At 40.8% G+C, this 288,358-nt stretch overlaps 1 protein-coding gene, 2 non-coding genes and 2 pseudogenes across 3 annotated transcripts; 4 read left to right on the plus strand and 1 right to left on the minus strand.

Moving 5' to 3' along the window:
• The first annotated feature begins 19,389 nt into the window (after positions 1–19,389).
• KCNU1 (potassium calcium-activated channel subfamily U member 1) lies at positions 19,390–155,756 on the plus strand. Its single transcript, XM_066383593.1, has 31 exons — positions 19,390–19,584; positions 22,613–22,735; positions 32,828–32,889; positions 34,399–34,489; positions 35,533–35,644; positions 36,588–36,663; positions 38,087–38,162; positions 42,289–42,459; positions 43,370–43,461; positions 45,462–45,572; positions 49,888–49,993; positions 51,445–51,527; positions 52,127–52,196; positions 54,410–54,562; positions 58,032–58,144; positions 58,514–58,582; positions 62,045–62,134; positions 62,270–62,367; positions 69,554–69,656; positions 89,173–89,307; positions 117,070–117,157; positions 121,044–121,268; positions 122,921–123,080; positions 127,777–127,803; positions 129,992–130,066; positions 133,284–133,423; positions 140,241–140,435; positions 142,147–142,271; positions 145,537–145,916; positions 154,771–155,014; positions 155,639–155,756. The coding sequence occupies exons 1-31, from the start codon at positions 19,390–19,392 to the stop codon at positions 155,754–155,756; spliced, it is 3,906 nt and encodes a 1,301-aa protein (XP_066239690.1).
• On the minus strand, positions 107,322–107,459 carry LOC136404692 (small nucleolar RNA SNORA8). The gene has a single exon (XR_010751403.1). It is a non-coding gene; the product is annotated as a small nucleolar RNA SNORA8 (small nucleolar RNA).
• Positions 147,459–147,534, plus strand: TRNAG-GCC (transfer RNA glycine (anticodon GCC)). The gene has a single exon. It is a non-coding gene; the product is annotated as a tRNA-Gly (tRNA).
• Positions 155,757–155,857: 101 nt separating the features above from the next.
• On the plus strand, positions 155,858–159,681 carry LOC136404127 (exocyst complex component 3-like; annotated as a pseudogene).
• Positions 159,682–159,957: 276 nt separating this feature from the next.
• On the plus strand, positions 159,958–173,884 carry LOC136404128 (exocyst complex component 3-like; annotated as a pseudogene).
• Positions 173,885–288,358: the final 114,474 nt, after the last annotated feature.

Below are 288,358 nucleotides of genomic sequence, written 5' to 3' on the forward strand. Positions count from 1 at the left end.
TTTTTCTGGTATAAATTTGCTTTGATTAAAGAAGAATTTTTAGAGATTTTTTTTTCAATGATTATAATAAACCTTACCAGCTATTAACAACTTTTTGAGTCCAGTAAATAATTTTAATTAGATTTACATGATGAATACTAGTGTGCTTTATCACCTTTCCCATGCACAATCATGATGGAGTCCTCACAATTTTGCCTCCTAAAGAGCTCTCACATTCATCCTCTAGTCTCTTTTCTTACCAGCATCATCCCATATCACACTGCCATACTCCCTAACTTGGACTTTCACCATCATTTTCTATCCTGGTTCCTCACCAATCTCTTCTCCCCATTAGAGAAAGAAGTTTCAAAACAAACTGCTGTCAAGTCTCTGCTCAAAATGCTTCCAAGGCTTCCCACAGCTGTCAAGATAATAACCAACACACAGGATATAACACCCACAATCCATCAGGCCTTACAAGGTATGGTCCTGCACACTTGCCACGATTGCAGCCATATCCCGTTCCACTGTCTGCTCCTTCTCTCCCTTCTCTCCGTTGGCCAATGGGTCGAGGTTTATATTCCCTGGAGAGAGGAACCTGAGCCAGAGGAGATGAGGTTGGCAGTGGCGTTGGGATTTATTTGGGGTATTTTAAGTGCCCCCCATGATTCTAACATTCTTATATACAGCCAGAGTTGGGAACCAAACCTCTTAAGTTGTCTAGGTCAGCTTACTTTATTTTGAATTCTCAAAGAAACTTTTTTACCTCATTTATATACTTGTTTTTATTTGTAATTTTATACTTTTTTAGAGGATTGTCTTCTTGAAACCATTTGGAATCATTGTGTTCAAGTGCCTACCTAACACCATAGCGGCTTTTCATAACTTGTTCAGTAAGTGAGTAAATGAAGGACAACTACAAGCTAGTTGATTATATTATTTACAACATTCACAACAAAGCAGTACACATTCTATGAGGCAATGAAAAAGGCATACTAAAAAATGCCTAGCCCTGGCCGGTTGGCTCAGCGGTAGAGCGTCGGCCTAGCGTGCAGAGGACCCGGATTTGATTCCTGTCCAGGGCACACAGGAGAAGCGCCCATTTGCTTCTCCACCCCTCCGCCGCGCCTTCCTCTCTGTCTCTCTCTCTTCCCCTCCCGCAGCCAAGGCTCCATTGGAGCAAAGATGGCCCGGGCACTGGGGATGGCTCTGTGGCCTCTGCTTCAGGCGCTAGAGTGGCTCTGGTCGCAACATGGCGACACCCAGGATGGGCAGAGCATCACCCCCTGGTGGGCAGAGCCTCGCCCCTGGTGGGCGTGCCTGGTGGATCCCGGTCGGGCACATGCGGGAGTCTGTCTGACTGTCTCTCCCTGTTTCCAGCTTCAGAAAAATGCAAATAAATAAATAAATAAATAAAAAATGCCTATACTTTCACCACTAAAAGATAACAGATATCCCTGCATTACCTTTCCTTCAAATCTTTTACTCCTATGCATAAATATGTAAATATCATTGGGATGATAGTGTACATTTAATGTCACTGCCTTTTTAAAAATAAGTTGTTATTTTATAATTTTCCATACTGTGAGTGGCAGGATAATACGCTACCATGGATTGCTTTATTATTTTTTTTTCTATTTAATCTTTAGGTACTTTACATTATTTTTTTCATTAAAAAAATATTTTTGAAGTGTTTTGTAAAGTTCTGATTACTTCCTAAGGACAGATCCGTTAATGTAAATTGAGTCAAAAGAAATGAATATTTTGATGTTTTTGCAACATTTACATTTTCAACATCAGTATTTGAGGCACCATGTCTGACTACCCTTTTGAAAAGAAAACTTCCAACCCTGGCCAGCCTGCTCAGTGGTTAGAGCATCAGCCTGGCATATGGACATCCTGGGTTTGATTTCTGGTCAGGGCACACAACAGAAGCTACCATCTGCTTCTATCCCACTCCCTCTCCCCCTCCTCTCTCTCTTCACCTCTCACAGCCAGTGTTTTGTTTCGAGCTCTGACCCTGGGTGCAGAGGATAGCTCGGCTGATCCCAGCATTAGCCTCAGGTGCTAAAAATAGCTTTGCTGGTTCCAGCATTAGCCCCAGACAGGGATTGTCGAGTGGATCCTGGTCAGGGTGCATGTGAAAGTCTGTCTCTCTATCTCCCCTCCTCTCACTTAAAATAATAATAATAATAATAATAATAATAATAATAATAGAAAACTTCCTTTTATTAGAATTTTCAGATTGTTTTTAAATAGTTGTTCTTATCTTCATCAATGAATATTCATGTTCCTTTTTATTTTTCCAGTAATGCTTAATGTTTTTTATAAATTTTATAAGTTGTTAATAAGATATATCAAAATTTGGGCCAATTAGTTACATTAAAATATTGCTTGGTTTTAATATTATGATGTTATGAAGTATAAAAAGTTGATTCCCATATTATCAAAGAAATTCATTTTCCTTTTGTGATTTTTCTTCTCTTTCATGCTTAGAAAATCTTTTCCCTTGCCAGATCAGATAAATAGCAACTGTATTTTCTTCTGGTTCTCATTTCTTTTCCCCTATTTTCTTCACTCTTTCTCTATATACCTTTCTTTACATTTTTTAGACATTTATTTATAAATATTATTTCTCTTTTATAGAACCAAGCTCTGAAATTAAGACGACAATGGTTTAAAAGAAAGAACACGTACTTTAGGATCAAATGGTTGGGGCTTTGTTGGTCAAATAAGTTTGTAAATATGATATATATGTTTGCTCACTTATAGTTTGCACTGGGTATGGGGGACAGGCTATAAGCAGGCAGGGTCGTTATAGCCTAGGGCTCAGTTTTAAGACTAAGCTTTTCCCCACACCTTGACTGTTGCATGATGTGGGGTGGTGCACTCTTATGAGGAATCTCATTATGCCTCAGATAAGTGACTTTGTACCAGAGACTTCTTTGTTTGTATATTGAATTAAAAGTTTTGATTTCTACACTATAAAATGGGGCAGAGGAGCCCATGCTGGAGGAGAGCAGAGAAAGGCCACGTGGAGGAGAGGAGAAGCAGCCAAGATGGCAGAGTGCTGAAGGAGAAGCCAGTTTGTGCAGAGTTTGTGCAGAGAGAAGGAAATGGGGAACAGAGGTGAATGAGGCTGGTGAGGTAGAAACCTTTGATTCTAGGAAACTTGGATAAGTCAGTGCCTTTGGGAGCCCTGAATGGAAAGGGAAGTGTTTTCCCACTGTGTGTATTTCTTGCCCACTGGGTGCGAGCTAGGATTAAAGGTAATAGCCCACCAGTTCTCGGCTCCATTGTTTCATTACCGTCTGTATGAATCAAATGCAAACCTGCACAGGCCAGGTGGCTGTGATAGTGGCCGTGGCTACTGGCCTTTCATACCATCTCTTCCTAAAAAATATTATCTGATCTCATGTCCCACCTTAGGGCTACACACCCAAGGGTATAATTAAGTACTAAATGCCTCTCTCTGCTTTTTGTGTGTTTCCTTCTCTGCACAGCAATCTCTTTCACTAAATTCAACATTTAAACTGTGAAGAGATTCTGCAAGATGCTGTGGAGGAGACAAAAGGAGATCTTACAAATCTCAACTCATTGACATTTTTATTCATCACAATAAAATGAGCATACAAGAAGTTAACCATTATGGAAGAAAGTATGGTGGTTCCTCAAAAAACTGAAAATAGAACTACCTTCTGACCCATCAATCCCTCTACTGGGTATATACCCCAAAAACTCAGAAACATTGATACGTAAAGACACATGCAGCCCCATGTTCATTGCAGCATTGTTCACAGTGGCCAAGACATGGAAACAACCAAAAAGCCCTTCAATAGAAGACTGGATAAAGAAGATGTGGCACATATACACTATGGAATACTACTCAGCCATAAGAAATGATGACATCGGAACATTTACAGCAAAATGGTGGGATCTTGATAACATTATATGAAGTGAAATAAGTAAATCAGAAAAAACTAAGAACTGCATTATTCCATACGTAGGTGGGACATAAAAATGAGACTAAGAGACATTGATAAGAGTGTGGTGGTTACGGGGGGGGGGGGAGGGGAGAGGGGGAGGGGCACAAAGAAAACTAGATAGAGGGTGACGGAGGACAATCTGACTTTGGGTGATGGGTATGCAACATAATTGATTGACAAGATAACCTGGACATGTTTTCTTTGAACATATGTACCCTGATTTATTGATGTCACCCTAGTAAAATTAATTTTAAAAAACAACATAGATCTTCTAAAAAAAAAAAAAAAAGAAAATGACTTTTCAAAAACTCCTGTGAAGCAGCTGTGACATACCTGCCCTCCAGCTGCACACGCAGTCACTAAACCAAACTGGCCTCCTTCCTTCTGCAATCTGTTGGCAGCTGCCATGACCAATTGGCAGCCTGTGGCTCCAAATGGGTGTCCCAGGGACAGGGATCCACCCCAGTTGTTAAACTTCTCCAGGGGAGGCGATGCAACCTGGCTCATATAAAAATAGACACAAATACAAAGATGAATTTACTTATAAGAATCAGGCCAGGTCTTGAGTAATAAGTAACAGAAGTAGAGAGAAATAACTAACAAGACGCATCACAAATTTTTTTACTGCAAAAGAAAATTTCTAGGTCAATTCTAAAAGCCAAGAGTCCTTTTACTTTTTCTTTCTTTTTGGATGGGATATCTTCATAGACTTCATCTCAGTGCCTCAAATTTGTTTATTTATTTCACTTATTCTTCATCTAACATCAGAATAGGAAGAGCAAAAACAACCTAAAATTTTGCTTTTATTGTTTCTAAAGAATTTCCAGGAATATTTTGCAACTAAGAAACATATATTTAATGAAACACAAAATTCTTTATAGGAGAAACTTTCCACTTCATATTTTTACTGACAGGTAACTAAACTCCAAATATTAAAGTGCTTTGAAAATTCAAGCATTTTTTTTAAAATAATTTTATTTTTTTTAATGGGGCGACATCAATAAATCAGGATACATATATTCAAAGATAACAAGTCCAGGTTATCTTGTCGTTCAATTATGTTGCATACCCATCACCCAAAGTCAGGTTGTCCTTTGTCACCTTCTATCTAGTTTTCTTTGTGCCCCTCCCCCTCCCCCTTTCCCTCTCCCTTCCCCCCCCCCCCGTAACCACCACACTCTTATCAATGTCTCTTAGTTTCATTTTTATGTCCCACCTACGTATGGAATAATGCAGTTCCTGTTTTTTTCTGATTTACTTATTTCATTTCGTATCATGTTTATTGCAGCATTGTTCACAGTGGCCAGGACATGGAAACAACCAAAAAGCCCTTCAATAGATGACTGGATAAAGAAGATGTGGCACATATACACTATGGAATACTACTCAGCCATAAGAAATGATGACATCGGTTCATTTACAGCAAAATGGTGGGATCTTGATAACATGATCAAGCATATTTTTAATCAGAAACTTACCTTGCTTTTTCTACCCATGTAGTTTTTTGAAAACCAATCAGAATCCATGGTTTTAAAATTAGCCAAAATCTGACCCTAGAAGGAAAAATAATTCAGTAAGAACCTTGTTACCAACGTCTCTTGAGGCTTTCTTTTACACAAAAGTTTACCTAACTCTAAAGCTGAGCAAATTTTTAAATCAGTTTTCACTGAAAATTTTCTAAAGAAACCATTTGATACTTTTGAAGGGCCTTTAATAGATAGCCTCACCTAGCCTGGGGTGGCGCAGTGGATAGAGTGCTGACCTGGAACACTGAGGTCGCTGGTTGAAACCCTGGGCAAGCCTGCTAGAGTGAAAGCAACTATATTTCGTCCCCTCCTCCTTTCTCTGTAAAAATCAATAAATAAAATCTTGGGAAAAAAAAAGAAGTTAACACCTACTTTCAGCCCTATGCTAACCAGGGGACTTGCACCTTAAAAAGAAATATATTTATAGATATGGAGGTATATGCCAAATTCCAGCTACAGACACCAAGTATCAATGGCAAACAATGTACTCTAAGTTATTCTCCTTTCTCAATGCATTTGAGAGCTGTGGGGCTGTTTCCCTGTTCTGAATACAGTCTCCAAAATTAAGATCTCACGTTGAAATACTTCTAGATGGCCTGGGCCCACCGCCCTGAGTACTGTCTTTCCTCCTTCCCAGAAGACCATAGAGATTTCCAAGTACAACAGCCTCCTAGTCTGACTTTTAGAAGAGCTCTCCTAAGTGCAGGCTGCAAATGCTGCTAATTCGGTGTGATGACCAGCCTCATGCCTTCAGTGTGCTTTGCCTCCCCTCTGCTCCATTCCCCACCCTTTTCTCCTTAGACTGAAGAGCTCCCTTTAGATAAGGGATTTCCAAATCAGAGCAGCGAGGCAATCAGCAGAGTTATGTAAGGCCATTAAAGCTCCTTCATTAGCATTGAGTGCCCAGTGTAATGAACCCTGTGGCCTGAACAGAGGAGGGAGGCTTAACCTCTCTGCAGGGAAGGAACCTCAGATGCTGAAAATTTTACTGCCCAAGATCAAGGCAGGCTTGCTGCAGACCAGTCCCTACAGTAATATTGGTTAAAGATCATGTAGAGAAGGAAAAAGTTTTCCTTGGCATTCTTGGGGTCCAGGGAAACTAACAAAGACAGACAGCCAGGAAAAAATCGTAGAAATCCTACTTAATTTTTACATGGTCAATGGGAGGAGCCTTTACAAGAGAATGCATACCCGAAGACTTGACCAGAGAAGGAAGCTTCCATACCTTTCAGACAAAGAACATTACAATTGTGAAGAATTGACAAGACAATGGTGTTTGCAGTAGGGTTAGTTCATGGGAAAAGGGTAAGGAGAAAAATAAAGGTTAGTTGAACAAATCTTTTTATACAGCCTTCTTTCCCTTAAATTTTCTGCCTCTGGTGATAAGAATGCTTCTTTCTACCCGGTGTGGTGTAGGGAGGGTACCTTGTACATGGGAGGTCTATGGCCTATTTCAGGGAAAGGCAAGCAGGGAAAGGGGTAGGTCAAAGTGACCTTCTTGTTTCTGCTATTTTAAAAAAGTACTTAAGGTAATTAATATGCCAGCATGCCATAGTTTGGGGTAACATGTCCTGAGCCTCATCAGTGAGTTGACTAGATTGTACACTGGGCTTGAATCAGAATTACCACTTGTTAGCTCAGAGATGTTGGAGAAATTGCAGAATTTCTCTAAACCTCAACCTTTTCATCTCTAAAATAAGGAGGTTATATCTCTTACACACAGTTGTGATGACTTAGTGAGACAGTCCGCGCAAAATGTTTAATATGAAACTCTATGCACAATACATGACAGCTATTATTATTGAAGTGTCCAAAGTACGATCCCACTAAGGGCTTACTACTTTAAATTTACAAAGTGCTTTCCTTCATAGTGTCTAACTGGACCCTCATGTAATCTACGGACAGTGTAGGTATTTTATCTCTTAGGAAAATTGATTTTTGTTGTTGTTTTCAGATCTAGTAAGTAGTGAAGTCAAGACTCAAAGTCATCACTTGACGGCCCAGGGCACATCCTATTGGCCACAAAGGACCACTTGACTCCCCAGGGGAGGAGCCACCACCTGCAGAAGCTACGGCTCCCCTGTAAAGGATGAGTTTCTAAGCACTGTGAGCCCTGTGTTGGTTTGGTTTCATTCCATCTACTTGACTTAGCCAGGCCAATAAAAGCTGAGAAGTCCAGCTATGTGCACTGCCCATTTGCCTAATGATTATTCTAGGAGCCAGTGATTCCTGTTAGGGTGCAAGTGACAGATTGCCCATTTGATAGAAATGTATATTTGTCAAACTAGGAATCCTTGGCAAACAAGGAAACAGAGCTGCCTGGTCCCCTACTCCCACCCAACAGAGAGGTTAACCATGTGATTACTACCGGGTCCGGTTGGCTCAGTGGTAGAATGTTGACCTGGCATGTGGAAGTCCTGGGTTCGATTCCCAGCCAGAGCACACAAGAGAAGTGACCATCTGCTTCTCCACCCCTCCCCCTCTCCTTTCTCTCTGTCTCTCTCTTCCCCTCCCACAGCGAAGGCTCCATGGGAGCAAAGTTGGCCCAGGTGCTGAAGATGGCTCCATGGCCTCCATGTCAGGTGTTGGAATGGCTCCGGTTGCAATGGAGCAACGCCCCCTAGTGGGCTTGCTGGGTGGATCCCTGTCAGGCCACATGCAGGGGTATGTCTCTCTGACTCCCCTCCTCTCACTAAAATAAAAATTAATTTAAATTAAATAAAAACAATAAAAGTCTAGAAATCAAAAAGTGTCCCAGAAGCTTATTTTCCAGGTGATGAAGAGATTAGGGAGGACTCACAAAACCATGGAAGGGAGTTCTGGACTATCTTTCTTACAGCATCATTGTCTTTCTGGAGGAAACTGTTAAATTTCTCCTAGCTTTCTGTGCTTTGTTTTGCATTGTCACATTAAATGGGAAAAATTTGAAAAGATTCTCCTGCCTATCTCTTGACCCGTGCATTGGGGTCTTGATTGTGTATGATTGAGATCACTCCTGTAGGGCAGTCTTTGCAGCAAGAGAACCCCATGCTAAAGAAGACATTTTGAGTGGAAATGCAATAAAACAATATATCTTTCTGGTTGTTCCACTAAGTTTACCAATCCAATGATAATGCTTCGGGGCAAGGATTAACTTTGTAAACATGTTACAATTCTCTAATATATGAAAACCCAGAGAGGGGAAAGTACCCTGAGTAACCTCTCCCAAACTAATGAGATTCATATGCACAGACCAGATCTGTCCTTCTAATTTCATTGAGGCGAGCCAAAGCAGACCAAGGGAGATCCAGTGTATTTGCCCCTACTCTGAGCAGGACCTACAAAGGCATGATTTTTTGAAGGGTTTATTGGAATGTACTCCAGGGGGAAAATAATATAAAATAAAATAAAAAAATAAAGTCTCTTTCCTTAAAAAAAAAAAAAATGGACAAAAGTTAGTCAATGTTGCACCCTTGTGGCAAGATTTCCAAAGAGCAATTCTTGCTTTGGTGAATAACTGTGATGATACTTGCAAAATGGGATCCTGCCCTTGATATTATTGTTTAAAAAATAGTGTAAAGAGGAGAGGAAGGAGATTGCTAGCTCGGCGATGGCCATTCCAGGAGGTTGATTTTCTCAACTCACAAAATCTTGTCACCAAAACGCTACACTGTCTCCTTTCATCATCTCTCTTGGTTACAAAGGATTTGATTCTCTTCTGCAGTACTTTTTCTTCCCGTCATCACTTTAATTTTTCTTAGAAGTAAGATAAAAAGATATTTTAAAATACTCAGGAGGCCCAAAGATTTTATCAAATAAGCTTACCATTATTAGCCTTTGATGACTACTCACCATCAGAGATTGACCTTTATTCTCTCAAACACGATGCATTTGGAATGGGTGGAAGGAGCTCTGCATTCACAAACTGAAGAATGCATTCCTCCATCCTGGTCTGGATTTTCTTGTTTTAAAAAGACATAAGTAAGGTTTAGGGATAAATAGATTTAATGATTAATAATTCTTGTACCTAAATGCTTATCTACATAGTTTTTGCATATTATATTTCAAAAGGTCCTTACTTCAAGAATATCCTGGAAAATAAATGTATTAATGCAACAGTTACATTGAAACTTTACATCAAGGGCATTGCTTATAAAGACTATTTCTAGAGGAATGCAATTAAAATTACCATACTGATGAGGAATGTCAGCTATACTAATAAAAATGGCAACAGTACTTTTTGATGGGAAAAATCATAGAGAAGGGTGAATAACCAAGGTGCTGTCTTAGAGACATTAGCTCATTTCAGAACAATTTATTTGCTTCATGTTTGCCCGTTGTATCATTTTTAAAAAATGTCTTTAAAATACAGTGTGTCCGTAAAGTCGTGGTGCACTTTTACCGGTCACAGGAAAGCAACAAAAGACGATAGAAATGTGAAATCTGCACCAAATAAAAGGAAAACCCTCTCAGTTTCTGTAGGATGATGTGGCAGTGACGTAACACCGTGTATACAGCGGAGCAGCCCACGGCCATGCCAGTCAAGATGTGGATGGTTCAGAGGAAAGTTCAGTGTGTTCTGTGGCTCGCTAAATTTGAATCCATGACCAAAGTGCATCGTGAATATCAGTATGTTTATAATAAAGTGCCACCACATAGGAATAACATTACTTGGTGGGATAAGCAGTTGAAGGAAACTGGCAGTTTGGTGGAGAAACCCCGTTCTGGTAGGCCATCAGTCAGTGATGAGTCTGTAGAGGCTATACAGGATAGTTACCTAAGGAGCCTTAAAAAATCTGTGCATGAGCCCACATTGAACTGCACTGAATAGGTATGAAACTGGGAGAGTTTTCCTTTTATTTGGTGCAGATTTCACATTTCTATTATCTTTTGTTGCTTTCCTGTGACCAGTCAAAAGTGCACCATGACTTATGGATACACTGTATGTAGATTAAAATAAGGTGTTTTTTTGTTGTTATTGTTTTGGTATTTTTCTGAAGTGAGAAGTGGGGGGAGGCAAACAGACAGACTCTCGCATGCACCTGACTGGGATCCACCCAGCATGCCCACCAGGGGGCGATGCTCTGCCCATCTATGGCATTGCTTCCCTGGAACCAGAGCCATTCTAGCTCCTGAGGTGGAGGCCATGGAGCCATCCTAAGTGCCTGGGCCAACTTTGCTCCAATGGATCCTTGGCTGTGGGAGGGGAGGAGAGAGATAGAGAGAAAGGAGAAGGGAAAGAATAGAGAAGCAGATGAGTGCTTCTCCTGTGTGCCCTGGCCAGGAATTGAACCTGGGACTTCCACACGCTGGGCAGACACTCTACCAGCCAGGGCTTAAAATAAGGTTGGTTTTTTTAAAGAAGTTATTTTGTACCTATACTGTTACAGTTTTCTCCTGAGACAATAAAAAAAAAAACTGCTAGGCTATTCTCAAACCAAAGATGGAACTAAAATCCAGTCTTTTCATCTCTCAAATTTGCAAGGAGACATAAAGAGTTTGGGTGAACATACCAGTCCAGAAGGAGAGAATACAGAAAAGATGACTTTTATCTTCTATGCTGTTGGTGACAACTCAGTTTTTCAACATAATCTTTCAGTTGGATATGATATCTGGAGACTCAAACACACAAAGCTCATTGAAATTGGGATTTTGGAAACCCACACTCACACGCACCCAAAAGAATAATACAACCAGCTGCTGGGACAATGCTTGGTGATTTGATGGTAGACCAGAAATTCCAACCAAAACTAGCAGGGAAGATGGGCAAAGGGATGGCCTGATGACCACTGCATTGGAACCATGGCCAGAATTGCTGGTCGCAGTGGCCAGCACACCACTTTAGTTGGTGGGCATTAAGCATTCGGATAAAATCACCAGCTTGATGTTCAGCTAGCCCAGGGGTCGCGAAAGTATGGCTCGCGAGCCAGAAGTGGCTCTTTTGATGGCTGCATCTGGCTTGCAGACAAATCTTTTTTTTTTAACTTTTATTTATTTATCTATTTTTTCAGAGACAGAGCGAGAGTCAGAGAGAGGGATAGATAGGGACAGACAGATAGGAACGGAGAGAGATGAGAAGCATCAATCACCAGTTTTTGGTTGCAACACCTTAGTTGTTCATTGATTACTTTCTCATATGTGCCCTGACCGTGGGCCTTCAGCAGACTGAGTAACCCCCTGCTCAAGCCAGTGACCCCGGATCCAAGCTGGTGGGCCTTTTGCTCACACCAGATGAGCCTGCACTCAAGCTGGAGACCTCGGGGTCTCGAATCTGGGTCTTCCGCATCCCAGTCTGACGATCTATCCACTGTGCCACCTCCTGGTCAGGCCAGACAAATCTTTAATAAAAAATAATAATGTTAGAAATATAAAACATTCTCATGTATTACATTCCATTCATTTCCTATCGCTCATGTTCATGGTTGTGGGTGGCTGGAACCAATCACAGCTGTCCTCCAGGACAACACCAAATTTTTATTGGATAAGGTGTAATGTACACAGGTTGTTGTGAGGTTAGGAAGTAAACTTCCCTCCTTTTAATCAAGTAGTCAGCTAGCTAATTGCAGAAACCCTTTTGACGAAGAAGATGGCTGAAAGAAAAAAAGATGAAGAGTATTGTACTTTTCAGCAGGAATGGAGAGAAGGAATTTGCCTTTGTGGAGAGAACAGGTTCTGCAGTGTGTCTAATATGCAATGATAAAATTGGATCGATGAAACGGTCAAATATAACACTTAAACATATGCCATATTATATTTGCATTGAAATATCCAGCGGGGAACAGCAGGAAGAAAGCATGTCAAGAGGAGCTACTGTACAGAGTGCAAACTAGTCAGCAGCAACTCCATGTTTGGACCCAAAAAGGTGACTGAAATTGGGCTAGCTTTGCTGGTGCTTTAGCAATTATGAGAAATGGAAAGCCATTCACAAATGGGGAGATGCCAAAATATTCATACTTGATGTTGCCAATGAACTTTTTGACGACTTTTCGGATAAAGACAAGATAATCAAACGAATAAAAGACATGCCTCTGTCAGCAAGAACTGTTCACGATCGTACCATCATGATGGCAAATCAAATTGAGGCAACACAAGTGAAGGACATAAATGCAGCCCCATTCTTTTCTCTCGGTTTGGATTAGTCAACAAACATAAGCCATTTATCCCAGTTCAGCGTGATTGCAAGGTATGCTGTCGGTGACACACTACGTGAAGAAAGTCTTGCTGTTTTGCCTATGAAAGAGACAACAAGAGGGGAGGATTTATTCAAGTCTTTCACTGAGTTCACTAAAGAAAAAAATCTACCGATGGATAAACTTATTTCAGTGTGTACTGATGGTGCTCCGTACATGGTGGGGAAAAACAGAGGATTCCTAGCACTTCTTTGTGAACATAAAAAGAGACCAATCCTAAGTTTTCACTGCATCCTACATAGGAGGCTCTTTGTGCTCAGATGTGTGGCGAGCAGGTTGGTGAGGTGATATCACTGGTCATTTGGGTGGTCAACTTTATTGTTGCCCAAGCTTTAAATGATCAGCAGTTTAAAACACTGCTGGATGAAGTTGGAATAATTATGCTTCTGCACAGCAATGTGCATTGGTTGTCAAGAGGGAAGGTGCTCGCCTGACCAGGCGGTGGCGCAGTGGATAGAGTGTCAGACTGGGATGCGGAAGACCCAGGTTTGAGACCCCAAAGTCGCCAGTTTGAATGCAGGCTCATCTGGTTTGAGCAAAAAGCTCACCAGCTTGAGCCCAAGGTTGCTGGCTCAAGCAAGAAGTTACTTGGTCTGCTGAAGGCCCGCAGTCAAGGTACATATGAGAAAGCAATCAATGAACAACTAAGGTGTTGCAACATGCAACGAAATTGATGCTTCTCAGCTCTCTCCATTCCTGTCTGTCTGTCCCTGTCTATCCCTCTCTCTGACTCTCTCTCTGTCTCTGTAAAAAAAAAAAAAAAAAAAAAAAAGAGGGAAGGTGCTCAGATGTTTCACGGCTTGTCTGAGCGAAATCCAGACTTCTCTTGAAATGAAAAACATCGAGCATCCTGAGTTAGTTAACCCTGAGTGGCTCCTGAAGTTCTACTATCTCATGAACATGACTGAACATCTGAACCAGCTCAATGTGAAAATGCAAGGCATTGGAAATACAGTGTTACCCCTTCAACAAGCAGTGTTTGCATTTGAAAACAAGCTGGAACTCTTCATTGCTGACATTGAAACAAGTCGTTTACTACACTTTGAAAAACTGTGAGAGTTGAAAGATGCATGCACAGCAAATGACCCTGTTCAACATCTTGATCTCCAGCAGCTAGCATGCTTCACATCTAATCTCCTGCAGTCATTGAAAGCATGCTTTGGAGAATTTCGTGAGTGCACTTGTCTTTTTAAGTTCATCATCCATCCACACAAGTGTGCAGTGGACAGTGTAGACCTGAGTTACATCCCCAGTGTCTCTATCAGAGATTTTGAGCTACAAGCTGCTGACCTGATGGTCTCAGACTTGTGGGTGAATAAGTTCTGGAAAGACTGAATGAAGATTTGGAAAGACTTGCATGACAGCAAGTAGAGTTGGCAAGCAAACATAAGTGGGGAGAAATGAAAAAACTTGAACCCGCGGACCAGCTGATTGTCAAAACTTGGAACGTGCTTCCCGTCACATACCACACAGTGCAGTGTGTGAGTCTTACTGTACTGACAATGTTTGGCTCTACGTATGCATGTGAGCAGTCTTTCTCACATCTAAAGAATGTTAAGACCAACCTAAAATCACGTTTAATGGATGGAAGTCTCAACGCCTGCATAAAGCTTAACCTCACCACGTATCAACCAGACTACAAAGCCATCAGCAAAACCATGCAGCACCAGAAGTCTCATTAATGGTAAGAAGTACTTTACTCATCATTGGTTAGCAACAGCATAACAACGTTATTAAAAAGAATTCAGACTTATTGTACTTTAAAAGTGTTGGTCTTACATAAAATACACACATTTACTTGTTTTTAGTGTTAAACATATTGTATGGCTCTCACAGAATTACATTTTAAAATATGTGGCATTCATGGCTCTCTGAGCCAAAAAGGTTCCTGACCCCTGAGCTAGCCTGATTGCTGAAGAGACTGATTGCATTATTCATTTCTCATGAGAAAATTTAGGACTCTCATGGATCCATAGAGATTATATTAGAGAAAAAAAAATACACTACAGAGTTATCAACAGTTTTATCCTTCTATTCTTTCAAAAGGGGCAGTCAGTCACAGGGATAAATAGAACCTGAACAGAAAATGGGTTTTTGGTGAGACTGAGTTTGGAAGCCCTCTATTTTGTAGAATTCGGTATCTCTCTCTTCATCACTTAGTTTCTGTTTCCATGTCTCCTTTCTATTTCTCTTCCAGACAGGTTTTCCATCTTCTAAAAAAAAAACAAAACAAAAAAACCCCCAAAATCAAACAAACGAAACTCTGCTGCTTGTTAATTATCTATGAAATACTTCCATCTACTGGCCAGATGGAGAAAACTCATGTCTTAACTTTTTTGTTGTTCTACTTGTACCATGATTTATAAACACTGCCCTCCAAATATGTAGTACAATAATGTATGGCACATTTCTTTAAGAAAATAAAATTTTAAAGTAAAACATGTTCCATTTCATTATAAAGTATAATTTTCCATAATATTTGAGTGCCCAGAAGTAGATTATGAAGACATGCACAAAGTGAAGTTAGTTTTCTAATCAAATCATTGACATGTTAAAAAAAAAAATCATCTAAGCCTGACCTGTGGTGGCGCAGTGGATAAAGCGTCGACCTGGAACACTGAAGTCTCAGGTTCAAAACCCTGGGCTTGCCCAGTCAAGGCACATGTGGGAGTTGATGCTTGCTGCTCCTCCCCCCTTCTCTGTCTCTCTCTGTCTCTCTCTCTCTCTCTCCTCTAAAATGAAAATATAAAAATAATTTTAAAAATCATCTGAAAAAAGAAATCTTCAATAGGACAGTGTTGTTTGTTTCTTAGCTCTAGTTTTAAAAGGGTAGCAGTGAAAGGCCCCAACAACCATCCAGAAGTACCAGCCAGAAATGCAGGGCAGCTGTGACATGTCCTCATTTTCGTCTCGCACGGACGTGCAGATCTTACATCCTGGCTTTTGTTCGCACCTGTCCGCTTGTCCCACCCACCAGCACACTCACTGGACTGTCCTCTCACGCTGGACCAGTGTCTTCTCTGGTTGGAAGCCAGGAAGACCCTTTTACAGCTGGCATTCGATCATTTAATTCTTTTCTTTAAAATCCTGCAAATGTTTCCTCTTATGATAAAGTGCTTGTATGTATTTTTTTAATAAGGCCTTGCATGATCTGGTTCCCTCATATATAGCCAGCCTTCTCCTGGATCATTGCTTTCCACTGCCTACCCTCTTTAGAGTGCCATCCCTTTTCCACCTTGGCCCACGGTAGTCCTTGGGTCCAATAATACATGTCCCAGCTCCCCCAGGCCACCAGACATCCTGGCCTGGGTAGCTTCTCCTGCTTCATTCCTCAGCGTCAAACGTGACAGAGCCTCTGGACTCTTCCTCTACATCTGGTTCCTCCTTCTACATGTTTCTCCTCCCCAAATTTCCCCAGTTTCTAATTGCAAACGTCTTCCTCAGTTGACGGTATCACCTGTCAAGGAATGAACTACATTTGTTTTGTTGACCACTATGCTTCCAGTGGCTGGGTCAACACACACACATGCACACCATGTGTGTACCATACATATACACACATTTGAAAATAATTCTGCTTATAGTAGGTAGCCAGTAGAGTAGATGTTATTTTTTGTTTCTTTAAATTCTCAAGTGCAAGAAGATTGCCTTCTTAGTTATTGTGAAGGATAAGGTTGCTTCATAATTGTCTACCTCCCATGTTCTGAACACCGAATTACTACAAGTTATAATGGCCGCTTTTCCTTGATGACAAGCATCTGAAAATGTTATCAAATTCATATCTGTCAGTGAAGATAAAAACACTTTGAATAGCATTTTATCCAAATCAGATACCCTGTCCACTACACACACGCACACACACACACACACACACACACACACTCACTCACACACACCACCACCACCACCACCACCACAGACCACAAACACACTACAAACTGGGACTTCCTTTCTGAGAACAGTTTGTAGTAAGAGATGAGAAAAACAGGGTAGAGAAGTGTGGATAACTTGGGTTAAGTTCCATCCTAAGAAATAATTTTTAAAATGAAAATATTTCTCAATTAGAGTTGACATACAATATGATATTAATTTCAGGAGTACTACATAGTGATTAGACATTTATATACCTTACAAGGTGATTACCCTGATAAGTGTAGTAACCCATTGGACTGCATACATAGTTATTATTATAATGTTACCTAATATTTCAAAGGCTCTATAATCTATTTAATCATCAACTATTAAGTTTTCGTGATTTTCCAGGCATGTGACAGGTATATCACCAGACACAAGGTAGTGCCCGATAAAGAATGCATAAGATAAGATCCCTAAGCATATAGAGCAGTGGTTCTCAACCTGTGGGTTGCGACCCCGGCAGGGGTAGAACGACCAAAACACAGGGGTCGCCTAAAGCCATCCGAAAATACATATTTATTATACAATACATTTTTAAATAAAATATGTATTTCTGATGGCTTTAGGCGACCCCTGTGCTTTGGTCGTTCAACCCCCACCAGGGTCGTGACCCACAGGTTGAGAACCACTGATATAGAGCTTGTGACGGAAGATGGAAAGTGAACCAGGCAACAAGAAAATAACATAATTACAATTATAAGTGTTGTGACATGCGTTGAAGGAAAGGGTCAAATGCCATACCAGAGAATACTGGGACATGTGACAGGGCCCTCCTTTCTGTAGGATGGTCAGAAAGGCATAATGGGACATTTAAATGGAGACCTAAATACAGCAGCTTTGAGAAACGTGAGTGTGGTAGGCAACAGGAAAAGTGTACTGTAAAGAGCTGGAGAAAGAAAAGGCTGTGCATGTTCTTGTAGCTAAGAGGAGGCAGTGTGGCTGTAGCTGAGTGTAGATAAAGAAGTGTGGGGTGCAAGTGATCAACAATCCCAGTTTGCCCGGAACCAAGGGATTTCCCAGAACATTGGACTTCCGGTACTGAATCTGGGACACTGCAGGGGAAACTGGATGGCTGGAACACCTCTGGGTCAAGACAAATTTGAAGAGACTGGTTTTGAAACCACCCACACATTTTTGACCCATCCACAGAAGATAATTATATAACAGTAACAGAATTTAAAGGGTCAAACTCTTTAAATTGAATTTAATATTATTTGTTCTTAGGAATTAATTTCTGGGAAAAGGGAGAAGATGCCTATACAACATCTTCGAAAGAATTGGCAATATTTAATAGTAAAGATAAGGAAAATTAGAAAACTCCTTTATGATGATAGTTCAATCATTACATAAGAGTAATCAGACTAAGTAAATGAGATGAATATTCTTTGACTTGGAAACAGTAATTTTATTTTCTAAATAGCTTTAGGTGTGTGTGTGTGTGTGTGTGTGTGTATGTGTGTGTAATTTTAACAAATAATTCCTTTCTTTCTCCCCCTCTTCCTTCAGTCCCTCTTTCCTTCCTTCCTTCTTCCCTTCCTCCTCCTTTTTTTTTTATAATCAATGCCATTCAAAAGGAACTGAAATAGCTCTTCTTGTATTGAGCTTTATGTTTTTCAAGATATGATCATACTAACTTACTGGATCCCTACAATAATTCTATCAAGTAGGTGTTATGTTCAACACAAAGTAAGACTACAAAAAGGAAAGGGACTTGTGGGTCATCACATAGTAACTTACTACAAGAATTGGGGCTGGAACCCAACCAGGGTTCCAAATCCTAGACCAGAGTCCTTTACAACACTGCCCCACGCTAGCCTAGCTAGCTAGCTTCATGTCAGGATTCCATAGGAACTATAAGTAAGCTTTAAAAAAGGAGATATAATGGTGGCAGCAGTTCTAGAAAATGTGTTTATTTCCGAGAAATAGTCTGCCACGCAGTGCGGAGTCACAGCAGACTGCAAAGAACAACGAAATTTCTCCTGGGCCTCATCACTTCATGTCAGGTCATCTCCACAATAACTCCGGGTGAGGGGGGAACTAGACCCTCCTCTAGACTCTGACATTTTGCTTGCCACTTGTGTACACTCAAAAGCATGACATTTCTTACATCTTTGAAAACATCAGAGAAAATAAAAAGACATTGCTTTCATTCTGAACTTTACCTCTGTTAGACCAAAGGGTTTGCTGACAGGGCAGGGATAGAAACAAGAAAGGGGAAGAGCCCATAAAGAAGAAATAAAAGGAACAGAATTCTGGGTTCACATAATAATTGACTGATGTTCACATTTGTAAAATTGCCTTCTACGATACCTGTGCTTTATAGCATGTCTTTCTTCTTGAAAGAATAAACTAAAACTTGAAGTTCCTCTCTCATCTGTCCTTCCAAGATTACTGAGAATGTGGCATGCACTCAGATGAAGAACCAATTCACTGACACACAGATAGCTGGATGTCATTTCAGACAAAAAGAATTATTCTGAAATTGTTTGACTGCACACACCAAATAGATAGCCCATTGACCATAACTATAAAGGATGTATTAGAGTTTCCTCAAGGTCACAGAGAAAGTAAGTAACAGAATCAGATCTAGAGTTCTCATCATCTGAAGACCCATGTTTTGGACCCCAGCTTTCTCCCTCTGTTCATTCATTTGCATCCTTTGAGTCAACATCTTGTTGGTTAGCCAACCCACATTCTTAGAACCACTCATTGTATTGCACCCAGTGCTAAGATTCCATAATATAATGAATTCTAATTCCTGGAATCATTGCAATGTGATCATGACATCATAGAATTCTGATATTCAGTTTCCTGATGTCGCAAAACAAGCAACAAAATGGAGATGGGGAAGAATTGGGACGACCGTCCTGCACAACTGAGATCCAAATGGCATTTATTCTTTCCTCCTTAGTGACCTTCTTAAGTGGACTCCTCATCTTACTCATTTTCAGGATAATTTGGAAGGCCATTAAAAAATGGCAAAATATCAAGAAAACAGGAAGTCTTTTGGTCAGTTTCCTTATTTGGGATCCCACTATATGAAGATCACAGACAGGTTTGACATGTGTTGGTGTTTAGAAAATGATTAAGGCTTCCCTGAGTTTTCACAGACTAATGGAATCAGCTTTGCTCTGGTGCCTTAGAAAGGGGTTGATACTCTTCAGACAGAGGTACAGGGCCAGGGCTTCTCTCCCATCACTTGGAGAAGAAAACATCTTGTATGGCTGATGATGAATTTTAGCTCTGGGGACAGAGATCACTTTTCTGAAAAAATACAAACATTATGTTTATGCTTCTATTTTGAATTTTAAAATGACAGCTGTGGGCCCTGGCCAGTTGATTTAGCGGTAGAGTGTCGGCCCAGTGTGTGGAAGTCCCAGGTTTGATTCTCGGTCAGGGCACACAGGAGAAGCACCCATCTGCTTCTCCACCCTTCCCCTTCTCCTTCCTCTCAATCTCTCTCTTCCCCTCCTGCAGCCATGGCTCCATTGGAGCAAAATTGGCCCAGGCACTGAGGACAGCTCCATGGCCTCCACCTCAGGTGCTAGAATAGCTCTGGCCACAACGGAGCAATGAGCAATGCCCAGATGGGCAGAGCATCGCCCCTTGGTGGGCATGCTGGGTGGATCCCAGTTGGGTGCATGTGGGAGTCTGACTGCCTCCCTGCTTCTAAGTTTGGAAAAAATACAAAAAAAAAAACAAAACCCAGAAAAGTTATGTTAGGTCTTATGAGGGCAGCAAAAGGAACAGCTAAGTCATCCTTGCTTTCATAAATCCATGCACTCACATGTGTACTCTTTATTTTGTATAACATGTTAACACAACACACTGAATTGCCCATACCTACACATGGACACCCATGCATACATGCACATGACATCCAGTCTCAAATGCAGAGACCTTTACATGTGGAGATAAGTTTTACAAAGGTGGGTACTATTGAATAACAGCTGGTAAATGATGATAATGAGAATAAAGGTATATTACCCAGTTCAGATGTTGCTCAAGAGCTTGAAATAAAATTCTCAAATGCTATATAATGGCTATTATATTACCAGTGGTCCAAGGCAAAGAGCTGTATCATGACTTATGTGGCTTATTTCCAATATTTGTTTCCCAAACTTTGTTTGTTTCTCCGATTATAGGAATTTCCATAAAAGAGCACATTTCATCGGTGCAATATAATTAACACTGAAAGGCTGCTTAAAACACTTCTCTTAATGCTAAACATTGGCACAAAATAGCAGAATTTATAATAACTTGGTAACTTAAGATCATTGGCAATCTCAAAATATGGAATTCAGGTTTCCGCATTTGAGAAGTACCCAGTGTTGAAGTTTATAGATTTTTGTTATTAAATAACTTCACTCTACTACTAATTATTTCTAGATTAAAAAACTTTAAGTGGCGACATAAAAATTAGGTACTGACTTAACAATACTGACAGAGTGTACAGATGGGTATAATGCATCTGCTTTTTATTTTATTTTCAATGCACAATTCAACTGACAGAGTGAGTTAATCTTAGACTTCTGGTCTAGGAAATATTTTACCCCATTATATTCATTTCTGTGTAGTTACAACAATGTGAGATTCTATGTGTCCATAAATGTTTGCTGTGTTATTTCTTAACTTGGGTGCAATTCCTGTCTCTTCTTTAATCCAGATATACCTTTTCATTTCAAATAAGACACAAATGTTACAAAACGTTAACAAATGAGATCCAAGCTACCAGAATACTATTGTTCTGCTCTTGAATCTTGAGGAATTTGATAAAAGTTGTGTGACTTCTCAATAATTTGTTAATGTAAATTGACAATGATGTGTTTTATTTTCTTTAAGCTTTTGAGAAAGTTGGCCTAAGATAAAAAGTATCAAAGATGGAAACTGTCAAAAGTTGTTTTAAAAATTATTTGGAGAGTCATAATTTTTCTTTTTAAATGTGCATTTTTAGAAGATTCACTACATTAGTAAGAATAATTTTATTATATCTTTGGACCATTTTATTTTTCCACAGAAGGCACCTCCAATTTTATAATGAAATTCAAATGAGTGTTCTACATTGATGTCATATTGAATATGTTTTATTAAATAAATTCTCAAACAACATAAGAATGCACATGATGAATCATAGGTATTAGAGGGCAAATCCTTGATCAAGATATGAACTCTATTCAATAGTCATTTGTTGAGACTTCTCTTCCTACCACCCAGAAAATATGTATAGAAAATTAAGTCATTTCAAAACCTTGGCCCCACATAAAATGAACTTATTCTAAGAGTGAGAGGGTCCCGTCAGCATAGTGTGATCAGTCCTGATTTGCTTGTGTCTTTCTCAGTCATAGTTCAAGACCATCAACAGACACAGAGGCTAGTTAGACTCTAGCTTTTCCTGATGGCTTGCTTATGGGCAAGTCATTTAATTTCTCTATACCTTGGTTTCCTTATCACTATAAAATGAATTTAATCATACTTGGCCTACATCATTGGATTACTATAAAAGTCAAATATAATAAGTAAAGGCATTTTGAAAATGTGAAGAAGGATTATAATTTCAGCAGAATATGTTACTAGATGAGGACTAAAAGCAACATCAGATTCCTAAAGCTTTCTTTCTTTTTCTCTCAAAACAGCAGATATTTAAGTAATCACCTAAAAATCAATTTGTAATCTTTTTTCTTTGTCCATGTATCTTGATGGAAAAGGATAATACACTTGTTCCCAGAACAAAAGAAGCATGGTACTCCCAGCCCTGATCATTACAATAATGTCAGTTTGAAGGGTCTGAAACTAAGAGTGTGTGAGACAAGTATGATGAAGACTACAGAATACAGAGTTAGAAATCTGGGCACACCACCAGTAAAATACAAAGTCAGTAAAATGCATTTCATGAAATACTGAATAAGTGACTTCAAGGTTCCCTGGGTTGGACTAGGTGGGGTAATTTCTGGCAGATACCATAGCAGGAGAATGTATATATTAACAGAGTACTTTCTTTGAAGTCCAACTCACACTCAATTCCTTTTTATGCTTATAGAAACTAATCTTGCCAAAGAAGGTCAGTAGTAAACATCTTAAACAAGCTCTCCACGTCCATGGAGTATTTCATGATCAAATAGAAATGTTACTTTCAGCACAGACTTTTGTGGGTCAAGTGTTGGTAAGTACGTTTTCATTGTTACCTTGCTAACTTTGGCCATGAGCATGATTATAGTCAGTATATATAATTTTATTATGCAGGTAAACATCTAATGTTCCCTGATGGCCTTATTACAATATCACTACCTCCAAATGACCATCTCTGTGTCTACCTTCTTTAACCATTGTTTTATTTGCTCTTTTATTTTTAGTTTTTGGTTTGAATATAATTGCTTGGCATTATATTTTAGATTTACCATTGGCTTATCCTCCAGAAGAAAAGCTTTAGTAGGGCCAAAGTTGTACACATTTTGTTCTCCTTGTATGGATGTCTGGCATATAGCAGATGTTCAAGAAATATTGATGTGTAGTGGATTATCTGGCCTGAAATGTGCAACTATTTTTCCCATCTTTTGAATCCAATAACATCTTTTCTTCCTTATTCAAACTAGTCATTTTTGCCCTTTCATAATATTTATCATTTTATTTTGTGTCTTAATCTGGCTACATATTAAAACTCAATCCAGACATCATCTCTTTGTGGAAATCTTACCTTATATCCATATTACTCAAAGGGTCTGTCTCTAAGGCTCTAAAATACACACTGAACCCTTATTAAAATTATCTGTGCATATGCCTTTCTCCCCAGTGCACTGTAAGCTCCTTGAGAGAAAAGATTATGCCATGGAAATTTTTATAACCAATTGTCTGGAAATACCAGATGCCCTATAAATGAATATTACACTGATCATTATTTCAGTAGAATAGTTTGATCTGAAACATTAGAAGTTGGAATCTGTAATTTGAGGGTATACTGCCATCAGATGGCGCTTTGATAGAAGTAGACATATACAATCTAAGTTTCCTCTAATTTTTTGTAATTGGTAAAACATTGTTCTTTTCTAGTTAATGTTGTTTAATTCAGATATAATTAATTTTTAAAACTTATTTGGAAGTACATATGTAATATTCCTTTGATAAAATCTGCCAGGAATGGAATCAACTGGAAAAGTATTTCTCCTTTCTCTTCTTTTTAAAAGTATGCAAATTCCATGTCAGTATGACCAGTTAAAGAAGAATTTTGTAATTCTTACTGATTATAACAAGGATTTCTTGGTTAAGATCGCTTCAAATGCTCTAATCATGTTTGTATGAGCATACTATTAGAAATAATATATTAAAGGTCACTGGGGTGAGGCAGAAGAAAACTTCCACCATCTACCAAATTTCCCCTTTTTATGAGAACACCAATCACATTGGATCAGAGTTCATCCTATGACCTTTCTTTAACTAAACACATCTGTAAAGACCCTATTTCTAAACAAGATCACTCTTTGAGGTACTGATACTTAGGACTTCAACGTATATTTTTGGGAAGATATAATTCAACACAAAATCATTGTAATGATAAATGTAACAAACTTCATCTAAAATGTGACATCACAAATATCACCACATCAAAAATGTAACTTAACAATAATGAATAAATGAAAAATACAAGAAATAAAGAAGAAACATTAAAAACACAAAGTTAATAGGAACTTTTAGTTCAGTTATCTCATATCAGGACATACTAAGTAGACAGAAAAAAAATAATCATCTAAAGAAGACCACAGTAACTTAATTAATAAGAATGGTGATTGAAATGGTCAAACTCCACATGCTGAAAACAGAAATTAAATTTATAATTGTCTATGGACTATTTGTAAAAATTCATCATATATTAGGCCACAAGGAATCCCAACTATAAAACATACGAAGGACAGACAGACAACATTAACTAAACAGATTGTAATAAATAGATAAAAAATAATAAATAAATCCAGAATAAAAGAACCCAAAACAAAGACCTTACAGCTAAAATTAAAAAAAAAAAAATCTTTCTTTAATGAGTCTTTACTCAGAAAAGTCAAAATAATAATTTTGATATATTTAAAGCATAAAAATAATGAAACCACAAAATATCATTTTCACCTAAAATATGAGAGTGGATCTAGATTAAATAAATAACAATAAAAACTTATTTTGATAAATAAAAAATAATTAAAACAAATGGATTAAGTATCAATCTCAAAAAGTTAGAGAAACAAAAACAATTAAATCTAAGCAGAATAAAGATAGTTAGAAATTAATGAATTATAAAACAGCTGATTATTTGAAACAAAGAGTAAAATGGAGAAACCCATAGCTAGTCTAAACAAGGAAAAGAGGAGAAAGGCACAAAAGCATATGAAATAAGATATTAAAATGAGAATATATATTAAGTACAGATGAAGAGAAATTTGAAAGATATGCTTGCAATTAAATTTGAAAACTGGGTGATTCCTTAGGACAATATAAACTACTAAGACTGACCATAAAAAAAGAAGAAGCTTAAACAGACCAAATATCTGGAAGAAATAAAGATGTTGTCAAAGACCTACCATCACCCACCAGCACTCCTCCACCCCCCTCCTCTGGGAGTCCTAAATGATTTCAAGGTCTAGTTAAAAAATCTTCAATGAGTAGATTTCTCTAATGATAATTCAACATTGCCAGGACATAGAAAATAAAAGAAACACCCACTTTTCATTTTCAATGAGGGCACCATATCTACATCAAAACTCTCAAAGATACCAAATTAAGAAACTCTATAGACTAATTAATGTCCTTAATACTTTGGGGGAGGATTCGTAGCCAACCACCCAGTGGAAGAAGAAGAAAAAAAGAAGGATCGGAGAGGAACAGGAGGAGGAGAGGAAGGTAAAAAAAAGAGAACAAGAAAAAGGAGAAGGAAGAGGAAAACAGAATATAAGGAACAGGAGGAAAATTCCAATAATCAAAGGGAAAAAAATACTATTTTCAAAACCAGATACCTTCTAGAGATCCTTCTAGAGATTAAAACATGACAAAGTAACAATCACCCTTGTTTTTCAAAGCCAAAGCACATTAAAAAACAAACAACAACAACAACAAAAATACAGTCACTAAGAGAATACAGTTTTGATGGTCCCTTTAACTGCTACATAGATGAAACTCCACCTTTGCTTTGAAAGAACACTTTTTCTTTTCCTCTTGGTTTGCACCATTCTCCTCTCACAATGGAGCATTTACTTCTCTTTGGGTCTCATTTTGCCTTGCTGAAAATTTATATATTTCATTAGTCTCATGATCTACATATATATATATATATATGCATAATTAATATGTCTTATTCTTAATTTCAGCATTCTGTTTTCTCCCCATTTTTGTTCAATTTCCGTTTTTCCCTTACCCAGTTAGTTTTGATGACTGATAATACTATATCACATACAACCCCACCACTTTAGGGTGAGAATTTTCTAATAAGTCTTTTTTGACACGAAATCTGCTTCTTTCCATATCATCCAAAGGTTCACCCCAAGTTTGAGGAAGAGGCAAGCCCTGAGTGTATTGGAAGAAATTCCCAAGTTGAGATTGGTCAAAGAGAGCTGGCTGTAGCCCCCATAGAAAGGATTAACAAGCAATAAACATGCTGCTCCATCTGGTAAAACTTGCCTTTAAATAGTAACATCCTTGAGCCACAGGTTATTTTTTCACCCTGGCAGTGGTTCACTGTTTCTGGTGGGGTCCTGGCCTCCTTCTCAAACTTCTCCCTTTCCTCAATCACCAGAGGTAGCTGGCCAAGATGCTGCTATCTTGTGCACATCTTGTCCTATTGCCTCTTGATCACCCGCCCTGGCTGTAGAAAGCCTCCAGCAGCCCCTGCCACGGCTGCTCAGGCACAGCCATCTGCAGGTGCTGCTCTGTCACTCAAACATCATCCCCTAAAGGAGGAAGCGGCCACACTGGTCTGCTAGTGGCACAGGGACCTAGTAGGAAGAGCCACTCTTGAGGATGGGTCCCAGGCTCACAGTTTTCAGTGCCTAATGGAATTGTGTTCAATAGTGGCCTGTTCCTTTGCAGAAGCAGCATGGTACTTGTCAAACGCTTCGTTTCACAGCTTCCTGCGTCTGTGCCATGAAGGTCCCTGAGTGCTTTGTTTCCTTCCAAATGGTCATATTGGGTCTCCAAACATGATGAGCTGAAGTCTTCCCGAGGTATCGCTCAGTCAGCTCTGCCAAGGATTTGCGGCCACATTCCTTGTCAATCTAGGGTCCCTGTATTCAGGACCCCGGCCGCTGTGCTAGTCTGGCTGCTCAGCGTGAATGACGCAGGACTGCACTGCGCATGCCCCGTTCCAGGCCCCACCAGGCGTGCGCAGTCCTCCCGCAGCCAGCGATCTGGGCTGGCCTAATCTTTCCCGCTTTTTTTGTTGTATTTAATTTATAAAAATTTAATCCTCAGAATACTTCATAGCTCATAGGCTTTAGCAAGTGATGATCTTATTTTTATTAATGCCTAATTCGTCTTTACGTTGTTTTAAATTTTAATTTCATGTTTGATTCATAATCTGTTGAGAGGAATGTGGTCTGCTTTTATTTTCTTGAGGATAGAGTGGTTGCCTTTCTACTTTGGTAAAATTTATGGACCAAAAGTATCACTGCCTTTATGACTTCTAATGTGTAGAATTTATGGGGAAATTGCTTGTTGCCTAGTACATGATCAATGTTTATTACTACTTAATGGACTTTTGAAAGAATATGCATAGTATTGTCTGTTTGACACATATGCACTCTTAAGTATGTTATATATGCTTTCCATATTCTTAATTATTTGATGACTGATTGAAAGTTGCATGTCAAAATTTCCATTTATGATTTTACAGCTTTATCAAATATTTTGCATTTTCTCCAGATATTTTATATTTTTAATAATTTAATAATTCACCAGCAGAATTATTCTCTTTATGGTGACCTGTTTTATTGATCTTTATGGTATTTAGATATTGAATTTGCTATATAATAGAATATCTAATATCAGTGGCTTATAAAATGGAGAATAGACTGATAGCTGTCAGAGGAGATGGGAGTTAGGGTTATTATAGGTGAAGGGATTAAACAAAGGAAAAGAAAACTTACAGACACAAACAACAGTGTGGGGATTGTAGGAAGGAAAGGGGGTGGGGAAGTTGAAGAGGGGTAGAGCGGGAATAGAAGGTAGACGTGTCTTGGGGTAATGGACACACAATGCAGTATACATTGCATTCTATGATGTATTATAGAATTGTGCACCTGAAACCTGTATCATTTTATTAACCAATGTCACCCCAATGAATTTAATTTAAAAATTTAAACACACACACATACACACACAAATGGATGTCTATTAAGAAAGAAAAAGGGAGAATGGGTATTGGATACACAGGAAATTCCATCTCAGTCTAGCCTCCATATCTTACTGGAGAGGCAGAATCATACTGTGAGAGACATGAGATCAAACATTGGCTTCTCCACTTCCTACTGTGTAATGTTGGGCAAGTTACTTTTTCTAAATCAGATTTAATTCTTATAATGTGAATAATCTCTTTTAAAGTATTGCAGTGAAAATTTATGGACAAAAGAAAGGAGAAAAAACTCACGGACACAGACAGCAGTGTGGTGATTGCTTAAGGGGGGGCGGGTGGAGAGAAAGGTATCGGGGAAATAGTGATGGATAAAGACTTGACTTGGGGAAAATGAGCACACAATGTGGTGTACAAAGATGTGTTGTAGAACGGCACCTATATAATCATATTAACCAGTGTCACCCCAATAAATTCAATTAAAAAAAAGGAAATGATGTTAATACGTGTAAATCATTCAGGGTATATAAGCACTAACCATTAGCTGATGTTTTCATTTTTGCTTTGCTATATTTTATTACTGTTACTTATTTTCTTGCATTTTTGACTTGGATAATTCCATTCTTAATACAATAGTGTAGACATATTAGGCAAATCAAATTCAGAACAAACTTTCCATTCTGTATTTTTCTGTCTTTCTGCACGTTTTATATCCATATCTTCTTTTAGCACAAGACCTTTGTCACACCATCTTCTTTCCTTCCAGAAATTGTTGAGCTAATCAGACATTTAGTTCTAGATTACTATTGTTTTTAGCATTATACACTTGTTAAAAATTTTTTCTTAGTTTTTGCTTTAGGGTAAAAATTGCATTATTTTTACCTTTCATTAGGCACCACTTTTATCTTTCTGGGTTATTTTCTTGAGTACTTGCCATATTCATTTGCAAGGAAAAGTTTGGGTGGTATACTCTCTGAATCCTTGAATATACAAAAATGGTTTTTATCTTGTTCTCACAAGTAAACAATTGGTTGAATGTAGAATTCTTGCCTTGCAATGCCATTTCCCAAAATCTTTGTATGAGTTGTTTCAGTGTTTCCTAACATGTAAGGCCAACTACTAAATACTAAGCTCTTGTCTCTCTGCTCCAAATCCACCCTCTGCCCTCTGCTTTGTGATGTGAGGCCAGGGCTCAGCAATTTGTGTCTCTTTTGTGAGCTCTCTTAGGCTCCTCGTTAGGCTCTGCTGACATGGGGTACAAGACGAGGGGAAGGAAGCTGCTCCTTCTGTGTTCTACATCTGTATTTTTCAGCTTCGCTTATTCAATGGCTTTGCACTCCTGTACCAGTCAGTACTTGAAAAACTATTGAAAAAAGGATTTCTAGTGTTTTTCCTGCACGGCCAGAGCCAGGCTCACAGCAGCTCCTCAGAGGTACTCTTACCGACCCAGCCAGGATCCCTCCTTTCAGGTCTGAGTTTCAACTCCCAAGAAAACCTCTTGTAACAGGCTTAATGTCGGTAATCCTGACCTCTTTTTGTTGATCTTTCAGTGTTAGGGCACAGCTTCTTGCAGTTACAACATCTATGTTGCCCCCATATCCTGTTTTTGCCTTTCAAACTTTCCAGTACTATTTCACAGAGTTTTAGAATCTCACTAGGAACAGTAATTGCAATTTTAAAATGTTTAATTATGTAGTCTATGTTAACGCTTTCATTGGAGGTCATTTCATCTATTTTCTCTGCCTGAGCCTCCTGTTTTCTTACACTTCCCATATAACTGTCAATTTTCTATTGTCTGCTAATATTCATAAGTGAAGGTTTAGAGAATTCAGTGTCCCTGTTAACCGCATTGACTGCTGTTTGTATCTTGAAGACACTCATTACTATCCATCAACTAAGCAGGGGGATTTAAGCCCCATTGTGGAAATCAAAGCCTCAATTTACTGTGCATTTTCCTACACAGACAATTCTGGGGGATAATGCTGTGGCCAGCAACTGCAAACGAGGCTCTCTCTGGATTAGGTTTCAAATTCTTTGTTTTTCTGTGACTTCTTTCCATGGCGCTTCTGAGAAAACAAGCGTTGTGTGTTCTTCCACAGCAAATGCTTGGCTACAGAGCACCTCCTCAGGTTCCTCTGGCTCTGGGGCTCTATCTTCGATCTATCCGTCAGGTAGACAGCTTTCTATCTCCACCAGATGGCCAGCGTTTCCAGGTTCTGCCCCTTCAATTCAAGAGGTCTTCTCAGAATCATCTCCCATTTCTACCTGACTCACTGAACAGTGTCCATAAGTTTTGAGTCCCAGTACCCTCTTTTGGTTTGGTATTCGTTTTGCTGCTTGCTATATATTATTTCTGGATAATGTTCTTTAGGTTTGTGACATCAAGTTTGTATTGTTTTCACTTTTAATCAAACTAATTTTTTTTAATTTTTTTGTTAATTTAAATGACTTAGAGGATTGTAAACATACAGCCTGCCACCATCTTTCTGGAAGCCTGTCAATATATGATTTATATTTGAAGAATCACTTTTGAAATTTATTAAGAGAGAAAAAAGATTTATATGTAAATAAAAATTTCATGAAAACTATGTTTTAGTAATTATCAATATGTTGATATATATATATATCTTCACTCCCAACATTTTTCCTGAGTTTAGCAATATATCAACAATTAATATAGGTGTTAAAATAGATGCCAATAACTCCCATGTTTTAAGTAAGCTGCAACACTGCTATTTATAAAGTGGTCAGAAGAAACCCAGTCGAAGATTTTAGCATATCATATTATCCAATCACATGTAAATTAAGGTACTTGGGAAATAGAAAAGGATTTTTGGAACAAGTTCGGTTGTGTCAGAGGTGTGGGAGTATACCTTCTCATGTCAAGCCTAAAGAAGGAAGCTTATGAGAACCACTCAGAAATTTCAATTTGTATCCCTTGGAACTTTGGAGACACAGTGAACTGACATGTGGCTGTGGCTCATCTGTGATAAGGGACAGTCCAGCTAGCTGCTCTGTGCCAGAGAAGTTGCCACACTGAAGGTAATCTGTCCTTCTAGTGTTGGCTGGGGCAAAGAATGCTTGAGCTGGTCCATGGACCATATGCATGTCCCATGTGAAAGCTTCTCTTACCCACTCAAGAAGGAACCTGTAGGGTGAGGATTCCAACAGGATGTGGGCGTGTGAGGGGTACTGAAAAAAGATTTGACGCCTGACCAGGTGGTGGCGTAGTGGATAGAGCGTCGGACTGGGATGCAAAGGACCCAGGTTTGAGAGCCTGAGGTTGCTAGTATGAATGTGGGCTCATCTGGTTTGAGCAAAAGATCACCAGCTTGGACCCAAGCTCGCTGGCTCGAGCAAGGGGTTACTCGGTCTGCTGAAGGCCCGCGGTCAAGGCACATATGAGAAAGCAATCAATGAACAACTAAGGTCTTGCAACGAAAAACTGATGATTGATGCTTCTCATCTCTCTCTGTTCCTGTCTGTCTGTCCCTGACTATTCCTCTCTCTGACTCTCTCTCTGTCTCTGAAAAAAAAGATTTGTGAGCAACCAGTGAGAGGATATGCTTACACCAGTTCTCAGGAACCTCAATGGCACACATAGCATTTAATTATTATCAAGACTGCAACTCTTCTGCCGCCTCCCTTACATTTCTGATCCCCTTGACTTTGTTCTCCTTTATTTTCCTGACATGTGTCTTCTAACACACCACAGCAGTTAAGCTCCATATAGGTCGGGATCTTTGTTTGGGTTGTTCCCAGATATATCCCAAACACCAGAATAATACTTCAGTCATAGTAGGTACTAAAGAAATAGTTCTTGAATGACTTGTATCAAATTCTCCAAAAAGCAATGAAAGAACTCATGAAAGTAAACATCAGACATCTCCCATGCTCAGAGAGTCCCAGGGTGAGAACATAGTGATCTAAGACCAGTCAAATTCAACATTTCCAGCTCTGACCTTCCCTTTCTTTTCACTCCCCCACACTGACCTACAATTCTGCAGAGGCCATAGATAGTCTAGTCACTGGGCAATTAGGAATAAAAACTCCAAAAATAGTTAACAGAGAAGAACTTACCTCTTTTTCAGTACAGGTAGACTGCCCCAGAAATACCTGAGCTGAAAGAGTATAAAGTTTTCATTGTAAATAAAATTAATTTTTATTATTAGTATTATTAAAATGACACTAGACTGAACATATCAAAGAAACAAATGGTTTGTAAACTAGAAATAACTGGAGGAATATTCAGTTACCTAAAGTTGACCTGAAAAGTCAAGGGGGTTGTGAAAAATTTCATCCAAATGCATCAAGGGTTTTGGTTGGATAACTTTCTAATTATATTCTACAAGCTCTGTTTATTTTATAGACCAGATGCATTAACAGATTAAAAGTGCTCTTTTTTTTTTTTTTTCCTCACTGTAGCACTTTCCCTCCTGTCAAAATTCTGACCATCTTTTTGATGGACATGTTTGGGACTGTTTTCCCTTCTATGATATCACGGGCAATTCAACTCTGAAGTCCATATCCAGTAGTCTTCATTTTCTAGCATGTAATAAAGTACATAACTTACCTTAAACACTTAGTAAATGTTTGATAAGTGAATGAATAAGTGATAGAACTTATTTTGAGATTAGAAAACTTTAGGAACAGCAGGAAGGACAAAATATTATGAAGTGTGTGAGAGTTAAAATTAAGTTAGTAAAATGGGTGAGTACATGTTTACTGAATACCCAGTAAAGATTCAACCAATTTTTCTTGAAAGAATAAATAAAAAATGAATGCATGAATACTAACATCAATGAATTATGAAAAAAATGGCTACACATATATAAGCAAGGTGAAAAGAAAACACAGTCTTGTTGATATGTTTATTCATCTATGTTCATATTAATAAAATAGTTTTGTTCACTTGTCTTTTTTCTTTTCCAGGGGATTCTTGTCTTTGTACTAAGCATTGGGTCTCTTATAATCTATTTTATCAACTCTTCTGAGTAAGTAAATTTCCTAGTCACATTTGTCTGCTATATCATTAGCTTGTCAGCTCATTTGGAATTTTCTGTCAAAATAAATGGTTAATATACTTTCTAACATATTCACATGCACAAGTTCATAAAAAAGGACAAATGTTTGTTTCCCTCTAGGAAACACTAAAACCAACTCTCCCTTTTGCATCCCGCCGTGCTGCACGGCCAGGGTTCAGGTGCTGTGCATGCTATCTACTCTAGTCTGGGGCCGCCCGCCTCCTGCTGTCCTCTGCGCTGCTGGACCACTTCTGAAGGCTTTATATGCCTTTGAGTTCTTTAGATATTGAAACAGAAGTTCTGTGGTCATTTCAGGGTTTCTCACGGGTTTCGGATAACTTTGGGTAGTCTTGAGAAAGGAAAATGATAGATTTCACCTGGGATACAGGAGCAAATTGCTGTCTGCTCTTTTTTTTTTTTTTTTTTTTTTTAGTTTTTTGGGGTTTTTTTCTCTTTTGTATTTTTCTGAAGCCGGAAACGGGGAGAGACAGTCAGACAGACTCCCGCATGAGCCTGACCAGGATCCACCCGGCACGCCCACCAGGGGCGATGCTCTGCCCCAGGGGGCGATGCTCTGCCCCTCCGGGGCGTCGCTCTGCCAAGACTAGAGCCACCCCAGCGCCTGGGGCAGAGGCCAAGGAGCCATCCCCAGCACCCGGGCCATCCCCGCTCCACTGGAGCCTTGGCTGCGGAAGGGGAAGAGAGAGACAGAGAGGAAGGAGGAGGGTGGGTGGAGAAGCAAATGGGCGCCCCTCCTATGTGCTGCCCTGGCCGGGAATTGAACCCGGGTCCCCCGCACGCCAGGCCAACGCTCTACCGCTGAGCCAACCGGCCAGGGCCTGTCTGCTCTTTTTTTCAAAGGAATTTCCTTCTTTTATGCCAAAGTGAGGATGGTTTCTTGAACAGATCTAATCTAATCCTAACCCCCTGATCCTCTGGGAATTACTCTGGATTTCCAGCGGGAGTAAAATTGGGATTTCAGGGCCACAAAAGCCAAACGACTTTAGAGACCCTATGGAAGCTAGTAGTCTTTGTTCTGTGAATTCATGCTGATCTTTAAGGAATTTTTGTTTTTAATTTGGCTTGGATCAGTTTATTTGACTTCTAGCTCTATATCAGAAGGGTAGAGAAGCCTAAATTTCCTGGCTTGGTAGATGATCATGCAAACCAAGAAAAGAGATGATCTCTAGACCTCTGAATCCCACTGGTAAAACAGAAATAGAAGCAATAAACTCTATGAAAGGAAGAACAGGTAATTTTCCTGTTATTTTCAACTCCGTGCACAATCTAGCGGTATTATTCATGCTTACCTCCACTCCCAAAAGAAAACAAATTTCCTTGAGATATGAATTTAAGTGTCTGTATTGACCATTCATGGTGAATAAGTAAAAAATGCCTCCCCTTTCTTTTTATTTGGCCCCATATAGACACAGCTTTTCAACTGTCCATCCTTCTAAATACCCTTTGTTTCTTTCATAGCCCTGTTGGAAGCTGTTCTTCCTATGAAGACAATACCATCCCAATTGATTTGACTTTCAATGCTTTCTTTACTTTCTATTTTGGTTTGAGAGTAAGTACCTATTGAAACCGAGAGTAAACAGACAAACACAACAAGCACAGCACTCAAAGTCCTGTGTGTGCCTTGGTTATATAATCGGCCTATGTTTTCAGGTTCTAAGGTTAGAGGGGCCATAAACTAAATTGTTAAATATATAGTAAGACATAACTCTCTCTCGCCTGCATCTGAAGCTGTAAACCAGGCCAAAAATTCCAGCACAAATGAAAATGTTTTCATTTTAAAATATCATCATCCTGTCACACTGCCCTCCGTATTGGTTTCCTAGCTGCCGTTGAGAAACCCTTAGCAATAATCACAAGCTAGCAGAACCTGAATAACAAGCCTCTGAAAATGTCATTGGCTTCATTGATGGTATATGTGCCATGTAACTATATAAAATGCTTTTATATCTTTGTTTCACTCATATATTAAATAGTCCTCTCATTCTACAGGACCCATCTTAGATCTAGATTTCAGTATATTTATCCATCTCATATGTATATGTGTATATGTATATATACTCTTACCACACTGACCATCAAAATCTTTTTACAGCAAACTCTCCCTCTGGGAATGCTTGCTTTCTTTATATAAATAAGGAAGCTCATAAACACAGGCCTTGGCCATCCAAACTTCTAGACAGCTTTTCCATTGAAGACACCCTATCATGTTTCCTCATTGCTCACAAATAGAGAATTTTAGCTTTATAATTATAAAATGTTAGGAGCAGCAGAAAGGTCAGAGTGTGAGAGTTAAGTGAAAGAGTTAAGATCTAGTAAGCAAAATGGGTTCATGTTTATTTATTGAACACCTAATAAAGGTACAGTCTTTATAGCTACATAAATATATATGTATCTATAAATATATATATAAATACATATCACATACATAGCAATATAAGTATATATGTGTGTGTTTATATGTATATGTATATAATAGAGTTAGATCAAAGCTCCAATTGATGAATGGAATATAACTAAATAAAGCCACTTTAATGTTCCCTTTAAAATTCTTGAGGGTAACAGAATTTGGGGTCTTCTGTTTCCATTTCATAGTTTTTGGCAGCTAGTGACAAGATCCGGTTCTGGTTGGAGATGAATTCAATTGTGGACATCTTTACCATTCCACCAACCTTTATTTCTTGTTATTTGAAGAGTAATTGGCTAGGTAAGTACATTGTGGGAGTCAGAAGCAATCTCTAAAATAAACCTCAACATTCATTCATAAGTATCTTTCATTTTTCTTTAATAGTTCAGTGCCATTTAAAAAAAAAATTCCTCACTGTACTTGGATGGCCTTGTAATATATTTTCAGAACCCATTTTTTTAAGCTCATTTCCTAAGCAATGTGATGTACCTGATGCATAGTAGGTGTCGATGTTTGTTTTTGTTAATGGACTGGCCCATCCACAACTTGAGAGGCGAGGCCCCACATCCCATCCCCCTGTAGCCCCTTTGCCCTGGGATCCCAAAAAGACTGGAAGAGATGAGAAGTCTCCCTTGGTTTTTGAAAGCGGCAAGTCATCATATCCAGACATGCTATGATATGTTAGAGATTTATTTAATTACTTAGTCTTTAAGATAGATGTATTGACAGTGAATGACAGTGATGTGGCTTTTTACCAATTTTATGTAATTTTATATTATTATCTATAAAAGCTTTTGCTATCATTATCATGCTACATAAAATAAAACATCATAGAAACAGTAAAAAACATAAAGACATTGTATAGTCAGAAGTTTAAGTGGTTTATGGATAATTAGCTTTTTATTCTAAAGAAGAATTAAGTAGAGTAAGAAGTGAGTAGTGCTTATTATATGCTTTATATGAGCCAAGCAACCCCCGGAGGTAGATGCTATTATAATTCCCATTTTGCAGTTGAAGAGCGAGAGAAGTGGAGGGCTTTGCTTTAAATTATAACAGCTGTTAGGTGTCAGGGTTAGAATTTAAACTAGAGCTCACATTCTTCAACCCAGGACATTATAGTGTATCATATTGACGCATTTCAGGGAGAGAAAGATTGTAGTCCCTCCCAGTCGTGTTATAATTCAGATCATTCTCTGGAGTAACCTCTTGTTTGGCAGCTTTCTCCGTTCTGTTGGCTTTCTAGGTTTAAGGTTCTTAAGAGCATTGCGGCTGCTAGAACTCCCTCAAATCTTGCAAATTCTGAGAGCCATCAAGAGCAGGTAAACGCCCTTCCTCTAATATTGCTTACATAGTGTTTTGGGTTAAATCAAAATGTTAACTGACCCTTCAATTCAACTCATGTCTCGTCAGAATTCCAGTGCAAAAATCACGAAATCCTGTAGCTCCCAAGATATTATTCACTCACTTTCTCCCACTGGCTTAACATTACACACTGGCTGAAAAGTTTGCAATCATTTTGAAAATTTTGTTTCTTTAGAGCTAGAATTTGTAAGTCCATTTAGGCTTTAATTCCCTTATACCACCACCCTAACAAAAAGTCAAAACAATTCAGAGGCCTCAGTTCTTTTTATCATTTTTAAGGTGTTATTTATTCATTTTACAGAGAGAGGAGGGTGGGAAAGTGGGAAATACCAACTCCTTGTTGCTTTACTTTGGTTGTTCACTCATTGCTTATTGTACGTGCCTTGACCGAGCAAGCCCGGGGTTTCAATCTGGCGACCTCAGCACTCTAGGTAGATGCTCTATGCACTGCGCCAACACAGGCCAAGCCAGAGGTCTTGGTTCTACACATCTGCTATTATGAATTAAGTCTTTCCTGGCTAGAAATGTGAGACAACTTCACAATTTCTCTGAGTATGCAAGCTACCTAGTAGCCACAGTACACTATTGCTTACAGAAATGGAGCCACCCAAATGTCCTCCTTCCCCCAAAATTCAAATATTTCTAAAGTTTTAAGCAATTTGGTCTTACTCACTCAAAATCTCTGTGCCTGTACATTCTCACTAGGAGCATCAAATGTTATAGGCCAGGCAGATTTCACTGCTAAAAGTGTATGCATGATGGAGAAGTCAGAATCATAAAAGGCTGTTCTTGTGTGACAGGTAGCTCTCTGCCTGAAGACCCCAGAGATTTCAGCTAAACACTAGGGCTTTGTTTAGGAGACAAGAGCCTGTCTGATCTTCTTTACTCAAAGACCCTGGTATGAATTTAACAACATGAAACTACGTTTCTGTGACCTACTCAGAATTTCATTTTGCAGGCTCACCCTGGGGTCCCAGTTCACTGCCATTTGTACACTTACTTTAGACAATGTAACTCTTTAACTTGCTTTATGATGATATACATATGATATGCTTTTTGAAGCAGTGTAATAGTAGGCTGGTGGCTATCATACCAAAATCTCAACCTTTTGAACAAGTGTGTATGGCTGGGTATGTTTTAGAGTTGTGCATCTTCAACTCTACTGTGTATATGAATTAAGCAGATGATTTTGTAACAGTGCAGATCTGTAGGTTGGGGCGGGGCCTAGGATTCTGCATTCCTAGTACACTCCCAGGTAAGCATATCATTGCTTCAGGTCTGTGAACCATACTTTAAGCAGCAAGATTTTAGAGAATCAGTTATTTGTGTTGTTCTGGAACCTGTGATAAACCAACAATTCTTTGTCTGTCGGTTTTCTAGTAATTCAGTGAAGCTTTCTAAACTGGTATCGATAGTTCTCAGTACCTGGTTCACGGCTGCAGGATTCATTCACCTGGTGAGCATCTCCTCAAACTCTCTCATGTTGCCAGTCAGCATGAATGTCTTTTCTCTTAAAAAATGTAGGTAATCCTCTGAACTGTCTCCATCACTGTAACTACTGTGAGCTTTATGTTTTTTCCTTCCCATTTCAGGGGTTTCTCCACCCCCATATTTATGACAAATATGTATCTCCTACACTCCAGGTATCTCTCTCTATTCCTCCCTGCAACTTTCAAAATGTATACTCAGCAAAGGATCTAATAAAGCCTACCCTTGGAAGGTATAAACAATAGGTGAAATTTATCACTGTCATTTTATAAGGGTTCCAGTATTTTAAAAAAGATTAAAAAGTCAAATAAAAGCAACAAATGAGAGAATTTCCTACTTATAAAAGCTAGACAACTGTGGGGGAGGTTTTGCTGAATTAAAAAGGGGGGCTTTGTGGATTAGTTGATTCTCCTGAAATTAATCTGTATACATAGCAGCCTCCTTTGCCTATAGGAAAAGTTAGATTTTAGCTTTCTTAATCAGCAATGTAATAAAGGGATTTTAACAGTAAGAAATTCCTAGACTTTATTGCTCCAGGAGAGTTGAGGAACAGTCATTAATAGTGCAGAAATTGAAGTAGGATGTTAAAAGCCTATACAGGCCTTTCAGATAAACAAAGCAAAACTGAAAATATAGCAGAATTTGTTTTCATGTGGATCCGTCTATCAGAACTAATTAAACCAGTAACAAGAAAAAAGAATAATGTCAAGCATCAAATGGAATTTTTCATAGGAACCTTCAAGAAATCTGAGATCAACCATATCCTTTCTCAGTTCTCGAGCAAGTAGGAGAGAGATTTTCCTGAAACAAAGTGTCACAGCAGTAAAGGCAGGTCCCTGGATCTAGAGGATTGGTCCTAAGGGCATGAGCCTGTCAGGGGAAAGAGCAATCATCGGTGTCTCTGCAGAGACATGTTGGCTTTCACAGAATGGTAGGGGAGAGAATGCTGAATGAGAAATCATGGTAACAGTACTTTTTGCCTTCAACAGTAATTCCAGGGAAGGGTTCTCAGTTCAAACGTGGACTAAAGGCATATTTTATTTGACCTAATTATGTTTGTATTTTATTTTTTTATTGCTTGCCAACTTTAATAGGTAACACATAAAAACCCAGATTTCTAGATTTTTAGGTAGAACACAAGGTTCTAGCAACTCACTCTACCAAAGCCACCAATAGTCTTAGTTGAAGACTAGCTGCTGTCTATAAATCACACGTGGGCCTGAGTTGGACATGGTCTCTGCCTGGCTTATTTGAATCATTGAAGTTTTCCGCTTGACCCATCTAAGCATGTGAATAGTTATCCTTGTTGGGTATCTAGTCACCCAAGCAAGTAGACTTCCAGCAAAGATGCACGTAGAGAAAGAGAGAAAAGCAACCAGATGGCTTGTGATTTCAAGTGATGCACTGTAAGTCACACCAACATCTGGAATGTTAAATCTTAGAAGAGCTATTTGTATTCAGAGCAAAAAAAAAAAGTAGCAGATTTTGTTGAAAGGACATTTGAAATGACAAAACAAAGTAAAAGCGGTGATTGTCACAACTTGCCCTCTTCCCATACTCACAGCTAAAAGTTGATACCATTCAAAGGCATTAACCAGAAAGGAATCAGTTTGGTGCCTATCCTTAAATTCTGCCAAAAACAACAAGAGGGTATGATGGAGAGCAGACATTAGCTTAACAACAGTTATGTAATATAACAGTTATAAAAACAACAATTACAGGGTAATGTACCCAGGGAAACAAAAGAAAATTTAAGAAAAAGCCCTTTATATTTGAGAAAAGGTACAAATAAAGGGCTTCAAACACTAAAAATGATAATTAAATAAAATATATAACATTTAAAATAAAACAATATTAAACAGTAGCAGGAGTTGAGAATGGGTTGAAAGATATCAAGAGGAGAAGAAAAAAGTAATATAGAACTAGAAACCACACTGGGGGAACCTAACTGTAAGCAATGTGGCAAAAACATGCTCAGGATGGGGTGGGCGGGACTGAGGCAAAAACACTGACATGGAAAGAACAAAGACACTCAAGTGATTGTTGAGGAGAAACATGGAAGATGGGCAATGTTGATTCAGCATACTATTAAATTAGTGTTTTGAGGAAAAGGACGCAACAAATAGTACCAGAAAAATGTTTGAAGGGCATACTGAATCCAGAAAAAAACAAAACCTTAAATTATTTACTCTGACCGTATTTTAGAGCAGTTTCCTGGCGTTTGAAGATAAGGAGAGTCTCCAAACAATACAAAGCAAAGGGGGAAAGAAATCGAACTAGGCTCAGATTTCTTTGCAACGTCAATCAATACAGGAAGATGGTAGAGCAGTGTCTGCAAAGCTGGTATGAAAGAAAGGGTAATCCATCTTGTCATTTTAAACATGAAAGAGAAACTAGTGCCTATGAGCCCCTTTAAGAAAAAATGTGTCTTGATGAAATGCAGCCACAGAGGAGATGAATCAGAACTCAAGAACTCAAGAATGAAGAAAACGTGATAAAAGTGAGTGGTAGATTGTTGAATAACTTTAAAATAGAACTAAGACATAACTAAGGGAATTATGGTTAAGGACCGTATTACACATATACAATGTAAAAATGATGTAACTAATACAAACGATGGGAAGGTAAGAGATGAGAGAGTGTCTTTATATCCTCCTCATCCATAGCATGTCTAATCTAAAATTGAAACACAATATTTAAAAGCATAAAAATTCAGTTACTTTGACTAGGAAGTTAAAAATAGATAATTTAGTATCTTTAACATTGGTCCATAATCCTTTATCTTAAGCTTAACTTCCCATCTGGGACTGACAAGTCAGTGGTTAAGAGGAAGAGCAGACTGGACAAATTGACCAGCAGAAGGCTGCCATGCTAGGAGGGTGGGGAGGCGTTTGAAACACTAAAGTAATACTTCCAAAGAGATTGAGCTAAGCTTGAAAGGGTTATTTAAATTATTGTGAAGATTTTCAGGTTGAAACAGATTTAGTTTTAGCTTGTACAACAGGTTATACAAAGATATGATTAGAACCATGTGTTAAAATGTTATTAAAAGACACTGTAAGGTTTTACCTTAAAGGGAACTGTCTCAAATAACTCTTGTAATTCCTGAGTGGGATATAGACAGGGTGGGCAAAAGTAAGTTTACAGTTGTTCATATGGAAAGCAATATAATAATTAATAAGTAGTACAAGAATAAACTTTAACTGCTCACAACTGTAATTCTACTTTTGCCCATGTATACACACATATACACATATATACACATATGCATATATACACATATATACACATATGCATATATATACATAAATCTGTGTGATTTAAAGTTGGCTTTCTTATAGTATGATAGTCTCAGAAAATAGTGAAGACTCAGAAGTCAATAGCAACAGATTCATATACTTTTGAACATAATCCAGTCCAGCCATGGGAATTGACATATACTTTTTTTTTTCTTTTGGAGTGGAATATTATAGGAGGCCATTCTTATAACCTACTCATCAAACTTCAGAAAGTGTGAGCATTGTGTGTAGGGGGAAAACAGAGGAAATATTTTTCAGAGTGGTTTTAATTCTCGAGAATTAATCACTAGAGATTTTTGTGGGGAGTAGGGGAATACTCTGGGAAATTTGTTTGCTTTTCCTTAGACACTTGCTTTTATGAGTTTAAGCTCACCGAAATGAAGTGCTCATTTGAGTGCTTCTTTCTTTAATGATAAGTAATCCTGATTTTGTGAAAAAGGAGAATGAATAGTAATTGCTCAACCCGAGAGCCTCTGGTATCCATGATGGTTCCAGGGTGCCGTCATGTGCCCACGTGGGAAGGAGATATGGGGCAGCAAGTTTCACTATGAGACATTCTAAATGGGGCTCTAAAGGGACTCAAGCCAAGTGCCCCTTCAGGTTTCAGCAGTAATCACAATGAAAGAAAACAAGACTTCATAATCACTACCCATAATTTGCCAACCCTTCACAGCAGTCTATAAATCATTTAATATTTCATTTGCATTGAATTAAGTGATTTGACTTACTCTTTATAAACTTTCCTAGTTATTCCATTCAGAGACCTTTCCTGAGTCTTTTTTCTCTTTGTACCAGGTGGAAAATTCTGGTGATCCCTGGCTCAAAGGTAGAAATTCACAGAATATATCATATTTTGATTCCATTTACCTGGTCATGGCGACAACCTCAACTGTTGGCTTCGGAGACGTGGTAGCCAGGACATCCCTCGGACGGACCTTCATCATGGTTTTCACCCTGGGGAGTTTGGTGAAGAATATTTTTTATATCTTTTGAATATAGCTACATAAATGAGAAGCATTTGGTTAATGATGAGAAATAAAGCAATATAGGTTTGAGAGTGAATGTGACATTATTCAGGTGTCAAATGAAAATGAAAAGATATATGGATCCCATGTTTTCCCAAACTGTATCTCCTGGAGCACATGATGTTAAGGCTTGCTTGCCAGAGATGAGGATGGTTGACAACAGAGAGCAGACTTTCTTCACCATCCTCTACATTGATTTGGGCAACCCTATCTTCCTTCATCTCTTGCCCATCAGATTAAAGTCTGTCTTCTAAAGAGGAAGCGCATTTGAGATCTGATCTGAAGAAAGTTTGGTTCTTTCCAGATCAAATGAGTAAGCTCTCTAAACCAGCACTCTACTTCAGATAAGGGAACATCTGTGCATAGTTCAGGAGTGTGTGTAAAGGACAATAGAAGCCTATTTTTCTTTTAGTTTCTAATTTCAATTCTGTAAAAGCCACACCAGAGTTCTCTACTTCTTGGTATTCTGCTGTCCACATTGCCACACTGCCTCATTTTATTTTGCCTTAATTCTGCTCTGTCCCAAATGCTTTCTTCCCTATGGCCCCAAGCAGCAGCAAGTCGAAGATTCAGAAGGGCACTCAGTAGTGATAAGGGAACAAAATGGGAAGGGAGATTGACTTTCTGCTTGTTTCTATCATTTTGAATGCTGGAAAGTATTTTATTCCGATTTACCTCAATGCAATGGCTGAAGTAAGAAAGAGAAAGGGTGTCTCTTTAAAAATATAGTTCACAGTGAAGCTCCTCATAGATGAAAGATTTGTGTACCTTCTTTCTCCTTTATAATCTCAGAATTTTGGCTTATCTTTTAAAATAATGAAACCTAAGGTGTTATTTGATGTTCATTTTAGATACTGTTTGCAAACTATATCCCTGAGTTGGTGGAACTTTTTGCTAACAAGAAGAAATACACCAGTCCCTATAACGTGCTCAAAGGGAAGAAGTAAGTAGCTTTCAAATATAATTTCTACAGTTTGAGATCTCCTAATAATCATATATCTCTTTCTAAACACCTATTGTATGGCTTAGGTGAATATATTGGCAAAATCCTTCATTCACTAAAGAGGGTTGTTCTAAAATAAATACCATGAGAAGATAATATTTGCTACTTGATACAAACTACTATCTAGATACTCATAAGGGCATTAAATCAACTAAAATAACAGATAATGTTGTCATTCATTGTCAAATATTGATTGTGACAATATTTTGACCTTTCTTTCTACCACTGACTATTCTCTTATATCCGTGACTAAATGTCTTATTCATTTTAATCATGTGGTTAACTCAGGCTGACTTTACATAATGAATCAAATTCAAGGAATAGTTCAAATTTAAAATAATAAATTAAGTTTTCTTAGGCCCAGCTCCCCTAAACCTTGTGGGGTTCATTCACGGCAGAGGTTTGATGGAGTTAGGAGCAGTTTCAACCTCTTTGCCAGAACTTTATAGATCCATATCACAGCCATTTGTTCCCAGGAGAAAAACAGATTTGTTTTTACCCTGTTTCATTGTGGGTATATGTTACCACAGTTTCCTTTATGCTATTTTCATCTAAGAAAAAAAAGAATGGATTAGGAAACTTCAATTGGAAGTGATTCTTTTTTTATTTAGTCTCTATCCACTGCAGAGGAAAGAGGCACAATGGAGGCAAATTTTCTTAGAGCAGTCTCGGAGCAGTTGGATGAAAACCAAGACTGATCTAGGACTAAGAAAATAATGAAATGGCCTGACCGGGTGGTGGCACAGTGAATAGAGCATCAGACTAGGATGCATAAGACCCAGGATTGAAACCATGAGGTCACTGGCTTGAGCGCAGGTTCATCTAGCTTAAGCACTGGCTCACTAGCTTGAGTGCAGGGTCACTGGCTTTACCATGGGATCATAGACATGACCCCATGGTAGCTGGCTTAAGCCCAAAGGTTGCTGGCTTGAAGCCCAAAGTCACTGGTTTGAGCCCAAGGTCACTGGCTTAAGCAAGGGGTCACTCACTCTGCTGCAGCCCCCCCCTCCCCAGTCAAGGCACATATGAGAAAGCAATCAATGAACAACTAAGAAGACTAAGGAGCTGCAATGAAGAATTGATGCTTCTCATCTCTCTCCTTCCTGTCTGTCTGTCCCTATCTGTCCCTCTCTCTGTCTTTCTCTGTGTCACAAAAAAATAGAAAGAAAATAATGAAATGAATGCAATAAACTAGATAAGCCAAAGTCTATGTCAGGAAAGGGATATGCGACTTAAGCTAAATCAGCTTGTAAGGTCTGGAAATTTTAAGAAAAACTTAGGCTAAAATTAGACTTTTCATTTCCTTCAGTGACCAGTAGAGGGAAAAAAGTAGGCTTTACTTTCAAGCCTAAGGAAATTGACAACTATTTTCCACCATAAAAGTTACATGCTTATATTTTTACACCTGTCTTAGCTGTCACTCTATTGGACTTACTTTTTTTTTTTGTGCCAACTAAGTAACTTTAGATGCAAAAAACAAACAGAAATAACCTAGATTCTGGTGTTACATCAACCATAGCATTTAACTACAGGGAAATCAATTGGACCGTCTGAGCCTCCGTTGTTCCTCAGTGAAGAACGACTACCTCAGCCAATCAGGCATCAAGTGGAAAATCAAATTAAATTACACAGTTGCAAGTCCATTATAAGTTATGAATAACCATGAAAACCTAACAGTTATGATAGTTATTGTTGTATCCCTAGAAACTATGTGTAATTCAAATGTATACCCTATCCGAGATGAACTAGAGAAGACAGGAATCTGCCGCTTCTTTTGTATAATGGAGATGTAGTCCTTGGTGTTTCTGTTGTTAAATCTGGATGATTCAAATACCAAATTTATTTAAAACTAAGTTTAAGCTAATTGTTCATCTCTAAGTGTAGACAGGAAGATACTTCAGTTCTTCAGATGACCCACCTAACACGTTCTTGCTCCCTAGGTTCATTGTGGTCTGTGGAAACATCACCGTTGACAGTGTGACTGCTTTCCTGAGGAATTTTCTCCGTCATAAAGCAGGGGTGATCCACACCGAGATTGTTTTTCTGGGAGAGTAAGTGTATCTGTTTGGTTCGTGGGCTCGAAATTAATACTTGAAATATGTGTAAATGTTTTCAATGGAAGAAAATTACCCTTATAATAATCAGAAAAATTAAGAAACAATAAGAAGCAATGAGAAAAGAAAAAGCCATCTTGTGATCGGAGTTAACTTTGAAAACAGTTTGGCACTGTACCTTACTAGATGTTTTCCTGCATATGTATGATTAAGTGGTACCTTATTTTTAAGGTTATTCTGTACTATTTCTATTATATATGACCATAATTTTCTGTACAAGTCTGGCACACTGTAATTATAATTCTAACTGTTAATTATTAGACTCGAGAAATCTAAAGTTTAAATAGATGCACAAAAGATTTGTTTTGGTTATGTTTTTGTTCTATGCAGTTTACCTCTTCATCAGCAGAGTTTAAGTCAAATACTTTGTGAAACACTGGGAAATGCATATTTAATGCAAAAAGGTTTTGAAATAGGCAAAATGTTTTCTAATTGTTTTATTTTACTATTTTTGTTCCTAGTGATATGAAACTATTATGTTGTGTTTGATGGTTCTCTTTCCTTTTTGAAATGCCTCTTTCCCCTTCCTTCCTTCCTTCCTTCCTTCCTTCCTTCCTTCCTTTTTATTAAGTGAGAGGCGGGGAGGCGGAGATAGACTTCTGCACACTCCCCAACTGGGATCCACCTGGCAAGCCCCCTACCAGGCAATGCTCTGCCTGTCTGGGCTGCTCCTCCATTGCTGGGCAACTGAGCTATTTTAGCAGCTGAAGCAAGGCCATGGAGCCATCCTCAGCACCCGGGGTCAACTTTGAACTGCTGGAGCCATAGCTACAAGAGGGAAGAGAGAGAGAGCTCTAGGGGGTTGGGATGGGAGAGGGGTGGAAAAGCAGAGAGTTTCTTATCCTGTGTGCCTTGACTGGGAATCAAACCCAGGACATCCACTCACCAGGCTGACACTGTACAACTGAGCCAACCAACCATGGCACCTCTTTATTTCTTTTATCCTCTTTTCTATGAGGTTGATCATCTGTTATTTTACTGACTTCTAAACATCAATATGTTTTCATCTGAGCTGTTTTGCATCATATATTGTAAATATTTTTTCCAGTCCTTGACTTTTAATTTTGTGTGCTTTTATTTTAGTATAGGAACATTTGACTTTCATGTACTTTAATCCGTACACTCCTTTTTCTTGTGTGTTTCTTGCTTTTCTTACATTCTTAAGTCTTCTTATTCTAGGATCTAGGATTAAATAAATGTTTCTCTAGCATTACTATGTTTTCATGAGGAAATAGTTTTATATTTAAGTTCTCCCAAATTGATTTGGTGTAATGTGAAGGAAACAAACTATTTCCCCCCCAATGGTTAATCAGTTATTTAGACATCACTTAATAAATAAGCCAGGCAGATTTGAAATGACATTTTGATCTTTTACAGGAATATATATAGGATTCATTCAACCTTTACACATTTTGTAGTTAAAGCAGAAAACTAAGCATTGTCTTTGATATTCCTGTCTCCCTCAAGCCCTATGTACACTTTCATCAATATCATCAATGTTGTCTCCTAAACAAATTCTAATTCTATTTCTACTATTTCATCTCCACTATCCCAATCCTATTCAAAGTTAATTCTCTTGTTGCACCTGAATTTCTGTAAAGGCTACTTTATTAACTCATTTTTTCCCTCAGAAAATTTCTTCTACCATTATGTGACCAGTTTATTTTCATCCTTCAGCACTCAGAGAGCTCTTCCTTATCCTACCTATTTAAATTAATGACTTCTCATCTTTCTGCCTCTTTACTGTTATATTTCTTTTCAAGCAATTATCACCTTCTGTGATCGTGGTAGATTTCCCTTTAATATAGCTATTAACATTTCCTTTCCTTACTGTGCATTCATGCTTATGCTCTTAATAATAGGTGGAGTCTCTTTCTTCTCTGTTTGAATCTGGACTGCCTAGTAACTTGATTTGATAAATAGAATGCAACAGAGTTAACACTTTGCTAGTTTCAGTCCCTTTAAGAGGATTGTCAGTTTCAACTTTGACTCCAACAGAGTCTTAAGCCCTTAAGCCATCATATAAAAAAATCAGACTAGTTTGCTGGGAAGAAGGCCCAGCCAGCTCTCACCTGCTCTAGTCAGGTAGTTTAGACAACAAACGTGTGTACAGAGTCAGTCTGGTCATTCCAGCACCAAAATGTGGTCTTCTCCTTGGAACCAATAGTAGGCAGAGGCTGGAAGGGTTGCATGGAGACTCTTACTGGAGGCCAAAAAATAAAAATAAAAATGAGGAAATTGGAAGAAGAGTAGAATTTTGGTAACAGTGTCACTAAAAGTAACATCGAAGATAAAAAGTATACCTAGTGTAGTTGTGCAGCTAGCTAAGAACATTCCCCAAAAGAGTATTGAGTGTCATTTGCCATCATATAATCATGTATGATAATGTTGGAAAGTTGAGAAAAGAAGAAACTCTTTAGTGTTCAAGCAGAACATAAAGGAAATGTAGAAGTCCCAGAACCTTCTCTCTAGATGGCCAGCAAATATCAGAGGAAAATGATGGCAGGAGAAAAAATAATCCTATTGTTGGGCACATGAGTTTGTAAGATTTGTATTTTTTGAGTTTTCTCACTTTTATTGTTAAAAATGGCACTGGGTAGCCACATATGTGCTTACCTTCAGAGCAGGGCAGTTGATTGCAAATTGCAGCCTGCATTCCTGCTTGGGAAGGGCCATTGTCTTGCTAGTGTTTGCTGGAGGAGAGGTTTTCGCTCCAGAAAGTTTTGAAAAAGAGAGAAGAAGGGGAGACAAGTCATGTTGTCAGGGAAAGAGAGAGAAGGGGTGCAGATGGGGAACAAGAGGTGCTCCGCTGAGACTGTTGGGGCCTTTGATTCTAGGAGAAACCGGAGAAGATGCTCCTGGTTGTGGAACCAGAGAATGTGTCAGTGGCTCTGTGAACTCTGAGTGAAAAGGAAGTGTTTTCCCTGTGTGTTTGCTTGTCAGCCAGTGTGAGACTTTAATAAAGGAATGGCCCACCATTTTTTGGCTCCACTGTTTCTTTACTGTCTGTCTGAATCTAATGGGAACCTGCATGTGAATGGCCATGATGGTGGCGACTATTGGCCATACACCTATAAAATATGACCTCAAGGTCAAAGGTTAAGATCCAAACAAGAATGCAGCTGAAAACTCTTTGTTAAGACCTCAGAAAGATTTAGGGTGGTGACTTTTTGATGCTCCTTTCAATCAGGCAAATGGCTTCTAAGAAACCTGAGAACATTCTTCCAATCCTAACATTCTCAAAGTAGAGAGAGATTTGTCCTCAGAGGAATGTGAATATGATTTTGTGGGCATACCATAAACCTGAATGATTTGTATATAAATTTGTCAGTGCTTTAAAGAATTGTTTACTGGTGAAAGTACGGCCAGCTTGGGGTAAAAGGGACAGAGAAAGTTAAAAAAAAATGTCTCTGGACCACCATCCAGTGTAGCCCCGGCACGAGTCATACTGAGACAGCTACTCAAATACAGACACGGTACATTTATTAAGGTAGAGGAAGGATGGCTCAGATGGTCAGAGGGCAGAGACAAGAGTCAAGAAGAACAACGAATTAGCTCAAGACAGAACTGAGCTTTAATCAAAAAACATCCGCTGCTCATAGAGTAGGAGGCCCTAATTATAGGTGCTCAGATAGATCTGGGGATTTCTATGTACTAATTTCTAGTGATTTATATGTATGTGCCCTTCATTACCAGCCTCACCTCTTTTGATTGGGAATGTCTGTAGTAATCTTCCTTTTCTGCATCATGGTATACTGGCTGTGGAGATGGAGATAAAACTTGTCTGTTTAGTTCATAGGTCTTCAAATGAAAAGGAGTTGTACCTGAAGAACCCTATCCACATTTAGACCTGATTCAAGATGACAAGATCCAGGACTTTGACCTGATTGCTATAAAAAGATGCGACTTTGTGGGAAAACCATAGAATATTTTGCACAGGGGAGGGATATGAATTCTTGTGGCCACTAGGAAAGACTGTGGTAGATTGCTTATAAGAGATGGCTGTCAGAAATATCTCCAAAACGTTTACACATATACTATTCCTTTACCAAATTAGACCGAGCTTCAGACTCATCCCTTAAATTAGGCTACATCACCTAAGGTCAACATCACCTAACCACGTTGATTAATAACAGAGTATAGATATTCTCCAAGAAGAGATTAGGGGTTCTATTAAATGCAAATAAATAGAACAGTCTATTAAGCAAGAGTATCATCCTTTTCTGTCTTTGGTACTGCATTCTTTGTCCAGGGCTCTTCCTTCTTTGGAATTGGAAACCATATTTAAATGTTACCTGGCCTACGCAACTTTTGTTTGTGGATCTGCGCTGAAGTGGGAGGATCTGAGGCGAGTTGCGGTAGGAACTAATATTTTTTTTATTCTTCTAGTTAAACCTCAGCTGCAGCAGTTAAGATGTTAGGATATAAGCATTACTCCACATCCTTAAATTTGGGAGAATATGACTATCAATTTGAAAAACTGATCATAAAGGAAATGTTGTAGTTGACCTATAGAACCTCCTTGAAAAATATCAAGCAGACTTCACTGTTTATCCACCCTTATAGTTAAATTATTTATTTCACTCAATTTCTCTATCTAGAGCAATTTTATTTTCACAATCTAAGAGATCTGAAAAAAATTATGGATAGCAAAAGAGTGTTTGATCTTAACCATTCAAATGGGATTCTTACCAGAGGACAGATTTACCAACTTCTAAACACATTGATGTGCCTTCTGATAGGAGAAACATGAAGGGAAATAGCGGAGATCCCATTAAGGTTGGAACTAAAAACTAATGATTAAAGGCCAACCCTCCAGACAGCCTTCATTTAAGATCAAAGCCAACTTCCTCTCATTTTGTAGGTTTCACAGAATCATATAAACCAAAAGATTTCAGTTTTTTAAAGTAGAGATCTATAGAGTTAACATAAAAGGTTGAAGCAGAAAATGACAGACTCAAAATTTCTCCTTACTGCATCTTGGTTTTATGAGAGCCATATCAATAATCTTCTGGAATCTTAAGATTCAGAATCCACCAATATTGAATAACTGCTTACTTTTGGCTAAGCAATGTTCCAGTTCATTCTTTGCTGTCCTGAAAGGTAAATAAATTTATACACAGTTGATTAAAAAGGTCTTATTACTCATCAGTAGGCATAAATTGATGGTTAGGATGATAGGAAATATATAACTATGTACTGCACTCACTTTAACGCAATCTAATATCTATAGCAGGGGTCTCAAACTCAACTCAGCATGTGGGCCGCAGAGCAAGATCACAGCCATTCGGCGGGCCGCACTAGGTCTACAAAAGGCAACTGTTACGCAACACTTTTCTCACTGCAGTTGAAAACAAAAAAAAATCAGTACAACAAGTACAATCATACATTGCAGTTTACTCAGTGTCACAAAACGACCAGGAACTGTAGTTCGCATCACAACTGCTGTTAACTAAGCTAATATCTAGCTAGGATGCTAGAGAAATGAAAAATACAAGTAGGCTCCTAGGCTTACTTAATTTTATCCAAAATATTTTGAACTTCGTGGATTAGTCTGCGGGCCGCACAAAATTGTTCGGTGGGCCGCATGCGGCCCGCGGGCCGCGAGTTTGAGACCCCTGATCTATAGTATTTTGGTGACAGTGTGCCCTAGTCCAACCACTGTAGTCCTCACAGCCCTTGCAGCATTTGCAAGACTATGACCCTGTTATGAAAAAAAATTAAAAAACATGATAAAACCCAAAAAAGGAACATTAGAACGTTGCTCATGTAATTAATAAGACAGTTGCTGTTCAATCTTGAAGAATAGGTGGAATCCGCAGAAGCATGCCTGATTATAGCCAACCCTTTGTGCAGTGACTCATACGCTGAAGATACTTCAAACATTATGAGGTAAGAAGCTGGCACTGTGTTTTTTATGCTCTAATGCTCATTTATTTCAGTCTCTTTTAAACTAAAGCCTGGGGCATGGGTTGAAACGGGGGAAGATACCATCTATAACTAGGTTATCATATTCCAGGTTTCTGCCTTTTTTTTTTCTGCTCCCAGAAATGGTGCAGATATATAAAAAAGTAATTGAAAATAGATTATCCTTAGTGTCTATGGGCTTCTCCACATACTTTCTTGAAGTTTCATATGGATAATAGCTATTTAAAAAGAAAGGTCTGACCAGGTGGTGGTGCAGTGGATAGAGCGCCAGCCTGGAATACAGAGGAACCAGGTTCAAAACCCCGAGGTCACTGGCTTCAGCGCAGGCTCGCCAGCTTGAGCGTGGAGTTGCTGGCTTGAGTGTGGGATCATAGGCAGGACTCTATGGTCACTGGCTTGAGCCCGAGGGTCGCTGGCTTGAAGCCCAAGGTTGCTAACTTGAGCGCAAGGTTGCTAGCATTTTATTATGCTTACTCACATTATCAGTTTAACTCCGACTGAAATTTATTACAAAGCCATTGTATATGGCACGTCACTGATGAGCATATTTGTTGTTTATGTAGGGTACTCTCTATCAAGAACTATAACCCGAGCACCAGAATCATCATACAGATACTTCAGTCCCATAACAAGGTATTGTAACTTTCTAGTCTATCCAGTCACCTCGTCTTTTAGCCTGTGGAGCTAGTGAACTTAGTACATCTAAGTAATGAATGGATTTATTACTTTCAAATGGCTTTACACTTGAAAAGTTTTTGCCAGTTGTAGGGGAAAGTTGGAGTCTCGTGAAGGTTGTTAATTAATTACAAAAATAAATTTGGAAAGAGGTATATTTGCACACTTTAAAAGCTGCTGCCTGAGGGTCTAACATCCAATCAGCTTGAATCTAGGTGGTGAGTAGATCCTCTGCTTTGGGAGACTGATAGGTCTTGGCATATGCTTGACTACTGGGAGCCACTAAAACGAAAGTAGGCTGATGAAACAATCACCAAAGTTTGGGAGACAACCAAGAACTAGGCCAAGGTTGATTACTAAGGATCGTCTTCTACATGAAGCTATTCCTCTTAGAGAGTTGAGGAAAATGAAGAAACATAAATAAATGTTCTAAACAAACAAACAACGACAGCAACAACAAAAATCCAAGGTAAAGCCTCAGAAAAATACCTTAATGAGAGATGAGTGAGTTACATGACAGGGAGTTCAATAACTGTAATAAAATTATCACTGAACTTGGGAGAAGAATGGATAAAAAAATATTTCGGCCCTGGCCGGTTGGCTCAGCAGTAGAGCGTCAGCCTGGCGTGCGGGGGACCCGGGTTCGATTCCCGGCCAGGGCACATAGGAGAAGCACCCATTTGCTTCTCCACCCCCACCCCCTCCTTCCTCTCTGTCTCTCTCTTCCCCTCCTGCAACCAAGGCTCCATTGGAGCAAAGATGGCCCTGGCGCTGGGGATGACTCCTTGGCCTCTGCCCCAGGCGCTAGAGTGGCTCTGGACGCCCCGGAGGGGCAGAGCACCGCCCCCTGGTGGGCAGAGCGTCACCCCTGGTGGGTGTGCCGGGTGGATCCCGGTCGGGCGCATGCAGGAGTCTGTCTGACTGTCTCTCCCCGTTTCCAGCTTCAGAAAAAAAAAAAAAATTTCAACAAAGAAAGTAGAAAATATAAGAAAGTACCACATAGAAGTCACAGAGCTAAGGAATACGTAACTGATCTGGGAAATGCAATGTAGGGGCTCAGCCAGACTATATGAATCAGAAGAAAGGATCAGTGAACTGAAAGACAGAGTCACAGAACTCATTTAACCAGAGCTGAAAAAAAAAAAAAAAAAAAAAAAAAAAAAAAGGAAAAAAAAAAGGAAGGAAAAAAAAGAAAAGAATACAAATGAGTGAAACTTACGGAACAACATCAAGTGAACCAATATTTGCATTATAGAAGTCTCAGAAGGAGAAGAGAAAGAGAAAGAGGCAGAAAACTTATTTGAAGAAATAATGACTGAAAAACTAATCCCTAAATGGGGAACAAAATATACATCCAGATTCAGGAAGCTGAAAATTGAAAAAAAAAGAGGAAACCAAAGAGACCCACACCATGACACATTGAAGAGTCAAAAATTAAGAACAACCGAAAGTTGTTTATGTGAGACTTTTCTTGTTTCTCAAGGTAAATTTTATTGCTGTGATCTTACTTATATACTGAATCTAAAAATAAATAAACAAACAAAAACACCAACCTTGAACTCATTAATACAGATACCAGATTGTTGATTGCCAGGAGCAAGGATGAGAGTGGGTAAAATGGATGAAAGAGGTCAAAAGATACCAACTTCCAGATAAGAAATAAATAAATCATTGGAGTTTATAGCATGGAAGCTATAGTTATCAACACTTTGTTTATATATTTGAAGTTGCTAAGAGAATAAATCTCTAAAGTTACCATCACAAGAAAAAATAATTACTATTATGATGACTTATTGTGATCATTTTGCAATATATGTAAATATCAAATTATTATGTTGTACATCTGAAACTAATGTGTTTTATATATATATATATATGCCAATTTTACCTTAATAAAAACAAAACCCTCCAATAAACAAATAAAGAAAAAAAATTGTAAATTTAGAGTAGAATCAGAGGTCTAATCTATTTGCCCTGATTTTGCAACTATAGCTCGTGTCTTTTTAAAAATAGGAGCATTGATTTCTAACCACTTTTAAATGTTGAATTTGTTCTTATCACTTCTACTTGACCTGGGCACAATCAATGTTAAATAAAGACATTTATCTAGAAAAACCTTTCTTAAATTATATTTATTTCTAATGTTTGACCTAATTTCTACCATAAAACAGGTTTTTCTGCCAAAGATTCCCAGCTGGAACTGGACTACTGGAGACAACATCATCTGTTTTGCTGAGTTAAAGCTTGGATTTATTGCCCAAGGCTGTTTGGTGCCGGGTTTGTGCACCTTTCTCACGTCTCTATTTGTTGAGGAGAACGATAAGGTAACCTTGTAAACTGATGTTGAATCTTGGCTCTATCCCCATGTTCTCTCATATTAGAATCAGAAATAGGTATAAAAATTGAGGAAAGCAAAGAGGCCCGAAGAAGTGAGATTTGACTTCTGTTTGAGCTGTGAAGGGATTGAGAAATCTAGACTGAGTTCCCAGGTACTGCATCGACCTTGAAAAAAATTATTGATCTTAGCTTTGTCTAAGAATATTTATCTGCAAAATAGAGGTTATAACTCATCTTTCTACCTACCCCTGGATATTATGAATGTAAATGTATTCATAAATGTAGAAGCACTTTGAGTTATTGAAAGTAGAAGTATAATTAAGGGCTATGTTATTAGTGGAGAAGTAATATACTTAAATATAAATTAAATACAAAATAATCAACATAATAAATAATTATATTCATCAAACAGAAATAATAATACCAGTTATAATTAAAATTTAATTTTCCAGGTTATTTTGAGGGCATTCCATACAGATATAATAATAATAATCATATAGTGAGTGCCTACTATGTGTTATACATTTAAAATATGCTATGTTTCCCCCCAATAATATTTCCAGGTAGTATCTCAGTAATGGGTCAGTGATGCTCACTAACTTGGTTGTATAGTAAGTAAGTGGCAGAGCTAGAATTGTCTGACTGGCAGTCTTACCACTGTGCCCAGTACCTGTGGTTTTTGGATATCTACTCACAATCTCCCGCATCGGGTCCTATGATAATTGTGTCTGACACAAAGTGATTAGCTAAAAAGGGCTATTGGAATGAGTGAATACAGCACAAGGTCTGGCCTTTCAAATGGCATTCCCATGAAATGCTATAAGAGAGGTGTTCTAACCCTCATCTGGGCCTGGTATCTTATTGTCCAAAGCCCCTCCAGAAATTGACCTTCCTGTCCATTTAGTTAGGAGTCCACATTTGCCTTTCTTTACATGCAATTTCCCTCCTGGTTTCTTTCACATTTTACTTCCTTTGTTCAATACATTCAAAAAAATTTTACATCTTTTCTGGTTCTTTGTCTGGTGCTATTGAGGAAAAGCAAAAGAGGTGAAAGATAATCTGGCCAGCAAAAGGCTAACAGGACACATACGATTCTTCTGTACTGCCTTCTGTGAATGTGAAGAGATATCATAGACAGGTAAATAGGAATGGCCACCAGGCAGTAAGAAATGAACTGGCTGCTGCCAGTGACCATGATTTAACCTTCCCTTAGTGGTCAGTGTGCATGGCCTAGGAAACAGCATGTCAGGAAATCCTCTTTGGAAGTACAAGACAACTGCAATGTCTGTCGTGGTGATTGTGAGTTTAATCTCTGTGGCTGAAGAAAATAAGAACAAGTGCTCTATCTGATGACCTCATCTCTCATGGAAATATAAAAAGTAGAAATGTAAAACCAGCCCTATGATGCTTTCCTTTTTGTTTTTAACCTGAAGTTGTAACCTCCTCACTGAGGATGGTTATCTCTCAATATATATTTAAAAAGTAGTTTTTAGAATATGGGAATATGGAAATTGAGAGATATTTGTGGTCATGATCTATTTAAAAAAAAAATTTTTTTTTTTTTTTGGAAGTAAAGTCTGAAATTCACTCTCAGAAATCCTAAATGGGGTAGTCAGGGCAAGATTTTTTTTTTTTCAGAGACAGAGAGAGACTCAGAGACAGGGATAGACCGGGACAGACAGACAGGTATGGAGAGATGAGAAGTTTTTTGTTGCGTGTTGCGGCATCTTAGTTGTTCATTAATTGCTTTCTCACATGTACCTTGACCGCAGGCCTTCAGCAGATGGAGTAACCCCCTGCTCAAGCCAGCGACCTTGGGTTCAAGCTGGTGAGCTTTTGCTCAAACCAGACGAGCTCATGCTCAAGCTGGCGACCTCGGGGTCTTGAACCTGGGTCTTCCGCATCCCAGTCTGACGCTCTATCCACTGCACCACCGCCTGGACAGGCAGGGCAAGATTTTTTTAATGCATGCTGCTCTGTTCTAGATTCTGTAATTAACTATTTACTTAGGTTCAATGGCCAGGGCTCCAGTGTCTTATGTCTCCCTCCCCCCCTTTTTTTTGGATCAGACTCTTAAATCTTTCTCTGTAAATTTTTGCACTTTTAAGTGAGAATTATTAATCTCATAACCAGATTTTTCCAAGTATTGAGTTAATATTTGTAAAACTTTTGAGTACTCAGATTAAAAGGCCTTGGATCAACAGTAATTGTTTTTTATTGTATAAAGTATATGGTGGGAAATTGTAGTTTGAAGAGCATTTTCAGTTGGTTTTAGGCACAAAGCTTTCCTGACAAGCTTAAAGTTAGATTAGACCTAATCCAGCTGATTTGCTTGAACTCCCCAATCCTTCTATCAGAATCCCAAATCCATCTTATCTATCTGTTTCCCTTTCTGACCTTTAAAAAACTAACTCAAGAGGTCTTCTTGATCTCTGTGGTTATCATTTTTACCCTTTTCCAAAAGTGAAGCATTTAGATTAGAAGCAGTAAGCCAATTTCTTAGTAATTGGGACTTAAACAGTGATATGAACAGCCCAATGACCTGGGCCCTTCTCAACAAAGGAATTTAAGAGAGCGGAAAAAGGCAGAAGATTCACTTGAATCTTGGGGAGGAGTAAGGGAAGGCCTGGCTTGCCTGAAATGGTAGTCCGTTATAGCAGGGCAGAAATGTGTTTGTGATTTTCTTTTTATTTTGTTTTTCCTAAACCACAAGTTGGCCATTGGAGAACTGGTTTTAACTTTCCATGGTTATAATATTTCAGAGTTCATAGATATACCTTTATCTGAGATTCTGGGCTTTAAGTGACTTGTTCTGCCAAGTCATGATGCCTCCACTTCATTCTGAACTCTTTAATGAAAATAGTTAGATGTATGTTAGAGTTTTTGTTCTTCCTTTGACATTTCTCTAGTTAAGCACTAAAACTAATCTACTTCCTAACACCTAAGTGCAGTGGGTTCTTTTTTTTTTTTTTTTTTTTTTTTTGTATTTTTTTGTATTTTTCCGAAGTTAGAAGTGGGGAGGCAGTCAGACTCCTACATGCACCTGACTGGGATCCACCTGGCATGCCCACCAGGGGGTGATGCTCTGCTGCCCATCTGGGGCATTGCTCCATTGTGGCTGGAGCCATTCTAGCACCTGAGGTGGAGGCCATGGAACCATCCTCAGCACCCAGGCCAACTTTGCTCCAATGGAGCCTTGGCTGTGGGAGAGGAAGAGAGAGACAGAGAGGAAGTAGAGGAGGAAGGGTGGATAAGCAGATGGGTCACTTCTCCTGTGTGCCCTGGCTGACAATCGAACCCAGGACTTCCACATGCCCAGACGATGCTCTACCACTGAGCCAACTGGCCAGGGCCTGCAGTGAGTTCTTTTTTGCTGCTTAACAAAACATGCAACTTGAATTACAGCATCCTATATTTCATGTCAAGTGCTTCATGTGGCATGATTGTATATTACAGGTTGTTCTTAAAGAGCCCTGGAAAAAAATTTTTTTAAGTGGCCTGAAGAACAAAATCTTGACTCAACGTCTCTCTGATGACTTCACTGGAATGACTTTTCCTGAAGTTTCCCGGTATGTTAAAAGAATTATTTTCCTCATTTTTTTCATGCAGTGACGGTCTCTCAGCAATGTTCATGGACGGTATTTCTGTAGGCCAGGTTCCACGGCAGGTACTGAAGATAAAAGATCGTAAAATATAAAAATGAATAAGGCTGACTCTCTGCAACCTCAAAGTTGTGGGACAGTTTTATCTCTGTCCCAGGTGGCATGCTGTCTATGAGTTACTTTAGGATGCATTCATTTACAAGTGGGAATTCCAGGTTTGGAAGGTCTAGAGTTTGGAGTTCTTCTCCCAGGTGCAGAGCACAGTGTTAGTCTAGTATTGTGAGTCATGCCCTGTTGTTTTCCCTTTCCTCACAAACTGCTTGTCTTCCTCCCCAGGCTCTGCTTTGTGAAACTGCACCTCTTACTGATAGCCGTCGAACAGAAGTGCATGTTTTCCTGTCACAGGTATCAATCTGGCTTTGAACCTCTTCAGTTTTTTTGAGGAAAATCTTTATGATTAAGACTTTTCCAGATATATAGTCACGACTAAGCTTTCTGCCATTTGCTGAGAGCCAGCCTATTGGGCACTCAGGGTGCTATGGGGCATTTAGTATTATCTCTAATGATTGGGGTTAGAATAGTCACCTTAAAGTGTGGACAGGTGCTTTACCTTTTTTCCAATGACCCCGCCCTAATTCTCATCAGCAGAAGAGAGAAGAAATGACCACCTTCTCAGATCTGTTCCTCTTAATATATTACCAAATCTTGAAAATCTTGATCATGAAACCGTACTATGAAATAGAATTGTTTATGATAAAGATATTCTCACAAACTCTAATCTTAGAGACAAATCTGCAAAATATGGCAAAATGGAAATTTGAATGGCAAGCTAGATAAACTCTCCTGTTAGTAAGGGAGCTGAAAGAAAGAGATAACATCAGCATTTCCTGAGAACCCAACTGGATAATATGAGAAGTTATCATGTATTCAAAATAAAATGTAGGACAAATAGAGAATCAGCTCCAATGCTATATTAGAAAAGATAATGAAAAATAAAGGGAAGGGTCTTAAATGCATGGGAACAAGAAAGATGTTGGCTTATGTAGGTTTTTAGTGCAAAACTAACTTAAATTAAATTAGAATGAATACACTAGGTTCTAGTCTTGTTTATGATTTGCTAGCCCAGTCGCCTTGGCAAAGTGTGCATCATCTGTGAAGTGAAGAACTTATGTTAATTAACATCAGAGACCCCTTATAGCTCTAAATTGACATTACCAGGAACCCTGAAATTACAGGGAAATAGTCACAATTCAATAATTTTGAGTGACAGCATACAGACTACAAAGGAATGACTTTATATGAAAGGTTGGAATGAACAACAGTTCTGTGCAAGTAGAGAGCGTGCTGAAGGAATCTGGGCAAAAGAAATCAGTCAGGTACCTTGCAAAGCAAGTGGTTAAGGAGAGAATAACAACTAGTATTGTCTGGATGACTAAATTCTATTAGCAATCCTGCCATACTCCAGAAGATCTCAAAATCTAAACCTAAATTGAGCAGTTTGGGTTTCCGACTGGCCCAAAACTTGATCAAGTTTTAGCATCTCTTTGACTTTCCACAACCCGAGAATGCATCAGAATTATATGCAAAGTTTTTACAAACATATAGATTCCAGAACCTCACCTCTTTACAAAATCAAAATCTCCAAGGGTGGGGCCTATGAATTTTTTGTCTTCATGATATATGTATTCAGTTTATTCACTGGCATTTCACAACTACTGGGCCAAATGCTTTTAAGGTGTTTTTCAATTCTGACACCCAAGAATTCTATAAACAGTATTAGAATAACTATCAGGACATCATAGGCCAGAAACACAAATACCTGGTAAGCAACTAATATCTACACACATTTGAGAGGCCCCAGTGCTGTTTAATATCTAGCACACATCCATCCACAATGACAGAGGAACTTGCTCTAACACAGATTTAACTTTGGTTTCTAGCCAATAAGTCAGGTGAAGCAAAGGAATTAGATCCTGATTTCACATAGATACTGCTAATAGCAATCTCATCCTTGATTGCTAGTTCACGACCTACAGCGCTGTAAGCACTTTACTTACATTATTAACTCTTGAATCCTCACAATAGTGGTGTAAGATGTGCACAGTTATTTGTTCCGTTTCACAGAGGAGAGGGTTGAGGTCAAGAAAGGCCAGCTAATTTCCCCAAGCTCACACTACTCCCAAGTGGCAAAGACAGAGTCTGTACTCAGTCTGGCTCTGGGGGCTGCACTTCTGATCCCCAAGTTGTCTGGAATCCACCATAGTCATATATAAGAGAAAGAAAAATAGGGCACCTCAGTGGCAGGCTTTAGGCAAGTATATTGAAGCACTGGTGGAAAACCTTTTTTCTCACCTTTTATTTTCTCTTCTAATTGATACACTTGAATATACCTCAGACTTGCACAACCCCTGGATAATCATAAAGATTTGTCTTAAAGAATAATTTGTCACCTGCTAAGAGATAAAGTTGGACCTGACCCAGTTAGATAATATTCTGAGATTGTTCCAGCCACGAACATTCTCTAATAAAGCAACTGGCTGTGATTAATGAGAAGAGGAATTAAGCAATAATATCAGTTCAGAAAAATCTTCAAAGGTTCACCTCTTTTTTCAAATGCAACCAGAGGTATTAATCATGACAGTGTCTTCGTAACTCAATATTTATTAAGAGTTCAGAGGACCAGCCCTTATAAAAAAAAAAAGAGATCTAAAGATACTACTAAGTTTATGCTTGTGAGCTAGTGAACATTAAGCAATGATATTTGGGGTCAGAGGCACAAATCCATGTTCTTTCTCTTTTACAGTAAACGCAATCATTCCACTTATTAATATCAGTCAGTAAATATTCAGAAAATGCCATCCAATGTCTCAAGGAATAATCTACCTGAACATAGCTATTCAGCAGCTTTCTAGTCTTGGCATTGGGCTGAAGAGTTTTTGTCGTGCAAGCCTTTTATTTTTGTAAGGCTCTGACACTTGCAAGTCATTTGGGAGTACCCTCACAGCAGAATAAGCTTTGCCAGAATTAAGATTTAACCTCTTTTCAATGAGAATATAAAAGGAGTGTGTTTTAAAAGAGGAAAGGAATACTGTAATTATCCACAAATGAAGTGCGAAGAGTTGTAGGGTTATAAGACCTTATCGTACTGGAAGTCTGAAAAAAAAAACAACCCAGGTTATCTGATAACATAGGGAGAAATATGAGAAACTCAAATAGTCACAACAGAGTACTGCATCAAGGTGTATCACAAATGAAATTTATAAGACAACATTTCAAACACACGAATCATAAAATAATTAAAAATAAGAATGTTCAAGTAATGTAGAAATAAAAAGAATTCAAGTGGTTCCTACTCAGAAATCTTGCAATTTGGAGACAAAAATGAAGTAAAAAAAAAATGTGTAGGCAAACAAAAGGAACTTTGAACCCCGTTGATTAATAAACGTAATTTAATTTTAAAGGTCAAGTAGCCTACGGATGAACACCATTAGGAAGTCTAGCAAGGGTGTGGCCTTGACTTACATGGCAACGGGTAGCCTAAACCATCAAGGCTTCATATGTTTGAGCTGGTTTGACCATCTCAGATTCAGGGCACAGTCCAAGGAAGAGCTTACCCTTAGCTCAGTGTGTATGCAGCTCAGCAATCGTGTTGTGACCATGGAGTTCCTCTGCATATTTAGCAGCAATCAGAGTATTAAATATAGTCAAATTCACATTTTCTACCATGTTTAGCAGTAAAAAGGAATTGAGTCCTATTAACTTTGCAACTTAGAGAATCCACTGATTATGACAGAAAGACACATCAAATATTGGCACAGATATTGGAGGGAAAAATGACTGTATTTTTATTATTTTTTTTGTCTCTAGTGGTCTATTGTTAAATCCACCTGCGGAGTTTAAGTTGCATAAGAACACATTAGGTTTCTTTATTGCTGAATCTGCAAGGAAAGTCAGAAGGTAATTTTTTTATTACTTTATGGGGAGAAAGTCCTAAAGGACGTACAACTTAATGGCGGGTAGTCTGAGTCAGCACCATGCTTCCTTAGTGTTAAGCTTCACATAAGTCATTCTTGATTTGCTTTCATTGTCCAGAGCCTTCTTTTACTGTGCCACCTGTCACAGTGATGTGCATTCTCCTGAGCTAATTGAAAAATGTAACTGCAAAAGCAAGAACAGCCGATACTTCACAGGTAACTGCACTTTATATCTGGCTGTTCTCAGCCCAGCTTCTGGGGCTGTGGCCAAGGAAAGAGGAGAGGTTCCATCCTCTTAAAGGACAATGCCCATTTGAACTTGGCCAAGAAGTGGCAGACATTTCCCCACTGGGCATACAGGACCTGAATCCATCGTTTAGCTCTGAAAGCAACCTGAGTAGTTATCTAGTGCAGCTTGTTCACAGGCCAGGTAAATGAGTTCTAAAGGAGAATAACCGAGGAGCAGGTGCATGGAGCTTCTCCTGCTGCCGTTCTACCTGCAAAATGAAAGACTCTGTCTTCACCCTGTCTTCATTTTCTCTGAATCTTTCCATTTTCCCTTGAGAACTTAGAACAGTTATGGGCATTGGAAAGAATAAACTATTCCTGTATAGTTTCCTGGAATGCTTCAGTCAGAAGAGTATTTTTAAATAAATGGGCATAAGACCCTATTTTGGATTCAAAAGTTAAACATTGACTCTTTTGAATTCTGTAATAATATGAATCTTTATTGAGGCAATAGATGAGGCTGACTAAATAGGAGAAATGTCCCACTAAAAAAGGTGTGAATAAGAAGGAAAAAATATGTTAAATTTATCATTTCATTATACATTTCTTTATACTATATGAACATTTAACATGGTTTCATGCAGTAGACACATCCCTAAAAATACCACGTACAAATAAAACATTGGCAAATTATACACACTCATATGCTTGTACTATCATCAGTCATTTTACAAAACAAAACAGTTTTATAAAAATGAATAATCACCCCTTTATTTAGCTGACATTTTAGTGTAGTTTTACTGTAAATATTTTAAAGCAGGAACTTGCTCTAATATAAGAATGGAAATATTAGTGTTTAAAGAGAAGGCTCTGCCTTCATATTAGTATATATGCCACTTTCACCCACTTCTATGACATGTGTTTTATAGTGTCAAAGGAATAAATTAGTAAGACTTTCAATTTACAATCTAATGTTTGAGCTTCGATGTAGTTACCACATTTCTCAGAATTTTTTATTCTTCTCATGATAGAATTATTTCTTCTTCCTGCTCTATACTCATCCTCAGTCACTGCTCCTACCAATATTATCTCACTGGATTGGGGAAACTATCTAGTATCAAGATTCTTAAATAACAGCCAATGAGCCAGCTGTTCTTGACTTCAGTTTGCCAGATGATGGCAGCAGAGTACCATGAAATGCTCACTGCTCTGACAGCTAGTGTAGAGTTGAGTGTGAATTTGAATCTGGAGAGTTAGTTCTAGCCAAAATGTGCCAAGAAGTACATCATTGTAGAAGCTGACTGCTTGGCCTTATAGATTTAAAAGTCATAATAATATCTGGAAATTGTCCCAGGGGATTAACTTTCAAAAAAGGACTTAGGAATTTACCAATGGATGCCGAAATAGATACCTTACTGACTTCGGATTAGTACAAATTCCAGGTTGACTATTTCATGTTTCAGAGCCAAGTAAAAGGTGTCCCCAGTTTACTCCCTTCAAACAAATATCATTTTCATGAGATAATCATGAGGTAATTACGTTTTCTGGGTCCCATCAATTTGTTCTGCCTACTATACCAAATGAGAATTCAAAGGACTTGAATTCTGACCATAGCTGTATCACTCATTAGCTGTGGTTTAGGAAAAAAACATTACTTTCAGGGTCTTGGTGTCATGATTTCCAAACTGAGAACTTATCACCTCTATGGCCCTTTGACATTCTGATATTCCAGCGATTTTTAATCAGTGTGCAGCAAGAATTTTTAAAAAGATGTAATACCTGACTATTTAGTCAGAGACACTGACCTCTTTTCCTTTAGATTGTATTAAAAAATTTTTTTTCGCCACCAATACAACAGTAGCCATCTAGTATGAATGAATCCAAATTATACCTACTTTTTTTTGTCAAATTGGCAAAATAAAATAAAATTAAAAAGCCGCATGATTTTAGTAATTAGTTTATGTGTGCCATGAGATATAAAAGGTTGAAAATAACTGTGATAGTCTATGATTAGTAATTCTTCTCCCTTTGATTAAGTTTTCTAAACTAAACCACATTAGAGGTTTTCCACTTAAGTTCATAATCTAAAGTTTTAGAGAGGCAGCAAGGTGTAGTGGTTAGAATATGGATTCAACATCGATCACTTCTTTTTTCTTCCTATTTTATTCAGTGAAAAGAGGGAAGGTAGAGAGACAGAATCCCACATACACCCCAACTGGGATTCACCTGGCAAATTCAATAGGGGGTGATGCTTTGCCCATCTGGGGCATTGTTCTGTTGCTCAGCAACCAAGCTCTTCTTAGCACCTAAGGTGAGGCTATGGAGCCATCCTCAGTGCACAGAGCCAACTCTCTCCAATCGAGCCATGGCTGTAAGAGGGGAAAAGAGAGAGAGAGAAAGAAAGAGAGAAAGTGAGAGGGGTAGGTAGGGATGGAGAAGCAGATGGTCACTTCTCCTGTGTGCCCTGACTAGGAATTGAACCCAGGACTCTCACATTCTGGGCAGACACTCTACCACTGAGCCAACTGGCCATGGCCATGATCACTTACTTCTTAGCTGTGTGACTTAAAGCAAATTTTTTAAGGTCTCTTTATGCTTCATATTTCTATAAAATTTTGATACCTCAGAGGATTAAGTGAGAATATTAGTATATAAAAGTATACAAATTAATTATATTAATATAAAAAGCATTAAGACTAGTGCCTGGTTAATGGTAAGTACTACATATATGTTAATTATCATATTACCTATGGCAGTGGTTGGCAAACCGCAGCTGGCGAGCCACATGCGGCTATTTGGCCCCTTGAGTGTGACTCTTCCACAAAATACCACGTGCGGGCGCTACCTTGATAAAGAATGTACCTACCTATGTCATTTAAGTTTAAAACATTTGGCTCTCAAAAGAAATTTTAATCGTTGTACTGTTGATATTTGGCTCTGTTGACTGATGAGTTTGCTGACCACTGATATGGGAACATGAAAAGAATCATATTTTTCTAGTCAATGATATACAAATAAAATAAAAATTGGCAGAGAACTTCTAGTAGATTATATATACTTATTTTAACCCATTCCTTGGTATTCTCTTTGCGGAGAAGAGAAAAGAACATGAAGACTGAGAGGTCTAGTCTTCAGAGCAGGAATAATGTCTTTCTGCTTTTCTGTGTAAGTTAGATAAGTTATTAGGCAGGAACTTTCCTAATGCCAACTGTAGAGTTCTCTGCCTGCTAGTTTACCATGGAAATCTCTAATGCCTAAGGTTTTAGAGAAGTGGTCCTCAACCAAGGCAAAGAGGAGCACATAAGAATCTTCCTGTGTGATGGAGTGGAAGGACTGGGCAGTGTGAAAATGGCCCTCAGGAAAGTGTGGGAAAATACCCCTGTCCCTCACCCCTGAGCACTGTTTTAGAGTTCTCATTGGAATGCTAATTTTTGTGATGGAGTCACACCTAAAAGAGGGAATTCTGAAGATGAACTGGGAAAGAGGGTGTAAGAGAATTAGAAGTGGTTTGAATAGGTGGCCCCAAAATTGAATTTATCTTACTTTACAGTTTTCTTTAGGTTAGGCGCTGGGTCACTTCTTTTTCATAAGCATCCAAGATTAATTAACTCCTTTTAAGAAAGGAGTCACCCAGCCAATGTTCCCTAATGACTCTGCCAGCTCACCTCCCTAGATTGTTTTACCTAAGCAGCTCTGAAGTCCAGTCAGAGCTTTCCTCCTGTACCAAGGGCCTTACGTAGGAGAGAGAGAAGATGTTTCTGTATGACTCTTCTCTGCAGCAGGCTCATGATCACATATCTACTGAATTCCAATAAAAAGGAAAGCAATTTGGTAATAAGTCTACAATGAACATACAGAAATATTCTGAATTCCTATATTCACAAAAGTAGTTCTTGTCCTTTCTAATCCTTTACTTGACTATGGGGCTCTACATTCTTTGGTCTTTATTGTCCCTTTCCACCTCAGCTGTGACCCCCTTTATTTCTCATTCCAATGATTACAGCAGTTTTCCAGATGATTTCCCTGAATCTAGTGGATCTAGCCTCTTTTCATGTCAAATCCTGACATTTCTTATGGTGATAATAATTTTCATAGAGTCAAGTTCAGATCATGAATGAGTATATACATAAAGAAATAAGTGGGCTCTGACCCATTGGCTCAGCAATAGAGCATCGGCCCAGTGTGTGGAAGTCTCGAGTTCGATTCCCTGCCAAGGCACACAGGATAAGCACCCATCTGTTTCTCCACCCTTTCCTCTCTTTGTTCTCTCTGTCTTTCTCTTTCTCTCCTGCAGCCAAGGCTCCACTGGAGCAAAGTTGGTGCAAAGTTGGCCTGGACTTTGAGGATGGCTCCCTGGCCTCCTTCTCAGGGGATAGAATGGCTCTGATTGTAGTGGAGCAATGCCCCAGAGGGGCAGAGCATCACCCCCTGGTGGGCATGCTGGGTGGATCCTTGTCCGGCACATGCTGCGAAAGTCTGTCTGCCTCCCCCTCCCTCCACTTCTCACTTCAGAAAAATACAAAAAGAAAAAAAAAAGAAATAAGTGGAAGAATTTTATCCTTACATTTGCAACACTAAGGTATTGGCTTGATCTGTTGTCGTGCTGATCCTTCAGCTCCAAAGAGCAGTGGTTCTTATCCAGGGTACACGATACCACTTTTTAAGTGTGTCACAGTGATTGCTAAATATAAACTTTTGTAAATAATTGCAACAAATCAGCTTTTTAGGAAATTGGAGAAGATTCAGAATTACCCACATAATACAGGAATTAGTTTCCCTCATTTGAACATATGATAAGATTTCTTAAGAGAGACAAGAGTAGAGTTATTGCTATCCATATGGAAATCATATATGAGGCACGTCTTAACCTGAAGTCTTAGCATCTGTGCCAGGAAAGGAAAATGTTTGCATGTAGCTTTCAAGGAAATCAACTCTTAAAGAAGAGAAAAGGATAATTATAACATTGGCCACGTGGAAGATGTTCACTTTTTGTCAGTCATTCACAGGTCTGAGATGCCATGTCTTTTTTGATGTCCAGTGCTTTATTCAAAAACCTTTTTTAGAATATCCATAGAGAAGTCATAGTAAGCTGTGGCAAGACATTATCAGTCTAGTTAGATTGGTAGCCAATATCAATTCCATTTTTTTTGTCTAAAATATAAAAAATAATTACTTTCACACTGTCCTCTGTAGCTAGGTAGATAAAAAATATGAATAAATAAAATGATCAAACTGTCTTAGAAGGAAATCGGAGAAACTTCAGTTACTTATCTGTTGCCTTAAGAGAAGTGACTTTGTTTTCCCATTTTTATTTTATTCTTTTTCTTAAACCAGGGACAAGGGCAACAATAGATCGTCGCTTGTTCTTAACTGCCTTACGTGCACCTTGGTAGAGAGAACCCTGTTAGACTATTTTTGAAGTTTATTAGGATTATAGAATTCAGAGTTGGAAAAGATCAAAAGAGATCATGTGTGCCAATTCATCTTCTACCTTCAGACTGCCAGCACACAGCCAGAGACTTTGCCAATCCTCATACAGGCTTTTTTTAATACCTGGCAAATGTTGGCTGCAGAGTTATGCTTTGAGAAAGCAGAGACTTCCCGCAAGTCCCGTTGTTCCTAAGCCAGTTTGAGCATGTTGCCTTTTGCATTCCACAGCTCAGCTCCTATCACATGTACTAAGCCGCTAGCCTTTAAAGACTGACAGTTGGTAACACACTCAGTTCTCACTCAGACTTTTCTTCAGATGTTCCCTTCCCAGGCCATTCCCCCAGGGCAAAAGGTAACCATGAAATAAGGAAACATCAGTCACCCTGAAAAGCCCCTGTCAAGCTTCCATGTGTAAGTGGTGGCTTCTGAAGATTACAGGTAGGGAACAATCTTATGCCAAACCTGGCTCTTAGCACACCTGTGTGATGCAATTACTGATGATATAAGCCGACAAATCACATATCCAAAGGATGTCCCTCTTCTTTGTGTTTTGACTCAGTTGATATTTTCCATGGATTAGAATGGTTCAGAAAGAATTACAACAAAAGAAGAGGGATGCCAAGATTTTCTTGCGGCTTTTTCTGTCTGCCATTTTCTTAAGCCTGGTGATATGTGGGTTTAACGTGCAATACTGAGTAGTCTCACTGCAGGAGATGATTCTTAAATTGACACAAGAGGAAAAGGCCATGTCTCTCTTCTCTGCTTGGGTGGGGTTGGGGGAGTAGCAATGATGGATACTCTTTTACTTTGTCCCCACCTTGATAACTTCTCAGACAACCTTTCCATTTCTGATTCACTTCAGAAAGCAGATAATAAATCCATTCAGAAGGCAGATAATGCAGGGACCTTAAAGAGTGGAAGAGGAGCATTTAACTTCCAAATTATCCTTTAGAATATTACTTTTTACATAATACCAAGTGCCAATTGACCAATAAAAGCTTCCCATGTGTGTTGAAAGGATTCCTAGGCGGACTGAGGGATCTGGCCTAAGAACGGCATGACGGCGCACCTGCCTGTGGATGCAGGAAGAAGAGATGGCTGCTGGGTCTGCTTTTCCCATCTCAGGGCAGCGTGCTGTCGCTCATTTAAATAGTCAATGTCAAACGTTCTTGCGTTTATCCTCACAATCACCCTCTGAAGTCCCAGTATTATCCTCTTATGCAGATAAAAAAAAAATTACTTTTGTGTTCCATCATTAGAAATTTATAAACGTTTTGAGAATTAATAATAAAGGAAGCCATGAAGGAAAAATAAAATAAAAGGAGGCAATATCTGAGTAGAATGAATGACAACCCAAGCCCTATTTGCAGAAGGGAGGAGGGGACTTTGTAGAGTTTTTTTCTTTGAGTCCTTCAGTGGCTCTAGGCCCCACCTAGACACAGTGCTCTTGGGTGAGATGAGAGGTGACAGATTAGAAAAATACAGCATCAACTCAGTAGGCACTTATTTTAAGCATTCTATATGGTATTGAAATTCTCACAATTATTTTCCACCCACTTTTACTTCTATAGAAGGAAATCACAGAGTCTTCTCTAATTTATCCTCCTTAAACTAGTCTGTAGCTAACATTCTCCAGCTTCTCCTTAGTTAAGGGCCTAGAAATAACTCAGCCAATAGTAAAGCTCCAACATCCCTTATGAATAGATATTATGCCAACTCACTAAGATTTGCTATGTTATTGCAGAGGCAAAAATAATGGTAAAGATCAACAGCTTGAAGAAATTCCAAAGGACATTATTGAGGGATTCTGTTCGAAGCACGACTAGCAACTTGAGCTCTGCCACCAGGTAAGAGCCTCAGAGAACTCTGGCCCCTGTCAGCTGCTATACTGACCAGTAGAATTGTTTCTCACTAACGTCATTCTCCTATTATCACTAAACTAAGCAAATATACCTCTGCCAACCATCCTGAAATAATTTATACCTATGATGACCAAAGGTAGTGTACCCAGTTTCTTTCAGATCACCTTTCAGGCACTCTAGAAATGTGGGTTGGGGTGAAATTTCAACTATTTTCTAACGTTTTTTTTTATTATGAATATACTCCCCATTACTGAAAAATTGATGATGAGATTGTGTTTGTTTCAGACTCTGCAAAATAGAGTCAGTAAACCCCCCCCCCTTTTCCTTACAGCTCTTTAATACATTAAACCTTGACTCGCTAGAATGTAGGGTTGGAGGGGAGGGTGGTCTGTCTAGTGATTTTAAATAGATGGTATCTAAAAGTTCTATTACACTAAACTTTATTATGAATAACTCTGTAATATGTTGGCAACATTGCAGTTTAGTAGCTATCCTATACCAAGAAAATCTTTAATGGTTGAGGAATTGACTGTGTACCATTAAATACTGTATTAACAGAAGGCATAGTCGTTGTGCCCTGACATAACATAAGAAGTTCGAAGCTGGCTCTAAGCTGTGTGATCTTGGGCAAGTTGTTTAACTTCTAAGTGTCTTAGTTTGGTTATTTTTAAAAACTATAATAGTAACAAACTCTTTATAAGTTTTTTTGTAATGAGGTTAGGTATTTAATGCCCTTTTCTTGATTCCTGGCTGAGTATAAATACTTATCACATATTCCTTGTTATTGTAATGATCAATTATTATATCTAGGAAGGTGTATACAAAATTAGACTATATAATAAGTGCAGAGCCTTCCAAATATGTGGATTTTGAAATAAATCCATAATCATGTTTTGCTCTGATTCATCCCTTTCATTAATAAATGAAAACTCGTGCTTTTGTTTAAGGATTGTGGATTGATGGGTCACTTTAACGGAGGTTTCACTGTACCTCTTCTGCAGGTGAGGTAGGGGTTAAGTGTCTGAGCCACCAAAGGTGCCACTACTTCATGTGTGCTCAAGGATATAAAAGTCCTAGAATTTTAGTCTGCCTTCCTTGCCATCTGCACATTGGGCCCATCAAGATTTTATGAAACTAAGACAATCTGTGAGAAAAGATGAAGAACTGTTTTAGAGGAAAAGAGCTATGGAGTTTTGTGAATTTATATTTTGCTTCACTCCTAATGACAAAACAACTACAGATTAGCTTTAGGATTTGCTGACTTTTTTTTTCTTTAAAAATGGTTGGTAAATACTATTTATTGAATACTTCTGTGTGCTAACTAGGCAATGTGCTTGTTGAGGTTGTAGATACAGAAATCATGTTTCACCAATTCCTAAGCAATCTAGTTGGGTAAATAAGATAAACACATAAAACATCAGTAAGAGGCCAAATAAGGCAGTGTTCCTTCAAGTGCTGCACTGATCATTCTAACAGAAAGTTAAAGGACAAAGAGGTCAAGGAGGGTTGGGTGGATTATTTCCTGTGGGAGATGGGATTTGGAAAGGCAAGGTAGAAGAGGATCCTTTGAAGGATATGACATGGGCAAGACATGGCACAAACATGGAGCCCTCTGTGTACGCTACGCTGAACGAGAAGTAAGAATTTGCAGTAGAGTACTATGAAACTTAACATCTCAGATTTCTTAAGAATACATTCTTTGCTATTGATATTGTGCATGTGTGTATAACTGTGTGCACATGATATCTATGTTAATGCAAAGTTGTTTCAAAAGTTGTTCAAACTGGAAAATCATTTGCATAATATAAAAGACAAGATGAGTGATAACAGCTCCAACCCTATTTATTTATACTTTCATTTATTCTCTGCTGTATTTTCTCTGTGACAATAGAGGATTGGCAATTCATGGGTAATCAAAGCCACAGAAAATCCTTAAATGTAATTTTAGCTATTCAGTTTCACTGACTTTTCCCACTATTCTTTAACACAGCTATAAAGACAAAATAATTTACCTTATTCGTATTTTTTTCATTGTCTTTAATTCCCCCATTGTCCATGGTAAATAAGGGAAATGATCTAAAAGCAGATATCTGAGAGAAGAATTGATCCACTCAGTCTAGCACATCTGCATATTGGGCCCATCAGTCTTATATCTGTCTGGCTGATCCCTGAATATGCTTTATATATGGTGAGAGATAGTGATAGTTACCCATCTGGTTCATCTCTTAAAATGATGTTTAATTTGCTGGTACCTCTTAATTTAAAAGCAAGATATGTTCACATGAAACAACACTAATCAGGGCCAGACTGCTGATTAGACAGTGGTATACCCTTAGGCAGATCAGTAGCATTTGTGAATTTCTGAGATACTTCTTCAGTGGGGTTGGTTTGCTCACTTGATTTAAGTACAGTGTCAATGGGATCAATGACAGATCCTGCTCCCACTTTGTGCTATAGAATAGGTGGGTTTTGTTTTGTTTTTATTTTTATTTTTTTAAAGGGCAAAGGTAACTCCAGCCAACAAATTAGCATAGATAAGCCCTGGGTAACAACAATGAGTGATAAAATAAACTTGATGGCTTAATAAAGACAAATAGGCATTATTGGGGAAAAAACGCCAAATGCGCGATATGTGCTATTTGTGATCTATTTTTTTTATGTGTTAATAGTATTACACTCACATACCAAAATTAGCATAGTATTATTTATAGTTTTGCTGGCAATGGGCTTAATGCTTTTAAAAATGTAATCTTCAGGCCACCAGCTGGTTGTCTGGTCAGTTCAGAAACGGCAATTTTCTATTCTTAGTACTTGAAACAATACAGACAGCTCTAACTTATACAAAAGTTACAGTCCAATATTTCATTGCATCCCTTGTGTCTCTGCTTTCCCATAGAATAAGCAATATTATAAATAGCAGTTATGATCTTATACTAGCACACAAATATCTATTTAATAGATGGTAGTTGAATGTATAGTTGTTGAATAAATAAACACTAGTTCTATTCACCTGAGTTCTGTGTCCTTAAATCAAGGGGTCATGTAATATGAGAAAAGATGAGTATTTCCTCTTCCTTTTCAGGGTAATAATGTTAGACCTACACACAATTTTATGACAAGCAAAAATGCATCTCAACCGTTCCCAGAGCCCCCTTTTCTCCACTTTCAACTTCATTCTGCTCACCCTCCTTTGGGTGAGGTGAGGGGGATTCTGCCCACTTACCTGTTCCACAAGTATTTATTATTCTACTCCTCTTCTCTCTCAATATCCATTTCTTTAGTAAAATGGATTTTAATTATATATTAAAAGAAAAAGATGTAGATACAACTGTTTTGTGTTATGTTGTGACTGTCCCATAATAATAATCGCATCAAGTCATTCAGTATTTTTACAAGTCGGTGTTTATAGACCAAGTAGACATTGATAGATATCTACTTGGTGAAACAAGGAGAGACAGACATTTCTAAGCAGTGCATGATAGATCTGGGTCAGGAGAAGCAACCATTTCTAATAGGAAGGTTGGTCTACTTTGGGCAGCTCAGCCCTTCCCTAGCATTTCCCCCTCTGGGTCTGCTTCATTCAACTCCAATAGAATAGATTGAAATCCGAACGTACTATCCCATATAATGTCCCTTCCCATTATGTCTTTGTAAAACTTATAGCTAAGGTCATTTTTATAATATCAGCTGCTTTATACTCTCCACGCTCTTTCAAAGATACCAGAGAGAACATAAATGTTATTTTTTCTCTCTCTCTCTTTTCTAACATCCAACCCAGCCTCAGCTCTTTAAAGGTCAGGTTGCCCCAAACATAAGCTATGGGCATTGTCACTATAGGAGGCATGAGTCCTAGATTATTACCGTTTTCTTTAGCCTTTAAGCTTCTCATCTGCAAAACGGAAATATTAGAATCTAAACAATTGAAGTGTTGTGAGGATTGAAGAAGATAAACCATTAACTTTTTATGTAGTGCTTAACACAATAAATTTGAGCAAATAAAAAATGGTTCATGTTACAGTCGTTCTGTTTCCCTACACCCCCCACCCCCCACCAACATCTACCTCGCTCTTCGATTTCTATGCTTTGCAACCAGTTACTTTCACATTCAGAGGAAGAGGGTTTGAAGTTTAAGACCTTCCAAATTTCATTATCTACTACCCACCCACCTATAGACTGTCAGCTCAGTGGAGCACATCAGTAAGGTTTCCAGTGAGAATCTACAATGTAGTGCCACCCACTGATTCATTCATTTGGCCATGTCCAAGTCCACCCAGAGCTTGCCATTTCTTCTCCAGATCACTCTTCTTCAGCACAATTCCAGCTTCTTCTCTGGCCATTTCCCAGCACCTTTCCAGCCCAACTGACACCATGGCAGTCTTCCGTCTCTGAGCCAACTACAGCCCATTCAGAGGGACTGCCAGGATATCCTCTTTGAGGCCAGAAGTATGTTAGCATAAGCGGTATGCTGACCCTAAAGCCATGGAGAAATTCATCCAGCTGGGAGAAATGGTTTGTTTCTCTTCTGACACACCCACTTCTGGCCCTATGTAATTTATGCACAGGCACGTGACTCCTGAGACATCTGTCTCTATGGCCTCTCACTTTAAATATAATGCCCCCCTCCAACACACACACACACACACACACACACACACACACACCTCTCTTAAGGAATAAAACAGGATCCTTCTTCCTTTTTTACTCTTAGTTCTACACACCTTATTGAACTCCTCCCCACCAGGGTCCAGAGAGAAAAATGCCGTCTTTTAGCTTCTGTGATGTCTGAACTCCTAGTGAGGATCACCTCCCAGGGTCTATCCAAGGGCAGAATGTTGGATATAAATTACCGTAGACAGTTCTTCTCTCTTCACGCACATCCTGTCTGAGCTTCCTACAGAAACTGATCATATGAGACCTGAGCCAGTACTTTTTTCCTTTTCAGTCATCTTAAACTTTTAAATTGACTTTTCCTCTCAGCAAGCAGACACTTTTCTATTTGAGTAAAATCTATTCCATAACAAGGAAATCAAAAGCATACCACTGGTATGAAGTTTGGTAAGCATTTTGCTAAATGTCAATACAAAGTCCAAAGAAAACAATAATGCAATATGTACCCATATATAGTTATAGAAATAGATATGGGGATGGGGATAGAGATAGACTTGCTCAAACACATACAAAAATGATATTTTTAAGCACAATGATCCTGAGTTCCAAACCCAGATAAAAGAACTGGGGTGGTAAAAATGATAAGAGAGTAAGAGTTTCAAAAGAATGAGTAGGTACTTTCCTTTAGACTCTAAGTAACTCTTTCCTAGTTTTGTCTTGTACTTACCTAGGCAACGATTGGATTTCTGAGAAGCACTGTGCCACAGCGTTAGCAAGATAACACATGTAGAAATAACTTATCAAATATGTATTGAATAAATAAGTTCTTGAATTAAAAAACAGTATTTTATTATTATTACTTGAAAGTAGAAGACAAAAAAGCTTCAGGCTTCAGAAGAGTGTCACAGTAACACCACAGAAAATTCAACATATCCGTCCATTACTCTGGCTGTCCTCGCCCTGTCTGTTTGACTAGTCCAGGAGGCTGTAATAAAGGAGAGACAAAGGCCTTTCGAAACCTCTTTGTGATTCTGTGGACAGGTCTTAAGAAAAATGAAGTCAGATTCTCCTAGGACTTGTGGTTATGGAAATTTCCATTGATTTGCTGGGTGGTCAGATGAGGAAGCAACCCTTATAACACGGGAATAAAAATTACAGTGTGACAACTGATCATTTACAGAGTGTGTATGTTTATTTGCATTAAAGAATGAGTTTTTGCATGTTTTTATGCTTATGCGTGATCTTCTAAAAGGCAGGGGCAACCTTGTCTGTGTAAGGTCATGTATAAAAGACCAACTGGACAAGACAAGGTGAAGATTATGGGAAATGTAGTCACTGTTGTTAAGTAAAGTTCGCTTCAAGGACTAAGGACATGACATATAGTTTCTAAGGAAAAATATGTAAAGTAGGAAATTGCCACCGACTTTTTGTTCTTATTCTTTGCCCTTTGTTTGACACCCCACCATAGCCCTTCTCAGAGAGTCATAATCCCTAGCCATTTACTGCCCCATCAACATCCATTTGAACCACCAGAAATTTAAAATATTAACCCTCCCAAGGGTAGATTTGTTTTTTTTATTAAGGATCAAGGACTTCAGTTAAGGAATAGAGCTTAATCGGGAAATTTCAGGCATCAACCAGAAGGGGAAGTGTGGTTTTAGGAGACCCCCCAGGAAAGGTCTCCTGTGTGCATATAGTGCCACCACACCCCAAAGCCCGCTGCATGCGTCGGCAGGTTTGCTTTTAGGTTGCCGCGAAAGTGATCAGGGCGGAGTCCACCTGGTCCTCTACTGCAGTGGGGGTTCCAGAGCGGGCTGTCAAGGGCCAATCAGATCCCAGCTCGTTGGCTTCCATGCTGCGTGATGATGAGCAAGTCCCTCTGCTCCGTGGTTCAGGTTTCTCCTCCCTAAGGCAAGTGGTACCAATCTCACAGAGCCAGTGAGAAGATTAAGTGTGAGACTCCCGGCCAAGTTCTTAGCAGAGATTAAGCTCTCAATAAATGTTCACCATTATCGCAATACAGAAGACAGGATTGTCCACAAAGCAGTGAACCTGTGATCTGCGGACTCACCTCAAAGCAGCTTTCTGCTAAAATTTTATGAACATTTTACATTTGTGGTGTTAAACCAACAACGTGGTAGGAAAGAGAGAGGACTTAGAGATAAATGCAATTTTAGCCTAACTTGTGAGGGGTGGCAAGGCTGAAGCAGAACTCATCTTTAGTCATGTGAGAGGTTCCTGTCCCCCATGAAGCAATAGGGTCTTTTCCTGGTAGAAATGATTTCTTTTTGTTAGCCCTTTCTCTAAGGGCACGAGAGTATAAGAATGTTCTAGCCTATGTTAGACCCATGCTTGGCTCCTAAAGACCACACTGGCTTTGACAGAGAAAGTCAAAAGTCAAGAACAAGACCAAAATTGTCTTGAACTCAACATTTAAACATCCGGGATGTTTACTCGATATATTATTGGCTTCCATGCAATTATCTATAACTTTTCATTCAAACTTCCAAGACCAAGTTAACTTTTGAATCTGTAACAGTCCCCAAATGATTGGGGGTTATTTTTCTTGCAAAGAGAAGATTAAGAAAAAGGCACCTTTCACAAACTCCTCTCCTCCTCCAGAACCCACTTTCTTGTCCCTCCCTCTGCCCTGTCCTGTTCTACAGCCCGTTGACGAAGGCAGAACTCCAGGGGTGCTGGGCAGCTTTACACCTCAGCAGCTGTCTTCACCGCATACGCAGCTATCAGGACAATAAAATATTGCTCGTTGCTTCTACCCCACAACCAATTAGGTCAGCTGTAAATATTGGAATTGCTTGGTAAACATGTTGGAAGATTGTGCTGACTCGTTAATATAAGTGAAAATGCAATTAGATTTATAACACTTTTTTTCCAAACCATAATTTACAACAACAACAACAGAAGAAAAAAAAATTCCCCCACAACCTGCTGAAATATCATTATTAAAATGCACATGAAAAGTCAATTATGCCAGAGGGAGACATTTAAGAGAAGTGAGTTTCCATACCCTGGGATTATACCATGGGGATCCCATATTTCTTATTTATTTATTTTCTTCCCTGAGATCTTTGCGGCTGCCAAATGAAAAGGAACAGATATTTTACTTATTTCACTCTGAAATATTGTTGCAGATAGTGCTAAAAAATAAACTAAATAACCTGGCTCCCTGGAAACCTGCTCTGCTCTCGTCGAAGCCCAGGGAAAAGCCACGTCATCACCATTCCTTTTTATTTACAAGCCTGTCTTTCTGTAAGCAGTAGTCATATTCCTTAATAATGTGGAAATTAGCTATTGTTTTTATCTAAACGTTATTCTGTTTTACACTCTAAACGAATAGGTTATTAAGTGTAATTCTCAGGAGAACAAGAAATAAGCTTGATTGCCAGGGTCAGACTGGGAGCACAACTCCACCTTCAGACAGGATAGCTCAGGCGTCACCCTGAGCCTGCGCCCACAGGAGACGTGGCATCCATGTGCTGGTGTTGGGCAGATAAAATATATTATGCTCACTTTGTTAAAGATGGCGCTGCCCACGTGGAGGCTGTCACCCAGGTGATATTAATGTGTGTTGGGGGTGGGCTGTGGGCAGGCAGAATCCTTGTAGCCTGGGGCTTGGTTTTGGGATTAAGCCTTTGCCACCCTTTTTGATGTGGGGTGGTACAATCCCATCATGCCCCAGATAAGTGACTTTGTATTAGAGACTTCCCTATTTTGTATATTGGATTAAAGGTTTGGATTTCTACACTATAAAATAGGGGCAGAATGAGAGCTCACTCTCTTGGTTCCTGAGATTAATATTAGAGGAGAGAGCAGAGAGGAGAGCAGAGAAAGGCCATGTGGAGTAGGCCAGGAGAAGCAGCCAAGATGGTGGAGTGTTGAGTGAGAAGCCAGTTTGTGCAGAGTTTGTGCAGGGAGAAGGAAGGAGATGGGAAACAGAGGTGAATAAGTCTGGTGAGCTAGAAACCTTTGATTCTAGGAAACTCGGATAAGTCAGTAGCTTTGTGAGCACTGAATGTGAGTGGGTTTTGGAGCCCAGTGTGTGTTTTTTACTTGCCCGCTGGGTGCAACCTAGAATTAAAGAAGATGGCCCATCAGTTTTTGGCTCCGTTGTTTCTTTACCAACTGTCCGAATCCAATGCGAACCTGCACGGGCCAGGCGGCTGTGATAGTGGCCGTGGCTTCTGGCTTTACAGCTGGGCTGGGCTTTCTCTGCGGCAGGGGCCTCCACGGCAAGCAAGGCCCCACTCCTCTTCCAGAGGCTGGGATTCTAATCTCAGTTCCCATTTTAACCCAGACGGTTTGTGGCCCCTCTGCTTTCTGGTTCCCTCATCACAAAATGTAGGCATTCTTATTTCTCATCTGCATTTAAGGTACCAGTGGGGGAAAGCCAGCTTAACAAGAAATCATAAAGCAATTTATAAGGATGAGAGAAGCTGCCATTTTTAGTCTCAAACTTCTCTTAAAATGTTCAGTTTAAATAATGGAAAAAAATTTTAATACTTATTTTTTATAATTGCTAGTACATATATTGTGAATAAATTACTCTGGGGGGAGATTTTGGTGTTGCTATATAAAAATTAATAAAGTAAATCACATACATCTGTGCATATATGTATATGGATATATGCATATGATTTACTTTATACATTTGTACTTATACAGCCTTTATATACATACATTACAGATAGATATATTTATAGGAGATTTACAAAGACCTGAAAGGGAGAATGGCAAACTTACAGACTTTGGAAGTAGCATCCTAATCCATCAGTATGGCTTAGTGTTGGTCAAATAAGTTTGTAAATATGATATATATGTTTGCTCGCTGATAGTTTGCATTGAGTGTGGGGGACAGGCTGTAAGCAGGCAGGGTTGTTATAGCCTAAGGCTTAGTTGTTTTTGTTTGTTTGTTTTGTTTTTTTCAGTTTTTTTTAAGTTTTTATGGGAGTGGGTGTTGTAAACTCAAAACGTCATATGTCGAGAATGTCTGTGTAATTGCCGGGTGTCCATCCCCTTTTTCACAGGATGCTACACTGTCAGCCCCCCCCCCCCCGCCCCGTCCCGGGAACATTGCATGGTCATAGCCAAGCCGCCCGGAGAGGTCTGTGATGGGTCTGAGTGAGGTGCTAACTCAGAATATTTCAAGCAGCACATGTTTGATCGCTTTTTCCTGTCTTCAAGAATGCAGTACTATGTTTCTAGATGATTAAGCTGTAAAGAAAAAGTACTTACATTTTATTCCCATATTTGGGGGGAAGAGGGTGTTATGAGAGGTGTGAGGCTTTGATTAATAAGCACCATGCTTGTGTTTGGGTATAAATAGGGACCATTAAGACAGAAAATGGCCTGCTATGGAACACTGAGCTTTGCAATTCAATTGCCATCAAGGCTTTCTCTGTTTCCAAAGGCTCAGTTTTAAGACTAAGCTTTTCCCCACACCCTTGACTGTTGCATAATGTGGGGTGGTGCACTCTCCTGAGGAATCCCATTATGCCTCAGATAAGTGACTTTGTATCAGAGACTTCCTTGTTTGTATATTGGATTAAAGGTTTTGATTTCTACACTATAAAATGGGGACAGACTGGGGACTTGCTCTCTGTTCCTGAGATTAGCATTAGAGAGTAGAGCAGGGAAAGGCTACATGGAAGAAAGGAGAAGCAGCCAAGATGGTGGAGTACTGACGGAGAAGCCAGTTTGTGCAGAGTTTGTGCAGAGAGAAAGAGATGGGGAACAGAGGTGAATAAGGCTGATGAAGTAGAAACCTTTGATTCTAGGAAACTCGGATAAGTCAGTGGCTTTGGGAGCCCTGAACGGAAAGGGAAGTGTTTTCCCACTGTGTATATTTCTTGCCCGCCAGGTGCAACCTAGGATTAAAGGTAATGGCCCACCAGTTCTTGGCTCCATTGTTTCATTACCATCTGTCCAAATCAAATGTGAACCTGCACGGGCCAGGCGGCTGTGATGATGGCCACAGCTATTGCCTTTACACTTAGTAATTGTGAACAATGCAAATGGTCTTCCAAAATAAAAATGTTCACAGTTTTTATTTATTTACTGATGTTATTATTATGATTAATACCTTTAGATTCACATTTGATTACAAGTACAGAGCACATTAATATTCCTAGTTCTTAAAACAATATTGCACAAGAAATGTTTTCGTATTAATTAGGTAGATTCACTTCAACTGAAATATTCTGTTAGATTTTACAGTCAGCCAAGCTTGGTACATGGCTTTTGCACTGTTGGGGGCTAAATCTGAATATTGTTGGACCTTTCTAAAGATCCCTGGTTTCAGCTTCTGCCCACAGCTTAAATATTCGGCCATTGGGACCATGGGTAATGTGTTTTCTTTTATTCTCCTTTGAATTCTGTTATTCCTTTGAGAAACCCTTTTTGTGGATCAGCCTTGGAAACCAGTTTTAAAAGATTCAGAGGTGGCTCAGAGAGAAAAAGACAACTAGGAAGGATTTGTAAGGATAGGTCAAATATCTGCTTGGCCTATGAGCTCAGCCTTCCAGGAACAGCTCTCAGCATCTGTGCCCACCCCACTCCAGACTAATTGGTTTTCATTTGCATCTCTTAAACTCACCAGGAACAAGCTCTGAGGTTGAGGGTGGGGGTGGAAACAGTGGATTTAGTGGCATAAGGCTTGCCCTCTCTATATGGATTCTGGTTTGGTTTTTTTTTTTTAAACAGTTAATTTTTAGGGGGAAAGGGTGAAGTTGTTAAAGTGTAGAACAGGTAGAAAGCATCCTGGGTGGGTGTATATTCATCTCTTTTTCAAAGTGAAAGGCCTGTATCAGATGACTGTTGAGCAAATGAGTTTGTAAAATTTGTATTTTCTGAGTTGCTCACTTTTATTGTTAAAAATGGCTGCTGCCCACTTGCATGGCCACTGCCAGGTGAAACTGCTAATTACCTTCCTGCTTGGGAAGAGGCTTTGTTATGCTAGTGTGTGCTGGAGGAGGGGTTTTTGCACCAAAGAGTCTTAAGAGGAAGGAGAAGGAAGAAGGAGGCCATGTTTTGGCAGAGTGAGAGCAGGAAGGAAGAGTGCGGAAAGAGGAGCCAGTCTGTGCAGAGATGAGGAGAGAGAAGATGCACAGGTGGAGAACCAGAGGTGAATAAAACTGGTGGGGCCTTTGATTCTAGGAAAATCCTGAAAGGATTCTCCTGGTTGTGGAACCGGAGAATATGTGAGTGAGTTTTGGTGTCCTGTGTGTTTTTACTCGTGGCCGGTTGCGAGGCTAGAATAAAGGAATGGCCCACCAGTTCTTGGCTCTATAGTTTCTTTACTGTCTGACTGAATCTAATGTGAACCTGCATGTGCCTGGCTGTGATGGCTATGACTACTGGCCTTACAGATGACTCTAAACCTTAAGGAATATTTGGGACCAGGAAGAACACAGGAAAAACATGTTTTTACAATCCATATAAGCAGATTATCTCTAAAAATCCTGATCATATTCTCCGCCTTCTAGTGGATCTTTCAAAGTCTACTTTCCCACCTAGGAACCTTTCTATGTGTTGCTGTGGGAGGGAGGAGGAATAAAGGAAGCTGTTCCGAGTAGAGCACTCTTTCACCAGTGTTGGGCAAGTAAGTTGTTTTTTCTCACTCTTAGTGATAAAGATGGCCACTGCCCTCATATGATACAGCTAATTGCCCTTCTTGCTTGGGAGGGGGCTTGGTTATGCTAATGTGTGCTGGAGGAAGGGGTTGTCCCGCTAAAAAGTTTTAAAAGGAGCGTCTAGGAGGCCATTCTAGAGAGAGAGAGATCACGTTGTTCCAAGAAAGGGAGAGAGGCCACGTGGGGGAGAGGCAGCCAAAATGGAGGCAAAGAGGCGGGAGCCTTTGATTCTAGGAATACTCGGATGAGTCAGTGGCTTTGGGAGCCCTGAATGGAAAGGGAAGTGTTTCCCACTGTGTGTTTTTACTCACTTGCCGAGTGCGAGTCTAGAATAAAGGAAAATGGACTACCAGTTTTTGGCTCTGCAATTTCATGACCGTCTGTCCAAATCAAATGCGAATCTGCAAGAGCCAGGCAGCTGTGATGGTGGCCACGACTACTGGCCTCACAACCAGATATCTCACCTCCACCTCCTGGTCCCCATGGAATGAACTCAGGCTCTCTTCCTCTGCCTCCATACCTCTTTACTCTACACCATTTTACTGTTCCAGCCTCAGAACCTTGTCATGGTGTTTTTCCAGGTGTGTTTTCCCAAGCCAAGTGCTAACAGAAGAGTAGAGATGCTATGACACAGCAGTTCCCAGGGACATGAGGGTGTGTACACAGGCACGCATGGAAAACTTTCAGGGAACATGAGGCGTCTTCAAATGGTGTCCTGCCCCATGCTCTGACACCTGACCTGGCTGGCTCGGCTTCACTCTGAGAAGCACAGTGCGCAGGGTCAGGTGTGAACAACTGGAGCACTGAAGCTGAAGGGAGCAGACCTGGCGAAGCAGGAAAAGTTAACTGGATTCTAGAACAATTATTTAATATGCCAAGTTAGGGAATAAAATTATAAAATTAAAACTTTCCCCAAGGACCTGATCTGCCTCTGTTAACTGCACCCAGAAACACTTTCTAAGGCAGGCAAAAACAAAAGGCAAACCAAACAATAAAACAAACATTGAACCCAGCCAGATGGCTCTGTGGCTAACACGTAGGCTAGCAGTCTGGGTAAGGGAGAAAAGAATAAAATAGGGAAACTGAAAGACATTTCTATACCAAATTAAATAAATTCTCAATTCTCATTTTTTCTCTGTCTTATCTTTAAAAACTATCTTGAGTCTCTCTACCCCTTCCATCTCTAATATGATCCCAATCCAGGTCACTACCTTCTCTTCCTAGACCACTGTTAACATGGCTTTTGACCTGGACTTCCCACATCTCCTCTCGTCCCTTTTTATCTATTGCTATATTATACTTAGGATGATGAATTGGAAGTGCAAATTTGACAATATTGCGTCCCTTCAATGGTGTTTCAGTGCCCATAGGAATGAGATTCAAAGTCTTACACTGTCATTGGTCATGTGGCCCTGCCTCTCACAAACGTCCTCTGGACTCAAATGATGACGCTACATTCTCTCACTTCCCCACCCAAGTATGCACTAGACTTCATTTCCTGTCTTTGGCTTTTGCATCTACCTAGATTGTGCTTTTCCTCTCCTCAGTGTCTAGTAAATTCTTACTGTGTTCCAAGGGTACCCCAAAACTCAACTCAAAATATTCTGGATTAGCAAAATACAAAGATCTTTGCATTTGATCAACATCCAAAAACAGTCCAGCATCTCAAAGTAAGGAATGAATTCCTTTCAAACAAAAGTATGTCTCTCATGTGGTCTTTTATAAAGCTGATTTATAAACAACATATTCACATTTAAATTAATGTACAATTAATGTATAATGACTTGCAAGTAGCAGAAATCCTTTTAAAATAAAGACAAGGCATTCACAGAACAGAAAATACATGAGGGAGAAGGGGATGCACGTTTCCTGAAGAGACTGGAGCCAGGAAGTGGAAATCCGTCTGCACGAGGCGACTGTACTCTGCCGTGGGGTTACGGGAACTGTCACCTAGGTGTCATCTCCTGCGCAAAGGCTTTCTGTCACTCTGTTCTGTGGAATTTGGCTACTCCTATCCTAAAGCGACTTATCTGCTCCAGTTCTACAAATGAAGTGACAAGATTCCAGTATCCCAGTTTTCCATTTCAGGAGGAGAGTGTCTGATTGAATCAGCTCTATCACTTTACATGACTTGTCCAAGCATATCCGGGAAGTGGAGTCATCAGGAACAAACTTAGCCATTATGTAGGCACCGAGGCAGTTCTCAAAGAAGTAAAGGTACAAAAAGTGGGCCTGGTATATACCCCAAAGGTTCTCCTCCAAAGGTACACAAGAACTACAATGATAATACATAAGTGCATTTAAATACTATCACATCAATTAGAGGCTATATATATCATTGTCTATACCAGTGATAGTCAACCTGGTCCCTACCACCCACTAGTGGGTGTTCCAGCTTTCATGGTGGGCAGTAGCAGAGCAACCAAAGTGTAAATAAAAAGATAGATTTAACTATAGTAAGTTGTTTTATAAAGATTTATTTTGCCAAACTTAGCGAAAATCTGACATAAAGTACTTGGTAAATAATTATTGTTATATTCTTTAACTTGCTGTAACTCTGCTTTATAAATTTTATAAAGTAAAGTTACTTCCCTACTTATAAATCACCATTACTGTGGAACTGGTGGGTGGTTAGAAAATTTTACTACTAACAGAGATACAAAAGTGGGCGGTAGGTATAAAAAAGTTGACTACCCCTGTTCTATACAGTGTATACAATGGTGTTGTGAACACTTGTGGTGTCCATTAAATAGCAAATATATCCTCAAAGAGCATGTATATGTTATGCAAGAGAAAAAATGAGGCATCAGTTAAATGATCACATAAATCAATGCACTGTGTATTTCCAGCTAATATTCGGTGACTGCCTTTTATGTGGATTGTGCTTTCAAGGATTCATTAATTACAAAGTTGCTTTGAGGGATGGGTCAGCTATTGTGCTAGAGATCCGGAAATTAGTGAAATTAATAAGGAAGGCTTCCCGCAGGAGGCAGATCTTGAGCTACATTTGAAAGGCCAAATGCCTTAACAGCTGGCATACCACAATCTGCATGAATAGCGAATAATTAGTACAAGGCAAAGCAAACCTGATGGACGGAAAATGCACGTTGGCTTTGCCTCAGGTGAAATCTACTTGGCCACTGGTAAACCACTGGGCCTTTTCTCAAATCATTTTCTCCAGTATTCTTGAAGGCCTGCCTGGGGCAGGCACTGTGCAGGTCAGTATATGGCTTCGGTATTTGTAACATTTTAATAATGCTCGGAAACTTAGATGTGATTCACGGCAGCTACCAATCAAGTACCTGCATGAAAGTGAAACAAACATAACAATAAATGCGAAGCACTCCAGTGTTCAGCCCTGCTGGCAGGATGCACTGCAGGCTTTATAAATGTGTGAGAGTGAATACACAGAAGCTTGGGAAAAGGTCATTGGTATTTTTGGAGCAATAAATCAAGTACAGAGAGATTTGCATTTGGCTGTATAGCATACAAGGTTGGATTAGAGGAAGAGAATACTTGGAAGTAATATTTCTCTGCTGATTTGTTTTATTAGCTTCCTTTAAACATGTTACATTATTGCTTATAGAATTTCATTTACTCGGATTGGCAGCTTGATAAATACATCTATTGGCGATGATTTGGATTGCTCTGGGCATTAATATTATTAAAACCTGTCACAAGGAAATGTCTGAAAGATGACTTACTGTAAAGATTACAGCATGAAATAAATCATCCTGTGGTATTTGTTACCATTTATGGCCTCTTGGAGCTGAGTCAATCCCTTTTTATGTTGCATTATTTTTCAAGTTTTTATAGCTTTACATTATATATTGCTGTCAGGAATGAACAGATGGGGTGTCGAACATGAGCTTTCTGAATAATTCCCACCCTCCAGTTATTTGTATGAAGGGCAAATGCAAAGCTGTGTGTTCTCAAGCGAAAAGGAGAGAGGAAGAGGTGGCGAAGCTGCTGTTGGGGAAAAGGGATCCCTTTTGTCACGTTGTTTGGGCCAATTCCGCCAGCTGGGTGGAATCCCTGACTGGCATGCACTCTGTCTGGGTTTCCAGTGAGGGCTGCAGTGGCTGCATTTGGCTCCCGCGAGCCCACAAATTCCGTTTTCAAATGCATTTTCTCCAAATGCCTCTTGCTAAGACACTTCCACATTTGGAGGTGAATGTATGTCATACTGTCTTCTGAAAAAGCTGAGAAATTTGAAAAAAAAAACCCATAAAAACAGTAAAACAAGAGGAAGTAAAACATTGAAAAGATTTCATATTCTTTGAGTAATGACGAATGTGCGAGCGTCCTGTGAGGGTGCACAAAGGAGCCTGTACAACTTGAATTGTTCGACAATCTGAATCGTTTAGATTCAACATAAAAGGAATAAAAGCAGCCCGTGGAGTTTTTGAGGGCCCGAATGGAAGAGACAAGAACAGAGGTCTGCAAGGCCTGTGCTCACTGGAGCCAGGTGTGCCCTTGGGTTTCTTTAGCTCTTCTCCCTCCTCTGATGGGACCAGGCAGCTGCTTAATTGTCCCACAAGCCCCTCTGCAGAATCCTAAGGCTCTGCCACCATTGGAAAAGGACAGGAAAGTAACCCACTAAAAAGCCAACCAGCTTTTAAAGGGGGTGGGAGTGGGGGAGAGTATGTGTGAATTTTCTCCAACTACCTATCCTACTCATCACAGCATCCATTCTGAGCACTCTATAAAGTACCAGCACACTGCAGAGCAACACGTAATAGGCACAGAAACTTGGTGACTGGCATCCGATGCTTACCGCCTTGAGTGAGAACCAGAATATTCTCCTGTAAATGAGAATGTTTTTCTGCTTATCTCACACCATTGCTGCAAAATGTCAAATCATACAATAGACAGACAGACACACATACCTTAAAGCTTACTGGCTCCTCCATCTGTGAAAGGTAGGTATTTTAATCTCCATGGGGCAACCAGTCTCTGGCCTTCTTTCATATAAAGTCTGCATTTTCTTGAGTTCATCACTGTTTCTCACTCATCTCCTCATCGCCAGGTACCCTTATGTCAATCCAGCCCTTCAGCATCTCTTCAAGTTGTTACCTTACTAGGAGTGACGTGTAGACATGTCATCTGAGTTTTAGCAGCCCTTTTCCAAGACCGTACCCATAACCTAGTACCAGACCTCTGACTCTCTGGTCCCCTATCTCTTCTCCTTTTATATGAGTTTCTGTTTGTTTGTCTCATTCGCTTGAAGATGCCATCTGGACACACCCATGCAAGTGTTGACATTCCCTAGTCGCACTTGATAGACGCAGAGCTGGGGAGGACTGCTTCATTTTAAGCAAAGTTCACAACTCTGCTGTTTCTCTCTAGAGAGCTTACTCTCTAGCAGCACAGGAAGTTCACTGTTCTTAACCCAGGGACAGAGGGCCATGAGATAAGTTTCAGATAGTTGAGGAGTTGATAAAGGCAGTCAATAAGTTATGCAGAGTTGAATTTCTGTATTTCTGTAAGAAAGACCTAGCTCTACATCTCTCCTTCTCTCTCTCTCTCTTTACCATTGCCCCTCACAAAGGAATATTCTCATAATCCCCATCCCCCACCAAACCAAACTGGCAGTTAAGACCCCCACCCACAGTCTTAACTGAACATAAATGTGTAACTCTTAAATCTTCCAACTGTCTATAAAGTATGCTGTTCTCTTTTCTTCTTTCCCCTCTCCTTTGTCCCTTCCCTCCCCTTTTCCCTTTCTCCCTTCTTCCTTCCTTCCTTCCTTATGTTTTAAATGTTATTTACCTTTGCTTCTGCAAAGGTGTACTGATGAGTCATCAGAGTAATTAGCCTTTTCTGAATAAGCACCATGATGTCTGTGTTTTTATGTATAGTATCTCTCTTGCTCCGATGAGACCATGACTTCCTAGTTCAGAAGTCAGTACTCTGAAAAAGTGTCAGAGACCTGCCTTTGATGTCCTCTCACCCTTTCGTCCACTTTCACGCTCAGAAAACTCTGGTTCTCACCAGCTTCTCCCTTAATCTGTGGTCTTCTATTCAAGGAGAAACCTGGACCTGAGCTCGGAGCCTGGATCTCTGTTCATGAGCAGCCCCGTAATTCCTATAGACTTAATCCTCTAGCTGTAAAATCAGACAGAAAAGGAGATATGATCACCTAAGTCTCCTTCAAGGTGTGAGTTATCACTTGCTCCTGCCACTCGTCATAGCAGGAAATATCCTCATGGTAACTGATTCCTCCTTGTGCTTTGCCTTTGCTAGAAAGGATTCCTTGGTGGTAATGACCAGTGTCTTTCTCTGGCCAAATCCAAGATAACACCTCATTCAGAGTTTACAGACCCTTCTTCTCCTTGTTTTAGCTCTCATTATAAAGTTATAAATCCACTAAAACCATTAAGCCATCCATTAAACAACCTTAAGGGTATGTGTGTGTGCGTGTGCGTGTGCGTGTGCGTGTGCGTGTGTGTGTGTGTGTGTGTGTGTGTCTCAGACCTAGGGTCAGGAAGAGATGTAAGATGACCCAAACTGACCTGACATAATAAAGTCTCATAGTATTACCTAATTACTGCTACTCACCTTTTTATTATTAATTCCTCAATTCCAGCACGTAAAATAACTTAATCATTTCAGAATTTGCATGACTAATGGAGTGAGTTCTGATAGAATAAGGATAAGATTCATAATTAGAATTTGCCAGGAACTTGTGCAAACCAGTCTATTTATAATTTGGTCAGCTCCTGATTTTTAATGAGGGCACCGAGAGTGACTGAAGCCTCTGGCAGCATTCACTTTATATTTTAATTACCCACAGTAATTCTGACAATTACACACATGTCATAAATCACATCACAATGATCCACGAAGAAAGTATATTTAATTACCGAAGGGGGAGTTGTCAGATTAAACAGGTTGATGGGACGTGCTGAGATGTGAACCGTCTTTGAAAGCTGAGCTGCCTGATTCTGTGACATGGAAGGACCAGCCTCTGAACCTCGCACTACAGAACATAAGGACATTGCCAAACGTCCAGATTTAGCTTCAATGTGTAAAAAGCTTTGAAGTCATCACTCCTGTCCTTACAACAAGAAAAATCTGGTCAGACTGAACACTGAAGACTTTTCTTTGCCCATCAGACAACTGAGGTTGTGGGGCCAGCCACCACCTTGAAGTCTGGAGAGACACTGCTGAGATTTGCTTACCTAGGACAGGAGCCACTGGAGTCATAACACTTAAATAGTAACTTTGATGAATTATTCCAGGTTGAGTATGGACAAAGTGACAAGTGAGGAACTCCTAAGGGCTCTAAGCTTAGAGCTACCTCCCCACTTTAGGGAGTTTTACCTCCAGGAACTTGACCCAATTTTCACGGTGAAGAACCAAGAACAATCCTCTCAGTAAGTCCGGCAGTGGAAGGGAAGAGGAACTGTAGTGAAACAGGCCCGGGAAATCTCCATAGCAAAGGATTCCTCTTCAGTGAAAAATTTTTACCAGTTTTGCCAATGCCTTATCTCAGGTGAAGAAATGGCTTTTCTCCCACTCTAGCCCCTCCTAGCCTTCCTGTCTCACCTGAGGGGAGCAAGGTGCAGCTAATATAGTTGAAAGAGGCTCAGGTTGCAGACTATTCAAGAAAGGGTTCTTAGAGAAACTCATAGTCAATAAAGAAGACAAAATTAAGGACACTAGGCCATTTGAAACCTGTGGAAACTTTAACTACAGCAAACATTAAACACAGTGCTATTGCTAGCCAGATGAACATTAAACTTCACACTGCAGATCTATTTACCATGGTTCTTGTTATCCACTATGCATTATCTCATTGTTAAAAAATTTCAAAGCATTCTAGAAGGCAAGAAAAAACACTATCTGAAGAGACAAAGCAAGTATTAGAATAACACGGAGGTATGACATTAATGTGGCATTATTAGATAAAGAATTTAAAATGAGTATACTTAATATGTTAAGGGCTATCATGAAAAAAGTAGACAACATAGGCAATGTAAAGGTAGACAACAAATAGGCAATGTAAGCAGAAAGATGGAAACTATAAAAAATAATCAGAAAGAAATGCTATAAGTAAAAAACACTGTAACAAAATTTAAAACTCCTTGACTTCTTGATAGGCTCACCTATAGACTAAACAAAGCTTGAATATGTCATCAGAAATTTACCAAATGAATATGAAAGAGAAAAAAATAGCATAAACTCCACCAGAAAATACTGAAGAAATGTGGGACAATATCAAAATGGTAACATGTATGTAATTTGAATATAAAAAGAAGAGTAGAATAGAAGAAATATTTGAAGTAATATTGGTTTAGAATTTTTCAAAATAGGGAACAGCAAATCACTGATCTGGACAGTTCAGAAAATATTCAGTATGACAAAAAAATAACCACAATGTTCATATCATATTAAAACTAAAAAACAAAGAAAAACAAGAGAAAATTGTGAAAGAAACCAGAGATGGGAAAACACCCTCCCTATGACAGAACAAGGATAAAAATTACAGGGTGGGGCAAAAGTAGGTTTAGAGTTGAGAGTAAAGCAAAATACAGAGCTTATTCTTGTATTATTATTTATTATTTTCCATACAAACAACTGAAAACCTATTTTTGCCCCACCTTATATGGTAGTCTTTTTGTTTGTTTGTTAGAAACCATAATAAAGAAGACAGTGGAGTGAAATAGTCAAAATATTGAAAGAAAAACCCCCACAAACTTACAAGTTTATATGCATTTTATATTTTCCTTCAAAAGTAAAGGAAAAATAATGACTATTTCAGACAAACAAAAATTTAGGGACTTCATCACCATCAGACTTGCTCTGCAAGAAATGTCCAAAGAACATTTTTTTAGGATGAAGCAAAGTGATACAGATTAGAAATTGAGATCTACATAAAGAAGAGTGTTAGAGTAAGAATAAAAAAAAAGGTAAAATAACATCTCTGATTGTTATTATTCCTAATTAACCTAAAATATAACTGTTTAATAATTATAAAATTGTATCAAGTAATTATAGCATATAGGTACATGAAATGAGTAAGAGCAATATTATAAGCAATGGGAGGGAGGAAATGGGAACAATTCATTATAAACTACCAGCACTAAACATGATGCAGTATAGTTATTTGATGGTGGACTTAGATGTGTTAAAAATGTGGTTCACAAATTTGTAGAGCTCCTAATTTAAAAAATAAGTACAAGTAATATGTTAAGAGAGAAGATGAAATAGAATCATATAAAGTCCTCAATGAAAACCACAGAAGGCAGAAAAAAGGGGTAGGGGAAAGCAAAGACAACAAATAACAAACAATTACAAACGTGATTGACAACCCAACTATATCAGTAATCACTTCTATTAAGAATGGCATAAATAAAACCAAAGAGATAATGTCAGAGTGGATAAAGAAACAGAACCCAGCAACCCTGGCCGGATGCTCAGTTGGTTAGAGCATCATTTGGATACACAAAGGTTGTCAATTTGATCCCTGGTCGGAGCACAGATAGAAACAGATCAATGTTTCTGTCTCTCTGTTCTTCTTCCTCTCTCTATAAAACTAATAAATAAATTAAACACACACACACACACACACAACTTAACTATATGCTATCTATAAGAAACCCACTTTAAATATAAATATTTTGATTGGTTAAAAAATCAAAAGATAGAGTAAGTTAAACAATGATAGCACTAATTAGAAAAAAAGCTTGAGTAATTATATTAGTTTTAGTCATGGATAAAAAGAGACATTACATAATGATAAAGAAGTCTTTTCTTCACAAAGATATAATAGTACTAGACATGTATGTAATTAAAAACAGAACATCAAAATACATGGGGAGCCCTAGCGGGTTGGCTCAGTGGGAGAGCGTGGGCCCAGCGTATGGAAGTCCTGGGTTTGATTCTAAGTCAGGGCACACAGAAGCACCCATCTGCCTCTCCACCCTTCCCCCTCTCCTATCTCTTTATCTCTCTCTTCCCCTCCCACATCCAAGGCTCCATTGGAGCAAAGTTGGCCTGGGCACTGAGGATGGCTCCATGGACTTTGCCTCAGGTTCTAGAATGGCTCCGATTGCAGTGTAGCAATGCCCCAGAGGGGCTGAGCATTGCCCCCTGGTGGGCATGCCATGTGGATCCTACTCAGGTGCATGTAAGAGTTTGTCTGTCTGCCTTCTCTCCACTTCTCACTTCGAAAAAAAAAAAAAAACAACACATAGAGAAATAGACAAAGCCACTCTTAAATTTGGAGACATTATGAGACCTCTTATGTAGTAATTGATCAAATGATCAGTAAGGATGCAGTTGATCTAAATAGTATTATTGATCAACTCAATCTAACATTTTTAGAATACTCCAATAATAGCAAAATGTACATTATTCAATGCACAAAATACACTACATTCTGGGCCACAGAATTTATATTAACAAAGTTAAAATAATAGAGATCACATAAAGTGTGATTTCTCAGGACACAATAAATTTAAACTAGAATTCAATAACAAAAAAGGAGCTGAAAAATTCCCTAAATATGAGGAAATAGACAACTTCTAAATAATATGTGGGTCAAAAAAGAAGTATAAAGAGAACTAAAGAAAAATGAAAATACAAATTATAAAAATTAGTGGGTTAAAGCACTGCAATTTCTAAAGGGAACTTTATGACATTAAATACATATATTAGAAAAGAGGAGATTAATAAAATTAGATTAACATCAGAGAAATGATGGCATGAGAGATACTCCTCATCTCTCCCCTTGAAATTTCAACAAATTCTACAACTATCTGCAGAGAAAAAAATCCAGATGAACCTGAAATATACACACACTGGATAGACAAAGGTATGATCATGCAAGAAATTGACCTAAAGCACAGAAGAAAAAATAATACCAGAGGACTGAGTCTTTCTCCTTCCTCATGGACTTGAGGGAGGAAGGCACTGTTTGCACAGGCTTTGTCTCAGACTGGGAGGAGCCGAGTGGAGAGACTGGGGAGGAAGGAGCAGAGCAAGGGGCAACGACCAAAAATAGGGAGCAGGGCTGCTTCCCGACGTCTGCTGCACCGTGATTGCAGGGCTGAGCTATTACAGGCACAGTGTGCACACAAAGCCAGTGGCAAGTTCCCAAGAACTACAGTTGAATAGTTTGTGGAGATCAGTCCACAGGACACTGGAACATGCATTATTGCCCGCCCTGCCAGCACAATTTAGCCCTGTGGCACCAGACATGCTTGATCTGAGATCTGCACACCACCGGCTCTGATGCTTAGGCACTGGCTTGCTAGAGGGAGTTTAGTTTGTGTGGATGGGAAGCCCCTGATCTGCAATCTCTGCCACAGCTGGTACCAAAACTCAAGGATACTGGCTTGTGGCGTGCACTCCTGGCCCAGCCCAGGGCTGTGCTTGGAGAGCTTAGAGTGGTATCGGAGGAGGGACTGGACTCTGTCACCCCAGCTTCTCAGTTCTTTATTGCTCCCCTTGCTGTGAAAACAGCAATGGTGGCAGACCACCCTCCACTAAGTTTCCAGACTGCTCTCTCCTATGAGAGGCAGGGGAATCCAGAAACTAGATCCCCTGCTCTGTGGGGACGTGGGGGAGGGCCCTGAAGGACTCCTGGTCAGCCAGTGCTGGTATCATAAAGTTGCAAAGCCCTAGCAAAAAGACCCTCCTACCAATGCAAGGACTTTGCCTTCATCATTACAAAGGTGACAGCTAAGCCTTAACAGATGCCCCAAGAATCTCGCAGAGGCAAATCTTGTAGTGTAGTGCCTTCCAGAAAAAGGAATAATTATCTCTTATTGGAGTTATTAAAATATCACCTGCAAATGCCATCAAGGAAAAAACAATCAAATATGGATATACAAGATAGAGATGTAACTCAGATAGATGATGAAAATCCTCAGGAAAAAATTTCAATTACATGGAAACCTTGGAGCTTAATGACAGAGAATTCAAAATTGAAGCTCTAAGAATACTCAGTAAGATATAAGAAAACACTGAAAGGCAATTTAGTGAGCTCAAAAAACAACTTAATGAACAGTTTCACCAAGGAAACTGAAACTATAAAAAAAGAACCAAACAGAGATGAAAAACTCAATACATGAACTGAAAAATGAGATAACAAGCTATGCCAATAAAACAAGCCAGATAGAGTAGAGAATCAGTGACATTGAAGACAGGTGACTAGGAATACTTCAGAGAGAAGAGAGAAACAAAATAAAAAAAAAATGAGAAAGCCCTACAAGAATTGTCTGACTCTATCAGGAAGAACAATATAAGAATAATGGGTATATTAGAAGAGGAAGAGAGGAAAAAGGGAATGGAGAACATATTGAAACAAATAATCAATCAGAACTTCCCAAGCCTGTGGAAAGAGTTAGAGCCTTGAATCCAAGAAGCCAACAGAACACCGAGTTACCTCAACTTAAACAGACCTACTCCAAGGCACATCATAATGAAATTATCACAAATCAATAACAAAGAAAGAATTCACAAGGAAGCTAGGGAGCAGAAGGATATACATATAAAGGAAGGCCCATTAGGCTATCATCAGATTTCTCAGCAGGAACTCTAGAAGCCAGAAGAGAGTGGAACCCAACATTTAAAGTACTGAAAGAGAGGAACTACCAACCAAGAATACTATATCCATCAAAGTTATCCTTCAAATATGAAGGGAAAATGAAAACATTTACATACATACAGAAGCTGAGGGAATTTATCACCAGAAAACCCCCACTAATGGAAATACTAAAGGGGGTTATCCAACCAGATACAAAGAACAAAACAAGACAAATATGCAAGTAATAAATATTTAACAAAACCACAGTGAAAACAAGGATACTCTGTGACAACAATAACATAAAGGGGAGAGGATAAAGATTACCAGTAACATAAGAGGATGGAGTGCAGAAGCACTCATGAGATAATGGACTCTAATAAATATGATAATTTTTCTCCTAAAAACCTAATAGTAACCACCCCTGAAAATGCCACCACTGAAACACATAGCTTAAAAAAAGAAGAAACAGAAGATAGAAGTATGGAACACCATCAAATAAAACACAAATGACAGAAAAACATAAAAGAAGAACCAAACAAGACACAAAGCTATCAGAAAGCAGTATATAAAATGGCAATAGGAAATCCTCAAGTGTCAATAATTACACTAAATATAAATGGCTTGAACTCACAACTAAAGAGGCACAGAGTATCAGATTGGATCAAGAAGCAAAATCCAACAGTATGCTGCCTTCAAGAGACATATCTAAGCTACAAGAATAAAAATAGATTCAAAGTGAAAAGTTGGAAAACAATTTTCCAAGCAAATAATATCCAAAGAAAAGGAGTAGCTATACTGATATCTGACAATGCTGGCTACAGACAACAAAGGTAAACAGAAACAAGGATGGACATTGCATAATAATAAAAGGGACAGTGTATCAAGAAGACATAACACTCCTTAATATATATGCACCAAACCAAGGAGCACAACTACTAACTGATCTAAAAGTGCAAACCAAAAAAAAATATAATCATACTTGCAGACCTCAATACACCATTGATGGCTTTAGATCGTTCATCCAAACAGAAAATCAATAAAGAAATATCAGCCTTAAGTGAAGCACTAGAACAAATGGACATAATAGACATCTATAGGACATTTCATTCCCAATCGACAGAGTATACATTTTTCTCCAGTGTACATGGAACATTCTCAAGAATAGACCATATGCTGGGTCACAAAACCAACACCAACAAATTCAGAAAGATTAAAATTATACCAAGTATATTCTCTGACCATAAGGCTTTGAAACTAGAATTCAACTGCAAAAAAGAAGTAAACACGCCCACAAAAATGTGGAAATTAAACAACATACTTCTAAAAAATGAATGAGTCAAAGAAGAAATAAAAGATCAAAAGATATATACAGAGAAATGAAAATGACAGCATGACATCAGAATCTCTGGGATGCAGCAAAAGCAGTTAGAAGAGGGAAGTTCATATAATTAAATGCTTATATGAAAAAGCAAGAGAGAGTCTAACTAAACAAACTAACATCACATCTTAAGAAACTAGAAGAAGAACAAAGGCAACCCAAAACCAGCAGAAGAAAGGAAATAATAAAAATCAGAGCAGAAATACATAAAATAGAGAACAGAAAAACTATTAAAAAAGTTAATACAACAAAGAGCTGGTTCTTTGAAAAGATCAATAAAATTGACAAACCCCTGGCAAGACTCACTAAGGAAAAAAAAGAAAAGACTCATATAAACAAAATCCAAAATGATAAAGGAGAAATTACCACAGATATACAAAGATATACAAAGGATTATTGCAGAATACTATGAAAAATTATATGCCACCAAATTCAACAATCTAGAAGAAATGGATAAACTCCTAGAACAATACAATCTTCCTAGACTGAGTCATGAAGAAGTAGAAAGCCTAAATAGACTGATAAGCAGGGAGGAAATAGAAACAATTATTAAAAACCTCCCCAAAAATAAAAGTCTTGAGCCAGGTGGATATACTAGTGAATTCTACCAAACATTCAAAGAAGAATCGGTTCCTGTTTTATTCAGTCTTCCAAAAAATTGAAGAAGAAGCAATACTTCCAAAAACATTTTATGGGGCAACATAACCCTCGTACCAAAACCTGGCAATGACAACACATAAAAAGAAAACTACAGAACAATATCTCAAATATATTGCTAAATATACAGAATACAGATGCTAAAATACTAAACAAAATAATAGCAAATCAAATACAAGAACACATCAAAAACATAATTCATCATGATCAAGTGGGATTCATCCCAGAAACACAAGGATGGTTCAACATATGTAAAATGATTAACAATTAATGTAATACACCATATCAACAAAACAAAAAACAAAAACCATATGATCCTATCAATGATGCAAAAAAGGCATTCGATAAAATACAACATCCTTTTATGTTTAAAACACTCAACAAAATGGGTATAGAAGAAAAATACCTCAACATAATAAAGGGCATTTATGACAAACCATCAGCTAACATCATACTAAATGGTAAAATACTAAAAACTTCTCTAAAATCAGGAACAAGACAAGGCTATCCACTCTCTCCACTCCTATTCAACATAATGCTGGAAGTTCAAGCCAGAACAATCAGACAAGAGAAAGAAATAAAAGGCATTCATACTGAGAAAGAAGAAGTAAAGGTTTCACTTTTTGCAGATAACATAATCCTGTATATAGAAAAACCCTAAGACTCCACAGAAAAGCTATTAGAAATAATATATCAATACAGTAAGGTCACAGGATACAAAATTAATATACAGAAGTGTATTACTTTCTTATACGCCAACAATGAAACCTCAGAAAAAGAACTAAAAAAAATTCCTTTTACAGTAGCAACAACAAAAATAAAATACCTAGGAATAAACATAACAAAGAACGTAAAGGACCTATATAATGAAAACTACAGAGCATTTTTAAAGGAAATTGAAAAAGCCACAATGAAATGAAAAAATATTCCTTGTTTGTGGATAGGAAGAATAAATATAATTAAAATGGCCATACTACCCAAAGCAATATACAAATTTAATACAATTCCCATCAAAATTCCAATGTTATTTTTTAAAGAAATAGAACAAAAAAATCATCAAGTTTATATGGAACCATAAAAAACTTAAAATAACCAAAGTAATCCTAAGGAAAAAAAACGACACTGGAGGCATTACAATACCTGACCTCAAACTATACTACAAAGCCGCGATAATCAAAACAGCATGGTACTGGCAGAAAAATAGACACAGATCAATGGAACAGAATAGAGAGCCCCAAAATAAAACCACATATATATGGTCAAATTATCTTTGATAAAGAAGCCAATGAATTTGACTCCAATGGCAAGAGAAGTGAAGGCAAAAATTAATGAATGGGACTACATCAGACTAAGAAGTTTTTGCTCAGCAAGAGAAACTGATAACAAAATAAACAGAAAGCCAACTAAATGGGAAATGATTTTTTCAAACGACAGCTCAGATAAGGGCCTAATATCCAAAATATACAAAGAACTCATAAAACTCAACAACAAACAAACAATCCAATAAAAAAATGGGAAGAGGATATGAATAGACACTTCTCCCAGGAAGAAATACAAATGGCCAACAGATATATGAAAAGATGCTCATCTTCTTTAGCTATTAGAGAAATGCAAATCAAAACGGCAATGAGATACCACCTCACACCTGTTCGATTAGCTGTTATTAGCAAGTCAGGTAACAGCAAATGTTGGAGAGGCTGTGGAGAAAAAGGAACCCTCATACACTGTTGGTGGGAATGTAAAGTAGTACAACCATTATGGAAGAAAGTATGGTGGTTCCTCAAAAAACTGAAAATAGAACTACCTTATGACCCAGCAATCCCTCTACTGGGTATATATCCCAAAAACTCAGAAACATTGATACGTAAAGACACATGCAGCCCCATGTTCATTGCAGCATTGTTCACAGTGGCCAGGACATGGAAACAACCAAAAAGCCCATCAATAGATGACTGGATAAAGAAGATGTGGCACATATACACTATGGAATACTACTCAGCCATAAGAAATGATGACATCGGAACATTTACAGCAAAATGGTGGGATCTTGATAACATGATACGAAGCGAAATAAGTAAATCAGAAAAAAACAGGAACTGTATTATTCCATACGTAGGTGGGACATAATAGTGAAACTAAGAGACATTTACAAGAGTGTGGTGGTTACGGGGGGGGGGGGAGGGGGGAATGGGAGAGGGATAGGGGGTGGGGAGGGGCACAAAGAAAACAAGATAGAAGGTGACAGAGGACAATCTGACTTTGGGTGGTGGGTATGCAACATAATTGAACGACAAGATAACCTGGACTTGTTATCTTTGAATATATGTATCCTGATTTATTGATGTCACCCCATTAAAAAAATAAAATTATATATAAAAAAAAAAAAAAAAAAAAAAAAAAAAAAAAAAAAAAAAAAAGAAGCCAAAAACACACAATAGAGAAAAGAAAACCTCTTCAATAAATGGTGCTGGAAAAATTGGAAAGCCAAATGCAAAAGAATGAAACTTGACTACAGTTTATCTCCTTGCACAAAAATTAATTCAAAATGGATCAAAGAACTAAATATAAGATCTGAAACAATTACATAGAAAAAACATAGGTACTAAACTAATGGACCTTGGCCATAAAGAACATTTATGAATTTGACTCCAAAGCAAGTGAAGTAAAGGCAAAGATAAATGAATGGGACTACATCAGACTAAGAAGCTTCTGCACAGCAAAAGAAACTGTAAACAAAAAAAATAGGCAACCAACTAAATGGGAGATGATATTTTCAAACAACAGTTCAGATAAGGGACTAATATCCAAAATATATTATATAAAGAACTCACAAAACTCAGCAAAAAACAATCCAATAAAAAAATGGGAAGAGGACATGAACAGATGCTTCTCCCAAGAAAAAATACAAATGGCCAACAGATATATGAAAAAATGCTCATCTTCACTAACTATTCAAGAAATGCAAATCAAAACTACAATGAAATACCACCTCACAACTGTTAGATTAGCTATTATCAACAAAACAGGTAATAACAAGTTCTGGAGAGATTGTGGAGAAAAAGGAACCCCCATTCACTGTTGGGGGGAATGTAAATTAGTGCAACCATTATGGAAGAAAGTATGATGGTTCCTCAAAAAATTAAGAATAGAACTACCATATAACCCAGCAATCCCTCTACCTACAAAACTTGTAAACATGGGTACATAGAGACACATGCAGCCCCATGTTCATTACAGCATTGTTCACAGTGGTCAAGTCATGGAAACAGTCAAAATGCCCTTCAATAGAGGATTAAATAAAGAAGATGTGGTACATATATACTATGGAATACTACTCAGCCATAAGAAATGATGACATAGTATCATTAAGACAACATGGATGGACCTGAATAACATTATACTGAGTGAAATAAGTAAATCAGAGAAAGTTAAGAACTGTATGATTCCATACATAAGTGAGACACAAAATTGAGACTCATGGACCTAGTCAGGGGTGCAGTGGTTACCAAGGGGAAGGGAGGGGTAAGGATGGATGGGTAGAAGGGGAGGGGCTTAAAGAGAAACAAAATATAGGGTGACAGAAGATGATTTGACTTTGGGTGATGGGTATACAACATAATTGACTGTCCAAATGATGTGGAGATGTTTTCTCTAAATCTATGTACTCTGATTGACCAATATCACCATGTTAAATTTAATTGCCTAAATAAAAAAAAAAGAGGAGAGAATTAAAATCAATAATCTAAACTTCTACCTCAAGAAACTAGGGGAAAAATAATAGGCCTGAAGCAAACAGAAGAAAAGTAATAAAATTGAGTGATAAATTCATTAAAATGAAAACAGGAAAAGGAAAGAGAAAATCAACAAAACCCAAAGGTAATTCTTTGAACATATTAATGAAATTTATAAACTTACAGCCAGGCTAAAGAGAAGGATCATAACTCCTGGTCTGTAGGCATAAAAGGATAATTTGAAATGCTATGAACTTGATGCAAAAATCTGATAATTTAAATTATATGGAACAATTCCTTGAAAGATACTGAGTACCAAAACTCACACAAAGAGAAGTAATATTTATTAAATAAATGTTCCAGTGGTTAACAAAACCCACTACCTTTCCATTTTTCCACCATCCCCAAAGCACCAAGCCCAGGAAGTTTCACTGGTGAATTCTACCAAACATTTAAGACAGGGGTCCCCAAACTTTTTACACAGGGGGCCAGTTCACTGTCCCTCAGACCGTTGCAGCCTGGACTATAAAAAAAACTATGAACAAATCCCTATGCACACTACACATATCTTATTTTAAAGTAAAAAAACAAAACGGGAACAAATACAATATTTAAAATAAAGAACAAGTAAATTTAAATCAACAAACTGACCAGTATTTCAATGGGAACTATGCTCCTCTCACTGACCACCAATGAAAGAGGTGCCCCTTCTGGAAGTGTGGCCAGGGCTGGATAAATGGCCTCAGGGGGCCGCATGCGGCCCACGGGCCGTAGTTTAGGGACCCCTGATTTAAGAAATACCAGTTCTTTCCAATCATTTAAAAAAAAATGAGAAGAGCGTATACTTCCTAACTCAAGGCCAGCATTATCTTAAAAACAAAACAAAACAAAACCCCAGATATTTATAGTACAAGAAAGAAAACCTATAGGCTGACATCTCGTAAGAACATAATGCAAAAATCATCAACAAAATAAAGGCAACTCAAATGCAACAATGTATAAAAATGACCATGCAGTATGACTATGTTGGTTTTATTACAGCTATGCAAAACAAAACAGGTTCAACATTGAAAGTTTATCAATATAATCAACTACGTCAACAGACTGAAGTAGCAAAATCATATAGTTATTTTAATTGATGCAAATAAAGCACTTGACAAAATACAACACTCACTCATGATTTTTAAAAATCTCAACAAATTAGGAAAAGAGAAGAACTAATAAAGAATACCTACGAAAATACCTACAGGTAACATCATATATAATAGAAACTGAATGTTTCTCCCTTAAGATCATGGACCAGGCAGGATATACCCTGTCATCTCTCCTATTTCACAACCTACTGGATGTCTTAGCAAGTAAAATAAGGCAAGAAAAGGAAAATAAAAGTTATATAGATTGGAAAGAAGAAAATAAAATGATCTTTCTTCACAGATGCCAAAATAAGTAAAAGCTTTTAACAGTCAATAACAAAACAAAACATTTAATTAAAAATGGGCAAAATAACTGAAAGGACACATTAACAAAGAAGATATATGGATGGGAATTAAACATATGAAAATATGCTTGTTATGTGTCATTACTGAGTTGCAAATTAAAACAAGATACCACTACCTATATATTTATATGACTAAAATTCAAAAAAACTGACAATACCAATTTCTCCCAAGTATGCATTACAACAGGGGCTCTCATTCATTGATAGTAGAAAGGTAAAATGGCAGTTATTTTGAAAGACAATTTCATGGATTCTTACAAACTAAACATTGTCTTACCATGTGATCCAGTAATTGTGCTCCTAGTATTTACCCAACTTCTTTGAAAACTGATGTCCTCATAAAAACCTGCATGTGAATGTTATAGCAACTTATTCATAAACACCAAAAACTGCAAGCAGTGAAAATATCCTTTAATAGGTGAATGGATAATAAACTGTGCTTTATCTAAAGAATAGAATTTTTATTCAGCAGTTTTAAAAAATGAACTATCAAGCCACAAAGAGACATGGATGAATCTAAAGTGCTTTTTGCTAAGGGAAGTCTGTATGAAAAGGCTACATACTGTATGATTCATGGAAAGAACAAAACTATAATGGTAGTAAAAACAAAAGTCATTACCTACCCATCAAAACTTAGGCTAAATTGTTGCCTCTAAATAAAATAAAATAAAATTTGTGTATGTTTTGAAACATAGCATGATGTTCCATTTGTTCTCCAATGAATTCATTTTACTGCAGAAATATACTTTTTCAAATAATGTTCAATACTTTTGCTTCTGTAAATGTTGATATCAACATTTAAATGGGAAAAGCAGGCAACATTTGCTTGCTTTCAAGCCTTCTCAGAGGATGATATTCATTTGGTTATTTGCCACACATTAGAGTCTGATTTTCAGCTTGATAGGGTTTGATTTGGCCTTCCAGGAAAGGATGTATACCAAACAAGTGTGCATATTACTTTATAATAAAACTATAAACATAAACTCTCAAGCTGGCATGGCCAGAGCATCCCCCTTATTAACAGAACAACAATGGGATCTTATACAAGGTACCAAGCTTCCTAAAATTCCTCATCTGAAAATGAGGTCATTGCAGAGTTGCTATGAGCATTAGCAATAATAACTGTAAAGTGCCTAGCACAGTACCTTCCAAGTAGTGCTTACTCATTACATGGTACCTATTGTAAAACAGATTATAATCTGAAATTTGCCTGAAGAATGTGAAATTAGAGCAAAATGAGTGAGTTGAGTGATTCTTATGCCAATCACAGCCTGTTGCAATTACATTTCAGTACCAGAGTCCTGCTTCCAACCTGTTGCCTGAGGAGTTTGAGCCCAAGAACAAGGGAAACTTTCCCTATGGTTAGAAGTTAGATAGGTGATATTGTCTCTAGCTACTCTTTTTATTTTCTAGAATCTAGCTAGATTAAAGAGCATTTATTCAGGTAATATTTCTTCAAAAATAGTACATATTAAATCCATTTGCTAAATAACAGTTATATTCAACCTACTATCCTGAACATTTTCCCCTGGAACTTGGGGACTTTAGATAATACCTTGGCTTGCTCTCATATATAGCTAGTGGTAGTCATCATGGGGATTCTATTACACTAAATTTCACCATCTATTTCCCATTTTTTAGACAGGGGTGCATTTCACTGTACTTACCACATACCTACAAATAGATATGAATTTCCCTAAAGATCATGGAAGGTAAAAGCTGTAAGAAAGTTGAATTTTATTTTTGAGTTTGAATTTCTTAGGAATAAGAGTGGTGGTCTGGACTTATAACTTTCTTACATCAATAACATATGGTAACAAAACTTGACAAGTTTAAGAATACACTCAATATGCTAGCTTCCACAGCACATGTACTAAACATACAATCAATGTCTATCATCAGTTACTTAGTCTTCAATCAGTAAGTCAACAAATATTTACTGGGAATTCAATGGATGTTCCAGTATTTTCAATGTGCCAGACACTGCGCCGAAAGCTAGAACACATACGTGGTCTTTGTTCTTATGGAAATCAGTCAACTATATAGAGGTTCTCTGTAAGCCTTATGGAAGAAATTTCAATAGTCCCTCATCCTCTATAAATTTCAGTGTCATGCTATACTCATAATAACTGCAAGATATTTTCAACCTCAGTGAGTCAGAACTCTTGGAATGAATTATTCTGCATAGGTTTACCTAGAAGTTACCTAAGCATCGTTATTGTTCACATAATTTAGATAGAGATAATCCTAGAAACGTTGTAGGTATTTTACTGATTCTTTGTGGAAGAATGTGTTGAATATAACTTCTTCTAGATTATTCAATTACCATTAGTAATTATATGTATTATAGTACACAGAGCAGTTATAGTTCATTAAATTGAAGGGGGATTTGACCATGCAGGAAAATAATAGTAGAGACAACTCTGGAAGTTACTTTCCTCCCTTGCCCCAGAGTGTGCTGCTGTTTCTGCTGTTTGTTTAGTAACTTTCCTGAACTAATTCTCTAATGTCGATCTTCTTTGCTGTGTACTGACACTGAACCCTCTACTCATTCAGCTTCGTGGTTAGCAAATGACTGCACTGAGATTTCCCTGAATCATTAAGTCTCTCTGCCAGTGCCAAAGGGTCCTATGTACGTGTTGGAGAGTGCCTTTAACACACTAGAAGTTTACATATCTTCCTTAGTCTTTATTTTCTGCTTGTGCAGAGTCTCAAGGTCAGCCAGAAGTAAGAGAAGGGATTAAGGATGTCTCAAGTGTTCCTGGGTATTATGTACATGTGGTTTTCTTTTAGGTCCCTAGAACAAATTAGTCAAAATTGTTCAAAACCCCCAGCGGACTTATTCTCTAGCTTTTCCATTTAAAGATTTTGGTTTGCCTCTTGCTTGCCACACTGTTATCTCTACCTCAGGTATCTGGAATTTTAAGCAATTCTGCTCATCGTTGTTGTTTTTTGAAAATTCCCCAAAGTAACCAACTGTCCCCAGTGAGAAAATGGAGTCACGTCAAATAATGACAAGGGTTTTGATTATTTTTCTCGAGAGAATGGCCTTAAGAGGAAATAAATGATATTTTCTGTGAATAGAGCTTTTTGAAAAGCTCAGATCCATTTTACCCTCTGTAGTGGTTACTTGATTGCTAGTTTTCTTGGCTACCTTGATGATGAGTCCGTTGGACTTCAAGGCTACTGTAGAGATGAAGAAAGTGGGGTGGAAAAAGGCAAGTTAAAATGCCACAAAACTCACCAAGATTCTGCCATTTTTCTTGAATTAAGCACTTTGGATTCTTTAAGCTTTTGGTTAATTCCCATGGTTGTAAAAAAGTTGAATTTGAAAATATTTACCAGTGTTCTTACTGATTTTATGAAAGAGGAAATTTTTAGAGGTCCTTACTGCCATTCTGGAAGTGCTTTTCTTCAGGGCTACTGTTTTTTCCAGCTTGTTTTTCATCTTGCTATTAAAATTTCTGTGATCCCTTAAGCAGATATAAAACCATCTCTTCATCACAAATGGTCTTTTTAACTATAATTTACCACTTTTAATATTAAAATTTAAAAAAAACATGCTAAAATTACAGATAATGCATGTAAAGATTTACCATTAACGAGTGCCATAGGGACTATGTGATATCTTTGGTCTGTCAGGGTCTGGTCTAGCTCAAGATTCAGAAAATTATGGCCTGAAGGCCAAATCAGGCCCACCACTTGTGAGTGTATTGGTTTTAATGGCAAAGTCATATGTTTAATTTACAATGGCCATATAGCTGTGCTAAAAGAATGTAGTATATATTGACAGATTAGGCACTAATCCTAGTTCACAGGAAAGCACTGGTTTAAAAATTAAAAGTTTATTTCATCACAGCAGAATTTGAAACCAAATTTTACTTAAGAGCGTGGTTCATTTGGTAGCCAAGAAAAAGGAAGTTATTTACTGATAGTGACTCAATTAAATTGTTATATTTGATTAAAACAGCCAAGAATTGTGTTCAGAGAAGATAAAATTGTTTAATATCATAAACCTTTCTGCAAAAAACATTTGCTTGAAGAGTTGATAGTGGGAGAAATATCAATAGTCAATTTTTTAAAAAGACATGATTTTGAGTAGTTTCCTTTGACTCCTTTGGAGATGACAAATGCAACTGATACTGTCTAGTTGTTTATGAAAGGAGCTACTGAGTTTGAGAAATTACCCTCCTCTATAGTCTGTCTACATGACACAACTACCTGTGAAAATATATTCAAAAAAGTTGAGAAAACACTAATTCAGCACAATCTGAAGTGGAATCTGCTAAGATGTATTACAATTGATAGTGGTAAAAATACATGTGGAGAAAAATGATGCATAAGATAACAGAATGAAAAATAATAGATAAGAATAGGTAAAATTTTTGCTTAGACAAATTTATAAAACTTGTGAAATGCAAGGTATGTAAAGACTGTTTATTCATTGTATCATTTATTAGCATATAATTTTGTAGATAATAACTGAATTTATCATAAATTATTTAGTCATTAGTGTCAAAAGGGAACTTCATTTGCTCTTGTAAACTTCACCATTGCTTGTTCTGTGAATTTTGTCAGAAACAGGAATTGCATATCCTGACTTGCCCTACCACAAAGCAGTTCAAGATTTTAGCAGTGTTTAAGATTTCTTGTAATTTTTTTTTACTAAAATTCTTCTGAATGAAAAATTTCATCAATCACTATTGAATACTAAGTTGCTTTAAAACTTGCATTCACTGAAGAATTCATCATTTTTCTTAACAAAAACATAAAATTAAAAAAAAAAAAACAGAGCTTATATGTAAAATGTATGCTATGATAAAGTCATTACAATGACAGTTAATGTTCTTTCAATCACATGTCTGGCTTTTTTATACATTTTTTTATGATTTCAAGTTAAAACAAAGTGAGATAATTATTTCCACAGAAATTTACAATGGGCATATTTTCTAATTCAGTTCCAGCAGTTTTATTTTGGGGGGGTGAGGGGACCTTGATGCAAATGCAAAGGAAATTTTTATATTTTTAAGTTCATTTAACTGCTATTGAGGGGTATCCACCTAACCTTAAATTGCAAGTGATTAATCTGCTATATAATGACATGCTAAAAGCAACTATCGAGAGAAGAGTCTAACAGAATTCTATAAATGCCTTCTAACTGATGGGTATGCTCAATTAGAATCATATACTTAGGGCATACTATCAATATTTGGAAGTACCTGTCTGTGTGAAATAAAAACATTTTTAAAGATGATATATACTAAATCTCATTAGGGTCAGTGTTAACATATAACCGTTGCAATTGATTTTGATAATAGAGAACATTAAATTTAAATGCCAATTAAGAAAAATTCTTTTTAAATTTTTTCCTTTTCATTAGTAGATCTGTAATATAAAAATTATGCTTATTATTCTTGCATTTTGAAGACTTTCAATAAAAAAGTTTGAGCATTTTTCTTTCTTTTGCTATACAATGACCTACATGCAATCAGTTTTGCCTCTTGGTTTGCAAAGCTTCCACATTTTTACAATCTGGCCCTTCACTAAAAATAGGAAAGGTAAATGCACTGTCAGTTCTGTTTTTTTTTTTATACTGTATCAATAGAAATACCAGGTTTAGCATGCACAAAGCCAAGAAAACCAACGATGCCAGATACTGAATTTCTATTGCACTGTGCTTTGAACACCCAGCAGGAATAAACTACTGAATGTAGATACCATGCAGTGCAAAGTTCTGTTTTAGATAGTTAAGTTGACCCTTATCACATCAGATGTCTGGAAATAATAGATAAAAATAGGTAAAATTATTTTAGGATAATTTTGTAAAAGCAATAATTCTCATTTTAAACTATTACTGGCCCTGGCCAGTTGGCTCAGCGGTAGAGCGTCGGCCTGGCGTGCAGAAGTCGGGTTCGATTCCTGGCCAGGGCACATAGGAAAAGTGCCCATTTGCTTCTCCACCCCCCTCCCCCTCCTTCCTCTCTGTCTCTCTCTTCCCCTCCCGCAGCCAAGGCTCCATTGGAGCAAAGATGGCCCGGGTGCTGGGGATGGCTCCTTGGCCTTTGCCCCAGGTGCTAGAGTGGCTCTGGTTGCAACAGAGCGATGCCCTGGAGGGGCAGAGCATCGCCCCCTGGTGGGCAGAGCATCGCCCCTGGTGGGCGTGCCGGGTGGATCCCGGTCGGGCGAATGCGGGAGTCTGTCTGACTGTCTCTCCCCGTTTCCAGCTTCAGAAAAATACAAAGAAAAACACCCCAAAAAAACCTATTACTGAAATTTCTGAGTTTAGATTAAAAGGTTGTTGAAGAACTTATACAAGTAGAGGTGAATAAAGAGTGCCCACATGCAGACTCTTCAATGACATAATGTCAATTATGAGATTATAAATATTTATATTTATATTAAGTATCTGTATATTCTGATCTATAATAGCCAGAAGCCCTTAGCTGAAAACCCTAGACAATGCACTATCTTCCATTTGGTTTACAAGAGCAGTAAGAAATACCTGCATGTACTTATACCTTCTGGATGACTAGCAGTTATCCATAGGGTGGTATTGTATCTGCTGCAAGACATAGCAAGAAAGTGCAACTCAAAACTCACCTATCAGCCTGCACAATGGTAAAGGAGAAATTTAAGTGAGACAGAAAAATTTTATTGCTAAAAGGTGCGTGTGTGTGGTGATTTTTATTTTTAAAACTTTTTTAAATTGAATTTATTGGGGTGACATTAGTTAAGATATTTATACAGGTTTCAGGTGCCCAGTTCTACAACACATCTCTGTAGACTGTAATTTATAGAAAAGTTCCCAGAAAGTTTGGAGAATCATATTTATATTCTTATTCTCTCTCTTTCTTCTGTTTCTCTTCCCTCCCCTCCCCGCCCCTCCCCTCCCCGCCCCTCCCCTTCCCTCCCCTCCCCTCCCCTCCCCTCCCCTCCCCTCCCCTCCCCTCCCCTCCCTTCCCCTCCCCTCCCCTCCCCTCCCCTCCCCTTCCTTCCCCTCCTTTTCCCTTCCTTTCCCTTTCCTTCCCTCCTCTCCTCACCTCTCGCCTTCTCTTCCTTTCTTTTCTCTTGTCTTTTTCTCCTCTCTCTCCCTGTCCCCTTTCCTCTCTCTTATAAGTGGCTACAACTAAGTAAACAATATTGGAAAAGCAAAAAATGACTTTTAAAAGTTTCTTCTGAAGTAGTAGTGGTAAGAGATGAGTCATTCAGATGGTTTCTTAAAGTGAAAGGCCTCAGCTGCAAGAAATTCAGATATGAATGTCACACAAAAGACCAGTCAAGGAGTTGATGTGTTACAGAAAGCTAATTTTAAATTAAAGGTGAACAAAACAGTATGAACATTCTACTTTTTTTTCTCTTATTCTGATTCATCATTAATTTAAAAACCTAAATCATAGGAAATGTCTAGGAAAGCATGCTTACGACCCTCCAGCCTTATTAATGCTGCCTCACCCTGAGACTCCTGTCTCCCACTAAAAAGCCTGATTCTTACCTTTCATCCCTAAAAACTGCCCTGCTTTAATCACTCCTTCTTGTTAAAGAATGCTAACCATAACCTTTTCCTTCCCACCAGAGACCCCTAATTGTAACTTTTCACCTTTAATTAAGGCATGCCACTTTTTTAAAATAGCCATCAGGTAACACATAGAGCAGGAGGGCTCCATGTCATGAGTGATCCCAAGTGGCCTCCATCTCCATTATCTCCACTGCTTCTTGACAGGTCACTGGTGCTAAGTAAAATGTTATAATACTCAGGATGCCTTTATTCAACAGGCTTCCTTCCAGTGATGGCTTCCAGATGTGAGGAAATTTTAAAAGTCTACAGCCCTCAACACATCATTAGGTCCTTCCAATGTTTCCAAAAATCTGTAATCACCAGCACACTAATCATTTGTCTCCATTTTGACATTCAGCCACAGGTATTTTGGAAAATTAAAGAATGTGGATAAGAAGATGTCACAAATAACTTCCTATTTCTAGGGGTAAAAAAATCTAATAGTATTCACTTACCCTGGAATTATTTTTATTTTCTCTGCACAGTTTATAGCCTTTCAATTTGACGTTCCTCCCTCTCTCCCTCCCACATATGCAGATACACACACACACACACACACACACACACACACACACACACACATGTACACTCACAGTAACATTTTGCTGATGCTAGTTTTTCAGTCCTAAGTTTTTGGAGCGAGTTATTGCAGTAATTGCCCAGGCCACGCCTCTTACCCCACTGCATAAGGAAGGTGTTTTTGTCATGCTAGTCTCTGACCCAGGCTTAATCCCATAAAACCTTAAAAAGGGTATTAATATAATGAGAAATGAGCAGTCTCATTGATCTGCTAGTTTTCAGATTTTTCAAATTTCTACTTCCCACCTCCATATCCTAACACAAAGTAAAAGAAAGCCCTTTACTTGTAATTTGCATTTGTTTCAGTAATATGTTTTGGGGCAAACGTAAGAGAGTAACTGATTAACTTGTTCAGTTCCTAGTCCGTGAAACAGGGAGACTGACTGTAACCCTACCTGTGCATAGAAGGAAAATATTTTTCATTTAGGTCAACCTCTATGTTCACTATGTCATTTGATATTTAGAAGGGTTAGGTGATGCTGGAAAAAGCATCTAAAAATACAACCTCATTCTCTAGAGATTGGATGAGGAAATTGTTCCCAATTAGATGTGAGTCTTGCCCTAAGCCCCAGGCTCTTCTGCCCAAGGCACAGACTCCAGCCTTTATTAAAGGTACCTGCTGCTTGAGGTCATGCCTCATTTGTCCTCACATTGTAGAAAATCCCAAATGCAATATCCAGAAAATATAAAAGGATTTAAATGAGGGCCCATCTGGGGAATGGGTGAGGAAAAGGAAAGTTTCCTTCCTTTCTTCCTTTCTCTTTCTCTCTCTCTCTTTTTTCTCATTGATCTTCTATCTGGTAACAATTTAAATTATGAGATGCCTACATGCATGTTTTCAGAGAATATATCCTGCAAAAAAGCTGTCAGCTTATACAAATCAGAAATAAAGCAAAACTTAGCAGAGATGCTCAAATGTGAACTCAAATGTGGGTTTATCTATTAGAACCATCCTGTTCTTGCCTTCACCTGGGTTGGGGCCACTCTGACCTTGGGTTTAACTTCTAAGCAAGAGGGTGGAAAAAATTCTCTGCAGAGATTTTAAATTGTAAACATTGAAAACAGAGGCCATGGATTTGATGGACTCCATCTGTAAAGCAGCATTTAAAGGCAAACAGAACACTATTCACAACTGATTTGGTTTACCTTAGAACACAGTTTACGTTCTCTTATGTAGACTGAAAAAAATATTGCACTGATTACAATGATATCTTAAATTTTGATATCTTAAAAATACCATTTACAGATTTAAAAAAATCACACCTACTATCTTTACTATTAAAGTTTATAATTCCACCATGGCTTCCAAAAGACTTTACATATGCCAAAGAATCAGGAGACAGGAACCAGAAGGAAAATGGAAGATATAATTCACTGGGACTGGCTTGTCTTAAAACACATAGGGCTCCGGCCACCCAACTGTTTTTTCTTTCAGTGAACATCAGCCAAACTCATCTTAACACATAGACATGTGTACAGGTTTCTGAGCACACCATAAAGAGTTTTCTGGGCATGGAGTTGCAAGGTGTATTTTTCCTTCCCCTGTCTTCCTACCTCCCATGGAGTTTTTTGTTTCAAGAGGGAAAAGGATCCCCATTGTGACACTGGAGTGACAAGTTTAGTACTGAAAGCTTCCTGTCCTAAGCAAACCGGAATAGCCAGTCACCCTGGCTGCCTCACAATGGGAGTCCTAGTCCCCTCCTTACCTAAGGTTTTCCCACATGGCAACCCAGAGGGCGTGGTGCTTTAGAGACAGCCATTCTGCTGCCAATGTGTGTCACATCCCATGACATTGCATGGGAGGTTTTCTCCCAGTTTACCCAGTAAAGGAGTCTCAGCAAGGATATCTGGTCAAGCTGGAGGGAGGGGAGGTGCAGAGCCTGGTGCACACTTCCCTTTCTAACTTCAAAGGAAGGGCTCACCGAGGGCTCACTGATGGGGAAGGGGGACCGTGTTCTCTGCCTTCCTGAGATTCTTTGTGGGTGCTTGGTCCTAAAGTTTCCCAGAGCTCCCAGGAACCCTTTCCACCTGCTCATGCACAGGTTCCTTAGGGGAATGCACTGTAAAACTTAGCCTTGTTTTTAAACTTTAAGTTTTCCTCCAAGGTAAAAATAATGCCTTGTAATGAGTAAATGGCAACCAGGTGAAACCCAGAAAAATAAAGTCGAAATGTGGCCACAAAGGCTCATATTCTGAAATTGGACTATAGCACATGTGTAGGTATATAGGGATGTATGAAGAGGGTGGGGCAAAAGTAAGTTTACAGAACATTTTCCACAATACAATAGTTAATAACACAAGAATAAGCTGTTTCATGTACTCACAACTGTAAACCTACATGTTCCCTGCCCTGTCTCTGTGCGTAAGATTTAGAGAGAGGGGGTGGGAGGGAAGGAGAAAAGGATGAGGATAGAGTGGGAAGCACCAATTATACAGCTGCCCTCACATTTCCAAATATTCAGTGATTTTTTTTTTCTTAATTCACAAAAGGTGGTGGTCAGAATAGACAATAAATGAGTATTTTCTGGTTAAGTATGGACGGAATAGCCTTGTCACTATATCCAAAGTCATTGGAGATAAGGCAGCTGTAGCCTTCAAGATACAAAATCCTCATTAGCACGAAAGGCATCCTGAAACTAAGGGTTTTTCCTCTAGTTTTGGTGCGATAGATTACGACCTTCAGGAGACTGTTACATTAGTTTTTTCCAAAGTTTGAACCAACTGAAACTCTTGAACACTAGGACACATTCTTCCTTTTTTCCCCAACCCTCAGCCAAGGGCCTTGTTATTCACTCTATGCTAAGACTTTATGAAACTTGTTATTTTTATTTAGCTCAGTTCTGGGGCAAATAATATATTTTTCTGCATCCAGGCCAGAAAACTCTCTCCTAAGAACTTACAAGCCGCCTATGGAGTTTTAAGGAGGTTTCAAATAGAATAGTCACAAGCCAGGATTTGCTAACATATCCAAAAATGGGGCCTGTAAAAAAAAAATAATAATAGGTGCCTTTTGAACTTCCTAATAGATATTGTGAACAGTGGAGGAGCTCATCCATTGATCCATTAGTAGATCATTTTCAAGAATAATTTGAGTCAATTCTGTAAATTGGAGAAAATACTGACCCGTTACTGAAACCTACCCTACCTTCTTAATAGAGGCGATTCCGCATGGCTTATTCTTTCTCTCGTCAGGTGCCACCGCTGGAAACTGAAGGCACATTGTCCTTAACTTATATTTCCCATTCAGTGGTATGATTCATACAGGATAAATTGCTGTGGTCATCACAGAATAAAAGTTCTCTTTAGAATAGTTCCACACAGCATAGAGGAAAGAGCCTGCCTTTCTCAGCTGGGACGTGTTCAAACATGTGCTCTCAAGACGGGCTTTCTGCATATGAAAGCAGCCCGGAGAAAGGTGGTCAGCAGCAAAGACAGCTGGAGGCTTTATTCACATGCTGCTCTGCACATCCACAAGTAGACTGGCTGGAAAAGCTGTTCTCACCCAGCACGCTGGAGCTATCCACTTTCAAAGGGGGAAGGTAGTTCAACTTTCAATGCCTCTTGGATGATCCCAAGTGAAAGTACCACGTGTTGCTTATGCAATAAGAAGCCTATCTTATGACCCGTAAACCAAACCCATCTTCATCCCAAACATGTCCTGCTGAGGCCCCTCTTAGATAATCCCACCATGTTTCTTGCCAGGCTACATAGAAAGCCTCTTCACCTGAAAAAACGTCTGTCTGTGGCCAGGATGTGGCTTTTCTCCTTTTGTCCTGAATGACCTGGATGGTGCCCTGTGGCTACCTTTTCCTCCAATAGCATCAGCCTTTATGTTATAATCCTTGTTTCCAAGTCCTAAGACTGCTAATGCTGCACATTCTCAAAGATGATTTATTAATCTCTTTAGGAAGGTATAATTCTGCAAGGATCATGTCATTTGCAAGACATACGGCAGGAGGGAGCTTTAGTTAAGGGATGGTGAACGGAATTGCACCGGGTTTTGCTTTGGCAAGGACACCAGATGGATGCCTTTATGATGAAGTGGGTCTTCTCCAGCCTTTTCTTTTACGAAGGTCTCCAACAGGTGTTTCCTCTAAGGCATATCTGTTTTCCATAACATCAGAATGAAAAAAGAAATGAATGAAGAATGAAGAAAGCTGTCTGTGACAGCTTGTGTACATAGATCATGCTTTTATTATGATAGAAAAGTGCATAGTGAATGATTTGCTATTCTGAGTCAAGTGAAAATATGCTCGGGAGAAGATTATCTTCCATGTGCCAAAAGGAGATTTAATTTTCAGATTTAAGACCCTTCATTTATTATGGGTGGGGTGGGGGCAGGGGGAGGAGAAGAAGAAGTGGGGAAAAGCTGAAGAAAGTGACCAGAAGAAAAGTAGTGGTGGTTGTAAATTTGAAGGAGGTGGCTGTGCACGAAGCCACCTCCCTAAAGGTAAGTTGGTGCATTATATCAACATCTGAGGGAAGATGTCTAGGAAACTACACATGGAGAGAAAAGAAGGTTCTATGAATAACACAGTCAGTTTTCCAATTCTGATAAGAATGAAAACCAGACTTGGCCCTTAGGTGTGTTGCCTTTAACAAGCCTGGCATGAAGCCATCACCACCGTTCTGTCCAGCACCATTAAGAGAGCCAGTATGGCTCTTAGGATTCTGGGTCGAGGCTCATGACTGAGGGATATTTACACATGAAAAGACATGTTAATTTAAATAAACAAGGTAACCCATTTTGGTCAAGCTGACCTTGAGGCTTGCATTACCCCATCTTCTGGCTAGGTAAGTGACTAGAATCCACTAACGTTATAAGTAGGTCTTGATGGGAGAGAAAAATAAGGATTGCACATAGTCTTTGGCTTATCTCATTTGTAATTAGCCTCTCTACTTTTCCAAACCTTTTTCCAGTGCCCCAGTTCCCTACCCCAGTTTCTCAGCCTGGGTCTTCTCTCTATCCCAATGCTTGAGATCTGACACTTCATTCTCAGTTTAAGTAAGTCCTTTTGTCTGAAAAAAAAAATTATGATTTAAGATGACAATTTAGAAACTAATCTGGTTAAAAGAGAAAAAAAAGTGCTTGTCATTATGCTGGTGTCTAAGACTTTGGGCTAAATGTTGAATAACAAGCTATATTAATTCACAGGGAAAACCCCCAGCCCTCAGCACAGAGAGTGATAGTTGTGTTGTTCCCAGGGTGTAGAGTATAATCTCACAGGAGAATGGTGCCATCAGCTATTGATTACCTGGGCTGAACCCATAGTGTGAGACAGTGTAGTGCGTCCCAAAAGAGGTTTCAAAGGACGGTAAAATATATTTTTAAATAAACAAAGTAAATATGAAAGTAAATGTTAAAAATTTTGTGGTGAAACAAGTGTGTGAAACACTGATTGTACAAATTTTAAAGGATTTTATTTGTGCAAGGCTTTTCAGAACCTTCACATGCTCAAGTGTAGTATGAATATCAAAGAGGTGATACTTTTCTCAAAATGCATTGGACTACATTTAAAAAACAGTTCCTTCAAGCTTCTCCAGAAACTGATATTTCGTGGAATATGTTTTTTAGAGAAGGTATTTGTGTTAAGATAGGATGGCTTATGCTGTGGAGGAATCATGAAATCCCAGTGGCTTTAGCACAAGTGTGTATTTCTTGTTCATGTTACATGTCCAGCACAGGTCAAGGAGGCCAGGGCCCTCTCCTCCACATTGTCTCTCATGTACTCAGGCTGGTCATCTCTACGGCAGTTTAGAAGAGAGCCTGAAGAATAGCATGGCTTTCACTATGTCAGTCATTACTTCTCACTTTTCACTGGCCAAAACAAGTCATGTGGCCCCACCCAACTGCCTATACGCTAAGGAAGGTAAGAATTGGATATTGTGAGGCCCAGTAACCTCAATCGTAGCATTATATTCAAATGCCAGCTTTATAATTGTTAGCTCTTTGACTTTTATCCATAAAGTAAGGGGTTTTCTATAAAGTCTCGGGAAGAAACAGAAATGTTCAAATATTTCAATTGCTTCCCATGTTCCTCATCCCCCTTAAAGTTAGCAGGAGACGTGTGGCTAGTTCTGGCCAACAAAATGTGAGCAGCAATGATATGTACCACTTTGGGCCAAGGTACAAAAGCCTGGGCTTGATCCTCCCGTTTCTTTCTCTTCCCTTGCCTTAATGACTGAGGATGATCTAAGTTCCACATATGTAGCCTGAAGATGGTAAGGTCCCCGTCCTCCTAAGACTCTGAGTGGCTGTGTGGAGCAGAGACAAGTTCACCTGAATGAGTACACACTGTGAGTGAAAAACAACCTGTGTGTGTGAAGCCCCTGGGATTTTGATGTTGTTTCTGCAAACTACACTTAGATTGTCTTGACTCAAATACATCCTTTTGAACCCTAAATTTTCTGTGACTTTAAAAGAGTTTCCTTTATTCCCTATTAAACACATATACATTCATTAGGAGGTAAGTGAGATTTTTCAAGATCATCTAACATTTTTTGGTGATTGAATACATTATATGATAAACATTGTGCCCAACTGCAGTGTGGAGTGATCATGCGGAGGGCTTTGCCAAAATTTAGATCAAGATTAGAGTAGAATCTAGTCAAATACAGGTCAGTGGTGGAAGTCATTAATAATGCAAAATGCATTTAATCAGTAAGTATGTTTCAACGGAGACCTATAGGAAAAACATCAAAAGAAGAGGGGAGGAAAACAGGCATGGAGAAAGATGCTGCCCATGACTTATCTCACAGCCTTTAAAATTTTGTATTCAGGTACCCAAAACACCTCTTATGACTTCCTGCAAGGAATAGTATCATCAGGATAGTAGCAAAATTAAGAGTAGAAATAATTATCTTTGATGCACATATAGTCTAAGGTAAAAGGACTGATGGGTCTGTTAAACACACACAGATGCATGTACACACACACACACACATAACACACACACACACACACAATTCTTGTGGCTTTTGCCCAAAGTGTTTTAAGCGTGTCTTCAGCTATGACATAGTCTATACATTCATCTCCTGGTGTCCTTTAGACATGAATCCTTGTTCTGGAGTCTCAGAGACCTAAGGTTATTCTTCTAGTGTTATTCTTCATTTTGGACACGAGGCTCTAATGGATTCTACATCTTGGCTTTGTTATACCAGAGCCACAGATGTTCTCAGGCTAACTCTCCATTCTTCCTGTTCAGGAATTATCTCCATGAAGTTCATGACTGTCTTGATAGCAGCGGCACGTTTCACTGGTGCAAAGCAACCCCTTTGGACCAAGTGATTCTGGTAAGTGATCTTGCACCAAATCTCAAATAAAATAAAGCTCTTTTAGGGTAAAATGAAGCACTTCCACTAGTGATAAGTACCTGCTATATCTCTTTGTAAACTCTGAATTGTGGAGGAAAAACACACCCCACCAACCAGATGAATGGCTTGCAGAGTAACAGATGCGGCATTTGACAGACTCTGTGGATAAAATGCTGGGATTTAGAACAGTTAGATCAGATTCGTCAACTACTTTTTTTTCTCCTTTTAACAGTTTAGCTGAGTCAGTTATTCAGAATAATGTTCTCTAGAAATGTTGCTGTCTTGCTAGTAAAGCTAATTAATTTAAATACACCAGGGAAACATACAATTTACAAGAACTCTGAAGTCTTTCTAAAATATTAAACATTTTCCTAACCTATTGGTTTTAAAGTTTGAATTTTCTATACTAGTTTTTTTAAAAGCTAGCTATATTTATACTTAACACATTAGTCAAGAATGCATCTTCTATCTAGTTGCCTGCCCCCACAACTTAGGGGAATTCTTATAGATATTAGAATCCTGTCCCTGTCCCTGTCCTTTCAAAGTAACTCAAGCTCGCTAAAATGTAATGTAAAACACCTTGTACCCTAATTCAGGCTCTGATATCTTATTTCTGGATCCCCATCTCTTCATTTTCCACAGTTAGAAACTCAAGTATAATTTTAAGAGGTTCATCTTGCTAGCAGTAGTTGTATGGACCCTATATAAGTTTTTCAGCTATGACTAGTTGACAATAATTTTTTTCTTGCTTTTCAAAAGTAGTTTAGTTCACTTTTTGTTACACACACACACACACACACATACACACACACACACAAAACACACACATAATAACTCTTGTGCTAGTATCCTGAGAGAATATATTTCAATTTCTGTAAAAGCATGATCAATCATTTGATCAAGAGCACATAATTGTCAGAGCTGTCATATCAACTAGAAGATTTTAGAGTTGCTAAAACTCACCATTTTAGCAATTATGTCTTATTCTAAACTCAGCAAAATAAGCATCCGTTGATCAGGCAGCCAAACATGTTTGCAGTGGGAGGGAAATCTTTAGAAAGGTCGAGAAGCTGTTTGCAGACCCAGTGGAAATAGATGTTTTATTAGACCACATTTATTAAGCGTGCAGACAGGTTTCTATGATAGTTACTCCTTCATGACATTTGATGTGGAATATAGGTCAGAACACCAACTGAGTCTTTTGATAAGTGTAAAAGGGCTTCTAGTTTAAAAAATTCTAAAGGTTTTGAAACTTGTGACCCTAGAGGAAAAACGACCAGATTACAGAATTCAGGGAGGCTTTGAACTAGGTTCAGTTTACAGAAGGGTCAAGTGGAAGTGATCACTTTAAGTTATTTTGAACACATAGTTCATCCTTCCTTTCTCCCCAAAGCCACCATCTTTCTCAGCTGGGAGACAGTTTTGTGCCATAGTTTCTTGGAGAAATTGCCTCTCTAGCTGTGCCCATTAATGCACTCTGCCATGTATCTTGTTTCTAATTGTTCAGTGTTACTCAGAAGAGCAATTGTTGGACTTCAGGCATGTTGCATTAAATACTGTTAGAGGCTTCATTATTCAAGTTAAAACTAATTGGATTAGCTAGAGATGATTATTTAATAGATTTGGTTAAGATTCATATCACTCTCTAGGAAGGCTCTCCAGAGAAGTAGTTTTATTTCCCTTCACAGGGTGATTCCCTTTGGAAAGAGAGTATTTCCCAGTATATGCTAATTTGACAGACTCTAATTGTTGAGATGTCAGATGGTAACTATTTATCCTGTTAGATTTCATCAGCCCCTGTTTCGTGGGAGCTTGTTGTTTAACCCACTAAGGACTGACATGAGAAAGAACGGTATACCTATTTGAAATATTCTGGTCTTCACGTGCTCGGAAATGTAAAACAACTCATACATGATGTGCTTTTAAATATATTTAACTTGCTGTCTACCAGCTACCAAGAGTCCTCCTCCCAAAGTCTAGGAATTCTGTAAGATTCAGGTTTGATTAATCGTTATTGAACAACAGTTAATGAGTCGAACACTGTACTTTCAATATATTATTTAGTTTCCTCAACAGAATTAACTTCTATTTATTTTTAAACCATTTAAACTTAAAGTCAGAAAGATTAACGACTTTGTTCATACTCATGTAACTAATGGCAAAACCAGAATACAAAGCCAGGTCCAGGACTTGCTCAAGTCCATCCCAGCTCTAGGAGAGGAGAGAGTGACTCATTTCCTGAAAAAAATCATACAAAGGCTTGAAATAAATTTCCTTCAGTAATACTATTTCTTTTTGTAAAAAAAAGTTACATTTATTGTTTTTTAAAGTCTCTGAGAATGTGGGGAAAACCTGATCTAAATATTCATCAAATTAGAGCTGTAAGGGATATGTGAATAATTGGCAAAGCCAATAATAGTATGAGACATATTCAATGTTTGGGATCAAATGAAATTTTTATTTTATTTTATTTTTTTTTAAAAACATATTTTTTTATTTATTTTTTTATTCATTTTAGAAAGGAGAGAGAAAGGGAGAGAGGGAGATAGAGAGGAAGAGAGAGGAGAGAGAGACAGAGAGAGAAGGTGGGGAGGAGCTGGAAGCATCAATTCCCATATGTGCCTTGACCAGGCAAGCCCAGGGTTTCGAACTGGCGACCTCAGCATTTCCAGGTCGACACTTTATCCACTGCGCCACCACAGGTCAGGCCCACATGAAATTTTTAGAGCCTTTTAATTTCTTTTGTCCAGTTTCCATGAAGAATTTTTCTGTTCTCTGGACAGAATCTATTGAATCAGCTCAATTTTTGTAAAAGTGTGATCAATCACTTGATTGGAAGCACAAAATTGTCAGATCTGTCATATCAACTAGACTATTCGGGTTGCTGAAACTCATCATGTTAGCAATTATGCATTATTATAAATTAAGAAGAATAATTATTAAATATAAATATTGGGCAGAACCATGTCAAATTGCCAATATTCAACCATTTTTTTACCCATAGAAAGGTAATTATATATGGCTCAAACAAATATGTGTTTTTATATGTATGCAAATCCACTGAAAACTGCAACATCTTGTGCAACTTGATGCACTTCTGAGGGCTCACTAGAAGCCATAAGTTTAGCAATGGAATTTGGAATATTTCAGTTTGTCATTGACTCTTACAATAACACATATAAGGCTAAATACATATAATAAAATTAAGAAATATTTCCTGCCTGACCAGGCAGTGGTGCAGTGGATAGAGTGTCAGACTTGGCTGCAGAAGACCCAGGTTCAAAACCCCGAGGTCACCGGCTTGAGGGCAGGCTCATCTGGTTCAAGCAAGGCTCAGCAGCTTGAGCCCAAGGTCACTGGCTTGAGCAAGGGGTCACTGGATCTGCTGTAGCCCCCCAGTCAAGGCACATATGAGAAAGCAATCAATGAACAACTAAGGTGCCATAACGAAGAATTGATGTTTCTCATCTCTCTCCCCTCCTGTCTATCTGTCCCTATCTGTCCCTCTCTATATCTCTCTGTCTCTGTCACCAAAAAAGAAAAAAAAAATTTCCTATTTGGTTCAGTGATTTTTATAGTGAATTGAGAAATAATGATGTTGATCTAAGTTTTCATTGATGCGCCCCAGAATAATAGAAAACTAAAAAAAAGTAAAATAAGAAGGAACTCCACAAAAAGATCAAAAGTATAATTGCCTTACTGTGAATAAATTCTATTTTTTATGAGCAGCTTGCAAAATGCTGTTATCCTTATGAATGTACTGCTGTGATGGACCTAGAAAAGTTGGGATGAGGGAGAGGAGCCTTTTTTGAGGGACTCATTCTTGTTTTTAAAAATGACCAGATTCTGGCATGTTTAACCTTAGAAACGAATGGACAAGTCAAAACATGAGTTTCAGAACCACATTGTAGCATGCGTCTTCGGAGACGCCCACTCGGCACTGATAGGACTTCGGAACTTTGTAATGCCCCTGAGAGCCAGCAACTATTCCCGGAAGGAGCTGAAGGATATCGTGTTCGTCGGGTCTCTGGATTACCTGCAGAGAGAATGGCGATTTCTCCGGAATTTCCCCCAAGTATACATTTTGCCTGTGAGTATTACATAAGGGATAGTGAATATTTATATATAATGATAATAACACAAACAATACTAGCATTACTACTAACAGTTTGCCGTTATATAGTAGTACCAGAAACTATTTTATGCATTTTATATATATATTAACTCATTCAACCCTCAAAATACCTCTATGAGCTAGATTTTAAGATTGGGATTTAAATCCAGACATTATGCTCAGGAGTTACCATGGTTAACGATGATAACCATGTTTTATGGTCTTTATAGAAATAAGACTCTCTCTGCATTTCTGAATCTGATTCTGACATAATGGTTAACCCTAAACTGAGACTACCCTGTCCTTATGCTCTAATTTCCTCATCTTTTCTGGAGGAATTAGGTTCACATTTCTGAGAAATGGGTCCATTATGCATATGTGGCATTATGGTTGTAACTGTATTTGCTCTGAACCCTCATAAGTCTGTATCCCATTATATACTACCATTTCTCTGAATTTAAAAAAAAAATATGTGTACTGTGAAATGCACCAAAGCATTTGATTTTTTAATAAAAGAATGCTGGCTATATGTAAGAAATAGTATTTTTTAAACCTCAAAAATTGTTCTCTCAAAAATTTCATTTGCTTCTTTAAAAGAAGCCACCATAAATTTCTCATCACCACTCCCTTAGTTTAGTTTAAAAATAAAGGAAGAAAAAAAAGACCTGAATTCTTCTGATCCAGCTAATGTTAGATATTTCCAATTACCAATATTCGAGTTAAAGGTAACAGCAGTCAGAGCAGTAGCTGCCCCTATTTTTCCACCAAAGGAAAGGAACAGCCGTCACTTTGCAGCTGACCCAGAGAGCACAGTGGAGGAGTCAGCTGCAAGTGAAATAGTGAGGACACAAAATTTGCCTTTAGATACATGACTTCTCCTTTCTCTGATTTCCCCCCCCTCACCACTGTCTCCCTCCCTCACTTCTCTTCTCCCACTTGAGTCATTTAAATGGATTCAGACTCCTCACTCTCTACTTTCTTTAGTCTCCTCCAGACTTGCTTTCAGGAAAGGGTCTGTGAAATGTAGTCACACTAAGATACTAATGATTGATAAGGCTGTGTCAGATATTGGCTATTTCACAAAGTCTTTTTTTTTTTTTTTTTTTTGTATTTTTCTGAAGCTGTAAATGGGGAGAGACAGACAGACTCCCGCATGCGCCCGACTGGGATCCACCCGGCACGCCCACCGGGGCGATGCTCTGCCCACCGGGGGGTGATGCTCTGCCCCTCCGGGGCGTCGCTCTGCTGCGACCAGAGCCACTCTAGCGCCTGAGGTAGAGGCCAAGGAGCCATCCCCAGCGCCCGGGCCATCTTTGCTCTAATGGAGCCTTGGCTGCGGGAGGGGAAGAGAGAGACAGAGAAGAAGGAAGGGGTGGGGGTGGAGAAGCAATTGGGCACCTCTCCTATGTGCCCTGGCCTGGAATCAAACCCGGGTCCCCCACACGCCAGGCCAATGCTCTACCGCTGAGCCAACCGGCCAGGGCCTCACAAAGTCTTAAGACCAATTCAGTGGTGGCTGGAGAGGCTTTGGCTCAGAAATCATTATCACCCACAAAGATAGACCACCATGAACCATGATACAAAATCAATCTATTGAGAAGTCTTTCTGCTCGGTTTTCTCCCGTTAGGGATCTGCACTCTATGCTGCAGACCTCCAGGCAGTCAACATCGAGGAATGTGCCATGTGCGCTGTCTTATCCTCCCCATCGACGTCATCAAGCAGCCAGACTTTAGTAGACACAGAGACCATCATGGCCACCCTCAACATAGGATCACTGCAGATGAGCTGCTCAGCCCGGACACTCTCACAGCCGGGTAAGAATGGCACCCTGACGGGAAGAGGCTAGGGAGAATGGGATAAGGAGAGAGAATTAATTTTTCTCTGAAGAATATACTTTATTCATGGGGAGGAGGAGTGGACAGTTTAGTCCTTGGGAACTCTAAGTCAACTGAAAAGTGGTATCCATTTTCTAAATGGAATACATGTAATACCTTTGCCATTTTAAGTAAAATCACAGAGTTGCCAGTGCTCATGTTGTTACTAGTCAAATATCACTGCAGATAGCAATTTGCATATTATTTTTATTAATAGAAGGTATAATTATTATGAATGAAATTCTCATTGGAACTTATAGATGTTCAAGTTATTATTCTTAGTTTTATAGGTGTTTTCAATATATGAATTTTAGAAGATTATCTAAGGTACGTTCCAGCTTCTGTAGACTAAAAACGTCATAATTCAGCTTCAGATTGCAAAGTGATGGTGAGAACAGGGATCTCTCTGGGATGAGGAGCAAGTCTTGGCCTCCTTTGTATTCCTCTCAGTGCTTAGTTCAGTTATGAGTTATGGTCACTGAATAGATGCTTAGCACGTATTTATTGAACGGAAGCAAATGAGCCAGTGAGCTGGACTCTTGAGTAGTTTCCACACATTTCCTGTGACCAAAATGTGCTTGACGTAAATTCCCACTACAAAGTTGTGGTTTCCCTCCTCCTCGCCCCCAAATAGAAGAAAAAGCTTTATATTTCACCCTCTTTCTATATATTGACTACTGGCCACTGAACCTAATGTGAAAGTACTCTTACTGAAGAATTTTCTGTATCAAAAGCAGATTTCCAACTCAAATAAATCATGATTGGAGTTCCCTGGACCCAGCACTTCTCTTGGGGATGTTGATCCTCAGTGTCAAGATCGGGTGCTCCGTCCTCTGGTCACGTAGCTGCTGACTACAGCTATTCCCCTTTGCACGGAGCTTGGAGAGGTCAGGCTTTGAAAGCATTGCAAGGCTTTTATGATTATGGGTGTGGATAGGAATGCTCATGAGTCAAACTGGGAAACCAAAAGAACTCTCTCTGAATCCCAGGCAGTGTTGCTAGGTAGGAAAATATCATGTTCTTGGGGCAAAAGAATAAACAAGTAATCAGGTCGAATCTTTGGTAGGTGAACTAAGCCAGCTAGGTGACACACCCTCACTAAGCAGCCAAATTCCACTCAGCACCCAGGAATTCGGAGTTCTATGCAAAGAAGAGCCAAAAGTAAGACACTTCATGATGTTAAAGTACACTGAAAATCCAGACTAAGGAAGTATGAGCCATACTTCTGCTGAGCAAATCTGTAAGTCCATATAAAGGCTGTTGTGCCCTGGCCGGTTGGCTCAGTGGTAAAGTGTCAGCCTGGCGTGCAGAAGTCCCGGGTTCGATTCCCGGCCAGGGCACACAGGAGAAGTGCCCATCTGCTTCTCCACCCCTCCCCCTCTCCTTCCTCTCTGTCTCTCTCCTCCCCTCCTGCAGCCAAGGCTCCATTGGAGCAAAGATGGCCCGGGCGCTGAGGATGGCTCTATGGCCTCTGCTTCAGGCACTAGAATGGCTCTGGTTGCAACAGAGCAACGCTCCAGATGGGCAGAGCATCGCCCCCTGGTGGGCATGCTGGGTGGATGATCCTGGTCGGGCACATGAGGGAGTCTGTCTGCTTCCCCATTTCCAACTTCAGAAAAATACAAAAAGAAAAAAAAAAAAAGGCTGTTGTGTCCTGCATGTAGATCTTTAGCTCAGCAGTTAGGCTCCCTTAGATTTGCCCAAGATCTGTGTGTGCTGTGGATGTGAGTATGGTGTTGGAGTAATGTGTGAGGTTAGTGCATAGTGTGTGTGAATATATGCAGGTGTGGATGTCTGTGTGCATCATGCTTGCAAGTTTCCAAAATTGGGCAGAGAAGAAGTATTGACTTTAAAAGCAGTATTATCAATATACAAATGAAAATGCCCACTCAGTAAAAGCCTGGGATAAACAGACAACATTGTAAGCCACCTAGTTAATCATCTGGGTGACTTGTCCTTCCTGGTATTTTTTTAATCTTATATCCTGTATAAGCTAGAAAGATATAAACCTGATTTCAATTCTGGTTTCCTTTATATCTAGTGATTTTCATTCTTTTACTAGTTCATTCAACAAAAATATATTGATTCTGTATGGTATGTCATATATTTTGCTATAGGCCGAAGGTTGCCCTTAAAGGAGCAGCTGACTGGATTGGTGGAAGGAGGCAGAAGAGAGAGGGGGGAAAAGGCCTGGAAAGGAGGAAGAGAGAATAAAAACATGTAAAAGTATGGGGTGGGCAGAAGTAGGTTTGCAGTTACAAGTACACAAAACAGTTTATTCTTGTATTATTATTTATTAATTATTGTATTATTTATTTGTATAACAAGTATAAACCTACTTTTGCCTACCCCTGCATTTGAATTTTCATTAAGCATGAATAGTTTCTTCCCCAAAGATAGAAGGGAAAGTTTAGAGGAGAAATTACTGTGTATGCCTGGCACCATTTCTTTTACGGATGTCATACCCACTTGGGTGGTGGGGAAATATAAGTCCAGATGGGCTCTCCTGAGCTCCCTAACAAAAGTGATCCCGTCTGCTCTTTTGCTGCCATAGCATCTGTAAAGTCACATTCTGAGCAGGTGTGAATAGCAAAGCAACATTACTCAGAAACCTCACCAATTACTCTAGTATTGTAGGAATCTATCTGAAATTTATTTATAGAAATCCTCAATGTGTGGAGAAGCCTGTTTCATTCTCTTTTTTCAGCAGGTGTGAATAGCAAAGCAACATTACTCAGAAACCTCACCAATTACTCTAGTATTGTAGGAATCTATCTGAAATTTATCTATAGAAATCCTCAATGTGTGGAGAAGCCTGTTTCATTCTCTTATTCATTGGATTTATTGGGGTGACACCAGTTAACATAATTATACAGGTTTCAGGGGCCCAATTCTACACCACCTTATCTATACACTGTATTGGGTGTTCACCATCCCAAGTTAAGTCTGTTCATCACCGTATATGCCCCCATCATTTTGGTTCTCTTAACCACTCCTCCTATTTCATAGTAATATCCTCTTGCACCATACAAGGCAGTAGTGGGAACACCCACCTCCCAGAGCTGACCGTGGGAAGGACTGTGAAATTCGGCCAGGAGGTGGGAAACACCCCCCACAGGGAGCACCGTCCTCTGACTGGCTAATGGGAAGTTTTCTTTCCCTTTCTCTAGGACAGTGGTTCTCAACCAGGGGCAGGTTTGCCTCCAGCAGTCATCTGACAATGGAGAAAGTTTGTTTGTCACAACTTGGGGGGGGATGCTATTTTGACATCTAGTGGGTTGAGGTTAGAGATACTGCTAAGCGTTTTACAATGCACAGGACAGCCCTATATGATTAAAAATAAAAACTTTTTGACTCAAAATGTGAATAGTACTGAGATCAGAAATCTCACTCTGGTCTCTCTGATGAGCCTTTTGGGGGCTCGGTGGGCTTTTCTACGTCATCACACTTGTGATAGACTTCCACGTGAAGCCCAGCTAAGACCCCCACGCTATTGCGTACAGGGATTCATACTCTCTACAGGGATGTCAGGATGTGTGGGGACAGCAGAGGGAAGCACCTCTGAAGTATCAATAAGAGGCCCGGCCTCCTGGACATCATGGAAAACGTTAGGTTTCCCAGTGACGCTCTAATTACTGCCCTGTCACATCACAAGGAGAACAGGTTGGCAAACCTAGGTGCTGAACTAAATAATCTGTGGCATAATCTAAACACATAATGATAATTAAGCCTGACAACTTAATATGCTACTGAAATTTAAATGTACAGTAGCAATCTACAATTAAGCACTCTTTTATAATAATAGCCTGCCAACCTGAGAGATTTCAGGTATAATACTGTGTACAATTAGCTAACAAAAATATTGACATTAGTAAAATGTACCCAGGCCATGATCTGACACATATTCAACTTAACCGTTGCTCTGCAAGAAAAGATGGAGTTAAGGCAGGAACTCCATTGTCCTTCAGCTGGTGTCAGAAGCAGATGCGGAAGCCGTCGCTTCAACCAGTGTGACATGGCTGTATCCCATGAGAACATTTAACTTGGAAAGTCAGGATAATCCAAGGCCTTTTTTAGAGCGCCCTGGAATGAGAAAGAGGGGGACTCGAAGGAGGATTGCCCCTTTGGGGAAAAGTGAGCTCCAGATTTTACTGAAAATGTCAGCCAAGCCTTGTCTATTTTAGTAAGGCTCCAGAGTGGCCCTAAATAGGACATGGGCTTTGAAGGTGGTGCTGAGTGGAGTATGAAAACCCATCCATCATTCACAAGCTGTTTCATCTTGGGCAAGGTATATATATAAACCCTGAGTTGGTTTCTTCCCAGGCGCCCTAACTAGACCGATTCACAGACTCGTGGGACTGTGGTGTAGCTCTTATCTCACTGCAGTTTCTACGGCACACAGCAGTCAAAGGAGTCTTCACAAATATAAATGTTTTTCAGATCACGTCAGTCCCCTGCTTTAAACCCTGTAGTGACGGCCCATGACGATTATACGGAAGCCTCCCAGGGTCTTGCGGGCCAGTAGGGAGTTTTCTCCCACTTGATCCTGTTTATACCAGCTCTGTCCTGCCAGAGGTGCCTGATTGCATTCCCTCTGCCTGCATGGCAGCGTCTCACCCCTCGGGCTCCGTTCCAAGTTAGAGAAGCCTCTCTCCAAACCCTGTCTAAAGTCCTCTCTCCAACTCAATCACTATCCCCTAAGGTTTATTTTTTTCACAGTACTCATCACCATCTGAAAGTATTTTTTATTTGCAACATGTGTCATGTAAGTGGAGGCAGAGGTTTCCAGAGTCCTAGCACGAAGTAGATACGCTTTTAAAGTTTGCAGAAGGAAGAAAGGAAAGAAGGAAGGAAAGGGACACACAGCCGATAAAGCTTCTTCTGCAGTTCTGAAAATAAAGCGGAATCTCAGTTCCTGGGACTTGCCTGCATCACGGAATCCCAGAGGTTTTGATTTTGTTTTTTTAAAAAATAATAAGTTTAAAGTTTTCAGATTTATCACAACTAAGATTCACCAGTGAATTAGAATATCTGAACCCCCCTCTTTTTTAGTTTATTGAGGTAACTGGTTCATAACATAATTCTATATCTGTATGCATTAAAGCGTGGTCGCACCAAGTCTGTCTCTGCTTCTCACCATTTATTTGACCACCTTCACCCACTTTGCCCTCCCCCAACCCCTCCCCTCTGATGACCACCAACCAGTTGCGTGTATCTGTGAATCTGTTCTAGTTTTGTTTGTCCAGTTCTTTCTATTTGTTGTTGTGCTTGCATTTTTCTGTTTTCCAGTCTACATGGGAGTGGAATTATAGGATTCTTGTCCTTTTCCATCTGACTTATTTCACTTAGCACGATGCCCTCAGAGCCCAGCTTTCCTCTTAAACCGCTGTGTGAGCAAAGTTAGCCGCCCGGCCTCCGTTTCCTCACCCAGATTCCTGAGGGCACTGCCAGCTCTGGCCAGAAACCACATGTGTTGGGCTCTTTCTGTAGAGTGTCAGTTTTTACCCTGAATCCTCCTTGAAGCATGAATCAGAATCTCGGGGGCTGTCAGCAGTCTATTCCTGTCTACTCTGCATTAACAAGAAGTGGCTGTCGCACTGACTGTTTCTTGGGGAGATGAAAGAGGTGGTAAATAGTGTAGTGCATGGCATTGTCTCGGACAGAAAACTCCCTCTGGGCTTTCTCCCCCCCACCCGCCCCATCCCCATCTCAAGGGCCAGAGTCCCACCACCCCTCCTTTGTCTGTCTCCCAGGCTGCCTTACCTGCCTCTCACTCCATGCATCCCACGCCTCATCTTCCCTCCTTACCAGCTACTTGGATTGGTAAACAGAGGGCCCTCCAAATATTTTACCCTTTCAAGGCAGCATGGAATTTTAATTAAAAGCAGAATTCTAACTTCCGCAGTATTTTTGCCCTGTTACATAGCATTTTTAGAAAAGTTATAAAAGATAACCAACAGTTTTTTAAAGCATAACTTCTAACGAGGTCATTGTGTGTGTGTTTGATTTTTCAACCAAACCCCAGCTTTCCTTGTCCTTCTTTACATATTTTTAGTTTAACTTGGGGACCAAAACTGTGGTGCTGCGCTTGTTTTTGAAACTCTTCGCAGTTTCCCACCTGATGAAACTGTTTCGGCCAGTGCTGTGCATCGGCCCCCCTTCGGAGTCCAGGCTCGCCTCCCGATGCCGGAGGGAAATCCGTCTGTTAACTGAACGCAAAGGGCGAAGGTGCCAGTGATGGACTCCCCCTGTCTTTAAGGAGCTCCCAAGGCGTTCTGGGCTTGATCCACCAGACAGAGGAGGCGGCCAGTTCCGCTGAAGAAGAAAGGTGTCGGTAGCGTCTCGATCTGTAGATCTCAGAGAGCGCCCGCAGCCAGGAATCGGCTGCAGTATTACCAAGTGCACACACGGAGAAACATCGCCTGTTTATTCATAGTTTCCTAAGACTTCTACAAGCAAATGGATGTGGTTAGAGGCACTGCCTGCCTGCACCATTACCCTGCACTACCACGCTGTGGAGAACAATCGTATTTCACTATGCTGTCGATAAGCAAGTACTAGGAGAGCTTTATTTTGTAATTCATTAGAAATGCCACTTAGAAAACACACAGTCACACACACACTGTGTCTCAAAATGAGAGGCCAAGGATGCCCCAATATTTTGTTTTTTAAGTATAGAAAAGGATTTGGGCATGAGAGGAACTTTACAGTAGAGATAAAGCATCAAGTTACAAGGTGTAATCCTCCATCCCGTTAAGTTGTGCTAGCCACTTTGTGTGCATGTCTCAATGTCTTCTGTTCTCTATTGTTGTCTGTGCCTACAGAGGGGATTTCCCCGTACTTCAATGGATGTTCTGGGCTCTCAAAATACCGGAAAATCCCCATCCTCACCGAACTGAGTAAGTTCTGTCTCAGAGACAAAACTCAAGGGAGAAATCTGTATGATCCATAGTTGGTGTCCCAGGGTTCTTTCTAAAATCCAAAGTCCAAAAACTGAGGCAGCAGAATGGAGCCTAGAGAGCATTAAGTGCTTGACGGGGCATGACACGGGACTCTGGCCCTGTGGGTGACGTCATCTGGCAAGGCCTGTTGTATCTGGGTGTCAGGGCGCAGGAATAGCACCTGCCTTCTCTGCTCTTTTGTTCAGGAGAGGGAGGGAGACCAGCAGCTGACTCAGTCTCATTCAGAGACAGTCTCCCGTGGGAGGGGACATGGACTTGAAGACTGCCGGAAAGATCTTCCTATGCCAACTTTGCTACCCCCGGGACTTTAGGTCAGGCGCCTCTCTTTCCCATGGTGATGCCAGGGCTGACACGGGGGTGAGCGAGTAAGGCACCAATGTGAAGACTTACAGGAGATGCTCACTGGTAGGGCCCTCAGTCTTTTGTCCAGATGTCTTCCTTGTGTCGTCTTCATTCTGGTCCTGAGTGGTGGTCTTCTGAAATGGAAATAGTAAATACAGAAATATCAGAATAAGTTGTTATCTCTCACTGACACCTTATGGAAAACACTGTGAAATGTTCCTGGATGTGAGGCGCTCCGGGAGCAGAGAGCAGGGCGGGGAAGGTGCCTGTGTACATTGGGAGGGAGTGTTTGTGAGGCACTGGGGGATTTAATCCTGGTAATAACTGATGAGAGAAGGGGAAGATACCAAAAAGGCAAACAGTGCCGTTAATACCGTTGGACCATCTCAAAGACGATCTGTAAAGCTGGTCCTGGGCATGCGATGTGACTGGATTCTATAGTAGAGCCACATTCTTAATGGACATTTTATGACTTTGAGTATCTAAGCTGAGCGAGATGCTGTTCACATTCAGCTTTGAAGATCTCAGGTCTCTTGATCCTGACTGGTACCAGCCAGCCTGCTTGTAACTCACTTCCTCTTAACTGTCAGCTACAGTTCTTATTTATGTTTTAATTTTATTTTCCTACCCCTTTGAACCACCCCTCACCCTGAGGGGTCGCTGGATAAGGACTCTGATTAGGAGACTGGAAGGGAAGTCAGAGTGGCTGGGAGGGCACCAGGCAGGTGCGCACTGGCCCTGCAGTGCATCTGGTCACTCTCGAGGGACTTACAGCTTTGTCCAGCTGAAGACTTTCTGGCACCAGGCGGCCCTTGTCGGATCAACCTAACAAATCACCTGCCAGCTCACTGTTGTTTTTTATTCTGTGGCTGGCTGGACAGGGTCCCAGTGACATGGGAGCCACAGCACTGACTGCCAGCACTTCGGTACAGAATGTCCAGTGGCCTTGAGGAAAGTGCCCAGGAAAGCTGAGGCCCCTGGTTTAGGTGACACAAGCATATCTGGATGAGGGCTCCTGGGACATGTGCATGTACTGGGGGTTAGCAATACAGGAAGAGGACATTGTACGTGCTTAAGAAATGAGGTTCATGTTAGTGAGACCTTGCTCCCTTTAATAAAAGTATATAGTTCCTAGAAAAAAATGATTCACTAATTCCTAGCAGTATATGACTTACCCCAAACTTACTAAGGAATAATTTAAAGAATTAAGAAACAGTCTTAGTTAGGAGTGTGTTTTGAGTTATATGCCCAGTAGATTTGTTTTGATCTGTATATGACAAGAGCTGTGAAGGGTAGAAGACTTTAAGCTACTTGTAAACGAACAAGTTTACAGTTTCATGGATGCAGGCAGAAGATGCAAAACCACTGAGTCAGAGACAAAGAAGAGTTTATTAATCACAACAATAGCAGTAGCCAAAATATCACCACTTTTGTGCTGGTTGCCAAAGCCCTCGTTCCCACCGTGTGACATGACAAGGGTCAACTGACACCTGTACTCACTGTGGATTGCTTTATAAGACAGAAACTAGTAAATCTTTCATAATGAGCAGTAAGCATGCCTTCTCTTTGCTCTGATGGGAGACATCATCTCAGTTTTCCAGTGCCATTCTGTGTGCAAACATTGTGTGTATGAGAGAGAGAGAGAAAGAGAGAGAGAGACAGACAGACAGACAGAGGGAGACAGAGACAGAGAGAGAGGGGGACAGATAGGGACAGACAGACAGGAAGGGAGAGGGATGAGAAGAATCAATACTTTGTTGCGGCACCTTAGTTTCTCATTGATTGCTTTCTCATATGTGCCTTGATCGGGGGACTATAGCAGACTGAGTAACCCCTTGCTCAAGCCAACAACCTTGGGCTCAAGCTGGTGAGCCTTACTCAAACCAGATGAGCCCAAGCTCAAGCTGGCAACCTCGGGGTTTCAAACCTGGGTCCTCCGTGTCCCAGTCTGACACTCAATCCACTGCACCACCGCCTGGTCAGGCATGTATGCAAACATTTTTAAAGCAATAGTCTTAGAAAAGCCATCAGTGCCCCCACTGTCACTCCCAACAAGGACCAGTTCCATTCACTTCAGAGGCTGCTTATAGGAGTCTGGGTCGTAGCCTGGGCCAGTATAGATATGCTCATTGTAACATAGCCACTGCTACACTGGCCTCAATTAGGATGGTTTTTGAGCCCTTGAGTATAATCCATGTGTCAGCAGCAGCACTGGCAGCACTGGGAAGCTTGTTGAGCACACAGAATCTCAGGCCCCACCCTAGACACAGTGAATGAGAATCTGTATTGAAACAAGACCCCACATGATTCATTTGTGCATTAAGTTTTGACAGCTACCACTTTAACTCATTCTGGACCCAGATAATCTAGGAACCCAAGTATATACCAAGCCATCTGTGGCCTACTATTATGAAAAAGTCTATAACTAGGTGAGCATATGTTCCTATTTATGCCTCTTGTCCCAGTGCAGTTATTGAGACTGCCCCCTCTTACTTCTAAAAGTGTCCTGGCTTGAAAGATAAGTTACATAGAAGGGCGACAATCAGGACAGTTGCATGAAGAAACTGAGCCTGAGAGACAAGGATATCCCCTTGATTTTGAGCATACACAAGAAGGATTCATGTCTTTATTTGATGAAGAATATACTTAGAAAAAAATGTACTGAAGTAGGGGCAGATCCCACATTGACCCCAACGTAGGCATCAAATGCTTTGATCAAGTGGTCACCCATCGGTTCGTCTGTATCAAAGCTGTTCCTCTATTCTTAAACGTGCCTGCTTGCCTTTTCCTGTTTGCCTCTTTTGCCTTGCAGAAAATCCTTCCAACATCCACTTTATTGAACAGCTTGGTAGAATGCAAGGGCACCTCCCAGGAACAAGCCTGCACCTCAGCACTTCCTTTGCCACAGGCGCTGTCTTTTCTGGAAGCTTCCTGGATTCCCTCCTGGCCACAGTAAGTGCAGCTAAGACGAGGAGCCCCCAAGACCAAGCTCCTAGCGGAGGGAAGAGCGTCTGGCTTAAGGCCTGGGTACATGATGATAACGTCTCACAATTCTAAATTCTCTTTGATTTTTCAAAAAAGCTTGGTCACATACAGCATTCCATCTTTTATAACAACTATCTGGCGAGGAGAGCCAACTCTTTACATTCTCAAGATTAAGAACGTAAGAGCCGGAACATTTGCTACCAGGGGGAATGAGTGGGTAAGCTGCAGCCTGCCTGCCTTTCAGCTTCAAGTGCATCGGCCGTTGGTGTCACAGCTGAGGAGACACTGCTTTCTTCTCTCTCTAAACGATCCTCCAAAAGCTTATGCAGAAACCAGTCCCTGTATGACAGGGACACAGAGTTCAAGGAGAGAGCTTTGGCCTTTGAAGGTGTGCGTTGTGTTCAGAGCCACGTCGACTCTCCCTCCGTGCTGCCCCTCTCTGGGGCTGGTGCTCTGACCACATGGTTGTTCTTCAGCTCTCAGCACCTCCCTAGCCACTGAGCGCACCCATTGCATCGATCACAGGATTTCCATAAGTAAGATTAATTCCTTGTACAAATGTATTGAGCAGCTGTGTGCAAGGCACTGTCCTAGGGGCTAGGAACACACCAGTGGTTGACCAGGCCAAAGTCTCTGCCCATGTGGAGTGCTTGCTGATGGAGGAGGTTGACGTAAACACAATGACTGAGGAACAGATAAGGCAGGACAGAAACATAGAGGAGCTCGGGCGATGTGACATAGGAAATGTAGGGTTAGAGGAAGGGGTTACAAACTTCACTAACGTGGCCGGCCAGGGCAGCCCTGGGAAGGGGGCAGCATGTGTCTGGTCCGGAGGAGAGGAGAGTGCACACCATGCTGCTCTTTGGGGAGGAAACACTAGGGCAGGAGGGAGAAGGGCAAAGGCAGTGAGGTGGGAACACTCTTGGTGTGTTCAAGAAGGTTGACTAAAACTCACAAAATCTGTGCATAGCCCTTTGTGAATGGCTGCACGAACTCCTCCAAAGGAAGTCCTTCTTACCCAATGGCTCACAGACTCCTCCTACCAGGCTTTCCATGGAAAGGCAGCAAAATAACTGGACATCTGTACACAGGTACTTCAGTGACAAACCAGCTGCCTCTGGAATTCCGCGTGAAAGAGGCGTCATTCCTGAATTGTGTGGGTGCCGCAGAAGTATAGCCTGCACTTTTAGGGGAGCGTGGCTGGTGCCCGTGTCCCCCTCATGGGCTCAGTGGCATTTGGTACTGAGAGAATTGAGTTGTCCTGGGCTCAGCCCCCCTAAGCCTTGGCGAACACAGGGTCTCATACATCCCATCAAAATGGCAGAGAGAGAGAACACTGTGTCAGTGGTAGGTAGCCACTCAGTGGACTGACCCACCTGAAGGGTTAAGCAGCCTTCAGCTGTGACTGGGCCGGGGAGAGATGCATGGGAGGGACTGAGACAGGTTACTTTCCCAGGAAGGTGGCCTTGCCTGGAATTAGTGACTGGTGTGTCTGGCAGAAGGTGACTTCTGATGGACTGGACCTGTTTGCAGGATACATTTTCAATGACTTTCCATCCCAGTTCTCTACAGAGAGTCCTGGATGGCATTTGGCTCAGCGCTTTAAATTACAGTGGAGCCTTAATTAACCTGCACTGGCCCACACAGGTAGGAGCAGTCCCAGAGTCTGTCTAGGGTTGGGGCGAAGACTAGGACGGGCACAGAAGGGCGGAAAGAGCAGAAATACAAACAAATGAACACATTACATAAAACATAGGAAACAAACACTTGGTAATAAGAATCAATACTTAGGCCTCTCATCACTTACTATATGATGAGTGTGACCTCATAGCCTCCTTAAGGAGCACGCCATCCTCCCAAACTGCCTTCAGATATTGTATTAATGGGCTCCTCCATGGGAGAGGAGCCTGCTGGAATAGGAAGGAAGCTATGGAAACACGCAATAGTTTTCTGAGGGCTCACAATAAAGTTTGTGGAGGGAGAGAAAGCCACATGTTGTGGCTGATTCATGGTATACTCACAGGAGGTCACAAGTCACGTTGCCTGTAAGTACTCCTGGTAAGTGCTTAGTTTAGGAGTGCCATGTGGTCACCTGAATATGGATGATCATGGCCATTAGAAGACATCCTTTCTGTTGAGGGGGTCAGCTTGGATCCTGAACATCTAAATCTTTATTTACTGATCTTGTGTCTCTCAGCTGTTGGAATCTTGACTGATGTATGGTACAGCAAAATGATACCACTTAATACTGTTAGAGCTCCAGCCCCAACTCTCTGGTCATTTGAGCTGAGCTAGACCTTTGAAAACATTCAAACATTCAGAGAAACTTGGCCATTCTGTTTATTATTATTATTATTATTATTATTATTATTATTATTAGAGAGGGGGTGGGACAGGCAGAGACAGATAGACAGGAAGGAAGAGAGATGAGAAGCATCAACTTGTTGCTGCAGCACCTTAGTTGTTCATTGACTGCTTTCTCAGACATACTTTGACCAGGGGGCTTCAGCCGAGTCAGTGACCCCTTGCTCAAGCCAGTGACCTTTGGCTTCAAGCCATCAACCATAGGGTCATGTCTATGATCCCTCACTCAAGCTAGTGACCCTACACTCAAGCTGATAAGCCCACACTCAAGCCAGCAACCTAATGTTTTGAACCTGGGTCCTCAGCATCCCAGGTCCATGTTCTATCCACTGTGCCACCACCTGGGTGAGGCAACCCTGCCCACTCTTTTTTAACTCCCCCCTGCGCCTGGTACTGCTGACTCAGCTTAGCCTTCTAAGGGTGGGAGTGATTTCCTGTTATCCAGCCCCACAGAAAGAGCCCAAAGTATAGGCCTGTGCCTCTTATTCCATCGTCTTCATTCTTTTGAGGACCATTTGATCTTGGTCAGCCTCCTGACTTTATACCTGCTTGCTAGCCTCAGAGAGGAAGACAAAATTTGTCTTTTTGCACTAGAAACATTTGGGGCCACTTTGGTGGCTCCAGACTATATTCTCTAACATCCCATTTTATGCTCCATCCATATCAAAGCGTCTCCTCGCAGAGAAATGCAGGAGGAAAGCAAAGCCTCGACCTTCGCTCACGTGAGCATGGCAGTTCGTGGGCCAGGGTCTGCCCTCCTTCTAGCAGTCTCTCATGAAGACACCACTAGCGATCACGGCATTCTGCCTCCAGATCACACCTGCATCCTTCCCAACACAGACCTCCAGTCAATTCTCTCTGCTCAGTTTGTTGTTGAGATAGTATTAATAATCAGAACAATATCATGATAGGAGCGGTAATAATGACATCTCGATCACTTGCTCTGAGGAAAGGTCTTTGCTAAGTTCATTACCTACATTGCCTTGTTTAATTCTCCTGTCAACTCAGTTAGGAGAATACAGTTATGTGCTTCATTTTATAGATGAAGAATCTGAGGCTTAGAGGGGTAAACAATGTGCCAAAGGTCACGGCACTCACAGATGACAAGTTGATGTTCAGACCCAAATTTTTAATGATTACAGAGTCAAAACTCACTACCACAAACTGCCACTCCAGAAATCGCTCTCTGTGATCATGACTGTTTTTCCAGTGCGTTGACATTGAACTCCTCCTGCTTAAAGGAGCCTGTCTCCCAGAGTGCTCCAGAGTTGTTGAGGAGACAGGCAGAGAAGATAAGACCGGGCTGCACCCACCCCACCATTCCCACCCACATCTACCCTCCAGTCAGAACAAATCTGCCTTCTTCTGGTTGTATGAGCCTCCTATGTAATTTTTGATTTGTAGAAGGATTTCTGCTGTTGAGAAGCCTTTGAAAACCACTCCCTAGAAGTTAGACCATATGACCAACAGAGAGACATAAAAGAAAAGAACCAGAATGTTGTTCTCTATTTGAAGACAGGTTTTCAATTTCCAGTCAGGAGTCCGGCATAGGAGACAGGAGTCAGCCATTCTGTCCCATTTTTCCATGCCCCTTCTGTCCCATAATTTCCCCTCTCCAGAGAACATCTTCTGGGTTTAGCTTTTCAAACCTGCTGCCCAGGTTTAATGCACCAACAAATGTATTTCTGGTGTTACACAGTCCAAGGTTATAATTAGAATCAAATGTTTGTTTCTCTGGCCCTGGCTGGCTGGCTCAGTGGTAGAGTAGTGGCCTGGCATGTGGAAGTCCCAGGTTCAATTCCCGGCCAGGGCTCACAGGCTCTGCTTCTCTACCCTTCCCCCTCTCTTTCCTCTCTATCTCTCTCTTCCCCTCCCACAGCCATGGCTCCATTGGAGCAAAAGTTGGCCTGGGAGCTGAGGATAGCTCCACGGCCTCTGCCTCAGGCACTAGAATGGCTCCTGTTGCAACGGAGTAACTCCACAGATGGAAAGAGCATTCCCCCCACCCCGCAGTGGGCATGCCAGGTGGATCCCGGTCAGGAGCATGTAGGAATCTGTCTCTCTGCCTCCCCACTTCTCACTTCAGAAAAATACAAAAAAAAAAAAAAATACAAAAAGCTCTGATGCATACACTACCTAAAAGGGCAAGGCTAAATCAGATGGATTCAGGACAGACTCCCTCAGGGAAAAGGCAAGTAACACCTGAGCAGTTTCTGAAATAAGATGAGAGCACCAGTCTTGACTCCAGCTTGGTGAACTCTATTTCCAACTTAACACTTAAGGGCCCTTGTCCCTCTAGTGAGTACTCAGAAGACATAACAGGGCTTCTCTACCTTTTCCTCCAAGTCACCTTTAAGAAACACAAAGCAGATTGAGCCTACAAATCCCAAGGACAGAACAAAGCCTGAATGAGGTGGTATGAACTTGTCACTAAAGTTGTTCAGCAGGTGCAGGTATTTTCTATTTTCCCTTGATATACCTGGAATTTCTCTCTCAACATAAAGGAATGTGGTTTCCCTCCAAATCTCTTGATTCACTTGACACTATGGCTTCAAATATCTCCTGGTATACTATGTAAACTCCTGCCCCAGTTGGCAAAACGTGCCTATCAGGTATGATTCAGATCCACTTTGAATCCTCTCTCGATTCAATGCTATAAAAATTAAAATATGAAGTAACACTCAGGACCATAAAGCAGGATTCCCATATGGCTTTATGTTTCTGAAGAAAACTTCCGAACTGCACACGAATTAGGGAGCATTCCCCTTTCTGTATAAGAAAAATGAGGCCCAGAGAAGTGAAATAACTACATCAAGGTCATTCATCTGGTTAGTTGCGGTTGTCCTACCATATGACCTCATTTTCAATTAGAAGTATTTCTCAAAGAAATGTTTGGTCGTAAGGCCTTTTGAGACTCTCAGAATAAAAAGCAGCAGTGACTAAAATCTTATTACCTATGTTATTAAATAATATTCTATTATATATTGTGAGACAGACCTCAAGCTTAATTGTAGCTAAAGTATTATATAAACACTGAGGGCTACAACATTTTCTCACACTGAAAGTCCAAATTCTAGTCAGTAGAATTGTATTAGAAACACTGTTCAAGTTTAGAAGTCCTAAAATATTTCAAACACTTTTCAACTTTCGTATTTTCTTGAGAAATAAAAGAGAGAGGGAGGAATGAAATGAAAAATGAAAGAGACCTATAAGGACAATACCTCAGAATCCCAAATGATAAAAATATAAGATGAGCCCACAGAGTAAGGGTGACATGTAAATCCTATTATTGTCCCCAATATAGAGTTGCAATCCTTTTGATGTCAAAACTGAAGAAATGATATATTCAAAAGCTAAGCCTCTCTCAGTTAAATATGTAAAGTACCTATTTCCCTGGAGCCCCTGACACCAGGATAACCCTAGAATTTACTCCTTTTCTTTAATCAGTGGAGAATTATTCTAACAGCATTATGTTTGATCACTGAACACTATGGCCACTTGTTCTTAAGTGGATTCTGGCTCAACCTGGATTTACATCCTCTCCTGCCTCCTGGATTCCAGGAGGGAGGCTTGTGTGTGCTAGCTGCAGGAACAAAGGAGAGATGTGAGGAGACCATGCCTAGGGGAATGCCTTCAGTCTGGACTCAGGTTGTTTTAAAATAAGAAGTCAGCCCACATGTCCTCCTTCAGTTTCATTTTGATGTCAAAAGTTTTTAAAATTCCACTTATTCATTCAATAGCTACAGTTTATGAAGTATATGCTAAGAGCCATGGGAGAGCTAACTATTAATAAGACATAAGTCAACACCTGTCTTCAAGGAGCTCACAATCAAAAGGAGTATCAGTAGCTTCACATCCAGAAGATTCAAGTACGGATGACAATATCAGTAGTCCCCTAAAGAAAAATCTATGGAAGTCTCATCAAATACATATTTTAAGATATATGTTGATGATTTACTAGGGCATATGTGGCCTGACATACTTCTCTGGTCATTTTTGGGAAAGGAGAGCTACTTGATGTCAGTGTAATTATCGCATATTGCCTCGTCCTCAGTTCCATCTGTGGCATTTGAAATGCCACAACCACTGTATAAGACACACTAAATTTTCAGACGCCAAATTTTTCAAAAAATGGCATGTCTTATACATTTGGAAATACTGTACTCAGTTCCTTCTTGGTTACAGTGTAACCCCCAAGGGAGCAGGAACTGGGTCAGTGTTCTTTTCTCTGCACTTTGCCTGACCCAGTGCCCTATCTAACTGTCAGCCTTTAGTTGATTTTAATAATGATAGTAAGAGATACTGCCTTACACCATCGGGTTCATTCCAGTGATGACCACAAAATTGCCAAGAAGATACAAATCCACCATTTAGAAGTTGGCTTTTCTGACTTAACACATGGCCTGTCCTTGCTTTTCAGGCCTTCTACAATTATCACGTCCTGGAATTAGTTCAGATGCTGGTGACAGGAGGGATGAGTTCTCAGATTGAACAACATTTGGATAAGGATCAAATCCATCCGCGAAATGAATCCTGCACTAAAGTTTTGTCTGGAAAAAAGCGTTGTAAGCTGGGGCTTCTGTCCTTAAACCAAAGCATTTTTTCGGACATTGAAGTGAGTCTACTCTTAATAGAGTTTTTTACTTCCTCACATCTCTGAGTTTCTGAAAATGGTCCAGGCTGTTTGGGTTCCTAGATGGCCTGTAGCACAGAAATAATAATACAATGACAACAAATTCATACAACTCATATCCATAGAGCATTTTGCAATTTGCAGTGCATTTCCACATGTTATTTTTGTTTCAACAATGTCAGGAGGTAAATAAAGCAGTTGTCATTACCCTCATCTTTCAGATAAAAAAATCCAAGTCCACAGGAAGCATCAGAGAGGTCCAATAACTTGTACATTGACAAGTGTATTAATAATAATTGTAATGTTTACAGAGCATTTCTCTGTGCCTGACTGTTTCCTTTTTTTTCTCTTTTAATCTGGCCAAGGATTTACATGGTAGCTAATGTTATTAACCCCACTGAATAGGCCAAGAAGTGGAAGCCTAGAGAAATAAGTGCTTATGCAAAACCACACTGTCCATTAGTGCCGCCTCTCTCAGTACATCTGAACCACTGAAGAGATCTGATCAGCTCAGCTGAAGTCAAGCAGAAGGCTTCTGTGTTCAGGACTCAGAAACTGATGCGATTAGACAGTGCAAAATGCTTGCGTGTTCTTAGCCCAAGAAGCTGGTGAACAGTAGATGACAGCCAGGTAGAAGACAACCATTCTGGCAGATCCCAGTGGAGCATCTGGGCATTTGGGGTTCAGAAGTAGAGTCCAGCATGGGAATGAGTAATCTATTATCAATGTGGTGCCTTTTGATTTAGTTTTCATTGGCATTGCATTCAGCTCTATAGTGTCATTTTAGGGGCAGGTTTTTATACGGAAGCATCTTTTGTTGGTTCGGAGCGTATCAGCAGAACCCCCTTTACAAGACACAGGCTCTTCCAGCCTCTGTGCCTGCTTCGCCTCAACAGATATGGGCAGAAGGGCGAGCCCCATGCTCTGTGCATCTGACTTCCACATGCAGACAATACCGGAGCTCCCTCAGTATGGTCTGCCCCCTTGCACTTTTGTGGTCCTGGGTTCCTCACCTAAGGTTGACTTGTGAGTGATTATATGCCCAGGATAACAGCCACTGTCAATGTCCTGTAGGTATCAGAGGTGACATGAACTGGCCAACACACTTCTTTCTTCACTTAGGTCTTGTCCTGGGGAGTGGGGCGTCACCCACAGAACGAGACAGTCTGGTCTCTTTTGACTTCACTGAACCCATTAGCGGCTGCTTTTGAACCTGGCATCCACTTGTAGTGCCTTTGTTGGCTATAGCCTGAGAGCAATGTCAAGGGGAGTGCTCAGTGCTGTGAGCTCTCGTAGAGTGGGATAAGATGATCAGTCTCAGAGGTCACTTAACATCCCAACTATTCACATACCCTGAAAATGGAATGTTCCAATCTGGGTTCACTGTTGCTTCTTACTGGTTACCACAGCAGCAGTGGTACTAAAGGCGAGCATACTGACAGACCACACAACACTCACCAGGGGCTCTTGAAAGACCAGGGTGATAAAAAACAATCACTGCGATTAGATGCTAGGGACTAATCATTACTCTCACTTCCAAGCCACTTGACATTGCCACTGTCAAGATATTAGAAAACAGTTTTAAAGTCTTCCAAACTTCTACAACAAGAAAGAGGAAATGATAAGCCAGTACGTGGTTGTCATTGCTTGTTTAAGGAGCCAACAGACATAAGTTTCGATCTTCTCTCCCCAGCCAAAGAAGACCTTTGGGCAAGTTTTCTGTGCATTATTAGATAAGTTTGGAATCCTGTGCCTTGGCTTATACCGCATGATTGATGACGAGAAGCACCACATGGAATACAGAAGGGGAGTATGCTGGTTTGGAAATTGGTAGCCATGTGACCAATCATAAAAGCCAAAGCTACTTTATTCGGTGTGAAAGAGAGGTCCAGAACTCAGGGTCCACAGTTGCAAAGAAGGATGCAAAGAAGGAGACTATGATGTAGGAATAAGGAATAATGAGTATAAATGATGTGAATACACCCTGGGAGTTATGATCCAGTGAAACCAATGTAAGAGTAGTGTGTCTGTCCCCATGAGAACTGAAACGTAGACCCAGATTTTGAATCAGGGCTTTTTGTTTGTTTGGTTTTTGTTTGTTTTGTAACTTATCCCTTCTTTGTCTGTGTAACTTTTTAAAGCTAAATACCACTGTTCACATTGAAAACATTTATGCTGGGTAAATATTTACTGGGTGCCTCTTTTCTAGCCACTGTGCTTTGTATGTATAATTTATGGGAGTTATTTATTCACATTTTTCTTTTTTAAAATGTTTTTATTATTTATTGATTGATTTTAGAGGGAGAGAAAGTGAAGAAGAGAGGGAGAAACAGGAACATAGTTTTGTTTCTGTATGTGCCCAGACCAAGAATCAAATGGGCAACCTCTAAACTTTGGGATAATGCTCAAATAAACCGAGGTATCCAGCTAGAACTATTTATTCAAACTTAAGTTTAAAGAAAGATCAATCTGACATCAGTGGGGAAGAGACAGGAAATATATGTAGAGGACAGGAGGAGAAAAGCGACACATGGCAGTGTAGACCCAATCTACGCTTTGCACAGTGAGACCGGACAGCAGTCAGTAGAGGAGGATAAAATAAAAATAAATAGGGTGAGAATAGACTGACAGAACCTGGTCCAGGAGGAAGGGGAAAGAAGCCAAATTATTCAAAATGGAGTTGTCTTGAATAGACTGAAAGATAACCTCTCTGCTCATAGGAGAAACAAAGGAAAAGGATGAACGCTAAGGCAAATATAGCAATAAACAAGGGGTGTGTTTAAGGGAATTTTTATGTAACACTGGAATTTCTCTGAAGAGATCTGATCAGTTCAGCTGAAGTAAGGCAGAAGGCTTCTGTTTCCGGGACTCAGAAACTGATGCGGTTAGACAGTGCAAAATGCTTATATGTTCTTAGCCCAAGAAGCTGGAGAACAGGCATAGCCATTGCTGAGGGAAAAGATGGAGGAGGAAGTATTACAAAGAGTTGAGAAAGAGGTAAAAGTTTAGATTAATTACTAAAAGGAATGAGGGAAGCCATTTACAGTGCATTTGTAAGAGCAGTTCTAGACTGGGATATGAAAAGACAAAGGTTGGAAGTCCTGACAAAGTTGAAGAGTAGATGTACTCAGAGTACGGGAATGAGAGAGAAAGAATGATAGAAAGGTGTGGACAGACAGTGATACATTGAAGCATAAGATTTTAGAGGTGAAACATACCAAGAAATTATAATGTCCAGTATGTGGCCATGAATGTGTGCTTTGGAGGTAAAAATCACTGGGTACTGAAAATCAAAGAAGTGTGTCTGGCTGTTGGAATTGTAAATAACATAGACACTGAAGGTACGTACGATGATGGGGCACTAGAGTTTGAAAGAAAAGGTGTCCCAAGTGCCAATAGCCTAAATAAACATGGAGGGCCATATATGACCCAGATGAGTCAAGAGGGAGGGTGAAAGGGCTGTAGAACACGAACCACAAAGGTGGTGAGGAGGAATATGTTTCAGAAGCAGCATTGGGAAGAATAAGATGAATGATGCTGATCTCCCCCCTCCCATCTCTCTCTCTCTCTCTCTCTCTCTGTCTCTCTCTCTCTCCCTCTCTCTTTCAATGCCTGAGCTTCATCCCCTTCCCCTGACACTTCTGGAAAACCTGTGGAGCATGGTAATTGGGAAAAAGGACAGCCCATACTTGAGAGGACCTCAGAAAAAGAAATGAGACTTCTGTTTTAAAGGGAGTATGTGATGATAGTAGGTCTTGTTTAGAATATTATAGAAGTTATAGGGGACTCAGTGGGAGAGATAAAAGTGGGAAGATTATTCAGTAAAATAAAGTCAGTGTTGCAATAAGATTGGTGTTTAGGAAAGGAGAGGTGATTTTTTGAGGCACCGATGAATAAACGCAGGCTGAAAGTCATGAATGTTTATTCTGTCTCAGGGTTCTGACAGGAGGACTGGTGTATTAATTAATGTAACTCACATTTATTGAGGATTTGCTATGTGCCTGATACTGTGTGAGGCATCCTTGCTCCCTATATTCTTTCCATGCAGGTCCAGGCTCAGGGGGTTCTTTAAGACTCATCGACGTTCACTATTTACTTGCCAGTCAAGGTTTCAAATACAAAATTTTGTTTCTTTTCTTCATTGACTAAACTACGTTCTATGAGAAAGTTGGTTAGATATGTATTAGGGTAAGCTTAAACCAGAATGGAAGTATTTGGAATTTGCATGTAATGGTCCAGTTTTTTGTTTTGTTTTGTTTTGTTTTTTGTATTTTTCTGAAGCTGGAAACGGGGAGAGACAGTCAGACAGACTCCCGCATGCGCCCGACCAGGATCCACCTGGCACGCCCACCAGGGGGTGACGTTCTGCCCACCAGGGGGCGATGCTCTGCCCCTCTGGGGCGTCGCTCTGTCACGACCAGAACCACTCTAGGGCCTGGGGCAGAGGCCAAGGAGCCATCCCCAGCGCCCGGGCCATCTTTGCTCCAATGGAGCCTCGCTGCGGGAGGGGAAGAGAGAGACAGAGAGGAAGGAGAGGGGGAGGGGTGGAGAAGCAGATGGGCGCTTCTTCTGTGTGCCCTGGCCAGGACTTCTGCACGCCAGGCCGACGCTCTACCACTGAGCCAACCGGCCAGGGTCTAATGATGGTCCAGTTTTGATAAAGCTTGGCTAAGTGCTCAGTATTGTGCCGGTTGAATTCATTGCTGTAGTGGATATTAAAAGGAAAGAACCTGGGATCAGAAAGGTCTTTAGAGATATATCAGTCCAAACTACAGCCCTATCCCTCTCCTATTAAAATAATGAGAAAAGCAAGGCACAGAGAAGGGATATGCCATGCATAAAGATGGTTAGAGTCAGAGGCAGGGTTAAAGCTAGTCTCCCAGTTTCTAGTCTAGGACCTCTCCTATTGCACTATGCCAGAGACACTTGTTATTCTCAAAACAAAACAAACAACAACAATAATGAAACAAAGTAAAAAAGAAAATCTCCTGACCCGCAAAATGACTGCCCTATTTTGGGCAATGCCTATAGCCATGCTGGCCCAGCTGCAGAGGCTCAGACTCATCTTTGCCTTTTCTTACAGGTTTGTGATCACCCGGCCAGCCAATGAATTTAAGCTGCTGCACTCAGATCTTGTGTTTTGTGCCATCCCTTTCAACATTTATTATAAAAATGATAGTCTTGCATATCAAGGTTCTTATGAAATTACAAATATAATGCCAGTGACACCAGAGGCACCTGCACACATAAATTGTCCTCCCACAATTGACCCAGTTGGCCAGAGGACAACACAGCCAATGAATATACCAGACTGTATTTTGAAGTCAAAAGCTAACTCCTTTAGTATTTCTAAGCAATCCATTTTGACTCAGAATGATGAACTATCAGTCCAGACACATCAAGGTGAAACTGTGAGGAAAAATGGAAAAGAAGACATGAAGGAGCCCTCTATGGAGAGTGACAGTATGTATTCATTCTAGACCTGCTGACGGTCTCCACAACCTTCTAGCTCACTACTTACAAGGCATCTCCAGAGATGTCATCTTTGAACAGGGAAACTAAAAATGAAAGCATGTCATTTGCATTGCTTAGTGGTTGACAAGCAAGCAAAGGGGAAGAAGCAAAGGGCTGATCCAATCCTACTGATTCTGGCACGATAAATAAAGACATATCTTCTATAAAAAATGTCTCTGTAAGGAGAAGTAATTGTTCTGTGTCCTTTGAGAAGAAAATGTTAATCTGAGCTGTGTTAAAGCAGTCCTATAGCATGTCGAGTTTCCTCCAGTCAGAGAATATATGATAAGTGATCAAAACAGAAATAAAAAAGACTTAGACACAGGAGACAAGAAATAAAGAGCCCCCAAATCATGAAAGTTCCATTCTTTCCCTCAGACAGGCAAATAGTAAACTAATATATTATCATCTTCTCTTTTTTTTCTCATGCTTTTTCTTTCTTCATCACTCTCTGTAGGAGGTGAGAAAGACCATGTGGAGAGATGCCAGTTTGAACTGGAAACTGATTTATATAAAACTAAGACCTAAGTATATGCCTAGCACAAGAATAAATATTCAAGTATCTTGGGATGGGGTGCCTAAGTCAAGTCAAGTAGATTGAAATATGTAACCTCCCAGAATCAAGAATAAAAAAATATAGCATAAAAATTATAAAACATTTCCCCATATTCCAAAAAGAACCAATCCACTGCTCCATAAAACCTCATCATCAATTATGTCATTTGATCTAGATATTAATCTGTTAACATAGGAAACAAAACATAGGAAACAAAAGTTAAGCATATCCAGGAAGCATTTACTCCCAACTGGTGATCTTATAATGAGGAGTTTCATAAACAATGTCTTCTTGGGTTATATAGACACCACATACGTAGAAGGGAAGAGGAAAGAATAAGAAACCATATTTCTCATAAATGGTTTTACATAGTGTTTATTATGTCTTTGACATTTTTTTTTTACAACATCTTTTCTGATTTGGTATTATTGCCTATATTTTACAAAGGAAGAAACTATGTCACAAATAGAGTTGCCAAATAAAGCATATTCAGTTAAATTTAAATTTCAGATAAACAACAAATTTTAGTATGACTGTGTCTTAATTATTGTACTTAACTAATAAGTGATCAAATCATCATGTATCTGACTCCAGCACTTGTACACATTATGCCTTCAAGAGCACAAATACAAGAAATAAAACAACAAAAAATTTTCATTTAAAGGAAATATATTGGTTAAGTTTAGGTTGTAATGAAATCAACTTAATCTATATAGAAAACAGTGATTGTAAGGAAAGTTGTCAGAGAGCAAAGAAATAATTTCTTTTTCTTTTCTAAGCTTACCTGTATTCTTCATCTTTTTCTTTACTCATATATGGTAGAGTATACTTTCTGCAATTTTAAATTTATAAGTAGAATTATAGATGCATGAAATATTTAACTGCCCTGTCTCTGAATTTCAAATCCTAATTTCTAAAATAAAATATATAGTGGGGCCCTGGCCGGTTGGCTCAGTGGTAGAGTGTCAGCCTGCCATGCAGGAGTCCTGGGTTCAATTCCCGGCCAGGGCACACAGGAGAAACGCCCATCTGCTTCTCCACCCCTCTCCCTCTCCTTCCTCTCTGTCTCTCTCTTCCCCTTCCGCAGCTGAGGCTCCATTGGAGCAAAGTTGGCCCGAGTGCTAAGGATGGCTCTATGGCCTCTGCCTCAGGTGCTAGAATGGCTCTGGTTACAACAGAGCAACGCCCCAGATGGGCAGAGCATTGTCCCCTGGTGGGCATGCCGGGTGGATCCCGGTCGGGTGCATGCGGGGGTCTGTCTGACTGCCTCCCCGTTTCCAACTTCAGAAAAAAAAAATATATATATATATAGTGTGCTCAGTTTTGACCACTTTATCCCACTATCAATAGCTGAGGAGCTGGATGCTCTTGAATGGAAGACTTTTCTTTAGGGAAGGAAGGGATAATGGTCCATGTCCTAGAACGACATGCTGCTGACATCTACTGCAAAGACAATACCATTCTTTTCCCCCATTCCTTGAGCCATTTTATACACAGAGAAGCAGGTTTAGCAGAAACTAAATTCTTCTGAGAAAGTATGGAGGAGCCCTACATATACTCAAAACACAAAAATCCACTTCTGTATGCATATTGGCCAATCTGTTTAGCATCTTAACCTTAGTTCTCCAGAGTTAAACCTCATTTCAACACAGCAGAGAAATTGGAATAAGAAATTCATTATTATTCAGTATTTTATTGAAATACATACCAGAACCATGACTAAAGAAATATTGAGGTATAGGCAATTTTAGCCAGTGTGTGAGCTCTCACACTGCCAGTATGGATAAATAAAATTGTTAGAGTACCCCTAGACTCCGCTGTCAAGTGATTCTTTAATTTCAGACCAAATTCATTACTTATAGAAAGCAGCATAGTAATACAAGTCACAACACTATATTGTTTGACAATATAGTGGATACAAAATTCATAAGGCTTGTTCAATTCATATTAATAGAAGAACTGATATGAAGACAAGAAAAAAACATGCAAGCAATTTCAGTTTGTAAACAATATGTAGACTAGGAATTTTTAAAAAATTTTTAATCTCTACTGATGAGAATATATCTGAAGAAGGCCAAAACACTAATTCAAAAGAATATATGCACCCCTGTATACATTACAGAGTTATTTACAACAGCTAAGATTTGGAAGCAGCACAAGTGCGCATTATTAGATGAGTGGATAAAAAAACTGCAGTATATTTACACAACAGAATACTACTTAGCCATAAAAAAAGAAGGAAATCTTACCTTTTGCAACAGCTTGGATGGACCTGGAGACTATTGTGCTAAGTGAAATAAGATAGCCAGAGAAAGACAAATACCATTCACCTATACTGTATATGTAGACTCTAATGAATAAAGAAAACTAACAAACAGAAACAGATACAGACTTATAGATACAGAAAACAGATTGACAGCTGTAAAGAGGAGGGAGTTCAGGGGCTGGTGAAAAAACTGAAGGGATTTAGCAAAACAATAAAATAAAATAAACCTCATAGACAACAGTATGATGATTTTAAGATGGAAAGAAAGTGGGGAGGTAGGAGAGAATAAAGTGGGCATAAATGGAGATGGAAGAAAACTTGACTTGAGGTGGTAAATACACAGTACAATATACAGATGATGTATTACAGAATTGTACACCTGAAACCTATATGCTTCTATTAAGCACTGTCACCCCAGTAATTTCAATAACTATAAAAAGAAAAAAAAATTAAAGATTTTTTTGATCCTATAACCCCTTGAAAATTGGATAAGAGCCAAATAATAATGCTTTTTATTTTATTTTATTTTATTTTATTTTATTTATTTATTTGTTTTTCATTTTTCTGAAGCTGGAAACAGGGAGAGACAGTCAGACAGACTCCCGCATGCGCCCGACCGGGATCCACCCGGCACACCCACCATGGGGCGACGCTCTGCCCACCAGGGGGCGATGCTCTGCCCATCCTGGGCATCGCCATGTTGCGACCAGAGCCAGTCTAGCACCTGAGGCAGAGGCCACAGAGCCATCCCCAGCGCCCGGGCCATCTTTGCTCCAATGGAGCCTTGGCTGCGGGAGGGGAAGAGAGAGACAGAGAGGAAAGCGCGGCGGAGGGGTGGAGAAGCAAATGGGCGCTTCTCCTGTGTGCCCTGGCCGGGAATCCAACCCGGGTCCTCCGCATGCTAGGCCGACGCTCTACCGCTGAGCCAACTGGCCAGGGCCAATAATACTTTTTAAAACAGACAATAAGCCCATAAAAACTTAGAAGGGAAATGAAATGATCTTTTTAAGTGAAAATCACCAGACAAATGAGACAAGAAGGTTAACATGACCCCAGATTTTGGATATTAAGACAACCTGGAAAAGACCATAAAATGAATACATTTAAAATGATGAAAAGTTTTAAAAGTATGATTACAAGTCATAACAGAGAATATAATACTTTGAAAAAATGAGCAGGCAGAGTTTTAAAAAATCAAAACTTCTAGAAATAGTTGATTAAATTAAAATTTTAATGTGGAGGTTGAGAAATAAATACAGATAATCTGAAGAATTGACTTAACATGTAAAATGGAGAGATAAATAATGTGAAAAATATAAAAGAGATGTTAAGATATAGAGGAAAGAATGAAAAAGTCCAATATATCAATAATTCAATTTTCAGATGGGGAGATAATGGAGTAGATGTCCCCTCCAAAATAAGAAATATGAAAAAGGTGTGATTAAGTAAGATTATTGTAATATCATAGCATTGTTTAAGAATAAAGCAGAGTTTATAACTGGAGCACCTAAAAAAATGAAGAATAAAGTCTGAAGATAAAAGGAAGACCATACAACTTCCAAATCAATTGACAGAAACTAAGAAGTAAAGGAACAAAAAAATAAAATTTAAAATTTTGAATCAATATAAAAAGTCAATATTTTTTTAGAAAATCAAATTAAACTAATTGCATATAAAAAAGTAAAGGGTTAGTAATAAATATAGGTATATATTAAATAAATGTAAATGGATCAAATTTGTTAGGTTAAGGATTAAGATTTTCAGAATAGATTTTTAAAAACAGACATATGCTATTTATATAAATTATAAAGCTTCAGAAAATATGAAATGGAAGGAAAAGAGACATAGAAAAATAAAGACAAAAGTAGTGACCCTGCTAGTATCAGATAAAGTATTCCTTAGAGCAGAAATTATATCTGAGAAAAATGATTTTATTTTATAACCTAACACTAATCTTCAGCTAGCAAACAATATGAGGTTTGAAACTTTATGCATATAACAGGCCTTAAAATATAGAAAACTAAAACTGACAAAATTACATTAAGAAATTGAGAAATCCACAATTATAGGGAAGAATTTTAACATATAAATACTTTTGTCAGAAACTGAGGATAAAGCAGGAAAAGTTGGTACATAAATAAACTAGTATAAACTACATTGTTTTGACTAACTTGATTAAATAGAGATTAGATAGTGTAAGGCAAGAGAGGCAGACCTGGGAAATTGATCTGGTGTTGTTGTGAGAGCCCAAAGAAACCACAAGGAGAATCAGATGAAGCAAACATAGCCTTTATTGTTTACATACAAACCAGTACCAATAGTGGAAGATCTGCAGAAGCTCTGCACTCTGTTGAGGGTAGTCATGGTTTTCATAGCTAAGCCCTGGGCAATAGCTCAAGTGAACCCCTTTGTCTACAGGCAGGCAGGCAAGCAAGCAAGCAAGCAAGCAAGCAGGGGTTGTTGGGGAAATGACCATGTCATTCTGTTCTGTTTCTCCTTGGTAATATCTCATGACACAGTTTCTTTGTCCTTAGTGAAACCTTAGCTGCAGTGTTTTTACTCTCTCTTCCATAGCAGGCAGCCAGGAATTGTGACCATGGTTCCAGGGACTGAGGAGGGAGTAGTGCCATGTCCAGCATTAATGTTACACTGATGATAGATAGATAGATAGATAGATAGATAGATAGATAGATAGATAGATGATAGCTAACCTAACTAGCAGCAAGTGGACATTCTTTATCAGCACACATGTTATATTTTAATTTTTTATGAAGTTATCAAAAGCGATACTTTACCAACCACATTGCAATACAATTCAAAACTGGTAACAAATACCCAGACCTCAACAAATAAAAATTTTTCAACACATTTGGAAATAAACAACAACACAAAAAAGTTAATCTACCATGGGTCAAATTTTAAACTTTGTAATGGGTATTACAAACTTTTGAGACCCAAATGATGATGAAAAGACTATTTATTAAATTTTGTAGCATTTCTTTAACAAATGGTGGTAAAATAAAACTGTATATACACATGCAAAAAGTGAAATAGACCTTTACCTTATATAGTATACAAAAAATTAACTCAAAATAGATTAAAGATTTAAATGTAAGTCTTAAAACAATAAAAATCTAGAAAAAAAGTAGGGGAAATACTTTATGACATTGGATTTGGCAATGATTTCTTAGCTATGTCCCTAAAAGAACATACAACAAAGGCAAAAATATATACTGTATTCCCCATGTTTAAGATGCTCCATTGTATAAGACGCACCTTAATTTTGAGGCCCAAAATTTGAAAAAAAAAAATGTATTACATAAAGTTATTGAGCTCAAGTTTTATTCATCATAAAATTCATACAACTCCTCATCATTGTCAAAACTCCCATCTATTAGCTTGTCCTCATCGGTGTCTGATGACGAATCACTGTCTTCATATATTGCCTTGTCCTCAGTTTCATCTATGGCAGTTGAAATGCCACAAACACTGTATAAGACACGCCTACTTTTTAGACCCCAAATTTTTTGAAAAAGGGTGCATCTTATACATGAATAAATACAGTAAGTGGAACTACATCAAATTTTAAAACTTCACAGTAAAGGAAACAATCAACAGAGTGAAAAGGCAACCTACTGAATGAGAGAAAATATCTGAAGATCTTCTACAACTCAACAAATAAGATAAAAAATTCCATTTGAAAATGAGCAAAGGACTTAAATGAACATTTGCAAATGGCTAAGAATCATAAAAAAAGACTACTGTCACAAGTCATCAAGGAAATGCAAATCAAAATCAAAATACATACATACAATGACATATAATTCAGCCTTGAAAAAGAAGCAAATCTTTTTGTATGTTACAACACAGATGAACTGTGAGGACATTATGCTAACTCACAATTGTCCATTTTTCTCATCTCACGGCACACATAAACTTATTACTAAATTTTGCGGTACACCAAAAATATATTTATTGTTAATCTAACAAAAAAGTAGATATAATTTTGATTCGCTCACATTGGATGGCCGTTGTTGTGTTGGCTGTTATCATTATTTTATTTGACAGTCTAAGGGAAAAGAGGTCAGTGTCCCTGACAAAATAATCAGATATTACATGTTTTAGAAACACTTGAGGCAAACAACTGTGCCTGCCATGGCACCCTGGTTGAAAACATTGCTGAGTTAAAAGAAACAAGCCAGGCACAAAAAGACAAAGGCTGAAGAGTCCACTTATATGAAGTATCTACAGGACTCAAATTCTTACAAACAGAAAAAACGATGGTGATTGCCAAAGGCCTGGGAGAAGGGAAAGTGAGTTATTCAATGAATATAGACTTTCAGTGTTGCAAGATGAAAAAAATTCTAGAGATCTGAGATCTGTTGTACAAAAATGTGCATATAGTTAACACATCTGTACAGTATACTTAAAAATGGTTAAGATGGTAAATTTTATGTTATGTTTTGACCACAATAAAAACAAATGAGCTATACATATACATCAGTACAAAGAAATGGAATCATAACTTTATATGCATATGTGAAATTAAATAAAAATTAAAAATTAATGAGATAATTGTTCAATTTAACAAATTAAAGAAATAATTGTAATAGAGAAAACTAACATAAACCTAAAGAGATTTCACATCACCCTTGGTATTTCCCAGTGTAATCATTGTAATCATCTGGAACAGGAAACCAGAACACAAATCCAGTCTATTTCTACTCAAAAACTCACCATTTGTTATTTTGAGAAATAGCAAAAATGCCCTCTATCAGAAGGATTATTCAGGTATACATAAAATATGTAATATAGAACTCTTACATTACACATTTACATATGCATGGGTCCTTGGGTTACAACAGTCTGGACATATGATGTTTCAAGTTTACAACACTCATAAAAACTTAAAAGAATTGAGATGTGAGTTTTACAGCTTATGCCATTAGCATCATATTTACGGACCATGTGGGTGAACTAGTTTGCACTCTGTGAAAGAATACATAGTACAGTGTACAGTACAGTATATCTATATCTATGTCCTTTTCCTTTTCCTGTGACTTAGTTGTGTTTTTATGTTCTAGATTATGGCTTTACAACTACGTTAGGATATGTAAGTGACTTAGGCTAGGATATGTTTTGACTTAACACCAAAATTAATGTTATTGTAGATATGGACCTGTGTTGTAACCTGAGGATCCCCTGTATATATCATCTATACATGCATACATATGCATATGTAAATATGCACACAGATATGGTGATTTCTGTAAAATTACAAGATCTGGAGGTTTGGTTTTAATGAAAACTACCTCCTCCAACTTTTAACTATTTGATATGTTAACTTCTATTTAAGATCTATATTCCAAACACTTCTAATTAACTATAAAATCCTCAGGCTAAGTACCTTCAAACTGTAAAGAAGTTAAGGAAGGTTGGAGTTCAATAAAAGGTGGTGCACAGTTTCTTGGAGGAACAATAATTTACAGCTCAAAGCCAGGAGTTGCTTCTTCCAGGCCAAGAATTCAAAAAAGCCCAACCTCTGAAAGCCATCTGATTTGCTCTTCTGGATTGGCGTGCTCAGAGAGTGCTGGGAAGTGAGGAGGAGGCCAGGCGGGGGGCGGGATAGGCTGCTGGCAATGGGAGAGAGAACCGGGGGGGAAAAAAGGCCCTAACATTAATTAGGTTTGAAGGAACACTAAGTGAGTCCAGCCCCTGCATGCTGAGAAGAAAGAAACCTGAGCAGCTGATGCTAAATTCAGACTAAACTAACTGCAAGTCCCCTGGGGACGACACAAGGAAAACCCGATTGTCTCTGTCATTTATGATAATTATCAGAGAGACTGTTTCTGTAATTTTACTAGGGAGCCAATTAACAGATCCCCAAAGCGAAGAGGGCATGTCCCAGCCCTCCTCTTGTTTTTGAAAAGGAAAAATAAGGCCAAATTTTTGCTACTGTCTCCGATTGTTATATCACTTAGGACAACGCAGTGACTCCTCAGCTCTGGTGAAGGGTTGGAGTCAGCCCTTTCTCTGCCCTCCTGTACTCTGTTCTCCAGCAACTCAAATTAGCCTCCAGATAGACCAGCAAGACTTGTTACTTTCTTTTCGAAGATATGGAAATACCGGCCATCTTTCACTCTTTCTTGTCTCCAAGAAAATATCTTTGCAGCATGTCATCTTGCAAGTGAGCGGGGAAAGGCCGCCTGCACTGAGAAGAAGGCGGTATCTTAAGTTTATCACTCAATCCCACGCTTTCCCCTGACGCCACCCTCTCTCATGCCTTCCTGTCTGTCAGACTTCTTAACTGGTAGTTGTCTACGCTCCCTACTTTATTCCCACCTCTCTGAGCCAGTGGTGGGATTCAAACAACTTAACAACCGGTTCTCTGCCCTAATGACCATTCTAAGTATAAAAAAAAGATTTACCAAAAGGTAATTTATTATTTCATGCATTTAATACTTAAATAAGAATAATCAAAATAAGTACACAAAACTAGATTATGTTATAAGAAAGAGTCTTAAAATATTAATGAAAAAATATTAAATAATGCCTGACCAAAAAAAAAAATACAAGTTGTCACCCCTGATTGTTTGGCACTTTTTCTCTTTACATTATATGTTTGTTTACTGACGTAACGAACATGAGGGAATTAAGATGTAGTATTTCATCAAAGGTATAATGAGTTTTATGAAATGAATCAGTAAATATTACAAGCATAATTCTTTCAAATTTTTTTTCACCTATGGATGGAATGAACAGTACTAGGGGTACTTAGAATACGCTGTTGCTCAGATGAACGTTAAAAAAGAGTAAGGAATGTAAATTTGTGATTTCCACATTGGGCAGCTGTCCAGGGGCCCAGCTTAGAGAGAACCTTGACTACAAGTGCTATTATAACAACTGGTTCCCTGAACTCAACAAAAAATTAGGTATCGGTTCTGCAGAACCGGTGCAAACCGGCTGAATCCCACCACTGCTCTGATTCACTACGTAAGCCATCCCAACCTGCCTGTAACTCCCCCCAAGTATGCTGCTAAAAAATACTGTTTCCCAGATCACGACGACATGGATGTGACTCTGTAGAGGAGTAGAATTATGTACAGTAGGACCAGCCTGGCTTGACGCCTCAGCAGGATTCAGCACAGTTGATCCTGAAACATCATCTCGCCTTGACTTCCATGAAACAACACTCATTCTACCCTCCTTTTATAGTATTAGCATTACACAAAGCTTGATGATGGACCCTCTTTTATTTTTATTTTATTTTATTTTATTTATTTGTCTCAGGGGTCCCTGAGAGATCCAGATAATGAAAAAACATAGATCTGAAATGAAAAAAAGGACAGGGGCTACTTGCCTCAAGCCTTTATTTCCAAGCAAGAAGGCGGGCCTAGTGTTGTCAGGGTTTTGAAAAAACTTTTTAAATTTTTATTTATTTAAATTTTCAGAAAAGTTGAAAATTCTGATTTTCATATGAAACTATTATGCTTTGAAATTTTTGTTTAGATCTATGATGGAGTAGTTGTAGCAGACCAACCCTCATGCCAAGAAAAAAAAAAATTGTTTTAACTGGATAAAAGTTTTTTTTAAAATACCTGTTTGAAATAATCATAGAAAAACACAGTCAGTAAGAACTAAAAGGCTAAGATCCAAGAGAAAAGGAAAACACTGAGGTGAGCTCACGGTTCTACACTGTTTTTCCCCCAAGGCAGGTGCCAATTCCTGTGCTAAGTGGTACTAAACAAGAGATCACATTGAACTTGAAGGCTACGGAGCTTTCAGCAGTCTCATGGGGCTGGAGGGAAAACTAATTGGAGTTGAAGTTTATCGAGGCAGCTTGGCATTGAGGCGACTCAGTTTTGGAGGAAAGAGACTCGGAAAACTGTGCACATGACTTTCTGTGCTGCTCTTTACCCAGAGGCAGTTGTTTATTCCTAATACTTTGAACGTGAGAGGCTGAGAAGCTAAGAAGAAAGGCTCAGCTATGAAACTAGAAAGCTACGCAGAGCTCCTGCCAGACTCCAAGTGCTGGGGAGGTGGAAATTGGCACCCAAGACCTGGCAAGACGAATGGACCCAGGTAAACAACTGTTGCTTTCAGTAAGAGCCTTGAAAGGTCCTACTTGAAGATTAGCTCAAACTAGAAATAGAACAGTTCTCACAAAGTCTGATATCAGCTTTGATGCCTCCCATTTGTTGACTGGATGGAAGTGATCAATCCCTACAATAACTATTTATAAGTAAAAAATTAATCCTCTCTTCCAGAAGTTAGCATTATTTAGAGTGTCTACACTTTTTTCCCACGCATGATCCAGCATTTAATAAAATGGTTGGAATCATCTTATCTCTGCCTTAATGTATGTTTTTCTCTAGCAACCTAAGTAAGCCTCCAGATAGGCCAGCAAGCCTTCTTTTCTTCAAGTTTCTAAGATATGGCAATGTTGATAGTCTCCTTTGCTCTATTTTTTTTCTTTATAAATAAATAAGTAAGTAAATAATTACCATGAATGATAGTGGAGAGACTCAAATGACAAAAACTGAAAGAAAATACATAAAAAACAAATAGAAATAGCCCACAGATGATCTAGATATAATAACATAAAGACTTTAAAGTAAGTGTGATTATTAACATGTTCAAGAAATTGGACACACTTTCAGGCAGGTGCAGAGTCAGTACAGAGGGATAACCCTAGCATTGCAGGTGTGGAGATTCTGCTTGCTTTTTTACCCCTGAAGGAGACAGTCCAGGAGGCTGTTCCTACAGTGGTCCAAAGGAATGGTGGGATGCTTCAGCGCCTGAAACAGCTGGACAGAGTGGAGCAGTATTATAGAAGAGAGGCCAGATTGAAAGCCCCTATCTAGTTTAATGAGGTGTTCATGGGCCTAATCAAGGCTCACAATGCATTGAATGATGTCAAAGGCATCCATTGACATCAGCAAAGACTGGAGTCTGAGCATCAACACCGTCAGCTGCCTCAAGCGCATGAAGGATGCCTTGTTTCAGCCACCTTGCTAAAACTGTGAAGAATTTCAAGACTATTTCAGTGCCCTAGACTGTGAGGAGACCAAGGACCTCATTAAACAAGGAGCTCTGCTGCAGGCTTACCAGAAGCTAAGGGACTGGAAGTGCTCCCGAGATGGGCTGACATATGAGCAGCACTGAATGGAAAGTGGAAATGTGCACACCTTGACCTTCATCCATACTTACTCAGAAGCATGGAGTGACTCTCACATGTACTGACCAAGCAGTTATGGATGGCGCTGCAGAGGTCATGGTCACCACCCACCATGACTCTACTTTGCTGATCTTGTTTGTCAGGACCATCAAAAGGGGTAAAATAAAATTGGCAGGTGCATACCTGACCAAAAAAAGCAAACTAGCTTTGTTCCTTCCAAAAGGTCCAAGAATTGGAAGGAGAAAATGATTGCCACCTTGGACAGAACCATGCCTAGAATTGAGGGCACTCAGGCAAACACCAGGGAGCCTGGCCAGATGTGGTTGCCTGTCACCTGGAAATCATAAGTAAGTACCTCCTGGATAACCTCATCTTGCCAAAATCCTCATGGGTAAGTGTTTTCTTCCTTATTATGAGGTTTACAGAAACTTTCTGAACCTGTACCAGAAGGCCCTGCATTCATGGGCACAGGACCTCTAGTTGGAAGACCTAGAAACAAATGAGATCATGAGCCTGTTGACTTGGGTCTTAAGCACCTACCCAGGTTCAGAGATGATGCAGAATGTGGAGCTGGCTCGAGTGGATGTCAGTGCCCTGGAGGATTTATTTTCTCCAAACATGGCCTCTGAGCTGCTCCACACATACATGTCAACTCTCACTTCAAGCACCATTGTATGGCTATGGAAAGCACTAGAAGCAGACAAGAAAGACCAGGTAGTTTGACTAGGTGGGGAGCAGTGGATAGAGTGTCAGAATGAGACACAGAGGACCCAGGTTCAAAACCCCAAGGTTGCCGCCTTGCATGCGGGCTCATCTGGATTGAGCAAGGTTCACCAGCTTGAGCCCAAAGGACGCTGGCTTAAAGCCCAGGGTTGCTGGCTTGAGCAAAGGATCACTTGGTCTGCTGTAGCCTGTAGGTAGAGCGCAGAGCACATTTCTAGCAGCTGTGGCTGATGCAATGCTGTGAGAACACTCCAGAACCTGAAACCTTCCTAGGTACACCCAAGAGGGAGCTCGCCACTGTAAGGAAGTAACTCAGTGCCAACCAGGCAGCTCCCTGACCTTTCCAGCCATTGGCTGTGAAGGACACGCTGTAGTACCCTATAGGCTGAACCTGTGTATATAAGCTAGCTTACTTCCTGAATAAATCGGATCTGTGTCACTGAACCTGGTCTCCAGAGTGGGCCTTGTCCACAACTGGCACCCGGACAGGGACCCAACCGGCATCCAAGGGACAGGTGAGTGACCTTCTGCAATAGGAAACCTTCTCCCTCACTCTTGGGCCCTGCAAGCTCGAGCCCTCTATGCCCAATTACAGAGTAGGTGAGTTAAAGTTAATGAAAAGGATCTTTGTACTTCTAGGAAATCCTCTCAGGTTTCAACCCTTGGCTTCGGGAGGTGCCTCTTTGGGACCCTGATACTTGGGTCCGAGCTCTCCAGCACATCCGTTCAGCAGAGGTACACGAAGGGCAAACCTTCCCACTCAGTCTCACTCCTGCCCTACTAGCTATCTCCCGCCAAGGACCCTCCCCCTATTCCAAAAATATTATAAGCTACCCCTCTCCCTGAGGAGCCCCTACCTCCCTATTCACCCTCCTCCACTGAGGAGGAAAGTGGCTTAGCCTCCGAGTTTAACACACTCATAGCTGAATGCGCAAAAACAGAACCAACTGAATTGCTAACTGCACCATCTACTCCACCAGCCGAGAAGTGAAAGTTGCCACTCCTGAACCCCTTTACCATTGGTACGCTGGAAGGGCCCAGCCACGGCACAGTGGCGGAGTTCACACCCCCTTCTAATGCAAGGGAGAGGTTATGCTTATGTCTTTCCAGAAAATAGCCCTCAGCCGATTTAGATCCCAAGACAAAACATAAGGCTGGTCCCGGTGTCCCAAGATGACCCCTCTGACAAACCCCCCAATCCAGGAGATGGCAAATCTCCAGAAGAAGACCTCACAGCCAATGTGTGCACCCCATCACCTGGGGGGATATGAAGGCTTTAGCAGAGCAAGCCCAGAGAATGGCCCCCAATGGGCCCCCAGGCCCTGGTACTCTGTTCCTGCTTATTTGTGCTATAATAACCGCTAACTCCCAGACGCAGGCGGACCCCCACATCTGGGCTGCTTTTCCCCACCCTGGCATTATCCTGCCCATAGAGACAACAACAGCAAGCTGTCATTCAAGTCCAACTGACCCTAATTAAAAGAGAAGGGGGAAATGTAGGTAGAGCGCATTCCTAGCAGCTGTGGCTGATGCAATGCTGTGCAATGCTAGGCACACCCAGGAGGGAGCTCGCCCGCTGTAAGGAAGTAACTCAGCGCCAACCAGACAGCTCCCTGACCTGTGAAGTACACGCTGTAACACCCTATAGGCTGAACCTGTGTATTTAAGCTAGCTTACTTCCTGAATAAATCAGATCTGCATCACTGAACCTGGTCTCTGGAGTCAGGTCTCTGCGTCTCCATCATCCTCACTCCCAGTGGGCCTTATCCACAGTAGCCCCTCAGTCAAGGCACAAATGAGAAAGTAATCGATGAACAACTAAGGTGCCACAACAAAGAACTGATGATTCTCATCTCTCTCCCTTCCTGTGTGTCTGTCCCTTTCTCTGTTTCTCTCTGTCTCTGTCACAATTAATCAATCAATAAATAAAATTAAAATAAAGAAAGTCCAGATAAAAGAAACTGAGCCTGGCCTGTTCAGGTGGTGGCACAGTGGCTAGAGTGTCAGACTAGGACACAGAGGACTCAGGTTCAAAACCTAAGGTCTCTGGCTTAAGCATGGGTTCACCAGCTTAAGCACAGGGTTGCTGGCTTGAGTGTGGAATCATAGACATGACCCCTGGGTTGCTGACTTTAGCCCAAGGTCACTGGCTTGAGAAAGGGGTCACTAGCTCTGCTGTAGCCCTGCCAGTCAAAGCCATATGAGAAAGCAATCAATAAACAACTAAGGTGCCACAATGAAGAATTGATGCTTCTCATCTCTCTCCTTCCCTGTCTGTATGTCTCTATCTGTCCCTCTCTCTGTCTCTGTCTCTTTCTCTGTGTCATAAAAAAATAATAAAAATAAATAAAATATTAAAAAAATAAGAAACTGAGCCTGAAGCTGACCAAAATGAGCACTGTCACTCAAAAATCCCTGTCATCATCTTCTAGATATTTGAGCAGATCCTTCAAGTTGCTGCCCAAATATGTGACAATTCAAAAACAAAGGTACTAGTTTGTGTCTTCAGTTAAATGGGTACAAAGATGAAGCTCAGTTGCATAAATGAACACCTGAGAAACTGGCAGTATGTAATAGCAATCATCAACTGCCAGAGTCCACAGCCAGTTTAAAAAGGAAGTACTTAAAAAAATGAAATGAAAGAGGGTATATCTCTGAGCCAACCACACATGGATGAAGGGATTTGAGGCACCATTGCAAAAGAAGGCTGCAGCCACCTGGCGGAGGTCTTCTTGGATTTGGGGTAACATGTCAATGAGCTGATGCCACAGAAGAGGTTGTTAGGCCTGAACGCTATACACATCATCTGTGTCGCCATGGAAGAGTAGTTCAATGATACTGCTAAGAGTAAAAGGCCATATTGAAAGAGGACGAGTGCAAGTGGTGGTGGAGTACCCACAAGCTCTCCTGCAGAAGCACATTTTATTCTAGAATCCAGAAAGGTACAAAAAGGGTGCTGAGAGGGTCAGGGAGGTCAGCATCTCCTTCCTGATCCAGAAGCTGGCTTCTGGACTCGGCAAAGATACGGATGGGGCATGGTGATGCAACTGTCACCAATGCAGAAATTATTAAGCTCATGAACCCTTCTCTACTGTACCTGGAAGTTTTGACTCTGGTCAGCAAATACCCATATATCAAGGAAGACCACATCAGCATGCTGCTGGCCATGCTAAGGGACACCAGCTGGGATATGAAGCAGATCATCACTGAAACTCTGGAACAGGGCCAATACAAACACATTCAAACTATGTGCTAATCTTCAAGAAAATCAGTTTTTTGTTCTTTGGGGGTGTTGTTTTTTGTTTGTTTGTTTGTTTTGCTTTTATTTTTATTTTTTTATTTTGTATTTTTCCGAAACTAGAAGCAGGGAGGGAGTCAGACAGACTCCCGCATGTGCTCAACAGGGATCCACCCTGCATGCCCACCAGAGGGCAATGCTCTGCCCATCTGGGGCATTGCTCCGTTGTGACCAGAGCCATTCTAGCACCTGAGGTGGAGGCCATGGAGCCATCCTCAGTGATAGGGCCAACTTTGCTTCAATGGAGCCTTGGCTGTGGGAGAGGAAGAGAGAGATAGAAAGAAAGAAGAGGAGGAAGGGTGGAGAAGCAGATGGGCGCTTCTCTTGTGTGCCTGACCAGGAATCGAACCCAGGACTTCCACACACCAGGCTGACACTCTACAGCTGAGCCTACTGGCCAGGGCCAGGGAAATCAGTTTTGAGTCTGTACATGGCAAAACTTCTCAAAGTAGCCTGTTAATTTCCAGCTTTGTGTACATTTTTCTTCACTTACCATCCCTCTGCCTTCAGAAATATATTAAAGCAAAAGTGACTTTCCAGGGTTCACGTTAGAAGTTTTAGTTTCCTGTACCTGTCTCTTGTGGGGTCAAACATGTTTGTCTGTGAGGTTTCCTAGCACATAGCTTCTTGACTAACAGATACAGCCTGGCTGTTATCCTTTAGGCTTTCTCATTTTTATTGTCAACATCCTTTGTGAGGCAGGATGCTGATGTCAAATGCCTTGTGGTTGGTTGTTTATCACAGTGGTGAAAAGATGTGTGGAGGGGACAAGAGGTTCTGTTTTCATTCATGTCATGGTTCTCATGCACTTCTGCATAGTATAAAAACTTCTGAGACCCTGATGTTTAACAAAAGAGGCTAAACTCCTGCATAGAAATAAAAATTAGAAAAGTAACAATCAGATGAAAAGATGGATTAATTTACTGAATTTGTTTATTAGCTCAAATCTTTTTTTAGTGGCATCTTTAGGGATAGGGATTTTTACATATAAGATCATGCCATCTGCATACGTAGACAGTTTTTCTTCTTCCTTTTGCATCTGGATGCCTTTTACCACTTTTACCTGCCTAATTGCTCTGCCCTGGACTTCCAGTATTATGTTGAACAAGAGTGAAGAGTGGGCACCCTTGTCTTGTTCCTGATCTTAGAAAAAAAGCTTTTCTCCTTTTACATTGTTTTTTAATGTTCAGTCAAGTCTTTCACCTCTTTGGTTATATTTATTCCTGAGTATTTTATTGTTTCTGATGCTATTGTCAATGGGACTGTTTTCTTCATTTCTCTTTTGGACTATTTATTGTTAATATATAGACATGCAACTGACTTTTCATGTTGATTTTATGTCCTGCAGCTTTACTGATTTCATCTCTTAGTTCTAACAAGGTCTTCTACGTATAAGATCACATTGTATACAAAAATAACTTTACTCTTCCTTTCTAATTTGGATGTCTTTTCTTTCTTTTACTTGTCTAATTGCTCTGGCTATAATTTACTGTACTATGTTGAATAGACGTGGTGAGAGTTAGCATCTTTTTGAATGGATATATTTGTGGTTGCAGCCTTTAATATTTATTAGCATTCTACATAAAATGCCTGACAGTTCCGATTTGTCTGTTCTTAGAAATCTAAATTTTTTAATGTTTTGTTTCTGCTGACTTTTATCATTATCTGTATTCTCTTGGCTTGCTGATAGTTTATTTCAAACATATTGTTGATCTTAGTCTGTGGAATAATTTATTAAATGATTTCTGCCTCCTAATAATAACAATAATAGCCAACTGTACCCTGAAAGCTGTCCACTATTGGCTCCTAGCAACCTGCTGCATCTCCAGCCATAAAATATGGATTTTTGTTTGTTGTTTTTCTGCTTTGAGGTGTAGTTCATAAAGAATTCTTCTACCTTTTTGTAGCCAGCAATGCCTCAAAACACATTTCCTATGCAGGCTGTATTTTTTTTCTTCAGTGAAAGGACTCTCCCAGAACACCTGTTAACTATAATGACACAAGCAAAAGTTCTAGCTTATTTTGGCTCAAAAGCAAATGAGATGTTTTTATGACTAACTTTGATAAACTCTGGCCAAAAGTAGTGTTGTGCAGGGGTCAGGTGAAAGTATGACACAGAGATGGTAGAGGCAGATGCCAACGAACTCCATTATTCCTGAATTTCAAAACCATCTGGCATGTTGAAGAGTGACAGTTTGGGGGAATTAGGAAGGAAAAAGTACCCCTGGCACATGCACTGGCATTCTGATGGAAGGGTTCTTTGGCAGAGATAGTGGCAGAGTGGCTCAAATCAGTTTGGATGCTGTTGTTGTATAGAGAGAGCCCATAAAGTTTACACCATACAATTGTTCATTTGCTTCTAGAGATCTGTATGTGTATGTGCAATCCTCACATTCTTGTAATCCTTTCTTTAACCTTTCTTAAAAAATGATTTAAGATAATCTATTATAGAACCGAAGAAATTAGACTTCTTGTTCCTACTGCATAGATCTCCTCAGGGACCTCCCCAGTTGTGGGTCTATCCACAGTGACCTGAGTGGAATTGGGATTGAGGAGCAACCTGGAACCTCTGCAGCCAGGAAATGTCTAAACTCAGGCATCCCCCTGCCTGGCTGTCTTCCATCACAGCAGAAAATATTCCATTACTTTGAACAGCAAAGGCCAATCACCTTAATAGTTCAACAATTCTCCTGAATGGTCAACTGATCTTACACATGGATTTTACCTGTGGTTTTGGTGCTTGAGTCTGCTATAAGGAAAGAGCCTACAAACAGGCCGATTCAGTGTCAGCTGATGGAACACGAATCCAGCCAGCCCAGTGGTGCACGAAGTAACAGTTAAAATCTGCCTCCACCTGACAAATGGGAATAAAATATAGGATATTTGAGAGATGGAAATACTTGCTTTGGGGTGCCTGAAAGTCCCCTTCATTCTAAAAAAAAAAATACAAAGCAGACAGCTACATTCTCAGCTGGCTGAATTTCTGTTGCCCTGGCTCCTAGATAAGCCTTAAAATAAGTTTTACTTTGATAGTAAAGCTAGAAAACACACACTCAATAAGCCCACAATTTTGCTGAGGGGACAGCAGCTTGATCAGAGAGTGGAAGTAACTCTGACTCTCATGAAACCTGTGTAGTTAAGGGCATGATTTAGAAGTCTCCTTTTATGAACAGCCACAAATTAATGTGCACTAAAATGGACTTGTCTCTCTACAAAATTACCAGTACTGCGTTGACTACCATTGACTTTTGAAATCATAGATCTAAGGAGCAGTGTTATCTAAAATACATGTAGATTGCAGACACCAAAAATCAGATCCAATGCTGTCTGTATGGAGGGAGCAGAGCCCTTGATCAGTAACCCTTCCCAGATACTGTCAGTGGTGACATTGTGGCTGAATTCTAAATAGGGCTAGGAGGCTGGGTCTCTTGGTGAAAGAGGAGCTAGAGTTATTTAAGCCAGCAACTATTTAGTAACCATCATGGAAATATTTTAATACTATCTCAACCAGTCTTGTTATGTCAGTGTCTAATGGCCACATATCAGTCTCTTGAGAGACTTACTAGATGACCTACTACTTTTCAGATAAAACTTGTGTTATTTATTTGTGACTGATATTATTTTGAGAGTCCTAATATTATTTTTTTCCAATCAAAGTGGTTGTTAGTTGCTCAACTTATTTTCTTACCCCCATTCTTCCTTCAACTCACTTCAGTTGATCTTTCTATTAGACACACAATAGAAACAATTCTGGTCAAGACCACCAGTGACCTGCACGTAATTCAGGAGAGTGGCTAATTTTCTGTATGTATATCACATGCCTTCCCATCATTTTACACAAATTATCATGTCTTCTTCTGAAAACCCCTTCTTTACTTCACTTTCATGATATCTCACTCTCTTGGTTTTCTTCCTTCCCCCATGGTCACTCTTCCCCAGGCATATTGAATAGAGCTCATTAGCTACCCTTTAGTGTTAGGGTGTTCCAGAGCTCATACCTAGACTGCCTCTTCTCCTCTCTGTTTATTTTCTTCCTTGTTGATTTCATTCAGATTTATAACTTCAAATATCTTCTCTATGTTGATGACTTTAAAATTCATGTCCTTAGCCGTTATACCTTCCCGGAGTTTCATATGTTTACTAATTGCAGCACCAGGATTTCTCATAGTATGTGAAATTTAATATGGCCAAGACAGAACACTGATTCCACCACTCTCGTGGCCCCATCATCTCCTCCTCCACTATACAATGTCTCAGCTAACTCCGCACCAGCTCAGGCCAAACGAGGAAGGCTCTACCATCTCCCTTCCCGGAGTCCACACCCAAGCCATCAGAAGTTCTGCCACTTCTTCTAAAACACATCTTGGTTCCATTTACCCAGGGACCCTCTATGGCTACCACCTCCTTCACTCTAGCTCATCGCTTTAATACTGGACTCTTTTCCTGGCTTCCTAAGAGATTTTATTTTAAACAGGAAGAAAATTAGGTTTGGAGATTTATTTTAAAAAGACTCATTGCCCCTTTCACTACAGTATTCTTGATAACGTAGAAGAGTGCTTCATGTCTGTTAGGTTCTGTGAATAGATATTAGATGAATGAATTAATAATAAACATGAGATTTTACACCAAAGGAATACTTTCCATGGCTTTACAAAGTCTTACTTAATTCACAAGTAAATTTATAATTCATCAGAACATGTGTCCTGCAGTCTCATACCACTAAAGACATGAACAAAAGCGGCTCAGAACAATGGCGGCTCATTATTTTACCTCTAGCAAAGATACTGCACGTTAGCGCGTTTTATCTGAGACTCAGAGGAAATCTTCCCAGACTGCTCCCGTGGGGTTGGTACTCCAAGAAGTCTGGGAAGAGTTGTTCTTTTGAAAACATTCTTCAGAAAGTGTGTCCTTTCTTAATCCATGTGTTTAAAGTAGACTATTAAAAGTTTCACACTCAGTAGAACCTACCATTCTCTTAAGTCACTCCAACATTTCCTAGACATGCTCCTCACTGAATTCTCATTTTGTTATCATCTATGAATAACCTCCAAACCAGATAACCTACTAAACCCTCATTAGTCAAACACTGTCTTCCTGTTGGGGTAAGGGAAAGTCTGAGCTCCGGTCCTGTGTGGAATGCTGGAGGAAGAAAAGAAGCTGGTTTTAAAGGCAGAGTTTTGGCTCTGCTGATTTGTTGGATATGAATTTGGGGAAGTGGCCTAACCTTTCTACATACATTTTCTGACTCAAGAACAGTTGCTAATAATCCCTCCCTTATAAAGTGCTTATGAGTATAGGCAAATTCTGTCTGGGCCGGTGCACACAAGTAGAGTGCAGGGCGCATGCCTGGAGCTGTTTGGTATTAGAAAGTTGCTTTGTTCTGAACTTTCTGTCCTAGGGTTCCATCCATCTTGGTCTCTGTCCATCAACCATAATGGATTACTATTACTAGAGCTAGTGGCAGGGCCTGCCTCTTCCCAGGATCCAGACAACCTGAGGACAGTGAAAAATGGGGTAATCCTGAGATACTTGTAATGTCTCACTCATTAAATTAAATGTAGCTACCTGAGCCGACTACAGTCACACTGAAGATAATCAATAAACATTTCAGAAGGAATTAACAGATGAAGATGGATGATTTTTCTTTCATCATTTACCTACCAGATCAATCTGGCCATATTTTTCATTAGTCTGCTGTGTTTTACAGGTAAGAAACTCTCGGACTTGAGAGATGGTACACAAAGGAGCGTGGCAGGGCTGAGTGAGACAGAGGGCCCCAGGGGTGGGGGCTGTGGGGGAGGAGTTGTGAATTCCAGAGAGCAGAGATTCCATTCTGAAGAGAAAATCCTTGCTGGGTCAAGGCCGCGTTTGCATAATTCTATTATCACCAAGAGGAAGAGAAATAATCATATTAGGTGTCTGCTGTACTTCTCGCTGTCGTTTGGCTTACCTTACTTTTGAAGTCAGACAGGTTTAAATATTTGTGTGAGTGGGTTTTTCAGAAGGCGCCTGATCAATAAGGCAGGTGCTGCCAGAGCCAAGCAGGAAAGTTTTTTGATGTTGACAATGACATACATTCTTGTGCAGAAAGGAGTAATCCATTCAGTCACAGTTAAGAAAAAGTTATATGTATGTTGCTTTGGGGAACAGAGGCAGTGCCATCTGGAAGCATGGCCTCCAGGCAGGCCAGCTTCTGGGTATCAGAGCAATGGTGGGTCACCCAGGAGCAAGGGCAGCCCTTTACTGAGCCTCCCTGGCCTCTGAGTGGGAAAGGGTGTATTTGCATGCATAGCCACAAAGGGCTGCTTTCAGTGTCGACTCCACCTCACCTTGCTTACAGATCCTGGGCATCATCACATCAACCAATACCCAGTTAATGCCTTCCATTGCCTCTCCCTGAAGGCCAGCACAGTCTATAGCAAAGCCCGTGCCCATTCAGGGCTCTGCTGATTCCAGGTCAGGCTTGTAAGAAACCTTACCCACACTGAAACACAAGTGGCCAAAGAAATACTTTTTTTTTTTACCTGTCCCCCACCATAGAGATATATCCAGTATAAAGAAAGATAGCAAGAGCTGTGGTCTTGTGAGAGTCAGTTATGAACATTTCTTCCAAACTCCAGTGGTCTTACTGGCTTGAAATGGACTATAATTTATTTTATTTTTTTTTTATTTTTTATTTTTTGTATTTTTCTGAAGCTGGAAATGGGGAGAGACAGTCAGACTCCCGCATGCGCCCGACGACCGGGATCCACCTGGCACGCCCACCAGGGGGCGACGCTCTGCCCACTAGGGGGCAATGCTCTGCCCCTCCGGGGCGTCACTCTGCTGCGACCAGAGTCACTCCAGCACCTGGGGCAGAGGCAAGAAGCCATCCCCAGCACCTGGGCCATCTTTGCTCCAATGGAGCCTCTCTGCTGGAGGGGAAGAGAGAGACAGAGAGGAAGGAGAGGGGGAGGGGTGGAGAAGCAGATGGGTGGTTCTCCTGTGTGCCCTGGCCGGGAATCAAACCCAGGACTTCTGCACGCCAGGCCGATGCTTTACCACTAAGCCAACCGGCCAGGGCCTGGACTATAATTTTTATTTGCACCATGGAAACCAGTAACTCCACAAATAATGTTTTTGGTGGTTTGTCATATTTTAATTTTTGAGAATTTATTAAACATTTACTAGCACAACATTGGGTGAGGTGCAGGGGAAAGACAGAGAGATTCTGGAATTCAAAGTCCCTAATTACCCTCTCTACCCTCTTCTCTGGTGACTGCTTAGATAGCTCAGCTGAACCTTTTCCCTATAGTCTGACAACCACTGCAGGCCATAGCCAGCCACAGGTTTTGTGTGTGCCTTTGTTTTTTAAGCAGATTTGTATTTTAGAAAGATAATTCAGGCCACAATGTGTTGGATAGACTGAAAGGGTATAAAATCAGAGATAACATTAAAGGCATAGAAATCAGATGGTAATCTAACTGCCTTTGTCCAAATAAAAGACGACGAGGCTTGAACTTAGGCAAGAGCAGTAGGAATGGAGAAGAGAAAAGAGATATAATACATGTTAGAGAAATAGAGATCACCAGACATACTGACTGACTGGGTGTCAGGGTGAGAAAAAGAAAAGACTAGATGATTATACTCAAGTTTCACATGACATTGCCATTCACCAAGACAGAAGGATTTGTATATTTAGGTGGAAATTTTACAACTTACATTTAGAGCAAGTTGAGATGCCTGTGGGGCAGGTAGATGGGGCACTGAAGGTCACAAGAGCAGAGTTGACCAGAATGCATTTTGAAAGACAGCAGATGGCAGTAAATGACAGCAGGTGATAAGCAGGGATCATTTGGGGATGGCATAAAGTGAGAAGTGGACTAAGGAAGAAACATGCATGGAAAATATGATATGTAAGGCACATGCAGATAAATTAGGGTCAGCAGAGGACAGGGGAAGGGTTGGTCAGTTAAGTTCCAGTGAAGTAGGAGAGAAGCAGTGGAATAGTAGGGGAGAAAGAGAAAAGAGTTAGAGAATTGGATAGCCATTAATGTAAAATATGAGTCAAGACCAAGAAAGAAGAAATTAAACAAATAATGCATTAGGTTTAGCTGAAGATATGTAGGACTTTTTACCAGATCAGTTTCTGATAGCTCAGGGGAAGAAAGAGCTGAACTGAAGGTGTCTGAAGATCAGTGAACAGAAAGTGGAAATAATAGAAAACAAGTGAAGAAACACAAATTCAAAGCTTAGAAGGTAAGAAAAGGTGCAAGGCGATGCAGGGTGAAAGGAGGACTTTATTTTTGAAATGGACATCAGACTTGATCAAATTTTATGCTATGTGGAAAGGACCAATCAAGGTGAAGTTGCCAATTTGGGAAGAAGAAAGTGAATTACAGATGCAATAAGGTCATAGATGAAACAGGAGGATCAGTCCAGAGCACAAGTGAAAGGAATGGCCTTAAGAACAGAAATAATCGTTCTTCCTACAAGACCAGAAGGACGGGGATAAGAATAATTGCAAATATGGATTTTTAATTGCTGGAAATTGAGAAAGCTTAAACTTCATGTTCTCAGTTTTGTTTTGTTTTTCTTGAAATTCTGAAAAGTTTAAGGAGAGTGGTAGAAGTCTGAAATAAGAAACATGGGGAATGGGAGAGGGCATAACACTTCATTTTAAGGCAATATAACTTTTTTTTATGCATTGTCTAAAATAAATGTGAGAGGAGGGGAGGCAGAGACAGATTTCCACATGTACCCCAACTGGGATCCATCTGGCAACCCCACAAGGAGGCAATGTTCTTCCCACCTGGGACATTGCTCTGTTGCGTCACAACCGAACTCCTCTTAGCACCTGAGGCAAAGGCCATGGAGCCATCCTTAGTGCTCAGGGCCAACTTACTCCAATCGAGCCATGGCTATAGGAGGGGAAGAGAGAGAGAGAAGAGAGGGGGGAGGGATGGAGAAGCAGATGGGCACTTCTCCTGTGTTCCCTGACCAGGAATAGAACCCAGGACATCCTAACACCAGGCCAATGCTCTACCACTAAGCCAACCAGCCAGAGCCCAATATTACATTCTAATGCTTTTATACACAGACATAACTTGATTAATGTGTTTTGTTGTTGTTGTTTATTTTATGCCCCTCCCCCATAGCATCTGTACTATCACAGACATAATAGCACATCTCACATTGCATACTATTGCTCCTTTGATTACCTGTCTTTTCATCTAGCATGAAACCCAGATAAGGTAGGAACACTGCTTCTAACCTAACAGAGTACCTAAAGTAGAATGGGTGATTAACAAATATTTGTTGACTAGAAGAATGACTGAGTAAATGAATAGATGTCTGAATTCACTCAGTCCTCCCAACTAAACTTGTAAACCCCACTATGTCTTAAATTTGGTCAAATTACTCAGCATGTTCAGTACATAGGGGCTGCACAATCAGAACAAAGTAAAACGAATAGATCAAAATGTTGACATGAAAATCAAGAAGTGTATTCCAGTGAAGAAGATGTGATAATGGCCCTGGCTGGTTAGCTCAGCGGTAGAGCGTTGGCCTGGCATGCAGAAGTCCCAGGTTTGATTCCCGGCCAGGGCACACAGGAGAGGTGCCCATTTGCTTCTCCACCCCTCCCCCTCTCCTTCTTCTCTGTCTCTCTCTTCCCCTCCCGCAGCGAGGCTCCATTGGAGCAAAGATGGCTCGGGCGCTGGGGATGGCTCTGTGGCCTCTGCCTCAGGCACTAGAGTGGCTCTGGATGCAACAGATGCCCCAGAGGGGCAAAGCATCGCCCCCTGGTGGGCATGCCAGGTGGATCCCAGTCAGGCGCATGTGGGAGTCTGTCTGACTGCCTCCCCGTTTCCAGCTTCGGAAAAATGAAAAAAAAAAAAAAAAAAAGATGTGATAAGATGCTAGAGATATGTAATTTTCCTGTATAAGAAAATACACCTAGCTAAACCTGTACAGAAAAATACAACTATCTTCCTATTCACAATAGCTTCCAGTTATTAATTTTCCCCCTAGTTTTAGGGACAGTATCCTTTGATAATCCCAGTGCCTAATATTTTCCATTTCTTCATGGAATCGACAGGTCGTGCACAACGATTACTGATGTACCTCACCCAGTCTATCTTCTGACTTCTTGAACTGTGACCCCTGTGGTCTGAAGACTGAGGTTCAGCGAAGGTAACCAGAGAGTGTCAGATGTGTCCCTGCATTGTCATTTCTGTAGCCCTAAAACTGTGTTCCCAGTTGCCAGCCCTCTGTACTGATAGACAGAGAAACCCTTCAGGCAGGCAATGAAAGGCAGCTCCTCCCTGCCCTGCTCCGAGATGTCCCATAGCAAATGAGATTGGCAGAGAAACGTCTTAATACAGTGTGTTGTTTAGCATAATTGATGTTCAGATGCAGCGCTGGTAGAAACAAGCCCAGTTAATTGGTCTCTCAACCTACATTAGCTCTTGAATTGCAGCCAATTAGGCAGGAGCCAGAGGGCCCTTTGCTTGGCCGTTAGAGCCCCCCACACTGGGCCCAGGAAGGTGCTGGCAGCCAGGCAGCGGACCTGGTATGAATGACTGCAATAGGCTGCGTGTGCAGCTGCACCGCAGCCGGAGACATCTGTCCATTCAGGAACGCGAGACCTTAAGCAACCGGTCTTAAGGATGATAAAAGTAAGGGAATGTTCAGGAGAGAGAAATCTGGGGCTTTTCCAAGGGATGACGCGCTAGAGGGATCTTTGAAGATTATATAGATTTGAAGGTTATACACCTAATATTAGTCCTAGAGCAAGATTCTAAGGAACTAAGACCCCGTCACTGCTCCCTGAGACTCTGTTTTTGGAATGCTCTGGACGTAGAAAGGAAGGACGTATTTCAAGGAGACACTGCAGGGTTGCTGCTGAAAGCGAGTGGCTCAGAGCAGCAGCACCACCGCCAGCTGGTGAGGAACGCAGGTCTCAGGCGCCTCTGACTCGCTGCACCAGACCCGGCATTGGACAAGATCCCCAGCTGTTCTATCTGCCCATTAAAGTCTGAGAAGCAACCCCCTAGGCCAAAAGTCAGCAAACACATTTCATGAGAACACAGCATGTCCTTTCACTTGCCTCTTGATTATTCTGCTTTCACACTATGATGGCAGGGTGGAGTAGTTGCCATGGACCTTGTGACCCACAAGCCTAAAATATCACCCTCTGGCTCTTTGCAGAAAGAGTTGGCCAACCCCTGCTCTAGGCAGACATCTCAGTAACCGACCCGTGTGATTGTGATTAACATTTCCGTTAGTCCTCAGAGGGCAGGTGAGTACCAGGTGTTTAATTGGCTGTTGAAAGGTTGTCGTGGACCTTGTGGACAGAGAGTGCAAAAATGTCTGAGGATAATGATCTCAATTGTAGGGGCACAGGAGTGTCTACGTTTATACAGACTCCAGCAAAAGTTGGCAGAAACTTGGAATTTTCTGCCACCGTGACGGAGCCAAATGGTTTGGAGGGTCCCTTCCCTCCCTCATTCACTTGGAAAATAAAGAGACAATGATGACCTGGCACCCGCAATAAAACAACTGCCACATTTCTGTGTTGCATCCTTGGTAGCATATGTATTGTGACTGGAAGTATTAACTTTTTTTCCAAATATACCAAAAGGTTTGACTTTATGCCAGTGTTTGGGGATCATTTTATATCCAGTGAGTCACCTAAAGACACTACATGCTCTTCCTCCTGTTTTCACCAGGGTGGAATGGTGAAACAGGTGTGAGCGCTCTGCTTAACATATGGCGAAGGCTTGTTGAGAATCCGCACCCCTGCGTGTGTGCCATAAAGAGAGCTGAGGAGAGAACCCCGTCAAGGACCGTGGTGACTGACGGTGAGGAAGGGGCCTGCTACACCGACATCTCTGAAATTGCCGAGATATTTTGATAGGAGTTCCTGGCCTCGAGCTCCTAAACTTGCACTTGCATGAGTATTAAAGAAGCACCTCCTTGAATTTTTTAATCCCTTGCTTTTTTTCTAAGCGTGTGCTTCCCAAGTCTCTCTCTCTCTCTCTCTCTCTCTCACACACACACACACATACACACACACACACACACACATGCCAACAAAAGCCAGTCTGCAGCCTCAGACTCCAGACGCACGCATCAATCATAATCGCAGCACTGCCAGCAGTCATGTAACTGCTTAAAGACCTCAACAGCCTTCTGGCACTTAAAGGGGAAAAAAATCATCTAATTAATCACAGGTGAAACAGCTTGGACTGTCTCTAAAAGCCCCTGAATTTACTGCCAAGCTTTGATGCTAATTTTCTTCCTAAGTAACCCCCTAAAGAAATTTACGATTAGGTAATTAAAGTAATGAATAAAGAGATACTTAGGTGGAGGGAAATGAGGAGGGAAAAGTCTATGCTTCCATCCTGCAATCAAGGCATCTGGGCAGGCATCATTTGTGAACCCCAACTTCAAGGTCCCCAAATGGCTTTCTCCCAAAGAATATTTTAAAAATGAACATTTGAAAGACCAAAACAAGCCATATAAATGAAGTTGGGAGCAGGTCACCTGCCAGAGCCTGTGAGACAGGAAAGGAGATCTACCTTCTGCCTGATCATCTGGACTTTGTTTATCACGCCACAGTTTGTGTCCTATGAGGAGGTTGGTGGTGGCTCCTCCCTGGGAGCTGATTGGTCAGCATCACTGGGTTTGATTTAAAGTTCTCACCTTCCTCATCTCCTCCATGTCTCTGCTGGGGATAGATCCTAGATTTCCGGGTTTAATTGGCTGGAAAGAAATTGTTCTGATCTTTTATTCAGGAAGTGTTCAGGGAAGGGCTTTTGATTTTATCATCCCAGCCCTGACCCTTGCCTCTGTCTGACACTCAGTATTGGAAAACTCCAGGATTGGGAGCTTTAGTTAATTGGCTACTCTAGTTTTCAGCATTAAACAGAAATGCTCTCCATTTCAATGATGAATCAAACAAGATCCCGCTGAACTCCAAAGTGCCCAGAGCACCAACCATTACTGAAAAATCTTGGAGCAACTATTTTTCTGTCTTAATAAATATAGTATGGTAAGTAGACTGCTTTTTCAAATAATCCAGAATCTTCCATTTTTGGTTGAAAAGCTCTTTGCTCTGATTTATATCTGCCTTCAAGATAGTTTATGAGCTTTTTGAAAGCACAAATCAGAGCAAGCCTCCAGCTTGTTTCTTTACCAATTCTAGCAGAGTGAGTACTAATAATTTGTTATTGCTTGCTTGTATCATAGGTTTATTTAAAGGATGTATAAGAGATTATACTAAATAAGTACTGAATCAAAGATGCTCCTGGAAAATTTAGTTTTTAGTTTTTTTAACTAAGTTACTATATGAACTTATTTGCTAGCTTATTTTTTCTCTCCTGAAACAATACAGTGGGGGGGGGGGGGATAGAATCAGAGTTTTGATTTCAAAGCAAGATCAGAGATTTTAAAGTCTTAAGCTTCATTTCAGAGCTGAGGGAGGGACTGAGGCTCAGAGAGGTAAACTGATTTGGCAAAGATGCACAGCCACTCGATAGGCAGTTAGATTACAGAAGCAAGACTTATTTCACTTGTAAACTGCTCTGCTACTTACCAGCCATGAACTGTGATAAACTTCTTGTCTTCTGAGCATCCTTTTTCTGACTTACAAGATGAAAACAATACTATTCATGAGTTATAGTAAGTATTAAATGCACTCATTGGGTAAGATGCTCAGTATTGTACAAACACTAAAAAAAATACTTAGTTCTTATTAGTTTTATTTATTTTCAAGTATTATATATTCATTGTAATTTCATTTTTATTGAATAGATTCTTTTTTATTATTCACAATTTCTTACTGCCTGCTAAGGAAGATATAGGGTCATAGTCAGACATGGCCCTTTGCTTGCTCAGGGCCAGAGGGGTATGAATGCCCCTGTTTGGGGAGCTGGACCAGAGCTCACTTGCTCAGTATAAGAAATATCCACACATTTGAGAGTCTTCTCTTTCAGATCTCACCTTCTTCCTGGACAACACAGAATGATATGAATGTTGAGTCTCATTCCCCCAGAGAAGACCATTTCAGGACAGGAGTGAACTTCAGAAGAGAGGTGGAGGATGGGAATGGGGGTCCTTCAGGGATTCGGGTTCCTTGCTGATTTTCCTGAATCGGCCAGCAGTGAAGGTCACTGCCTACTCAGCCCCGTCTCCATGGTCTGCTCTCGAGTCCTAAGAGCCACAGTGCCTTCTTCTCCTCTGAGCCTTTATCTAAAAGGCCAGGAAAGTTGGAGAATCCTGCCAAATAGGAATTAAAAATGACAAAACAGCTGATTAGATCTGAGGTGACAAGAATGAGAAATAAAAGCCATTAGAGCCCATTTGCAACGTGCCCTCAACGAGTCAGGTTTCAAGGTGTTCCTGTGCAGATTATTAATGGCATGACAGTGTTTTCCGCACGAGAATCGGGTACATGAAATAGTACCAGTGCACACACACTGCATTCTGGATGGGAAGAGGGCCCTGCCTTCATTCATTTACTTTCACTGATTTGAAGAGACGCCCTAATTTGGCTGTCAGGGTGAGCACTTGTATAAGCACCCAGTGCTTAGAGGAACAGATTTCCACAGTAAATAGTTTTCTTCTATAGCAGGGGTCAGCCAACTATGGCTTGTGAGCTAAACCTGGTCAGCTGCCTAAGTTTTGTATGGCCAACAAGCAAAGAATGGTTTTTCTATTTTAAAATGGTTTTTAAAAAAATCAAAAGAAGAATATGTTATGACATGTGGACATTTTATGAAGTCCAACTGCCAGTGTCCATAAATAAACTTCTTCACACTCATTTGTTTTCATATAGTCCATGATGGCCGCTGTGCTGCACCAGCAGAACTGAGTGGTTATGACAGAGACTGAGTGGCCCAGGAGCCGAAGCTATTTGCTATCTAGACATTTACAGAGAAGGTTTGCCAGCCCCTGTTTTATAGGATTTCTCAGCCAAAATACTTTCCTTTGCAAAAAAGAAAAGTAGTTACAACTTATTCAAATATCATAATGGGTTTCTATAGAAGAGTATCGCCTCATATTAAAGTCACAGCATGGAAATTCATTTATCCACTGTTCCCAGGGATAACTATCCAACTCCAAGAGCAACAAGTTTTAGGTTTTGTAAAATGTCATTGAAGTTGAGGTCCATGTGGCCATTGAGACACATGAGAAGGCAGTTGTTACAAAGGCAATGTGTCTTATTTTTTCTGAAGTCACCCTAGGCTATTGATCAGAAATCCTTAGAGTTGGTGCCTTCCCGTTTTACCTTCACCCATTAGATAAGTGAAAGCCAAGAGAAGACCTAATTAGTTTTGTATCCGCCTCTGAGTTACCATGGTTCCCTGTCTCATTCCTATGTTTGGGCTCTTTTTCTTTTGCAAAGTTCTATGTCATTTTCTTCCCCCTTCAGTTTGGTCATGGCCCTCAACTGGTACAATCATTTGTGTCCAAGACTCTCATTATCCTGAGTCATAGATTGCTTATAAAGTTCTTTTCCACTCAGCTTTTATAAGTGAGAGCCAATGGGGTGATGTTGCGATGGAGAACACCGTTGCTGTGTGAGGGAGAGAATGAGTAAAGACTGCCGGTGGAGAGCTGCAGTGGTACTAGCCTGGGCGCCTCAGTCCCACATCATCCCAGGGTCAGTCATGAAGTCAGTCCTTCATATACAGACGTGCTCAGGAGAGCTGCTAGGTGCCAGTGGCCAAGGGTGTATCATCCAGCAGAACAGATGCACACACATTCATAACTAAAGCAGGGAAAGACAGAACACATCAAAGAGAAGGGGCAAACAAAACAAAGGGGCACTGGGGGACATGCCCTCGGACAACTTAACGGAACAGGTGGGATTGGAACTGAGACAAAAAGAGCGGTTGAATTGCACTGGTCAGAGAAGGGAATTGGCGGAATGTTCACGGTGAGAAAATCGTTAAAAATGGAGTTAATACCTTCAAAATTATGGGTGGCAGAGCCAGTCTCTGGATCGCCTAATTGAACCTGCTTTCACAAAAATAAAGAATAGATAGAGCACCTTTACAAATGTTCAGTAGCCTGAGGAAGGAAGCTTTATAGTTTAGAGTTTCTCAAACCTAAAATGCTTCTTGGGTAGCCCGATGTTTGGTGAGGTGGCCAAAGGAAAATGAGAGGGACTTTTAATCCTGCTCTTTTATCAGAAGAAATCAACTTTGGGCACACAATCTCCTTCCTGGACTGATGCAATTACAACAGCCTCGATTTTAGGGCCCCTCCGCAGGATCAATAATCTCTGGATCAGGGGTCCCCAAACTTTTTACACAGGGGGCCAGTTCACTGTCCCCCAGACCGTTGGAGGGCCGGACTATAAAAAAAACTATGAACAAATTCCTATGCACACTGCACATATCTTATTTTAAAGTAAAAAAACAAAACGGGAACAAATACAATATTTAAAATAAAGAACAAGTAAATTTAAATCAACAAACTGACCAATATTTCAAAGGGAACTATGCTCCTCTCACTGACCACCAATGAAAGAGGTGCCCCTTTCAGAAGTGCAGCGGGGGCCGGATAAATGGCCTCAGGGGGCCGCATGTGGCCCGTGGGCCATAGTTTGGGGACCCCTGCTCTGGAGAGAATTAGGGAATGTGGGTCTAGTGCCACCCACGAGAACCCTGAGCCAAATGCAGGCGCGGGGTCACTGAGATTACTCTTTTCCCTCTTTAGTTTTTAGAGGTTCTTTCTCGTAGGTCTTCACGGTATTTTTCTTCTCTTTTCCATGGTGCAGATTCGCTCATCTGTGGATATTGTGGTTTCTTTCCGACAAATTTGAAAGAAAAATAAACCCCTCATTTTGTATGGTGACCTCATGAAGTAGATGGTAGGAAAAATGGGGGGGGGTTCATTTAAATGACCTCAAAGAGCCTTTTTGTTTTCTCTGAATTTCATTCTTTTAAAACTGCACCCCTGAGTTATAAGCAGTGCCATCAGATCCGACTGGACAGAAATTGCGAGACGCTCAAGTTAATGATCTTGCAAAAAAAAGTAGGTCATTTTGGAACCTGGCACAAATGGTGTTTGAAAACAGGAAGCGTGACATAATGGCTGTCTTATGAATAATATCACAGTCCCCTCAAGAGTATCGCAAAGAAACAAACGTCCTATGAGCAAAAGGTGCACTGTAGGCAGAGGTCCCTGTGCCTCCCTCGGGTGGTTGCCAATAGGTAAACTACTGGAGGTGGAAATTTCACCGACTGGCTCTCTGCAGCTCTGCATATGCCATCCGGTGCCCGTCCTTCGAGAAGTGCGGAGGACTGTTGATGTCAGTGAGTTACATTCAGACCCTCATGATAAATTTCCTAATAATTGAGACCTTTGCCAGCGGTCCCACCTGGTCATCCACTAAGAGAAGAGCAGCTTCACAAAGGCTTGGCAGTAAACAGTTCTTCTGCTATTGCCTTCCAAAGGGCTGAAATGAATCTTCACCTCTAGCCTAGAGAATATCAACAGAGAAAGGCGGACAAGAACAAGCTCTCCATTTATGCACAAATGCATACTTCTATATAGAGAAAGCAGGTACCCTTCCTCCATCATGTAGCCGGGAATGTATAGTGTTGTGTAGTGTAATTATGCTTCAGGAGAAAAAAACCCACTTACTGGCAGTGTACAATTGTTAAAATGAAAAGCCTCCTTAACTAAAATAAAGTTTACTCCTGTTGAAACTCAGGAGAGCTCAGAAGCGGAAAAGGTGGCTGCACGTTTCACCAGAGAGACTTCAGGTTTGAACTCGCCTTTCTCCTCTCCTCCCGACTGCCAGTCATGGGAAGCCTGAAACCCCTTTGACACTCACCGCAGTGATGACAGATCCTCCCTGAAGACTCCACAGCCACAAACAAATGCATTGTTCTCCTTGTCAGCCCACTATTGAGAGGTGATCCACAGCAGAGCCGCAATTGGCCTCATTTATTCGTGTTAGCAAGTGCAATACTGAAGCTCATTACCCCAAGGAAAGCGAAAGCCGAGAACGAGTTACTGAAATCAGGCTCCCTGTGGAGTCAGAGACCTGTCAGCAAACCTGGGTATGAATGCACCACCTCCAGCTGGTGACTGAGGGCTGCTTGTTCCGCTTCGCAAGTCTGCGCCCACACTTGCCTTGAACAGCCCATTTCTAGAGAGTGCAATTATAGAGGTGTTTTAACCCGAGACATGGATATTTGGTTTTCTAATTCAGTTTTCTTTCCATCAGCACAAACTGCCTCCCTATGAAGCAAAGGAACCAAGTGGCTATGACTTTTAGGAGCACTTTGGCCATGTGGCCTTCTCAGGCAGAAGTGGCCACTCCAGTGTCTTAATCCCCATTTGGAAGGCATTACCCACTTCAGCACTGCAAACAAGATTGCACGCTGCATAAGCACTAGTAGTTCACTGATGTGTCAATCATTCCTTATTAGACTGTGATGTCTTAAAAGACAGTCTTTGAGGACAGGTATGGGCCAGTGGGGGCATGGGCTTTGGCCTGGCTTCAAAAGCTGACTTTACCGTATGTTCCAATTCAATTCTTAAACCTTCCTAAAACTCAGTTTTTCTCCCTACACAATGAAGAAAAGAAGTAAGGAATATTATGGACTGAATTGTGTCCTACACCTCCCCACACATTCATATGTTGAAGCCCTAACCCCTAGTACTGCAGAATATGACTACATTTAAAGATAGACTCTTTAATAGGGTAATTAAAGTTAATCAAGGTCATTATGGTGGGCCCTAATAATATATGACTAGTGTCCATATAAAAAGAGGAGATTAGGACACAGAGAGGCACAGAAGTAAGGCCATGGAAAAATTCAGGGAAGAAAAGATGGCCATCTAAAAGCCGAGGGCACACTTTAGAAGAAACATCTCTGCCAACATCTCTCTTAGTCTGTCTGTTTGGGCCACTGTAACAAAATTACCATAAACTGGTGACTTAAAAACAATAAAAATTTATTTCTCATAGCACTGGAGGCTGGAAATTCAAGATCAAGATGCCAATTTGATTGGGTGAAGGCCCTCTTCTGGGTGGCAGACTTGTCCTTGTGTCCTCATATGGTGGGAGAACTAGGGAGCTCTCTGGAACCTTTCATAAGGGCACTAATCCCATAGGTGAGGGTTTTGTCCTCATGATCTAATCACTTCCCCCAAGCCTACATCCTAAGACCGTCACCTTGGGGCTTAGGATTTGAGGATGGAGACACAAATATTCAAACCATACCACATCTTGACCTTGGAATTCTAATCTCCAGAATTGTAAGAAAATAAATTTCTGTTCTTTAAGCTACCCTGACTGTGCTACTCTGTTATGGCAGCTGCAATATTGTGATTTATAAAAAATATATGTATGATCATCAGATGAACAAAATATGTATCTCATATATAATTGGCCTTCATCCATTATTCATGGCCTACAACTCCCAAAACTTTGAAATTTCCTGAGTGTTGAGAGCAATGAGAACATCTTTTGTCATAACATTTGGTCTCCTGTTCTTAGTTCCTAAAATTTTTAAAACCATAAAGATAAAATCGGTGTCTTGTTATTCATAACAAGCCCTCTCTACCACAACTGGGTTTGTGTCAATGAGGTGACTTTTGGAAAGCACCCAGGGATGGGGGTTGGTTGCCAGGGAAACCAGCTATGGATAAAGGGGTGAAACTTTAAGTCCCACCCTTGATTTCTAGAGAGGGAAAATGAGATGAGCCACAGGTTGAATCAATTACCAATGGCAAATGATTTAATAGTCATGGCTATGCAAAAACACTTTCATAAAACCCAGAATGAACAAGGTTTAGAATGTTTGGGGGCTGGTAAACGTGTGAAGATTTAGGGAGAGTGGAAAATTCAGAAAGGGCATGGGAATTCCACACTTCTTTCTGTACACCTTGTCCAGCGCATCTCTTCATCTGACAGTTGATTTGTGTTTTTAAAATATCCTTTGTAATAATCTGTTCTCTAGTGAGTGAATGGGTTTACTGAGTTCTGAGAAGTGCTCTAGCAAATTGATAGAACACAAGGAGGGGGACACAGAAACTCCTGACTTTTAGCCAGTCAGGTAACAACCTGGGTTTTCAACCGACATCTGAAATGGAAGGCGGTCTTGTGGGACTGAGCCCTTGACCTGTGGGATCTGATACCATTTCTGGGTAGATAGTGTCAAGCTCAAGTTGAATTGTAGGACACCCAGCTGGTGTGTCAAGAATTGCTTGGTGATATGTGAAGGGGAACCCTTTCTCCACACTTTGGAATTGGGTCCAAAACCCAAAATAGAAGGAACTACTATAATGAGGTCTGAGCTAGAGCTCTTTTAGCCTTAACAATCTAGGCTCATGGTCCATAATTTTGACGATCACATACCCCTTTGAGAAGGTAATAGAATCTAAGAACTATCTGAGAAAATGTGCAAGCACACAAAAGTTTACAAACCATTCAGGACCTCAATGATTTACCTATGGGTTATTAATGTCCTATGGCCTTCTGGAAGATTCACTAATGACTTGATCTTTCATAAGGCAGAAAGAGAAAAGGAATGAAATCCTTAAGTGGTAATGAGACATTCTTATGTAGGAAGGACCTTAAAAAGAGTTAAAATCTGAAAAGAAAGGATGTCCCTCTCACTTCAATTATCATTCCCTGAAAGTGATTTCAGTCCCTTGTTTTAGGAGTAGAAAATAGATGCTTTGCAGACATCAGAAGATTCCCTCAGAACATTTCCTCTACTTTCCACCTTTGCATGAAACACAAAGAAATGATCCAAACTTAATATACTATGATATTCAGGAAATTGACCTTTTCTACTCAGCTCTGAAGGGTAAACACATTTGGCCATCTCACTTTATCTAAAGGAAAATGTATGTCATGGGCAAGGAAGGGAGTGGCCTGGGTTCTGGTTCTAAAAGGTCTCACTCTTACCATCACAGAAACTTCATTAACAACTAAAGGCTCAGACTTCAGCTAGAAAACTCTAAAATTTAGCATATCAATCCTTCCTCTTCCCACCAGTGGTCTGCAACTTCCTATCGCCAGCAGGGCTGGAGATCTCTGGTTCTAAGCTCCCCGCCCCCAGGCTCTCCCTCTTCCATCCCCCCTCTACTTCCCCATCATGTAAAATCAGCAGATTGAAATGATCTCTATGGTCCCTTTCAACTAAAATAATTCTATGATTTTATGATTCTCTGAATCCCAGTGCTGTGGTAGCTCTAATTTCAGGCTTGTCTTTAGTTCTTTGCTTTGCTTCACAGAGCAGGAGAATAGCTTATGTTGCAAAATGCATCTCAGAGAGCAGCACCCCAGAGACCAGGTACAGGGTGAATGCAGGCGTAGCTAATGAGGAGCACAGCAGCCCGGCCAGGTAGAATAGGAGGGAGGGGCCTGTTTGTGGGTTGTAAAAAGCTTTGCTTGGCAATTTGGCAATGCTGACAATGATAGAGCAGGGGAAGCCAGGAGTAAAATGGTGGTGGAGGTTTTTATTCAGAGAACTGTTTCAGGGGTTTCTCTCTAAATGGCTGTGTTGGAGAATGGGAGAATTTGCAGAGAGCTAAGGATACACCTTGGAGAGAATACAGCAACTTCCTTACCACCCTAGTTTTAGGAGATCGTCCGCATGTTCTGTGCACATTGGTCTTCGGATAATACTGGGGGACAAAGGGGTGGCAGAGGGTCTTTCTTTGCTGTGAGAGGGAATGGCATTGACTTACCCTTACACCTGCTGTAACATGTGTTCTCAGATAATCCTATCAGATAGAACCTGGGATAAGTGATTCATGACTTAAAAAACTTCTTTAAGAATTAAATGAGGTAAAATGGGAGGATGGGAAGTTATCATATGATGATCCAGAGAGGCAGGGCTAGAGCGCAAGAAGCACTAGCTCTGTAGATGACAGAACTGGTTAAGATCTAGCTTTGCACTGAGCACTTAATGAGACCTTATAACCAACCCTCCTTAAGTCACACTTCCCCTAACCCTAAAGCAGTGTAGACATTTTATAATTGTAATAACAATTACAGGGTAATTTGGGGCTGGTAATTAGTAATAATAATAACGATAATTTTCTTTCTAAAGGAAAAGAAAGCATTTTCTAGAAACTTTAGCTTTATCCTTGATGCTGAAGGATTTTCTCCTTGAAGTTCTCTCTCCATGAAGTTGGCTAGGCCAATAAAGTTCTGATCATGATAGTGGCAAGTGACATTTTTAAATTTCAGAGTTCTGAACCAAATCCTATTGCAGCATTTAAAATTGTCCAGTGAGGAATCACTCACCTGGGGCCACCAAGGAAAGATTTATGTGTTTTAAATGCCTCCAGAGGGCATTGGAAATTTGGTGTAACAAACTCGTCAATTTCTATAATTCCAACTATAAACATAAATATAACTATTGTCAAGTGTTATGGTCATATATGCATACACATTGTAGAGACTCTCTGAGTGTCTATGGGTGATAAAATTATTAATGATTTTTGGCATTTTTTCTTTTATTTATTTATTTATTTATTTATTGACAGAGACAGAGAGAGAGTCAGAGAGAGGGACAGATAAGGACAGACAGACAGGAAAGAAGAGAGATGAGAAGCATCAGTTCTCTGTTGCAGCACCTTAGTTGTTTATTGATTGTTTTCTCATATGTACCCTGACTGGGGGGGCTACAGCAGAGCGAGTGACTCCTTGCTCAAGTCAGCAAACTTAGGCTCGTGCTGGCAACCTTGGGCTTCAAGCCAGTGACCTTTGGACTCAAGCTAGCAACCATGGGGTCACATCTATGATCCCATGCTCAAGCCAGCGACCCTGTGCTTAAGCCGGCGACCTTGGGGTTTTGAACCTGAGTCCTCTGCATCTCAGTCTGATGCTCTATCCACAATGCCACCGCCTGGTCAGACTGACATTTTTTCTATATTTTTTTATTTTCTATTTTCCTTCATGAGCATGTATTTTTCTTTCGAATCATAAAAATGACTAGAATTGTTCCTAAAAGTTGTTGAGTTACCCAGTATCTTGTCCAGGTACAATCTCATCTCTCAATTATAACTATGTCTCTCTCACTCTTTTTTTTTCTTTTTTTTTTACTGATAGGCTCCAGTGACCCTTTATAACAAAGGAGGGTTTTTTCCTGAGGTGTCTATTTCTTTAAAGATAACTGGAAGAAGCCAATTAAGACAGTCACTTACTTTTTCCCAAACCTATAATATAGGGGTCAGGAACCTTTGGCTCACGAGCCAGATGTGGCTCTTTTGATGGCTGCATCTGGCTCGCAGACAAATCTTTAATAATAATAATAATGTTAAAAATATAAAACATTCTCATGTATTACAATCCATTCATTTCCTACTACTCATGTTCATGGTTGTGGGTGCTGGAGCCAATCACAGCTGTCCTCCGGGACAACACCAAATTTTTATTGGATAATGCGTAACGTACACAGGTCATTGTATGGCTCTCACGGAATTACATTTTAAAATATGTGGCATTCATTGCTCTCTCAGCCAAAAAGTTTCCCTACTCCTGCTGTAATAGCTTTGAATTTTCCCTTCTTTTATAAATCCTTACCCAAAAAATATGAGGCCAATTCATGTCAAAAATAAACAAACAAAAAACATCGACAAAATCAGAGGTGCATAGCATAGATAGAGAGTGGGACTAACTCAGGGTTGGGGTTTTGTCAGGGTCATATTATGAAGGGAGAGAAGGCAAGGGTGTCCAGGGTGTATGGAAAAAAGTGATTGTGGGGATGCCCCATGGAATCTAGGCTGGTAAAGAATACTGAGGAAACATTAGAATTGATAAATTGGCAATCCTCGTTATACCAAAGATTTGCTGGAGTTCAGTCACTTAGAAGAAACGAGCGGAAATGTTAGGTAGTGGTGATCAAAGTGTGTGATGCTAAAAATCAAAATGGGGAGTCATACCCTCATTATTCATGATACTTTGCTATGACCAAGGGAATGTGTGGCAACAGTGAGGGAGAAGATGCACTCTGCATTGAGAAGGAGGCGAGGAACTGAGAGGCCAGGGTATTAGAAGGATTTTCTCACCTGACCTTGATGTCATGGAGAATTAAAACAAAAATGAGAGAGGGAAGACCTGTCAGAGTAGAAAACAGTGCTCAATATTCAGTGATTATTAAATGGAAACCCAGGCTGAAAATGGTGTGTGCTTCCAAGAGCAGGTGAAAACAAAAGCCCAGAAGCTGCAAAGATGGGGGAGGTAAGCAGTGCTCTACCCCAAGCCTCTGCCGAAAGGGAAACCAGCCCTCACCGGAGAGCACAAGGTCCACTACAGGCTTCAGCTAGAACAGGACGGTGAAGAAGTCAGAGAGTCTGAGCATAACACCATTTTGCAAATGACAAACAGCACTACACTAGGGAAAACTTTGAAGAGATTGGGAAGGGTGAAAGGCTAAGGTGAATTAAAAGATAAACTGAGGCATATCAAAATGTTTCAGAGTTTATTTGAGCAAAAATTGATTTGAATTGAACAGCGCCAAACTGGAAGTGGTTTAGAAGTGCTCCATAGCCAGGCCTTACAGGGGAAAGCTGTTATAAGGAAGCAACGCAAGGAAGTTATTTGAAGCATTTGCCTTATTTGAAAAAAAAACAAAACAAAACAGCCTAGTTTGGCTATTTGTGATTGGCTGTTCTCAGGTTTTGATTTTCTTTTTTTTTTTTTTAATTTTTATTATTATTTATTCATTTTAGAGAGGAGAGAGAGGGAGTGAGAGAGGGAGAGAGAGAGAGAGAGAGAGAGAGACAGGGGGGAGGAGCTGGAAGCATCAACTCCCATATGTGCCTTGACCAGGCAAGCCCAGGGTTTCGAACCGGCAACCTCAGCATTTCCAGGTCGACGCTTTATCCACTGCGCCACCACAGGTCAGGCAGGTTTTGATTTTCTAACCTGATGGCATTTCAGGCTTAAGTTTTGGTTGGCTTACATAGGCTGCTGAAGTATTAGAACCCCTCAGTCTAGTGGCCTTCTTGCTTAACTGAACAGGTGGGTTAGTTAAGGTACGAAACTCTATGGGATGAGAGTCTCAGCATCAAGAAATACCCAGGAAGGCTTAGAAGTTTTGTGGACAATGAAGACCAGAGGAACGCTGAACATGACCGGTGGCCCTCTACGGTGAGCTAGGTAAATCTTTCTTGGGATTGATTTCTCCAGAAGACTGAAGCAAAGAAATGGGACTGTGACGAGGACTGGGAGGGTGAGTAGGAAAATAAGCGTTTGGCACTCTCTTTATTATTTCTGCGGATAGTTTCAAGGCCTGGGTGAAGGTGAGGAGGACCTGGTTTCTTCGGAAGGGACCTGCAATGATGTAAGGGATTCTTCCTCTTGCCCATTAAGAGGAAAATTAAAGAGGCTCAAGAACAAGAAGTTCACGTGTGCATACACTCACGTGCATGCACACACACATTGAAAACAGATATCTGATTCAGGAAACTTGCTGTAAATGCCTACTTTCCTGACCTTCTCACAGTAGGCAGGGGGAAACTAAAAGGCCCACTTCCCCGGCAGCTAATGGCTTTCTCTTTCATTCCACTCTTTTCTAGAGATTCTGTTATTGTTTGGGTTAAGGAAACAGAAGCAGAAAAAGGAAAAGGCCCACAACAATGCCCAGGCCTGCTTCAAGGGGAAGTGGGAGCTTGGACTGCTAGCAGAGGAGGTGCATGTGGATCCAATCCTTCCTGAAAGCCAGCCTGCTTTCTGTTGCCTCACCAGACACATGAGTGATTTATGGCTTCTAACGTCTTTTAGTTTGTAATAAAGTTTTCAGCAGCTCTTTTTAGCTGCTGCAACCTCTGCCCCTGTAAATACACACACACACACACACACACACACACATTTATTTCACTTTGTTCTTTTTTCACATAATGTCAACTCATAAAACTTTCATCAAGTCAACCAGGTGGAAAAATCCCCACGCTGAAAAGAAGCATTCATTCAGGAAGGGGGAGGCGAGCCACTGCGCAGAAGAGGGGCGTGGCGGACAAGGTGGGGAAGAGAAGAAAGTGCGCTGATGAGAAAGGTTTTATGCCTGGGGATGTGAGTGTAAGTGTCCCAGGGGTGTGCCCTCTTGACAAAAGGTCTCTTCACCTTGCATACCCTGCCTGCCAACATCCATAGCAGCTGACAGCTCTGTCATTACAAGAACGAGGAACAGAATTCATAATATACATATTCAAAGAAGCAGAGCTTTGGGGCTAATACCTAATGATGATAAGAAGGCTTAAGCAAAGTCAGGCATTTCTCCCAGTGTTAAGCCCAGCATCTTGTGAAGAGTTTGGTTTCTGCTCTTTTCTCTTGCGATCCTACTTACCCCCTGGTTTCCATCTCCAGCTCTGCTATACCTTGCTGTCGTTGTCCCAACCAGCGGGCCCCACCCAGCCCCTCAGAGCTTTCTCAGCCCACTCACTTAATGTTTGTCATTACGTGCTCTAGCACCACGTGGGGTGGGCTGGAGGGAATAAAGCCACTAGAGGAAAAAACGTTTTTAGAGAAGAAAGGAACTGAAAAGATCAAGAATACAGGAATGGTAGAGTAAGAAGATTTATGATGTCCTTTATTCTCCAGGACTAGTATCACTATATAGGAGTTTAAGATTTGGGGAACAGTTGAATATGGCCAGAGCCCTTATATCCTAGTGTGTCTCCCAAGAGGTTATAATTTGATGGACATCCCCTCAATTTATAGAATGTAAATGAAATCCCATGTTAAACTGAGTACTTTCAGGGATCTTATGAAACACCTGGATTTTAACCTTGTCTTTCCAGAGGTTAGATGGAAAAGTCTCTGAATTCTTGTTTTTTTCCCCTCACTTATGATACTTAATAAGAACATATGTAAAGCCAGTATACAGGGCCACCATCACAGCCACCTGGCCCATGCAGGTTCGCATTGGATTAGGACAGTCAGTAAAGAAACAATGGAGCCAAAAACTGGTGGGCCATCATCTTTAATCCTAGCTTGCACCCGGCAGGCAAGTAAAAACACACACTGGGCTCCAAAACCCATTCACGTTCAGTGCTCACAAAGCTACTGACTATCCGAGTTTCCTAGAATCAGGTTTCTAGCTCACCAAACTTATTTACCTCTGTTCCCCATCTCCTTCCTTCTCCCTGCACAAACTCTGCACAAACTGGCTTCTCACTCAACACTCCATCATCTTGGCTACTTCTCCAGGCCTCCTCCACGTGGCCTTTCTCTGCTCTCCTCTCTAATGCTAATCTCAGGAACCAAGAGAGAGCAAGCTCCCGTTCTGCCCCCATTTTATAGTTAGTGTAGAAATCCAAACCTTTAATCCAATATACAAAATAGGGAAGTCTCTAATACAAAGTCACTTATCTGGGGCATGATGGGATTGCACCACCCCACATCAAAAAGGGTGGGAAAGGCTTAATCCCAAAACCAAGCCCCAGGATACAAGGATCCTGCCTGCCCACAGCTTGCCCCCAACACACATTAATATCACCTGGGCAACAGGCTTCCATGTGGGCAGCGCCATCTTTAACAAAGTGAGCATAATATATTTTATGTGCCCAACAACATAAAATATCTACTGCTATGTAGCAAATTAACTTTGTCTCAGAATCATGTTGTAAACTAGAGAAGCAGCAGCAAAAAAGAAATATGAAAATACCAATAAGACACAGCTGAATTAATGTGCTAAGTAAGTCTGTTCTTCACTCTCTCCTTAACTTCAATAACAAAGATTTGGATTCCCAAAAAATAATGATTACTATAGTCAAATAATGTTTCTACTTTTATCAGTATTCTCTCTTTTCCTTTGGTTTTCAGCATTTTGAATATAATATATAATTATATTCGCTCATTTTGTTTGGTATTTATTCTACTTAGAGTTCACTAGCTTCCTGTTCTGTAAAGTTGTGTCTTCCACCCAATTGGACAAGTTTTTGAACATTATTTATTTAAATATTTATATTTTCTGCCCGTGTTGGGCAGATAAAATGTATTATGCTCACTTTGTTAAAGAGGCCATCGCCCAGGTGATATTAATGTGTGTTGGAGATCGTTGTAACCTGGGGCTTGGTTTTGGGATTAAGCCTTTCCCACCCTTTTTGCTGTAGGGCGGTACAATCCAATCATGCCTCAGAGAAGTGACTTTGTATTAGAGACTACCCTATTTTGTATATTGGATTAAAGGTTGTGAAGCTACACTATAAAATGGGGACGGAACGAGAGTTTGCGCTCTTGGTTCCTGAGGTTAGCATGAGAGAGAGGAGAGAGTAGAGCCAGCAGCGGAAGGAGGCCACGTGGAGGAGGCCAGGAGAAGCAGCCAAGATGGCGGAGTGCTGAGTGAGATGCCAGTTTGTGTAGAGTTTGTATCTGGGATAAGGAAGAAGATGGGGTACTGAGGAGAAGGAGGCTGGTGAGCTAGAAATCTTTGATTCTAGGAAACTCGGATAAGTCAGTGGCTTTGTGAGCACTGAGTGTGACTGGGTTTTGGAGCCCAGTGTGTATTTTTACTTGCCCGCCGGGTGCAAGGTAGGATTAAAGAAAATGGCCTATCAGTTTTTGGCTCCATGGTTTCTTCACCGACTGTCCGAATCCAATGCGAACCTGCATGGGCCGGGCGGCTGTGATGGTGGCCCTGGCCCTGATTACTGGCTTTACAGCCCGCTTCTCTTTTCCCTCTTCTGGCAGCTTAATTTTAAGAATTTTTGATATGGTATTGATTTATCTATCAGTAAGGTTCTGTTTTTTGTTTTTTTTTCCTCTCTTTTCAGATTGGAATTTCTAATTGTTCTGTCTTCAAGTTCACTGATATTTCTGTCATCTTCAGTTTGTTCTTCTTCTTCTTCTTTTTTTTTTCAGTGAGAGTAGGGAGATAGACAGATTCCCACATGTGCCCCAACTGGGATCCACCCAGCAACCCCGTCTAGGGCTGATTCTCTGTCTATCTGGGGTGCTGGCAACCAAGCTATTTTTAATGCCTGAGGTGGAGGCTTCAAGAGCCATCCCCAGTCAAGTATGGCTCCAGGCAGGGAAGAGAGAGAGAGAGAGAGAGAGAGAGAGAGAGAGAGAGAAAGAAGTGGGAAGGGGGGGAGAAGCAGGTGATCACTTCTCCTGTGTGCCCTGACCGGGAATCGAACCCAGGACATCCACATGCCAGGTCGACGTCCCACAGCTGAGCCAACTGGTCAAGGCCTGTTCTTTTTATAATTGCATTTTACTGGGGTGGCATTAGTTTACATAATTATACAGGTTTCAGGTGCCCAATTCTACAACACACCTCTGTACATCATATTGTATGTTCATCGTCCACCCTCAAGTCAAGTCTGTTTATCTCTGTTTATCCTCCCATACCATCCTCCACCTCTTCCCTGACCCTGACAATCACCACACTGTTGTCTGTGTTCATGAGTTTTTTCTTGTTTTTATTTTTCTCCTTTTTTGCTCTATCCCTCCATTCTTATCAAGGTATCAATAGTGTATTTCACAGAACTAGAACAAATATTCCAAAAAATTATATGGCACCACAAAAGACCCCAAGTGGCCACAACAATCTTGAGAAAGAAGAACAAAGAGGGATAACGCTACCTGATATCAAACCATAGTACAAGGCCATGGTTACCAAAACAGCATGGTACTGACATGAAACCAGATTCATCTCTTTTCCCCTTGATTTGTTAATCATTCATTAATGTTTGTTTTTTATTTGTCCATTAATTATTAAAAGCATTTATTTTTTACATTCTGGAGCATATCTGCTTAAAATCTTTTTCACTAGTTCCAAAATCTGGTCATATTGTGGTTGGCCTCTATTGGTTGCCTTTTCTTTTAAATATATGCCATGTTTTCTTAGCTCAGTCATTTAGGATTGTATCTTGGACATTGTGAATGAAATATTACAAAGATTATAAGTGTTCCTCCCAGTCTTCTAAAATGTTTTGATCCTTGTGTGCGCGCGCGCGCGTGTGTGTATGTGTGTGTGTGTGTGTGTGTGTGTGCGTGTGTAAGTGGGGAGGGGGCCGCTTTTAGCAGTCAGTTAACCTGACAGGACTCAAGCTCCAAACTGTTTCTCTGTAGTGGACAGCAGTAGCTGGTATCTTCATTTAGTTCTTTTAGAGTTAGTCAAAGTTTTGGAGTCTGCCATGCACATGTGTAGTTCAGAGAGCAACCAGATATTTAGGCCATTTAAGCACCAAATGGGTTTCTTGCTTTCTGGATATATTCATTCTAGAATATACCCCTATACTTTCCAATTTCAGTGGTCACTCCTCTATTTCTTTGATTAGCAAAACTGTAAGTTTCTATCAGTTTTAGCCATTCCACATGGAGCCAAACTAAAGCTAATGGGTCTTTAAAAACAGGAAATTCACCAATGTCATTCTCTTCAGTCAAGTATATATATCCACTCTAGTTTCTAGTTTCTGTTTTGAGTCATTTGTAAGTGTCTTCGGGTAGGGATTTCGTTTTTGTTTTTGTACTCTGCCCAGAATTGATAGTTGTTACCAGTGGAATAGTTGGCCTAATAGGAGCTACTCATCATTACTAGAAGCAGGACCCTGTTACTGCTTTTTAATAGAAAAAAAAAAAAAAAGTCTACTGATTATACTATTGTAATATTATTTTGAGTTGTTTATAAAACAATTTTTTTAAAAAAATTAAAAGCAAAATTTCATATGCTATTTACTTAACAAAACATGAGATTTCATCAAAGATTTAGTTTCAACATTTATAAATTTTATTGAGAACATATTGTACTTATGGTATTTAACTGTCTGCCCTCAGGGAAGATACAATCCACTCAAAGAGATAAAACTAGCCATAATAGATAAGCAGCATTATTCAAAAGCAAAAATAAATACTGACCTAGTGATGTGATAATAAATACTGAGCAAGAAAAGGTCTTAGTGAACTGAAACACTCCAGGAAGTCTGCTGGCACTAAAAATTGAGCTGATCTTGAAGGAAGCAGAAACATTTTAATAAACGGATAAAAAAAATCAAGAATTATTTAGGAGGGGAATAAATATGTGAACTTAAAATCACATTTTGATTTAAGGATCATAAATAGACCAATTGGGCTAAAACAGAGGGTTTAAGTAGAGAAATTATCAGATATAATGCTGGACCAGATGGTAGAAGACCAGAACTTTATAGCAAAGTTATTTGGATTTTATTCTGTTATTGTCAATGGAACTGAAATTTATTATACTGGTGATGTGGTGATCCCAGGACAAGATAAAGTAGAAGTAACTGTGTTTCTATATTTGGCTATGTTATGACATGACAACTATAAAATATGGAGAATAGCCCAGTACCCTTTTGTTGAGGGTGTGGTCTCTTGCTGAAGTGAATAGATTTTTTTTAAAGTCATTTATCTGTGAAAAAGGTAGGGTTTAGAAAGAAAACTTGATTAGGATAGTGAACACACAATACAATATACATATGATGTTTTATATACCTGAAACATAATTTTATTATCCAATATCACTCCAATAAATTCAATTTAAAAAATAAAAAATTAGATAGGAAATTTAAACCAGTCTGAAGCTACCTAGAAAGGAAATTTCTCTTCTTGGCTCTTAGTTTCCTAAGTTTCTACTTTTATTTTGTTTCTAGAAAGCAGGGGAAAGATGATCCCTCCCAAAGAGGACAAGTTGGAGATGAGTTAAGGAGATAGACTGTAAGCACCATTAAATCAAAGATTTACATATCCATGTGGTTCAACAGCCAAGGGCTTGCACTGCCTGGCAATTAGTGGCCACTGAGAAAGTATGAACATTTGTATGAAGATGAATGAGCTCAACCAATACAAGTTAATTGCATGTTATAATTTTTGCTTTTTTTCCCCATTCTTCTTTATTTGTTATACATAGATATTTTAACCTATAAGTTTAAGCTTAAGCATTAATTAAAAGTGAGCAGTGGTGGTAGAAGCAGAAATCAGTGACAAATACTCAAGAATATTACAACTTTGTCAAATAAGAGTCTCTGGGTTTGCCTGAATTAAGGAAGTTAAAAAATTCCCCAATGGGTAATTCAAAAAAATTTTTTTTTCTGAAGTTGGAAATGGAGAGGCAGTCAGTCAGACTCCCGAATGCACCCGACCAGGATCCACCAGCACACCCACCAGGAGGCGATGCTCTGCCCATCTGGGGCATCGCTCTGTTGCAACCAGAGCCATTCTAGCACCTGAGGCAGAGGCCACAGAGCCATCCTCAGCGCCTGGGCCAACTTTGCTCCAATGGAGCCTTGGCTGCGGGAAGGGAAGAGAGAGACAAAGAGGAGGGAGAGGAGGAGGGGTGGAGAGGCAGATGGGCACTTCTTCTGTGTGCCCTGGCCGGGAATTGAACCCGGGACTCCTGCACGCCAGGCCGACGCTCTACCACTGAGCAAACTGGCCAGGGCCAAAAATTTTTTTAAATTGTATATTTCCACCAACACTGTGAGTGTGGTATTATTATTCACACATCAAAGATGAGGAGAATGGGACCCAGGATGGTTAAAAACTTCCCGGAAAGACACACAGCTAAGAGGTAACAAAGCTAGACTTTAAAACTAGATGCTTCTCAACTAGACTACCAATTAGGACTAAAGATTTGGGCTCACAAGCTTGCCAAGGTGTCATGTCAATGATGAAGTCTACAAATGAAGGGAAATTCACCTTCAAGAGAGATGGTGAAGGAATAAGCTAATGACAGAGCTTCACAATAGGGTAGACTTTGGGTTAAGGATAAGAATAATAACATCAGTTTGCTTCTTCTTGACATAATCTGTAATAAATAGTCTGAACAAGTAAAATTTAGACCAGATTTCCTTGAATCATCTCAATTACCAGAGCTTTACTATGGGCAAAACTAAAACTGTAAAGAGATCATCAATTATTATAATGAGAAAATTATTATATTGCCCTCCTGGAAATTCTGCATTTCCTATTATTTCTTTCTCTCCTTCCCATGTAGTCTAAATTGAAATTTAATTAAGGCTGAAACTCAGTTCAGAAAATTACTGACAATCATCTCTACTTGATTTTCTCACTAAAACAGATCCATTGAAGGACTAGGCAGCTAAATTTGGTCTTAGTTCTTTCTTATTTAATTAACTCATTCAACAAAACTTACTGAAGACTTGCTATGTCTCAAGCGTTTGTTGTCTCAAGAATTGGTATACTAGGCATAAGACACAATCCTTACCTTCAAGGAGCTCACAGTACAATTACATGATCTAAAGAAAGTGACTTCTGCCTGACCTGTGATGGCGCAGTAAAGCATTGACCTGGAATGTTGAGGTTGCTGGTTTGAAACCCTGGGCTTTCCTGGTCAAGGCATATATGGGAGTTGATACTTCCTAGCCTCTTCCCCTAAAATGAATAAGTAAAATCTTAAAAAAAAACAGAAAGAAAGTGACTTCAGTGTCCTCAGACTCAATTTGTTCCCCTGTAAAACAGATAGAACAATTTTAACCCTTTGAGTAGTATGAATGTTCATGTATGTCCTCGTGTCTCCTGACCATCCAGAGTGGGATCAATTTATTTTAAAAATGTGTAAGGCAGCATTAAAAAAAGGTAAATGTATGTTGTTCTTGTTTCCATAAATTGGTTATCAAACAAACATGATTTTAAGTTAATAAAACTGGAACTGGAACTAATTTCATTTTTTGAAAAAAAAACAACAAAAAACTCCCGGGGGTCAGCGAGCATGAAAAACACTCACTACTCAAAGGGTTAATCTCTTTTTTGAGAAACTAAATATTCCCATAGTATCAAGGCAGCCTGTGCTGCATTGCAGAATGAAAAGTAACTTATGAGAAAATTATTTTTACCTTTTATACACTGCTTCATTTAACAGTCAATAAGCTAAACCTAAACTATGTGGATGAATTAGGCAATTTTCTGCCAAATGCTCTGACTTCCTATGAAACGACTAGCCGAGTTATATGAATTCACCTCCTCTTCTTAAGCATTCAAGATGTAGAAGTAGAAGAATGAGTCTTATTTTACAGATTCACTAAATATGACATTATTTAGGATTAGGTTTGTCTTTAGATAACAGGGCCCCAAAAAAGAGTAATTCAAATAAGACAAAAGTTTATTTCTCTTCCACATAAGAGAAGCTGGAGGTAAGTAAGTCCAAGACTCATCTACTAGTTCCAAAATTGTCTCGATAAAATCAAACTTGATATAGTCTTTGTCCACTTGGTCCAAGAGATTACAGGCATCACATTTATTTCTTAGTGGCAGGATGGACAAAGGTAGTTAGAATGGCATACCCTCTTTCACATGACCAATGTACTTGCAACCCATTGGTCAAAACTTAGATACACAGCCACACTTTGCTACAAGGGAGGCCAAGAAATGTAGTTTTTAGTCAGGAGACAATGTGCCTAGCTAAAGGTCTTATTAGAATAAGTATTTGTAAGGCAACTAGCTGCCACCAGCAGAGGGAACATCAGAAAGACTATTGATGAATATTCATTAACCTCTCCCTCAGACTTCCTTCCTTTCTGAGAGCTACCATCTGCTGCTGCCTAGTACAACTCCAACTCTAGCCAGTGGTTTCCAAATGTTAGCAGGCATCGGAGTCACCTGGAGGACTTATTAAAGCACAGATTGTTGAGTCAGAGCCCCAGCATTTCTTATTCAGTAGGTCTGAAGTGGGGCCAGACAATTTGCGTTTTAATAAGTTCCCAGGTGATGCTGGTGCTGCTGGTCTGGGAACCATACTTGAGAATTACTGCTCTAAACAAATGCACAAAACAAGAATGAAAGGAAAAATGGGGAATGCAAGAGATTACGAGTGTTAATTATAAAGTGGGCAATAAAGAGTAGGACTGGCAAATAATAGTAACATCAAGCCATGAAGATCAGAACACTGTACATCAGCACCTCTAAGCCATTGACTAAGCCTCAGAAGAGTTCTTCTAGTGTTCCAGGACATTTTGGCACATAAAGTAAACCAGACGATGTTTTTCAAGAGATTCTGGGTGTAACTGTGCCCTGATCTAACTCAACCTGCCTTTTTGGAAATAGCAGAGACCATACTTTATCACTCCAAATTGTTAAAGTCTGATTTGTTCTTTACTTCTGACACATCATCCACACCCTCACTGGAATTGTTGGTGTATGACCTGCCTGGGATATTTGACTCAAGTTTTCCCTGGGAAGGTAGAATACCGACCCTGAAATAATCATAAGCAGCTTCCTGTCTCCCACACACTCATGAAATCAGTTACCTGAGAGGCCCCCACTTTCCTTGTCATCTCTCCGAAACCTCTTAAACATGAGCTCTTCTATTGGTGGAGTTGCAAGGGATGGCAAGGCAGAAACTTCTAGCCACTGGTCAGAAGGAACAACCACATTCTCTGGTTAGGTGGGGCACCTTACTTTCTGACTATGGGCTTGTTTTTGTATTTATTTTACATGTTTCCCCCCAAGAAGATAATTTTACTAATGGCTATATATATATGGGATGTGGGTTTATAGTTGTAATTACACAAAACAGTTTATTCTTGTATTATTTTTATTATTGTATGGCCAGTAGCCACAGCCACCATCACAGCCATCTGGCCTGTGCAGGTTTGCATTTGATTCAGACAGATGGTAATGGAACAACAGACCCAAGAACTGGTGGGCCATTAGCTTTAATCCTAGCTTGCACCCGGTGGGCAAGAAATACACACAGTGGGAAAACACTTCCCTTTCCATTCAGGGCTCCCAAAGCCACTGACTTATCCAGGTTTCCTAGAATCAAAGGTTTTTTTACCTCACCAGCCTTATTCACCTCTGTTCCCTATCTCCTTCTCTCTGCACAAACTGGTTTTTCCTTCAGCACTCCACCATCTTGGCTGCTTCTCTTCTCCTCCATGTGGCCTTTCTCTGCTTTCCTCCAGCATGGGCTCCTCTGCCCCATTTTATAGTGTAGAAATCAAAATTTTTAAGCCAATATACAAACAAGGAAGTCTTTGATACAAAGTCACTTATCTGAGGCATAAGTGGGATTCCTCATGAGAGTGCAACCACCCCCTATCATGCAACAGTCAAGGGTGTGGGGAAAAGCTTAGTCTTAAAACTAAGCCTTAGGCTATAAGGACCATGCCTGCCCCCACACCCAATGCAAACTATAAGCAAGCAAACATATATATCATATTTACAAACTTATCTGACCAACAATTATGAACAAAGAAAAAACTACTTCTGCCCCACCCTGTACCTGACTTTGATGAGACCTTACTCTGTGTATGCTATCTGCATGCTCTAGTTACTTGTGTCTATCCTCTCTCCTCCAGCCAATGTGAACACCTAAAGCATACAACATTGTGCCCAACATCTAGGTAATCTTTAGTGTTGAATGGTTGACACTGAGCCTGGGGTTTTTCCATCCACAATTGACCACAAGGCTTTGAGATTCTTTGTTGATGGCCCTGTCAAAAGCTCCAGGCTTGGCCTTCACTTGTGAACACCACCAGTTTGTGGTCTCATTCTCTCTGCCCCTTCCATTATATGAAAAAAAAAAAAAAAAAGATAGTGCTCAAAACACATACATCCTTCTTTTGAAAGAGTGTCAGGTCCTAATGCAGGTCTTTGGCAGGGACACTCAGAGATAAAAGTGGCAGAATATAAATTCCTAAAGATTTTCTGTGCAGTAGGAATAGCAATCTCAAGGATTGATCCTGACCCATTGGGGTCAATGAATGTTCCATGAAGTTGGTTTACACTACTGTTCTCTCTTTCTCTCTCTCTCTCTCTCTCTCTCATGTGGTGTGTGTGTGTGTGTGTGTGTGTGTGTGTGTGTGTGTGTGTGTGTGTACTGAAGACCCTTTGGGAAAGATTTATTGAGAGATCTTTGAGGAAATTATAGAAAAATCAGGAAACTATTTATACTCTAAAAAGCTTGCATCTTCCTTATTCTTCTCTGTTACTCCGTTTGGCAATAGAATCCTAAAGCTCAGCCAGAAAGCAAGAACAGATGAGATTTTAGAGTCACCCATACTTCAGGTGCCAGAGTGTCTATGGAAAATGAACTTGATCTGTTTTAAGGCTTGATTGGGCTTAGGAAGTTAGTTCCCTGAGCTCTGTTCATCTGGCCTAATCAGCTGCATTTTTTTTTTGTTGTTCTCACTTAACATTTCTTGCCACGGGATAAAATGAATGAGAACAATAAAAAGCAAAGGAGTGGTGAAGGGATAGAAAGAATTAAAGGGCTCCTGAGTGAATAGGTAATTTGATTCACTGTTTACATTGCTGGTGGAGATATTTAAACAGTTGACCTACTGATGACCCTTTAAACTTAGATTTCAGAGAAAAATTTAAAAACAAATAAACTTAAGAGAAATGAAGACTATTTTGTAAATTCTAGACTAATCCAGGTGATCAGACTAAGAAGGGGTTGGACAGGGGTCATTATTGAGGTGGGATCTGAAAAGATAGTTTTTATTTTTCCTGCTTAAAATTGCTATAAACCATTGAAATTTTATGGCAACAAATTATGTGCAAAACATTATACTGAGCAATTAAAATATAGCTTGGAGGAAGATACAGTATAAGGTACACAGAAAAATATTGTATCTTTGTATGTTACAGCTACTAAATGGTACACACAACAACAGTCACAATAATGACACAAAATAGTAGAGAGGGAGAGATTGCCACAGAATGTTATATTCAAGAAAGATTTGCCTGACCTGTAGTGGTACAATGGATAAAGCGTCGAGCTGGAAATGCTGAGGTCGCCGGTTCGAAACCCTGGGCTTGCCTGGTCAAGGCACATATGGGAGTTGATGCTTCCTGCTCCTCCCCCTTCTCTCTCACTGTTTCTCTCTCTCTCTCCCTCTCTCTCTCCTTTCTAAAATGAATAAATAAAATAAAAATAAAAATTAAAAAAAAATGTTAAAAAAAGAAAGATTTCACATAATAAATTAAGACTGTATTAGGGTTTGTTTAATATGCAAAACTTAGGTAGAAGAAAGGTGGTTGTAATTCTAGGAAAAGAAAAAGGCATGAGATTAGATAAGGGAAGAGCAATGGCATTAGAGATTACTATTTTAATAGCTGCTTATCTAAGTAATGAACAAAACCCCATGAAGAATTTTTGGGAATGATGGTAACATAAGTGAAGGTTCATAAACCTATATACTGCTCCCAGAAAACCAATAAGAAGCAAAGTAGAAACAAATAGTTTATTACTGCCAAACGGAGGGAATGATCTTTACTTTATTCATTAAAACCTGGGAAATATGTGTCAGATAATCAGGTCCAAATTGAAACAAGTTATAAAAGGCTAAAAACCTGCTCTCACTTCTCAAGAAATTTGTGTAGTATGATGAGAAGATGAAGAAACTCTATATACAGTAATAATTTTAAAAGATTCTGACCCTTAATTTATAAAAATGAAGATTAAGTATATGAACTGGCTGTAGGCAAATAAAGGCAAACACTTTATTCTGATTTTCTTTCCTAACTGATGTCAAATGTACCCTGTAGACCCTACAATTGTGATAGAAAATTTCATAGTCGCGCCACATTATTTCTTCTCTTGAACATGCCTCCCTAAGCTGACTCTGCAACAAAGACAAACTCGGCCTAATATGGAGAAACATGGTTTGTTTCTCCATATTACAGAGAAACTGTATTTGCACAAGTTCTTTTAGGTACCCATGACTTGAGATCCTCACCCTTCAATGAATGAACAACTAAACTATTTCAATCCATTATCCAGGCCACCAAGTAAAATTTAAAGGGAGGATTAAAATGGTGTACAAGTAAACTGAAAATAAAAACATGAAGAACTCACTTCAATTAGGCAAATAAGAAGCCCAGAAAGAGTTTCTCTCATTAAAAAAAAAAAATAATAGGCCCTGGCCGGTTGGATCAGCGGTAGAGCATTGGCCTGTCGTGCGGGGGACCCGGGTTCGATTCCCAGCCAGGGCACATAGGAGAAGCGCCCATTTGCTTCTCCATCCCCCACCTCCTTCCTCTCTGTCTCTCTCTTCCCCTCCCACAGCCAAGGCTCCATTGGAGCAAAGATGGCCCAGGCACTGGGGATGGCTCCTTGGCCTCTGCCCCAGGTGCTAGAGTGGCTCTGGTCGCGGCAGAGCGCCGCCCTGGAGGGGCAGAGCATCGCCAAGGCGGCCGGGTGGATCCCGGTCGGACGCATGCGGGAGTCTGTCTGACTGTCTCTCCCCGTTTCCAGCTTCAGAAAAATACAAAAAAAAAAATTATAAATAGCCTGACCAAGCAGTGGTGCAGTCAGGCTATGGGATGCTGAGGACCCAGCATTAGCCTGAGATGCTGAGGACCCAAGTTCAAAACCCCGAGGTTGCCACCTTGAGTGTGGGTTCACCAGCTTGAGCACGGGGTCGCGGGCTTGAGCATAGGATCATAGACATGACCTCATGCTTGCTGGTTTGAGCCCAAAGGTTGCTGGCTTGAGTCCAAGGTCACTGGCTTGAGCAAGTGGTCACTGGCCCAGCTGCAGCCCCCCAGTCAAGGCACATATGAGAAAGTAATCAATAAACAACTAAAGTGCTGCAACTATGTGTTGATCCTTATTATCTCTCTTTCTTCCTGTCTATCCCTCCAACTCTCTCTTTCTCTCTCTCAAAAAAAAAAAAAAAAGAAAGAAAGAAAGAAAAGGAAATGATGAACAGGAAAACAAAACAATCAAACATAAGACCCATGTAAAAATCCTGCAATGATAAATGTATATCTAAAGAATAAAAATGAAAATAAATTATAAATTTTCAAATTCATTCTCTAGAATAAGATTCAATAAGAAAATATAAAAGATTTAGACTGCATCACACTCTTAAGAAACTTTTTAGAAATAAAGTCTCTCAACAAGAAAAGAGGGGAATAATTAGTAGACTCGGTATTTTACTAAACTATAGAGAAAAATCACAAAACACTAAAATCAGCAGTATTTATGGAGAATTGGCATAGAACAATCATACATGTGATAAATTGAATTAAAGAATAAAATGAAACAACTAGAACAGAAACAACACTCAAAGACACGACAGAAGAAATGTTCCTAAAATAATGAAGATTACCAATATTTAGACTGAAAAAATTTTCCATAATTTATCAATAAAACTCAAGATATATCCTAAAGAATTTTCTGAATTTCAAAAAAGAAAAAGAAAAAGAAATACTACAAGCAACCTGACAAGTGTAACTAACAAAGAAAAAAGTCAGACTGACTTCAAAGGAACAGAAAGACAAACTAAGGATTAAAGCATGACACAATGAAAATACCTGCTTGGTAGAGTCTAAGAAATGAATCAAAATAAAAAGGCCATAATAAAGAATATTTGGGAAAAGTCAATGTTGAATGTTTATTATATGTAAATGCAGAGTTGGGCTCAAGTAATTTTGCTAATTATATTGAAGGAAAAGATTATAGTTATCTAATTCTTCAAGGACAAGGTATGTAATATAGAAAATAATAACTAAAATATAATAATAATTTAATTAGATAATAATTTTACTAAGAGAGTCATATAAGAATATACCAACAAAACCCAGATAGCAAAGTCTAAATGACCTAATATCTATAACAAAAAAAATAAATTAATGCTATTTAGTTTCTCAGTTTAAGTAGTAATTATAACTTTTGCCACATTAGTTAAACACATCAAGCAAGCATTTGCAATCAGAGGAAATAGAACACAGTTATCAAAAAACTAACCCACAAGGAACATAAACATAAAACAAAAGACAAGATACAGACAGAAGTAAGCACATACCATAAAACAACAGGGAAATTATTTTTAAAGAAATTAATTAATTAATTAATTAATATGAAAACAAATGATGTATGTGGAATTGTGTACCTGAAGTCTGTATAATGTTAACCAATGTCACTCAATAAATTCAATTAAAAGGAGAAATAAAGAGGGGAAAAAAGGTGTACAAAGCAAAAACATAACAGAATAAATGTTTTGTAAACATAAATTGATAACTTACCTATTCAAAGAAATACTCAATTTAGAATTATAAAAAGACATAAATAACTTTAGTCTTAAAAAAACTAAAGTGGGTATTTATTAAGGCTGAAACTAAAATGATGTGCAAACATATTAGAGATACTTGAAAAGTAAAATAAAACGACAAACAGCTAAACCAGAAGGAATTAGATTTTCAAAAGCTATGTCTTGCAATGTTGCATTCAGAATTAAAGGATTAAATAGGACAAAGCAAGTCCTATTTTAATGATGAAGACATAACATTCAATGAATGTATATTTAACCTCTACCTGTATGCGTCAAGTAAAATAAAATTAAATATATGAAATAAAAATCTGTTTAAAGTGCAATAAAAATGTTACTGAAATACACTAGGAGTAGGAAACTTAAATGCAGTTAAAAATCAACTATAAAAAGACTTTAATGTTTTAAATAAAGCATACTTGTTCTGAATAATATAATAAGAAAAGTTATAATGCACATTATTCAATTTCAGGTTCTATATATAACACTCCATATATAATAAATAAAATATACCAACTTTTTATGTTCCAATGCTATATTTTTTAAACAGTATATCATATAAAATGTGAAGGAAATTTAAATAAATTCCAAAGATAATGCAACACCTCTTTGGATCACAATGCTGCAAAATAAGAAACAAACAACAGAAGTGCAAATAATTGACAAACTAAAATATTTTAGACTCTAATAAAAATGTGTGTTGTTTTAAATCATCTGACTCAGGTCAAAGAGAATGGCAAAGTTATAATTAAAACAATAAATAACAGTAAAGAAAACTTTTGCCTTCAAACTTACTGAATGTGAACAAAATTGTGCTCAGAGGATGATTCATAGCCTTAAATGATATTATTACTTAGAAGAAACTGGTATCAATTATAGTTTTAATTCATAAAGTTGAAAAGAATAAATTTTAAAATTTAAGGAAAACATATGAAATAAATTTACATGGATAAAACTACAACTCAAAGACTTCATGTTTTATAACCCTAAACAGCAAAACAGATGAATCCACTAACTTATCTTCCAAGAAGTAAAAAAACCAAAACACAAATATATAATACTAGATAAGATAAAGGGAATATATACACATGTTTAATGAAAATTAGAGGATATTTTTTACAAAAAAATACTCTATTTGATACTATATTAGTTAAATGGAAAAATGGATAATAAAGACTTTATTGAAAAATATAAACTATGCAAATTAACTCAAAAAAGTAAAAATATCTAGGATAATAACCACTGGGAAGAAAAATTAAGAATACTAAAAAAAAACCCCAAAAACAAACAAACAACAATACCCTTACCCCCCCCCCCCAAAGTAAAGACAGAGCTCAGATGGTTCTAAATGTGATTCAAGATAGTGCAGTAGTTTTTGAATGAAATACCAAATTCTGAAAAGATGAGGATTTTTCTAATGTTTTCCTGAGGCTGTAGCCCTGGGAATAGCCTGAACTCATGGCCAGCTAAATCAGAAATAAATTTTAAACCTTATTTTTCTAGGCAGCATCAGGAGCCAAGAGAAAGTAGACAGTTAAATAAAACATCAGTTCACACCTATTAAAATCAGTCGAGGCAAGGTTTCATGCCAAATTGGCTTGAAGAAATAGTGTGGCAGGTATGCTTTTAATGAAGATCATTTCTCCACCTTCCTGTTTTAATTTGATTTCCCTGGCAGAGTTGTGCTTCTTTGGCTTGGAGGAAATCTGCTTAACTACCACCATCTCAACTGGGAGCCAGACAGGACTGGATTTCCTCACCACTTCTGCAGTTTGGCTTTTGACTTCCTCACGGATAACAGCCTTGCCTTCACCAAAGTCCTGGAGATGGTCCAGCAGGAAAGGAGAGACTGTTCTGTTTGGCCGGAACAGGCCACACGATGTCAGTGGCAGAGGCTGTGCCCACTTTAAGTTAAATTATGAACGATATCCTCTTCTCAGATTCGTGGCCGCTGCCTACTCTCTTTGTAAACAGCTCCAAACTGCAAAGCGGCCCCTCTAGCTGGGAGCCCAGCTGAGGCCTAAAGCTTCTGTCTAGCTTTAGAGCAGGCTGGTTCTGCATTCACAGTGAGCCTCCAGGGCTCTCCATATATAACCACACTTTCCTTATAGATTACATCAAAATTTCATGGCTGTTTCATTGTTTTTCAAATGCAAAATGTCCCATAAGGCCTTAATCCAGACAGACAAGGGTTTGCTGAGTATGTCTGTATTTGTTTCCTACTGCTGCTGTAGCAAACTGCCACAAACATAATGGCTTAAAACAACACCCATTTTAAAATCTTACATGCCAGGAAGTTAAAAGTACAAAATGAATGTTATGGCTGAAATTGAAGTGTCAATAGAACCCTCTAGAAGTTCTAGAAAATCCACCCCTCGCCTTTTCCAGCTTCTAAAGGCCTCCTGTATTCCTTGGCTCATGGCCCTTTCCTCCATCTTTAAAGTTCATTATGCCAGTCTCTATTCCAATTGTCACATCTTCTCTACTGACTGTACCCCCTTACCTCTCTCTTAGAAAGACCCTGTGATTACATGGGGCCCACACAAATAAACCAGGATAATCTCACCATCCCAAGATTTTTAACATAATCACATCCACAAAGACCCTTCTGCCATGTAAAGTAACATATCCACAAGCTTCAGAGACTAGGGCCTGGACATCATGGGAAGCCCGCTTTTCCACACACTACAATGTCCTCTATGGATAGCTCAGCCTGACCAATATAATTCAACCAGGCAGGAGCTGCCACAAAGTTGTAAGTGATTAAGAGCCGATGAAAGAACAAGAGGTGTAATGAATGCTGAGATGTCAAAGGAAAGAGGACATTTTGTTTGAGAGTGGTCAGCTGAGCCATCATGGAAGCGGAGGCAGAAAGCAGGACTGCATCATAAAGGATGAGGGAGAGTTACGTTTCCCTGAGTCCTAGAGGGGGCCTTGATGAGCAGGAGTCAGTTAAGGATATGAAATGCCAGCACTTTCACTGTATTTCTTGTAAAGGCATCGCCAGCCCTACGAACACCAAATAAATGGTTCTTGAGAAAGAAGTGAGAGACTTCTGTACGTACAGAAGTGAGAAGTCTTCTTTATCTTTGGAGAGACCCCTTTAACTCCCAACTATACACTCCTGCAACTCCCAGAAAAATCAGTCATTATCCCTCAGAATACATTGGAGGTGACTGGGTCAAGGCTATGACCAAAAGGAGCCTCTATTCCTTAGAAGAAGTCTTATCAATTTCTCTATTCAACAGGAAGGAGATGCGTCCTAAATTCCTCAGTTAGAACTCAAATCCCTTTCTCCATGAAACAATGTTCATAATGAATTTAAAATGTAGTTGGAAAGGACATCAGAGAGCAACTAGCCCAGTAGTTTTAAAACTTTTTATACTTGGGGACCAGTGAAAATAGGAGAATTATTTTTAGGGCTACTAAGGCAGAAATCACCCTGAACATAAGCAAATTCAACTAAGTCATTGGGTCTTTAAGCTACATACAACATCAGGGTGGTTAACTCTTTCACAGACCAGCACGAAATTTGGCAAACTGGGGACCGGCAGTTGAAAAACACGGACAACCTTCCTCAAAAAGAAAGCTGGTGGTAAAAGGCCAAATTCTCCCATCTATAAAAAGATATGTGAAATCTCTGTTCCATTTTTATTTTCCTTGGGTTTTTAAAAAGTATTTATTTTTTGTTTAATTCAAAGCCATCTGAACTCTACCGTTCTTTAAACAGATATTTATGTAACAGTCATTCACAAATATAAGAGGACGTGGCCAAGAGGAATGTATTCCCACCACTAACTAATAAATAACTGGCAAACTGAACAGGTCCCTTAGCAAGCTGGCCCAATATAGTCACTGATGTACAATACACTACTCCTCCTAATTTCTGAGGGAGATTGTCAGTTCCTCCTAAATTATCATCTGACATATTAATTCCATATCCATGGAATTCTCTTTCTCCAGATTTGCTTACCAAGACCCACATCTATTCATTCCTCAATCCCAGCTCACCCCTTCTAACTTCTCTAACATTTTTTGTATCCATCCTCAGAGTCATAATGTGAGTGAACAGAGAAGAACAATGTACACCTTAACCACAGCATTCTTGCTATCAAGGACTAGCATGCCCCTAATAAGACCGGGGATGATGCTACCAGGCTAGACACTGTACGTACAGAAAAGAAAATGTCAAGTATGGTCTCAAGCTTAGAGCATGCTTTTATGATCTCATGAAGCTTATCGTCCAATGCAGAAGATAAAAATTAAACAACCATCCAAATGAACATATACAGTAATTTTATGTTTTCATAAGTACTCTGAATAAAATATATGCTATGACTCATATTTCATGTGTTTTCTCTTTCTCTTCATCCTCCAAATTTGAAGACCAGATATCCGTTCTATCAAGGCTCTTTGATTATACTTTAGAACTCTCTGTGATGTAGGCAAACGTTCCATATCTCTACCATCAGATATGGTAGCTACTAGCCACATGTAGTGGTTGAACACTTGAAATATGACTAGTGTGACTGAGGAAGTAAATTTGAAATTTTAATCAATTTAAATGTAAATGCAAATAGCCACATATGGTGAGTGGTCAGTGTACTGCGCAGCACAGGTCTCAATATTCAAGCTGTGTAAGAGCCTCAGCCATAATTGTGTCATCCTCCTAGAGCAATGCTAGCCTAGTGCTTGATACATATTTTACAGTAAGTAGATATTTCCTATTTGATCGAATGGAGAGGAAAGAAGGATTAAATGTACCTATTGCGCTCACATGGAAAGAGGCAACAATTTCTTGCTTAAATTCTCTCTCTACGTCTCCTTACTAGTTGTACAAATTTTGGCAAACTATAGTTTTTAAATTTTTAATAATATAAAAATAATATAATAATTGTTAGCATGTATTAAATTCTTAGTGCATGAAATCTTTTATGCAAATTTGTTTGATGCATGAGACAAGCCTATATTTCAATTGAGGAAACTAAGACTAACAAGAGTTAAGTAAATTATTTCAAACTGAAGGTCATTATTATAAAATTAATTAAGTTGATTCTACCTGTCTAAATGTACAATTCATATATACTTATATATGTACATGTATTATGTGTATATATAGTATGTGCATATATGTGTCTATGCATTTTCCTGAGTGTTTGAAAACCACTAGATTAAGTAACATTTTTTTGTTTGAACAGAGACAGAGAGAGAGTCAGAGAGAGGGATAGATAGGGATAGACAGGAACGAATAGAGAGGAGAAGCATCAATCATCAGTTTTTCGTTGCAACACCTTAGTTGTTCATTGATTGCTTTCTCATATGTGCCTTGACTGTGGGCCTTCTGCAGACCGAGTAACCCCTTGCTCGAGCTAGTGACCTTGGGTCCAAGCTGGTGAGCTTTGCTCAAACCAGATGAGCCCACGCTCAAGCTGGCGACCTCGGGGTCTCAAACCTGGGTCCTCTGCCTCCCAGTCTGACACTCTATCCACTGTACCACTGCATGGTCAAGCAATTAAGTAACTTTGCCAAGATTATTCATCTAGCTAATTGGTGAGTTAGGATTTGTATTCAGGCTATCTGACTCCAAGTCTTATACCTTAACTGGTATACTCTACAATATTCTCTGTTTTTTTAGGAAATGTGTTTAGATTTTAGCAACTTACACACAAATACTAAAACCTCACTGTTCCATTAGATATGAAATGTGCATGTGTCTGTGTGTACTTTCTCTGAGTAATGCCTAATATCTTTTAGATTTAGTCCATTGTCTCTGGCTGTGGACCAAGGAAAATTGATTCTAATTTAAATGTATCTAAATCACCCTAAAGGATTCCACTTTGGCAGGAATTGCTCACAAATATATGAATTTCTTTCCCTTTCATACTGAGTACACCACTGGGCTATATTTCCTACTTACCTTAAAGTTAAGCAAGGCCATGTAGTTCAGTTCTGGCCGATAGAATACAGGTAGAAGTAATACACACCATTTCTAGGACTGGCCTCTGAATCTCCCACGTAGTTCTGTAGACTCTCCTTCTGCTTGTCAGAAGGCTGGATACAGAGCATGAACTGGAAGATTCTAAAGCCTAGGGAGATGGCAGGATGCAAAAGGCTTTGGCCCTGAATGACTATGTAGAGCACAGCCCCTGCTCTCTCCCCCAGGCCTGCTTTGCACTGTGACATGAGTGAAAAGCAGACCTTAGTTGTACTATGCCAACTGCAATGTGTTGTTTGTCACAGCAGTTAGCCTATCCTGACTGATCTATTACTTTAGTTGATGAGATTCATAAAAGAAAACAAATCTGAGCTGTGTCTTTCTGCTTCTGTTCTATCCTCCACTGTCATGCTGAGTGCAGGAGGGCTATGGAGCCACCCATGAGCTCCCACAGTCAGGTTGAGTGAGAAGTCTATATCCAGTTGTTCAGGCATCAGAAAGGACAATGGATATTTAGTCATCTTAATAACATCAAAGAGCTTGTATAGTTCGTTGTAGTTGCAAAAAGAGCTTTCTCAATACATGATTTCATGTGATTAAACTGAATATGGACAAGAACCTCCATTTTATTGATGAAGAAGTTGAGGTTCCAATATAATAAATTTACCTGCACTAGGCTTTATACATTAAGAGTAAGGATTTGATTCATATCCATGTCTATAAACTAGATCCAGTGACTTACTAGAAGGTGGAGTGAGAGGCAGCAGGAGTCCCAAAGCCAAAGTTAAAGTTGCTCAGTATTGGTCTTGTTGCAGAAGCTCACGGTCCTGTCTGCTTGCTAGAAAAAAAGACACACATTAAATGTGATGTTTTAAGCTTTCCAAAATAGTCTTACGTCTATCATATCATCTGAGCCTCATAATAGCCCCGTAAGGCAAGCTAGGCTGATGGACAAGGCCCCTTAGATAAGGGACCACAGGCTCTGATTTTCCATCTTGGAATTCAACAGCTGATTGACAAGAGGTGTTAAAAAGCAAAAACTAAGATGGTGAAGGGTGGCCATCACTGTCAGGCCTGCACATGCCTCATTGCTCTTGGGGTTGGAGATTTAGAAAATAATTCTCAGGACAGAAGATCATAAATCATTTCAGTGATGCAGTTCAAGAAAAAAACAGACATTCCACAGTGTGAGGATTGATGGCAGAAGGTGTAAATAATGCCAGAGGCAGAGATGTAGGGGGCTGAACGGTGGCCACACCACCTCCTCATCTTCAGAACCAGGGAATAGAGTATGACCTTACATGGCAAAAGGGTGATGACATTAAGGATCTTGAAAGAAGAAGCTTTTCCTGGCCTTTCGTGATGGACCCTAAGCGTAGTCATATGCTTCTTTCTAGGTGAGAGGCAGAGGGAGTTTTGAGACAGATGCACAGAAGAGAAGGTGATGTCCAGACGCAGCACAAGCCAAAGAATGCTGACAGCCATCAGAGTCTGAAGGAGGCTGGGAAGAGGCCCTCCTGTCAGAGGTCCCCCATCAGAGTCTGAAGGAGGCTGGGAAGAGGTCCTCCTGTCAGAGGCTGGGAAGAGGCCCTCCTGTCAGAGGTCCTCCATCAGAGTCTGAAAGAGGCTAGGACAAGGTCCTCCTGTCGAGCCTCTAAAAAGAGTGTGGCCTTGCTGACACTTTGATTTCAGACTCTTGTTTCCAGAACTGAGCAAAAATAAATTTCTAGTGTTTCAAATTACCAAGTTTCTATATAATAATTTGTACGGCAGTTCTAGGAATTTCATATGGATGGGTTATATTATCATCTGAGTCAAATACAGAAAATCTGCAGAGAGGCTGACCCTCCCCTATATCCAGAATATGCAGGAAACAAGAGCAAGACCAAAAGGAAGTGAGACTTCAAATAGATGGCTCAGAAAAGAATTCCAAATCGAGTCCACTGTGAAACTACAATGGAGAGCAGAGAATGAGAACAAAAATTCTGGGTTACTCTAGAACAGCGATTCTCAACCTGTGGGTCGCGACCCTGGCAGGGGTCGAACGACCAAAACACAGGGATCGCCTAAAGCCATTGGAAATACATATTTTATTTAAATGTATTGTATAATAAATATGTATTTTCCGACGGCTTAAGGCGACCCCTGTGTTTTGGTCGTTCGACCCCCCACCGGGGTCGCAACCCACAGGTTGAGAACCACTGCTCTAGAAGGTCAGACAACTAACAGACCAGTGAGTAATAAACATAAATTATAAACAAAAGGTGGTTATAATCTCTACATCTTTCCCCCAAGGACACACCCCCTTTAATATCCTCTTCTGAAATTAGGGGAGAAATCTAGAAGTTAGAGATAAGTCAGATTAACAGAAAATAATTTTGAAATTAATTCAGTGTGTGTGTGTGTGTGTGTGTAGACATTAGACACGTGCATTCCCTTCACAGAAGCAGAACTGTGTGGCCAGGGCAGTATCTGGAGCAGAGAGAGCATTAACCCCTCCACGGTCTGTGCGGTGGAAGAGTGAAGGCATACTACCCACAATGGCCAATCCAGAGGGAGAGAGCACAGCATGAACCTTCCAGTATAACCTCCCCAGGAGGGAAAAGAAAAAACAAAAAAAACCCATATATATATATATATTAAAAGGGCAGGACACAGTTTACCTAAAAACCAGTATTTCCTAAATCTCTCCACTTTTTCCCATGCATTTTGGGAGGTATACTAAGAAGGGAACAATCACTGAAATCAGACAAATTAAGTCCCAGCTCCAGTGCTTAGCTGTCTTTCATCAAGTTACTAAATTTGAGGCCCTATTTCCTCTTTGATAAGAAAAGCCAATGTCTATTTCACACAGTTTTAGAACTAAATAAATGATGTATGTAATTCTTTTAATATAGACACACAATCAGCTTTAGATCCTCTTGAATGTGATATTGGCTTCAACATCCCGGAGAACCCAACTGGCATCTGAGATGCCGTCTTTAAACAAGGACTCAGAACTGACCCTGTTATTCTTTTTTTTTTTTCTTTTTTCTCTGATTAATAATTTAATTTTTTTAATGGGGTGACATCAATAAATCAGGATACATATATTCAAAGATAACAAGTCCAGGTTATCTTGTCGTTCAATTATGTTGCATACCCACCACCCAAAGTCAGATTGTCCTCTGTCACCTTCTATCTTGTTTTCTTTGTGCCCCTCCCCACCCCCTATCCCTCTCCCATTCCCCCCTCCCCCCCGTAACCACCACACTCTTATCAATGTCTCTTAGTTTCACTATTATGTCCCACCTACTTATGGAATAATACAGTTCCTGTTTTTTTCTGATTTACTTATTTTGCTTCGTATCATGTTATCAAGATCCCACCATTTTGCTGTAAATGTTCCGATGTCATCATTTCTTATGGCTGAGTAGTATTCCATAGTGTATATGTGCCACATCTTCTTTATCCAGTCATCTATTGATGGGCTTTTTGGTTGTTTCCATGTCCTGGCCACTGTGAACAATGCTGCAATAAACATGGGGCTGCATGTGTCTTTACGTATCAATGTTTCTGAGTTTTGGGGATATATACCCAGTAGAGGGATTGCTGGGTCATAAGGTAGTTCTATTTTCAGTTTTTTGAGGAACCACCATACTTTCTTCCATAATGGTTGTACTACTTTACATTCCCACCAACAGTGTATGAGGGTTCCTTTTTCTCCACAGCCTCTCCAACATTTGCTATTACCTGACTTGCTAATAACAGCTAATCGAACAGGTGTGAGGTGGTATCTCATTGCCGTTTTGATTTGCATTTCTCTAATAGCTAAAGAAGATGAGCATCTTTTCATATATCTGTTGGCCATTTGTATTTCTTCCTGGGAGAAGTGTCTATTCATATCCTCTTCCCATTTTTTTATTGGATTGTTTGTTTGTTTATTGTTGAGTTTTATGAGTTCTTTGTATATTTTGGATATTAGGCCCTTATCTGAGCTGTTGTTTGAAAAAATCATTTCCCATTTAGTTGGCTTTCTGTTTATTTTGTTATCAGTTTCTCTTGCTGAGCAAAAACTTCTTAGCCTGATGTAGTCCCATTCATTAATTTTTGCCTTCACTTCTCTTGCCATTGGAGTCAAATTCATAAAATGCTCTTTAAAACCCAGGTCCCTGAGTTGAGTACCTATGTCTTCTTCTATGTACTTAATTGTTTCAGGTCTTATGTTTAGATCTTTGATCCATTTTGAGTTAATTTTTGTACAGGGGGAGAGACTGTAGTCCAGTTTCATTCTTTTGCATGTGGCTTTCCAGTTTTCCCAGCACCATTTATTGAAGAGGCTTTCTTTTCTCCATTGTGTGTTGTTGGCCCCTTTATCAAAAATTATTTGACTATATATATGTGGTTTTATTTCTGGACTTTCTATTCTGTTCCATTGGTCTGAGTGTCTATTTTTCTGCCAATACCATGCTGTTTTGATTGTCGTGGCCCTATAATAGAGTTTGAAGTCAGGTATTGAAATGCCCCCAGCTTCATTCTTTTTCTTTAGGATTGCTTTGGCTATTCGGGGTTTTTTATAGTTCCATATAAATCTGATGATTTTTTGCTCTATTTCTTTAAAAAACGTCATTGGAAGTTTGATGGGAATTGCATTAAATTTGTATATTGCTTTGGGTAATATAGCCATCTTGATTATATTTATTCTTCCTAGCCAAGAACAAGGTATATTCTTCCATCTCATTATATCTTTTTCGATTTCCCTTAACAATGGTTTATAGTTTTCATTATATAAGTCCTTTACATTCTTTGTTATGTTTATTCCTAAGTATTTTATTTTTTTGGTTGCAATCGTGAAGGGGATTATTCTTTTGAGTTCCTTCTCAGTTGTTTCATTGTTGGCATATAGAAAGGCTATTGACTTCTGTATGTTAATTTTGTATCCTGTGACCTTACTGTATTGGCTTATTGTTTCTAGTAGTCTTTTTGTGGATTCTTTGGGGTTTTCGATGTATAGGATCATATCATCTGCAAAAAGTGATACCTTTACTTCTTCTTTTCCGATATGGATGCCTTTTATTTCTTTGTCTTGTCTGATTGCTCTGGCTAGAACCTCTAGTACCACATTAAATAAGAGTGGAGAGAGTGGACAACCCTGTCTTGTTCCTGATTTAAGGGGGAAAGCCTTCAGTTTAGTGCCATTTAATATGATGTTAGCTGATGGTTTATCATATATGGCCTTTATCATGTTGAGATATTTTCCTTCTATACCCATTTTGTTGAGAGTCTTAAACATAAAATTGTGTTGTATTTTATCGAAAGCCTTTTCTGCGTCTATTGATAAGATCATGTGGTTTTTGTTCTTTGTTTTGTTGATATGGTGTATTACATTAACCGTTTTACATATGTTGAACCATCCTTGAGATTCTGGGATGAATCCCACTTGATCATGATGTATTATTTTTTTAATATGTTGTTGTATTCGATTTGCTAGTATTTTGTTTAGTATTTTAGCATCTGTATTCATTAGAGATATTGGTCTGTAGTTTTCTTTTTTTGTGCCATCCTTGCCTGGTTTTGGTATGAGGGTTATGTTGGCCTCATAAAATGTGTTTGGAAGTATTGCTTCTTCTTCAATTTTTTGGAAGACTTTGAGTAGAATAGGAACCAAGACTTCTTTGAATGTTTGATAAAATTCGCTTGTATAGCCGTCAGGGCCTGGACTTTTATTTTTGGGGAGGTTTTTAATGGTTTTTTCTATTTCTTCTCTACTGATAGGTCTGTTTAGGCTTTCTGCTTCTTCTTGACTCAGTCTAGGAAGGTTGTATTGTTCTAGGAATTTATCCATTTCTTCTAGGTTGTTGAATTTAGTGGCATAAAGTTTTTCATAGTATTCTACAATAATTCTTTGTATATCTACGGTGTCCGTGGTGATTTCTCCTCTTTCATTTTGGATTTTGTTTATATGAGTTCTTTCTCTTTTTTCCTTGGTAAGTCTTGCCAAGGGTTTGTCAATTTTGTTGATCTTTTCAAAGAACCAGCTCCTTGTTCTATTAATTTTTTCTATAGTTTTTCTGTTCTCTAATTCATTTATTTCTGCTCTGATTTTTATTATCTCCTTTCTTCGGCTGGTTTTGGGTTGTCTTTGTTCTTCTTTTTCTAGTTCCTTAAGGTGGGAAGTCAAGTGGTTCACTTGGGCTCTCTCTTGTTTGTTCATATATGCCTGAAGTTTTATGAACTTCCCTCTTATCACTGCTTTTGCTGCATCCCATAGATTCTGATATGTCGTATTGTCATTTTCATTAGTCTGTATATATCTTTTGATCTCTGCACTTATTTCTTCTTTGATCCATTCATTTTTATAAAATATGTTGTTTAGTTTCCACATTTTTGTGGGATTTTTTTCCCTCTTTTTTGCAGTTGAATTCTAGTTTCAAGGCTTTATGATCAGAAAATATGCTTGGTACAACTTCAATTTTTCTGAATTTGCTGATGTTGTTTTTGTGTCCCAACATATGGTCAATTCTTGAGAATGATCCATGTACACTGGAGAAAAATGTATACTCAGTCACTTTGGGATGAAATGTCCTGTAGATGTCTATCATATCCAGGTGCTCTTCTAGTGTTTTGTTTAAGGCCACTATGTCTTTGTTGATTCTCTGTTTGGATGACCGATCTAGAGCCGTCAGCGGTGTATTGATGTCTCCAAGTATGATTGTATTTTTGTCAGTTTTTGTTTTAAGATCAATAAGTAGCTGTCTTATATATTTTGGTGCTCCTTGGTTTGGTGCATATATATTAAGAATTGTTATGTCTTCTTGATTCAGTGTCCCCTTAGCCATTATGAAATGGCCATTTTTGTCTCTGAGTACTTTTCCTGTCTTGTAGTCAGCATTATCCGATATGAGTATTGCTACACCTGCTTTTTTTTTGGATGTTATTTGCTTGGAGTATTGTTTTCCAGCCTTTCACTTTGAATTTGTTTTTATCCTTGTTACTTAGATGAGTTTCCTGTAGGCAGCATACAGTTGGATTTTCTTTTTTAATCCATTCTGCTACTCTGTGCCTTTTTATTGGTGAGTTTAATCCGTTTACATTTAGTGTAATTATTGATACTTGTGAGTTCCCTATTGCCATTTTATATCTTGCTTTCTGTTAGTTTTGTGTCTTGTTTGATCCTTCTCTTTCGTTTTTCTATCTTTTGTTTTTATTTGATTGTATTCCATACATCTTTCCTCTGTTGCTATCTTTTTTATCTCATGTGCTTCTGTGGTGGTTTTTTCAATGGTGGTTACCTTTGAGTAATGAAAAGGGTTCCTACCCTGTTCATTGTAGCGAACTATTTTGTGAGTACTTTTGCACTCCATCATCCTTTGCTACTGTTAATCTCCATCTTCTCCCCCTCTTTCTTTTTGTTGTTGTCACAGTCTAAATTTGGTTTTATTGTGTTCTTCTTGGAGCTTTTACTTGTGGCTCTGTTTTTTTTTTGTTCTTTGTATCTGATTGGAGAACCCCCTTTAGTAATTCCTGGAGTGGGGGTTTTCTGATGATAAATTCCCTCATCTTTTCTTTATCTGTGAATGTTTTTATTTCTCCTTCATATTTGAAGGATAGCTTTGATGGGTATAGTATTCGTGGCTGAAAGTTCCTCTCTTTCAGGACTTTAAATATTGGGGTCCACTCTCTTCTAGCTTGTAGAGTTTCTGCTGAGAAATCTGATGATAATCTAATGGGCCTTCCTTTATATGTTGTATTCTTCTTTTCCCTGGCTGCCTTGACAATTTTTTCTTTGCTGTTGGTTTGTGTCAATTTCATTATGATATGCCTTGGAGTAGGTTTGTTGGGGTTAAGAAAACTCGGAGTTCTGTTTGCTTCTTGAACTTGAGGCTTTAGTTCTTTCCACAGGCTTGGGAAGTTCTCATCTATTATTTGTTTGAGTATGTTCTCCATTCCATTTTCTCTCTCTTCTCCCTCTGTTATACCTATTATTCTTATGTTATTCTTTTTGATGGAGTCAGATAATTCTTGTAGGGCTATCTCATTTTTTTTTAATTTTTGAGTCTCTTTCTTCTTCTCTCTGCTGTGCCTCAAGTTGCTTGTCTTCTATTTCACTAATCCTCTCTTCTATCTGACCTGTTCTATTAGCTAAGCTTGTTACTTCGTTTTTCAGCTCGTGAATTGAGTTTTTCATCTCTGTTTGATTTGTTTTTATAGTTTCAATTTCCTTGGACATATATTCTTTGTGTTCATTGAGTTGTTTTCTGAGCTCCCTAAATTGCCTTTCTGTGTTTTCTTGTATATCTCGGAGGATTTTTAGGATTTCTATCTTGAATTCTCTGTCATTTAGCTCTAAGGTTTCCAATATATTAAATTTTTTCTCCATAGATTTTTCCTCATCTAGCTGTGTTACCTCTCTTTCTTTTGTATCCATGATATTTGATTTTCTCTTCCTTAATGGCATCTGAGGGTGGTTTTGTTGATAGTATTAATGAGATTTAATAAAGTATAAAAATGAGATTTAAAAAAATAATAAAAAAATAAAAAATCGAAAAGAGTTGTTTTTTTTAAAAAAAAAATTAATAATGAAATAAAGAAAAATAAAATTAAATAAAAATTAAAAAAAAAAAGGAAATTATTCCCCCCCTCCTTTTTTCCTCTCCTCTCCTCTCCCCTCTTTCTTGAGAAAATCTTGTGGTGGACTGTGAATTATAACAAACAATGCCTGTGATGGAGGGCCTGAATTGGGGAAAAGTAATAAAGGGGCAAAAAAAAAAAAAAAGAAAAAAGAAAAAAAAAAGAGCGTATGGACCCACAAAAAGCAAATAAGGAAAAAATTTGGGTCAAGAATAAAATGATTTGCTTTTAGGTGTTGGTTGTCTAAGAGTTATGATGAGAGGATTAAGAGGAAAACGGAAAAATGGGGGGACAAATTAAAAAATTACTATTGTATTTAGTGGAACAAGAACTAGATAATATGGAGAGCCAGGGATGGGAGCACTGCTAGTGAGTTAAAAAGGTGAAGTAAAAACCCCCCAAAATGCCACATACATAAGTTTGAGTCCCAGATAAGATAATTTGTTTGTTATTGAGGTTTGAATGAGAGGAGATGTAAAGGAGAAAGGAAGAAACTAATATAGAGGGAGAAAAGAAAGAGAGAGAGAGAAAAAAAGAGGGAACCACTAAAAGAAGAAAAAAGAAAGGAGAGAGAGAGAGAGAGAGAGTTAAGGGTTTTGGAGTGCAACCCTCATAGAGAGAAAGGAAGAGAAGAGAAAAGATAATGGGAGATGTAACACTTATGGGTAGTGTAGTTCAAGGAGAGGAGAGAGTAAGACTGGTAGAGAGTTAATTGGCCAAATTGGAGGAGGAAAAAAAAAAGTATCAACAATGAAGATAAGAGAAACAAACGAACAAATATAATAAAATGGGATAGGTTATAAAGTCTGCAGATTATTCTTGATTTTGAGAGGTTATCTTCTTGCTTTTTCTTTTCTCTCCCTCTTCCTGGTTGGTGACTCTGTACCCCGGGTTTTGCCCCTTTGGCACGCTCAGGTGGAGGTTTGCAGTTGATAAGTCTCTATGGCAATGTCATGTATTGTGCTTTAGTCTCGTTGGCAGTCGAAGCTCATTAGCATTTATAGGCTCCGACAGTGAGAGAGTCCGTGTTCCTGGAGCCTTTCTCCTAGTCTTTCCTTCCTCAATTAGTAGCCTGATAATCCAGCTATGGGGTTGCTGCTGCCTCTGCCTGGATAGTAAGAGGCTCAAAGAGCTGGCAACTCCCCACTCTATTTCCACTCAGCACAGGGCTCTGGGTAAGGCTCAGTCAGTCAGAGCTGCTAGCATAATCAGGCGGGCTTTCCGCCCACTCAAAGACCTCTGGCTCTGCCACTCTGTCCGGTAACACAAGCGGGCGCCCACTTCCGGGGTGCTTGGAGGAAACTCTCACTCACTGGCTGCGCGCGCAGACCAGGATATCCGGCCAGCAGTCTCACGCTCTGAGTGAAACCCCCAACCGCAGGGAAAAGTTGCAGCATTGGAATTGAATCTCGCTCCGTCCCCGTGCGCGGCTTTTGCAAGGCGCTGGGGCAGCCCGAGATTCTGCTTTGGCCCACACAAAGGCCCCTGACTCTGCCCCTCTGTGCGATAACACGGGCGCGCACTGCCGAGGCACTCGGAGGAATCGCTCACTCCTTATCTGCGCGCGCAAACCCGGATATGAGGCCGGCCGCGTTTCCCTCTGAGTGAAACACCCTCCAGCATGGAAAATCTCCACCGTTTGAATTAGTTCTCACTCCCTCCCATGCGTGGCTTTCCCAGGGCGCTGGGGCTGCCCAGAGACTCTGCCCTCGGCCCACAGAAAGGCCTCTGACCCTGCCTCTCCATGGGGCAACACGGGCACCCACTCTCGGGGCCTAGGAAGAAATTCTCGCCCACTAACTGCGCGCACGCCGACCAGGAGACCGGGTAAAATGGCTGCGCCGCTTGTCTTTCTTTGTTTGGGTTTGGCGCGAGTGTTAGCTTGTATTGCCCGGGTTGCCACAGGATCAGATTTTACTCGGCTTGGATCTCCGTGCCACAGCCTGGTTCGGCCGTTTGTGTCGCGGCCTGGATGTATTCACCCCCTTTGCCCGCCTCAGTTTCTATATTCACAGTTACCAGAGAAAGCCGCCCTGTTTAGGTTAGTGAGGAAGGCGGAGCATTTCTTACTCCCTATTTCCTTCGGGGTTTGGTTATATATTTAGCCAATTTTTCACTCAATCATACCTTTGGGTGTATTGCGAAGCATCTGGAAGCTCCAAGTATAGGTTTTTCTGTTTCTGGTTGAAGATCTTGTTGAGTTTTGGGGGAGATTTATCGGTATCGCTTCCTACCCCGCCATTACTCTGACGTCATCTCCGACCCTGTTATTCTTAATCAGCAGCAATTACTTCCTTCCAAGTTCGTGCTCCTAATGCAAATCTAAAGTGATCCATCCACTTCCTAAAGCAGACCTCATAAACATATTTTCTTACTGACATATCTTGAATTTAAAACCATCTTTTCATTCGATGTCTTCATTAAATATATTTGCAAAGATCCCGCTAATCATGGCTAACCATTTATTTATTTATTTATTTTTTAATATCAAGGGGTTGCCATTAAGCAGTGAGAAGCTTCTGTCCAGGGACAATCAGCAAATCAGGGGCAGAAGAAGTAGGACCACCAAGTCCAGAATTCACTCTGTGGTTGCTCAGGCCCCTTCCTCCAAGCTTTCTTGTCACCAAGGGAACAGGCAAAGGCCTCAGCCCTCAGCTCTCTACTGCAAAGAAAAAAACACAACAAAATCACCTGCCTTTGCCTACTGTTCCTTTTCATTTCATTAGGCCAGTGAAAAGCAGAACCAGAAAAAAAAAACACATTTTTTTTTTAATTTTAATATTGTCAATTGTAATAAACTCAACTAAGTTTCACTAGCAAATTGCTCTCTGTTAGTTCAGGGAAATTAAGCTGTAGTCTTCAAATCTTACCTTAACTAGATGTTTGGTTTTGGAATAAGACCGCAGTCTCTCGCGGACCTAATGAATTCTGCTGGCCGCTGAAGACCTGCAGCCAAGCCAATGCTGCGCTAGGTGGGCTGTTTGATTCATTTATCTCTAGTGACTCACTTAATACAATATATAAACAAAAGGGGAAATGCCTTCTGAGGCGATGGAAGCATGTAATGGCATCAGACAAGATAGTCATAGCAAGTTTGTTGACTCTTTCCCCAACTTAAACGGCAGCCCAATTATCTCTGCAGAAACATGCAATTGAGATCAAAGTGTTATGCAAAGAGTTGAGATGAATAAAACTTTATTAAGTGGAGCGGAGTATTGGGTGACTCCAGATAGCTTAGTGACAGGTGAAGGCGGCCAAATCTCAAAGGATGGGCTACTGGTCTCCAAGGAGTGCCCTGGTTTCTTCCCAGAAGTTCCTGATCTGGGAGTGCCCTCTGTGCCTGCAGCCTGCAGGGACTGGCAGCCGTGAGTGGGTGTCCTGGTCATGTCTTTCCAGGTCATAATGACAGCAGCAACACAATCAGTCCTCTTCACATTTGTCATTTTGTTGGTCAAATAAGTTTGTAAATATGATATATATGTTTGCTTGCTTATAGTTTGTATTGGGTGTGGGGGACAGGCTATAATCAAGCTGGGTCGTTATAGCCTAAGGCTTAGTTTTAAGACTAAGCTTTTCTCCACACCCTTGACTGTTACATGATGTAGGGTTGTGCACTCTCATAAAGAATCCCATCATGCCTCAGATAAGTGACTTTGTATCAGAGACTTCCTTGTTTGTATATTGGATTAAGATTTTTGATTTCTACACTATAATGTGGGGCAGAACAAGAGTTTGCTCTCTCTCGGTTCCTGAGATTAGCATTAGAGAGGAGAGCAGAGAAAGGCTACATGGAGAAGGCCAGGAGAAGCAGCCAAGATGGTGGAGTGCTGAGGGAGAAGCCAGTTTGTGCAGAGTTTGTGCAGAGAGAAGGAGATAGGGAACAGAGGTGAATAAGTCTGGTGAGCTAGAAACCTTTGATTCTAGGAAACTCAGATAAGTCAGTAGCTTTGTGAGCATTGAATGTGAGTGGGTTTTGGAGCCCAGAGTGTGTTTTTACTTGCCTGCCAGGTGCAAGCTAGGATTAAAGATGATGGCCCACCAGTTCTTGGCTCCATTGTTTCATTATTGTCTGTCCGAATCTAATGTGAACCTGCATGGGCCAGGTGGCTGTAATAGTGGCCGCAACTACTGGCTTTACATGTTTCCAGGTTGGGAGAAACAAGGAAGTGCAGAAGAATCTAAACTCAAACCACAAAGCCACAAGCTTATAAATATCTTCAACCTAAGAGGAAATAGTAGGAACATGTGGGCCAGTAGGACGACATAATTCTTCTCTGAAGTCAATTTCTGACCATGCTTCTAGTTAAGAGAGCTTCAAAGGTGTCATCTGAGACAGAGATGTTGATAAACTCCTGAATCCAGCTGTCAGGTTCTGATTAGATTCCCTGCCTGTTTCTTCACTCCTGCTCTTACTAGTTCCAGTTCTGTTCCCGAACTCCCTCGCAGTCTTGCAGCTGCCTCCACCCACCCCCGCCCCGTTTCCCTCTTCTGAAGGAGTTTGAATAGCTTATCTTCTCTGCCAGAGAATCCTTCTCCTGAATAAGTCTTCTTCATTCTGGCCTAGGGCTTTCTTTACTTACCTTCTTTGCCCTGCCCATGGCTGAGGGAAGTGCCATTCCATCTGCATTACATTAATATCTTAAATTCTCTGAGTACTGTAGGTATGGTCCCCCTTCTCCAATCTGAGTCTCATGAAAAGGGACACATTGACCATCAACTGCTATAGCTCTGGTACCTTACAAAATTTATGGTACATGTTTATTAAATATTTGCAGTCTGAGTGGGTATCACAGAAGTTATCTATCAGTATATATGTGTTTCAGCCCAGTGATGAAAGGTAGAGAAAAAATAAAAACCCAAACCACACGGCCGATGGTTTTAGCTCTTGAGCACAGGCCATCTCTCCCCTTCTCGGTGGGCATTTGAACCCGTGAACTAGAGAAACCGAAGCAGCTCTCTGGTTGTTTTACTTGACTTAAAAAAAAAAAAATGAGCCTGACCTGTGGTGGCGCAGTGAATAATGCGTCAACCTGGAAATGCTGAGGTTGCCGATTCGAAACCCTGGGCTTGCCTGGTCAAGGCACATATGGGAGTTGATGCTTCCAGCTCCTCCCCCCTTCTCTCTCTGTCTCTCTCTCCCTCCTCTCTAAAAATGAATAAAGAAAAAAAAGAAAAAAAAATGAGAATCAGATCAGTGTACCTCCAAATCCTACAATTTCTAAAATACTTCTGCATTCTCAGTCCACCTGTCTGGGCTCATGGTGTCCCTTGCAACACACCGTTGCAGCTCTCTCCACACTTGGGTAGTTTTCTCAGTCCTGCTGGCCGGTCTCACTCACTAGGCTCAGCTCCGAAGTCTTGGACCTGGGCATTACTCTTTGGCTCAAGCTGAACATGCAAGATTTTCCCTTCATCAGGCTAATGAAGTAAGAGTCTTATGTCATCATTAGTGCTGGTGTTAATCCAAGCACAGCTAATATTGGTGTTGTTCCAAGTAGAATTAACCAAGCCCAGCCCCCAACCAGCCAGATGTTAGGCATTCCTTACTGATGTTAATGAATAATTCCCTTGGGTTTCACAAACAGCTGAGTCCACCAAATGAACTTCAAGGACCCAGAAGCAAGCTGCCTGCCTAACAAAGATTTGTCTTAGGAAGATACTGAGGCTTAGAATGTCTGGGCTGAAAGCAAGTAAGAGTGTCCTTTTCTGGGTAACAAACAACCATACTACTCTCCGCTGCCCAAAAAGCAAGAAAGGGTCACTTGGGGGCACGTTTCAAGCCCCTGGGGTTTCGTAGGGAGTGTTCCTGTGCAGATTCCTCTGTCTTTCTGTGCCTGTCCCATAGGGGTTATGTATATGTGTGTTTATTTCCTCACACTGGACCATGAGTGCAAGGACTGTGCCTTTTCATCTCTGTCTCTGGAATCAGGTAGAGAAATCTCCTAACTGTTGTATGAAAACAAACGCTAGCAGATGTCTTCCCAGAGATGGTTTGCTTTACCTTCTAATTCCACTTGGCTCTTTCCTCACTCTCCATCAAGTATTGTAAAATGTATCCTCTCTAGACTCTCCATTTGTATTTGATCACTACTCTCATAGGAATTTGATAATAAAGATAGAAACCATTTATAGAAAGGGCCAGACCTTGTGCTAAAAAAAAAAAAAAAAAAAAAAAAAATGCATGCATTTTGAACAACCCAATGAAAGTAGTGTATCTAGGTTTTAAAATACATGCTCAAGACTTGGAGTCTGGGTAGGGTTAGGGAGGGGAGGGGTTGTTTAAGTGATTTGCTGCCCTGGCTGGGTAGCTCAGTTGATTGGAGCATCAACCCAACCCACCAAGGTTGTGGGTTTGATCCCTGGTGTAATAAATGCATAAATATGTGGAAAAACAAATGGATGTTTCTTTCCCCCCTTCCACTCTCTCTTTCTAAAATTAATCAATAAAAAAAATGATTTGGTGATTTGCTTATGGTCATAGCACTAGTCCAGAAAAGAATGGCTGGTGACACTGTCCATTCCACTAGTAGTTGGGTGACTATGCAACAGAAAATTACCCATCTACCTCACCGGGAAAAAAATGGGGCCAATGTCTGTAGTACATACTCCTTGAGGTGTAACATCCTCATAGTAAAAGAATATGTAAATGATAAACTTAAAATATTACAAGAAAGAATACAAGGGGCAAGGAGGATAAATGAGAGCCTTTCAGAATATATTTTGGATTGTTAAAATAATGAAGACATTGAAGGGACTATCAAAACCATTGGCAGATGTTTTGTTATTACTCCTGGCTACTTTATAGTTGATTTCCATTTACTCCACCACTCCCCTTATGCTAGCATGTTTTTAGGCTCTCAGTTTCAGTGAGATGCATGGAAATGTTTTTAATTAATAGCAGATAATATGGGTACTAAGAAGATTTTTCCCTCGGTGACTGCTCCTCAATCCAGATGTTCAGAGTCCTGTCAATAATGACTCAGCTATTGACTCCCTCCTCCTGGAACCCACCAGACCTAGAGATGAAGGGAACTTGGACTCCTGCATGGAAAAAGTGAGGCTCTATCAACTTGCCTCCCGCTATGCTGGAACATTCCTCCACCCTGACAGCTCCACGCAAGAGCACAGCAGAACACCCTGACCCGACTCTGCCCATCCTCTCACTCAAGCCTCAGCTCCCACCTTGGTGTGAGGACAAGTATGAGCATCCCAAAGGCCTGCTTCAGATTGTCTCCATTTCCTTTTCCTCTCTTAAAGAGGCATGGCAGAAATCTCTATGCTTATTCTTTCTATTATCTCTTCCGTTTTATTCCCTTTCTCTCTGCCCAGCCTACAGTCTTCTTCTCTCTTTCTCTATTATCCCTGCAAAGAGTGACTAAAACTTTCAGTATATTCAGACTCAAATATTCAGTTGGAAGAAAAGGACATAGAAGGAAATAAATTTATAGTACGGTTTTCTGAAATAACCCTCATGGGTGGGGACACTTTCTGCATATAGATTCTTTCCGTGAGTCAAGGTCTTATTCATTTGTGCAAATTTGAGCCAGATAATCACAATAATAATAGACTCACGTATTGAACACCCAACCCTGTACTTCAAGCACTACGTTGGGCTGGGTACTTCCCATGCAATATCTGTAGTTTAACGACCCTCTAAAGAAAATATGATCATCTCTATATAACCAGTGAAGAAACTGAGGCCCATTGTCAATGTTGATTGACTTGCCTTACAGTTACACCTTTGGAGACAAGTTCACTTCTCTTTCCTTTGTCTAGGAAACAACCATTTATACTTGAAAGGGAAGAGGTGTGTTAGTGCACTTAGAATAGAGAGCTCCACATTTCTCCGGGTAATCTCTCAGGACAGCCTCTCTCCGGGAGAGGTATGACTTCAGAGCCCCCAGGGCAATCGAAAATATACCCTACAGACTGTCACTCTGTGCCCTCCCATGCCAACCCTGCTCTATGTGATCCAACATAGAACACAATCAGATGTTTTCTGACAGATAAAATGCCATATTTTGAAAGCCTCCCTTTTGTGTTTGGTATTTATACTTAACAGGCAGTTCTATCTCTTCTCTCAGCCCTTTCAAATCCTTACATTTCTAGTTTCAAATTGAGACATAGTTCATAACATTATATGGCATTTTGTAAGGATAAATGAAAAATCAAGGCATGCTTTCAAAGGAATGGTTTCCCATTTGATCATAAGGAATGAAAGACATTAGATCTAAACTCCCTTTAAGACTAAATCTAACCCCAACTTGAAATGATCTACTTCACAGGGTCTTTTCCCTTTCTTTCCATGCCATCTGTATATTCTCAGGGGCTATAGGTAATCCTTTAACCTCCCTGTGACCCCCTCAGGGTCAAGGCCTAGAGCTGACAATACCTAGGGAGATTCTGGCAAAAGCAGAGTTGATGAGAAGGATCCCCCTAAACCTCCCTCCAGGAAATGAGTAAGATTCAGGGGTGGGAGAAACAGCTTACAGTTGGGCTGAAGGCTGAAGGCCAAGGCCAGGCCCACCTGAGCTGCCGGCTCCGGGCCTCCATGGCTCATGAACACAACACGGGCGGGGCTTTGCCGTCCTGCCAGGGAATGTCGTCAGTGCTGCAGCTGTCCAAGGTGCGGGACCCTCGGGGAGAATGGACGAGGTGCCAGCATGGCAAAAATAGAGACAGAGAACAAGGCAAGGACTGGAAGTTATTTAAGTTATTAATTTAAAGCAAATGATGTATATATTTTGACTGGTAGATTCAAAAGCAGCTGCCTGTGGAACTAGCCCAGTATAAGGCATTCAAGAGCATAGAGTTATAAAGAAAGGTTTGAAATATGCCTTGCTGCGATTATAGTTAACAATATAGTATTATATACTCGAATGTTGCTGAGATAGTAGATCTTCAATGTTCTCGCCACACACACAAAATAAAGAAATAATTATGTGACTTGGTGGAGGTGTGTTATCTATCCCTACGGTGGTAATTCTTTTGCAATATATAACTGTATCAAATAATCATGTAGTATATGTTAAATTTGTACAATATTACATGTCAATTATATCTCAAGGAAGCTTGGAAAATAACTAATTGTAATTAAATAGTTAATATGTATTTCTGTAATCTCTTAATTAAATACTGTATTTTTTGCTCCATAAGATGCACCTGACTGTAAGACACTCCCAGGGTTTTGAGGAAAATAAGAAAAAAATATTCTGAACCAAATGGTGTGTTAAAATATTTAATAAAATACCATACTTTTTGCTCCATGAGACGCACGGGCATTTCCCCCTCCACTTTGGGGGGAAAAAAAGTGCATCTTGCGGAATGAAAAAATATGGTATATCTTTTATTCCTTTCCCGCCTGTGTCCTACTCTAGGTCATGGGGATGGCACATAGGCTGTGGGAAATTTGTACAGCGGTACTGTTTATCCCCAACCCGTCTCTGTGTCGTTCTCTGCCTCACCCACACTCACACACATATGCACCTTCATAGGCACACCGCGGAGGCTGGGTCAGCGCTATTAATGTGTACTGGATGACAGTGTCCCCGGTGTAGTAAGGGAGTTCCAGTGTCAAGCAGTGCTCTAGTTTGGGAAGTAATCATTCAAAGTGTCTCCACCCATCTGAGCAAAAACACATTTCCAAGCACGCAAGTATATTTTTCATTTGCATCTTTTCATAACAAAGGCCCAAACAGTCATCCTAATAAAATGATGAGCACACGCTGAACGCACGTTCAGAGCCTCAGAGCTCCCTGGCGCTCCCAGCCAAGCTCTCGCACACCTACACACACACCCTGCAGTGTCCTCTGCCCATCTCTGTCCAGCCAATCGCTGGGCTCAAATGCCCTCAGCCCCCTCTCTTGACTTTTCAGACTGTCAAGTCGCCAGCCGTCTCTGATCCCTGCCCTCCTTTTCCTACAAATTAAATTTCAACTTTTTGTAAACCTCCATGAAAATGACAAGCCAGTGCCAGGGCTGTCTTTTAATATACAAAAGCATAAATAATGCCATCCATCAGGTCTGTCACTCAGAAAGATAGATTGCTGGTTGTCCAGACCCCCAAATGACACCAAAGCCAAAGTTAGAAAGGGTCTCTTTTCTTTCCCGTAGTGGCTCTCTCACTGCCGAGCTCGCCGGCTCACTCTCTCTTTTATTTGCCGGACTGCTTGATTCTGATTAATGGTCCTGTCAGGGTGGGATTCCACTTGCTCGGATAATGAGTCAAGAATGTATTCCCTGTCACAGGCGCAGCAGATGTCAGGGGCAGAAGGGCTCAGGGATGCCAGAAACAATATACAGTTTCCTCCTAGTCCCCTGACAGGCCAATATGCTGCACAAGGTCTAATTTATGTAGACAAAATGCAGGCGGGGCCACAGCAACCAGAAAACTGCCCCAGAAATCCCGGCTACAATGCAGCTCACAAGCGGGGCCGGTGTGTCGGCTGGGCCGGCTGGCAGCGGGCTGGTAATGAACATCAGCCGGAAACTCAATAGTGCCGCCTCCCAAGGCCTGAACACACCGCGAGGCCCAGGACCCCTTTGACTTCATTAAACTGCACTTTATATCATTATGGGAAGAAATCAAACAGGGCAGAGGGCTTCTGTTTCCTTTAATGGCTTGATGAGGTTATTCTCCGTTGGGCATGGGCGTTATCATACCGGAGCTGCTGAAGGGTGCCTAGCAGTATCAGCTGAAGAGCCGCTCCAGCCAGACGCTCTCTTTGCTTTGACGGGTCTAATTTGATCTCAGGAGTTTGTGTGCACTGACTAGACCTGAATCAGGGCCCCTTGTCATTCCACTGGCACTTCAAGAAACAGAGCTGCTCCTTGGCCAAAACCTTGATGCTTGTGCTTGGTCTCAGCCCAAAGGTAAACACACTTGCATACAATCAACCTGTCCACACAAATTTTGTGCATATGCGTGTATTTCTCTCTCTCTCTCTCTCTCTCTCTCTCTCTCTCTCTCTATCTCTCTTTTTGAGAAAAACCTCTTGGGCTGTTTCTTGAGTTATAACATTAAATCAGTATACATTTCCCTTAGAGATGAAAATATGACCACATTCCTTTGACAAAGAACTCAAGCAGTTGAATGTTCAGGACACACTAGAATTAGAAAAATCAAAATCAGGCAGGGGACAGTCGTGTTTCCAAGACTGCAAAGGTGGAATTCATATTTACCAATTTCCATTTGAATTTTAACCATGCCACAAACATCTTCCATTAAAAAAAAAAAAAAAAAAAAGAACCTTCAAAGAGATGCTAACGCTCCATGTATTGAGTGTTAAGTAAGTTCTGCACGGCTTCCAGACTTCATTTCTGTGGTTTCCGCGGGCTCTTCCGGAAGGGTCTCGGCTGCAGGTGCGAGGCTGTGGGTCCTGCTTGTTAACAGGCAGAAGGCCGCATGATTGAGCTTGAAAGCCAAGTAAAATGTTATAAGCTCAGCTGGCATTTTTTTCTTTCTACTGGTGTTTTTCTTTTCCCCCCTCCCTGTTATTTTATTAACATACTCTTCTCCCTCACAGAGACTTTTTTAAATAGGATGTTGTCGTGATAGGAGCCAAGGTGATTGTGGCAAAAGAGTGTGGCTTCCAGAGGTGGGCGGGTTGGCATTTGAGCAGGTTCTCCCTCGTGCAAGTTTCAAGGCCGTGGTCGAGCTGCTTAAGCTCTCTGAACCTCATGCTTTTTAACTGTAAAACGTGAGTAATGCCATCTACGTGGTGTCATTTGAGATCAGGCATACACAGTGCAGAATAACGTTAGGCCTTGTGCAAGCATTTTCTGAAAACCAGGTGGCCAATAAATGGTAGCAATTATTGCTATATATTTTGTTCCACTGCCTAACATTATACCATGAAAAAGCTACTACTATGCAGATACGATATGTTCTGTACTATTTAGCGGAGGAAAAAATTAAAATGGGCCTCTTGTAGTCATCACCCACTTTGACTGAATTCAGATACACCAATCATTAGTGTGTCAGTACCAGTCTCATCCTTACCCACACCTGCCAAAGCTCATCACGGTTCCAGAGACATTTCCCAGCTCTGATCCTTGCCCTATAAGTTTAATCCTGTTCCTTCCAAATTCTGAGTGCTGATTGGGTCTCTCTTACTTCTGTCCACATAGTTTCCACACTAGTAGCCAGCCGAGATTGTCGCAGGAGAGAGCAAACAGAAAAGAAAGCAGGAACAAAGTTCGAAAGTAATTTGCCTCCACTAAGATGAAAAGTCGTACTGTTCAATAGGGGGATAAATCAAGTTGCAGAAGAATTATGTATAATAAAGTCAAATCTGTATTAAATGTCTGTGTTTATTTAAATTTATTTAAATTTCAGAAAGATACTTAAGAGATTTAACAGTCACCTCAAGGTAGTAAGTAGAAGGTCAAATTTTTTATCATGACTCTGCATTATTTTTATATTAAGAATCAATTTTAAAATAAAGAAAAAGAACTGGGAAGGCCAAATGAAGCAAAGCTACTTTTGTTTTGAACTGCTCCCAATTAAAACACGGGTCTTGGCCCTGGCCGGTAGGCTCAGTGGTAGAGCGTCAGCCTGGCGTGCAGGAGTCCCGGGTTTGATTCCCGGCCAGGGCACACAGGAGAAGCACCCATCTGCTTCTCCACCCCTCCCCCTCTCCTTCCTCTCTGTCTCTCTCTTCCCCTCCCACAGCCAAGGCTCCATTGGAGCAAAGTTGGCCAGGGCACTGAGGATGGCTCTGTGGTCTCTGCCTCAGGTGCTAGAATGGCTCTGGTTGCAACGAAGCAATGCCCCAGATGGGCAGAGCATCGCCCCCTGGTGGGCATGCCGGGTGGATCCCAGTCGGGTGCATGCAGGAGTTTGTCTGACTGCCTCCCCATTTCCAACTTCAGAAAAATACAAAAAAAAAAAAAAAAAAACCCAAAAAAGAAAAAATCGCGGGTCTCTCTGATGGTCTAGATTTATGTATTAAGAGAACCATCAGGCCAAAATACATATCACAATATAAATGAGTGCCACTTTGTGAAAAATTCAGTGTGAAAAATGCGAACATCAAGCAGGGCTCCAACAAGAACAAGCTTCAGCGGAGAGCCCAGCTGTGACGTAGCAATGAGGGAAGTCAGATGGCAGGAATGGAGTTGACCACGGGCAAGAGCAGCTGTGGGCAACAGGAGAGAGCACAAAACACAGGGGTTTGTGGGATGTTTTAGAATCATTAGAGGATTTTCATGTTACAAATACTTCATTCAATGGTAAGCTCATACAATATGTTTATACATTTTTATACATGCATAACTAAGAAATGCAAGGCAGGAAAAATTAACATTTGCAAGGTTTAAAGACCATATTACCAAATGGTGAAGAATCAGAAAGATAGGTGGGCAGATAGTGGCTGCCTCCCCCAAAAAATAACCCAGAGAAGCAATATACAGGCACCAGTGGGAACGCTTACTGTGTAAAATGAGCCGCATTTGCACCAGCTTGACCTTGAAACATACCTATTTTGATTTATCTGAGTGGAGGTCATTTATCACAGAGGAAAAGAATCCCAGAGCTGAGGCACTGAGCAAGGTCACCAGAAAGATGTCAGGGTGAGCACGCTGGAACAAAAACTGAGTGGAACGATGGCATGGAAAATTAATTTTAAATCCCAGTTACTGAACTGTTTCCAAGACCTGTCTTTTCCAGGGCACAGGGAAGTGCAGTGTGGAAACTGGCCCTGGCTGATTTGATGCCCCCGTCTAGGGCCTTGCTAAAGTGTTCTGGGACCAGGGGGTCAGCCCCGTGGTCACCAGTGCAGACAAGCATGGAAACAATGACGTCATTGGCAGTGGAGAGGGGAGAGTCAGGGCGAGGAAGGGCACGTGTGTTATTAAGCCATTTTCCTCCAGGCCTTCCCTGAAGTGACCCTTCCCAGTCCTAATGAGGGGACGAGCTGGAGTTGATAGCTGGTTCATCTCCGGCCACACACGTGACAGTTCCAAGCTGGGCGTCAACACTCGGGTTGTTCCACTTCCCCGAGGTCCTCAATTTTCCTTTCCATCTTCATAAATCACCAGTGCTGCCTCCGAGATCAGCCCAGATCCAGTGCTCTCAGTCCTTCTTGGTGTAAGATACCCTGAGTCATTATTATTATTATTATTATTTATTTATTTTTTTCTGAAGCTGGAAACGGGGAGAGACAGTCAGATAGACTCCCATAGGCGCCCGACCGGGATCCACCCAGCACGCCCACCAGGGGGCGACGCTCTGCCCACCAGGGGGCGACGCTCTGCCCACCAGGGGTGTCGCTCTGTTGCGACCAGAGCCACTCTAGCGCCTGGGGCAGAGGCCAAGGAGCCATCCCCAGCGCCTGGGCCATCTTTGCTCCAGTGGAGCCTCGCTGCAGGAGGGGAAGAGAGAGACAGAGAGGAAGGAGAGGGGGAGGGGTGGAGAAGCAGATGGGCGCTTCTCCTGTGTGCCCTGGCCAGGAATCGAACCCGGTACCCCTTGCACACCAGGCCGACGCTCTACCACTGAGCCAACCGGCCAGGGCCTGAGTCATTATTTGAAAGCTGACTTTCAGGCGTGAAATATAAACTCCTTTCAAGAGCCTTCCTTTGCGGCCCCTCGGAATATGCTCTCTGGCAACACACTGTGGAAAGGGAAGTTGGAGGGACTGACCTTGTGCTTTCTCCAGGCAGGGAAGCACCGGGCCTCTTTGACAGGTGCCACAGTGCCCGGTGAGGCTGCTGCTCACTGGGTGACAAGTTATTCAGTGGGAGGGAAAGATAATTAACCCAAATGTGAAAGTTGTTCTCACAATTATCTCCTCTAAACCAAAAGTGCAGGGCGTCTGATGACAGTTTAAGCAGGTCTTCCCCGAAGAGGTTAATACAATAATTATCCCAGTTCACCTATCATCTCTTTAGGAATGACTCACTAGTTAGAGTAGTTTCCTTCTAATTCTTACTCACTGTATTTTTTTGTTTCATCAAGCTTATCTTAAATTCTGGGATAGCAGAACCCGAGCTGATGACTTGGGTGTGGGTTGTTTATTTGGCAGGTGACCCCAGGAAGCAGAAGTAAAGACAAGGAAAAGCCCATGGACAGGTGTGTTATCATGAGTTCTTCACACCCCAAAGAAGATGAGAAGAGCCCAGCATCATCCACCTCAAACACTGGGAGGACTCGCCCACCAATTTCTAGTGTCCCCTATTAATTGAGGGTCGTCCCTGGAAGCATGACTTCCCCTCACTGGTCGGATGTTGATCAAGGGACTCCTGAGAGATATCTGAGAAGACTGTGGGCAGAAGGCAAGAGACACAGGATGCCAGCTGGAACTGGGCAGTCCAGAAAAGTCTGAGCTCACATGGAATTGTCCACCAATAGTACTCCTTGAAATCAGAGGTGGGCCAAAGGGACATGGCATGGACACCAGTGGCATGTCCTACAGCAGGGGTAGTCAACCTTTTTATACCTACCGCCCACTTTTGTATCTCTGTTAGTAGTAAAATTTTCTAACCACCCACTGGTTCCACAGTAATGGTGATTTATAAAGTAGGGAAGTAACTTTACTTTATAAAGTTTATAAAGCAGAGTTACAGCAAGTTAAAGCATATAATAATAATTACTTGCCAAGCAATTTATGTTGGATTTTTGCTAAGTTTGGCAGAATAAATCTTTATAAAAAAACTTACTATAGTTAAATCTATTTTTTTATTTATACTTTGGTTGCTCCGTTACTGCCCACCATGAAAGCTGGAACACCCACTAGTGGGCGATAGGGACCAGGTTGACTACCACTGTCCTATAGCATTTATTATGAAATTCTCTTATTTTATATGTTATCTACCTACTTAATGTCTCCCACATCACACCTTGACCCATCCATGAGAGCAAAAACCACCTTCCAAGGGCCCATAATAAACCTTTGTGAGAATTAAAAAATGACACTGTCCCCACCCTCACTCAGGTGGTCACAGCTTCTCAGATACCGGACTCGACCATAAGACCTCATCTTCAATGCAACTGCTCGCTCTGTCCCTCAGTGGAGTGCTCTTTGCAAGGCGAGCCCTGTACATCTACAGAGGAGCCCTGAATATTTCTTCTGTCCTGTTGACTGGCTATCCATAGTACCTAGAATAGTAACTGCCTCAAAGTAGGTGCTCAATACATTCTGCTGGATAAAAGAATTCAAGTCACCATAGCCGTCTCCTTTATATGCATTGTAAGTTTGATAACTTTTGCATCCTTTAAACATAAGAAGCAGTTCTCTTCTCTGGATGTCTGGTGGTCACAGGGAAAGGAACCATGTTTCCGACCTCAGGGTCCACTGGCTCCTCCAGGAAGGACTCAAAGGATGAGGGCTTCTACAGATTGTCCTGGAGTCCATAGTCCTCCATGCCAGGCTGCAGTGGGTTTCTGTCTAAATAACCTGAGTCTAAACATACTTTCAAAATTCCCATTTCAGTATATACACTTCTGGTTCTATTTTAGAATTATTCACCCCCTCCACATTCCTCTAAGTTTGATCATATTTCTTGCAAAATCCTAGCTCTGTCTTTATGATTTAGGTGTCCTGAGGGTCTGAGTTGTTTTATCGCAGTAACTTATATTAACTAACAATGAACAGTACACATCCAAGTCAGCTGCTTTAAAAAAAAAAAAATTGGACTTTTTTTCTGAACATAGGTCAGAGACCAAAGGATGAGTCTATGATAAGGGGAAAGGTTGGATTTCATCCACCACAAAAACAAACAAAAGACTCCAGATTTTACGTCCTTATTTGTGGCTTTTCCTTGAATTCTCTTAAACCTATACAATTGACAAGAGGAGTAGATGCTATCTTAGCACCTCCAAGAGACAAGGGATCTAGTTACCAACGCACAGGGCACCACCAGGGCTCTCGGATGCACCCAGGTATCTGGAGCTCACATATGCATCTGCACACACATAACCGCACAGAGGTCCTGCAGGGAAATTCTGCTCAGTGGCCAGAACACTTTGGCTACATCACCAGGCATCATGCAGATGAAGAGTATGGTTCTTTAGTTATAAAGTAGGTTCCTGTGGAACTGAGATATGCAGCCCTCCCTGCCCTGAGCATTTTTAGATCTCTAAGGAAAGTGAAATGTAGATTAGATGTTACTGGAACTTGGATAAGGTTGAAAACCAATGTTTCTTCAAGAACATAGCTCACTTTCTCAGGGAAACTTGGGTGATTACTGTGGAAGAACAACAAACAGAGAGAAGAAAAAGAAAGAGGAGGGGGAGGAGGGGTGGTAGTACTTAAAGTGGAGAAGGAAGAGAAGTAGGGGGTGGGAGAGGAGCAAGAGAAAAAAGAAGGAGAAAGAGGGGAGGAGAGGAGAAGAAAGGAGGGGAGAAGAAAGGGCAAAGGGAGGAAGAAGGCAAGATTTCAAAAAGAAAGGCTCCTACCTTAACGCCTCTGCATCTTCTGCATCCTATTTATCCCCAGAGATACATTAACTTTCTCCCTTCCCTCGACCAGGTGCCTCATTCAGAACCTCACACCCCTTTATCCTGATTAATGTAAAAGCTTTTACTCTAGACTCCACCTCTACACAGCACCAGAGTGAGAGTGTACTTCCCCTGCTCTTGGCCCCTAGCTTTCTGTCACCCACAGGTAAGATCAAGACTAAATTCCTAACACAGAACACGAGGACCTCCAAAATCATACTTCAACCCACGCTTCCTATATTTTCTTGTACCCCTCACTGCATAGCATCCTAAACTCAATTCAGTTATATACCTTGGTTATTTCATAAGCATCTGATTTTTTTCCCTTGAAATATGATGCGTCCTCTTCACCTTAGGAACCTCTACGAATTCTCTTAGATCCAGCCCAAGTGTCACCTCCTTTGTGAAGACTTCCATTGCCTCATGTTTATGCCAGCACGGCAGCAGGAATTTGTCCCTCGCCTGGACTGCCATAGAATTTCAAAAAGGATACCTACCATACCACGTTGTGGTTATCTGGCTAGAGGACAATTTGCCTCCACAGCATGTGTGTTCCATGAGCACCTTATTTGACCGCAGCATCCCAAGGCCTGGCATCATGTTTGAAATGTGGAAGCTTTTCAATAAATGTTCAAAAAGCGAAGTCTACTTGAATGAGAATAACATACACCATGCACAACAGTTTACCCTCATGGTCCCCACAAGCTGGCCAGATGTCCTCCATCTGGTGTCCTTTCCCAAACCCATTAGAGAAATTCACTTGATTTTTGAATACCATTGCCATCTCCTTCTCTGCACTCTGCACAGGGCTCTCATCAAGTTCAGCGCTGGCTTCGGTCTAGGAAAATAACTAAGCCTCCCCTTTAGACACATAGAGCCAGCTAATTCATATGACAAGGAGATTCCAGGCCCCCCGCGTCCTGGACTGAGCAGAGAGAACAAGATGACGAGTTGTAACGAGAGTTACTGTGTCCAGCTTGGCCTCTTTCTAACATCGGGCTCTTTGCACAAAGCTTTGTGCTAGAAGTCATTAAGGTTTTCTGCCTAAGCACAACATGTTTCTTTTTAAAGGCCTTTATTCCCGCTCACAAGTTTCTTAATCAGAAACAGTGACTAACTGTTAAACTCCGAATAAAGGAAATAAAATTAAATGTCCCAATCGCTTTTGCTGATTTGGGATTTGGTTTCATTTTATTATTTTTTATAAGCCTTAGGCTTATGGAGAAGCTCCCCAGTGCCCAGTTCCCCACTTGGCTGTAGAGAGGGAGCGCTGTAATGCTCAACATGAAGCTGGAGTTATAGTTTCTCTAAACCATGTGACCGTGATGATTGGAAATTTAAAACTAGCAAACCTGGCCTGTGATTGGGAGACTGCTGTGGATTCCAACCTGCTAAAGTACTGGGGTGTTTCTAGAGCCAAAGAGCCAACAGTTCAGGAGGCGAGAAGAGGATTCTGCCAACTTACACCCCTTTGAATGGATTCCAGCCGCCTGTCCTATTTATGAAAGGTGATTGCAGTTGGCCTCTTCGATTCAACCATAGAAACCTGGAATACGTCCATTTGGGGACATTCTAGAGAAAATTCCATAAAAGAGAGATGAAAACCCAGAAGAGAAAAAAGCAATAAGAATGAGAGAAACTTAGTAGCTGGTCTTACACTTATATTTTAGAACCGTAGAATGTTCATTTCATCGTCCACATTTATGAATAAGGGGAGTGAAGCCCAGAGACACCTGGGCTCCCAAAAGGGGAATAAAAATTGTTCCATGCCATCTTAACTTTACTGGATGAAAGAAAGCGTGAAAGAACAGGGCAGGAAGTCTAAAATTTAGCACAGTTCCTGGCAGAAAGTAGTCAATAATAAATACTTGAAAAATAATGTGAAATAATAGTTCACACACAGAATAAAATAACCCAATATATGCATTGTCCCTCATGCAACTCCCTACAAAGAAAGTCTGGAGTTATTAACTTCATTTCTAAATTGTTCCAAACTTACAAAAGTTATAAGAATAGTCCATAAGATCTCCGTACGCTCTTTACCCAGACTCATCAACTTTTTAATATTTGCCACCTTTGTGTTCCCTATCTACTACCTAGGTACACACCTATAGTATTTATTACAAACTATTTATGAGTAGGCTTCTTTGAATCTGCTTCCCTTTATTACTTCAATATGTCTTTCCTAAGAACAAGGACAGTCTCTTACAGTTATCAAATCCAGAAAATTTAACATTTACACATTTTTTTTTTGTCTAATCCACAGTTCATTTTCAAATTTCATCATTGTCTTACTAATGTCCTTTATGACATTGCCCCACACTGGACCCAATCCACGATCATGTCATACAATTAATTGTCATGTCTCTTCCAACTACCTAAGTCTGCATTGCACCTTGGTCTATCTTTGTCGTGAAATTGACATTGTTGACAAGTGCAGGCTGGTGCTTTTATAGAATGCCACTCATTTTGGATTTGCCTGAGGTTTTCACGTCATAAGACTCAGAGCACATCCGCTGGGCTGGAGCTCTATATAAGTGATAAGTGTTCTTCTCAGGGTACCAGAGATTTAGCTCTGGAGACATGCTAAATCTGTTTGCTCCTGATTGATGATGTATATTTTGAACACTGACTTCTCTGCTGTAGAGTTACAAGCTTTTGTTTTGTAATTAATAAGTAATTTGAAGAAGTACTTTTAGACCATGAAAATATTCTGTTCTCCATCAATCTCCACAATGAATTAAATAATCAGTGTATTTTATTATTATTATTTTTTTGCTTTGTACTCCTAGGGTTATATAATCCATTGCTGATCTTAATCATCTTGGTGCTCAAGTTATCCCAGATCTTGCCACAGGAAATCCTTTAAGCTCTCTTGTGTCCTTCGGGTATGTGCCCATTTTTAAGCCCCCCCCCCCTTTTTTTTTAACTTTTTGGCAATACAAGATGTTCTAGGTTCTTCTGTGTTTCCCTATCCTATCCCTGAAATAAGTCTTTATCCAAGTATCCCTGCTTCCTTTAGTGAAGGACAATATCTAGAAATCCAGACCTCAGTGCTATGTGTGGTTCTTGTCTAAAGGGTATCATCGCTTTAAGGTCCTACCAGCAGACAGAGATAATAGATACATTTTTTTTTTTAATTTTCTGTTTATACCAGCACTTCCAATCCTAACCAGTTCTTCCGGGATACTTCTTGTTTTTGCTACTCTTTATTTGTATCTCATTACTTCAGAGTGAGGATCCAAGACCACAAAACTAAAAAACTAACTAGAGCCTTACCAAATAGCCCAGATTTGTTCATGGGTCAGGGGGAGCATGAATGCTCATCTTCCACTGCATGGGTCGTTCCACCCACACCTCTGGGAAGGACTGACCGGAACCTGCCAATACCCTCAAACCAGCCATTGTAACACCATCCAGAGTCTCTCGGGCCCTTTGAGTTATTAGACAAGCTGACCAGGATGATAATGGTAGAACTTTTAGAGCTCCCTATCTTGACTAAGAACGTAAGATAGATTTTTAAAAAAGTGAAATTCACAAATTAAAAGGGAAATACTACTTACCAAGTGGTACATTCAGTGTTTTCATATTTATAATTTCATGTGATTTTCAAAATAAGTCAAGTCAACATTTTATTTCCATTTTATAGATGATACATTCAAATGAGTGTCTGCTTTGAATAGTTCAGGTCTTCTGATTAGACAGTATGTCCTTTAGTGGCCCCAGACTGTCTGCAGGCAACTTGGGCTTGTCCCTTATTGTCATTATTCTTTTGAAAACCTAACACGAACTTAGCAGCGTTCATTGAAAGCCTGTTGTCCAGCCCAGTATAGTCAGATCCACGTGAGAATTCCTAAAGCCCTTAGCTTGGATGCCAGTGCTTATCTTTGCAGCCAGAAATGTATCCGAGAATGATGGAGAAATCAGCTTGGGCTCATCCAGGTCCGAGCTCCCAGGACACCATGCTTGTACGGAGGTGCATGAGTAAGCACTTAGGTGAGCACTGGACTAATGTGAGCAAGAACAGCATATTGTGAAGATCAGCCCATCTCAGCTTGTGTGCCAATCAGAAATTCCAGAGACCTTTTTCATAGTCTCCTATTATGTTTATTACAAAAGAGTCCCCAGATGGCAAATGGCTATTAGCTCACTGTGACCTATATAAATGTCAAACGTAAAACTATTGCCCCAGCAAAAATCTCAAAATAAATAACAACAGAAGGGAAGAGATACTGCTGTCATCAGTATTTACAGTTTATGCGTTTGGGCTCTTCCATTCTCAAACGAGCCCAGAAATGCTTTCATCCCACTAGGGAATTCAATTAGCCAGAGCAATACAGGAAGTGGAAGTCCCCCAAGAGTAACTGGCACGGATGAAGAATGGTTACCCTGAAAAGGCAAGCCCAGGGCTGGGAAGACTGCAATGGCTATAGGGCATCACTTAGCCCACGTTTTATAGGTTTATCTCCAGATCTTTATCCTCATGGCCAGGCTTACTAACACAGAAAGAAGGTTGGCTTTCTTAGCTCCACAGCTGGATAACCCAGAGCAGTGACATGCTTTATTATCTAAGGAAAGATTCTAGATCTTAAGAAAAATTGAATAAGTTTTTTTGTGTGTGTGGTGCTTAAAGGATCAACTTCTTCCTTATTTGAAATTTACAGGGTCTTTCTCTGCCAATGGCCAAACCTAGAGAGAAATGCTTTTGACCATGATGTGTCTGTATGTGGTGTGTGTGTGTGTGTGTGTACACACACAATTTATATCTATACATATATCTTTTTATAGCACATTAGTATTTCTAAGACAACACAGTTTAAATCTGGTTCTCCAGATGAACAACTGTAAAATTTGTAGTCAATCTGTTCAGTAAACCAAAATCAGCTTGCCTTGCCTTGTTGGCCTCGTGGTATAATGATTCTGCGTAATTTTTTCCTGCACTTCTGAAGCTCTAGATTGTTCTAGGAGCTAAGCAGTTACACTGGGGGGAAAACAAAAACAAAAATACCTGTCCCTAGAGCTTGGGTAAAGGATTCACCAGGAAACAACCAAAAAGCAGCGTGATCTACAAGTTCAAAGAGAGGGTAACCATGTAATTTACCTTCCAGACTGGGACAGTACTGAGAGTGGAAGGCAATGTTACTAATAATTTCACCAAGGCAACAGGCATAAAGCAGAGGTGTCCAGGGCAAACCAAGATGTAAGGTCACTTTATCAAAAATGATTTATAAACACCACAAAAATGCTTATTTAAACAGACATGTATCTGAGGAATAAAGTGTTCATTATAAGAAATAACCAAGACAGAATGGCAGCAGGGTGTAGTAGAAAGAACTGTGTAATTTGACAGCATTTTATTTCAAAACTAGCTCTCTTTCCCAACTATGTGACCTTATGCCCCTAATATCTCATTTGTAAAGTGAGAATAAAATACCTTGAAAAGCTGTTGTCAGAGTTAAGTGAGATGAAAAATGTGAAGTGTCTAACACATTACCTGGATAGAAATGGCACATAATAATTTTTATTTCTCTTTTTAGAAACATGCAGATCCTACTTCAAATCTGTTTTATTCTATTATTCCTTGGTTTTAAATCAACAACTACTAAAAAGGTACTTGAAAATTAATTTTCAACAAAGTTTTTTCCAATACTGACAGCTGGAAGATTGCAATATGGCTATACAGATATTTTGTGAGTCTTATTGTGAAATGGAATTCTTTCATCCAAATGTTTTCATTTTTACTTAAAAAGAATTACAGCCCTGGCCAGTTGGCTCAGCAGTAGAGCATTGGCCCAGAATGTGGATGTGCAGGGTTCAATTTCTGGTCAGTGTACACAGTAGAAGCAATCATCTCCTTCTCCACCCCTCCCCCTTCTCTCTTTTTCTCTCTCTTCCCTCCCACAGCTATTGTTTGATTGGTTCGAGCTCATTGGCCCCAGGTGCTCATGATAGCTCTGTGGAGCCTCAACCTCAGGCACTAAAAGTAGGTCAGTTGAGAGTATGGCACCAGATGGGCAGAGCATCAACCTAAGACAGGGTTTGCCAGGTGGATCCTGGTCAGGGTGGATGTGGGAGTCTGTCTCTTCTCACTTAGAAAAAAAGAAAAAAAAATTGTGTGATTCCACAAATAATACCTTAAGTTATGGTGTCAAGCCAAAACTTAGACTAGAAGCAGAGATGTTCATTCCTAAAGAAACCTCCCAGTTCAGGGAGAGGTCTGATGTGCTAATTGGGTCTCTGAGTCTCATTGTGCATCTCATAACACGTGAGAACTCTGGCATGCAGAGACTGGGTAGTATCCTGCATTCCTATTTCATATGTTACAGAAAGTAAAGGTTTTATAGCAAAAAAAAAACAAATTTATATTATTGCAGCTAACCTCAAAAAAGTTCTCTAAATGGCCATGAGTCCCAAACAGTAACAGCCTACCTTCCTTGTCAATGCAGTGCATACTTGCAGGTCCCTTGTCCTCAACCCAAGGAACTTGCTGGTGGAGATTTGATGTGCAACTCTCTCATCACAGCAAGCCTGCAATTGTTCCACTGAAGTCACATTCCGAAGTTCTACTCACTCTATAGGAAAATCTAGGAAAAAATTTGTCCCTGAGGCTCTTATTACTAAAGTTGGACTCACACTCTGAACACCACGTACACTCTGAAATGAGTTTTGAAATTAAAACTCATTAATTAATTAATAAGCATTTATAAAATGTCTGTTACATGCTGACATCAGAGCAGGTTCTGAGGAGACCAGATGAAAGGACTTAGTTTAGACATCCATGACTTCTGGGAGAAAGCAGTAGTTAGTTACAATATGCCAAGTTGTTGCTTTACTAGGGTCATGAACAAACTAAATTGGAACATAGAAAAAGAAGAATCTAAACAGACTTGGGGACTGAGGGAAGGTTTCAAAGAGGAAGTAGTATTTGAGCTGGGATTAAAAGACTGAGTTTGCAAAGCTATCAAGGTAGAGGAAGAAGAAACTGTGCATGCAAGGACACGAGGCTGGAGAGAGGGTGGTGGGGTCTGGACTTAACAAGCATCGATGCAACAACACGTGCAGTGTGAGGATGTTGAAAGTCAGTTAGGCTGGACCATGTAGCAAGTGCCCAGCCACTCAAATAAAAGACATGGAAGATAATGCATCATTCCTAGAGCATAGAAAGCTTCTAATAAGTGTTGTTGTGAATATTATTACTGATTAAATTACATCAGAAGAAATGAAGCCAAAGGAGTCAACACTTTACAGGAAGAGCAGGGTCACCAATCTTAAGAAAAAAAGAGTCCCAGGTGAATAGTCAGTACTATGAAATATTGCTGAAAAACACAGACAAACAAAAAAAAAAACAAGCAAAAGAGTTAAAAAATGCTACAAATATGGCCACTGAGGTTTTGATGACTCTACCACAAGCAGTGTACAGGGAGTGGTGAGGATGGAAGCCACAGGAGTAGAGTGACATGGGAGCTGAAGGAAGGAAGGGACAGGGACCTGGTTTTGATTCAGGCCCAGCCTTTCTCTGGCTGTGTGATCTTGGAGAAATTACCATATTTTTTGCTCTATAAGACGCACCTGACCATAAGACACAAGTAGGCCTGACCTGTGGTGGCGCAGTGGATCAAGCTTCGACCTGGAACACTGAGGTCGCCGGTTCAAAACCCTGGGCTTGCCCGGTCAAGGCACATATGGGAGTTGATGCTTCCTGCTCCTCCCCCCCCTTCTCTCTCTCTCTCTCTCTCTCTCTCCTTTAAAATGAATAAAAAAAAAGACACAAGTAGGGTTTTAAGGAGGAAAATAAGAAAAAAAAATATTCTGAACCAAATGGTGTGTTAAAATAGTTAATAAAATACCATATTTTTCGCTCCATAAGACACATGGGCATTTTCCCCTCCACTTTTGGGGGAAAAAGTGCGTCTTATGGAGCAAAAAATACAGTACTTAATTTTGTACCTCAATGATGTCATCTATAAAGTAGTAATAAATCAAGTTCTTATGATAGTGTCTGGTCGATAGGTGATCAATTAAATGTTAGCTTTTTTCCATTGTCTCTTCTCTTTTCTGATAATGGAAATATAAAAAGAACCCAGACATCATGCTTGATGCTGCCTCAAACTCATCATAAAATCCACTGGTAGTATCCTGGCTGGATAGCTTAGCTGGTTAGAGCATCGTCCGGAAGTGCAGAGGTTGCCAGTTTGATCCCTGGTCAGGACACTTACAGGAACAGCTAGATGTTCTTATCTCTCTCTCTCACTAGTTCTCTCTCTCTTTCTTCCTCTCTCACTGAAATCAACAAATAAAATTTTAAAAAATGCATTGATGATGTAAAACGTAGGCATGCTAGAACAGTGTGAGAGCAGTAATATAGTAGGAACAATAAATAACTTAATTATAATTTGCATGTAGTATCTAGAAAATCATGTCAATTATCCTTATATCCAGTAAACGTTTTATTTTCCTCTTTCCTTAGCCCAACTTCCCTTACCCAACAATTACTCTGTGAACAGAACATAATTACACAGTGACTGGATAAACCCTCCAAATGTATTTCCTTAACACCATTCATGAGTGAAACTGACTAGCCTGCTCACAGCCTTTCCTCAAATTTAACTCCCTTGGACTTCAAGGAACCCTGTTTTGAGTTTGGCCATAAACCGCTGTTGCCCTAATGAGGCAGTCTTTATAAGGTTTCTGGGTCCTGCTATTAAATGACCAGTCTGCTATTTTTCTTGCTCAAATGATCTCATTTTCTGAGAGCCAAAAAGGGGCTCAGCAGCCTCCTTCTCCTTCTTACACATCCTGCTCTGGGGAATTGAACACCAAAGAGCAAGACGCTACATTTCCCCAATGCCAGAGCAGAAAGAGTCTTCATTTCCTGCCCCGCCTCCCTTTGGGAAAAAAGATCCCTTTGTTCTTCTGTTGGTGAGGACAGAGTTAACATCGCCCTAAAGAAACAGAATAAAGGCTTTCCTCTCTCGTTATTCTGGCGTGCCAATGCTTCGCTTCAATGTCTATTTGCACGAACATAAATTCTGAACTCCAGAGAATAATCTCAGCCAAAGCCTACATGTGCCGGATACCGTAATGTAAACTGCATATGTTGCGAGAAGCTGTTAAATGAAACCAATGAATGAAAACGTGGCCAGCTTGATGTCTGGGCCCCTGGATTTCCTCTCCTCTGTAAACCAAGGCCTCTCCCTTCTATTCTAACTTTCCGACATGCCCATAAATAAAAATAGTTTTGGCTACCAGATCCCCTTGAAATGTTCAGAAACAGACTCAGTTCCAGAGTTAAAGTTCAGGCTCTTCTCTAGAGTACAAACGGCCGGGCCTGCAGCTCCCCTCCATCCTGACGGTGAGCAGACTGTGATGCACAAGAAAACGGAGCAAAGAGGCTGCATTTCCGCTCTTCACGGGCCCATCTTAACTGCCTTCTCTGCTCCAGCTCTGCCCTCATTCCAGCAGGAAGGTGACCCAGCTCAAACGGGCAGACAACGGGCTCAACACCCAAATCCAGTCCACAAAACCAGTTTAAAAGCAATTTGAGCCCCCAGTCAGATAGAGAGGTAGCAACTCACCTGAGTCCTTTCAGCCCTCATGCCCCCACCATTCTGAGGTTGCATCCAGATTCAGGGCTAGTACACACTGCCAAGGCATTTGGGGCAGGAATGTGGCCCTTGATATCCTCTGCATAGAGGGGCGTCCACTGAAGTGCACATAACCCTTCCCGGCACTTGACTATTATAGGTCTATGCACGGTGATGCTAAGATATCTCTGTTTTCACATGGCCATGTTGGCACTAGCCCCATTTTCTTGGCTACATTTGTAATTTCTCCTGATATTTCCAGGCCCTGCTGGGCTCTCAGAGTTTCTGTAACAATGATCTTTCTAGACTTGTGTTGCTTCCTCAGGCCTCTGAACAGGAAGCAGGGGCCAGCACTTTGTGACCTGCTAGCTTCCATACTCTCGTTTCTTTCCCCCAGAGCCCAGCATTTAGTTCTGCAGTTATTGCAAAATGCCACTCTGTAGTTCAGCACCAGTTTTGTTCAAGAGAGAAGGAAAAAGCACACTCCTGGAGGGCCAAATAGAGATATCTCTCAGAGCTAGTAGTCTACGTTTCCATGACCCACAATCCCTAGGAACCGTCATAACTCATGTCATGTCTTCTTTGGTAAAACAGGCTCTAAAACTGATGCAGTTGTATACGTCTTTAAGGAGAGTGAACTATGACATACCTAATGTTCCCAACTCAGGGTCTTAGTTTCCATTGTTTAGGAACAGACCATCCTGAAAGGTTGAAATCATTGAGCAGGACACACACACACACACACACACACACACACACACACACACACACAGAAATATAACCATAATGACAATTTAAAAGATTTCATTCAATATGAAGTATAGGTCTTAATTCATATTGCATTGGAGAAATGAGTTATTGCGGGTCAGGTAGCCAGTGAACATAAACATACACACAAGGAAAGGAAGTAGAAAGAACCTGGGTTCAGCATACTGGTGTTCCATGAGAACCAATGCTAGAATCATGGCCCCAGGAGAGGGCTGGCATGGCTCCTCTGAGCTTCACCAGGCAAGGCTCCAGGGAGGCTTGTGTCTGCACCTTAAGCCCCACCCTATCACCATGACTCAAGACTCCATGTGCACGTCAAATCTGGATATCTTATCACTTTAGCATAAAAATGTCACTGTCATGTCCTCTTCTCTCCCAAGATTGCCCACGCAACGCACCTCCCTCTGGTCAAATGACTAAATGGTTAAGTGAATAAGACCTCAGTATAAGAGGGATCATAGAATTAGAGAAAGTAAAGCAGATTCATTGCAAAAGAACATATAAGAAAAAATTCCCTGGCTGGTTGGCTCAGTGGTACAGCATTGGCCCAGTTTGTGGAAGTCCCAGGTTTGATTCCTGGTCAGGGCACACAGAAGAAGTGCCCGTCTGCTTCTCTGTCCTTTCTCCTTTCTCCTCTCTATCTTTCTCTTCCCCTCTCGCAGCCAAGACTAAGTTGGCCTGAGCACTGAGGATGGCTCTATGGCCTCCATCTCAGGCACTAGAATAGCTCCAGTTGCAATGGAGCAACACCCCAGATCGGCAGAGCATCGCCCCCTAGTGGGCTTGCCGGGTGAATCCCAGTCGGGCGCATGCAGGAATTTGTCTCTCTGCCTCCTCGTTTCTCACTTCAGAAAAATACAAAAAAAAAAAAAAAATTCAGTTATATAAAAAATAAATAAAAACCACTAACAATCTCATAACCCAAGAGGTATGAATTCTTAATAGTATTCTTCCAGCTTTATGTGTGAATGTCTACATTTATTGTTTTCAAATGTATTTAACAAGATTGGAATCATACAGTTTGATTCCCTGCTTTGCATTTAGCCTTTTGTCCTGTGCACTTTGCATAGTCTTTAAAAATGACTTTAAAAGTACGCTTGGCATACCGTATCTTTATAAAAAAATTCTGAACCTTCAGGTTACTTACAATGTCTAACTGTTATAAACTGAACTGTAATCATATTGTGATCATCTTTGTGCACAGCTTTCTCTCTCTTCACTTGAAACATGTCCAAAACATGAAAACACTCGAACACTTTTAAGCAGCTTGATGTATATATATTGCCAAGTTATTCTCTAAAAATAATTTCCAATATCCTATCATCCAGCCCCTTACAAACTGATTTTACTCTCTTTGACCTCTAAGTAAATATAAATAATGCTCAATAGTTTTTAATTGATTTGATTGCTAGTAGGTGTAGTAAACTATATAATGACCCCCAAAGATATCAGGTCCTAATCCCTGGAACATGTAAGTGTTATCTTATTTGGAAAGTGGATTTTTGCAGACATGATGAAATGAAGGATTTTAAGGTAGAGAGAGTTTTTGAGTTATTGGGTGTACCCTAAATGCAATCATGAGTTTCCTTATAAAAGAGAGGCAGAAGGAGGGGCAATGTGACCACAGAGGCAGAGACTGAAGTGAGGTGACCATTAGCTATGGGATGCTGGCAGCCAACAGAAACTGGAAGGAGCAAGGAACGGATTCCCCTGTAGAGCCTCCAGAAGGAGACAGCCCTGCTGAAGCCTGCATGTTGGCTCAGTGCAACTGATTTCAAATTTCTGGATTCTAGAACTGAGAGAATAAATTATTGTTGTTCTAAGCAACCAATTTTGTGTTAATTTGTTACAACATCATAACAAATACTTTAGGGTTAACCTATTTTCATATATTTATTGACCACTATATTTCTTCCTGTCTTGAAAACACATATTTATTATGTTTTTGCCAATTTTCCTATAATGGAATTTAATTTTTTTCTGTATTTTTAAAATATATACATAGCTGCCTGACCAGTGGTGGCACAGTGGATTGAACATCTTTCCAGGATGCTGAGGGTCCTTGTTCAAAACCCTGAGGTCACTGGCTATACTGCAGGCTCATGGGCTTGAGTGTGGGATCATGGACATGATCCCAAGGTTGATGGCTTGAGCCCAAGGTCGTTGGCCTGAAGTCCAAGGTTGCTGGCTTGAGCAAGGGGTCACTGGCTCAGCTGCAGCCCCCTGATCAAGGCACATATGAGAAAGCAATCAATGAACAACTAAGGTGCCACAACCACGAGTTAATTCTTCTCATCTTTTTCCTCCCTATCCCTCCTCCATTTTTCTTGTCTCTCTCTCAATAAAATAAAATAAATAAAATAAAATAAAACAATAAAGTAAATATGTTCATAGCTTTCCATTGATACACTTATACCTTTATCTATATATGTGGTGCTAATAGACCCCAAATGTACCATAAACTTTCTAGCTTTGTTATAGTTTTTAGTGACTATGTGTTTTAATTTTTTAAAACCCTATCAGTATGTTGTTTCATAATTTCTTATTTTGCTTTTATGTGATGTCAGAGAGATGTGATTCTATGTTTTCTTACCAGTCATTGATGATTTTATTTTTTATGTTTATCTTTTTAATTCATCCAGATTATCTTTGGCAGATGATAGGATACGTCTCCAATAGTGAGCCCACTGTTTTAGCACCAGTTATTCAATAATCATCTCTTGTTACTGATTTATAGTACTAACTTTATCATTTGATTAATTATGCCACAGTGTATGTAATATGCTTTGGTATGTTCTAGGGTTTTTTATTCTAGTCTATTATCATTTCTGTTTTATTTTAATAGCTTTATAAAATCCTCAAAAATCTAAAAATGCAAGTCTCCATCTGTATTATCCTCTTCAAACATTTCAAAAACCATCCAGGTGAACTTTCTGATTAGTTTGTCAGATTAAAAAAAAATCCTTTTTAAATTTTGATTAGAATTATATTAAAGTTTTCATCTGGTTTCAACACCCAAGCAATTGAATTTCACTTACAAATTTTATTTTATTTTATTCCCGCCTCAGGCTTATTTGTACAAATACCATAGGAGCACACCAGTCCCGTGTAGACAAAGCAGGGGTCATGCTAGTTCTGTCCTCACATCGGCAGACAGAGGCCTCTACTCTGGAGCTTTTGTGCGGGCCTGGACACCATTGGGAACCTGAGCCTAGGTGGAGACAGAGCTGCTGCCACAGCCACAGCTGCAGCCTGGGCCTGTGTTTGAGCCATGACCTTGGACTTTGGCCTGCAGAGCCTGAGATCCTTGATGACACAGGCACCAACCTGTTTCCCAAGCTTGGGGTAAGCAATATAGGCAAGGTGATTGAACTTGTGGCTGCCACCCTTTGAGATCTTGACCTTGACCTCCTTGTGCTTTACAAGGACCTTAAAATCATCGGCATACGCACACATGGCTTTGTTAGCCTGCACCTTTTTCAGGGCCTTTTTGTTGTTCTTCCTGTCAAATTGCATGTTCCTTATGAAGTTGGGGTCCATCCCCTTAAGAAATTCATCTTTGTGATCAAAATTTATTTTTTCTGTTTTTTAAATTTAAGTGAGAGGAGGAAAGATACAGACTCCCACATGTCCCCCAACCAGGATCCACCTGGCAACCCCCATCTTGGGCTAATGCTCGCAACTGAGCTATTTTTAGCACCTGAGGCAGAGGCTGGACAGGGCCATCCTCAGCACCTGGGGCCAGTGCACTTGAATCAATCAAACCATGGCTGTGGGAAAGGAAGAGAGAGAAGGAGAGATGGGGAAGGGTGAGGGGAGGAGAAAGTAATGGTTGCTTCTTTAGTGTGCCCTGACCAGGAATCCAATCCAGGACTTCCAAACACCAGGTTGATGTTCTGCCGCTGAGCCAACCGGCGAGGGCCAATCGAGGTTTTTTGATGCCACTTCTGTGCCATTTTGGGTACTGATCATGCATGGTGTAGTTCTTGGACTTGGCCATCTCTGCACTGAAATCTGCAGCTCCTGAAGCACCTGAGACCAGAAGAGAAATGAGTTCCACTTACACATTGTAAACATTGGTATTTTTAAACAGAAACATGGGTGATCCAGGTTGTTGTAGGGGCTACACCCATGTCTAGATAAGGACAGTTATTCTTCGGTACCAGATTACATAAATCATGTTCAGGTATGGTTTCACTCATTCCTTTATATACTCTATGAATTCTCAAGAAATTTTTCTATGGTGTCTGTTTGCTTTACTCTCTTATGCATTTTTTGTTATAAATATTTGGATTTCCTAGATCATGTCTTTTCACAGTTTTCTTTATTGATTTTTCCTTTGAGTTCTGGGGAAATTTCTAGGATTTGCCTTCATTTTCACAGATTCAGCTGGTTGGCAGTATCCGTTCAATGGTTCACTACTACATTGAAGTTTTAAATTTTATATTTGTATCCTTGAAATTTTCATTTGGTCTTTCATAATTTCATATCATTACCTCTCTGTGATATTGTTTAAATTTCAAAATTGGAATATCTATTTGAATATTATGAAGAATATACATTAGAAATGTTCAACTTTTCTGTTTATTGCAGAATTTTGAGTTTTATAGGAAGAATTTTGTTCTGATTCCACATAATGGTTTCTTTTTAAACTGCAGAATATTTTTGTGTTAATGGTTTTTCTCTATTTGTATATTTTTTAAAAAATGGGTTGTGTGTGCTTGTTAAAAGTTGAAGATGTTAAGGTATTAAAAGTTGACACAATTTTTGTTGGCCTTTGTAAAAAAAAAAAAAAAAAAAAAAAAAATTTAAAAAATTTTTAGTTCCCCCCCCACCTGCCAAAGAATAGAGAAAGATAAAAGTTCACACAGATTTTACAGTGCAGGGACTCACCAGCATTGGGAAATACAGATGCCAGGATGGAGGTAACTGCAGAGTGACTGGTGAATTTCTCTTAGGTGGGGTGAGGCATTCAGAAATTGTTGGGAGCCATCTCTACTCCCTGTTGTTTATGTCAAGATTAAAAATTGTCATTGCCACCTGTATGGTGCAGCCTCTGGAACCCAGCAGGGACCGAGGACAGTTTGATGAGATATAGATGTCCCCCCACCCCAACCATCTTACAGCACACCCAATCTCAGGCTCCACTGCTTGAAATTTCCATGGGTGGGGGGCTAGCGGAACTTGATTGGATCTTTTCAATTTACTTCCCAGACATACTGTTCTTTCAAGTGCAGGAAAATGCACGTCCTGTTGGCCAGATACAGTAGATTTCTGCCTTCACTTCAGCCAATAAAATTCCCTCCAAGTTTCTGGAGTTTATCTTGCATCCTTCCCTAGTTTCAGATGCATAATAAACCCCATTACTATCAACCAGTAACTTTTGTAGAACTCTAGAAGCAAGAAGTCAGATGCATGTGTTTAAGTTGTCGTCTTTCTTGAAAGTTTGAAAATGCATTTTAGAAAGTGGAAAACGCAAATAACCTATTTCTGTCAATGTTGATACTAATAGCCACCTAGCTTTGAAACTGGTGTGGTCACTTATTTTTATATGTAGATTTTGTTGTTTTGTTTTTTATAAAGAAAATGTTCCTCCCCTAAAACCACACAAAAACATCTAAAATTGAAAGTGTCAACAGAACAAAAAGGGAAGGAGGGCTATGAATTCACTTTCCAAATAGTATGTAAAGACCATGTAATTTAATAACTATGTATGCTATCAGATGGGTATAATATTTACTGCAATGATCACTTCGCAAACTGATTTAATGTTTAATCACTGGTATGTATACTGGAAACTAATATTTTATATCAACTGTAATTAAAAAAGAAAGAAAAAGGAAAACAATCAACATTTCAGACTTCAGAATCCTCTAGGACAAGGATTTACCGAACATGTTCATAAATAGGACTGGTTTCCCACATGAGAAAACGAGTGTCACTCATATCCTTGCTCAAAGGCTCTGTTTGCTGAGAAGTGGAGGGTGGCAGGTTGAGTGGTGGTGGTAGAGTGGGAAGTTTCAGGGGGAAATGTGCAAAAATATAAAGCAAAACTTTCTGTGCTATTCATCTTTTAAGAGACTACAAGCTAACTTCTACTTGTTTTATGGGTTCCCTATTTCCTTTTTCCCAGAAAAATTCTCTGGCAGAAAATGCTTAGGAACCTGTAAAGGTCAGAACTTTACTTAGTTCAGGTTATTGAAATGAGAACACCATAATATTTGCCTTGAGAATTAACTCACTTCCTCTCAAAGTTATAGTCACTTTTGACTCCTTCTTTTGCCTCTGTCTCTCCAAACAGCTCCCAAATTTTCAAAGTACAGTGGTACCTTGAGATACAAATTTAATTCGTCTGTAAACGAGCTCATAAGTCAGTCTACTCATGTATCAAACGGCTGATACTGGACCTGTGTGCCAACGCGCCAACTAGCGGCAGCTTCCTGGATCACGACTCGTATCCCGGAATTTCACTCGGATCTCGAACAAAAATATGGACCAAGTCGCAGCCTGTATCTTAGAAAAATTCATATGTTGTTCTGTTTGTATCTCAAGGTACCACTGTACTACTTGCAGTCCAATCCTTCTTTCCTAGTTCCTAGACTAAGCCCTCTCCCTTGTGGAACCTCATGTTCCAGTGTCCCCTTAGCTGCTCCACCATCCTCCCCAGTCTCCCTCACAGACCCCCCAGCTAATCCTCCTGTGGGACCTCATGTCCCAGAGTCCCCTTAGCCCCGCTCCCCCACCCTCCCCAGTCTCCCTCACAGACCCCCCAGCTAATCCTCCTGTGGGACCTCATGTCCCAGTGTCCCCTTAGCCCCGCTCCCCCACCCCTCCCCAGTCTCCCTCACAGACCCCCCAGCTAATCCTCCTGTGGGACCTCGTGTCCCAGTGTCCCCTTAGCCCCACTCCCCCACCCCTCCCCAGTCTCCCTCACAGACCCCCCAGCTAATCCTCCTATAGGACCTCATGTCCCAGTGTCCCCTTAGCCCCGCTCCACCACCCTCCCCTCCCCAGTCTCTCTCACAGACCCCCCAGCTAATCCTCCTGTGGGACCTCATGTCCCAGTGTCCCCTTAGCCCCGCTCCACCACCCTCCCCAGTCTCTCTCACAGACCCCCCAGCTACTCTCCCTGTGGGACCTCATGTCCCAGTGTCCCCTTAGCCCCGCTCCCCCACCCTCCCCAGTCTCCCTCACAGACCCCCCAGCTAATCCTCCTGTGGGAACTCATGTCCCAGTGTCCCCTTAGCCCCGCTCCACCACCCTCCCCAGTCTCCCTCACAGACCCCCCAGCTAATCCTCCTGTGGGACCTCATGTCCCAGTGTCCCCTTAGCCCCGCTCCACCACCCTCCCCAGTCTCTCTCACAGACCCCCCAGCTACTCTCCCTGTGGGACCTCATGTCCCAGTGTCCCCTTAGCTGCTCCCCCACCCTCCCCTCCCCAGTCTCCCTCACAGACCCCCCAGCTAATCCTCCTGTGGGACCTCTTGTCCCAGTGTCCCCTTAGCCCCGCTCCCCCTCCCCTCCCCAGTCTCCCTCACAGACCCCCCAGCTAATCCTCCTGTGGGACCTCATGTCCCAGTGTCCCCTTAGCCCCGCTCCACCACCCTCCCCAGTCTCCCTCACAGACCCCCCAGCTAATCCTCCTGTGGGACCTCATGTCCCAGTGTCCCCTTAGCCCCGCTCCACCACCCTCCCCAGTCTCTCTCACAGACCCCCCAGCTAATCCTCCTGTGGGACCTCATGTCCCAGTGTCCCCTTAGCTGCTCCCCCACCCCCCCAGTCTCTCTCACAGACCCCCCAGCTAATCCTCCTGTGGGACCTCATGTCCCAGTGTCCCCTTAGCCCCGCTCCACCACCCTCCCCAGTCTCCCTCACAGACCCCCCAGCTACTCTCCCTGTGGGACCTCATGTCCCAGTGTCCCCTTAGCTGCTCCCCCACCCTCCCCAGTCTCCCTCACAGACCCCCCAGCTAATCCCCCTGTGGGACTTCATGTCCCAGTGTCCCCTAGGCCCCGCTCCCCCAACCTCCCCTCCCCAGTCTCCCTCACAGACCCCCCCGAGCTAATCTTCCTGTGGGACCTCATGTCCCAGTGTCCCCTTAGCCCCACTCCCCCACCCTCCCGAGTCTCCCTCACAGACCCCCCAGCTAATCCTCCTGTGGGACCTCATGTCCCAGTGTCCCCTTAGCTGCTCCCCCACCCTCCCCAGTCTCCCTCACAGACCCCCCAGCTACTCTCCCTGTGGGACCTCATGTCCCAGTGTCCCCTTAGCCCCGCTCCACCACCCCCCCAGTCTCCCTCACAGACCCCCCAGCTAATCCTCCTGTGGGACCTCATGTCCCAGTGTCCCCTTAGCTGCTCCACCACCCTCCCCTCCCCAGTCTCCCTCACAGACCCCCCAGCTACTCTCCCTGTGGGACCTCATGTCCCAGTGTCCCCTTAGCTGCTCCCCCACCCTCCCCAGTCTCCCTCACAGACCCCCCAGCTACTCTCCCTGTGGGACCTCATGTCCCAGTGTCCCCTTAGCTGCTCCACCACCCTCCCCTCCCCAGTCTCCCTCACAGACCCCCCAGCTACTCTCCCTGTGGGACCTCATGTCCCAGTGTCCCCTTAGCTGCTCCCCCACCCTCCCCAGTCTCCCTCACAGACCCCCCAGCTACTCTCCCTGTGGGACCTCATGTCCCAGTGTCCCCTTAGCTGCTCCACCACCCTCCCCTCCCCAGTCTCTCTCACAGACCCCCCAGCTAATCCCCCTGTGGGACCTCATGTCCCAGTGTCCCCTTAGCCCCGCTCCCCCACCCCTCCCCAGTCTCTCTCACAGACCCCCCAGCTAATCCCCCTGTGAGACCTCATGTCCCAGTGTCCCCTTAGCCCCGCTCCACCACTCCCCCAGTCTCCCTCACAGACCCCCCAGCTAATCCTCCTGTGGGACCTCATGTCCCAGTGTCCCCTTAGCTGCTCCACCACCCTCCCCTCCCCAGTCTCTCTCACAGACCCCCCAGCTAATCCTCCTGTGGGACCTCATGTCCCAGTGTCCTCTTAGCCCCGCTCCCCCACCCTCCCCAGTCTCCCTCACAGACCCCCCCGAGCTCATCTTCCTGTGGGACCTCATGTCCCAGTGTCCCCTTAGCCCCACTCCCCCTCCCCTCCCCAGTCTCCCTCACAGACCCCCCCGAGCTCATCTTCCTGTGGGACCTCATGTCCCAGTGTCCCCTTAGCCCCACTCCCCCACCCTCCCCAGTCTCCCTCACAGACCCCCCAGCTAATCCTCCTGTGGGACCTCATGTCCCAGTGTCCCCTTAGCTGCTCCCCCACCCTCCCCAGTCTCCCTCACAGACCCCCCAGCTAATCCTCCTGTGGGACCTCATGTCCCAGTGTCCCCTTAGCCCCACTCCCCCACCCTCCCCTCCCCAGTCTCTCTCACAGACCCCCCAGCTACTCTCCCTGTGGGACCTCATGTCCCAGTGTCCCCTTAGCCCCGCTCCACCACCCCCCCAGTCTCCCTCACAGACCCCCCAGCTAATCCTCCTGTGGGACCTCATGTCCCAGTGTCCCCTTAGCTGCTCCACCACCCTCCCCTCCCCAGTCTCTCTCACAGACCCCCCAGCTACTCTCCCTGTGGGACCTCATGTCCCAGTGTCCCCTTAGCCCCGCTCCACCACCCTCCCCTCCCCAGTCTCCCTCACAGACCCCCCAGCTAATCCTCCTGTGGGACCTCATGTCCCAGTGTCCCCTTAGCCCCGCTCCCCCACCCTCCCCTCCCCAGTCTCTCTCACAGACCCCCCAGCTAATCTCCCTGTGGGACCTCATGTCCCAGTGTCCCCTTAGCTGCTCCCCCACCCTCCCCAGTCTCCCTCACAGACCCCCCAGCTAATCCTCCTGTGGGACGTCATGTCCCAGTGTCCCCTTAGCCCCACTCCCCCACCCTCCCCAGTCTCCCTCACAGACCCCCCAGCTAATCCTCCTGTGGGACCTCATGTCCCAGTGTCCCCTTAGCTGCTCCACCACCCTCCCCAGTCTCCCTCACAGACCCCCCAGCTAATCCTCCTGTTGGACCTCATGTCCCAGTGTCCCCTTAGCCCCGCTCCCCCACCCTCCCCTCCCCAGTCTCCCTCACAGACCCCCCAGCTAATCCCCCTGTGGGACCTCATGTCCCAGTGTCCCCTCAGCCCCGCTCCCCCACCCTCCCCTCCCCAGTCTCCCTCACAGACCCCCCCGAGCTAATCTTCCTGTGGGACCTCATGTCCCAGTGTCCCCTTAGCCCCACTCCCCCACCCTCCCCAGTCTCCCTCACAGACCCCCCAGCTAATCCTCCTGTGGGACCTCATGTCCCAGTGTCCCCTTAGCTGCTCCCCCACCCTCCCCAGTCTCCCTCACAGACCCCCCAGCTACTCTCCCTGTGGGACCTCATGTCCCAGTGTCCCCTTAGCCCCGCTCCACCACCCCCCCCAGTCTCCCTCACAGACCCCCCAGCTAATCCTGCTGTGGGACCTCATGTCCCAGTGTCCCCTTAGCTGCTCCCCCACCCTCCCCAGTCTCTCTCACAGACCCCCCCGAGCTCATCTTCCTGTGGGACCTCATGTCCCAGTGTCCCCTTAGCCCCACTCCCCCACCCTCCCCAGTCTCCCTCACAGACCCCCCAGCTAATCCTCCTGTGGGACCTCATGTCCCAGTGTCCCCTTAGCTGCTCCCCCACCCTCCCCAGTCTCCCTCACAGACCCCCCAGCTACTCTCCCTGTGGGACCTCATGTCCCAGTGTCCCCTTAGCCCCGCTCCACCACCCCCCCCAGTCTCCCTCACAGACCCCCCAGCTAATCCTGCTGTGGGACCTCATGTCCCAGTGTCCCCTTAGCTGCTCCCCCACCCTCCCCAGTCTCTCTCACAGACCCCCCCGAGCTCATCTTACTGTGGGACCTCATGTCCCAGTGTCCCCTTAGCCCCGCTCCCCCACCCCTCCCCAGTCTCTCTCACAGACCCCCCAGCTAATCCCCCTGTGGGACCTCATGTCCCAGTGTCCCCTTAGCCCCGCTCCACCACCCTCCCCAGTCTCCCTCACAGACCCCCCAGCTAATCCTCCTGTGGGACCTCATGTCCCAGTGTCCCCTTAGCCCCGCTTCCCCACCCTCCCCAGTCTCCCTCACAGACCCCCCAGCTAATCCTCCTGTGGGACCTCATGTCCCAGTGTCCCCTTAGCCCCACTCCCCCACCCTCCCCTCCCCAGTCTCTCTCACAGACCCCCCAGCTACTCTCCCTGTGGGACCTCATGTCCCAGGTCCCCTTAGCCCCGCTCCACCACCCCCCCAGTCTCCCTCACAGACCCCCCAGCTAATCCTCCTGTGGGACCTCATGTCCCAGTGTCCCCTTAGCTGCTCCACCACCCTCCCCAGTCTCTCTCACAGACCCCCCAGCTAATCCTCCTGTGGGACCTCATGTCCCAGTGTCCCCTTAGCTGCTCCACCACCCTCCCCAGTCTCCCTCACAGACCCCCCAGCTACTCTCCCTGTGGGACCTCATGTCCCAGTGTCCCCTTAGCCCCGCTCCACCACCCTCCCCTCCCCAGTCTCTCTCACAGACCCCCCAGCTACTCTCCCTGTGGGACCTCATGTCCCAGTGTCCCCTTAGCCCCGCTCCACCACCCTCCCCTCCCCAGTCTCCCTCACAGACCCCCCAGCTAATCCTCCTGTGGGACCTCATGTCCCAGTGTCCCCTTAGCCCCGCTCCCCCACCCTCCCCTCCCCAGTCTCTCTCACAGACCCCCCAGCTAATCTCCCTGTGGGACCTCGTGTCCCAGTGTCCCCTTAGCTGCTCCCCCACCCTCCCCAGTCTCCCTCACAGACCCCCCAGCTAATCCTCCTGTGGGACCTCATGTCCCAGTGTCCCCTTAGCCCCACTCCCCCACCCTCCCCAGTCTCCCTCACAGACCCCCCAGCTAATCCTCCTGTGGGACCTCATGTCCCAGTGTCCCCTTAGCTGCTCCACCACCCTCCCCAGTCTCCCTCACAGACCCCCCAGCTAATCCTCCTGTGGGACCTCATGTCCCAGTGTCCCTTTAGCCCCACTCCCCCACCCTCCCCAGTCTCTCTCACAGACCCCCCAGCTACTCTCCCTGTGGGACCTCATGTCCCAGTGTCCCTTTAGCCCCACTCCCCCACCCTTCCCAGTCTCCCTCACAGACCCCCCAGCTACTCTCCCTGTGGGACCTCATGTCCCAGTGTCCCCTTAGCCCCGCTCCACCACCCCTCCCCTCCCCAGTCTCCCTCACAGACCCCCCAGCTAATCCTCCTGTGGGACCTCATGTCCCAGTGTCCCCTTAGCTGCTCCACCACCCTCCCCTCCCCAGTCTCCCTCACAGACCCCCCAGCTAATCCTCCTGTGGGACCTCATGTCCTAGTGTCCCCTTAGCCCCGCTCCACCACCCTCCCCTCCCCAGTCTCCCTCACAGACCCCCCAGCTACTCTCCCTGTGGGACTTCATGTCCCAGTGTCCCCTTAGCCCCGCTCCCCCACCCTCCCCTCCCCAGTCTCCCTCACAGACCCCCCAGCTAATCCTCCTGTGGGACCTCATGTCCCAGTGTCCCCTTAGCCCCGCTCCCCCACCCTCCCCTCCCCAGTCTCTCTCACAGACCCCCCAGCTAATCTCCCTGTGGGACCTCATGTCCCCGTGTCCCCTTAGCTGCTCCACCACTCTCCCCAGTCTCCCTCACAGACCCCCCAAGCTAATCGTCCTAAAACATCTCAAACCACCAGTGACTCCTGCTTTTAATGAGATAAAATTGAAATGCTTTTAGGTTTCTCACTATCTGATTTCTTCATATACAAACAATTTTATTTCAATCACTTCCTGTCACAAGTCACCCTCATTTCCCAGCATGATACTTGGGACACATGGTGCTCAGTTACAATTCCAAGCCTCTGCCCCTGCTCATAACCTGGTTAGAATGCCCGCCCCACCCCCTTGTGAGGTTGTAAACACCTACAAGTAGGGGTCATGTCTATTCATCATCACAAGCCCTTAGGACTTAGTAGAGTACCTAGGTCATTGTAATAAGCTCATGTTTATTGAATCATATCTGATTCCTGTCTTTTATAGCCCAGCAAGGTACCATCATCTGTGATATCTGTTACAAATACTCAAGGCTTATTCATTGATCCAAGTTCCTGCTTTTTATAATTATTTTAAGTTTTTCTTTGGGATATAATGTAGATCAATATTTCATAAATGTTTTATTGATGATGAAAATAAAAGATATTCTCTGCAGGATATGAAAATCAATATATACACATTTACAAATATAGCCTTATTAATCATATTATTCAGGACTTGCAAAACTTGTTCTTTTTTTTCTATTTGATTTATAGAAGATGTAGAGGTATGTGTTACCATTTTCCACTACCATCAGAATCCTGTCAATTTCTACCTTATTCTTTTGTCTATTTCAATGATAACTGTCACTCAGCTTTCAGTCAGAGAAACAGAACAGCTAGGAGTTATAAGATAAGAGATTTATTTTTGCAATTACACATTATACAACTATGGGAGGAGCTGAAGAAGGCATTTTGAAATGGGATTTGGAGGGTCACAGAAGTCAGTAGTAGACTTCTGTTGAGAAGCCTAGTTCATCTAGCCATTACATTTAAGCTACAGAGGGGATAAATCTATGGAAGAACTCTATTGGTCACAACTAAATGTCTAGCTATGGGCCACTTGAGAAGAAGTTGGACATGGAAGTAGTAGTTGTAAATAATGTTGGACATGGAGTTGAAGAATCCAGAGATGGGCTGGAATTCTCTTGTTCCCTGAGTCTGTTATCATAACGCAACTGCCATAACCTTCTGCGTCTGAAATCTCATGCAAGTACCTCCTTTGACCATTTAACGTGGAAGGAGGTTCTAGAAATTGTCAACCAAGTTGATGACAAAAGAATTTTTTTTTAATTTAGTACAGTCCAACTCTTGTCAATATGGTATTTTGTATATGTACCTTTTAACTATATTTAACTTATAAGTAAAGACAATAGAAAAATTGTCTATCTAAGATGATACAAATATACTCCCCATACTACCTAAAGAAATTCCTCTTCCCAAAAGAAGATACAAAAGTCTCATGTCATTTCATCCATGTATAGAATAGGGAGAGATTAGTTTTATAGTTGTTGAGTATAAGAGTTCATACTTATATTTTTATTTATTAATTATTATATTATTTTCCATATGAACAACTAGAACCCTATTTTTGCCCCCACCCTCTATATGAAGGACATAAGGAAGAAATTATCTAAGTAAGGAAGTAAGAAAGAAATTAACTTCTTTTGTATAACTGGTATGTCCTCATTGCTAATGTTTATATTTTCTTTCTCTTTTTATTCCATAGTCTCTTTTCCTCAGCTAGTCATGGATCTTTGCCTGGGCTCAAATCTTCATTTCTAAAGCATCTGTGCATCACCAGCCCTCTTATAATAAGCATTTGCCACTGGTTATCTATCAGTATCAAAGTTTGAGAGTGGTATAAGTTTTTTTTTAAAAATCCCCTTATTTTAGTAAGGAGCTACCTAAGAAGCCTTAAGCCAAATGCCATTTTGAATCAACCAGGTAGACAAACATATTGTCATTTATGTAGACAAACATATAAACCAAAAATATTTATTTAACAGGAATTATTTTCCTAGAACTGTGCTTGGTCTGGGGTACACTGAAATGTTCCCCTAAGGATTTCAGATTCAGTAGAAGGCATGTACAATACAAAGCAGGAATTGTAGTAGAGTGGTATCTATTGTAATCTGTGGAAACACAAGGCTGAAAAAAATAGCTTTGCTGAAATACTGAATGAAAACATCACAAAGGGACAGGCATTTTAGCTGAATCTTGAAGAATGAGAAAGAGTTTCTCATAAAGACATGTTGAGATAAAGCAATCAAGGACAAAAAGCAGCAAATGCACAGGGAAGACGCAAAATATCAAGTGAAAAGGAAACTTTAATCATGGAAATGTAAAGGTATACCAGACATCAGTTAAGAGGTAGGAGAAGGTGTAGGAATGGGTTAATATTATCATAAAAATGGGAGTTGAGAGAACTATCCATTGCAGAATATGATATGGCAGCTTAAGTAAGATGCATGAAGTTGCAGATGGGACAGAAAAACAACAACTTATAATCTTAACTATATTGAGAGAAGGTGAAGAAAAGCAGTGGAAAGGTGAGCTATGCCACCATCTACAATGGTATGGAGTCGGTGACTACATACAACAATAATAAATTAAAGAAGATAAAGATATGATCATAGCATTTAGATACTTGACAACAAAAAGAAGAAGGAAGAAGGAAGAAGAAGAAGAAGAAGAAGAAGAAGAAGAAGAAGAAGAAGAAGAAGAAGGAGGAGGAGGAGGAGGAGGAGGAGGAGGAGGAGGAGGAGGAGGAGGAGGAGGAGGAGGAGGAAGAGAAGGAGAAGGAGGAGGAGGAGGAGAAGAAGAAGGAGAAGAAGAAGGAGGAGGAGGAGGAGGAGGAGGAGAAGAAGAAGAAGAAGAAGAAGAAGAAGAAGAAGGAGGAGGAGGAGGAGAAGAAGGAGGAGGAGGAGGAGGAGGAGAGGAAGAAGAAGAAGGAGAAGAAGAAGAAGGAGGAGGAGGAGGGGGAGGGGGAGGAGGAGGAGAAGGAAAAGTAGAAGGAGAAGAGGAGGGTGGAGAAGGAGGAAAAAGAGGAAGAAAAAAATTATTAAAATTAGGGTGGCCGGCCCTGGCCGGTTGGCTCAGCGGTAGAGCGTTGGCCTAGCGTGCGGAGGACCCGGGGTTCGATTCCCAGCCAGGGCACACAGGAGAAGCGCCCATTTGCTTCTCCACCCCTCCGCCGCGCTTTCCTCTCTGTCTCTCTCTTCCCCTCCCGCAGCCAAGGCTCCATTGGAGCAGGGATGGCCCGGGCGCTGGGGATGGCTCCTTGGCCTCTGCCTCAGGCGCTGGAGTGGCTCTGGTCGCAATATGGCGACGCCCAGGATGGGCAGAGCGTCGCCCCCTGGTGGGCGTGCCGGGTGGATCCCGGTCGGGCGCATGCGGGAGTCTGTCTGACTGTCTCTCCCCGTTTCCAGCTTCAGAAATGAAAAAAAAAAAAAAAAAAAAAATTAGGGTGGCCAAAAGTATATTTCCCAAACCAAGACACTTTTGAAAACAAAGCAGATGCTAGTATATAATAATTTTGCTGAGAAAATAAGCATAACCCTAGACTGACTAGGGCAAACTGGCCAGTATAGTCACCATATAGGGAAAGGAGCAGGTAGCCTTTCAATACTATTTGATTCTTTTTCTGTCTGCCTACTTTAATGGAAAAAAAAGTCATCACCCAGTCTTTTTACTTTTTCATATGTCCAAATGATGTGACTTTCTTGTCTGTCTGCATGATATAGTTTTAAACTCCTAGGGAACAAGAGTCACGTCGTACTCATCTCTCTGTAACAGCAGGGCTATTGAATTAGTGGATATTCCTTCTCCTTCTGAGTTTCTTATTTGGCATTCACATTTTATTGCATATATCTTTTTCAATTAGTGCAAATGTGTCTAATAAGTATGAGTCCTGGAGATGGGAAACAAACAACCCCTACAGCCTGTAGGGGTGCTTTTCACATGATGAAAAGGAGCTCTGCTTTTCAATTTTCCAGCACCTGAGGACAGAGGGTATTTCATCTGACCTTCACGAGAATTTACTTGGAAAGATTGTACATCTATCTTGCAGACAAAGAAGATGAAGTTCAGAGAAGTTAAGCACCTTGTCAGGAGTCACACAGATTTTTAATGAGTTAAGCCCAGATCTCAAGAAATTTAATTGCCATCCCAGTTCTCAGCCCATTACCAAAACCACATTCCAAATCAATCATTTTTCTATCTCCACTGAAATGTACTTGCAAGGGTTGGATTTCTGACTGCAGACAACAAATTCTGCATGCTTCCCCCCTTTCATTTTCTCCTCAGCACTGGCTCCTTCTCATTCTAGGTTGCCAGTTTCCTATGATTGAAATTTGAAAGCATGTAACTGTTAATCTAGGAGTGATTAAAGAGTTTCATTTCTTGGAAGAGTCAGTACTCATCATTGGCTATGATGAATGAGCCCCTAACATCCCCTGATCCCATTATATTATGATTAATTGTGCCAGTTTAAGTCAATAATTCATTTGTTAAAAATAGGCCTGCAACGTATCATTTGTCTCATGGGAGATATCAGAATAAAAAAAAAATTCATTTGATACTTCTCATTAAATTAGTGTTGGAAGTTATATTGAAGAGCCCTGTTCATCAAATACTTATTGCAGGCTTATTTGATAAGAAGTTGTATTTGTCTAAAATTATGTCTGCTAACTGTCATAATGGTCTGCATTTTCCCTGTGTTAATGAAGGAATAAAAAGTCTAAACACGTGAATGACTGGAGAAAAGAATGGGGCTTGAAACTGGGGTTAGAATAATTCTTAAATGGTCTGGTTTTCATTACATTAAAATTTTAAAAAATTAAAATAAAGAAAGAAAGAAAATGAGCGAGAAGTTGAGTAGAGCATCTTCTTGGGCTTAGAGACTGTCCCTGGAAGTGCCAAGCTAGTTTCCTAAGAGATGGATCTTCCCCATTGTCTCTTATCTAGAAATTATTATAAATGTTGCATTCAGCCTCCTTGGACCATTAAGACATTCTCAGCTGTGTTTCTAAAGGAAGATAAAAGTGAAGAGCAGCTCCGCTGCTGATGACAATGGTCACCACCAAATGAGACAGGATTAATATCTTAATATTTCCAAGGCAACATCATAGTAACTTCGGGAAGACTCCTCAATCACTTCTCAAACATTTGAATCCAAAAGGGGAGATGATGGCTTTTGAAAGGCTTGATAGATACCTTTGAAGACTGGATTATTTCTTTGCAATTTGGGGTGTCTAGGGAGCAGGTAGAAGCAAAGGAGGACTAAGGTAGGGTGACTCTAACCCAAGAGTCAAGGCAATGAAGGTACAAAGCCAAGTCCCAGGCACATATTCAGAACTTAATGTTTGATACAAAAAAAGGAAAAGAAAGGAAAAAGGAAGAGAGAGAAAGTAAGATACAGATGGAGAAGGGATAGAAAAAATTGGACTGAATAGAGAGGGACTGTGTTTAATGCAACAGCTCCTAATGGCCAGTCCTGAGACCAACTATCTAAGCATAACATGTGAAGACTTCAAGTTTCAGAATCATGGGCTCTGAACTCAATTTATGTCCCCTCCCTAAATCCTTATTAAGTTTGAGATGATATCCAAGAGAATGCATGTTTAAGTTCCTCATGTGACACTGCTGTCCAGTCAAGTTTGGGGAGACAAGCTAATGCTCAGATGACTTACCCAAGTGCTCAGAGCAGCATGGATGGGAGCTGGTGCTCAGGTGTGACCAGAGCCACTTCTGATGACAGAAACAAAGTCATTGTGGAGACAGTAAAATGCAGTACAAAAGGGTATATATCCATATGTCAAGCAAGAGGAAAATGCAATTTTAGAAAAGAAATGATTGAAGCCCTTTCTTACGTAAAGGAAGGGCTAGCTACACTTAACTTCTCTGGACTCCTCTGGTTATGCAAAAGTCACAGTAATCTAATTATTATGTCCAATCAAAACCAGAGGATTTGCTGATATATTTTTTTTGATGCTTCATAAGAGTAAGGGGGTCTTGAAATGGAGAACAAAAGAGGAAATTAGAGACAATTGTATAAATTGAAAATGGTCCCTATGGCCAGCACCAGGAGGCAGCTGAAGGCCCAAGATATCTTCTGAAAACTTTTCTGCAACAAGAAGACTAAAAGATTGGTTTCTTTTAATATTTAACAGAGCCCTGGCCAGGTAGCCCCATTGGTGGGAGCGTTATCCTGACATGCCAATGTTGTCGGTTTGCTTCCTGGTCAGGGCACCAAAAAAAAAAAAAAAAAAAAAAAAATGAGGTAGAGAGAATATTTAGGGAGCACTGCCACTATTTTTACTTTCTTTTCTCCAGTTTAAACTCTAAGTATGGAATTATTAATGCACAAATTAGCTATAAAAGTTGTATTCCCCCACACACAAAGAAAGATGTTATAATTCCTACTGGGCCTTAGAAATACCATGAACTTAACTTATTCTAAATATTTCTTGAGACAAACCTGTGACTTCAGCTTCGCTGTTTCCCTTGCACAGTAATCAGACTTGGCAAACCCAACTCCAGGCATCGCAAAATAAGAAAAATTACCTTACAATATTAGTGCTAAAGGAAACTTCAAAAATCATTTTAGGAAAACCCTCTTATTTTTGAAACATGGAATTAGGAGCTTATAGATATGAATTAATTTGACTAAGAGTATATATTTCTTTGGCGCCATGTCTAAAATGAGAGTACATATAAAGTCCATTCATTCATTGATAAATATTTGTTTAAAAAAAATTCCTTGTGCCAGGCCCTTTCTAAACAGATTAAAAAAAAAAAAAACTAAAATGATAGAATCCCTTCATTCAAGTTGCTTAGAAAAAAGAGCCAGATAGGCAAAAGTTACATTTTTAGAAATGTAATTTTTAAAATATATGAATTTCAGTAATTTAAACTGTCATGGTAAATGGGGAAGAGGACATAAAGGAGAACATTATGACATTTGGCTCACAGTGGTCATGCTTCCTAATCCTTAAATCACAATAATAATAATAATAATAATAATAATGGTATGTTTCTGAAACCAAAAGGAGTGATGGTGGCTTACCCACATTCCAAACCTTTTTTGGGAGGCTTGTATTAGTAGTTTAGAAATAGTGCATAGACTTTTCAGACTGTTCTGAATATCATACCGCACTTCAGAAGACTACCCGATGCTGTGTGGATGATACCAGCATTCATTTTAAAGTGATAAAGTTGGCAAGAGTTGCACTGTTAAGGCCATGAAGGTGTCAGTGTGACCTCAGTCTCAGAGCGAAGTGTTCAAACTTAACTCATTGGGGTCTTATGTTCAGAACCTCTATGGGTTCGTAAAGATGGAGAGTATAGTAAGTAAATAAATACATAAATACATACATAAATAAATAAATAACCTACCTTTGGAAAGCCTGTGTAGGTTAAAGTTACCTTGAAGCCTGACCTGTGGTGGCTCAGTGGATCAAGCATCGACCTGGAAGGCTGAGGTCGCCGATTCAAAACCCTGGGCTTGCCTGGTCAAGGCACATATGGGAGTTGATGCTTCCTGCTCCTCCCCCTCTCCTCTCTCTCTCTCTCTCTCTCTCTCTCTCTCTCTCTCTCTTTCTCTGTGTGTTTCTCTTCTCTAAAATAAATAAATAATTTAAAAATAAAATAAAGCTACATTGAAAATACCATCAAGCTACCGAAGGATATATACCTTAAAACAGGGAGAGAAATAGAAACCCAGCTGTGCTCCCACAGAGAAAGTCTACAACCCAGGTGCTTAAATCTCTCTCTTAATCCTGGATTTGTTTGGCACACACTTGGCATCACAATGGTTCTGTGGTCCTGGCAGATACAGTCCTGCACACCTCCTAAATCCAGCTCCCGGGACCTGCCCAAGCAGGCACTCTCTTCCAGCACAGGGGCCTCATTGTCTGCAGAGAACCTGCCTGTTCATTGACAGAAGGTTCTGAAAACATATCTTCTCCTTCTCAAACCCCACCAAGAAATCCTAATGCTCCAAACTGCAGGTCAAACTGTATTCGTGCCCAAGAGAGGTTATAGGAAAGAGCTTTATGATGGAAAGACAAGTTTCATATGTTAAGGATGGGGCAATGGAAGTACCCTGGTTCAAAGCCACGAGCCTGCATGTGTTAACACTTACCCACTGGAGAGGACAAGGGCCTTGATTACAGCTTTCTGGTCAACTTTGTGGAAGAATTCAGCCAAATAGCCTTAGCTCCCAGCTCCTATGCCAGAGCAGAGATGGTCTGAGGCTTCCAGAGATTTCATGAGGTTACAGATCCTGTTAGCCCATAGGTCTTGTTGAACAAACTTCATGTACCAAGTAATGTTGAAATAATTGTCATGTTTAGAGAAAAAAAAAATGGGTGTGAACATGAAGTAATTTGGTTCTTCCTAAAACAGCCTTTCCCTGAATGACACAGATTTGGCAAAGCAATAGCAAATGGATGTTACAGAATGTATATTTTGTTATATGTAGGACCAATTGTGCATCATCCTTTTTAAATCAGTGGTAGAAGAGTCTACAACTGTTTTTTTAAAAACTAATTAAAGGTTAACTCTGCACATTGCAGACGGATGCCTTTTAGGACATCTGAGAGACTTAATTGGCTGCCCAGAGACAGTCTATGTCTTAGACTGAGGCGTGTTCCCTCAAGTATATATTATGTCCACTTTCATTAGAGAAAAGTCCGTATATCTGAAAGCAGCTGAAGGGCTCCTGCTTGTTTGTGGCCTCAGACTAGGATACCTGGCGTCTTGTTTCCTAGATATCATCTATCTCCACTCTGTCATTTTACAAACAAGGAAAATGAAGCTGAGAGGAGTGATCTGATTTTAAATGTGGCAGAGGCAGAGCTACCACAACCATCCAAGCCTCCAGAACCCCCGTCCAGAGCTCTTCATCTATGACGGTGATTCACGTAGGGGCACGCCTGGATTGATAACCAGCGCCACGTGCAATAGCATTGTTGAAAAAGCTTACCTAAGAGGGAGATGGACAATATAGAAAAATGCTGATGAATAGTATTCTATGATAGTTTAATCTAGAACAAATGTATTGTTGTCTTAGGGAACATCGTCTGAGTCAGCCTGTTACACGAGAAGGACAGGGGGCGGAGAGCAGGGCTATGTGCGCATGCGCACTGTGCAGGTGTCAGCCTGTGCCTAGGGGAGATGGGCAGAGGCAGAGGCAGACCAAACCCCAACAGCGGCCTCTCCTCGTAGAGTCTGATTTCCTCAGCCTCACACAGAGCCTAAGAGCCAGAGAGGAGGCCTGTCCCTTTGCTGTGTGTTTACTTTCCACTGGGCTATTTTATTGCTTCCTATTTTCCTCCTTGTCTGTTTATTCAGGTTGAGTCCCTGCTTGGGAGATGAAGGTGAGAGGAAATTCAGAGCCATGTAGTGGGGCCTCACCGCCTCCCCTGAGGCTTTCAGGGCTGGGTTGGACATCTTCCTGTTTGCCAAGCTTTCCACCAATGCTGTTGAGTAGAGACTTAGTTACCGATCCAAACACGTCCCTAAACGTGCTCTCGGCAAGCACTCAGGCCTATTCGTTTTGAGAGGAGGAGTCCACGGTGGCTTTAACAGAGGAGGTGATATGTCCTGACCACTGACAAAACAAGATGATCTCTGTATGAGCTGTCCTGCAAGATGCTACCAGCTCTCCATGGCAATCTAGAACACCCGGGCTTTTCTGCTTCCAGGAGTATAAGCAGTAAGCCATGGGGTTTGGAAAGGAATACAACAGTAAAGAGACCTTTCCTAGGCCAAGCTATGTCCTTCACAGTTTACATACATTATTTTATTGTCCCAGAATTCTACAAGGCATGAACTCCGAGAAAGCTCAGAGTCAATGCTAGATCCATGTTTGGGCATTCTATACCAATAAACTGCCCCTTTCCCAGTGTGAGTGACACATCAGGTGCGTATGATGGAGAGGTTTCAACATCATCATGTACTACAGTGTGATCTAAAACAGTCATTTAATTTCTATTTATGTCAATAACAATGACCAGTTCCTATCTCATGGGATGCTTTTGAGAAGCAAATGAAGTATGATACCTGCAAATGTTCAGTGAACCATAAAACAATAAGCAAATATAAATGACTAGAAGAAAGGTGTTTTGCTATTGTTTTAATGTATGTGAGGATATCAGAAACATATGAACTCTATAGCAGTTACACTTTTGCAAGTCACATAACAGAATCAAAAACTAACTTTGTCCCAAGATGAATACATATGGGTCCCATGAAATCTCCTATAGCCAGCCTTTCCTGAATCCCTCCATTCTTTACATCAGTGGTTCTTAGTCCCATTACATCCAATGTCCCTTTTACATTAAGGATTTTAAGCCACTTTATTAACCTGAAGTAAAATTCATAAATAATACTACCTACCTATGCACATATTAAAAATCAGGTAACACCCTCCTTGTAATAGTGGGAAGGAAAAACACTAGGAGAGGGTTTCGATGTGGAAATAGCCTAGCGCGCCCACCCTGGAAGACAGCAGGCAGTATGTAGACGTTGCTTTCCTCCATCAGTCACCAGGAATGTACCAACCACAGATGTGGACAGACACTGCTGTATTTTATCGTGATCCAGACAACACAGTGGCATTGGCCTACAGTGTATTTTCTAAAATGATGAACAACTTTTGGTAAAGTTTCAAATAAAATAAAATACTGTTTTCTGTCAATTTACAGAATTCGTGTTTTACTGAAAAACTCTCAGCAAAATTTAAAACAGTGCAAAGAAGTGTTCTGATGTTAATGCATCATATCGATTTAGGCTCAGCTAATTCTAAATAGATCTTTCAACAACTATATGTCCAGTGGGATGTTTGAAAATTACATGTAAAATAGAATACCTTCTTGATGTGTGGGGTTGTCTAGTGCATTGCAGGATGTCTGTTGTTCTTGGATCTATTCATTCAATGCCAATTATTAGTAGGATCACCCAGGGATGGCAGCCCCCTCCCGTCCCACCCATATGGGGAACCAGGGTTTTCTGTTTCCTCAGGCTACACGGGCTCAGCATTCCGCCTGAGCACAGCTTCCCTCCCCGGGTTATTCAGGGTCTCTTTATTTCAGTCTTTCTCTACCTTTTATGATCTGATGCTTCAACTTAACTAAACATACATTTCTCTATCTACCTAACTTCTTTGCTTTAGCTTAGCAAACTGGGCTCCCTTTGAACTATTTTACTTCCAACCCAGAGCCCTATTGGTATTTCTGGATGAATCGGCAATGTGTGGAACTAGTTCTTAGAACTAAAAAGTAATGTGGAAGTCATTTAGTTCAACTCTTATTTTATAAATGATCAAACTGAATCTTAAATGTGTACAGTGACTTGCCTAAGGTCCCACAATGGTGGATTCAAGATGAGAATCTGAGTTTCTCTCACTATCTTTACACCATGCTTGGTCTTTATCAATTAACCAATAAACCAAGCAACAAACACATATTAAGATCACATACAAAGCACTTTGTTAGGAGTGCCTTACACTTCCCAAGTTTAAGGTACAATTGGGGAGCTTTGATATGGCAGCAAAAAACAAGGATTCAGTTGAACAAGTCATATGTCTTCTATCCCACTTTTGTTTAAGAAAATTTGCTCCAAGTATCAGGACATACAAGGAGCTGCATCAGCTTCACCCAACACTTCTCTAGAGCACAGGGTCTCATAAGGAGACAAGATCTCATTATAACAAAAGGTGGAATGAAAGACATGCCACATGATGAGATGTGAATGCTTTAAAGAGGGGGAAGAAAGTAGGAACACTTCATGGTTGCCTTTAAGATGGGTCTGGAGGGAAGAGGAGGACTTTGTTAGATGGTGATGGAAAAGAAGAAAACTCTTAAGAAATTTACAGAGACCTAGAGAAAATAAAAGCAAAATGTGTGCTTTAGAAACAAACAATTCCGTTTAGAACACAAGGGATTTTTAGACGATTTAAACTGGGCAAGGTCTCTTGGGACTAAAGAGAAGAATTTCTTAAAGGTCAAGCTCAAAGCCTTCTCTTACTCATTGGGAAATGGGTACATGATGTTTTATTTCTTTATATTACATTTTTATTTATTTTTTTATTTAAGTATTTATAAAAACAAAACAAAAAACAGATTCCTAGAAACAGAGGTCACACTGATGGTTACATTATGTTTTGTCATGGTGACTGCCGTTCCAAAACCCTGTATGTTCTCAGTGTCGGGGACTGTTTGGGCTCAGCTATGTCCCTGCTTCTCCTCCTCCTTGGCTCATATCATCAGACTACATTTCCGGCGCTGTGCAGTTCCGTCAGTCAAATGTGGGTAGGGTGATGTGGACCACTTGCAGGCCTGGCCTCAAGGTTTTCTCACACACTCCTTCTTGTGTTCCATTTTCTGCCAACTGACTGCAGAAGATCAAGGGGAGGTCTGCAGAGCTCTAGAAGATGAAGAAAGCACCAGATGGAAAGACCAGACATCTAATTCTGTATGAAACAGAGCACGCCCTCCCCACTGCCTCGTCTGCCCTGAACTCTGACTCTACTGTGTTGGGCCACTGAAATTTTGGAGTTGTACCTCAGAGAAATTAGCTAATAACTCTTTGCAAACAACACGATATCCTATTTTATCTGCCTGTCTGTAGGGCCTTCCACAAAGTAGCAACTCATATATTTTAGAAATAAATGAATTATTGAATAAATTATAGAATGAATGAATGGAGTCATGAACACAGTTGGCTTTAGAAAGCAAAATACAAACAACAGCATAAAGGTTGACTGTAATATAATAAAGATAATCTGAAAATAAAGAGATTACTTAGGCAGGTATTATAATGGTTCAAGAAGATCAGACACTGAATCAATTTAGAGGCAGTGAAAGTGCAAAAGTGACAATGATGAAAGATGTCCTGGAGACAGACTCTAAGAAAAATGACAGCTGAAAGTTGCAATGATTACAGTGAAAATAATTTAACAGTAACTGAAGCACAGAGGTTGCTGGTTCGATCCCCAATCAGGGCACATACAGGAATAGATCAACATTGCTGTCTCTCTTTAGCTCTTTCTCCCTTTCTCTTCCTAAAATCAATAAAGTAAACATTTGAAAAAATAAGGGTTAAAATGGACAGAAGATGAAACTTGGGATTTAAGATTATTACTTTAATAGCCAAAATTTGGGAAGAAAAGGTAGAAGAGGTGACTTGTGAACCATAAAGAAAGAGAAATGACAATTAGGCAGAAAACAATGAATGTGGGAACTTTTGGGTTTTACATAATGACCACTTGGGGGAGCTCCAGCCTATTTCTCAGCTAATAGTTCAGAGGTTAAGAGCACAGGGTCAAATTGTGAGTTTAATGCCCAGATATCTGATTTGAATAAGCTGCATATCCTTTTTGTTAAATGGGTATAATGATAAGTTGTTCATAAAATAGTGATGAGAATTAAATGAGATACTATACACAACACGTTTTGACATACTAAGTCCTGAAGACATGTCATCAGCACAGTCCCAAATGGAGGAAATTCCACTGAGCATTAGGAACAAGACCCTGAGGACACTGGACAATGGTGCCAAGGGCTTTAGTGTTCAGTATGACTAGGGGAAGAGTTAACAGTTATTGACTTTTCCTTGTTTTTTAGGGATTGTGTTTCTTTTCAATACAGCCATGGAACTCAAGTGGCAAAAACAGAGTAAAGCAACCTCAAGTTTAAGAAGAAGCCATGACAAGAAAGTCCAAGATGGGGAATTCTAAGCTTTTCTAGGTCTTCAAAGGAAATCTTCTACCTCTGAGCCATGCTTTGCCCTTCCTTGGCTTTTCTGTACAGTTGAGTGGTGAGGTGTTGAGGTTGCGGTAAGGGACTGGGGGAAGGGCCAAGAAGCTCATCACCCTGCTTTGGACCCGGCCTGGAAGGCCTTGTGGGTCAGGCACTGTCCAGCTCAGCAGTCCAAGAACGCAGCAGGTGTACACACCTGCAGAGTGACGGGCTATGAAAGCAGTCTTATTACACCAAAGTGATGAGGAGAAGAGCCACTTCCATTCCCCATTTCCATTTCTAGAGCATATCCTTCAGCACACTTTTCTCTCAGCTTGTGAGGGGGCTGCCTCCACATGCATTGACTTGGAATAGGGTAAGGTGTGCCAGGCACTGCCAACAAGGACTAGAGAAGCAGCAGGAAACTTCCTTGCAGTAACTACTTACAGCAACAGAGCTTTGCCTCTGTGAGGGTCCTGAGCTCCCTCATTATCATTTTATTACACTTCTCTCCTCTGTGCCCTGAGGGTGTTCTGTAGAATAAACATAAGACCATTTACTTTAAAATAAAATGTGTTTTTTATTAAAATCCTCCTCTGGCCCTTCCATTCCCCCAAAAAGCATTTCTCTCTTAGTCAAATTGGGTTTCAAATTATCATTAATACCATTTCTCTACAAGAAGGTAGGACATCCCTATGTCCTACTAGAAGACCTCCTACCACCAGTATGAAGTGAAAATTTTTCTTGGGGAAGGGCCTGGAAAATAAATGAAGGAGAGTTACTTAGAACTTGAATAAGAAGTCTTTCTTCCTTGTATGACTCCTGGTCTACATTTCTTTCTTTTTTTCTCTTCCAAGCCATTTTCCCTTCCCACCTAGGTACTCACTCCAATCCTGTCAGCCAGTACATGTTCGGGGCTATGAAAAACATGGCCTATCAGCTGGCCCACATTGGACACATCTAGAATGTATTCCAAGAGCAAACTTACTGACATCCTCAACTGAGAAAATCCAAGTAGATCTACCCCAAAGCAAACCTGTCTCCATCTGCACTCCTGTTCATCAAGAAGAGAGCCATGGTCAACACCACCACCTATCATAACAAAATCCCTGCCTACCCTCGAGCAGTGGTCTTCAACCCTGGCTTCACATTACGAATACCCAGGGAGTTCTTGCAATGTCTGATGCCAGGGTCCCACACCAGAAACCCATGTTTGAATGGTGTTGTATGGGACCAGGTCATCAGTACATTATAAAGCTCCCCAGTGTACTCAAATATGCAGCCTGAATTGAGAACCACTACTCTAGAGCTGTGATGCCCAATACAGCAATCATGAGACACATAGCCACCTGTGACTACCTCAAGTTCAAGTCATTAAAATCAAATAAAGTTAAAAAATCAGTTCCCAAGTCATACTAGCCACATTCAAATATCAGTGATTAGTGGTTTCCATAGTGGACAATGCTGATATAAAACATTTCCATCATCACAGAAACTTCTATTGGATGGAGCTGTCCTAGAACAATAAAATGTCATAGGTCAACACTCTTCTGTGCTTCTACTGACTCATGGAATCCAGTTGTCTCACCCTCTCCTTGAACTACAAATCCTCTTTTCTCCTGATAGAAATAACAATACCAACCATAGAACAGGAGTTTTGCATTCATCATCACACTATAAAAGGGACATGCAGAGACTCCCTGACTACGCCAAGTCCCCTAGCCAGCAAATGACAGTCAAGATTTTAAACCAACTTGGTTTTTAGCAAAATTCAAACTCTTTTCGTTCAACTCAATCACTCGACCCTTGGGACAACTAGTTTCATCAGAGCATTCTCCTCCAAAAGGAAAGGCCTTAAAATGCTCTCTGCTGGCTACATTGTCCACTCAGAGGCCAGACTCCTGACTTAACACATTCTGAACCCTTAACTGCTATTGCCTTCCCACTCAGGACCTCAAAATTCACATGAATTCATTGCAAAAAACTTGCTTTGCAATAGCCAAGGAACAAAGGAAAGTGTCATCCTCTGCTTTGTCAAGAGGTGTTTCCGAGTGTCTGGTAAGTCTTGTGGGCAGGGGCCATTCTAATCAAAGCATTACGTGGACCTTAGGAGACTATCCCTTAAAGAAATACAAAAAAAGAAGGAGCCCGCTTGTGCAGTGGGAGGGGAGCCTGGGCGGTTTGGGAGTAGGGGCTACCAAGAGGAAGACCACAGATTTCCATTTAAGCCCTGCTGTGCTGTCATTGGCTTGACTTTTTAAAAAAATATGTGTAAGCATGAGCAACTCTCTCTCTTTCTCTCTCTCTCTTTGATTGAGGAAGAAGGCAATGAGAGCTACAAATATTTCTGAACACAACAAATGTTTACATTTAATTATTTTCAATGATGTCCTCACAAACTATCCAAAAGGCTACAAGAAGATATATAAGAAGTAAATGTATAAATCGATGCTCGTCTAGAGCATGAATAACCCACATCATCCTGGGCTCAGACCAATGACTAATATATAGGTATAGGTTTTGCCTAATATCTTCCATGTTGTCATATTTACCTTCTTACCTCAAATGTATTCTATTCACTCAAAGTCACTACTCTCCCTTTTATTCTGTTACCTTTCCTGGTTGTTCAGACTGTGAATGCTGAGTCCATAAATCTGCCAGTGGCCGGAACACAAGATGGAGGGCTTCTGAGTATCATGGACCCGGGCCACAGGCTGGCCAGGACTTCTGCCTTTGGACACATAAGCATCTACCCAGATATAGAACCTCATTGATCATGGATGATATGTTTCTGTTTTAGTATCAAAATTATAATCCATATTACTATTTTATAATTTGGGGCCTTTTATCCAAATAAGGCTGTTATCCAGCCCGTGTTTTGTTGGTGGTCATTTTATTCTAATGGACTGATATGGCCACAATCATGCTATAAATAGATAAATGTACTTTGTTAATTTCTTCAGATCTGCAAAAGACAGGACACTAGCAAGAGCAAATTTTTAATGGAAAGACACTGTATCCACTTAGGCCCCAAGCCAGGGTCTTCCTAAAAGCATGAATCAGAACCTGAATACCAAGTTCAAGACTCCTTTCGCTAATGGTATATCTGCCTTCCTTTGTTGATGAAAGACTTCTATCATGAGGATCAGCCTATGTGTGGTGAAGCTACATCCATCCACCTTTTCTTTGGACTGAGATTTCTCAGAAGCCCTGGGATCATCGGGAAAGAAATTGTGGGGTCCACTCTGTATGGGGGAGTCCCCATCAATCCCGAACCCCATTTCAGGGGAGAAAGTAATAGGCAACTAGCAGCTACTCCCCCTCTCCCCCACACACACACCAGATTTTTGCTTCCTTTTCCTTGATCACTGCTGCTGCAGACTGTCCCCCTATTCTGCAAAACAGAGGACTGTCACCTGTGGGACATGAAGATGCTAAGGGTCCACTGCCACTTCCAACCCAGTGGGGTCCACTGTTTGGATTGTGTGTGTAAGAGACCAAGCATGGGGACATTTCTTGGTGCCTTATCAGTAGGGATGGGGTTGATGTGGGCCAGAACTATCTGAGCCTTTTGGCTTAGCTTAATTAGGGTTGACTCTTGATTATCATGCCAGTCGCCCAGGGGACAGGTGAATTGCACACAGATAATCAGACCTGATTTTTAAGAAGTGGTCTGATGAGTTCACTTGTTTTAACAGCCCAATCAGATTGACAGGCTAGCAATGCATCAGTTTTATGGCACTGCCTGAACCAATCTGAATAAAACCACTGAGTGCCACATATAAATGCAGTTGAATTCAGACTTGTGGGTTGAAATCTTTCCTTTGAGATCTTGAGTAGAAGAAAATAAAACTACCAAAATTGGGTATCTACTGAGGAGAGTATGTATATCAGCCTAAATCCACCCAGGTTTCAATTTCATCCTAACTCCCTAAACTTCTTTCCTATTTCATTCAGCAGGATACTCATTTTTATATACACTGAGCTCTCAAACAGGATGTTTCTGACTACAGTTGATAAAGACAGAACCAAAGATCAATGCATAGACTATCACAAAGTTTCTTTCCATGCTATTGTAAAATCTCTGACCTCTGATCCAGGGGTCAAAGAGAGATTGATTATTTTCTGAAAAAAAAAAAATTGATCCGACCGAATATATACTAAATGGGCATTCTAAGAGATCCTGGGCTAACACCATTTGACTAATAACTACTTCCTAGCCTTTTCCGCAGTCACTCCTTTCTAGTTAGAGAAAAGATAGCTTGAGGGGAGGTTCAAGGTTCCTTGGGCCTTTCCCTTGACCATCCCTGATGGTAATGTCTGGTTCTATCCTACTCCTCGGCACTCCTTGGATACAACTCAAACCAAAAGACCAGTCGATTATAGTAACCATATGATTTGGGTTTAGCAAAGTAGTTCTGATGACTGTTCTTTATGCTGCCTGTGTCTTCCCTGCATCTCATTTTCTCCTCTGTAAGTGAGATGGTTGAATGGAGTCATCGCTATGATCTTTTCCAGCACTGCTTTGTATGAGTTTAATAGTATCTTATGCTGGTATTTGCATAGCACATTAACATTTTGTAAAGCAATTCTGTATCTATGATCTGTGTTGCTCCTTCTATGCCGTTCCAGGAAAACATACCCTTCCATTTCTTTGAAAATGGTGCCCTGTCAGATCAGATACCCAGGGTCCATCAGCCTCAATATGTTAATTAGTTAAGTTAATATGGCTGCCGTCGTTCTGACTGTTGGATTCTCCACCAGTTCTAGATTCACTATCTGTGCACGACAATGCCCTGTTTGTGTGAGTTAATACCACCTGTCAGCATTCGATGTGGAAAAGACTGTGGTGTGAGGCAATGAGCTTTAGCCATCTTGTGCTGAAAGACAGAACTTACAGTTCAGCTTTTATCAAGGCCCCTTAAAATGCAGCCAAGGCATTAAAGAGAAAGAAAAAAAAAAAACTTGGAAGGTTTCTGTACTTTTTGTAAAAAAAAAAAAAAAAAGATTCTTTTTTTTTTTTTTACCATTACCAAAATCTCCTCCAAACACACAGAGCCTACAGTATCCCTATTAAATTATATAGAGCGAGTCCAGCCCTTGACTGTCAGCGGGGCCCATCAGTCCTAATTTATCGCCCCAGGAAACACAGTACAATTATGGTAATAAATAATAATAGGATTCAGTACATGACAACATGAATGATGGAGCCTCTCAGAATTCATTTACATTGCTTTGTGTTGCAATCATCATGCCTCTAATGTAATGCCAAGCAAATGAGCCCCTTTGAATATTGTGCAATCTATTGCAAGTCAACTGGCACAAAACTCACTCAATAAATCATGTTCAAACACATGCCTGTAATGACAAGTAAATCAACAATGAAGTAATTGCATTTAATGTATTGAAATACTGGACAAAAAAAAAAAAAAGAAAAGAAAGAAACAGTGACCTCAAAGTGACTTTTTATAAAAGGTTTGATATAGTTGCAACAGGGAGTGAGGTCCTCCCTACGAGGCACCTCTTGCTCAGATGCACATGCCAGAACCGACGACGCCGTTCCCTGTACAGACTCTGCCGACCACTGTCTCTCTGCAGGGATCACAGAACCTGGGCCACCAGTGGCTGCGAGGGGGTGTTCACTGGGCTGAATGTGAGCGTCACAGGTGAGGGGGGAAACCAGCCTCTCGCCAGAAGCCACTCCTCTGCCTGGGTTTTCACCACATTTCGATGTTTGTGCCCAACTCGAGAGGCAGCCTGATGAGGGAGGGAAGAGCCTGAGGCGGGGGACAGGAGGGAGGGCTGTATCCCTAACCCAGCTCCGGTGCTAACTAAATCTCTGTGTGACTCTGGCCAAGTCACGTTGCCTCACAGCCCTTTGTCTGTAAAGAGAAGTAGTTGGACTGTCATCTTTAAAATTCATTGCAATTCTAATATTCTCTGAAGCTCTGATTCTAATTAGAGGTCTTCACTTTTAAGCAGGCAGAAAAATGCCGCCGCCCCCCCCCCCCCACCACCACCCTTTCTCCTGAGTGTTGAAGGCTCTGGTTTGAACCAGCATGCATCTCTTCATCATTTCTGCTGGTTAGGCCAAGTATATGTGCTTCTCATTTCTGTGCAACTTGGGCCTGCCCCTTTCTGGGCAAGCGGACAAGTCTGAAAATAGGGCCCCAGGGGCCATGTGGATGGATAACAGGCAACATCGAAATGACAACCTTCCCCACATTCCCCATGGCACCCACCCCAACTCCCCTCTTCCCAGGGACAACGTCAAGAAGAGATGAAGCAGAGCCTCTGCTAAGCCAAAGGCCACTTAAGGAACTTTCCTGCTCTCAGGAAAAACTCATTCTTGGCAGAGCGGCTGCGTCACCTCCCCCACCAACATACGTTCCTTCTTATCCTTAACTCGCAGTCCCTGACTAATGTCAGAGTAGATCGCGTGGACCCCACAATCTGGGAGATGTAGGGAAGTGGCAAAGTATGGAGGAAGTCACACTAGATTTGAGTAAGAAGATCTGGCACTGAAGTCCTGGGTGCCCAGCGTATTGCCCTGTGGTTTTGTGCAAGTCCCTGACTCTCTGAGCTCTGGGCTTCATCTGTAAAGTGGTAATAATAATACTTGTTGTGCCTCCAGTGAGGTTGTTGTGAGGACAATATGACATATATGTAAAAAGGCTCTGTCAGCTATAAAGTATGTTTTAAAATCTCATTTTATGGTTTATTGGGAGAAAACTCGAAGATCAGTATACTCAGACAATGCTTTTTACCATAAAAAAAATTTTTTTTTTTATTTCTCTATGTGTCGCTATTGTCCGACTCGCCTCATGAGGGTATAGACTAAAGTGAAGAGAGCTTTGAGGGTCTTATTCTTACTATTCACATAATCTCAGCACTTAGAACTATGGTACAACAATGGTAATAAAGATAAATGGGTGAAAGTTACCTTTTTTTTCCTTTAGGAGATTATGTAATGACACTGATCTTGAAGGTACTTTTAGGAAAATGTATTTGATTTTACCCTACCCCAAACCTATAAACAGTCTCCTGCTTCAATGACTTTCCCGGCAGAACTGCATCTGGTTAGTGGGAGACGGCTCCTTTAGCCATGGCCCCTACCAGAAGGGTGAGAACCGGAAAGCCTTTTAAACCCACGGAGCTGCCTTCTGAGGCCACAGCCGGGCCATGGTTTCACAGGCAACAAAAATTCAGAAAAGACGGCCCATTTCAAGATAGAAAGGACTTTGGAAAACTGGAAAATTCCACACGCACTGCCGTATTAGAGGGATATGGGGAGCTGTGATGAAGACAGCCATCGTAAGCCCTGGAGAGAGAAAGCCAACAGGCTCCTGTATCCCATGTCCATAGGCCCTGCCTCAGATGCTGTCCCGTCATAGAACTGTGAAAGCTGAGTTAGATTTCGCCTTCCTCCTTCCTAGAGCAGACCCTTACTCTCTTGATAGCTCCCATATGACATACTCTGATTAGCAAGGCCCCGAGCTCCAGGCAGAACAAAAGACCTATTAACCAGGGCTGGTGGGCAGGAAGGCAACACTGGGGGCTGTGCGAGGGGAGAGCAAGAAACAGAAAAACTAATTTTAGAAAATTGTTACCAGTTGCAGGATGTTAAAAGTTTTCCCCAAAGATGGGAACATCGAGAATGGAGGGACCCAGCTCCTCCATCCGACCTGATGATTAATGGGCTGGAAGTTTGGATCCCTGATGATAAATACCTGCGGTGTTGATCTTGGGGTTTCTCAACACTGGGCTGGACTCAGATTATTCCTGGAAGCCAGGCGGGTATTTGGCAGCACCTGGGGAGCAAGTGCTCAGAGACCACGCCTCCCACCCTTGGGATTCAAAGATTCCTTCATGAGAAAAAAAAAAAAAAAAGCCCTTGGGAACACGGATTCCAGGGTTACAGAGGAGGGAGACAGCGCACTGTCACCAGGTAACCTCAGGCTGAAAAACAGTTTCTCTATTTCAGGAATCTAGTCAATAATCTTGTAAGAACTGCAGGTATGGTGTCAGATGGGTACGAGACTTTTCAGGGTGATCACTTTGTAAGGTATAGAAATACCTAATTACTATGTTGTATACCTGAAACTAATATAACATTACATGCCAACGGTAATTGGAACATAAATTAATTTTTAAAAGCCCCTTTCACGGAACACATTGATAAATTCTTTATGGAAGGCGATGAATTTTAGTCTGACTTGTTTGTATGAATAGTTTATAAATACCCCAAAACCATCGCCGTTCAAAAGATCACCCTGCACCCCCAGTTCAGCTTCCCTAAAGCCCGCCATCTTTGCCGGGATTGCATTCCCAGCCCTGCCCCAGCCCTCTCCCACCCACCCTCCATCCCACCCAGGGCTCAGGGACAGGAAATGAACTCCTGCCTCCTGTCATTTTACTAGGCGGCTCCCAAGAGCCAATGAGCTGCAGCCCTGGCTCTGAACTGGCTCTGTCAGCTTGATTAATGGCCGGGGGGTCAGCCACCGTCACCTCTTCCACTGATGCCCCAGAGTGCACACACAGCCCAGCTGGAAGAGAGAAGCAAGGCGGGGACACCAGAGAGTTCTGGACAAACACAGGGACCAAGGCCCAAGTCAGGCGAGCAAAGGCTAACTTCCCTGAGAACCCACATCTGTCCCCACAGGAAGGGCTTTCCTCTTCTTCCTTTCAGAGCATGAGCAGGCAGAAAAGGAAGCAGAAGGGGGACAAGTTTTAATCCAGAACTTTCCAGACATTGTTACAGGACCCACTCTTTCTGAGGAACATCTGTATCAAACATGCAGCTTGGGAAAGAAACTACCCCAAAGTCTCCCTCGTTGTTCCTGCACCACCGCTGGCACCTGGTGAGGAGAAATCAGGATCTGAGATGCCCGGAAGCCCTGAGGCCTTGGGCAAGTGCCGAAGGAATCTTAGCAGCTCAGAGAGGATCCTCGGGGTTTCAGTGGGAGTTTGCCATAGCCCGGGGCATTCGATTGTTTTCTATAATACCGCTTTCAACCCGACTTGTGGGTATCAATCCTACCTTCTGCCGAAATAGACTGAGATGCCATTTTTTGTCAATCACCCTCAAGAATACCAGCCCAAGTGCCAAGAGCAGACTGAGCCTGTGGATCAGGATTAAGGGTGGAGAGAATGAGAGGGGTGAAGTTAAACTCTGACATGGATTTTGGTCCAGAATTCAAAATGCCTTTGTTTTCCCTGAAGTATAAACACTTGGGGGATGACTCTTTTTCTAGTTATATATTTTTTATTTTCACCTGAAACTCTGACTTTTGGAATGCTGGGTTATCTAGAATAAGACATTCTCTTCCTTAAGAGATTTTCTTCTTAGAATAGTTTTTAAAAACAAACATTCCTGCCTGACCAGGCAGTGGTGCAGTGGATAGAGTGTCGGACTGGGATGCGGAGAACCCAGGTTCGAGACCCCAAGGTCACCAGCTTGAGCGCAGGCTCATCTGGTTTAAGCAAGGCTTGCCAGCTTGAGCCCAAGGTCACTGGCTCAAGCAAGGGGTCACTTGCTCTGCTGTAGCCCCCCCCCCCAATCAAGGCACATATGAGAAAGCAATCAATGAACAACTAAGGTTCCACAACAAAGAATTGATGCTTCTCATCTCTCTCCCTTCCTGTCTGTCCCTTTCTGTCTCTCTCTCTCTCTCTCTGACTCTCTCTGTCTCTGTCACAAAAAAATAAAAATAAGTTAAAAATAAAAAACATTCCTAGGATTAGAGAGCTTGAGAGCCATCTCCTGAACAGGAAACTGGGCAAATGTCCTCTCTCCTCTTATTTTCCCCAGACTCGGGCAGAAGACAACAATCCAAACACAGCAGCAAAGGAGCCAATGAGAACATGTGGATCGTGAAGTCCACACCATCTTTTTACCTTTTACCGATGAAGCAACCACAGTGTAGAGAGATTGACAATCGATTTTGGCCGGTGCAGATAGATGTGGCGGAATTGGAGGACCTAGGCCTCAGTTCCTAGACCATTGTTCTTTCCAAAAGGCAATGTCTGTTCTGGGGGTTGACAACTGAAAAACTCCTGTAGGACGAGATGAGTGAAAGCAAACAACTTGCCAGTTTAACGAGCCACGAAGGGCTCAGGTAGATGCTGGGAAGCATTTCCCAAAGTGCGTTCAAGAGAAGTAACAGCTCTGGAGATGCTGCACCAGAAAGGGTTAACTCATTATATTACACATTAGATATTACAGAGAGAGAGAGAACTCTCTATAAACAAACTGTTCAATTTAGCTTAATCCGGCATTTTCTAAACTTCTCTCATCAAGGTTCCCCCCTCCCCGGGCCCCCCTCCTTTTGCATAACATTTTTAACATACTGTAGAATTCATATTATTCCACAGAGCACACTTTGAGACATGCTGGTAAAAGAGGAATAGCAATAAAGAGAATTGCATCACATTTTGGTCAAAGAATTTGATTATGCTATTAAGTAGTTGCAAACCTTGGGCAACTCATGTAACCCCACTGAGCCTCAGTATCCTAAGCTCTTACATGGCGGTGGGAAGGAGTGTGACCTTAGACAAGATACACTCTACAGTTCTGCCCATTCAACAGGTCTACCCCGCTGGTCAGTCCTTCCAGTGAGGGTGGGAGACAGGGCCGGTCAGAAAAGTCAGAGGGTGGGCCCTGTCCAGACAGCTTCAGCAGGAGACTAGCGCTGGTACAATTCTGTCCCAGCTTGAGATGAGGAAGGAAGACCATAGAATAGAGGGTTCTCTCGTAAACGAAAATGCCAATGGCCTCCGGAGACACTGTTTTGAGCCTGGCCATTGTCAAAGTAAAGCCATTCTCTTGCTGAGCTAAACTTACTAAATAAGTCTCCTGTTTATTATTTTTTTTTAATGGACTTATTTTTCTAAAAAGAAAAAAAAAGTTATTGCTTTCAACGATGAAATCAACAACACATCTACCTCTCTTATTAAACACTCTCCCTCTCACACCCCACCCCCTTCTCAATGCTGAAACAGCCCATAAATGCACCCGCGAGGGAGATGTCACCTGGCTTTATTGTCAAGTCCCAAAGAGCCTCTCCTCTCAAATGACACAAATCCCTGGAGCTTTTCGTTTTGTTTCGTCAATAATTATTAGCCTTTCCTTTTTATGATTTTTTTCCAGGGCCCACTCTACTCCAGGCCAACAGCCTGCCTAAGCGTCTGGGTCAGCCCGCAGCCAGCGCGCTGTGAGCTTTTTAAAAACATGTACACATGTTCTGCCTCTGATTTCCTGAGCGGTCCCAACACCTGGAGTGATCAGAGTCCAAAAAAGTCAGGCCAGGAAATTGAGTTCTTCTCGATTCCTGGCTGGGTCATTTAGATATTGGAGGATGAAGGTACTTAGCAACTAGCTAGCCCTCCACCAGAGAAGAGCAGGGCCCTGCCAGAGGAGTCAGGAGACCCCGGAGCTGGCAAAGCAGAAGAGAGAAGCCCCACAGGTCCATCCGCGGAGGGCCGGACAATTTGTGCGTCCACCTCAAATCTTTCCTCGTCTCCTACCAAGCAAAAGAAAACTAAACATCACTCTCCCGCCTACATAAAACACACACAAAAGGAATTTTTTTAAAGAGGAAAAGAAAAAAAAAAAACCTAAAAGCATTTTGAAGGCAAAAGGCTGTTTATTGCTGCCAAAGTGCTGATTTTTTTTTTCCTTGCCTCTGGCAACTATATGAGAATTGGAGACTTCAGCAGAGAAGAAATCCATTCACTTGTCATCACATAAAACCTCTGTGTTCCACAGAGGAAATGGCACAATTTCACCCTTAACTGGATTTGTGAATTCGGATCGGGGGCTGAGAGAGAGGACAGGGTAGATAGGGTCAAACTTCCCTACCTCCTGGGACATTGTGTCACCTCGCTCTGCCATGGAAGAGCACACAATTGCTCCAAAGAGATCTCTGTCATCAGGAGACAAAGGTAGAGAGGAAAGAGTCAGGAAAAGGCAACCACCCGTCCCGGCCCAGGCCAAGATGGACCGGTTCCATCCGCATCCCCACAGAAGGGTCCATCAAAACGCGTTCTAAACAAGTAGAGCACTGGGGATTCTTTTTGTCCTTCTCCCCAGAGTATATAGCCCATGGCCCTTTTAATGATGACTGTTTGGAACAATTGTGCTTGCTATTGGGCTTAGCACATTTTATATTCAGTCTCTGTGCTAAGCACAGTCTTCATTTTCTCTTGACCGCTCCTGCCAGCTATTGTTTTCCTGCCCATCCACACTACCTGGCCTGCGGGAGTGGTCCCCATCCACAGAGATGGCTGAATGGCAGAGGGGAACTCAAGACGGTCCAGTCCAACCACCCGTTCTTAGCAGATGCGTGTCCTGACCCTTTCTGTGACTTCCCACCTCTTTTCTCAAATCCTCTTTGCCCCCCTCTATCTTCCATTGTGACGTTCAAGTCAAAGTGCGGCAGCTTGCAGCATCCCCTCCCAAAATCCCTGTATCAATTTCTTTTGAGTTTCAAAGTGATGAGGTCAAGATCCAGAAAACTTGAAACCAGAGGAAATTGGGTTGCTAGGCTCCTGGGGTTGTTTATTATGCTCTCAGCCTTAATTAGGTGTAAGTAACATCTTGTCAGTGTTCTGCCACATATGCTAAAGCTGTCGGGGCAATTTTACTGAGTCTGACAGCTTAAATCAGAAACAAGAGAGTCGACATGTCAATATGGGGCTGGACATGATGGATATATTAAGAGGAGTCTGGAAAATTCTGGACTTCATTATATCGACTCAACTTCTCAAAAGTTTCTGTCAAAAGAATCTCAGCCTCCCTGGAAGCCTCCACTGGGATCTGATTACACCCAATTAGAGGGCCTCCCGCAGCCACCTGGACACAGGAGGCTTTCTGCAAAGGATTCATCAGAGGGGCGACGGAGGGGAGATGAGAACAGGGAAATTGCTGATTGCGGTAAAAATTTCTGCAAATAGATCTATTGAGATTTAAGAGGTGCAATAACTTGACAGTTTAGGTAAGTTAAAAACTGCTTAAAAATTGGTTTGCAGGTTGTTTCTTTCTCTTTTTTTTTCCATATTGGCCCCAGGCTATTTTCAAAATGAAAAGCAAGGGGTAAGTCCTGAAAAGGGAGGCAGAGTTGAAGGCAATAACAAAATGTTAAAGACAATAAAGAGGAAAGTGATAATCTTTTGAAAGTGTTAGAAGCACTCTTGACTTAGAACGGCAAACTTCTCCCAGGGAAAAAATGAGGGTAAGGGAAAAGGAACTTTTCCTAAGGAGACTTGGCACGGTAGCAGCTTGGCGTGAACAAGGCTCTTCCATGCCCAGTCCCAAAAGGGCCGCTTTCTCGAGGCATCTACAGCCAAGACCCCAAGCACTGACACATTACAAACTGCCAGTGGCCTGTCATCGTGAGTGGAAGAGAACCTTTGCTCCTTCGGCCAAGGAGGGAAGGGGTACACCTACAAGGGGCGTACCTGGCCCCCGTGACATGGCATGATGTTCCTGGCGACGTTAAGTATCTAAATAACAAGGCAGAGCTCAGGCTCACAATGTATCTGGTTAAGGCAGGGCTCTGATCTAAAATTACACACAGCCTCACAAATGCCTTTACAAAAGAATACATTTTTTTTCCTGCCCCCATTCCCTTTAAGGGGAGAGTTGTCAATCAGTGGTGTGTGCTCACGTTGCCAAATGGCAAGATTGTAAACCTTAGACTTGCTGTAAAGATTCATGTCTACACAGTCCAGTGGGTGGAATACTCAGAAAGAGGAAGACTCTCCAGGGATTTCAACAGAGGAGAACGTCTAGCTTTACAATGAGCCTTTCCATTTAGCCATTTTGGTTGATGGCTCATATGCATTTTTGCTGAAATTAGGTAGTCACTGTGGCCTGACAATGTTGACAGTGCTTCAGAAGTTTAAACAGATATGACCTGACTCTTGAAGAAAAGACTAAACGTCAGTGAAGTGACTTGGAGACAACAGTGGAGGAAGGAAAGTGCTTGGACATTGGTTAGCAGGGAAATAGGCAGGCCCTTAGATTTTTTTTTTTTTTCTTGCAAAAGAAAAGCAAAGCACCCTCCATTTAGTTGAAAAGCAGTGGGGCATTTTTCTTTTCCTTTTGTAAGTGTGTTAATGCTAATTGTTTTCCCCTCTGTCTCAAACTGCATTGGGTTGAAAATCTCTTTCCCAAATCAATTTGGAGGCAATGAATCATCAGCCGTGGTGACTGAGCTGCTCTTTCATCAACCCAGCAGGTGTGTAACAGTCTTCTCTGAATGGTCTCCCCTCCTGTGCCTCTTATAATTCCAGTGACAGAAGTCAGAGACGTATGAGAACTACAAGGCTCTCAGTCTTGATCCCCTGTGTCCAGTTTTTCCTTTAACAAAAACATGGGGATCCCATGACCATGAGGGCCTACATTTTAGGTTCTCTACTATGACTCCTACAGATCAAGATTATGCCTATTAAATTCCCCCAATACCTCTCTGGAATGTCCTCCATCACCTGAACAAAGCAAAATAATTTCACTCAAAACACTAGTATTTTGTTGTCTCATTCAAGAAATATTCATTAAGCTCATAAGCCATGTCATGGCCCATGTTAGATTCTGGGAACTATGGAAACTAATAAATTAACTAATACTGAAGCAGTGTTTCTTTGTCCCCAGTATTCTTCTACGTGCCTTGCGTAAAATAAATCACATGATCCTTAGGTCAAAAGGTAATTACTATTATCATCATTTCCATTTAATAGATGAAGAAATAGAGGCATAGAGAGGTTAAGTACCTTGCTTGATCAAGGTCTCACAGCTAGAATGGAGGGGAGGATTCCTATACTACACTACACTACCCTGCCTGCCAGCAGCAAGACATGGTCAGTCCCTGCCGTTGAGGAAATCAAAGTCTGTTGGACCAATGTTATCTAGCCATATACATGAGTGAACATCTGAACATAAAGGAATCGTGCTGTAACAGGCATAACACCTCATCAGACACCTGTTGAAACCTAACATCAATCAAATCAAGGCCTGTGTTAGTTATGCTATGAAGCACTAAGCTCATAGCAACACCCACAGCCTCCTTCTCTGGAAAGTTGCCAACAGCTGCTCCCTGCTAAGGAGCTGACGTGGTTTGGCTCATGTGAACTTCTACCCCGGCCACAGACAAAAGACAAAGAAGGATACCTGTAGTAGTTTCCTAGGGCTGCCATAACAAAAGACCGCAAACCGGGTGGCTTATAACAAGAGAATTTTCTTGTCTCACAGTTATAGCTGCTGGAAGTCCCAAATCAAAGTGTTGGCAGGGCCATGCTCCCTCTGAAAATCATAGAAGAAGGATTTTTTTTTCCTTGCCTCCTCCAGCTTCTGGTAGCCACACACATTCCTGGGCTCTGGAAACACAACTCTAATTTCTGCCTGTGTTTTCACAGTCATTCTCCCTGTGTTCTTCCCACAGTTCTCCTTCTCTCTACGCGTCCGCCTCCACATCCAAATTTAGTCAGGTTGAAGTGAAGCCCACTTAACAATCTCATTTTAACTTGATTACCTCTGTAAAAATCCTATTTCCAAATAAGGTCACATTCTGAAGTACTGGAGATTAGGACTTTACGATGTCTCTTTCGGCAGAACACAACTCTACCCATTGTAACACCCTCACCAAGTGCAAACCGGGAAACCCCACAGCCTAAGAAGTGCTCTGGCTCAAGAACTCTGGCCAATAAGAGTGCGCTATACCAGTTGATAATTATTTGACCCAATTAGATTCTGTCTTCAGAGTTTGGGATTCTAGCCAGACAGAGGGTAAAAGACAAATCAATGACTGTGGTGGAGTCACTGCATAGGGACATAGGGACTCTGACCCCTGCTGTTGATGGCCTCAAAAGACAGACTTATGGCCAAAATGTTTCTGGAGCCTGAAATGGAAAGTCAAGTTCAAGTTTTCCACTGGCCCAGGTGGTTGCTGAGGGCTCTTCCTGGGCCTGCTTGCTTATTTTTACTGTGTCAATTAAACTAACTAGCTGAGCAACTTTTTTTTTTTTTTTTTACTTTTTATGCAAGCCAGTCCTGACTTTTTCCATCTTATCAATACAACATTTAAAATTCAAATACTATGGAAAACAATTTCATGTTCATCTTATCTAGTTTTGGTTTCTAATCATTCCAGTATCTCCTTATCACATAGCAAATATATTTTTCATATAGGTGTGTGTGTACATTATATGTGATTTATAATACATACATATGTGTATCTATACCTATACTTATATAATCTATGCATATATATGCATATGTATGCATCTTCTACCTCATTCACAATAGAATGTGTAGTGATTGCATTTATGAATATAGATCTGTGCAAGTATAATTATAGATTTGTGGTATATTTCTTTGGCATCATGAATTAAAATGATAATAATAATAATAATAGATTTTATTTATTGTTTAGCATGTGCCAGACACTTGGCTATGGACTTGACGTACACTATGTAACTGAGTCTTTGCAATCATCTAGAAAGGAAGAAATTATTACGCCCGCTTTACAGATGAATAAACTGAGACTCAGAATTTGACTAACTTGACCAATGTGACATAGCCACTACATGGAAGATCTGAGACTTGAACCCATGTAGTCTACTCTAGAACTCATACTGTTAACCACTTTATATACCCCGTGCTTTAAACAATGCAGTCTCATGGAAACCTAGAGCTAAAGA

Source organism: Saccopteryx leptura, chromosome 4, assembly GCF_036850995.1.
Source record: "Saccopteryx leptura isolate mSacLep1 chromosome 4, mSacLep1_pri_phased_curated, whole genome shotgun sequence".
Taxonomy (NCBI): Eukaryota; Metazoa; Chordata; class Mammalia; order Chiroptera; family Emballonuridae; genus Saccopteryx; species Saccopteryx leptura.

Excerpts from the sequence above, each read along its gene's own strand:
- KCNU1 (XM_066383593.1), top strand. The coding sequence starts at position 19,390 with ATGTCGCAAAACAAGCAACAAAATGGAGATGGGGAAGAATTGGGACGA. Across the intron at positions 58,145-58,513 it reads ACTTTTCCTGAAGTTTCCCG|GCTCTGCTTTGTGAAACTGC; the intron begins GTATGTTAAAAG and ends CTTCCTCCCCAG. Across the intron at positions 140,436-142,146 it reads GCATTTTTTCGGACATTGAA|CCAAAGAAGACCTTTGGGCA; the intron begins GTGAGTCTACTC and ends TTCTCTCCCCAG.